We start from the raw sequence: 260,340 nt of genomic DNA, 5'->3' as shown, positions 1-260,340 counted from the left end.
TGCTTTTGGACATCATCATAGATGGTTAATTGAATCTTTTGTGGTCCATGAGCTTGTTGACTTCTTCATAGAAAGCTGATAGATTTCTGAGACACTATTTTGCTTTAAAAAAGCCATTAATGATTTCCCTAATGTGTCATCTTCTCCAGTGTCCACTAAGTCTTTTCTGGTCTTTAGCATAATTACGCTACTTACTTTTCTAGTCAGAATGTCAGGCTTCTGGGGCTACAGCTTCCAGAAGGTTTTCTCTGAAATCCTTTCAAAAATCTGGTGCCACATGAGCAACTTCCAGACCCCCCTGACGCCGAGGTAGTTTTAAGTGAGAAGTTACACACAGCAGTTAGTACCTGAATTACTTCATAGAATCACCATAGAATCACAGACGGGTTTGGGTTAGAAATGACCTTAAAGCTCATCCAGTTCCAACCCCCTGCCACAGGCAGGGACACCTTCCACTAGAGCAGGTTGCTCGAAGCCCCTGTGTCCAACCTGGCCTTGAACACTGCCAGGGATGGGGCATACACTTGCAGGGATGGGGCACCTCATCTCTGAGCCGCTTGAAAACTCTTGGTTGAACACAATCTGGTCTCAGCAGTTGGCTACTGCTCATTTCGTTAACGTGTTGCTTCATCTTTTATACTTACACTTTAATCTGGGACATGTTTAACAATTACACCCCTTAGAGAAGCTTCCCAGTACTGGAATTCACCCAAACTCATGCAGCCCAGTCACAAATGCAAAAATTCGTTTGGCTTTTCTTTTATGGCTCTATCTTCTCCAGATGTTCCTGCTGCTTCTTAAACAATCTATTTGCCTTACAGAGCAGTCAAACTCTGGCTGGCTCCCTGATCTTTCCAGGAAAGACTTGCTAGTATTTTTGTATCTTTTGCCAATTGAGCCTAAAACCTCCTTCTGGCTGTTTATCACGACTTTGTATTTAACCGTCAGAGGTTATAGTCCCTTCTTTTCCTAATTTGTATACAGCTTCTGCTTGTGGAAGGAACCCTTCTTCACCTAGTAATACCCTTACCATGCTTTTTACTCAGTCTTCCTTTCATAGATTCTCTTTCTCTGGTACATTGGTTCTGCTCTCAGAACAGCAGCTTTAAACACTGTCCCTGCCACTTGTGAAGACTTATCTCTTTTAGATGTTCCTTTTAGGCCCCTTTTAATGTCTTGTTTTATATTGCTCCTCTTTTTTTGATAGAAAGCCCAATACTGCTGATTTTCTTGCTGCTGCAAGGGTGTGGAATCCTGGACTTCTACAGAGTGGTTCTTTGCCAATAATATTATGACACTGTTTAGGACTGTTGTAGTTTAAGTCCAGCCGGTAACTCAGAACCACGCAGCCGCTCGCTCACTGCTCACCCAGGACAAGGACCAAAACAGGGATTGCTTTTCCTCTTCTGTCTTCCCAACTAGCGATCAGGAACAGTTTCTAAACAGCACCACCCCCTCCCGTGGCATTTACCCAACCCACATTTGAATTATTGAAGCCCTTATGATGGTGTTTCTGCCCTGCAGGCTCTCTGATCTCCCCACTTTTTTAGCCTGGTGATGCAGTCCTACCACTGCATTTTCCCTATTTATTTCTGGGACTTCAATCCACTGAGACTCAATTTGATTTATTGACAGATTTAAGAGGTAATTGGAAGATCCTCTGAGCTTTCTTTAAAACACAACATCACTCATCCCCTGGCATGCCTCATCCTGCCTTTTATTTTACATCTAACGATATAACACAGACAAATTCGATTGTTGACTTTTCCGATTAGCTTTCAATACCTGAGGTTATCTTCCCACTGGGATTAATGCTGTTGTGGCCTCAGTGTGAAAAAAGACAGGCAGGTCATGGTTTCACATGCTGTCATGACAAGGGGGTATGTGCATACTGCATAATTATTCCAGTTACTGATCCTCTATTAGCTTAGCTGAGATGTGTGGATTTCTACAGGGGAGTCCTATCACCATTACTTTGCCCTTAACTGTTTCTAAAATGCATTTTGATTTCTTACTGCTGGCACGAAAATTCATTCATATAGACTCTTTCAATAACAGAAGAAGTCGTCTTCCAAGTAGGAAGGTGGAATTGGATGTGAAAAAGATAGAGGAGTGAGCCCAGAAGACAGCAAGAAAAATGATCAGAGGGCTGCAGCACCTCTCCCTGGGAGACAGGCTGAGAGCTGGGATTGTTCAGCCTGGAGAAGAGAAGGCTCAGGAAAGACATTGGAGCAGCTTCCAGTGCCTAAAGGGGCCAAAGAGAAAGCTAGAGAGCGGCTTTGGACAAAGGCAGGTAGCAATAGGATAAGGGGGAATGGCTTTAAACTGGAAGATTAGATTTAGATTAGATATTAGGCAGAAGCTCTTCCCTGTGAGGGTGCTGAGGCGCTGGCACAGGGTGCCCAGAGAAGCTGTGGCTGCCCCATCCCTGGCAGTGTTCAAGGCCAGGTTGGACACAGGGGCTTGGAGCAACCTGCTCTAGTGGAAGGTGTCCCTGCCTGTGGCAGGGGATGGAATTTGATGATCTTTAAGGCCCCTTCCAAACATTCTGTGATTCTATGACATCTATGTGGTTTTGCCTGTGTCCCCCATGCAAATTGGGCAAGTAAGTCCAACTTATCCAGCTGACTGATGTAATTACATACACTGTTCTAGGTATACAATTGATGTCTAACCACTGCAGAAACTTTGCTTTTTTGTTTTTTAATTACTGTGGAAAACATCCTGTATTTTTACCAACAAACCCCTAGTTACAAAAGCACTCTGTTGAGAAAATGCTTCTCTTATGAAGGACTATCTAAGCATTTCTTTAGCACCACAGCAGTGTCACTGTTCTGCAATTCATTCATCAATCAGAATAAACGTTAAAGCATAACACAGCTTAATAAAACCATTAGGGCTGTGCCACAGAAATAATTGCAAAGACTGGTAATAAAGGAGAGACATTTACTTAAATGGAGCATCCTTTTAAAGTGATGATTTACCTTACTCCACCCATCAAAGTAGGAACATGGGAAGCAGCAGAGCCTCTGATTCAGGGTCTTTCCTTAGAAGGCAAAATTGATGATTGAACTGGAAAACATCTTTCTTACAGGGACCGAATTATGCTCAGAGCTGAGATCTCTGAGGTCTCTGATTCAGCAGCGGCTTGATCCTATTCACTGATAAAAACTGATAGGCAGCCAGTGCCCTAGTTCTACAGAACAGTAAAGTTTCTGTGGAAATGGCTAGACATGACCTCGCAGTTAAAATAACAATACAGGTAAGAAGGCAATTCTAAAAGAGAAAACAGCTGAGAAGATAACAGGTATGCACAAGCCTGAAACCAGACCCAAATAAATGAGTTTCTTTTAGCAGCTAGTGCTGGTGCCAAGGGGATGGTGTTCTCAGCCTTGTTTAAAGATACTGAGGATAAATGCTGCAGGCTTCTAGAACTGTTCTGGTGCCTAACTCCCACTCTCAAGCCCAGATAGACTTAAAAACCCCTTTCCATGCCCAAACTGTATGTTTAAGCATCTAAACGTCTCCAAGAATCAGTAAGTCCATAACCACAAATCCCGGAGACCATGGGACTATTCTTGTGCAATGTTTGATGAGGTGCTGCCTCTGTGCCCATCCAGCATTGCCCAGTGGTGTGAGCTACACGCACACCACCATGTGTACCTTTCACACCCGAACCCTGAAATATTGTTGATCCACCACCTCTCCTTGCAGAAAAGGGGGCAATGTTTCAGATGATGCAGCAGGAGCAGGAGCCAGTAGCAGCACGGTCCCCACCTCTGCCAGCTCCCAAATCCAAACATATTTACTGCCACAATGCACTACACTGTTGTTGTCAAAGCTGCCATAGTGACATACTTTTAGCAGCAAATATAGCAGTTCAAAACTGATTTTAAACTATTTCCAGCACTTTTAAACTCTGGAGGAAGTGAACGTGTTCTGAAATGCTTTCTGCTATTTATCTTTCATTTGCTTCCCAATGGATGCCCTTTTTTCTCTTACGATGAAGTTTTTTTCTCAGATCTATCAAGGTTTTGTTTCTGATCCACTGAGATGACTCCCACATTTTTTAGAAGAAATTAATATAATGTCTCTTTGTTGCAGCCACTCTTCTTCAGGGCTGCTTGCAAAGCCTGGTTGTTTCCCAGCTGAAGCCCGATGTAATGGGCCCTGTGACACACTTGTGCATGCCTGGCTGTACAGTTGGGGTCTTTATTTACATCTTCTGCTTAGAGTAGCTTCCAGTGCCTAAAGGGGCTACAAGAAAGCTGGAGAGGGGCTTTGGACAAGGGCCTGTAGGGACAGGCCAAGGGGAATGGCTTTAACCTGCCAGAGGGGAGATTGAGATGAGCTCTTGGGCAGAAGCTCTTACCTGTCAGGGTGCTGAGGTGCTGGCACAGGGTGCCCAGAGAAGCTGTGGCTGCCCCATCCCTGGCAGTGTTCAAGGCCAGGTTGGACACAGGGGCTTGGAGCAACCTGCTCTAGTGGAAGGTGTCCCTGCCCGTGGCAGGGGGTTGGAACTGGATGAGCTTTAAGGTCTCTTCAACACAAACCATTCTGTGATGATTCTATGAAAGCGATCAGATGACCCTTGAGGTTCCTTCCAACCAGAGATACCATGATTCTATGCTCTTCCTGTTTTGCAGCAACCATCTAGGCGAGGGAGCAATTTTTAGATACCATAGCAATAAGCCAGCTATTAAAAAACAAAACAAAAATACCTTTTCCTAGCCAGCACTGCAGTGTGATGTCTTAATCTGTAATGACTTCATCTGTTTTCTTGCTTAACCAGCAGTCAGCGCCTGGGCTTCCTATCTGTGCTCCAGTGTTTTTTCAGCTCTTATTTTCCTTTGTGGTTCAACTGGTGACTTCTGTATTGAGACAAGGAAGTAGAAAATGGAATAGAATCCTTTGGAAAGAAGAAAATTCAGTTTTAAGTAACTTTAAGCTTGGTGCCTTTGTACATAACAACAAAACTTTCCAAACCTAAAAAGCCCAACCAAAAGAACATAATAAGGATCCTTCTGCAAGATAAATCCTTGTAGCTGACATAGTTTTAGATCCTTATGACCTTTGTACAAAATTTATTGTAAGCAAAACAGGCCTGTAGATAAAGAGTATCTGAAACTAGCAGATGTTCAGGAGGTGCTGTAGCAAAGTTAACCGATAAGTAGAAGGACAAGGAGAAATCACTCACTTATGGCAGTAGTGTTACTGAGCTAATTAAGCCGGTGCAAGCGTTTACTACTGCGCATGCTTCAAAGGCTTCCAGAACAAGAGTTCAAGGAACAGCCCAGTGATGAAGGTTGTTGGAAGACGTAAAACGACCACCAAAGACCACTACCATGTTGTTGGGCGCATGCGAAAATAGGCGTGGAATTATGTAAAACGATTCTCGGACGACTAATGAATATGTGTGATGGTTATCGGCAATGTAATGAATCTGTATGTTAAGCAACAATCTAATCACGGTCTGTTTGATGCTTAAATGGGACACACATTAGGAGGAGATATCCCCAGTGTCTCCAGCGCTGGAATAAAGAATACCTGCTTGTCAACTTCGCTGACGAGTTCTTAACGTGGTCTACGAATCAATACTGAAGGGCTGCAGACAGGTCTCCTAGGAATCTCTTCTCCAGGATGGAAAAGTTTCCAGTCTTACAGGCTAGTGATGCTGTGATTGAAAGACACCTCCTGTCCCTTCCTCCCTGCAGCCCCCAGGAGCACCTCTGGTACCTGGGCTGTATTCAAGATGAGCCAGAGCGCCATGGCAGAAAATACTTAGTGTGAGCAGCAGAATGGCAACTTGCAATGAGTAAGGCTAAACCGCTGCAGCGAGTGAACAGATAGAACAGAGAACTGCACTAAGACTACAGCTGCCAGGCACAAACTCTGTCAGAGAAGATGTAAAGCTGTTGTAGAAGGGAAAAGTGGTGGTAAGATCCAGGAAACTGAGCAGACACGCAAGCTAATGACGGCTTTAGTGTATGCTCTCCCCAAAGTGTTTCTTCCTAATACAAAGTCTGAAGTTAACTCTGTCTGGGTGTAACATACATAACTCATAACTGGGCAGCAGTGCTATGACTGCTGAGCTGCAGCCATATCTGCAGGGTAAGTCCCAGGGAGCTGCCCTGGAATCAACGTCTATGGCTTTGCTTTGGGCTGGAGGAGGACTTTTGCTTATGGGAGACACTGAAGGCGGACCATTGACCTCCAACCAACCAAACAAACCCAAACATTTCTGTTTCTGTTGCCATGTGTTGTATTTTCTGTGCTTCCTGTGATCCCAAAGGAGTAATGAGGAGGAGGAAAGATGTGATTTAGCGTTGTCTGGCAGACACAAGAGCAATTACCAGAACCCATCAAGGCTTTTCTCAGCTGCAGAGAGCGTGAAGAGTGTATTTTGACAATGTGCCACAGGCAGACAGGGTCCTGCTTTGTGTTACGCTGTGAATAAATAGTGCCTGGCTGTGTCAGGAGTTTATGCAGGGTTTGCAGGGTCTGCTGAGGATCTGTCATTTAAGAGTTCCTTTTACTTCTCTGAACTGCATAATAAATGAAATAAAGCGTGCTCTCCGCAGCACAGTTTTATTGTGCCACAACAGGAATCAGAGCAGGATGAAATCATTAAAAAGCTTGAAAAGCAACAAGCAAGATGGAGGCTGTGTGAGGGACAAAACAGAGATCAACGCTGAAAACAGTCCTGTAATACCATGGAGATGTGAGGCTGCTGACTGGAGCCCAAAGGGGAAGGATGCAAAGCTTGGAGACCATAGGTTTATCAATGCTGCACTGGGCAGTGATGACACATCTCACATAGTGAGCGTAGAAATCCCACAACCAATCCCTCCTCTCCAGAAACAAGGCTGTTTTCTCCAAGATTCACTCCAGCAAATGTCTCCATTTCTCTGCCCATGCCAAGCCCAGCAGAGCAGAGTGGTCTGGGGCCCACCACGCTTCTGTCTGCCAACATGTGGTCAGAGGGACAGCCCACACATCTGACCACACATCTTCTCATGCTCTGATGGACCTAACCGTCTCCTTCTTTCTTTATGTCTTTCTCTTCCCCATTCTGAGGATGAGGTTTTCTTTCAAGGAGTACTCATCAAAAGCAGATCACTCCAAGTCACTGTTAAACCTGACTAGTTTGGTTCAACAGCTCAGGGAAAAAGAACTTCCTCCCCCTTTGTCTCTGTATGTGGGTAGTAGTGACAACAAGGGCCACTGGGACCCACATCTTGCCCTGATAATACAGAGGTAGGGTTGTGCATTTAGAGTTAGGGGCTCAGTGGTGCTTCTAGGCTCCCCCTTTGGAGGATGGACTCACCTGCCAGCCTCTCCACTGCAGTAAGACCACCAATGCTTCCTGTGTGCAGAAGATGCTTTAGTTTGACAGCAGAAATACTACTGCTCTTCCTAGAAATGTGCTAATGTTAAGTCACACTCACTGACTAATATTGCTGAAGCTGTGCCAGAGAACAAAAGAGGCGCCTGGGCCAAGATAAATCAACGCTGAAAACAGAGAAGAGCCTTACTTGCCAGCCAGGCTGCTGAGCCAGTTCAAACCCAAGTGCCCTGAGCCAACACATGCCATCTCTACCCTTCCCACTGCTGCCAAATGGCTTGCTTAAGATGCGGCATTTCAGGTTGAGAAGCAGAAATCCTGTGGGTTTGACATTGCAATAGATTTAGAGAGAATTCTTCCTGCAAAAGCATGTAACCTGGAAACCCAGTTGCAGGGTTGCTTGGAGGCATCTTTGGACCTTCGCCGATGCTCAGTGTCTTGTGATACGTCTTTACTTTGACTTAGATTTGCGTTGTCTATTCTTTCTCTTTTTGTCCCCATTTTGGCTTTATTTCCATTAAAAAAATAATAAAAGCATCTTTGGAATGCAGGTTGGTTTCTGAACATTCTCCTTCTGCTGAAGAGTTTGTTCCTGAGAGACAGTGGCTAAAACCTGGTAGCTCCTTAGAGATCCAGAAGTATAAGTACAGCTCTGCAGCCAGACCAAGAGGAAATACTGCCCATCTAGTCTTCACTTTCAAGAGGAGGGTTGAATGAGAAACAACCCAAATAATCAGTGGGTTTTAATACACAATCATAAACATATTTTGTTATTTTTGTGATGTTTGTTATTAAAATAACTGTCATTCACCTTGCTTGGATATTATTTTAAAGCCTTGTGTAGTAAGATGTGTGATCTCCATGACTGACAACTACAGGACTCTAGTTCTACAGGAACACAGTGAATACTCAGGATGGATGGATGTATCCTGGGAGCATGTGAACGTGGCAGCAGTTCACATTGCCTTGCTTGGCTGAGAGCTTTCTGCCTTGTGGAGAGAAGAGGATGTCACTGAGTGTCTTGTAGTATGCCACAAAGGCTGCCCATTCCTGCCCTGCATTGCAGCACTGAGCCTGAGAGAGGGATCAGGGCTTTTCCTGGCTTTCCCTTTCCCCCCAGCAGTGCTGCAGCATCATCTGCTTCACCAGCACTGCTCTTTCCCTGCCCATTTCTATCCAACCAGCAATTCCCATCCCTCTGTCTCTGCCTGCAGCACTGCCTTCCTGGGCAATCTGAGCTGAGCCAAGACCTTGCCTTCTCTGGGATGCAACCCAAGGTTAACACGAACCTCTTTTATTGTCAGCTGAGACTTCAGCTGGGCAGGAACCTGGGCACTGAGAATGGTAGCACAAAGAGAGGTCTTCCCAAAACCAATGGGAAGTACTAAGGATGGAAGAAACTGGTTGCTATTCTGCCACTTTACAGACTTTTCTCTTGCCTCTGATTAGAGAGCAGTGAGCCCTTTCTTAGCTCTAAAGTTAATTTTAATAAAGACTTCCCCTTTTAGGTCTCGGGCAGTGTTCAGCACTTCAAGCAGAACACTTCAAGCATGGCACCGCTGTGGTGGTGGTGCCGGTACTGCAGTGTCACGGATACCAGAGCAGCTGAGTGACACTGCAGTTCTTCCTCTGAAAGCCGTTCCAATTCACTTGTCAGGAGGTTTTTGTGGCACCGCTGAAAGCAAAGCAACAGGCAGCAAGCTTTGTTAGTACAACCTCGCGGATGTCAGTCTGGCCTTTGGTGTTGTAATCCTTTATAAAGATTACAACTGCTTTAATTAGGGGATGAACTTTTCTGTTTGCTTGGGGTTTGTTTTCACAGAGGCCTCCTACCATGAGAAGCCACAAATATTTTAGTATAAACATGCTCACATCATTACAGTTTATTTCCCTCCCCAAATGGAAATGCACTTATATCACTATTAAATACTCGCTACTTTGGAGTTTACCAGTTTAAAAGCATTAGGGAGAAAGCAATGCATTAACAAGCGGGAGGGTGAAGTGGCTTCAGAGGAAATGCAGCATTTGTGTATTGACCTCACTTTCTGCTCTATAACGAACAACGAGCACTAAGGACATTCACCACTGCTGTGGCCATAGGGGCCAGGCTCAGCCTTTAAGCTCGGGTACTGAAAAGATGTTAACTGCACTTGCTGTGGTTGTGCTGGCAAATGTTCCTACCATAGCCTGTAATGAAAAGACCTTCTAAAATTCATTGTAAATTATCCCCCCTTATTTTAAGAGATGTTTGATGGGGTCACAGATGATTGTAGGGCTCCTACTTACAGTGTGGAGTCTCCTCACCCTGCTGCAGACCTTGCTCCATGAAGGAGGATAAATCCTACCTCAAGCACGTCTATTTCTCTTGGCTGCTGCAAAAGGAAGCCCGGGGCCTCTGGCTCAAATATCCACATCGCTGTGGGAAGCCTGGAGGTTGGGTCAGATGAACCTCAGGGGATACCAGCATTAAATGTCAGGCAAGCAGATACACAGACCTTGCCTTAAGCAGGGCTGAACAGTATTAAAAGACTAGAGTGGAAAAGAAAATAGAAACAAAAAGCTCATTTAATTGAGTATTACAGCCTGTGATGGATAGGAACAGGGATCTGCAGAGCTGGAGAGGAAAGAATGGGATGTTTGAGATGGCTCATGCGTGAGCGTGGCTGTGAGTCACCTATCTGCAGCCTTTCTTCAGCAGCAGCAGCAAGCAGAGGTATAAAAATTAACCTTAAGGAGTAGCCTGTTTGCAAACCACACAGAAGGGCCATGGAATAAGGCTGTTTAAATCAGAGTTGTAAATTTTGCTGATAACAGTTGTATTCTCTAAGTAGTTATATTCATATCTATATTCTTCTGATCACTCACCCTGTGCTGGGGAGGGTAAGGGTTTTATTGCTTCTGGTGAAAGATACAAAGAGTAAGGTGAACTACCTCAGACAATGAGGTCTTTGGCTTTCTTTTAAATCAATATTACTACTATTTATGTCGTGGAAGGAAGACAGAGTTCCGTTTACTTGCCCCAGCCACCTTTACTTACTGCTAGCAAAAAAGTGGGCTTTTAATATAGGAGAAGAACTTCTAAAAGGTCTGCTGAAGACATAATGTAATCCAACATAGCCACCCTTCGTGCTTCCAAACTGTGTCTTTAGAAATGACACAGTTTGATGTTCCTCATGTGTGGAGATGAAGGTGGGATGAAGAGATTTTTTCCTAGAAGTCCCATGGGAGCTTCTGAGCATCAGCTCCATAAACCCCCTGTGTCCCCAGATATAGGCTGAGTAAAGAGGGCTGGTGTTGGTCCATGTCTTGTGTTAGCACCTGAGAGCAATGACTTCATTGTCTTTTTAACCCCAAATGCCTGCCGTTTGGTTTGCTGTAGATCTGCCATTGCTTTTCATTAGACAGAGGTTAATCTAAACCAAACTAACAAATGAAAGACTTACTTAACAAAAGACTTACCCATTTTAAGCCCCTTTATCATCATTAATGCACTAAAAGTAGTATTTGCACATGTCCTTTTAAGTGACATTTCTCCAGCCCTCCTGTAGCAAATGGGCATGTGAGACCCTGCATCCCTGGAGGAAGTGGAGCACCTTCTGAAATATTTTGGCTCCTTTTGTCCCCAAACAGTTATTGTTTCGATGAAAATAATACCAAAAATAATTCAAGAATCAGCTTTATCTTTATCACTGAGGAAGTTCGCTTTGTTCAGACCTGCCAGGTAGGGCACACACAGTCCTCTGATGTTTAATCTTTGGCTTACCTACAGCCGCTTCTTAACTGCCTGCCAGCACGAGAAGAATGCATGTGGAGATTCACCTCCCTGATGCTATTTACTTCCTCATCACAGCTTGGCAGCATCCCTCTGGTTTTGCTGCCACATTCGTGTCTCCTGCATTAATCACGCTGCTCCCCAGCCTGCGCAGTGTGACCGGCTCTGCTCTGACCGGACCACAGTGCAAGCCTGGCTCTGCATCCAGTAGCTTTCTGGACGTGCCTTCTGTTGGCCTGCAGCCTGCTTTATTTGTCCTGCAGTACAACAGAAGCAGAACGTAGCTCAGAAATAAAGCATTTACTTTCTCCTTCCATGCTTTGGCTGTAGATCAGGTACATTGATCAACCAGTCTCACGACGACAGCCTTGCTCCTGCAATCCCCCTTCACAGCCTGTGTTTGTGGGGCTGTTGCAGCAGCAGAGTGACTTGCTGTCATCTCCTCATCATTTTCTTCATGAACAAGAACAATGGTCCATCAGAATCTGTTTTCTCTGTACCAGGACCAACTGCATAGTGACCTGGCACTGCTGCTGATAGCAGAGTAGACTGATGCTCATCCTCCTCTCCCCAGAGGTCTGTCAAAGCTGCTGCTGATTCCTAACCTCCCTTAACACTGTCTCTCAGATCACCTCTTCCCACCCGGTTTCTATCCCATTCGTGGGATGACGTTCTTCTGCACCTGGCCGTGCTCTGCCTGACATACCACTGATGCATCACCCATGGGCATGGTCTGCTGGCTTGTGCTGGCCACACTTACCTGCCCAAGTGCTTTCATACCGAGACCAGCAGCAGACACATGTCTGTTTGGTGTCTGTTTTGAGTGCCTGAGTGCCTGCTCCTCACTTATTTGCTTCTGTTCCTCCTGAGGCTTTATCTCCACATACTTGGCCTCTTAGCAAATCCTTGCTGGATTTACCACTTCTTCTCACTTGTGTTTCTCTTCCTGTTTTCTGGAAGAGAGAAATGATACTTGGCTGGTGGGAGGCTGGAGGGGACTGGAAGTAGTGTGTTTATGGACCAGTTGTATTCAGCCCATCAAAGCAACCAGGAGGCAAATGAGTGATGGAGTTGCCATTTTCAGAGGGGTGCAGCCAGGATTTCTGAATCCCTTCAACTCGGTCGTCCAAAACTCAGATCCATCCCTCAGAAAATGTACTACTACTTAATGAAGTCTTAGTGGTTTGGAGAGCATTCATCCATCCAGCCCCACTTGCTGCATGTTCAGAGAACCATGAAAACTTCATTGATGGCTAGAAGGGTCCGTAACATGGTCGCATGCCCCATATTCATAAGAGAAGACCAAGGCATGGAGGCACCTTTCTGAACACTCACCTTCCCCCAGAGCTGTAGCAATTTGGGAAGGAAAACCACGGAGCAAAGATGTGGTTCCTGTCATTTCAACGTCAGCCACGACATCAGCCAGAGGACTAAAAATAAATAAGGACGAAAATATAGATAACCTCTGGGCTGGTTCAGCCTGGAGAAGAGAAGGCAATGGGGAGACCTTAGAGCAGCTCCAGTGCCTAAAGGGGCTACAGGAAACCTGGAGAGGGGCTTTGGACAAGGGCCTGTAGGGACAGGACAAGGGGAATGGCTTTAACCTGCCAGAGGGGAGATTGAGATGAGCTCTGAGGCAGAAGCTCTTCCCTGTGAGGGTGCTGAGGCGCTGGCACAGGGTGCCCAGAGAAGCTGTGGCTGCCCCATCCCTGGCAGTGTTCAAGGCCAGGTTGGACACAGGGGCTTGGAGCAACCTGCTCTAGTGGAAGGTGTCCCTACCCGTGGCAGGGGGGTGGAGCTGGATGAGCTTTAAGGTCCCTTCAACCCAAATCATTCTGTGATATTATGATTCTGTGATTTAAAAGGGTTTGGGTTTTCACAATGGAGCAAGGGGCAGGGACTGCTTTTGGTTTGGACAGGGCACAGCAGGAGCAGCTCCCTGACACCACTGTGGTGCTGATGAGCAATGTTATAAATTGGAAGTCCTTGTTGGCGTGCACTGAGCGAGTTGGCACAGCCCTGCACCAGTTCACCATGCCACTACCGCGCAGCTGTAAACCACCACCACACAACCATGGGTTTAAACAGCCACATGCAGCAGGCTCAGACACAGGGGTTTGATCTGGGCCCCCATCAAAGCACCACACTGGGTCAAGACAAAAATCTCCATAGCTCAGTATAACTCTCCAGCAGTGCCATTAACATCCAAAGGGCAGGTAAAGGGTTTTCTTTTCTCTGTTATTTCTCAGATCTTGGCAATAAGCAACGTAAAGATTTCTTGAAGCACTGTAAATAGGCCAGCGTGCCCCAGCGCTGCTGAGGACCCTCTCCTATATGAACTGGCCCAATCTCTCCTTAGATCCCTTTAGACTTTTCATCACTAACACATCTTGTGGCAAGAACTCCCAGGGTTCAATGGCTGCAAGGTTTCTTTTTTTGTGGTTAAAGCTGCTTCCTGCCAACGTCCTCTGAAGGCAAAGCATGGACCACCTGGGCGAGGGCCGCGGTGCTGCTGCCAGGGTCGAGGATGTTCAAAGGGCACATGCTCAATGGCTATTTAAAACCCAGATCTGGGCAGAAAAGGAATGGGAATGTGGGAATTCATTCATCCGGGCCAGAAGGTGAATGAGCAGGAGGGTGAGAGGCTGCAGAGGAAGGAAGAGGTCACTGCTGTGGTGCACCCATCCCTCTTGGCTGGGAATTTCACATCAAAGTTGGATTGAGGTGTGGGGAAACAGGATTTCCCAGGTCAAACTTCTCCACTGAAGGCAGATATGCTGGAGAAGGAATCCTTCCTGATAGTCCATAATTAATTTGTTTAACCCAGAACTGTGGTGGGTTTGAATTCTCAGCCAAAGAAGTGTTTGGGAAAAGTACTTGTGTGTAATTTTTATCTCTCCTCACTCAGTGGTTGGATCGGCTTGTTCTCCACCGCCAGCCAGACTTCCCAGCTGCAACGTTTACGTCTCTTCATAAATCACATTTCCCACAGTTTTCCATCACCGGGATGTGGCTTTTCCAACTCAAGGCTCTGGTTTTCAATCCTTAGCAGAGCCAGAAAAGCCACAGCATTCATTTCTCCAAGGAAATCCCTGCTCTGCCTGTTCACCAAGCTGGATGTAAAGACAATCCATGCAGCGCTGTGGGGACATCGGTCTCGGGTGCTTCACCACTGCTCATTCACCACCTTGCAAAGACATCACCAGTGTAACTGTCACATTGCACACAGTGGCAAAGCAGTCGCAGGTGTTTAGGGAAATGTCAAGGAGATATTTGCATGAACAGTTATTCTTGCTCTGCAAAGAGATCACTGCAATTAACTTTTTCATTACTGGGTGGATTCATTTCTATGTATTTATATGCATAATGGTATGGTATGCATAAATTATAATGGTATGCATGCTCACAGCTGTAGGTTTGTTTAAAACTGGGTCGATGGGTCCGACAAAATCCTGATTTACTTCTCAGGCATGTTATTTGCCTTTCATGAAATGTTGAAGTGATGCAGCATGTATCGTTGTCCTTACATAGCATGGAATTATAGAACCATAGAATGGTTTGGGTTGGAAGGGACCTTAAAGATCATCCAGTTCCAACCCCCCCTAAGGCCAAATCGGCAGCGGGTGAATCAGCTGCACATCTGCAGGATCCTCAGCATGTATTGACTCACAGCACAGGAAAACGAGACAGGCACCATCAGGGGTGATGCCTGCATCATGGTAGTGTGCTGAGAGGTGGTGGGAAGGATGGGGATGCAGCCAAAACTGTCTAAGGAAATGTCTAAATGCCAGGGCTGAGGGACGCTGGGAATTGAGGACATCTCTGTCAGGGTCCTCCAGCCTTTGCTGTCCCCTCTCTGGGCTGTGCTAATGCAGAACAAGGACAGAGCTGTGTTGACCATCATCCCCAGATGGTATTTGCAAAGTAAATCCCATGCATTGATTTATCCCGGACAGCAACACCTCACCTCAGGGTCTTTGTTCCAGCATTTAACTATTACCTCTCTCACTTCACACTGGGATCCAAAGGCTTGGCCAGCTCTGAGAGCTGGGTAGACCTGATGCCCGCGCAGCAGTGCAGGGTGATGAGGGTGGGCATTGACTTTCTCCTCCCCTGATGCTCAAGACCAGAGCTGGAGTCTTGGGGCCACACCAGCATCTGCCATTCAAATCCACACCAGCAGATTGTCCAAGCAGGAATAAAAAGCTGTACCTGGGAAAGGCACCTTCCTGGCAGCTCCCACCAAGCCAGAAGCCAGAAGGGCAATGGGTAGCAAAACCTCTTGGTCTAAACTGTCAGCAGGAGGTTGGAGGTGACAAAAGTGGCCTAGGACATGCTGTAACTCTGATGTACCCACAGCTACAACCCAGCTGGATGGATTGATTGAGGTTTTTTTGGAGTCCTGTGGAAATCAATCTCAGGAATTGATTTCCATCTTTCCATTGAAAGGAAATGCACTGATTTGCTTATCAGAAACCCAGATCATTAATTCTTTCCTTCTCTTCATTCACTTGTGTCTTTTTCCACCTTCCAAGCTCTTTACTACTAGTTAAATGAGGTGTTTCCTTATTTAGTATTAATGATCCCTGATATTCATAATCTGAGGCTACCCAATACCGTAAGATTTCTTAAAGGTTAAACCCTTTTGGAGTTTCTGCCTTTAATGATCCGAGTGCACATGTTGACCCCATGATTCTGTGTGCAAGAATTTGAAGTCCTTAATAGTAACCATCACAGTAAGAAACTTCCTCTTTCAAAAAGAAAACTATTATTTTCAAAGAATTAAACCTCTAAGAGAATCAATCCACCCATCCGCACATGACATGAACCCATGACAGCTATAATCACTGAGGCTTTGTAAAGGGGGAAACTGTTGCAGCTGGAGAATCAAACACAGACCCTGCACAGGCTCTTCTTGACCTGGACATTGAGCTGGTTGTGACTTCATGGGGCCACCTCAGCTGCACGGATCCCCTCGGCGAAGGAAACGACCTGTTTGGAGCTCATGGGCTTGTGGAATTGCTTTGTCAGTGGGTAAAGCCCCACAGCTCACATCTGTATCCACATTCTCCCTAGGATAATTGAAGAGGTGCTGGGAATACTCACTGCTTCACACTTCAATAGCATATTCCTGATAGAAAACTTCCCTGAACCTTGTTTCCAGATGACCTCCAGCCATCAGTCTTAACATCTGCAGCGTGCAACATCCCCAAGCCCCTCAGATGGAGGATGCAAAATGCTACTGGGGCTGCCCACAGCCACCCATCCCCATACACACCTCTGAACAAAGAAGCTTGGGGACCTGTGCTGTGGCACCCAGGCTGCTCCTCAGAGGGTGCTAAGAGAAACCACACACCTCCATGGCTTGTCCACATCAGCGCTGAAGGAAGCTCTCAACATGTGCCACCACCTCAGCAAATCACCTGCTGGAGATCCCTCCCCAAAACACCCCAGCAGAGAAGGAAACAAGGTGAATGGGGAAGGTTTAGCACATGGAACAGTTGGCCAGCAAACATGGTTTGATCCCTGTTGCATTCCAAATGTGACTCAACACTTGCTTGCCCATATGGGAGGAAACCCCACACCACCATGCCCACTGCGTGTGTGGCTGAAAACCCTTGAAACCCCTTGTACTAAACCACATGCAAAAGCCTCAAGGTGGTTTGGGATCATGGTAGAGCTTGGTCCTATTCATAGGGAAATGCTTCGGCTTGGACAGCGCTGCTTGTCCTAATAGCAAGAGGCTTCTGAGGTGGTGTGAGAGCAGGAACAAAACCTCTGCAGAAGCCACAGGGGAGAAAAAAAGTCCCAATCATCACCCAAGTCCTATGAACAACCCCAAAGTAAGTGCCTCTGCCATGGGGTTTGGTTGCTGGAGGTAGGTGCTTTCTGCCACAGGGCTTTCCACACTATATAGGACTCATCAGCTAAAGCTGAGAAAGAAATAGAGAAGTCATCTAAGGCAGCATCTTGCAAGGTCGAGCTTTCAGTGATGGGTGTAGCTCTGGTGGGTCTCTAATCTAAGCTAGTGCCTGATGAAGCCTAAGACTATTCCCCTGGTCCTCTCCCTCAAGGGGTTTCTTGCTTCCTGGCTACTTGCCTTTTGAAAGGTTCGGTGTGAGGAGTAATTGCCTGTAAAATACTAATGAGACCAAGTGTAATTGATGTCTGGGAATCGAGTTAAAGCCCTTCAGTGCAGCACTGCACCTCTCGGTCCCAGAAGGGGATTATCTGGCAGATGGAAACTGCCTCTGGATGCACTGCTTGCTTCCCAAACACGCTGGTTTTCTTGTCAGAGCAGAGCAGATGATTGCAGTGGGCAGGACACTAACACATGTAGTGCCAAAACCATGCCCAAGGCCTCTGCCATGCTCCCAAGGTTTGCAGTAATAGCATCGCACATCCCAGAGGCATTCCAAGCTGGCCCAAAACTGAATGGCAAATGCAAGCAGCGAAGAGGCACAAGGATCCCAAGCTCTGGGTCCTCCTTGGATCCATCCTCTTGGGGTCCGGATGGGTTTTGATGGTTTCGTGGGATAGGAAAGACTGGGAACCCTTATGCTAAAAGCACAGGCTGTGCTTACAGCCGGCTAAGAGCTTCTGTGCTAGGAAACGTTCTCTCTTCCTTGGACCAGCACAGAGGAGGGCTCGTGCATGATGGAAACAGAAACGCTTTGTCTTTAACAGGACAGTAAAAGAAGCACACTTTGGACAGGCTCCTTCCTCACCATAAATTCTTGTCTTGCCAGGCTGAGCTAAAAAAGCGGATGTGGTTTGCAGGGTGCTAAACCAAGGGCTGACTCAAAAGTGGCACCAGACTCAACACAGGGTGTTGGGAGTGAACAGAAATAGCTTCACATGTCTTTGGGGTGATCAGAATTGAAGCAGAAACGGGCAGAAAATGCAGGCAGGGTTTATGAGGCTTTGCTTCTGCTGGCAAATCTGAGAGTGCTGCAAAGTGCCTGTGTTAAAGCAGCACCAACTGCACTGCTGCTGAGGCCCCCCCATGCGTGGAGAGTGATGTGATTTGTCTGAGATCATGAGACATCTGCATTTGAGCTGGGAACAGAGCCCAGATCTTGTGAGCATTAAGAACATTTGCTTTAACCACACAGCTTTTCCCTTTCGCTTAATGGAAGCTTTGAGCTGCTCCAGACTCGCTGCATTAAATCAGCCTGTAACAAGACCAGGGTGGCACAGGGTGCCCAGAGAAGCTGTGGGTGCCCCACCCCTGGCAGTGTTCAAGGCCAGGTTGGACACAGGGGCTTGGAGCAACCTGCTCTAGTGGAAGGTGTCCCTGCCCGTGGCAGGGGGGTGGAACTGGATGGGCTTTAAGGTCCCTTCCAACCCAAACGACTCTATGGAAGCAAAGGCTGAGGTGCTCTGCCCTGACCTGATGCTCTGGCACTGATGAGGCGATGCCAGTTCTTCACCTAACCAGAAGCTAAATAACACAGCAAGAAAAATAGGACATTTCTGCTACAGAGCCTGAAAAGAAGACACCACAAACCACAGCAAAAGAACACACATGAGGGCTTAAAGCTCCCCACAGCATTGTCACCCCCTGTGCAGTCTCTGTTTGCTGTGTTGCCTTTTCGGATGGTGCACCAGGGTAATTCATTACTAGTTGCCTGGCAGGCAGCTGTATCACTGCAGAGATGCATAGTTATGAACTCATTTTCTTCCCCAGTGCACACAAGGGTCAACTGCCAGTGTATTTTTCTGACATACTGGAAAAGCTTGGCAGTGACACAGTAACCTTCACCCCACCTTAAAGATATTAAACCCAGGAGGCTTGGCTTTAATGAGAATGACAGGACTTTACTGGTCCTTTCCCCTTCTTTCATAGAATCATAGAATGGTTTGGGTTGGAAAGGACCTTAAGATCATCTAGTTCCAACTCCTCCTAATATTGCTGAGCTTAATGGGTTTATCCAGGATTCCTCAGCCAGTTGTCCCAAAGAGCCACTGTAAAGACACCCTTTGAGACACTCATCTGAGTTCATTCCAGTGTCAATTGCACCAGGTCTGACAACTCTCTTAAGCCATTGTCGTGGTTTGAGCCCAGCCGGTAACTCAGAACCACACAGCCGCTCGCTCACTCCCCCCCCCCCCCTTCTTCCTCCCCCCGCTCCCGGAGGGATGGGGAGGAGAATGGGAAGAATGCAACTCCCACGGGTTGAGATAAGAGCAGTCCCGCAACTAAGGTATAACACAAAACCACTACTGCTACCACCAATGATAATAACGATTAGTGAAATAACAAGGGGAGAGGATACAATTGCTCACCACCCGCCGACCGATACCCAGCCCGACCCGAGCAGTGATCTGGGCCTTCCGGGTAACTCCCCCCGGTTTATATACTGGGCATGACGTGCTGTGGTATGGAATACCCCTTTGGCTAGTTTGGGTCAGGTGTCCTGTCTCTGCTTCCTCCCGGCTTCCCCTCCTCCCTGGCAAAGCATGAGACTGAGAAAGTCCTTGGTTGGAATAAACATTACTTAGCAACAACTAAAAACATCGGTGTTATCAGCGTTGTTCCCAGGCTGAAAGTTAAAAAACACAGCACTGCACCAGCTACTAAGCAGGAGAAAAATGACTGCTATAGCTGAACCCAGGACAGCCATGTGAGGTTTTCCTGGAAACCAGAGATGTGTCATAGAGCTGCTGCTTTGTGTTTGTCAGGTACATGTAGGATGAAGCAACGCTCAGGTGATGCTTCTGACTTTGGGATGGAAAAGACGTGCCGGGAGCACTTTCCATATCTCCATGTTCCCCCAACCCTCGCTCATCCAAGGTGGTCCTTGAGCAAACGAGTTCAAATGAGGCATCAGCAAGAGTGTTACGTTCCACTTTGTCATCCATAAAACCTTGTTTTAAAGGATCACCTCTTACACAGACGATGCAGAACTCAGGAGTCCAAGTCCTGCATGCCCCTTGCACTGCAGTGAAGAAATCTTTGCCTCCCTGGCACAGCTCAGCATATCCAGGAGGAAAACTCAATCCCAGTTTAAACATTTCCTTTAAAAACACACCCACAAATCCCAGGAGGAGGAAACGTTTGCCTGGCATGGCTTTGTAGGACTGTGTGGAACCAAAGTCCTAAGCTCAGCATCAGAGAGACTCTGGGAAAAAGAGATCCTTGGGCTGTAATGTCAGGATTTAGCTGCAATGGATAAATCTCAGCCTGGCTTTATGCTCTGTGGCCTGACCAGGTGGATGTGCCATCAGTCATACACTGGTCTCAGTGCTGGTCTCCCATCCCACCCCCAAAGGAACCAGCAGAGACTCATTCCCTTAAATAACTTAAAGTGGAAGCAGTTTGGGCTGAGAGATGTTGGCAGAAAAGAGGAAGTGTTCAAAAAAACATCCAATTCGTTTCAGTTCCTTGAATTTGAAGCAAAGGAATTGCCATGGACAGAAGAGGGAAGAAACTAGTGTCAGCTCTGGCTTTTGTAACCATCCTTCAGCTGAGCAGGTGCAGGGACTTTCTGTGGTCACCAGCAACTTGGTCAAGCCAATGTTAACCATGGGGAACGCAAGTGGCCACCCCATGGTGGGCTTTTGGTGAGGATGGTCACCACCAAGCAAGGGGAAGGCTCTTGGGAATGCTGGGATGGGGACACAGTTAAGCTGGACACAGCTAGGTCAGGCTTTGCTGCAGTTCAGCTGCAAGAGCTGCTTGTGCAAGCCAAAGCAATCCTTACAAACCCTCCGCAAGTGAAGGGTAAAGCCAAGAGCCTGTGAAATCACTGCCTGGGGAGGACTTGGCTTCAAGGGGCCAACAGAGACCTGATGCCATTCAATGGCAAAGATTTGGGTCAACGAGACCCCATGAGGGTACATCATGTCCTGCTGCCACCACGTGCTATGTGCCCCTGAGTCACTGCTGGCCTGTTCAGCTGGAGCACGTCCACGGGCATCAGCTCGAGCACGTCCACGGGCATCAGCTCTGCCTCGGATGAAGGAAGATCTGGCTGTACCAGAGATAACTGGTGGGTGGAAAAGTGGCTGCATCAGCACCTTAAAAGAGCTGTTTCAGCAACGTTCTCCTGCCCAGAGCCCTGGCCTGGCCCCAAAACATGAGGCAAAGCACAAGAGCTGCTGCCTTGCTGTAAAATGACATTATGTTGTCCCCAACACTGATGCTTGTGCAAAGAGGGGCACGTCCTGCTGCTGCCCCTCACGTGGTGTCAGCCTCAAACTCCCGAGGATGGAGTTTGGCAGGAGCAGGGATTCAGGCTGCACTGTCTTTCCACTCGTCAAAATTCAGCTCTGGAGCTTTACCCCAGATTAAAGCAGGTCCATTCCATCACAGTTGATTCCCAGGGGAGGCCGAGGGCACTGCCCTGACTTGCAGCATCATTTACATTCAGGAGGCTGTTGGGTTTTACACTTATCTCAAGTTCTGCATCTTCTAGATATAATCCAGGCTCACAGGCAGAGGAAATAAAGCATAACGGAAAGCAGAAGAGCCCTGCACTGAAGCACTGAAGTGTTTTACAGAGCACTGATTGCTTTCCAAGGTACAGCCCTGGGATTTTTCTGCAGGGCTGTTGTACTGTCAGCACACGATTTGCTCTCCTCACCCGCTCAGTTTTAATGTCCCATTAATAATGCAGCTCTGTATTTACTGCAGTTCACGTTACTGTTCCACTGTTACTCCCTGATCACTCCTTATCCTCTCTGCAGTGCCAGGCAAGGCTCCAAACCCCAAACAACAGCAGCAGTGTTACTACAGACCAAGCCACAGCCCCACCAGGCCTGAGGCAGGGATCATTTATCCTCCCGAGGCTGGCACCCAGGAAAACAGGAACAGCTCCACATCCTCTCTGGCTCCGTGATCAGACCTAAGCCTTTCCAGGGCAATGTGGACAGTCAGCTCTTCTGAGGGCTTTGAGCCAGAAACTGTAAAACATCATTAACTTGCTTAATCCTGGCTCTATGGCACCCGCTGGAACAGGAGCGGGAATGGGCTGTTGGGCTGGCTCAGCAGCACAGGCCTCCCTGGAGGCTGCTTTGCTAATGATGCCTCCCTTGATCAACCTTGTGCTCCTAAAAATCCCTGCTTGACCCTGCAGCCAGCACTGCTCCTCAGTACAGCCCCTACACCTCCAGCTCAGCATCCAGGCTTGGCATCGCCTCAGGGTTACAGTGCTCATCCGTAGCACAGGGCTGCATAACCCTCTTTGACCCCATCTCTCACATCATAAGAAGATGCCTTAAATCCCAGACTGGTTTGGGTTGGAAGGGACCTTAAAGCTCATCCAGTTCCAACCCCCTGCCACGGGCAGGGACACCTTCCACTAGAGCAGGTTGCTCCAAGCCCCTGTGTCCAACCTGGCCTTGAACACTGCCAGGGATGGGGCAGCCACAGCTTCTCTGGGCACCCTGTGCCAGCGCCTCAGCACCCTCACAGAGAAGAGCTTCTGCCTCAGAGCTCATCTCAATCTCCCCTCTGGCAGGTTAAAGCCATTCCCCTTGTCCTGTCCCTACAGGCCCTTGTCCAAAGCCCCTCTCCAGGTTTCTTGTAGCCTCTTTAGGCACTGGAGCTGCTCTAAGGTCTCTCTCCAGGCTGAACAATCCCAATTGTCTCAGCCTGTCTTCACAGAAAAGGAGCAACCTGCTTTAGTGGAAGGTGTCCCTGCCTGTGGCAGAGGGTTGGAAAGAACTAGATGAGCTTTAAGGTCCCTTCAACCCAGACCATTCTGTTATTCTACTGCTCCAAATCTCTGAGGACAATTCACTACCACAACACAATCAAAGCGACCTCTTAAACTTCACAGAGAACCGATGTGAACACTTGGATGAAGGGATTAATTAGGTCAGAACTAGACAACTAACGAGTGCCGCATCTCCATATGGAAAATGTGGCAAAGATGCTCCTCACTGCAGGACTGTGAATACCTCGTGGGGCTCTTTCTCAGCAAATGGTCTGTAATAGTCCAGACTGTAGCCGGGAATTACAAGTGGTTTTGTTTCCATGTTTGTTCTTTCCCAACTACCCATTTGCCAACTGCATCCAACTGATTTCCGTGGTTGTTCACAGGATAACATGTGTTTGACAAATACCCAGCAGGTGCTACAGCTGAAGGAAGACACAAGGAAATCTTTCATGAACATTTGCATAGTGAAACCAGAGACCTACCGAGCTAATGCATTTGTTGAGCTTCAGCCCCATTTCCGGCACATTGGACACAGTTTTCAGGGGCTGGGGCAGAATGAAGCCCATTGAGATACTTCACAGAGGCTCCTTCATAATCCCAACCGTCTCCCACTGCCTGATGTGATTCCCTTTGGCACAGCTCCACTGGAAGCAGGAGCTCCTCAGCAGGTTAAATGAGCTCTGGCACTTCTCCACCAGCTTCAAGGTACGACTGAGAATGAGCAGGGGTTGAAACCTGCCTAGATGGTGCTGAGCAAACTCCAATGTTAACTACTCGTGTGCATTGCATTCTGATTAAAATCAAATGCATAACAAGAAAGTCTGATGTCTGAAGAGCGGCTGACAGCTCCCAGCTACACCATTTCTAACAGCCAAAGTGATGGCTGTTGGCTGCACGACAAAGTTCCTTCAGTAACACAGCCACGTAATGGGGCGTTCACAATATTCCTTTATTAAATATCCTCTTTGATATACAGAATATCTAAGCAAAAATAGCTTTAAACCTCTGTTTTGGTAATTCTTATAGGAGTCTCTTGTGTAGCCACTGTTACAGCAGCTCATGTTGCCAGTTAAGGAATAAATCTTGATCAAATGGCAGGTTTCTCCCTGTGTGGAGATCTGTTCCACACAAAGAATTCTTAAAGCATTGGAAAATGCTTACAGAAACCATGAAAACCCTGAATTCTGGTCTTCAGCTAATCAAGAAATTTAACAATCGTGTCACAGACATATAAAATTCTATATAAATGAAGTAGCAGAAGGAGGACATGCATCCTCTAAAGCTTCTAGAAGCCATGGCAGTGCGTGGAAGCACAGCAAGAGAGAGGCCTCAAGCACAGATGCTTCCATACAGTGCTGAAGCTTCAGCACAGCGCTGCCCAGCTGCACCTCTGAGTTCTGAATGTGACTTCCAACACTGCAAATGTGTCATGTAACACCCATGTGGCAACTGGCACTGCCCCCAAGGTGGGATTCTGCCCCACAGAAGTTGGTCAGCATCAACAGGTTCTGCTTTGACTTCGTTCTGCCACTGCTGTTGCAAGGTCCGTTTGAGACCCAGATGGTCTCCTGCATTTTATTCTTTCCCATGTAAATCAATAATCTCCTTTTTAACATTAATGAACAGTAAAGAAATGTTTCTTTGGATCAAAGCTCCTACAGGTGCAGACATTCTCACTAAACACATTAGGCTCATCACGTATCCAGATGAACCTGGATACCTGATTAGGTACCCAGGTCCTACTGGCACAGGAAGATGACAGGGGACACAGTATGTGCTCTTGCTGCACAGCTGTAGAGCAAACGTATCTCTTATGATGAATATTCCAATCAGAATCCTTAAGTTACCACCAAATCACTATTTAAGGGGTTGCTTGAGGTCAAACAAACCAGTCCCTCCTTTAACAACTTTTCCCACCACGAGGCATGCAGAAGGGGATCGCAGCTCATCGTAGGCACCTGCAACAGAATTCAAACAAAACTCCCATCAGGATGTTTCCAAAGGATTCCCAACGCTCAGTGCTGAAAAGAGCGTTTTGGTTACATGGTTCAGCCCCCCCCTAGTTTGAGCAAGGCACTGCCACCTACTGTTCAGATTCCATTTGTGTATCTGAGAGCAGGAGCCCAAAACTCTTCCTGCCCCTCTTACAGTAACTATTATCTCATCCCAACCCTTTTGTCCAAGCAAAGAATTAAGCCACACATTACTAAACTCCCCCTATTCAGCATGAAAAGACAACACGTTCTGAATCCTAAGGGAACACAGGTCTGACCTTCCAGTGAACACATTTTGCTGATTAAATAGATCACTAAAAAAATGCATGTGAGGCAAAACCAGAAAGATTCCCTTTTCATTGCTGCCTTTTTCCTTTGTTAGAGTGAATCCTTTTGATGTGGATTTTAAATCCTTCTGGCTAGATATGAAGCGAACATTTCACTGGAGAGACATTCCATGAATTCCTTTGATTTTGTGGTTACTCACTGTAGCGAAATAGTGTCACAGCTATTTGGAAGCTCTCCAGATGACATGTCTGACTAGGGCTGGTTTGCTTCCATTGGTTTTTATAAGCACCCAGGCTGGTTTTCATTCATCCTAACGCTGGAATCTTGTCATTAGAGTAGTTGGAAGATTGGAAATAAAACTGTTAAACTGCTGAGTTTGGTACATCTTTATTCTACAGAGCAGAATGTACTGTGCTTTCTACAGAGGATGGGAGAGAAGCTGCACCACAGCACAGTGCACGGCATGTGCTGCTCTGATCTCAGCTGAATAACTACATAGCTGCTCCCAAATGTGTGCCAGCTGAAGGAAACCAAGCTCTTTTGTTAGGTCATTCAGCAAAACAGTCAGAACCGTCCTGTTTGCTCACGTGATGTTAACAAAGCGCTATTCTTTGAGCAAACAGCCAAAGGGATCTCACTTTGGATGCGCCCCAAACGCTGGTCAGCCTGATGGGTCACCCCCACACTCTTACATGGTGCTTCTCACACTGGGTGTGCACAGTGGCCACAAACCTCCTTCTTTCCTTCTTACTGATCACAGCGGGCACCCTTGCAGCATCTCTTTAACTGTACAGTCAAGTTATCAATCACACTGAAGCAGATTAGATCCAGACGGCTGCAATCCACATTATGACTTTGATTTCCACCGTGGTGAAATCATTAAGTCCCTCCACTGGTAATCAGTGCAGCTTTCCTGCCAATTCATGGTGCCCTTCTGTCAGTAGGCACTTCCTGTCTTTATTCATGATGTGAGCCATAAAGAGAATTACATTTCACTTGGCAAGAAGCATACTTGTAAGTCAGTATGTGATAGCATGTAAACCCAGAGAGAGAGCGCAACTGTGCAAGAAACAGTTCGGTTTCACCCTGGATTTACACTGTTCCTTTCTGATTTTCAGGTGAATGCAGTCAATTGTAACCAATGCTATTAATTAAAAACCAAACTGCCTTCACAGGAAAGGTATAAAACTAACAAAAAGGATAAAGTATCTGTGGCATCTGTGCAAGGCAGTTTAAGGTACTAGCTGAAGAGATCATGTTGGGAGCTTCTCCCATTTGTAAGAGGCAGCACAGCGGCATCCAAGAATGAAAGCCTCCAACTGGCAAGTGATAGAAACCAGGACTATTTGCAAAAGGGAGACATAATTAGTAGCCAAGGATGAGATCTCACAAACTGTGTTTGGTGACAGACTCAAAGCATAAGCTTTTTTGAGAGGACTCCTGAATGTAGGTGGCTAGTGCTGGATTTCAGATGTCCTGCATGATCCACACAGCCAATGTGACCCCTACACCTTCCAGAGCAGCAACTGGAGGGCAGAAAGGATACTCTTTGGCATCCACATGGCACCAGCAACCCACCATTAGATAAATGAGCCTGATCCTTTGCCTGTGTTTGAGGAAACAAGCAAAGATAGTGAAGTGCTAAAGCAGAAGAAAACCAGAATCAAAGTAACAACCAGGAGGCCTGTTCTCTCAGTAAAATTCTGAGGAGAGAAGAAAGGAGAACATGGAAATCCTAACAGAGACAGGAAAACAAAGCAGAGGTGACAATTTTATTAGCAGAGGCAGAAGGAGGCAAATTTAGTAGTGTGTTATAAAGCTTTGCTCTAACAAATCTCAACAATGTTATAAAAATGCCTATCTAATTCTTAAAAGAAAGGAGTCGCAGACCCCACAAATGACATGTGGGAGCTGACTTCATTGAAGCTGACAGAATTCCATTAAAAACATCTGGAACATTTTCCTAGGCAAAGGCTTCATTAAAATTGTAGCCTCTGGCATATTTTGTTTTCCCTAATGCAATTATGCATTACTCGAAATAGTGGAAAGTTACAACGAAAACAAAGCCGATGTGAAACGCTGCAGCCATCGATTTGAAACTAAACCACTTACCCATCATTGTTGCTTCCTTCAAGAATTTGTAGCTGGTTTCGAATGTCATCTGCTGCAGAGGGGAGGAGTTGGACTGAATTCCATAACGATTCAGTGGTTTATAAAATCCTTCAAAACACATGTAATCGGCCACGAGTGAAAGGTGCCGAGGGTCTACCACAATCCCTAAGAAGACAAGAAAGAGCAATCATCAGAGCACCCAAGGGCTAAGGTTTGGGGGTTTTAAAGTAAATCAGGCTTAAATTAACCCCCTTGAATCTAATCAACATGGAGAATCTCTCTAGTAACAGTCTTCTGGCAGTTGTACCTCTTTGTGAGTCGCTGGCTTAACTGCTCCCCTCAAATACACAAGAGAGACAGACCTCACTATAATACAAACCAATCTCTCTCCAGGGAAACTAAACCATCAAGAATGCTGTAAGGCAGCTGAATTGCTCTACATAAAATCATTAAAGTCTGCTTTATGCAGAAGGGGATCACACATCATAGAATCACAGAATGGTTTGGGTTGGAAAGGACCTTAAGCTCATCCAGTTCCAACCCCCTGCCATGGGCATGGATGCCTCACACTAGACCATGTTGCCCAAGGCTCTGTCCTACCTGGCCTTGAACACTGCCCATCTACTTCTGATGGGACAGAGCTGCAGCCCCTCACCTTGTGGCCTGCATTAGCAAAGCAGAGCCAGAAAGGTTCTGCTATTTTCTGTGCCTGATATTAGGCATCCACAGAAAACCCTCTTTAGGCTAAAAAGAAACAGCAGTTATGTAAAAATAACACGGAGTTGGTGTCATGGGGGATCATTAACAGCTCTGTCAACATTTACCCAGCAGTGCTTGAACTACGTGAAGGTCAGACCACTCTGGGCTGCCAGCTGGCAAACCTGTTCCATGTAACTGGTTGCTAAAATTCCCACTGCGTTAATCTTCCCTCTTCCCAATAGTTAAATTCATAGCAAGACTTAGCTTGCTTAAGGCAAATTCAACATGCCTAACTTTAGCAGGTTGTGAAGTCCCCAAGCCTGGACTCTGAATAATCTAAGCAGAGAGAACATTCAGACAAGGAAATGCAGCTATTTTAGGAAAGATATTAAACTCAACTACAAAGGGAGCCTGGAGTCCCACCATTAAAGAGCTAGAGTGAGGCAAGGTTAATCCTGTCTCAGGGCCTCTACACAAGTCTAATAGTTAGTTTCCTCACACATCAGCAGTTAATTTGTCTGGACCTTCCAGCTTGTAAAGAATAAATGGACCAGAACAGAAAAGCTCTGTGAAGGGGGGATAAATTCAACCTAATGAATTTTCACCTGGTTAAATGGAACCTAACAATGAACTAACAAAGAGTTCACAGAATGATTAAAATAAGGAGAAGGTGCAACTTAAAAATACACACATAAATGAGAAGATTGTGCACACAGAACTTTTAAGCACTGTGGTTGAGTTTTCCCATCTTAAATTATAATATACACTATCTTAAAAAAAATACAAAGAAATCTTACCATATACAGCAAATACATCTTTTATTTCCTTTATAATCGCCCTCAGGGCAGACTCTATTCCATAGTTCTTAGCCATGGCATGAATATCATTGGAATAAAGTCTGTTCAGGTCCAAAATCTGAAAGCAGAGAAACCACAGACACAAGTTAGGACAGTAGTTATTCTGTATTTCCAAAGAACTTAAGCCAAGATAGCTTTTTTCCTCTAGTTTTCATTAGCTTAAGCAGCACCAACAGTTACAGAACAACTAGGCAGCAACTCAAATACAGACAAAGATAATTCTGGGGATTTGTGTTTAAACCAATGATCACAGCATTATATACAAGAATAAGAATACTGGAATCAAAACTCACCACAAGAGCAAATTAGCTGAAATTAGAAGCAGCAAACTAACAAACCATCTCAAACAGCAAAGGAACATGTTAAAATCTTCCAAACACCACAATGAAATGCCCAGGCTTTCTGAGCCAGCCAAAACTTCTAGCAAAGCAGTAGAGAAGATGTAGCTTAAAACAATCGTGTATTTGTAGAGTTACAGGCTAGATGGCATAACAGAACTATTCATCTCCAAGTCCTGCCATTTGTTTAGATGGAAGAACTCCCTCAAGTAACATTTAGAGAGACAGTAAGAAGCATGGTGTGAAATTATCTGTCATTAGACACTAGGCTGCTGCACAAAACCTGATTTGCTGCCCTTGAGAAAAGGCTTTACTGAGCGATATCTGGGGGTAAAAAAGGAGAAGGAAGAGGGTTTAAGAGCTGAAAAGGCTACACATCACCCCTGCTACATTTAAAGGGCATCCATCATCCACTGTTTCTCCCTAGAAGACAAAAGATCATTCCAGTTTAGGGTTATAAACAGATTACGTACATCAGAGTATCTGAACAGCTCTGCAAGGTTAATCCCTTCGGTGTGCAGAACGAGTTCCTTCTCTCCTTTCTTGTTGGTACTTTCGTTCAGCAGGCACCGTGTGATGCCCTTCACTTCATGAATAACTGTGCTCCGTGCGAGAGACACAAGCAAGGAGGAGAGGTCGAAGTACACCTTCATCAGTGGGAGCGCCAGGGAAACCTAGGAGTCAAAACCCAGCATAGCGTTGTTCTGTGAGGAAGCTTGAAGTTGGCTCAATAACCAGCCTGCTTCTTTTGAGGCCAAAAGTAGACAACTGGAACTCCCCTACTTGTGTGTTTAGGATCATAAATCTCTGACTAGAATTACAGCTGAATGATGCTAATATGAACATGCCATCCCAGGAGCATCCACCTACATTGTGCTTTCTGATCTCTGAACTTACATGGATTGGTTGTTTTGGGGTGGCTTTTTTTGGGGGGTGGGCTGTATATTTGTTGGGGTTATTGCTTGGGGTTTTTTTAAGATATTTAGACTTTTTCAAGAGTCCAGCAGTCACTTTTATTCATCAAGAGCTACACGGTGGTGCCTCATTTGATCAGGCATCGGAACAGGCTGCCCAGGGATCACCATCCCTGCAAGTGTTCACAAACTGTGTAGATGAGGCCCTCAGTGACATGGTTTAGTGGTGGACTTGGCAGTCCTGGAGTAACAGTTGGACTTGATGATCTTGAAGGTCTTTTCCAACCTAGTTGATCCTATGATTATATTCTATGATCACATATTTAAAGATTAAAGCACAATAAACCTGTGAGAAACCTGTTTGTATAAAAAGAAGTTTCATCAGGTGTCCTGAATGTTGTAAGTTACTAAAAATTATCTCAAGAAGTACATTTGTTCTGCTACTTTTCTGTATTAATAAAGGATTGCTGAGACAAAACAGCAGCACTGCACTTAAAAGACCTATTCGTTACGGGAGCTATGTGCAACCACTGCACAACCACACAGAGATGTTTCCAGGTGCCACCATCTTACCTCACACCAAAGTTCATGTTCGGTGTCAAATGAGTAATCCTGTATGGATGAGTGGCTGTCCACGACAGCATTTACTCGCAGCTCTGCTGACTGAAGTAGTCTACCTTTCTCTTTTTTGGTCTGAGACATGAAGGACAGATGCTGAGACTCGACACCATCTGTTCCATTCTGATTTTCTTCAGCACCAGAAGTCCCTTCTTCTTTGTCCGATTCAGCCTCTTCTTCTTCCAGATTCTCATCTATGTTTTCTTCCCCATTCTCTTCTTCACTCTCATAATCAACCTGCGAAGAGATAATGTTCTATTTATCTGAGCCAGAACACTGAAACAAAGTGCTCCATGAACAGTTTCAGTCATGAATATTCTTGACAGCTGAGTTGCAAGTATCTTACTTATGACACGATGAAAATGCAATTCTGTTGTAATAATACAACAGCTTCAGTTCACTCTCTATTTCTTTATAATCTTACCATTATTCCTTACGACAGTCCAGGATGCTACAGGTTATTGGGACTGTAGCAGAATTTAGGCCCTGAAAAAGGGCCTTCCCATAATCCAACTCTGATAATGGGATTCCCTTCGCATTTTCAATTACTCTATCATCTTGCTGAATTACAGCAACTCACCTTTTAAGCAGTCATTATGAAGCAGTGTACACAGAGAAACATGCAGAGCCAGGGAGAAGATTTATTAAGAAGAACCACAAAATTAGCATGTGGTAAAGTAAGGCATGAAATCAGCAAGTGGTAAAGTTAAGGTGAACAACAGCACAGCCTGGCTGCCACACATATCTGCCCAGTGCCTGAAGAACAAGGCTTTGGAGAAACACACATCTCTTCCATCTCTAACTTGCATGGTTCTGCATTACTCTTAAAGGACAGCAGTGACCAGGCTCAACTGATGACCAAGGTCTGAGTCTCAGCCCTCATCTTCTGCTATAGTATTCCCCCCATCCAAATCAAAACTGCACAGCACAAAGCAGACACTTTCCTATCTCCTTTCAAGTGAGGTTTGGATTTTTTCAGCATTCTGTTTCAGTGGAAGCTTTCCTTCCCAACTCAAACCAAGGCGTAAGAAATTGGGAATTACAGTGCAGTGCTGAGCACCTCTCAAATCATTACCTCCTCTTCCTGGTTCTTCCTCCGTTTTGCTTCTGTAGCATCACCATCCCCTTCATCAGCTTCCGCATCAACAATGTTCTCTTCTTCCTCTGCTGTAGCATCCTGATTATGCTGTGTCTAGAAATCCATGACAGAACAGATAATCAGGCTGACTGTGAGGAAGCATCAACTCCAAAAGGCTTTAACCAAACATCTGGAATTTAACAATCCCTTGTTACATGTTCTGCTTTTAAGGACAAATTAATTTCTATAAGCCTACTACTATAAAGAAATAATGAACTTACACTCAGTTAACTTTAACATTAAAAGAGATGGATGTCTACAAGACAGGCAAGCTATCAGCCTGCTTATACGACAGCGTTTGATGGGAGAGGAGTGGCAGAAGGAACATGCAAAAGCCTTTCAATGAAAAAGAGGATCTTCCCCAAAGTTTTTACAACCACTGCTACAACAGGACATTGATCCGGGAGCAAACAGAGAGTAATATGCTGTATCTCAAATGAAGCTGAAATAAACAGGCATTTTCAGAGTACAGTCTTAAGTCAATTAGGATTTAATAGACAGCTTTAATTTCCCTGTTATTTTTATCAGAGTGCAAAGACAGTTTAGGCATAAAGAAAATACTGAAGAAGTAATTTAGTATTCACACACTTCGTGTGAACATGCTGTTCTCTTCCCAGTGCTGGTTCTCAAAAGCAGCTAAAGGAAGTGAGGCATTTTTCAGGTAATGTTTTTCTGTACCTTGTCTTCATCACCATCTAAATCTTTCCGAGTTGTCTTCCGAGTGCTGACTTCAGCAAAAGATGCCATCTTTGCACTCTTCCTTTTAATTGCTTCCAGACAGATTTTAAAGAACCTGAAAGAAGCAGCAACCCAGAATGGCAAAGCTCAGCAGAACCAGTCAGTTTCTGTGGTCAGAAGAGTCATTTATTTGGTTTAAGAAGCTTGTCAGCTCATGACAGGACATATTCTCTGGTGGATGCAAAAGTACTCCTAGGATAAGGCAAAGAATTTTTCTCCTCCTTTCTCATTCCTTTAGGAATCAAAAGGTTGGTATCATCTCTCTTACGATCACAGGTGTAGCCATGCGTCCAAATCTTACATTATAATCTCATCTGGACATAAACTCTGCACCTCAAATTGATTTTCCAAAGGGATGCTTTACGACTGGACTTTTTTCCTTTCTCAAACCAACAAGCACATATTGTTAAATAAAGTGACCCAGCTTGAACTCATGTGGCCTGAAGGAGGAGGAAATCAATGAAGCCTTCTTACAAAGCAAAAATAGCTTTCAATAGAGCCTTGTCAGTAAATGTTCTACTTTTAACTACACAAATTTGGCCAGATATGGGGAAAGAAGCAGGGATAAAAAGGGAAAGAGAGGAAAAAAAAACCCCAGCCTTTTCTGATTTCTGTATCTTTTAAAACTAATTTAACAAAGTAATGTTTAGTTCCATTCAATGAGAGCACTTAAAGCATTCAGACATTTTTTTGCTGGCAATAAACATTTAAGCATCCAAAGAAAGGGAACAAGAGGGGGGTTGGAACTAGATGATCTTAAGGTCCTTTCCAACCCAAACTATTCTATGATTCTATGTTGCTTGCATGGCTTTTAGACATGTGAAAGATCTGCCTTGATACAATTCTGTAGTGTCACCACCCCACAGATCCAGTTTTATTCAAGACATAAAAAGAGCTGTGTAGATGTTTCTATAAGCACATCTGCAGGAAGCTGTTGCTCTGAAAGCCACAGCAGTAGCAATAAACAACACACGGAGACCCTTAGAGCTCACGGAAAGGCAAAAGAAGAGCAAATATTCAAGTACCTAAAAGCAAACTCACTTTGTTTCCATGAAGTGCAAGATCTCCCTGGGCTTCACACACTTCTCCTCTCGGTAATATTCATGGGGCAAGAAATGGAACTTGATTTTGTAGAGGCGATGTTTGTCCTGCTTGCACTTCACACGCAGGGATTCCTCAATCTCAACTTTCTGCAAGACCTACAGAAGTCCCAAGCAGGAATGTTACTCCTTCAATGAAGATGCTTCATTTACTTCCTTCAATTCCAATGTTTTCCCTACAGGAGACCAGAATTACACAAGGCTAACTGGAAAAACTTCTCTGGAGGCTTTGTGGCAGCTCCTGGGCAAAAGGACTCTACCCTCTTGGACTCTTTTTGGCTTAAACTCCTCCCAACAAACAGAAAGGTCTCTGTTATGCCAGTCACAGCCAGATTAGCTTGTCTCAAAGACAAAACCCCTCCAATTCTAGAGCCTGACAAAAATGAGCTTGAGAAAAAGCCAAACAAGGCTATGGCAGCAAACATAAACCCTCCCTGCCATTATACTACTGCCATGTGTGAACAATTACCCTTCCTTTACATTCTATAGAGTTTGTAGCCTATGACAATGCTCTACGGGTTAAATTAATTTGAAGTCTCATCCAGCCACAGGAATTACAATTCTTTTCAGTAGTCCAATTCCTAGCAGGTATTTCAGGTTCAGTATGCAGGAGGTGAAAAGAAAGGACTCATCTTGCAGCCACAGATAAACCTTCATAAAATGGCAACTGCCACAAAGCCAGACTAACTGATGAGCTTAAACAGGACGTTTTGCTTTGCTGACTCTCAAAGGACACACTGAACAGGAGGCTCACCTCAGCTAAGCACACTCTTGTCAGCTTTTTCTTCAGCTGTTTCACTTTCTTGAGAGCCTTCTTGGTACTGAGCACAGGAACACTCATCGTTGGTGTTTTAATGTTTGCGCTGGCCACCATCAGTATTTCCCGCAACCTTTAAATGAAGAATGATCTTTCAAGTTAGATGATAAAAGCCCTGTGCAAGCACAGAAATACCTGGTTCATTTAATTAGGCAGCATGCAGCAACTGCCAGTTCTATCAGAGCCATATGTATCAGGAGCTGTGGTCACCATTGCACTGCTCCTTTTCACTTTCCTGGTTCCTCCTCAGGCACAGCACAACAGCAGCAATGCTGCCTCGCTCACATTAGCATCCAGTTCCAGGAAAAGCATAGAAATGACACTAAATTGTTCCCAGAATAGATGATCTAATGAAGCTTGTTTCCTACAGATGCATAATGCATGCTTCCTCATGCTTTCTCTTCTTCCCTTGCTTCTCTGAAGTAAGCCAACTATCTCCCACCTAAGGCATCACACACCTGAGCACAAGGCTGGGCTCAGCACCCATGTTATGCACAACAAGCAGGTGACTGGCTGGTAAACACGTGTGGGCTGGTAAAGACCAAACAGAAGAGCCAGGGGAAACCTGGCTCCTATAAAACAGGTTTCTTTCTACATAGGTGATCATAATACCAAACACACCAGATTCCATAGTTGCAGTGAAATGTGGTGTGTGAAAGAAATAGGTTTAATAGTAGGGGGAAGAAGAGGTCAGCAGAGGGCAGAAGCCACAAAGCATGGTTTCTTTAGGCTTATTCCATACTGACTAAAATACAGAAATGAATAAGCCATTTGGTACACATCAGATAAGAGCCAGGGGCCTTCACAGGTATTTTCTAACTGTAAAATTGCAAAACTTTAAAGGAGTTGTGAACAGGCACAATTTACAGTTCAACTGAAGGATCATGTGCCCTCAGGATTACACAGATACCTGCCAGTGAGATTAAGCATTATCACCTAAGTGCCAACAATGGCAAAGGACTCACTGAGAACAGAGTTTTCTCACCTTGGAATACCCAGTGTGACATTCATTTCACCTCTGCCAGCAAAGTGGAAGGTGTTCAGAGTCATCTGTGTGGAAGGTTCCCCAATACTCTGAGCTGCAAGGAGACCCACAGCTTCTCCTGGGTCACAGAGAGACCGCTGCCACTTTAAATACAACAAATCCTTCAATCTGCAGACAGGAAATGAGAGATTTAGCTCAATGTAGAGCTCAGTTTAGCTCAATGTACAAAATAAAGAACTTGGAAGAGAGTGAAACATTGCTCGGTTCAATAAAGTCACCTCTTTCAGGCAATTTCTCCTGGAAGTTTATGGATAAATACACTCAAGAAACTGTAGAACTGTCCATCCCAATTTGATCTGACAAACACTGCCCATTAACACAGAACTGGGGCCTTGGCTTCTGATTCTGATTCCCAAGTATGTCAAAGAGTTCCTGTACTCCCACTTGCTCATCTTAATTACCCTGCTAACCCCAAGGTGTGGCAGAAGCATGTTTTGGATTTTAGGTGTTACTATAAAGTATTAGTTTTTATGTAGGAGGACAGCAATACATTGCTGCTATTCCATAAAGCCTTTGCCCAAGCCCTTAGCAGCATGGAAAACTCAGGTTTGGAAGAAACAGACGACCAGGGCCTCTCCACTGCACACTAAGCACACTTGGCTTTCAGGAACCATTCTGAAACCCACTACTTTGTTTCACAAGGTCATAATAAAAACAAGAGTTGAGAAAGACTTTTCATCTTTAGCAAATTCAGTCCAAAAATAGGTATTGTGGTTCTCAGCTCAGTGCAAAGAAGACAAGACACAAAAGTTATTACCTGTCAGAAGACAGTACTGGGTGCACATAACTTTGTCTGTTCTCAGATTCCCATTTGTCGATATAATCTTCCACTCCATGTTCAAATGCTTCTGAAACAGATGCAAAATAAGTATCTGGACGCCAAACACCAAGGCTTGGGTCAGGGCACTTATTTGTCTTCTTCATATACTTTCTTCGTTTCTTCTCGTCTAGTTCATACCACATCTTCAATAACTGAAAAGGAGATTTTTAAGCAGACTGGTTTATCCACAATAAGACCAAACCCAAGTAACACAGCTTCCACCAGCAATCAAGCAATAGCAAAGAAGATTACCTGTCTGAGACTTAAGGGTGTAGGTAACACAGCAAACAACTCAGCTACAAATATGTTTTTCTCTATTTTCTGATACTTAACACTTTTGATCCCAAATGATTTCAAGGTTCTTTACAAATAGTAACAGATTCTTTACAAATAGCTCACAATCAGTGAAATACAGCCCTCTAAGAATGATGATTTTAACTTGGGAGTGAACCCCCTCAATATATTTAAATCTTTACTTCTAACTGACTACCACCTTGCTTGTCTAAAGCTGACGAAGGAGCTTTTCTGATTTTCAGTTCATTAGAACCATGGAATGGTTTGTGTTGGAAGGGACCTTAAAGCTCATCCAGTTCCAACCCCCTCTCATGGGCAGGGACACCTACCACTAGAGCAGGTTGCTCCAAGCCCCATCTAACCCCAATAGTCCAGCAAAGACCTTTAATATAGCTGCATCTTATGCATGCTGACCACTTTTAGTGCTGTTCTTCAGTCTTTCAAGTAACATTTCAAATGTTGCATTTAATAAAGGAAAAAGTTAATGCCTACTTAAAAAACATCAATACAGAAAATGAGCTAAACCTATCTTATATGTGTGTGTATATATATATATAAAACCCATATTATATATATAAATAAAAGAAGCCTTGCTTCTTAACAATGGAAGAATTGGCTTGTGACATGGAAGTCTGTCCACTGAGCTTTATAATATACTGAGACAGAGATGAACATGTACCTATCTACTGAAAGACAAAACAAACAACCAGCAAATGAATCCCCAAGCTAAATTGTATTGAATGTTATCAGAAGTACCAACAGCAACACAAATTCAGCATAGCTGCATAAATGAACCAGTGATTAGGCACAGCATTTGCAGACATGCTCACAGAGTTATGTGTCCCAACACCTTCAAGGTGGAGTTTCATGCTAACTGTCCGTGTTCTACCAGGGCAAATTCCTCGTAAAGGCAAGGCCATGAAGCAGCATCTGTTTCATCTTGGGTCCATACATATAATCTTCTTTAGAAGCTAGACCATATAGATTAGTGCCCTAATGTACAAGAGGCTTAAGGAAGAGTACTTTTTTGCAACCCTAGGCAGGGCTGGCTCTGATCTTTGTGTTTAAACAGGCTCTCATGCAGCTAGCACGTATCTGTGTACATAAGAAAAACCCAAACAACCAAAATCAATCACCCAAACCCACCCCCAAACATGGGCTGGTTTTTAAAACTACTTTTCACTCATTTTTTGGCCTCTGCCCTTGCACTAGTGCCCACAGACTTTAATAATGACTCCCAGTTTCATCACCCATACAGCTGCCATAAGACTCCTTCTAAAGGTAACTTGTATAGTTAGACCATGAAACACTCTGCAACTTTGTTAAAGGGCTTGGTGAATTCAACTGCTTCTGTGTTACCTGTAAAGTAGCAGCATCTCTTCCGTTTTTGATTTCACCCCCTGGAATCTGTGCTTTTACACTTGCCATTTTCTTTTGGGAAAACATCAGAAAACCTCCTTCTCTCTGCACTGAATTTTGGCGCCTGGCTCGCCACTTTTTGATGGCTTTGAATTGCTGGCTGGCTTGGTGAGACTCCATCCTTGCTAATGCTTCATCCAGATGCTTTGTCTTCTGGATTACCTGTAAGAAAGTTATGTGTATGATTATCTGAAAGACAAACAGCTTTCAGAGTAAATACTACAGAGAACAGCTTTGTATCATCATTATCCTCCTCTCTACGCTCGCTGTAGTGGAAAAGGCAAAGCAAACTGAAAAGGTCATCTGCTGCCACTCAGAATGTTCAGCTGCTGTAAAGCTATTTTCAACACTAGTTTTCAACCAGAGACAAAAGTATGTGATAACTGCAGGTCTTTAGCAAGCAGTGATGCTACTGATAAAAGGAAATTACTCAAACCTGACAGACTGAAGAGTAAAGTCGTAGAATCATAGAATCATGGAATGGTTTGGGTTGGAAAGGACCTTAAGATCATCTAGGTCCAACCCTCCTGCCATGGGCAGGGACGCCTCACATTAGACCATGTCACCCAAGGCTCTGTCCAACCTGGCCTTGAACACTGCCAGGGATGGAGCATTTACCAGTTCTCTGGGCAACCCATTCCAGTGCCTCAGCACCCTCATAGTAAAGAATTTCTTCCTTATATCTAACTCATGTGTGTTGAATCCAAGTGCAGAGTTAGAATAAGGAAAGGGCTTGGTCCTCTGTTGAAATTGGACTGCTTAAATCATGCCACAGACTTAAGATTCTCTTGCATATTTTGGATGCGATGGCAAATAAAAATGTAGGTTAATATGAGATTGACTGAGAGAAACAACTATGCCACTGGGTCCCTAACAGATACGCCACATGTTAACTGTGCATTTCGGTCTTCCCCTTCACCCCATAAACATACTTCAGGTGTTCTACCTCATAGTTTTCTGCAATGAAAGGAAACTGCTTGGGTTGTAAGAATTGAGTTTTAGGAATATCAAGCCCATCTTCTCCATACAGAAACTGCACCACGCTGCCATCGCTATCTCGTACAGTCAGGTCATACTGAACAACCAGTCCTTCCAAATGCTTTATGATACACCTATTCCAGAGGAAAACGAAAGAGAACATGAAATTATAACCCTGTTAAGAGGATACAAAGCAACAAGGATGATATAACTCTAACATGAAAAACACTGTTTTCATCAAGATATTAGGTGCACTGATGAGGAATTCTGGAAGCCAAAAATCATACAGACACAACACAGGTGAGATGTGTAATGACAATGCAAAGCTTTCTGCATGTTGCTCCCTGCAGGTTCCTTGGACTGAAGTGACTTAAAATGCAATAGCAAATTACTCTCTATCTCTGCTGTCACTCTTCAACAGTTGTCTGAAAGAAGGAAGCATCCTTCCTTTAGAATCCCTCGCTACCCTCTGAAACAAGCAAAGCTTTCTCTCTTCTTCTTGTGGCAAAGATAAGCCAGAGTTGGCTGGATTCTGTCTATTTTTACTTGTAGCAGGAAAAAGATTTCTCCATAAGGAAAAGTTGTTGCTGCTACGTCCCAGAGAGAAGTTGCAGATGATAAAGCTCCCCTCTAGAAAGTCAGCCTGTCCTGGGTTCAGCATTAAACCACTTCTTAAGTTCAACAAAATCCCTATTAACCAACCAACAGGACCTTTTAAAGGCTCAAATCCTAAAGCAAAGCTCTTACCTTTGTAGGTATCCAGAGCGGCTGGTTTTGACAGCTGTATCCACGAGCCCTTCCCTGCCAGCCATGCAGTGAAAGAAGAATTCCTAAACAAAAGCACAATCCCATCAGCATCCTGCTGAGAGGCTCACCAAGACTGGCAATTTATGCTCTTTCTCAAAAGTTATATATGAAAGGAGGGTGAACAAACACAATTTATCTAGAATTGCAGACACTTTGTATTAAAATACCAAGATTTAAATAACCTTCAGTATAAGCAGCAGCAATATTAAACTTACAGAAGGTTTGATGCCAGTGAGAAACCTGCCAGTCACAAATCCTCCTGAGCTAGGGGAAAACTCATAAGGCTGGAAACATGGCAGGGATTTGCCAGATGCCATCAGTGGGGGTCTTCGACCTTCCAACTCAATCTGACCCAGCAAACATGAAATCTGAATGTGGAGAGATAAGAAGGAAACATCACTTTTCCATCCAGCTTTTTGCCCACTGAAGTTCAACAACTGCTCTTGGAAAACATAGTAAAACACATTAAAATGTTCCCTAAATGTTCTTTAACTAAATGTTGACATGTTCAGTAAATGTTCTTGTTACAGAAAAGACACGTAGATCTCATGTGGTGGTTTTAAGTTATTTCAGCTCCTTGACTCATCCTCAGTATTTCCATTTTCATTCTGTATGTTCATTTTAACACAAAGAGATGTGAAACTGAAAATAACAGGTATTTTTTAGGTCCCTACATTCCCCTCACCACCTCTCAGCAGTGCATTAAAAACAGACCAGAAAAACCCCAAAACAAAACCCTCTCTTAAGCTTTGCTCATTCTCTCTGAGAGACAGATTTTTAGATGGCCTTTTTATAGAGTGTTTCTTGGTTGGAGTCTGTGTTGCAGAAAGCAGAATGAAAAAGCATCCTTGCCATTTCTAACAAAATCAAAGCAAGAGTTAGTTCCTTTTCAGTAGTGGAAGAAGGAAACAGAAGGGTCAGCTTCCAACAGAGGTCAGGAAAATTTTTTCTCCTCTAGTAGGTTTGTACAATCTACAGCATTTCTTCTAAGAAGAAGGTCTGCTGTTGCTATAAATCCCAATGCACTGAGAACTAACTCAAAAATAGAAGGTTATAACAAACATTGACTCTCCCCCATCACCCACTGAAGTGTTTATTACATTCTTGTAATGTTTTTCCATGCCAAAAGCCTCTGTTCCCAAAGCCCAAAATAAAAAATTTGCTTTGGTATGAAGATATCCACACAACAGCTTATATTCTAGGACAAAACACATGCAGCTGCTAAGTGTTCTTGCTGTCATTACCTGCATTGTATTTACAGTGGATCCTTTGGCTCCTGACTGTACCATCAACTGCAAATTGTTCTCTGGAAAGCTCCTGTGGAGACCAAGGGGCATACAAACCTAAAGAGTTGTGGTGGAACAAAGGGAACAAAACCAAACCATTACTAATAAAATAAGAAATCAAAGCAATTTCTGATCAAGGCTTTAAAAAAGTGAAACAATGAATAATCACAACCATTCTTCTTGATAAGTTTAAAAGTGTCTTGAATATTAAACCATCTTCTCATTGAGGGAGGACACGGTGGAGGTGGTGAGGCACTATGTGAAGGCTTGTGCTGGGGACAGATGGAAAGCTTCAGCCTCCACAACAGTCAGGCACCCCTCATGGACATCCCATTCACTTAGTAAGTCTCCAAATAAGATTAGTATCCACAGAAGCCTTGATGCCAACCTTGTTAACTTCATTGTTGTAATTGTTTACTTCCTCCTTGAATTTCAGATCAACCATGTTAAAATCCCTCTGGTCTTTGCAGAGATGGGCATCCTGCCACTTCTCTTGCACCTCCTCACTTGAGGCTGTTTCTGGCAAATTAAGAGCAGCTCGAACTGCCTGAAAGTAAAAAATGGGGGGGGTTTTAGGTGCTAAGCAGGAGTGATTAAACAGGGCAGGATTTCAAACAGTTTTCATTATAGGGAGAAAGAAAACTGTGCAAGACACTCACTTCGATGCCACGCCGGCTTGACTTCTCAATGATTTTGCGTCTTTTGTGGTCTGCTTCGGGTTTAACCAAAATATCTTCAATCCCTGTTAAGAAAGACACACAGAGCACATAATGATCTCAGCTGAAAAAGAATTGAAGGAAGAATCACACTTGGTGGATCTGGAGAGCAAAGAGCTGGAAAAGAAAGTCACAATTAAAGACACAGTAATTGTTAAACTCAGGCTAACTGCAGTTTGAGAAGGAAAACTGAGTGGCTTTTTGAGGGAGAAGGCATAGGCTATCAAAACCCCATGCAACGTGCACTAAGCTTAGCATTAAGGGTGCAAAATCAACTTCCTAACTTACAAAGTCTTAACTTTAACGGCATCTATAAAGTCTGAATCATTGCACTTGCACAAACCAATGTGTTACAGGCTAACCACATCAACTGGTTTTCCTCTTCCATCCACTTCAAACATCCTATGAGCTGAACTCTGCAGAATCTGTCATTTCCTAGCTTTATCAAAAAGGTAAACTAAAAATACAGACCCTTGTGATGACAGGACCAGGAGCCAACCATGAAAAGTTGGAAGCTTAATTCCTGTAAGCTATTTGTAAGGAGTCCTGCAAAAGCCACTAAAATGGCTGGAGCACGTGATGGATGAGGCTGAAAGATGTGTTTGTCCTTCAAGGATATGAGGAAAGCAAATTTTCTTCAAGAGAAAAAGAAATGTTGACAATGTATATGATCAAATGCTGACACAAGGGGTTGTACAGTCACTATCCCTGGAGATATTCACCACTTGACTGGACACAGCCCTGCACAAGCTCCTCTGGCAGCACTTGCTTTGCATGGGGAGCTGTGTTAGATCACCTCCAGAGGTTCCTCCCAGGTTAAGTGTACAGCAGTTGTAGGGGGACAAGTGGGACACTTTACTAGTGAGCTACACACCATTTACAAGGTAAAGGAGCATATGGCCCTGTCACATGTCCTTCTATTTTCACTTCTGCTGTCCAGCCCTGCTCTCCTTTCCACTTTACAACCTTGTCTCTCCTAGTTTATCTCCTTCTCCTGAACCTTATCCATCTCATCCCAAAGTCTTATTTTGCTCAGTCCCGAACCATCTCATCTTCACCAAATCCCACACTCCTGCTCCAGTCCCACTCCTCTCTTTCTGATGTTTTAACTCCCTAAGTGATCCCAGGCTCACTCCTAAGTAGTTTTTGCACCCTGGCTCTCAAGATGTATTTTATGTGTCTTACAGTCTATTAATCACCTTCCCCACTTCGAATGATCTCCTTCCCTTTTCCTTGGCTCACAGCAGAGAGAGCTGGTTCCTCACTACTGCTGTCTACCAGCTGACTGTGTTTGAGTGATCATACTGTGCCTTCAGATAAAAGCCAGTTTTATATGTCAGGAGATGCTGCACTGCAGCACTGATTAGTCCTTGTGTTACTCACCCATTGTAAATCCCCTGTACAGCTGCAGATAAGCAGTAAAGAGGCGTCCTAGACACGTTAGCACTTTCCCACTGGTTTCACCCCCATAGATTTCATAGCAACAGTGCACCAGGCCATAGGCAGAGCTGCCAAAGTGAGCTTTGTCCAAGACTCCACACAGTAATTCCCCTTTTCTAATAATAACCTGAAAAATAAAACACAGCTATTCAGGAAAACAGGAATTTTGATCTTATTATAATCTCTACATGTTTTTCTGTGTCATCTACATTAACACGGGTTTAAGTTGAAAAAGCCACATCTTGGTGAACAGTTAAATATGATCAGATTATCTATACTTCCAGAATTGATAGCATAAATAAGACTACTAACACCATCTGTATTTTTCCACCTATAAAGTCAAACAATGAAGACACATGGTCTAACAAACCCAGATGGAATCTGCATCAGTCAGGATCAGAACAGTTTGTCCTGACCCCCCACATCTATCCTCTAACCACCACCTTCTGGCAGGAACTGTTGCTGAACATCTGCTTTTAACCTTCCTCCCTTCTCATTCCTCCATTGTACATCCAATTTTACCACAGTACAGCCCAAGCTCCAGAGTTGCTGCCCCAGCATACCTGAGACTCACACATTGAATCAAGATTCAGACATGTGTTTGCAGGTCCCTTTACCCAGGCTCTTCCACCAATCTTGGCTTTCCCAGTCAGATTCAGTGGGACGTGGTTTTCTGGGATGACGTTTATTAACAAAGTAGAAACAACCTATAAAGAAGCAGGAAGAGTGGCAGGAACTATTTATTTCCTATATTCCCTTCTCCATGTAAAGAATTCGACATAGAGGAGAAAAGCGACATCCTATACATATCTCTCCACTGACAGCAAAGCTTTGAAAGCTTGGAAATCTGAATTTATAGGGCAGGAATATCCTCTTCCTACTCTAATGTTTGAAGGATCAATGAGCTGAGACATAATTATTCAGAAATATAATACTTGGATTGAATGTTAAACTCTCTTCCACTCACTTCCCAGATATTACATCAACATAATGATGATCTCAACCAAAAAGTCAAATGCCAGAATATTTACCTACAGCCTTTAAGTAAGTTCAGAGATTTAAAAGCATTGATTGGCATAACGTAGTTTACTCTGACCAACAAACTCCTTCTCTGCTTCCATGCTTGTAAACTGCAGCATTATGCCTCTATCTGCAACACGGTGCAGAGCAGTAAGCAAAAGTACTACTCTAATTCATCTTTAACTGAAAGATGACTCTCATAGCTCAATAACACACATCAAGATCTATGTGGTGTTGATTGGATGATGGGATCTGGCTTTTCACTCTCAGCAGCACTGGTTTAACACGAGCATTCTGCTTACTTTGGAACCAGCAGCATTCTTTAACCCAATACATGATGAACTACCTGCTTTCCTGTCCATAATTGCTGTGGTTTCATAATGGCAGGAGGAAACACTTTAATTCTTCCTTTTTTGTCTGTTAGCCCTCGGTAAACAAGCTCCATATATTGCTCTCTGGTGAAGAAGCAGCCACGGATTGTCATGCTGACTCCAGAAATCATGTGATCCTGGATCAAGCCAGGAAGTGGCTTCCCATCCTAAAGAGGTTACAAGGAGAAAAGGGTTGGAGGGGATAAGTCATGTGCTAGCAGCTCCCAAAATGATCCCAGCACTGGATAAAAGCACTGAAGTTATTTGCAAAGAGCTAGTCATCACAGCACAACTCTCTGTAAATCTCCTCTGGGCATTGCTATAGAAGGAATGAGGTTGTTTGGATGTGCTGGACCTTCTTTAGACAAAGAAAACCACAAGAGACAGAACAGAAACCAGGAACAAATTTCAAACCCATAAATCTCATTACCATTAGACAAAGCAAAACAAGCAAACAAACAAAATCAAAGTGATTCCAGGTAGGAAGAGATTTATCTGCCAGTTTTCCTTACCTTTGGAACCAGATACTGCTCGTCGGTAAAGGCTAAGGTGTAAGCTTCTGCTCTACCCAGCTCACTCTGTGGGAAATGGGCATTCATTTCATCCCCATCAAAATCAGCGTTGTAAGCCTTGCAGTTGGCATAGTGAAGCCTCAGCACTTTCTCTCCAGGCAGGATTCGGGCCCGGTGAGCCTGGATGGAAGGTCTGTGAAGAGTGGGCTGGCGGTTCAGTAAAAGTACATCTCCGTTTTTAATATGTCGACATACCTGCAAGAGAATTTTGGTCGCTGCCTACAAGGCACTGCCATGCATGCCTCTGGAAAGACAGCACCTTAAAATATACACACACACTAGCCATTGTTTTCAGTATTAAGATTCTGCTTTGTAAGAGAACTAAGAGTACTTGTCCCTGAACACCCTCTGCCCTCCACCAAACCACACTCCAAGGCTGCACATCCTCCACAGACCACAGTGATCAAACCAAGTTAACAGCATGCAAAACCACAGTCTACCAATCTCTCCTCTCCCTTGGCATTATAGGGATCAAAGACTGAAAAGGAAAGAAAGTTAGGCCATTTGTAAATGAGAAAATAAGCTATTTAGCCAAAGCACACTGGGATGAACTGATAATACCTGTCACCATACACCCAGCACTGGGCAGCCTTGAGTAAGGTAATACTATGACCCAGTAGCTGAAGCAGAGGCCAGGGATCTCTGGGTTCTAATTTCAGGTTTGAGTACAACACAATATACTTTTATCTAGAACAGAGACTCTCAAAACAGTCTTATTTTACTTTCTCTGGCAGTAACACCCATACATCCATTTAAGTGATTATAAATAGGAGTACGACATACTGTTTGTACAGTCTAAATACTGTTAGGTTCAGCTCTGTGACAGGTTCCGAGAGAACTGACATCACAGAAATAGTCTTAAATATTAAATCTCTACCACATCTCTATTAGAGACAGGGGTATACATAAAAAACACTGTAAAGACTATTTCAATACCTATTCCTTCCAGTAAAGGGGGCCTACAAGAGAACCAGAGAGGGACTTTTTACAACAGCATATAGTGATAGTGCATGGGGAAATGGCTTGAAACTGGAAAAGGGGAGATTTAGATTAGATATTAGGAAGAAAACTTTTACTGTGAGGGTGGTGAGGCCCTGGCACAGGTTGCCCAGAGAAGCTGTGGCTGCCCCATCAGCACCCTCACAGTAAAGAACTTCTTCCTTATATCTAACCTGAGTCTCCCTGTTTAAGTTTTAACCCATCACCCCTTGTCCTGTCACTACAGTCCCTGATGCAGAGTCCCTCTCCGGCATCCTTCAGACACTGGAAGCTGCTCTGAGGTCTCCATGCAGCTTCTCTTCTCCAGGCTGAACAGCCCCAATTTTCTCAGCCATCCATGTGATATTCAGGACGGAAAAATGGTTTTTAGCATTTGAAAAATATCAACTTTTCTTCCTACACCCCCGCAATGTTTTCCTGGCCACCTACTAAAGACAAGATAACCTGCCCTGGGAGTCTTTGTGAGCAGGCCCATTGGAATCACTAGCAAAGACAAAAGCTAGCACAGATGTAGGGGTCTCTGACAAGCCCTTTGTCATACTCACAATCTTCAGCCCTGACTGAGGAGCACCTGAAGAAGGAGTGAGGAGCTGCTTAGCTAGGGCTTCCCTCTGGGTCAGGCTGCTCGCACTCAACACCGTACGAGATCCATCCTCATTAATGACCATGGAGGCCCCAGGGTGAACCTTTGGGCCATTTATGACAGCCTGCCTCAGCTCTTTGACATTCCAGGGAGTGACTGGCTGGGGATAAGTCAGTTTGGTAGCAAATACCTAGAGAGGAAGAAAAAGAGGTGAGAAAAAACAAATTGTTCAACTTTGGCTTAAAACAGTACTAAATTACTGAGAAAATCATGTCAAATGTTACCTCATACAATAGAAACATAAACTACTTTAAGCTCTTGGATGCATCTCCTCAATCTACCATCATGCCAAATAAATACATTTCTGTTTTAAAATCCTCCACCATAAGAACAGGAACTATGTCCTTTTTATGATTTTCTACTGCAGCAGAAAAGGAAAACTCAATTAGCAAGTAAATAAATGAAAGGATGATTTCAGACTCTGCAATAAACTGACAAATACATGGAAAAAGGTGCTTTATCACCAGGTCCACTATTTGCAGACAGGCAAGCAGAAAAGATGATGTATGGACCACTCGGTGGATAAAGAACTGGCTCGATGGCCGCACGCAAAGAGTTGTGGTAAATGGCTCGATGTCCAGTTGGAAACCTGTAACGAGTGGTGTCCCTCAGGGATCGGTGTTGGGACCGGTCCTGTTCAACATCTTTGTCGGTGACATGGACAGTGGGATTGAGTGCGCCCTCAGCAAGTTTGCCAACGACACCAAGCTGTGTGGTTCGGTTGATACGCTGGAGGGAAGGGATGCCATCCAGAGGGACCTTGACACGCTTGTGAGGTGGGCCGATGCCAACCTTATGAAGTTTAACCAAGCCAAGTGCAAGGTCCTACACCTGGGTCAGGGCAACCCCACGCACTGCTACAGGTTGGGCAGAGAAGAGATTCAGAGCAGCCCTGCAGAAAAGGACTTGGGGGTGTTGGTTGACGAAAAGCTTAACATGAGCCAGCAGTGTGTGCTTGCAGCCCAGAAAGCCAACCGTATCCTGGGCTGCATCAAAAGAAGCGTGACCAGCAGGTCGAAGGAGGTGATCCTGCCCCTCTACTCTGCTCTTGTGAGACCCCACTTGGAGTACTGCGTACAGTTCTGGTGTCCTCAACATAAAAAGGACATGGAGCTGTTGGAGCGAGTCCAGAGGAGGGCCACGAGGATGATAAGAGGGCTGGAGCACCTCCCATATGAAGACAGGCTGAGAAAGTTGGGGCTGTTCAGCCTGGAGAAGAGAAGGCTGCGTGGAGACCTCATAGCAGCCTTCCAGTATCTGAAGGGGGTCTACAAGGATGCTGGGGAGGGACTCTTCCTTAGGGACTGTAGTGGTAGGACAAGGGGTAATGGGTTCAAACTTCAACAGAGGAAGTTTAGATTAGATATAAGGAAGAAGTTCTTTACAGTGAGGGTGGTGAAGCACTGGAATGGGTTGCCCAGGGAGGTTGTGGATGCTCCATCCCTGGCGGTGTTCAAGGCCAGGTTGGACAGAGCCTTGAGCCACATGGTTTAGGGCAAGGTGTCCCTGCCCATGGCAGGGGGGTTGGAACTAGATGATCTTAAGGTCCTTTCCAACCCTTACGATTCTATGATTCTATGATTCTATGTAGTGTAAAACTTGAATTCAGGCTTGCTGTGTGGTTAAAAATCATTAAGGATGAATGAAGTTGGTGATCTTACTATGGCTTTTTCTTAAGGCTGCCACAGCTGTCACAAGATACCCTGTACATAGACCACAGGAGAAACAGGATCGACTTATAAAGTTTGCGCTAATTCATAATCCTAAGAAGCAAGTATAGCTTTTCTTTTCTTTAATCCTCTTTCCCAGATGTTGTGTCAGTATAATGGTAAGAATTTTGTGCTCTTCAATGCTCCTTCTTTATTAGCACACAGTAGTAACGCACAGCTATGACACACTGGGGAGGAGAGAGTCCAGAGGAATCAGAAAATCTCTCTATTTTCAAGTACTTGCTATGGTGCTGAGACTGTTACAGTGTAGTTCAGCTGCACCAAAAAGAAACACACTTTTATTTATTCTTACCATAGGAATGCCAATCTCATTGGTACCAATGTACATATCAGGGCAAATGACTGATCGAGCAGCAAAATCCACGCGCTTTCCCATCATGTGCTTGCGGAACAGCCCTTCCTTTTTCTCCAAGAGCTTTGAAAACAGAAGTTCATGATTAAAACATGAAAGCACGCAACATCTGTTGCATCACTGCAACATCTGTTATGTCTCTGTAATATCTGGAGACAGATTCTCCAGATACTAGTGATGAGTATCATGAAAATGCCTATGTACTAACCACAGATATTCCACTTCATATTCCATCAACTTCTCTTGCTTTAACTGTCTGTGACACACAAAGTCTGAAGTCTCTAAGATTCTGTCTGTCACCCACCTGACGAATACCAGGGTATTTTTCTGTCATTAGTTTGTCCATATCACTATCAAATACAATGTTAACATGGCTCTGAAGACGAATCCAAGCGTTGTACAGCTTATCTGCAATGCTCTGGCCTGGAATCATTGTCAGGACAGAATGGTCCAGAGGTTCATTATTCTCTCCTGTTTCCTACAGGAACAGAAATTAGAAACTTAGACTTAACAAAAAAATAGCTTCTTTTCACTAAGCTGAAATGATATTAATTATATATTTTACTAGGCTGAAATTATATGTATTAAATAGCAAATGAAACATTGGCCACTATTTTGCACCTCATTCGAGACACTAAATAAAGCAAGCATTAACAATGTAAACTTAACTTGCAGATGAATATAAGCAAGTGCCCCAGGCAGGTCTGCTGTCAAGCTTTAAAAACTGGATGGGAGATCTCCAAAGACCACAGCTACATATATCAGTGGGATTTCAAAAGATGATTGCTAATCCATCATTCCCTGGAAAGTGACAGTCTTCTTTCCAAATTAGATGTTACTGGTTAGTCAGTGCATGCTATGAATCACTTTCCTACTAGAAAGTCCTATTCGTAGATAACAATGTAAATCCAAGAGCTGTTATCACCTACATCACTTCGTTTTCACAGTCTAAAAGTTGATGTATCAGTCACATCTGAAACTCATTCAACTGTCACGTTTTAGAACATGCCTCCACCTAGTGGCTAAACTCTGAGTAACTAACAACGTTTTCACACAGTTTTACATTCAAGATGTAAATCAAGTTCAGCAGAAACTAAGTCTTGTATAAAACAACCTTCAATAGAACAATTGATGAACAAATAGGAAAAGAGGCATGGTGACATACGTTATTATTTACCACTATATGACCATGTTCACTGGTGAGTAGCAAACAAGCTTTTGTTACTGATTAATGTTATTTGTGAATTTCTTGGTTCTGTTTAGGCATCAATAGTCAAAAATAACCATGATCACAACTGGCTCTACTAGGCATAGAAGATACAGTGGTTTCCCCCTCCCATCATTTTTCAGTCGATGAGATGCTGGACAGCTTTTATTGTGAACTGTTTGTACTGCATGTATCTTATTCTCCTGTAACGGGAGCCTGTTGTGTCTCATATACAGTAATCTAATATAAAATCCATGATTAAAGGAGTCTGCATAAAATGTTTTTCCCTTTGCACCAGGTGGGTGAGCAGAAAGAGACAAGGGAGGGCTGAACCTATGTAGAACATCTCGAGTGTTACACTCTTCAACTGTTATTGGAACAGTTTAAATAGGAGCCTACCTGAGTTCAACCCACACATCCAAAGAGCAAAGACTAAGATAACCAGCAACTCTTACTGTTTGGATTTGTTCTTCTGTAAATTTTATTGGCTGACATTGTTCCTTTGCCATGAAAACCAAGAGCTTCCGTATCATTCGGGCATCTTTCATGACAGCCTGCAGGTTCACAGTCTGACCATTTGTGAACAGTCGGTCTCCGACGCGATTTACAGGACGATACCTACAGCAGATCAAAATCATTTTAGAAGATTAAAGCCACTGAAACGTAGCATGGTAAACCTCAAACATTTATAGAATCATAGAATGGTTTGGGTTGGAAAGGACCTGAAGATCATCTAGTTCCAACCCCCCTGCCATGGGCAGGGACACCTCACACTAGACCATGTCACCCAAGGCTCTGTCCAACCTGGCCTTGAACACTGCCAGGGATGGAGCATTCACCACTTCTTTGGGCAGCCTGTTCAAGTGCCTCAGCACCCTCACAGTAAAGAACTTCTTCCTTACATCCAACCTGTACTTCCCCTGTTTAAGCTAAGTCTTCAGTGTATGAAAAACAATCCCTCTAAACTAACAGTGAGCATTTAAAAATGCATACATTCCACTGGGATAGTCATAAAAGCGGAATGATTCCTTAATAAGAAATTCCACCAGTATTATACAGTTAGAGTATTCAATAATAATTTAAAATACTAATACTAAAATACAAGTTTTTCATAATTAGTATTTTAGTCTTTTAACAAACTCATCTGAAGTTATAAAACTTATCATGATGCTGTGATTATTCAGCATTTTAACACTCCACTAAGACTTTAGCAGAGCAGTGTCTGTACTACAGGTGTTTGTATCTCCGATTCCTGCAAAAAGTATGTGCTAAACCTTGTGGCTTTTACACAGGTTTTTGGGGGAAATTTTACCTTGAAGGAGGTACCACAAGTAGATCCAGAAAAAACATGTCTGGGCTGAACTCTGAACTCTCATGGGGATCCATCCCAGGGAAGAGATAACGCAAAAAGAAGCCTAAAAAGATTCAATATAAAAGATAAACTCATTTGCACTGTTATTTGTTTGGGAGTCCAAACCCCCAGACTGGTACATGATACTGCTTTGGTTTTTCATGGCAACTGCAGACAGATTCAGAGTACAGGGAACCCAGAAAAAGAGACCACTAAATACATTCTCAGTCTTTAACCAGTGGGGAATCACAGAATCCCAGACTGGTTTGGGTTAGAAGGACTCAGTCCCAACCCCCTGCCACGGGCAGGGACACCTTCCACTAGAGCAGGTTGCTCCAAGCCCCTGTGTCCAACCTGGCCTTGAACACTGCCAGGGATGGGGCAGCCACAGCTTCTCTGGGCACCCTGTGCCAGCGCCTCAGCACCCTCACAGGGAACAACTTCTGCCTAAGAGCTCATCTCAATCTCCCCTCTGGCAGGTTAAAGCCATTCTCCTTGTCCTGTCACTACGTGCTGTTGCAAAAAGCCCCTCTCCAGGTTTCTTGTAGCCCCTTCAGGCACTGGAGCTGCTCTAAGGTCTCCCCTTCAGGAGCCTTCTCTTCTCTAGGCTGACCCAGCCCAGCTCTCTCAGCCTGGCTCCAGAGCAGAGCTGCTCCAGCCCTTGCAGCATCCTTATGGCACTCCATACTGTATTAGGTGCAGCACCATGTAAGCATCAAATTCTCTGTAAACAACAATCATGATTTGTGGGGAGCCACAATTTGAGAATAGCTGATCAAACTTTTGACTAAATCCAGCTCTCTGCATTCACTAGCCACCAGTCCTCCTGCCACACCATCTATCTTGCAGCCAGGAGCACTTAAGGCAAAAGGTAAAGATTTGATAAGGAGTTCACAAGGGAACATTTGCAGACTTTGTCCACTAAATGATACAGAAACCAAAGTAACATTGTCCTTAACAACCATTACCTTCATTCTTCCACAGAGCTAGGATGTATTCCTTTGCAGTCATGGGTGTCAGGTATCCTCTCTTCCCCAACTGGCTTTCATCAATAACTGAAAAATAAGAATAAAAAGTCAAAATAAATCAAAATTTTAAAAATATTCATTAGAAAATAAACACTTTGAAAGTTTGGGGTTTTTTTTACTACAACGATAAGTGCTTCTAACTCAGAGAAGGACTGGAAACACATACAAAATATGGCTGGCTGACATCTACATTAAAGTTATCATTAAAATATTGGCTCTGGGAATATGAAATGAACTAAAGAGACTTCCCAGTATGGGAAAAAATAAGCCACTTCTGTGACTAATGGATATCAGCATAAGTAACTGAAACAAAGCTCAGCTTTAACATCTAAAGTAGATGCGTTATTTGATTAATGGTGAGCTGGACCCCTTCTTCAAGTGATCTCATCCACTGAACAACACACGAATTAAGAGTTCCCCAGCAGCTGGGGAACACAGAAGTGGGATTCAAGTATCACCAGTGAGATCAAGGTTCCCATGAAATACCCAACTGGATGAGACAATAGCTCCAGCAGCAATCCATCTATGTTATAAGTTAGAGTCTGGGCAAGCTGTACGTCAGTGAGGAAGGAAAAACATGTGGATTTGCTACCAAAAAGCAGAAAGATCATTTTTATTAAAAAAGCCAGAGATATGAAGTCTCAATTTCCACTTCTCCTGCAGGCCAGCCCCTTGTGCCCCAGGGAAGCAGAGTGCACAACTTGACAAAGAGCAATTCTCCCATGACCTCGGATGAAGTTTTCTACTCTTGTTTTGGCTAAGGTCCAGATATCCAGATTTTTCCACCCTGAAACTTCAATTCCCCATTCCTTCCCATAGAAAACCTTTCCATCCCTTAAACACAAAAGCATCAAAGCCAAGGTTAAAAGTACTCCCTTAAAAATGCAATAGAAGGAGTAACCATAACACAGGCTACGCAGAATGTGTGTGACTGTATAGTCCATCGCATTTCAGAAGATGTAATACTTTGCTGTAATTAAAGTAATCAAGTGGTGTCACAGCCTTGGTCTGAACACTGACAGGAGGAAGATACTTCTTACCTCTACTTCAGCTGTGAATGGTAACAGAGACTGTGAGAATATGGCTACCTTTGAAGCTTTATGTGGTAAGGCAAGGTATTTAAATCTGGTAACTCACCAGACCTTCCAGAATAATCATTTTCTTCACTAGTATAATAAAACACACACCCAGACTTCAGACAGTCCTAAAGGGGCTCAAATAAAAAGCCCTAAGTAATACTCTACAATATAATGGAGTGAAATCAGAGCTGTCACTCAAAAGTAGTAACATTGGGATATGCAAACTTTCCTGCCTTATGTTGAATGCGTTATGGACAGGATGTTAGAAGTGGAAAGGTCAGATCTTGGCTTAAAACCCATCATTGACATTGTGCTTCTTCAGCCACAACTTGAGAGATTTCACCTAGTATTTAAACCACAGACTAGCAAATGGAACAAGCCATCTACATAAATCTACATAAATCTTTTCTAAGGGTTAAGTAACTCACACACAAATCTGCTTCAATTCTACCTGGTTATGTAAAGGATCAAGGATACAACAAGAGGAAAAAAGTAAGCTTAAAGTGATTCAAACACCAGGTTAATTAAACCTGGAATGTTTCACCTACTTCTGTAAGAATTTGGATTATCTGATTTTCTTTCTGAAATAAATTTGGTCACCTTCCTCCTAACTAATTTCTTAATCTGGTTTCTCTGTTTTAAAAATCTAGCAGAAAATCATCTACCGGCCAAAAATAAAGTATCCCTAACCACAGTGGAGTTGATATAAATTATGCTTTTATATTTCTTTTCCTGAAACACACACACGTGAAGCTGCAAAAGCACAAAAAGCCTGGCAAATAAAGAAATTTCATGCAGTCAGGTTGTCCTGCTTTTAGCTGGGATAGAGATACTTTTATTCCTAGTAGTTGGTGCAGTGCTGTGTTTTGGCTTTGGCCTGAAAATAACGCTGATAACACACAATGTTTTCAGACGTTGCTCTTACCCCGATTAAGTCTTTTCAGTCTCTTATGCCCTGTCAGTGAGGAGGGGCACAAGAAGCCAGCAGGGAGCAGAGACAGCATACCTGACCCAAACTAGCCAAAGGGGTATTCCATACCACAGCACGTCATGCCCAGTATAGAAACTGGGGGGAGTCACCTGGAAGGGATGGATCGCTGCTGGGGATGGGCTGGGTATTGGTAAGTGAGTGGTGAGCAGTTGTATTGTGCATCACTGCTGTTTGTTGGGGGTTTTTTGCTTATATCTCTTTTTGCTATTTCCCTTTCCATTCTTAGTTGTACTAGTGTTAGTATTATACTGTACTTTATTTTAATTACTGTTTTTAACTCAATCCATGGGTTTTACCTTTCTTCCGATTCTCCTCCCCATCCCACTTGGCAGGTACTGAGCTGCCAGCTGGGGTTAAACCATGACATGGGTATTCCCCTACTGCTGAGCTTCCTGGTTTATTCCCATTTTTGATAAAGGAGTCACAAGTGCATAGCTAGGAATCTTAAATACAGGAAAATACGTGCAAATATGTTTGAGTAGAAGACAAACATCCTACCTGCTGGCTCATCTGTAATGCCTTCCTCTCCTGACTTATGGTACACTGTAGAAGGATAGACTACTGTCAGCTTGCTGTTGTGCTCTTTTCGCACTAGCGATCTCCTAGATCTTCAAGGAAAAACAAGAAAACCAGGAAAGGTGGATAAAAGTCAATACAAACATTCACAACATTTAACTTTACACCAGCTATTTACTTCCTCATGCAGTTAAACTTACTTGCAGTTTGGGCATTTCTTTGAAGCCATGTGTGTTTTCCAGAACTGTGCTATTAGTTTATTTCTACACTCACAAACATTTTTGACCTGATAAAGAAAAGAAGAAAAACCCAACTTTAAATAATGAAATAACAAAACTAAATAAGAACATTTGCTATGAAGAATCCCTTAAACATTACACAATTAATGTTAACTATCCACACAAACATGATATAGTTTCAATGCACACAAGTCCTTTATACTGATTTAATTCATTGCCCTGATCCCTACTCTTCTTCAATCATCTTCCCATATTTGCTGGACACATACACCTCCCAGGGCTCACCACCCTCCTTTTTCAATTTATTTCAGAAACAGATTTTATTTTTCAAGGCAGTGCTGAATTTTAAAGCTTTTCTCTAATGTGATTTAAGGAGGTAAAAGATGGAGAAAAATTACTTCTGTATAATTTACAAAGTGCTTAAGGTTAGTTCTGAAATCAGTGATTAAGGAATTAAACTTGGCTTATGAACAAATCTGCTCTAAGATGTCAGACCTTCAACCAGCTTCTTCATCAATATTTTCCTTTAACACTGTACATTAAACTGCATTTAAATGGAAATAAAAAGTCTATTACAAAGCTCTCTTGAAAAATCTCACTGTAAGTGATTGTGCAGACTTGGTGGATGCATGAGTGCTCCCAACAGCTGGAGCAACACACAAAGAAGTACCAACATCTGTAGGTAAGGTACTGACAGCAGTTTCACATCATTTTTATATGAAATTTACACCATCAAAACATTTCCTTACACAAAATGTATTTGCCAGAAACCTAATAGTTTAACTAACAGGAAATAAAATCTCTTTAAGCTTCATTTCAGACATTTCACTCCGAAAGTCCTCCAAGTATAACCCAGTTTAGAACTCCAGGACAGTATCTAGAGTCTACACAAAGACAGACTTTCTTGCACGTCACTGTTTTAGGACAACAAAACCCAATATCTGAGGAGAAGCACTGACTGTACTTACATTTGAACACTGATCTTTTACTTGGTAACTCTCTAGTATTTCCTGAACATGGCGATTTAGCTCTTCTTCTATTTCTGAACCTGTTGCATCTGCACATTGCTCTAAAAACTAAAAGAAAGACAATACAAGAAATTGGGATAGCTCTAAACTCACAGGACTATCAACACAAAAAGGAATGGGGAATTACACAGTACTTGCCCTGTTCAGAACGACTTCAAGATCATGGACAGCATGAAGCAGCCCTTTCTCCAGAACCTTCAGCTGACTCAGCAGTAAGTGAACCACAGCTCGACTACATGTCAGCATGTGACACTTTAAACAAGAACCTCGGATGAGGAGGTATAATTTCTGGAAAGAAAGAGGGAAAAAAAGAGTTATCCTGGTATATTTCCTAGCTTGAACAGTATGCAAGTAGATTTGTTTGAATTTAAAGAAGGTGCTACTATAGTTGAGAAACCAGACTCGTTGTTCAACTTAATCATAAAGAATTGGACTGGGGAAAAAAAGACTTTTCAACCACAAAAATTCGTATGTAAAACATGATCTGTAGACAAACTATCTGCAGGCTGTCTAAATAATAGATACAGGAAAGGCCTTTTATATCTACAGCAACTCTGGGACCAAAGCTGCCCTTACACAGCACTGTGATTACAGCTTCTAATGGCTTGTGCTTGTTCTATAAAGGACAATGTGGCACTCAAAACTCCACACTAGTAAAATGAAAGGTTCTGGTCACAGGTACTATCAGAGTTTCTCAAGATTCCTCATGCAACCACATTCTCCTCCAGCTCTGGGAGTATATCAGTCGTTTTTATTATTCAGCCTAGCTCTGCACACAACTGAAGGCTGGAATTACTGCTGCATGATTTTATTCCTTGGTCAAATACAAGTATTTTACATCAAAGGTGGGACAACACTAGAAGTGGGATGGAACTCATACTAACTTCAGTCATCTGAAAGTGAGGGGTTTAGTCTCAACTGACATCCTGTGCAGGAGCCAGCTGCTGTAAATAGGGAGATCAGCCCCTCAGGAGGGAAATTCATCACAAAACAGGTTCCTGTTACAGGCCAGATGAACCTTCCTCTGCAAGTAGTGCAAATAGTCCCACTCCTCAGACTCCAGAGAGAAGTAAAAACTACAATCAGATTAGATCACAGAATCCCAGACTGGTTTGGGTTGGAAGGGACCTTAAAGCTCATCCAGTTCCAACCCCCTGCCATGGGCAGGGACACCTTCCACTAGAGCAGGTTGCTCCAAGCCCCTGTGTCCAACCTGGCCTTGAACACTGCCAGGGATGGGGCAGCCACAGCTTCTCTGGGCACCCTGTGCCAGCGCCTCAGCACCCTCACAGGGAAGAGCTTCTGCCTCAGAGCTCATCTCAATCTCCCCTCTGGCAGGTTAAAGCCATTCCCCTTGTCCTGTCCCTACAGGCCCTTGCCCAAAGCCCCTCTCCAGGTTTCTTGTAGCCCCTTTAGGCACTGGAGCTGCTCTAAGGTCTCCCTTTAAGGAGCCTTCTCTTCCCCAGGCTGAAAAAGCCCAGTTCTCTCAACGTGTCTCCATAGGAGAGGTCCTCCAGCCTTCTGAGCAATCTTCATGGTCCTCCAAAATAAGGCAAATCCTACTCTTACAGCCAGGAATCCTCTTCCATTTAGAAGATGACTCTTTGGAAAAACACCCACATGAAGCACATGTGCAGTCTGACCATCACCAGCATACATACATCAAAAAACAGAGGGTTGTAGACAGTCAGAGGCAGCTCTATATGGCCAAAATGACCAGGGCAGTTGCTGAAGTTCTGCATACAAGTTGCACACACTTCTCTGGAGTCTGGAGGTCCCAAAGCCAAGTCGTAGAGTCCATTAGTGGCTGGATTCCCCACATTGTCCAAGTACTGAGGATTTGTTATGGGTTTTACACTCAGTTTCCTGAAGTTGGAAGAAAAGAACAAAAATCAGTGGCAGCAAACAGCCACGGGATACACACTTGAATGATACAACTAGCATTGACATTCGGTATCTGTAAAATTTTTTATTGATGGTAACATCTTTTTGAAGTCATTTTACACATGCAGTGGGAATTTCTGTGTCATTGATTTTATTGTCTGAGTACAATCATTCATACCACAGCAAATACTTCTTTTCCACCTTTAGCCATGCTATTAAGAAGTCAAGTGACTTTGTCTGCATGTCCTCTCAAGAAGTGGGAGATGTATAAACCCAAGAGCAGCACAGCCTTTGCCCTCATGAAGTGAGTTTATGCTGCATCCTGCAGCCCTGGGAGCGCATGGAAGTGCTTCTGCTTTTCCTTCCAGAGGATTTGGGAAGTGACCATCCCCCTGCGCTGGGCACTGGTGAGGCTGCACCTCGAATCCTGTGCCAGTTCTGGGCCCCTCACTGCAAGAGAGACATTGAGGTGCTGGAGCGGGGCCAGAGAAGGGCACCGGAGCTGGTGCAGGGCCTGGAGCACAAGTGTGATGAGGAACGGCTGAGGGACCTGGGGGGGTTTAGTGTGGAGAAGAGAAGGCTCAGGGGGCACCTTATCGCTCTCTCCAACTGCCTGACAGGAGGATGGAGCCAGGAGGGGGCTGGTCTCTGCTCCCAAGGAACAAGGGACGGGAATAGAGGAAACGGCCTCAAGCTGCACCAGGGGAGGTTTAGATGGAGATGAGGAACAATTCCTTCCCGAAAGGGTGCTCAGGCATTGGAACAGGCTGCCCAGGGCAGTGCTGGAGTCACCGTCCCTGCAAGGGTTCACAAACCATACAGACAAAGCCCTCAGTGACAGGGGTTAGTGGTGGCCTTGGCAGTGCTGGGGTAATGTTGGACTTGGTGAACTTAAAGGTCTTTTCCAACGCAGCTGATTCTACGACAGTATGATTCTAAGTGGCCACACTCCCCTCGACTCCAGTGCCAGCGAGGGGCTCTCCTGACAGAGAGGAGACAGGCCGCCCTGTCTCCTATCATACCCCTTCCCTCAGCCCCCTTCAGCCCCGCACCACAATACACACACCACACACCCCCCTTGCCGCCATTCCAAGGGCCATGGCGCAGCCGGACTACACCTCCCAGCATGCCCCGCGCCTGCAGCCCGCTAAGCGGCCCGTCGCTCCGCCGCAGGGCACGCCGGGAGTTGTAGTCCTCAGCGGCAGCCACAACGCAGAGGATGCGGATAACGCAGCGCCTACCGTGTTCCCTCACCTGATCTCCTCGGCCGTGTACATCCCGAAGGAGACCCCGACCAGCCGCCGCCACGGCACCACTTTCGGCGGCCTCATGGTGAACGAACGAGTCCTCCCCGGCCGACACTTCGTCCCTGTCTACACGGGCGGCACCACGCGGTCCCGGCGGCCGCGGGCAGGCGGGGCTGGGCGATACCACCACCGCGGAGGGGCGGTCTCTCCCCCTCACGGCGGCAGTGGTACCGCCCAGCTTCCCAGAGCGCAGTGCGGGAGGGCTGGCATGGCGGCGCGGCGGATGGGGCGTAGTTCTTGGCGGCGGGTCTTGTCGCTGAGCCGGCGGTGCTGCGTGCTGGGCGGGAGGAGAGAGTGCTACCGGTAAGGGTCCCGCAGCGCAGGGGAGAGCAGGGCCCGGCGGCGATGGCACCGTGCGGGAGCAGCGGGGGAGTGGTGGTGGGCAGGGGAGGTGAGGCGGGAAAGGCTGCGCATGCGCAGTGGCGGCGTGAGGGGGTGTCATGGCGGGGTCTGAGGGGAGCCCTTCATCTGGGTGTTTCTCCCTTTGTGATGTGCTCAGGGGCTCGGAGCCGCCCCGGGAGTGAGTCTGAGCGGTTAAGTGCTGCCTAGAGCTGAATCCAGCTGATTGACGGAGCGGAACATGAGTTTGTGCCCAGGCAGCCAAGGAGCCAACAGCATCCTGGCCTGTATCAGCACCAGTGTGGCAGCAGGACCAGGGCAGTGATCATCCCCTGTGCTGGGGCACTGGTGAGGCTGCACCTCGAATCCTGTGTCAGTTCTGTAGCCCTCACTACAAGAGAGACATTGAGGTGCTGGAGCGGGACCAGAGAAGGTCACCGGAGCTGGTGCAGGGCCTGGAGCACAAGTGTGATGAGGAACGGCTGGGCGGGTTTAGTCTGGAGAAGAGAAGGCTCAGGGGGGACCTTATTGCTCTCTACAGCTGCCTGAGAGGAGGTTGTAGTGAGGTGGGGTTCATCTCCTCTCCCAGGTAACAAGGGGTGGGACAAGAAGAAACGGCCTCAAGCTGCACCAGGGGAGGTTTAGACTGGAGATTAGGAACAGTTCCTTCACTGTATTAGAACAGGCTGCCCAGGGCAGTGGTGGAATCACAGTTCAAAACTGTGTAGACGAGGCCCTCAGTGACATGGTTTAGTTGTGGCCTTGGCAGTGCTGGGGTAAAGGTTGGACTTGATGATCTTAAAGGTCTTTTCCAACCTGTTTGATTCTATGATTGTATGAAAAAGCAGATGAAGGGGGGAGGTTGCTTTCAGGGTGTGTCTCAAGCAAAAAGGTCCCGCTCCACTGAGTACTCTGCAGGCAAAATGCAACATGTGGGATGGTAAAATCATACCTCGTAAGTTTATGTGGCATATAGGAACAGCTAGAAACTCTGTTTCATTTATAGGTGTTCTTCTAGCAGTACAGCTCTTGGGAAGACTGCAGACAATTCAGAAGGTATGATGTCTTAATTACTTGTTTCTTGCATGTGTTTTTTTTAACATATGTGTGTTTGGAGATGAGGAAGATATGAATGGAATGCCCTCTTTCCCCTTGTTGCATTTTCTTTCCCATTCTTCATTGTGCAGAGATTTCCTGGCTTAACTTGATCAACCTCACCACCAAACAGCTCTCTGCTCCAGGAGCATGAACTTGATTTGTCCAGCTGCTCTTTGAAATGGAATGAACTATAAAAAGGAGTTTTCCATCTTGATCCTGACAGTTTTCTTCATGTTCTTTCTTATTCTCCTTACTCCTTAACCGTATTTGTGCTCTGAGTTTTGTGAGCAGAGTGAGCTGGGGTGCTCAGAGCCATGCTGCACATGGGAACAGGCTTCTGCCAGTCACTAACAGCTTGTGGAAGCATCAACTCAGAGACAGTGGGAAAAGCGCCTCTGCAGACCCCTCTCTGGGGTCCCACATAATCAGGAGGTCCCACGTGAATGAATTTGCTAAGACGCTTTACTAACAACCTCTGGCTTGCTTATTTTGGTATTGTTGTGTTTCTCTTTTCCTCTTTGGGAAAACATGGGAAAATTGATCCTTGGGGTGGAAGGAACTGAGCAGCTGGAGCAGAAAAGGGCACTTTGCTGCAGTATTCAGACACCTTTTCTATTACCATTGCAGTGAATTGTGGCCTGCATTAAACTGTGGCTTGAAACTCCTTGCTTAGTCCTTTAGAGCTGGATCAGCTTAAATTGATTTTCATTATTTTCTTTGGGCATCTGCTTGTGTCTAATAACAATTTGAATATTGTTTCTCATAGTTGCACAAGAAGAAATTGTGCTCCCCCGAAGGAAAACCTGGTGAGTATTTATTGCTGGAATCTCTCTTGACCTGGAAGAAAACCATTGTCAGGCAGCTGAATGTAGTCTGTCCACCAGAGGTGAACATGAAAATTCAGGTTGCTGTGTTCCTGGATTTAATGTCCCACTCGTGGCTTTCCCTGCTGAATGGGAGCTCTGAGAATATTCTTGAGTCTTACTCTCTGTGCAGAGTAAGTACACTCCATTCCTGACCTTTAAGAACTGTTATAAGGACTGTGTTTTTAAGCACAGTTCTGTTGCTTTGTAAAGGATCCCATTTGCTGGAAATGTGTAAAATCCATTTAGTTTGACTGCATGGGGGTGTGTTTCAGCTAAATCAACTTGACCATTGGTAGCTGCCTGAATACATCCAGGTTAGAAATGATGCAGCTGAACTAAAGCTGCTTTCTTGGAAGCACCTAAGGTGAACTTGCATGACTGCAGCAAACACTAAGTTTATAGCCAAATGGTTTCTGCATGTCAACCTAAAATAAGACCACCTTCACCTAAACCCTCTCACTGGCCTTGCCTTTTCTTGAAATACAGCAAAGTCTTAAGGAGTCCTGCAAAATCTAGTACAGTTTTGGGGTTTTTTTTTCCCTCCCAAGACTTGTCTTGGAGAGGGACTTGTGTCTCCATCCCTCAGATGGGGGGCTCTGAGAGGAGCGTTCCAGGGAATTCTGTGTCCCTTCCCAATGTTCCTCTTTTAATCATTTATAATGGCAGGAGTGGTAGCAGGAAGCACACATGCTTTTTTGGTTTTCCTCAGTCTTGTCTTTTACCTGTTGTTGTTCCAAAACTGAGACCATTTTAGTAGTTGTGTTTTCCTCCCTTTGCAAAAAGTGGTGTTTTCTAAGTGCAGCAAAAACCTATTTCCTAGAATTGAAAATCCTCAGGGGCCAGGATAAGCCTGTGCTTGCTCTACATACAGTATAATGCATAACACTGAAAGTCTGCAACTGACTATTAATCAGAGCTCCTTTATGTTTAGGGATAAACTGGCAGTTCTTCAGACATTGGCTTCTACTGTGAAAAGGGTAAGTAGTTCCCTTGATCATGGAAATGGGTCGGTTTGTCCATCTCAAGGGACAGCCTTGCACTCTGAGGGCTCTTACTTCTGCTTTGTCCATAAATGAAAGATGGGATGCATGGATCCAAAATCCTTTTTTTAGAGGGTTTCACTTTTGCTCAACACGTTTTGCTGTGTCCTTAAAGCCTCATTTTAGTGCTAAGAGAGAGCTGCAGCTCCCAGTGAAAGCTGTAATACTTTGATATGGCTTCTGTCAACATCAGGAGCAAGTTCCTTTACCAGTTCAGCTTCCCAGTCCAGATTGCCTCTTCCCAATCTCAGTGCAGAAAGCAAGCCTTGCAAAGAGCAGTGAATGTCTATTCAACATCTGTAAATGCTGTGATCCTTTAATCCTGTCTGTCTGTAATTCTGGAAGTTCAGTCTATTCCTGCAAGTCCCCTCAGCTCCCCCAGGACTGTTACGGTTGGGTTTCTCCTCACTTCACAGGGTATTTGCTGCTTGCCATGTTATAGTAAGGGCCCTTTTGTTGTCACTGTGTTAGCCTCTGTGTGTGTGTGTATAATGGAAATGCTTTTAAGCTATTTCCAAACAGATTAAACCCTTTTGAACTGGAGGAGCTTCTGTTAAATGGGCATCTGATGGTGATTATGATGGAAGTGTTCATTGTGTCCTAAATGCCATGAGGCAGTGTGATATGACTACAGTGTGCATGTATACATAACGAAACATTTCAATCCTTGGGTTCTGCTTTCTACAGGATCCTACTGCTGCTCATTACATGTTCCCAGATGACCCTTACCTTATGCCAAAAAATGCAGCCAATTTTGTAAGTATTTCCTTTCAGATCTTTGATAGCTTCCCCCTTGATCCCCTTCATCTGGGCTTCAGCAGTTATAAAAGAAGATTAAGTCATCAGATTTCTTTTCTCCTCTGTGTCTTTCTGAATGCATAATGACTGGAGCATTTCTGTGCATGCTAGAGAAATCCACCCTGCACACACAAAGTTCTCTCTTCTTATTGCCCATGTAGGGACCTTCCAGTTGGCACAGCTCTGTTAACATTCCTGCAAGGTAGTGGCTCACTTGCTGAGTTGTTCTGTTTCTCCGTGTTCTGAGAACAGTAATTCTGTAGGTGAGACATTAAAACTGTGAGCTGAATTACAGACTGTGAATATGTGGTGCTCCAAGTGCTGAGATTTTGTGCTTACAGTTAAATTTTAATTAAATGTATGACTTAAAACACGCAAGATCACTTGTCTGTCTGTTACTACATAGACTACATGCTACTAGTTTACTGTCCTGGCCAAGCCCCAGGAATTTTAGTTCTATCACAGAGCAGCTATTTGTTAACTTAGGCTTATGCAAATAGTAGTATTAAGATGATAAGAGAGAGAAAGAAGGGAAGGAGGCTTCCTCTGATGTTACCTTTGCCTAAGATTAAAGAGCATGAAGCTGAGGTGGGAGAAGGCAAAAGTGGAAATGATGGCAAGAAGGAACTGCTGCGTGTGATGTTAATTGGAGTGTAGTGAGAGAAGACCGGGAGCTGAGATACCTCATTGCAAATCAGTGTGGCTTCAGTTCTGCTGCATATCAGAGGTGAAGCCGTTGAGAACACTGAAGACAGCAGTCAAATGTAAAGAGTTTGAAAAGAAACAGGCTTTAGAACTTGAGGAAAAGAGGTAAATGGGAATCAGATGATGCTCTTGGAAATGAAAGCCAAGGAGAGAAATGTCCAAGTGCCATAACTCTAAAAACAGAGCTGCTTTTCAGCTCGAGGCAGTAGTGCACCATTTCACAGCTTTGGTGCAGAGCTCTGTATCTTGACTAAGTAAAAAGAAAGTAAATGACAGTCTCATCAAAGAGCAGACATTCTTATATTGGCATAAATACCAGAATGTGTCTCTGGAACATTGTCTCCTGCCTGTATTTTTGCTAGGAGTTGCAAATGAAACAGGAATTCAATTGGATCCTGTCAGAATGCTCAGGGTTACGGAAGATGTTCTAACGACATGTCTCTTCTTCTTCTTCTCTCTCATTCCTGTGCAGCGGCTGTTTGCGTTGTCGAAGGAGTCTGGGATAAATGCTGCAAAATTCATTATTAAGCAATTTCCTCAGTATTTTGACAAGATTTCTGTAGAGCCCGACGTACTAGTAAGCTTTTTGCTTTTAATTTTCATTGTGTCTGTGCTTTGTCAGGTAGTGAAATCAACTGTCTGGTCCAAAACTAATACAAAAGGATTATTTTGTTAGCTGTTTTGCAGACAGCTGTGAAGGCAGTGCTGTATTTCCATTGTGTTTCTGAAGTGAACGTTTTTCCTTGGGCATTCAATCTCATGTCAGGTTCTTTAGATAAAAGTAAGAAAAGAAATGTTGTTTAGGTGTTTAGAGAAGAGAAGCTGCATGGAGACCTCAGAGCAGCTTCCAGTATCTCAAGGGGGCTACAAGGATGCTGGAGAGGGACTCTTCATCAGGGACTGGAGTGACAGGACAAGGGGTGATGGGTTCAAACTGAAACAGGGGAAGTTCAGGTTGGATATAAGGAAGAAGTTCTTTACAGTGAGGGTGGTGAGGCACTGGCACAGGCTGCCCAAAGAAGTGGTAAATGCTCCATCCCTGGCAGTGTTCAAGGCCAGGTTGGACAGAGCCTTGGGTGACATGGTCTAGTGTGAGGCGTCCCTGCCCATGGCAGGGGGTTGGAACTGGATGATCTTAAGGTCCTTTCCAACCCAAACCATTCTGTGATTCTATGTTGAGTTACTAGCATGGAAGTGAGAGATCAGGGTGTGTGCTGTTTCATCACCAAAAGGACTGTTATTGTTGGGCTGGGAGGGCTGGGAGATTATCAAAGCAGTGTCTTAGGTGAAGAGTAAGGATACTGAGTAGGAGTAAGGCCTTTGAGCAACCAGGGCAGTGGAAGGTGTCCCTGTTCATGGCAGGGGGTTGGAACTAGATGATCTCTAATGTCCTTTCTAACCCAAACCACTTTGTGGTTCTATATGTGGTTAGTTGTTTGAGCAATGATTTAGAGAAGGTTTAAGATCATGTCTAACTTACACTCTTTGCTTTTAGTGCTTTATGCCTGAGATTCTGACACCTCAGATTGAAGGAGTGAGTGAAGAAGCTCTAAAAGAGCATATCCACCTCAGAAGGGTGAAGGATTCTGTGAACCTGTTTGATCAGCTTGTACAAGCAGGTATGTGCTCACCTGCCAGATTCTGTGGTGCAGCTCTACTTAAATTGTGCCCAAAATATCTTAGTAGCTGGCACAGGCTGTGGAGACAGTTTCATGACTGTACTGCTGCCCTTCACAACTGACTGTGGTCTGGTGAAGGGATTCTCCAGAATCACTGGGCCCTCCTTATCTGCTGCATGTCTGCCATGTCACTTTGGTGATAAGGAGAACAAATGATTTCTGTAAAGATGCAGATGATAGGGTGTGGAGTTTCATCCTTCTCTTCCAAAGTAAAAGAACTGTGATGTAGCAGAGCAGAGACTGTTACAAGGCAGATGCTCTGTGACTGGGTGATGCCATTCAGCCTCCAAGGGCACTCGTGCAGTAGCATCCTGGTTGGTATAAACTGCATCTGTGCTGAGCACTTTGCTGCTGTGTTGGACTGGTGCAGCACAGCAGCTGAGTGTCCCTTCTGTAGACCTGCCCTCAGTAAATGAGTCTTTCTCAGTTCTTCCTTAATGTGGACCCTATTTCTGTTGTGGTGAATAAGGAGAAGGCAATAGAAAACTGTAACTGCCACCAGCCTCTGGATGAGGAAGGCTTACTGGGAAGGAGAGACCTTCTCATATCTACTACAAGATGAAAAAGAGATGATTCTGTCAAGTAGCTGGGTTCTTTTGGTTGGTTTTCAATCTGTTTCATAGAGAGTGGAACACACAAAGTGCTCTTCACAGCAGGGTATATCCTAGGAGTAGTTATGAAAAGCACTGGAAATTTCAGTTGCTCTGTTGGGCTTGTGCTGCTTCACAGTTTCAGCTGCCACTTCCCTCTGCCACTTAGTCAGGACAACTCCTCTTTCAGTGGCTTCAATCAAAAACCCAGATACTCTAGTTCAGTGTTAAAGTTGTTTCCTGCTGTGAATGGGTTTGTGGAAGTACTGGTGTCACACTTGCTAGACAGTGCCTTTATGTTGAAAGAGAACAAAGTGGTGTAACTGGGTGTTCAAAAGTGTTCTGATATGCCTGTAGAACGGTGTGTTCTTTACTTTCTCTGTGACTCTTTACTCCTCATTTTCTACAGGTACTCCTGTATCTCTGGAGACCACAAACAGCCTTTTAGATTTGTTATGTTTCTATGGAGATGGAGAATCCACACAGGAAAAAGAGGAGGAAGGAAAAAAGGAAGAAGCAAAAGAGGATTCGGAAGAACCAGGGGTATAAAAACCCTGTTGATCTCTATTTCTTTATTTCTCTCATATGTAGTGGGAGTGTATCAAGGTGATGTCAAGATCTTTGTACTGTGATTACCTGCCTGGGAGATGGGGTGGGTCAGATGCAGTCAACATTCCCAAGAGATCCAACAGTTATAAAAATCCAGTGTCTGACCTAGTAGCAAAAGTAGTTTCCATAAAGCTGAACTGAGTAACCAGAACCCTGTCTTGGCTTAGTTCTGCTGAACTTGCTTTTATAGTCACATGCAAAGAACACCTCTAGTGCAGATCACAAGTTAATTTTCTTCCAGTCTGAACCATATTAACTAGATTTCAGTGAAGTTTAGGGCTCCTTGTATAGTCTTAGAGCATCAGGTCACAGGGTGCAGCAGTAGATAGGTTGCACAATACCTGTCCCTGGGAAGACTGTTGAGAGAGAAAGGGTTTTACAGAGTATTTGCTATAATCTGGTGGTTCCCACCAACTCCACAAATACATATAATTTACTTTGTTAGTATGTTTAATAACATAAATATTAATCTAGTTATTGCTTCCTGAGCACTATAATAGAAATTATTTCAATGTAACCCATTAAAATCCACCTTTGGCAGCATAGAAATTGTTGCTGGACCTCTGTGTTGTTCCCAAATCACGGCATTTGATGTTGAGTCACAGCTTTGACCTTTGTGAAACTTACTTCTGCCAAAATCTCTCCAGGTGAATGCTTCAGAGCAGAAGGCTCCAAAGAGGCGATTCCAAAGAGGTTCACAGTCATCTGGCCCTCGATGGAGGTATAGAGAATATTGCCAGTATTCCTGTATTCAATGGGTTGTGCACATGCACTGATACAAAACAGACTTCCAAGACTTTAGCAGCCCATACTGGCAGGTGTTACTTGCTAAATACATCTCTAATCTTTTAAAGTATTGATGGAGATGTAATAAGTGATTGTAGAATAGCTCAAAGTATCACAAGTAATATATTTGTATGTCAGCCCTTGGGTGTGCAGCCCATTGCTTTGTGTTGTGCATGTTAAATCCTTTTCCTAAAGGTATCTTCTGTTGAATTCTTTAACATTCAGCTTGTTCGTTGGTTCTAGGGAGAACAACAACGCTGAAAGGATATTTAAGATAATGCCAGAGAGGAATGCACACTCCTATTGCACCATGATCCGTGGGATGGTGAAGGTAAAGTTATCCTTCAGTGCTGGGGGGGCTTTTTTCAGCTTGTAGGATCTCACACAGTCACAGAGACTCTCTTTTTGTTGGTTTCTTGCAGCATGGGGCTTTTTTTAAAGCTTATGACATGTACGTAGACTTGCTGAACGAAAGACACAAGGGTAAGTGTGTCCTGCTTTTACTTTGTAGTCTTCTAAGTAACAGAAACCCGTTGTTGGGTACATGAGTATGTGTTTCATGGCGGTGATGATTGGCGCAGGGGTACGGACCTCAGCTGGATCATGGGAGCTGAATGCAAGCTGTTTGTTCCAGTGCAGCTGGCATGTGGCTGGCTCACTTGGAACCAGGTTTGCATGAGACTTTGCCAAAAACTGAGCCATGTCAGCACAAAGTGTTCTCTGTAGAATGCAGTTGTCAGTTAAAATGAATTACCTTCCGCTTTCCAGCTGATGTGCACGCCTTCAACGCACTGATTTCAGCAGTCCCACATCTAAAGGACAGGTTCTTGGAAAGACGGGAATTAGCTAAGGTAAGGCAGTAGAGCAGAAGAGGTGGGAAAGGGGTAAGAGTGTAGGGGCTGGGTCTGCTTTAGCAGTAGAATTTTGCAGATGACTAAAAACAAGAGCTTTGTACAAAGATACTGATACCTGCTGCAAATGAAGTCCACTGGTTTAAACATAGGAACTAGCTATTGGGGAGTGGAAAACATGCAAAGTCCAACCTTGCCCTTGCAGAATGAGATCATTGCCTTTTGAGAACATACCTGGACAGAAAGTAATGGGGAAATTATGCTGGGAGATAAAACCAAACCAACCATTTTAGATAAAACCTCTTTGAATTGTAATTCCTGGGGTGGGATGGAAAGGGGATTTTGAGGGGTGACATGAGAGGTTCTGATTTTAATGACGTAACATCAGTAAGGAAAAATAGTTTGTAAATTTAAGAATTCCCTTGACGAGATGCAGTTCTCCAAGGTCTGATCTGATGTAATTTTATAGTCTTGTTTTTTGATTAAATTAAGTAAAAATTAGATGGTATTCCCTTAATAAATGATCACTTGAGGTAGAGTCATTCACTTGAAGAGGGTGAGAAGGATTAGCTTGAGGATATGAGTGTATACCTACCTGCCAGCTGAACTGTGATCTATATAACATGCAAAGCACTAAGGATTTGGGGATTCTTCTTTAAGGACCTCCTGAATCACATGGCTCAACAGGAAGTGCAACCAAATCTACTAACTTTTAATGCTTTACTGAAGACCCTGAGAAGATGTGGTGGTGTAGGCAGAAATATGTCGTTATTGGTAATAAAGGAAATGGAAGCACTTGATATAGGTAAGAGAACCAGAATGGTTGTTATATTCCAGTGCCACCTCCAGAATAGTTGGTAGAGGAGTTACAGTGATTCCTAGTTGCAGGGAGGAAGTCCAGGGCTTGTGGAAAAAGCATTTCTCCCTGTTCTCAACTTCACTATTTGTTTCCTTCTGCAAGAGAACTGAGAAGTAAAGATAAGTACTAAGCTGTGGCCACTCAGCAAGCCAGTGCCTGTGGATTTCAGACTGAATCATCATCTTCAGCCCTTGTTGATTAGTAATTGCAACACAGTGGCTGCACTTAGCCCTTTAGGTCAAATAATGAAGCATTTTGGTGCTGTAGGCTGTAAGTTGGGAGCATGTTTATCATTACATTTTTACTTGTAGTTACCTTTAGCTACTTAGATGTGTGTATGCAGTGGGGGAGTGTGTTCTAGCCCATAGGCTCTTCCTCAACTGGGTCCTTATTGTAGTACTGTAGAAATTAGAGTAAGTTTATACATGCTGCTCAGGCATAAAGCTCAGCCAAGAATGTTAAAGTAACTTCAGTGTTTTTGCTTTCCAGAGCCTAGCCTTGCAACGTACGAGCATCTTCTCTTCATGTTTTATAGAGGCGGTACGTGCAACATCAGCTTAGTTCATGACCATGTCCTGTTTAACATCTGCTTTAAGTGCTTTCCAAATGTGATGGGTGAAGGCAGTTGATTTATGGGTGAAAAGACAACCTCCTGTGTTTGCAGTCCTAGTGTTACCTGTGCAGTCTGATTCTACAGAGGATCATAACCTCTTGCAGGGTGGGAAGAGTGCTTGAAAGCCCATTTCCTATCCCTTTGTGGCCACAAGTTGCTAAAGCTAAAGAGCAGATGCTACTCAGTCTCTGAGGAGGCTGGATCTGACTACAACACATGTGATTTGATGCCCTCTTGTGCTGTAGAAGTCTGGTAATAGTAAAGCAAACTTCAGAGCAAATAAAATTGCAGCTGGTGTAGAGCACCACGAGAATCATGACACTTGTTTGAAGTGATGTTGCTTGTTTCCATTCCCATATTGCATTTGCAGGCTGCTGCTCTTCATTAATGAAGTGTCTGGCACAACTGAGATGTGATGTTGCTTCTCTCTTTTGTCCCACAGTTGAACTTCACCCGTCGCGTATCATCTCGGAGGTGCTAGATGATGTTGAAAAGAGGAGTTTCACTCCCCAGGACCCTGATGATGGTGGGGACTTCAATATATCTCACAATCTGCATTCATTAAGCTTAGGTTAAGTTAATTTATTACATCTTGCAAGGGCAAGGGAGGTGTATTGTACCTAATGGCTTTAAGTAAATTGCCCCCATTTTGCCAGCCATTGTTTCAGTCCCTGCCAGCATCCAGTGCCCTTATGGTTCCTTCAGAAAGCCATAAAAGCCTATCCTAAATTCTCACCACACAGATGAAATGAGGTACTGAGCAGATAGTTTCTGTTCTTCCTCCTGCTGTGGCTTTCTTTGCCTCCCTGAAGCAGCATCAGTCTCTGTGCTGCTTTGAAATGTCACTTAGAGAAACCAGAGTCAAAGTGTCATGAAATGGGAAAGAGACATTTTCAGGGGGGCAGTTCTTGGGCAGCTCTGGGGTGTACTAGAGAGGTGGGTAACCTGCCGTGAACAGCACATGCTCTCTTCCACTGGAGTCAATAGAGAAGGTGAGTGATGTGGCTGCCTTTTTTGTTGCCTATAAGGCAAATAATGCTGTCTTGCATCAAACAAGAGAATGTAACTTTTGTAAACCTAAAGTCAAACAGATCTGCTTAAATCTGTCTCCAAAAGCATGGCACTATAGTTGCCTCACAACACTGGCTAGCAAAATTCAAGCCACACCAGAGTCTCTACATATAAAGTCTTTGTCAAACAGAGCTACACATTCAGCTTTCTAACTGAACATGTCTCTTGTGTCCTGTTGGAGGCTGGGTTAATGAGCTGCTCTCTGTGTCATGCAAAGTTTGAAGCTCACAGGTTCCATTTTCTCTCTTTCAGCCAACTTTTTTACCACTGCAATGCAAGCGGTAAGTGCCTCGTCCCTGCAGTCAGAATTCCTTTGAGCCCTCCAGCTAAGAATTGCCTCTGAGTTTTCCAGCCTGTCCTATAAGATTTACCTCCCAATATCTCCCTTTTTCACCTGTGTTCATCCCCTCCTCTAACTTACCTCCATGATTCTGCAGTTCTTTGCTTCATACCTGCTAAACTGGTAATGTGCATGCCTATGGGATGCATCTCTTGCTAGAGATGGCTACGTAAGTCTCTGTCCACTGTGCCCTACCTCCTGTTTCTAGTGACACTGCAGCAGCTGGACAGTCTCAGCACCAGAAGGTGTCAGTTTAGGTTAGAAAGCTCTTGTCCACTGGGAGAACCACACATTTGTCTCAACTAAACAGAATCCCTGAAGTCACTGAATTGCGTCCTGATAGAAATGGTTGCTCTCAGCTCATAACTCTTCATACATTGTGAAAGTGAGTCTCAGAGGGATGTATGAAGTGTTGGATTTGTAGCCAAAATCAAACTGTTTCATTACAGTGCTGTGATCTTAAGGACATCAAGCTTGCCTACCGGTTAAATAAGGCCTTGGAGAACGGAGACAACTGGAAATTCTTGAGCATGGATCGGTTAAATATCTACTGGTGAGTGCAGTGCAGCTGATATTGAGAGTCTTGTGTAGTGGTATCAGTTTGAATACAGCCCAGGATTCAAACATTGCAGAGCATGCTTCGGTGAACACCAGCTGGTTATTTTATGTGCAGTTTGGGAATTAGGTCTCTCTTAACGACAGTGACAGCTTAGGGATTATCTTCAGTTTGTGGCCTTACCCAAACTGAAGTGTCTGGAAGCATCAGTTCAGCTTAATACCCAACAACTGTACTGACCAGTTGTGTTTTCTACAGTCCTGTTCTCCACTTAAGATGGGAGCTTAGGAGGTAACGTCAAAACAGCGTACAGGTCAGACCTAGCTCTCTGCATGGTGGTGTGGAGAGAAGGTGCAGCACAGCGGGTTTATTTAGGCATGAAATTCCCATGTAGTTCCACAATTTGGCACTGTAATCGTGGCATCTGAAACACCTTCACCAATGTTATTAAGCGCAACAGTCACTGAACCTAAGTAAGTACCTGGAGCTTCCTGGTTGGAAGAAAAACCTGTTAAGGCATTGGAATCAGAGATGCTCCAGTGAATTGATAGAATCATCGTAAGAGTCATGGAATGGTTTGGGTCGAAGGGACCTTAAAGCTCATCCAGCTCCAACCCCCTGCCACGGGCAGGGACACCTTCCACTAGAGCAGGTTGCTCCAAGCCCCTGTGTCCAACCTGGCCTTGAAACTGATGAAAAATAATTACCATCAAAATAAGATGCATTTTCAGAGGTGGGATGATCCAGATGGCTGCACCTTATTTAGCCTGTAAATAAACCAAGGGAAATGAATGGAAATTGAATTCCTTGGTGTATGGACATTGGCTTAAGGTCCCAGGTGTGTATTGAGAACTTGCACAAGTAACAAGGTTAATTTAGTTCAGTTCTTAAAGTGGCTCTTAACTAGAGGTTGTATTTGAGACAGATACAGGTGCCTCTAACCTGGCATCAGGCAGGAACATTGCATTTTAAAGAACATAGTGATTTTAAAGTGCAATGCTCTAACTTGTGAATTCTGCCAATTGCCTTATGTCAGTTCTCTCATAAAACTGATCCTGCTTGTTTAATTGTATGGAGTATTACAATGGTACAGTTGATTGATCTGATCAGAACATCATCATTTGCTGGTGCTTCTGTATGGTTGCTTGATCTAATCCTTACTGAATTAGAACATTTCTCCCCTCCACTAGGTCAAAATTCTTCTCCTTGTTGTGTATGATGGAACAAATTGATGTTGTGTTGAAATGGTACAAAGAAATGTCCTGCTCGGTAAGTGTGTGTCAGAGTAAGCTTCAGAGCTTTGGTGTGGAGAAGTAGAACAGTTACAGCTTACTGAAATGATTCTTTTGCTTCATCAGCTCTTCTATCCAACTCCTAAAAACATACTGGACCTCCTTCAAGCACTGGATGCAGCCAACTACTTGGAAAGGATCCCTTCAGTCTGGGAAGGTTAGTGATAGCCACGTGGCTATGGAGGCAACTTGCCTGATACAAGTGAGGAGCTTTTATCCCTAAGTGGGAGGTAGTTGGGGAACTTCCCACTGCTCAGAATAGCCACAGTCAGGTGCTTTGGCATGAGGGTTGTTACTCCTCAGTGCAGTGGTGGGGCTGTCGTGTTAGAGAAAGGCAGAACCTATGTTTGGGGCTGCACAGACTATCAGTGTGGCTGTGTCATAGTCCAGTATCAGTGTCTTGGAAAACCAAATGCTTCCCAGAGAGCAGCACCTTAACCAACAGCCCAGGGTTCACTCATTTAAACTATTTACCTGTTCTTTGCCCCTTAAGAAGAGGAGACAAGAATGCAGGTACAGGCTTTAGCACACAGAAAATACCTTACTGTCACCCAGAGGGGACACACAGGTTCCTTTAGGGATCCTGGGCAGAATGATGACAGCACTAATTTGTAGTTACAATTAAAGCTTTATTTTCTTAACAGGATTTTATGGTTAGCATAGAATTTCTATAGGTAGAATCAGTGTAATACAATTTTATAAGTAGCAGAATTTAATAGCACCACTTAGCTTATGGCTTCTGATCATCTGGACCCTCTGCAGATGGGGTCAAATCTCACTACTTGGTTTGCTCTGTAGAAGAATACAAGTCACCACTTGGTCCTCAGAGGAAGCAGACAGTGGTGGAGGTGTCCCTGGCCGCTGAGGGACATGGGTCTCACTATCCAGCAGCAGTTCAGCTCCATCTTCCCACTTAGGACCTGTAACTGCTTGATATTATTGACAATGCTCTGTGTGCTCTTACCTTCCCTGTTCTGTGCCATGGTCAGCACCACCAGTGGGCTGGCTGGGTGCTGGGCACCCTGAAGGCTGTTAGCAAGGGGAGCAGTCAGCCTGGCACCCAGGAATCTGCAGGCTGGCAGGAAGAGGGAGAAGAAATCCTTTTGGATAATGCACTTAATGCCTAGGACCTTCAGGGCCTGATAATGAGGGGAAAGGGAACTAACACAGGACGTGCTCCGTCACAGAGAATGCCTTCTGAAATGGTGTTCAATACACTGAGCATATTGCCTGGAGTTGGGAGCAGAGGTACCAGCCACACATACTAACTGCTGCCTTTCTCTAACAGATGTGAAATACATGGGGCTTAATAGGAGAGCAGAACTGTTGGAAGAGTTCTTGTCGTTGATGAGCAGGGAGCAGCACCCTGATGAGGTAAGGAAGCTGTCATTGCTTAACCCCATATACAGCAAAGCACCACATAGCTGCTTGTTCCCTGCACCCCAGTGGGATGGTGAGGAGAATCAGAAGGGTAAAGGTGCAAGAACTAGGCTGAGATAAAAACAGTTTGATGGGTAAAGCAAAAACTGAGCAAGCAAAGCAGAACAAGGGATTCATTCACCACTCCCCATGGGCAGGCAGGAGTTCAGCCATCCCCAGGACAACAGGGCTTCATCACACGTAAGGGTTACTCAAGAAGACAAATGCCATCACCGCAAATATTCCCCACCACCACCCTTTCTTCTTCTTGCCCCAGCTTTACATGCTGAGCATGATGCCATACAGTCTGGAATATCCCTTGGGTCAGTTGTCCTGGCTGTGTCCCCTCCCAGCTGCTGGTGCACCCCCAGCCTGCTCACTGGTGGGGTGAGGAGCAGAAAAGGCCTCGACTCTGTGTAAGCACTGCTCAGCAGGAGCTAAAACATCCCTGTGTTACAGAATCGTAGAATAAACTAGGTTGGAAAAGACCTTTAAGATCATCAAGTCCAACTATTACCCCAGCACTGCCAAGGCCACCACTAACCCATGGCACTGAGGGCTTTGTCTATATGGTGTGTGAACACTTGCAGGGACGGTGACTCCAGCACTGCCCTGGGCAGCCTGTTCCAATGCCTGAGCACCCTTTGGGGAAGGAATTGTTCCTCATCTCCATCTAAACCTCCCCTGGTGCAGCTTGAGGCTGTTTCCTCATGTCCTGTCGCTTGTTACTTGGGAGAAGAGACTGAACCCCACCTCTTTACAACCTCCTTTCAGGTGGTTGTAGAGAGCGAAGTTACCAGCACTGTTTCCAGCACATCTCCAAAACACAGCCCTCTACTAGCTAACATGAAGAAAATTAACTCTATCTCAGCCAAAACCAGTCCAGAGGCTCTGTGAAAAGAGTAGAACTGTATCCCCATTTCTGTGTGCAGCACACAGACTGTATTTAAGTGCTGATTTATTCTCCCTGGTCAGCCTTAGAGGTCCAGTTGCAGTGCATATGCCATTCCAAATTCCCAGATGTATGTGAGCTCATCCAGGCCTGCTAAGTCCTTTGAATTGTCTTCAACCTCCAGAGAAACCTCAACACGGAAGAGGGTCACATCCTTACCAGGGTTTGGAAGAGTAATCCAGCCCAGCCAGCCACATCCTTGTGGAAGCACATGGCAGAACTCAGGAACTCTTGCCAAAGATGTCGTTGCAGTAACTGGTTTCTCAAACTGAGAAGGGTTAAAGGCTTGTGTGTACTGCAAAGCTCTCAAGTACCTACAAAGCCATCTTGGAGCTGGCCTGGTGGGGACAATTGTGCTGACAGAAGTGAGGGATTTTTGTGAGGAATAACCTTGGTTAATGCACACATTTAAACCACAAACCTGGAGGAAGAATTGCACCGAAGGGGAGATGTTAATTGTAGAGGGTTTGGGATTAATGGCACAATCTTCCCACAGATCCAGCAGGCGTTTGCCAAGTGTGCTGAAGACATCAAAGCTGTGCACGAGCAGGGTGGGAGGGAGCAGGTCCCGTTAGAGTGGACGAGCAGCACGTTGGGCTCCATCGCTCTCCTGTTTGCCAGGGCTGGCAGGACCCAGGATGCTTGGTACGTGTGAGCTCTTGGGTGCTGACCCTGTAACTCAAGGCTTAATCACAAAAATCAATGGAATACCGGTGCGGGCAAAGGGAAGGGATAAATCCTGCTGGGAATGTGAGGGGGGGTTTCCCTAATTTTATTGTTCATTCTTGGCACCAGCTTCAAGTTGTCTTAATAATGGGTTAGAAGTTAACGCAGCAGCTGCCTTAGAGCATCTTGCAGCTGCTTGTGGCAAGGTGGGGTTTATCACTTCACTAAGCACTGCTGGCTGCCTGCAGCTTCCAGAACTCCAGAACTCTTTGAAATTCAGACTGCTCAAGAGATTAATTAGAGTTTAATTAAACCTTTAATTAGAATGAACCCTACTTAAAGCTCTAAAGAGGATATATTTAGAACTAGAATTTGCTGTCCTGCCTGCTCTCAACTTGAAATGCTGATTGAAAATAGCTGGCTTCCAATTGAAGGTTCTGAGCTATTTTCTGTTAAACACAGATGTTCTCTTTGCACTGATTTGTCTGAAACAAAGGCTTGGCAAGTACCCTCCTAAAAATACACCATACTTTCAAGTAGGCTTCCCACCAGCAAGCTTTTAGTTTCTCTGCACTAGTTATTGTGTGTTAAAGCCATCAGTGCTGTTAGCTGGCACACACTGCATCTGTGAGAACACGGCATGGGATCTGTTTCAGATCCGTGGGGAAGATTGTTCCATGAAATTGAGCTTGCCTGTGTCTCAACAGGGGCTTGTCTTCTCCAGGAGATCCAATATCTGTCTCTTCCTGTTCCTGTGGTGTGTAGGGTTTTTTTTAATGACTATTTTGGTTTCTTTTGAACAGGAACATGATGGAGCGTTTCCAGCAAATCAATAGGATTCCCAGGTAAGTACTTTTAGGGTCTGACTTCAGGTAGAGGCTGAGATCTTGCATTTCTGTTATAGAATCATATCATAGTTGGGGTTAAAAGCTTTCTGCTGGGATAGGAGTTCCCAAGTGCATCACATTAGTACAGGGTGAAGGCCGAGGTGAAATTCCTGCAGGAGCAGAAATGGGCTGGTGGAGTGATGTGAGGATCTGTCACTTCCTCTAAAGCAGGAGTTCCCTGCTGTAAGTGAATGGCCACCTCACTCTTTGCCTTTGCTTTTGCAGTGATCAGGTGTTGGATGGGTTCTGGAACTGTGCTAAACAAACCAACTGCCCAGAGGAGGCGATTAAGCTGGTAAAGCTGGCAGCATCCCTCGGCCTTCCTGCATCTCACAGGCTTAAAAGCAGAACGGAGAAGGAATTTGAACTCTCTGAAAAGCAAAAGTAAGTTTAAGTACTTCATATTACTGCTGAAGGGGTATAGTAGGGTGTTGGAAGGGTAATTCCTGTGGAAAGATGGCAGAGAAGTGGCTTCAGAATGATGTGCCTTTGTGTGGGCTCTGGTTGATTCACACTCCTAAAATGGCCTTTGTTTTTGATTCCACACTATCCATCCCATCTAGGAGGAATGGGGTTAGCTCTATCCACCACTCAGATCTGCTTCCACCTTTCTTTCCCAGAATCTTTTCCTAACTGGGTCCGGCCACCTAAAAGAAACTGATTGCAGGCTAGTAAAAGCAGGGAATGGGCACAGGATGGGCCTGCACATGGCTCACAGGTTCTGAGGCCCATGGTTAATCTTAGTATGTCTCACGAGGCATCATTGTTCATTGCTGAGCTGCTGCAGCCAAGCTCAGTTGCTGGGTTTAACCTTGAGGGACCACAGTTTGGAACCAGTGGTCTGGGAATGAATACATAGAAGTCCTTGAAGAATCCAGAAGACCACTTCTGGATAACTGAAGTGGCTTTTCCCAAGGCAGTGGGTGTGCTTCCCCCAGATGCCAGGTGGATCTGTCCTTTGAGGATAATAGGCATCACACAGCCCATAATGTTCTCTGTGGAGGGGGTTTACCCTGTGTTTTAGACCTGTCTTTTCAAGCAGAAGTCACTGATCACTGAACTGTTTTACACATGCAGGAAGACATTGGAGAGCAGCCAGTCAGACAGTGACAGTGACAGCGATAGTGACAGCGACAGCGATAGTGGCAGCGACCGTGAGTAGCTGTCCCTCTTGCCTTCCTCAATGGAAAACTGGGAACAGCCACTGCCTGGATGCCAGGAGGCTCCTGTGAGAACTGAGGGGACAGCATCTGGGAGGTGCTGCAGCACTGCTGAGCATTCCAGAGCATTCCTATACCAGCCCTGCTTGGCAAGAGCATGTTGTCCTCATGGGAGCAAGCTGGAGAGTGTCCTGTTTAATCTTCTTGGTGACTTCAAACACAGCGTGGGCTACACCAGCACAGCATCTTCCACACCACTACATGCACAGCAGGCTCCTGATGGGCAGCCATGACCTGCTGCCACGTGGCTGAGGTGCAGAAAGGCTGCAGTCAGGAGGGCACTTCCTGGGGCTGCTCAGCACTGACAAGACATCGACAGCTTGAGCCACTTGGATCTCCTGTGACTTAAACCTGTGCCAGATTTAATTCCTTCCCAGCCAACTTCACTGAACTACTTAAATACGAGGTTTACTCTGTATGTAAACACTGCAAATGCAATACTCATCACCCACGGTGGTGGTCCTCATCTTTTTGGGTGTTCTGGGATAGGCTTTGGACTGTTCAGGATGTTAAAGCTACAATGTGTACAGCTGGAGGCTGCATGTAATAAATGGTTGACAGGAAGCTGGCTGCATCCTTGTACTCCCTGAGCAAACACTGTTGATGTCAAAGTGTTGCTGCTCTGTGAGAGGGTAAGTGAAGTGCATGCAGAGCACAGCAGTAAAGCTCATGAGGTGGCTGGGCTGAGGGCTGTGGTGTTTGTTCTCTGCCTTGGAAGTAACTGGTGCCCACAGCACTGTGCTGCTCTTCTCAGCTTGCAGAGGAAGCTGGAGGTGGGTGTTGAGGTGGTATCTTCAACAGGCAACAAAGGTGTAATTCCTGAGAGAGTTGAACCATAATCTAGTGAAAAGTAGGGAACAGTTGCTTCTCTTTGTGGAAAAAATGATGCATGATGCTGCAGGGCAAAAGTGCTTCAGCAGTGAGAAGCAACATCAGGGTAAGTCAGGAATGAGTTGGAACAATAGCTGCTAGAGGTAGACCAAACCACAGCTGAAAGGGTTCCTCGTGGTACAGGAGCAGAGGGGCAGTAACTGCTGCTTGAAGGCAAGGTTTGCTCCAAAAGGCAGACATGCCTGTGCAAGGATGTGTGATAACGTTGGGGTGTAGCAAAGAGAAAAGGCTTTCAGGGTGATAAGCTCTGGGCTATATTGTACAACCAGTTTAAAACTGGATCAGCAAGGGGACAGAGCCCCAGTTACTGATTTCAGCAAGTGAAGAAACATTGAGCAATGTTTCTTCACTGATAAGAAGGGAAAAAGGGGGAAGAAAGGAGAAAAGGGAAGGAAAGAGCTTGGTCTTTATGTGAGCTCTCATTGTTGAATCCAAGTCTGACTTCTACACAGAAATAGCCGGCTATCTGACACCACCAAAGAGCAAGGAATAGAAGTCCACTAGAATAATGTAAGTTATGCCTCCCTAAACCTATACTCATACATGGATTTCTTACAGCTGTACAAATGAATGGCCACATCACTCAGATCAATAAATACTTGTTCCTTTCCAATGAGCAAAATAGAGGTAAGTTTTAACTTCTCCAGGCCACGGAGGAATGCTGCTCTTCATAGAATCACAGATGGCTTGGGTGGAAGGGAGCTTAAAGCTCATCCAGCTCCAACCCCCTGCCACAGGCAGGGACACCTTCCACTAGAGCAGGTTGCTCCAAGCCCCTGTGTCCAACCTGGCCTTGAACACTGCCAGGGATGGGGCAGCCACAGCTTCTCTGGGCACCCTGTGCCAGCGCCTCAGCACCCTCACAGGGAAGTTTCTTCCTAACATCCAGTCTGACTCTCCCCTCTGTCAGTTTAAAGCCATTCCCCTTGTCCTGTCCCTACAAGCCCTTGTCCAAAGCCCCTCTCCAGGTTTCTTCTAGGCCCCTTTTAGGCACTGGAAGACTGTATCTGACATTGACACAGGAGACTGAACAGCAGGAGAAAGTCGCTGAAGTCTGGTTTTATTGAGCTGACAAAGTGGCAGATTGTTAATGGCAGGTTACAAACATGATTTTGGTTGACCACAAGCCTGCTTGGTAAGATGGGGGAGAAACAAAACTCTTACACCAATTGTAGAGAAGCTTCCTGAAGCTGGTTGTCAGGATAACTCCAAACGGAGGAAAAATACAACAGGTTGTGAAGTTAAATACAGTGCAAGGAAACAAACCTGTACCCGTGCCTTGATTTCACACCTCCAGCCCCTGCCAGCAGCTTGCTTTGCAACCCTTAGGAGACGATGGCATTTCCTCCCAGCACCTTCCATCACTGAACCACCTCCAACGCCACAATCCTGCCTCACTGCACTTGAGTTGTTCCCAGCCCCACGGCGCTGGCGTACGCTGTCAAGAGCTCCACGATCTGTTTTGTTTCCAGGGTCATGCGAGCCTCGGTGAGCCAGTCGTGGGCCACCCTCCTGGACTCCCCTTTCAACTGGTTGACAAACTTGGCTGCCAGCTCCAGGTCTCCGTGTTCGATGCAGTAGGAAGCGTAAGACAGTAACTTGAAGGTGTCGAGGTCGTCGGCGCTGAGCTCTGCGGGCGGCTTCAGCTGCTGAGGGTGAAACACAAGCAGGGACTGCAGGTAGGACAGGAAGTACTGGTACAAGCTGTTTCTGGTCTCATCGATCATAGCCACCCGCTTGGCCAGTTTTTGGACCGTGTAGAAGCGCGCTCTCAGGGCCTCCTCGCTGTAGACCCCCCGTGTCAGGGACTCCTGCGGGAGAGCCGCTGTTAAGGCTTCGGTGAAGGCGTTGTCAGCACAACTGGCTTTGATGGCCTTCACTGCACTCTCCAGGGGTTCCGTGGGACTGTCCCCAGAGGCTGTTTTCATGCAGTATTTGAGTGCTTCCACAGAAAGCCACAGCTGATGGGCTTTCCTGGCTTCCTCCTCTGCCACTGCGTGACCTGCAACGTAAGGCAAGAAGGGGATGCTCAGTGGGGTGCACACACATGGGAAGTTCTGAATGTCAGCAGCAAAAGACACCCTCTAAACACTCTGCTTTGACAAGCAGCCACCCCTTCAGCAGTTGATTTTAAATCTGCTCCATAATTCAGGATCAGAGCAAGACAACAGCTTTCTGGACTCGCTCAGCAGTGGGGCAAACCCAAGACCACAAGCTACATGGCCAAGCCGGGGTTTAGGCACCCAGGTTTGGGTAACACAACTTTAGTGCTTAAAGAAAGGTGATTTCAGTGCTCACTCTCGACTGCTTGCTCAATTCCCTTCAGCCTGGCGAAGGCAGTGTTGATATCCATGGTGAAGTTGTCGAGCTGCTCCTGATTAAGGCGTCTGAACTGTATTTCTTGTTCACTGAGTTTCTCTGCTAAGTTCTGAAACAGAGTGAGACACATAGATCAGAAACAGCCACTTAGTTATACAGGCACCTTATTTTTAAGGTATGTTTCCATGTATCTCTTGTCCTCGCTAGGGACAATGCATATAGTAAATATAAGAGACCAGTGAAAAGCCTTATGAGGGTGAATTTAATAGTTACTGCACTTGGAACTATCAAAAGTTTCTCATCTGTAGTAAAAGCTTTAAAGACCTTGTCAAACGTCCCTCTCCAGCTTTCACGTAGGCCCTTTTAGGTATATAAGGAATATCCCCCGGATTTCCTTGGGGACTTCTCCCTTACCTGCTCAAATTCCACCTTTAGATCCTGCTCCTGGATCCTAAGAACGTCCCTGATGTGGTCGGTGTGGGCAGCCGCCTGCCGCCGGAGCTGCGTCCGCATTTCACCCTCCATCACCTCACGCACTTCCTCAATCTGTGCACACAAGAGGTGGTTGTTACACTGCTACTTTTGAACTGCTTGTCCCAGGTTGTGGTTCTATCCCATATCTATGATTATCCAGGGGGTATTTTATAGAAGTGGCATTGACAGAGCCCATGTTTCACCTTAAAAAGCTGCTGAGGTGCAGTTCTATAGCTGAACCTTTTCCTGTTCAAGATCAGCTTCACAATCCACTCATGGCAGTAACTGGTGATACTCGCCAGGCACTTAGAGCAGTTTACCCAAAGAAAGGTTTACTTCTTGTGTCTGTATTTATCCCAGACTGGTTTGGGTTGGAAGGAACCTTAAAGCTCATCCAGCTCCAACCCCCTGCCACGGGCAGGGATGCCTTCCACTAGAGCAGGTTGCTCCAAGCCCCTGTGTCCAACCTGGCCTTGAACACTGCCAGGGATGGGGCAGCCACAGCTTCTCTGGGCACCCTGTGCCAGCGCCTCAGCACCCTCACAGGGAAGAACTTCTGCCTCAGAGCTCATCTCAATCTCCTCTGTCAGTTTAAACCCATTCCCCTTGTCCTATCCTCACATACCCTTGTCAAAAGTCCATCTCCATCCTTTTTGCAGGCCCCCTTTAGGCACTGGAAGCTGCTCTAAGGTCTTCCTGGAGCCTTTTCTTCTCCAGGCTGAACAAGCCCAGCTCACTCTCTTTTACCATTCTAACTTCACAGAAGTCTCCTTGCTCAACCTCTCCTTTCCATGCTTAGCTTGGGGGCCAACCCATCTAAACTCTCCCATCACTCAGAACATCCCAGCTGCTCTTTCCATGCGCTCCCTCTGGCTCTTGACATCCTTTTCAAGCCAGAGGCTCAACCACGCACATTACACACCACTTTACCTTCTTCTCCTGTTCCAATTCAATCTCGCTTTTGTGATGCTCCAGTGCTTTGGCCACAGCTGCCTCAAATGCTTTTTTATCTTCAAGTTTCTGCTTCTCCAGGGCCAGCTCGATGTGCTGCTGCTCCCGCACCCGCTGCTCTGCCAGCTGCTTGTTCAGCTGGTCGATGCGGCGATGGGCATGTGCAATGAGCGAGTTCAAGTCGTCTGTTGATAACTGGTCAGCTGAAGGACACACAGGGCGTTAGGAAGGTCTGAAGGGAAGCGGCTGCGATGGTGCTTTGCCCACCTCCCCCCTCGAGCACTCTGAGGCTCCACGTGGTTGGTCAGTGAGGATGTTTTATGGGGAGTCTCTGAGCGCTTCAAGCCCTTGACTTGTGCTAATGCCCACCCAGCACCGCTCTGAACCCACCTACGGGGAAGGGCTTTCTATCTAGGAGGGAAATCCCAGACTGGTTTGGGTTGGAAGGGACCTTAAAGCTCATCCAGCTCCAACCACCTGCCACGGGCAGGGACACCTTCCACTAGAGCAGGTTGCTCCAAGCCCCTGTGTCCAACCTGGCCTTGAACACTGCCAGGGATGGGGCAGCCACAGCTTCTCTGGGCACCCTGTGCCAGCGCCTCAGCACCCTCACAGGGAAGAGCTTCTGCCTCAGAGCTCATCTCAATCTCCCCTCTGGCAGGTTAAAGCCATTCCCCTTGGCCTGTCCCTACAGGCCCTTGTCCAAAGCCTCTCTCCAGCTTTCTTGTATCTCCTTCAGGCACTGGAGCTGCTCTAAGGTCTCTCTGAAGCCTTCTCTTCTCCAGGCTGAACAAGCCCAGCTCTCTCAGCCTGTGTCCCTAACATTGAGCACTGATAGCTCCAGCTTGGTCCAATCTTAAGAGAGATTCGATTCTGAAAACACTGAATTCATTGTGAGATACAGCCAGAATTACATTTTCTCTTCAAGAGTCCTCCAGACCAGCAATTCCCAGTCACATTTCTTACCCCAATCTGTGCCTTCCAGGTTTGGCTACTCAAAGAGCTGTGGGTGTCACAACCACACTGTGGCTATTAAGAAGTTTGCTATTTTGCTGCTGGGAGAGGAAGAGGACACAGGCTACACCTGCAGCACCTCATGACCTGAGACTTGGTGACCTGAGAATGGTCCAGGCTCTGTAAAATGCTGCAGCTCACTTTGCTCTGGCTGCCAGGCCATGGTTTTCCATACAGGACTGTTCAGGAACGTCTTCCTGCAGGGTCTGAAGCACGTGAAATTCCACAGTTGGAATTTCTTCATCCTGCTGCTGAGTGCTGGGGAAAGGACTGGCCCAGGAGGGCTCAGCACAGCGGTGCTCAGCAGGGAAGCTGAGCAGCAGCACCAAGCTCAGTGCCAACCTACACTGTTACAACAGGGGTTTACTGCACTCCGGGTTTAAATTACATTTCTTTGATTAAAAGAATATAAATAATAACGAAGCTCAGAATCACAGAGTTAATCAGCATTTCTAAAACCAGTTGTGACGATGAAATCTGGAGAATCAAGCCAACTTCAAACTGAACTCATCTGGGTTTGGTGGCCAGGCTCAGAGCAGCCCAAGCACCGAGATGTTGTGGCAGGGCTGGCAAGAGCTGCAGTATCCAGCCCCTGTCCCATGAGGACTGCTGGAGGTGGGCATCCTTCAGCACAAACACCACCACGATATCAACCAGGACTGGTCATCAAAGTGTCTGTTTCACACTGGAATCTCAGCAGCACAGACTGGCTTAAATGTAAAGTCATGTATCACACAAACATGAAAAGGGACAAAGAGAAGAGTTGATGTGCACAAGACAGAACAAGTTAACTCACCTAAGTCAGTTATCTCTGCAACAGAAAGAGGAGAGGGTGGAAAAGTTAATGCCCATTCACTACAACAAGTCAGTCATGCAGAAGTAAAAGAGGAAACTAAGAGCTTACCATCTACAGTGACTTAAACAGGAGCTTAAGTCTTTAGAAATTCAGGAAGAACAGTGTAAAAGTCTCTATTACAGGCCAAAACATCCCCACCACTAAAATCCCCTTTGGAAACCCACAGATTGATGTTTAACCAAAGCAAACATGCACAAAGTACTGGTGCCATCAGAGACTTACTTAGCCCCTTCCAGCCAGGCTTGACGTCGGGGGTGATGCTGTCAAGCTCTCGCTGAAACTCTTCTCTAGCTGTAGTCACAAGCTCATGATACTGAGCTACAATCTTGGCCTCAGATTGTGCTGCCTGAACCTGTAACAAACCCAAATGAGAGGGGTTTAGTGTTGAAAAGGGAGGATACAGAATTGAAAGCCAGGCCCTGAGTTAGTGGGTAATACCATTTACCCACCAAGCCATTAGCACACATTGCTCCTGCTCCTCCCTAACCTCACACTAAATTCCTCTTGGAATCAAACAGGAAGAATTACAAGTTGCCCACAGAAAGGACTGACTCCAACCAAACTGCCTGGAGACATTTTCAGGACAGAGTTCAAGATCTCACGAAGATCTTGTCATGGCTGATTACAGGTAGAACAATCAGCTCTAAACCAACATATAGCTAAAAAAGGATGGAATTTACTTGAAAGATATTTAACCTACCCCAGAGGATTTGGGGATGGGAGCTCTGCACAAGCTGCCAGGCAGTGACAGTCCATGGAAGCATTACCTTTTTCACCACATTGTCCAAGTCAACTATCATATGACGAAGGTTTTCTTCTGCAGAGGTAATGTGAGATTTGGCTCCTGCAATCTGAGACTTCTTGGCATCCTCGATTACACCTTTCATCTTCTCTAACTCCTCTCTGAAAAGAGAAGCAGCTGCTAATGAGAACGTGTACAGGTCTTACGGCATAACCCCAGAAAAAGGCTTACTTCATGCTGTCTGTATTCATCACAGAGTGATTGGGGTTGGAAGGGAGCTTAAAGCTCATCCAGCTCCAACCACCTGCCACAGGCAGGGACACCTTCCACTAGAGCAGGTTGCTCCAAGCCCCTGTGTCCAACCTGGCCTTGAACACTGCCAGGGATGGGGCAGCCACAGCTTCTCTGGGCACCCTGTGCCAGCGCCTCAGCACCCTCACAGGGAACAGCTTCTATCTTATATCTAACCTAAATCTATTTAGGTTTAAAGCCATTCCCCCTTGTCTTATCACTACAGGCCCTTACAATAGGTTTAATATTGACAAAATTATCCAAGAATACTACTAAAAGGATTGTGGATTATTTTTAATCTTATTTCAATTTACCACCACAAGTACTAAGGAGATAAACAAGTTCTTATAAAAGAATAGGGCTGTTTCAGACTCCTGGGTACAGTGAGGACTGTGCACAGGCACACAAGATAATGGTACAACAATCAGAGAAAGGAGGGGTGACAAAGGAAAATAATCAGACGTACACACTGCAAATTGAAATATTCATTAGTGTATGGAACCTGGTTTTGATTTGGCACGAACAACGTCAGTTTAATACAAACACCAGTGATGGCATCCTTTCTAGAAACTCATCTGGTGCCCGCCAGCCCTCATGTGGACAACACCATCTCACCACTCACTGTGAACTTTGAAACCAGCACTCACTTGGCTTTCAGAAGGGCATCAGCAGCTTCATCCACAGCTCTCCTCCGATCCTTCAGAGCTTCCTCCAGCGTGCGCCACTGAGAGGACTTCTTCTCCCCAGCATCCTAAGCAGCAGATTCCAAATCAGGGTCATTGCACTCATTAGATAAGAGAGTTACCAAAAAAATCAGTGTCTGTAGAGATTCATAGAGCCATAGAATGGTTTGGGTTGGAAAGGATCTTAAGATCACCTAGTTCCAACCCCCTGCCATGGGCAGGGACGCCTCACACTAGACCATGTTGCCCAAGGCTCTGTCCAACCTGGCCTTGCTTCACACATCATTGCTACATATTCCACCTCTTGCTACAGATTTCACTCAACCTGAGCGACATCCTTGTGTTTTACCAACAGCACAGCTGGAAGCTTTAGGAATTATTTTCCTCTTCCAGTGTTTCAGTTTGGGTTTGTTTGATTCTTCATGTGTTTTTCCACCTGAGCGACAGCCATTTGTACATGCAGAAGAGTTTGTGAGGATCACTATGGTACCACAACGCTTTGGGGGGGAAATACCTACACGTATTAATGTGCTGTAATACCTAAACATAGCTTTTAAGATTAATACTTAAAGCATCATAATACTTTTAAGTTGCTCAATGTTAAAATAAGCTTAATGCTTAAGCTTAAAAGCAAACTCTTAAGACACTCTTATTAACTACTACATTAAATCTTGATTGTGTGTTTAGTTGCCCATATGCTCCTGCTCATTGATTAACAACTAAATGATATCCTCTGCTCCAGACCTGAATAGGCAGCAGCAGTTCCTACAAGTATCAACTTTGTTCCAGCATTAGCACACCAGAGCCACAAGTGGCATCACTCCTACAACCTCCACTGAGTTCCAGGCAAGAAACAAACAACCCAGCAAGATTTTGGTAACTGGAAGCTGTCCATTAACAGAATGGACAACACGATACCCTGACTGTATCTGGGTAAAAAAGGAGCTTGGGAATTAAAATACAACGTGAAGATTATCAGTGTATTAACTTGAACTTTTCTTCTTGCAAAAGGGAAATAAAGGAGGTGTAGGGGGGAAATAATTCAAAAGCAAATCCACCTCGTTTCACAAGTGGAAAGATCAGTTAAAACAGTGATAACAGTGAAGACAAAAGCTTCCAACTTCAGTTTTAGTTGTGAGATTAAAGGTTGTTTGGGGTTTTTTTTCAGTGTGTTCAGAAAAAGAAGAAGAATATTGTCCCCCTTTGTCCAGTTTACCTCAGAATTGTCCATGGCCTCCTTCAGTATCTGTGAATGGGCATTCACTGCTTGCACAGCAGACTCCTGGGCAGTAATGGCCTGAAGGGTTACACGAGCTGTGGCGCTAAGGGCTCCTTCAAGAGTTGCTGCAAGGGCTGGAAAAACATGAGTTAAGTCAATTAAAGTATAAAGAAAAGAGTTTTATAATCAGTGAAATGGCACCTTACACCCTCTGTGTCTCCTTATGTTATTTTCTATGACCCAAAAGAGTCAGTTTGGGAACTACACTGCAGCCTACAGAAGAAGAAAGGTCACCAAAACACACTTCTGATTTAGAGAGGCAGCTTTAAGGTACAAATCTGCACTTTACAGCAATAAAATTCCTCAGTGGAAGACCTTTACCATGTTTTTGCATGGGGGTGCATTTAATCCAAGAGGTGTATCCCACCACACAGAGAGAGGCTGAGCCTAAAGAAGAGAAGCTGAAGGAGTATCCTAGGTAATGCCTTCCACATTGAAAGGGGTGTTACAGAAGAGACTGAACCAGACTTCTCAGAGATGCCCAGAGAAATGGAGAGAGGCAACAGATCCAAGTGCCAGCAAGAGAAATTAACTGGATGTATCAAGTTTTCCATCTCAAGAAGTGCTGGCAAAGCTGCTCAGGGAGGCGGAACAATCTCTATCCTTGGAGAGCTCCAAGCCTCCAGGGAGAAGGCTTTGAGCAACTTCCCTGTGGAAGGATCATTATTTATACCTTTAAAGGGTGCTCAAGCACTGGGAGAGGCTTCTTAGAGAGAAGACAGGCCCCAAGCCTGTCAGTGTTTAAGAGGCTTTTGGACAATGCCCTTGATAACATGCTTGAACCTGGTCAAACCCTGAAGTGGTCAGGGAGTTGGACTTGATGATCATTGTAGATCCCTTCCAACTGAAATAGTCTATTCTATTCTAACGTGTCCCAACTCTCCATGCAGGGAGATGGACTAGAGGCCTTGGAGATCCATTGCAACCCAGTTTTCCACCACTCTTTGACTATCAGTTACTCCTTAGTGAGCAGAAGCAGCTTCAACACCACTCACTCTGCCAACCCAACAGAGGGACAACAACAACAAAGAGGTGTTCAGGCAGCTTAGAACTCTAAAGCCAAGAGAGTCCCACAATTCTTCTGTCATGTACAACACACAGAGGACTTACCTGATATCTTCTCTTGCTCCTCTTTGTCTTGCTGGGCAAGCCGGGCTGCAACTTCTTCTGGTGACCGTTCTTTTATAGCAGGGAGACCTTCAGGTACTTTACCTACTCAGAAGTGAAAAAGAGTTGAGCTGTTTAAGTGGAGGGTCCAAGTTAGTCCCTAGATTACTTGTAGGGAAGTAACTTTCTTTTCCACACTGATTTTTATCACCAGTGCCACTTTATAAACCTGACTTCTGCACGAAGCCATGCTGAAACTATCTATCTCAAGCACTTTTATATCCATAATTAAAGATGTGATAAATCACATCTTCTTAAAATTAAAGATGGTAGCATAGATACCTCACATGCATCTGTAGATTTCATGTTGTCCAGATACAAAAATACACATGATTCAATGGCGAAAGGCAAAGCAAGAAGTGAAAAACACTTATGGAGCCAAGTTTAATTTTGAAGATAGTATCTTAGGGGGTTTTTAGCTCTCCTTTGGCATGCTCAGAGAGCCCAGCTAAAATAACAAAATATTAGTGAGCAGGTTATGGTGAATCACAATTCTATTCTATTCCTTAGCCTAAAGCTATTTAAGAGTGAGCATTCACTTAAGTAATTCTCTCAAGACCAACAGCAAGTCTGTATCTGAACTGAGGAGACAGCCCAGACCTCTCAGACTCAGGCTGCAACAAAAACCATCAGGTTACCTTCTAATAATGCTGGTGCTAACTCTGAAGAATGTATTTACTTATTGCTGCCACACTTGTTACGAGATGTGTTCAGACATAAAGAAATTAATATAACCTCATCTCAAAGAGACTATGATATAAAAGCCAGTGTTTCTTGTTGAGTTAAGCAACGAATGCAGTTGCTTCTTGGCCCTGGGCAGACATGCTTTTCTGAAGAGCAATCAGGAAGCCACAAAGAGCACAGGCAAACTGGACTGTGCAAGTTCCAGTTCAGCATAAAGGCTTCCCTCTTGTGTTCACACCTATACCTGTCCCAAGTATCACTCTCAGCTGCTTAGTACGCTAAAAATCTATCAACAGATGATGGAAGTTTCCTGCTGCAAAAGGCACAAAGAATCCTGCCTTTAAAAACTGACAAATACCAAGAGAGGAGTAAGAGTTTATGCACTTGAAGCTACAGGATTTAGGGGTTTTCCATCATGTTCATATGATCTTTTTCACCTTCTTCAGTCTGTATCCCCGGAGCTGGCACCGACATGGCTACCCCTGTTGCAGAGATGATCTGTGCTGCAGCCTTGCCCGCTGTTAAACACAGTTACAGAACAAAACCACCCAGTAAATGTGTGTTAGAATGTTAAGAACAGGGATATAAGACTTCATTTTTTTTTTCCTCTGTAAAAACATTCTTTTGGACACTGATATTAGTATTTCCAGAAAAGAGAACTTCCTGGAGAAACAGCAACCAGGTATTACTTACACATACATACACAGACACACATGAGAAATGTAAAATGTGTCAAAACTGCTCCTCTCTAAACCAATCCCATTTGATCTGGCTTTACAGGAGCTCAGTCATTATCCAAAATAAAGCTTCTTTTGATCATCTTAAAGGTCTTTTCCAACCCACTTGATTCTATGAGTCTAGTGCTTTCAAGAAGCAGAGTAGGTAAATGGCCTCAGAGTCCAGCACCCAAAGTGATTGTCCTGCTGAGTCCCATATCTAAAGTGTGCATATAGTCAATGTTTATCTTACATTCCAAAGATTCTATAAAGTAAATTAAGAAACAAAATAATAGAAAAAGAAATCTAAAGCCATTTTAGGCAAATTTTCTTATGACTTAAAAGAAAATAACATTAACTCTCAGAAACGAGAGCATACTCATCATCAACCATTCCAAAGGACTATTTTAACCTACCCTAGCATGTATGACACAGATCATTAGCTCTTTTGCTTCTCTCTACATGATACTATATAACTTTACCTTCTTTTTCCTCTGAAGGAGCAGCAACCTCTGTTTTGCTGATGTTGGATTTGCTAGCGGGCTGCTTAGATTCTTTCATTACTTCTGCTACAGATGAGATCTTCAGTGGACCTTGCTGTATCTTGAAAAATCAAAACCAAGAGCTCTCATCAGTTTTCCAAGCTGCTTCTGTGTCACTGGTTCCATTAGAATGGGAAAGAACATTTCCATGTCCAGATGACTGTAGCATAAATCTAAACTCCAAGGTACACATGAAAATAGTAGCAAGGCCATGTAATTTCTTGCCTTAATTTAGAAGGAATCTTTACAACTTCCGCCTCTGCAAAACTGAAGGCACAGTAGTGGTGCAGACTCTATAAATATTTATTAAGGTATGAATAAAAAGCAGATAATTTCATGCCTCAAATGTTCCAAACACCTCTGAGTCTGTTGAGCACTAAAAATAACACAGAAACTATAAAAATCACACACACGAAGGCCTGAAACTAGTCCAGAAAGCAGATTTAAATGATTTAGTCCACCTAAATGTATCTTCAACTAATTCAGTTGACACTTCTCCTCTTCATTTCAAACCTCTGCAGCATTTATTGTCAAAACAAGTGAGGCTGTCAGTCTTCCCTACCCAGCTTCAGTTCTTCAGGTGAGTGCCCCAACACGTTGCCCCTCAACTGTGAAGCTTTGCCCCCCAACACTTATAGCAGTCACCCCTCCCATCCTGCCCAGTTTCTAGGCAATTCCTTCTGAAGCTGAGTGGAAAAGAAATTGTTTTAAAGACACACGACTGCATGGCTAAAGATATGTTTTAAAGAAAGAACAAACATGATGACTTGGTCTGGGTATGACTGAATGATGCCACAGGCACCATATGGGGTCGACAGGCATGGAAGGAATCAGATTTGCATGAGTTCACTGATTCCCCATTGAAAGGATTCAGATGCTCGTGTTCAGGGCAGACAAACACTTACTCAAGCACACAGTATTGTGAGGTTTTATGATATTAATCCTTTAATATCCATTACTCAAAGCCACAAGGTATAAAGAAAAGCATTTGAGTTAAAGCCATGACTGGGCAGGTGATGACTTTGGCAGCCAACAAAATTTGCTAGTGCCTGGGAGGCATAAAGAGCTTGGGTGAGCACAAGTGTGGCTAAACAAGAAGAGAGGCAGTTCTGGTTAACTGATCTTCTCCTCTTCATTAAAAACAGCTTTCCTAAATTCCAATTAAAAAAAAATATTGGGTTTCTTGAAGCTCAAGTGGCTTCTGAAAGCTCAGGACAACCACGGCCAGAGCAGCTCTTCAGCATTCTTGGATAACTGAGAAGCGTTTGCTTTCAGATGCAGCAACAGAGAAACTTCCAGATTCAATTTCCAGAAGGCAGGATCAGGTTTTCCTTTCTGCAGGATGGTGCCACTAAGATTTCAAAGGATGATGATTACATGGCTCTGCACCACTCAAATCTTTATTCATTCCACCATGTTTTCAGTCCTCTTGAAAGCAAGTTCAGCTCAGAATAAGAGTTTGCTAATCCTGCTACATCACTAATCACACTGATCCTCTAGGAAAACAGCTGAATTCCAGCACATCACCTACCCCCTCTCTGCCCATTTTATTTCTAAGCAGAGCAGCTATTCAGGTAGGATCCTATTAGATTATTTTACTGTAAATAACAGTTTTCAACCCACAGACCACAAGGACAAAGTGATAATGGGCAACGCATAAGCATCACTGTTATGCAGCACAAAGTGGTACCTCGATTCCTACTTAAACCTTAATTTAAGCATTTTTTAAACCTCTTAAATCTCAGAGAATGAATCAGAATTTGAATGTTTTTAAATGTTCTCTTTAAAACTAAAAGGAAAATGAAGTGTGGGGGTGAAGGGGAAACACTTACTGGTTTCTTTGGCAGTGGCGTGCTGTAGGGTGCAGGACCAAGTGCCATCTCGAAGAGTTTATCTGAGTAGGGAATGGCCTTCTCGACGCTCTCCCGGAATTGGGAATCATAGCTGGCGTACAGGACGGTCCCCCCCACCCCTCCACCCACAAACAGGATACCAGCACCAATGATTTTACCTACAGAAACACTGAGGGGGGGAAAAAGAGTCAAAGTTATCGACTGTATTAGTGAGAGTTATGTAAATTGTATTATATGACAAACATCAATCAGTTTGTGACACTTTAGTGGGGACAATCACTCTGCTCCAGAAGCTTGCCAATAAACCCAGCACCCACTTTAAGTCACTTTCAGCACCAGCAAATCGCTACTGGTTCATGACAAACCCAAAGGTAGGATGGCAACTCACAACCTTCCTTGTAACTATTGATCATCTGGATGAGCTTCATTTAAATCTGACTGAATCAAACAAGGAACACAGAAAACCATGACAGGAACAGTTATTTAGCAAAACAACAGTCCCACTGCTACCTATTTGCTCTCATGTGAAACTAAGGAGCAGATTCCCTCTTGGTCAACGCAACAGAAGAACCAATTCATGGGATCACAGAATTCTTTGGGTTGGAAGGGACCTTCAAAGGTCATGAAGTCCAACCCCCCTGCAATGAGCAGGAACATCTTCAACTAGATCAGGTTGCCCAGAACCACATCCAGCCTGGCCTTGAATGTCTCCAGGGATGGGGCATCCACCACCTCTCTGGGCAACCTGTGCCAGTGTTTTACCACTCTCATTGTAAAGAATTTCTTGTTCACATCCAGCCTGAATCTCCCTTCTCTTAGTCTAAAACCATCACCCCTTGTCCTGTCACAACAGGCCCTGCTGAAAAGTCTTTCCCCATCTTTCTCATAAGCCCCTTTTACGAACTGAAAGGCCACAATAAAGTCTCCCCTTAAGGAGCCTTCTCTTCTCCAGGCTGAACAACCCCATCTCTCTCAGACGTTCCTCGTAGGAGAGATGCTCCATCCCTCTGATGATGGCCTCCTCTGGCCCCTCTCCAACAGGTCTCTATCCTTCCTGCACCAAGGACTCCAGATCTGCACACAGTGCTCCAAGTGGGGTCTCACCAGAGCAGAGTAAAGGGGCAGAATCACCTCCCTTGACCTCCACATTCCACCCTCCAAACCCCCCCACGTACCCAGACTCTCCCGAGGAGGTGGCATATCCACGGCACAGCCGTAATGGACGGAGTGACGCTCTCCGGCACCGGCTATTCTGCAAGGGAGGGGAGGAGACAAGAGTTAAGCAATGAGCACATTTAGACACCTCTGCACCTCAGCAGTATCCCACCAGTTTGCTCCGTGGCCACATCTTGCACACCCTCCAAGAGAAAGCACCAGCTGGCACCAGAGCAGTGATGTTGGACTCTTGTTTTCCCTAAATGAAGCAGAGAGCTCTTGCATAGAACGGTTTGGGTTGGAAAGGACCTTAAGATCATCCAGTTCCAACCCCCTGCCATGGGCAGAGACACCTCACACTAGACCATGTCACCCAAGGCTCTGTCCAACCTGGCCTTGAACACTGCCAGGGATGGAGCATTCACCATTTTGGGCAACCCATTCCAGTGCCTCACCATCCTCACTGTAAAGAACTTCTTCCTTATATCTAACCTGAACTTCCCCTGTTAAGTTTGAACCATCACCCCTTGTCCTATCACTCCAGCCCCTGATGAAGAGCCCCTCTCCAGCATCCTTGTAGCCCCCTTCAGACGCTGGAAGCTGCTCTGAGGTCTCCAATCCTATGAGGTCTGCAATGGTTTCACATGCAGCTTGTAGGTTAAGGGCTTTGTAAGAAGTAACGAGGCATTTTGAAACACAAGGAGGAGAAACAAACCCTGCCCCAGCTTATTTCTGCATTGCTTTTGCCTGTTTACATTCCCTACCTCCAGCCTGGGCAGTACAACTGGGTTAGTTCAGCTTCTCTTTGACAACCTCAAGACAACCCCAGCAGCTCGGCTGTGAGCAGTGCAGAGACAACAAGAGCTGTTTTAATACTTAAAACTATTAAAAACTCTATTTAATACTTCAAACTATTTTCATTTCTGAGGACACACAAGTTCTCCTTGAGCTTCCAAACCGAGACCTCCCCTTTGAAAGAATCCACCACGCACTTTCCATAGAGACATCAGATTAGAACATAAATTATTATATGAAGAGTGATATTTCATTATATTCTACTTAACAAAACCCACGTTACCCCAGATTTTTATCTTCTTTATGTCTCAGCTGAAAACTCAGATGTACCAGAAAGACTGGTTAAGCTACTCTAGCCTAGGGAAGGAAGAACACCATCCCCTGGCAGGTGTTATTTTCCCCACGCATGAATTGCTAAGAGAGAAATCAGGACTCATGGAAAAATCACTCTAAAGGCACAAAAAGAACTCTTCCCGTGCTTAAAATATTTTGGCCAACTAGGAAGTTTTCCTTTAAATAACAGGAAAACTGGGAGATGCTTCACTACGACATAACCCCCGAAAGATGTTTCTGTACTTCCTTTTGCACATGGCAATAAGTAACAAGGACAAATCTTGTGGTTTAGGTCCCAGCCCTGTCCAACAGCACAGCAGGAAAGGCATGAACACTGAATTCTTATTTTTTCCAGAAAGGCAGCCAAAACATGTTTAATTACTAACAGGAGCATGGGTACAGCAACAGGAAACGTGCTCCTCTGCCCCCTGAGACCTCCTCCAGCACTGCCTGTGCTCTGGGGCTGATTTTCTGTGTTACCATGGATAGAACAGGCAACAAAATCAGGAATATATTCTATAATGGCTTTGATTATTAGACTTGATTGCCCCAGAAGCACACACTGAGGCTTCACTCGTCCTTCCAAGGGGAACTTCACTGATAAAAGCCTCTGAAATCATCTTGTAATCGACTGCTGGCCACGCTCCTGCCTCTCCATAGCTCCCTACCACACCATGACACACAGGATGAGCAAAACACTTCAGCATTATGCGTACAGCTCAACCCAATAAAATGAGAAGGGAAAAACAACATTTCAGTCCCTTCCAACACCTTGGGTTTAAGTCATTTTGCCTGATGCTCACCTGGACATAAGCCATTGCTCCCAAGCCCCTCACACCAGGCTCTCCAGAGGTTATCCTACAGCAAGAAGGGGCTTAAGGCAACTCATTCCCACATCCTTGCCTGGGCTGGATTTGCCTTCTAGGTGGATCCTGGAGGCTGCCACAACCATAACCTTGGTGCCTGGGCCAGTTGTCCCATTTGCACGTTGGCTAAAGCCCTACTCACACTTGGTGATGGCAGATAACACCCTACCCAGTTAGTTCTCCAACCATCAGCAAACACATCTGTTCCTGCATTGGGAACAGGCTGTGCTTAGGGAGCAAGGGGGGCAGAGGGGAAAACAGGCTTCTCATAGTTCAGAAGGGTTTTTTTGGTGGGATTATTGGTTTTAGTCCAGGTGCTTTATGGACCAGATGTTCTTTGAGGTCCATCCCAAGCTGGGCTGTTTATGATGAGCCAAACCCTCATTTTCATTTATTGTTCATCAAATTGAGAGGAACCAAAACTCAGGAGCTCAGACTGTGATGTTGGACTCTCTCACTAGTATACACGTAGCAATGGCAATGAGAACTAAACCTAAAATCCAACAACTCTTTCTCTCAAGATGCTGCAACAAGCAGAGGTTCCTGCAGGGAACCTGTTCCCGGCCAGGGACACAACCACCAAAAGTCTTGAGGTATCAATGTTTTATGAACAGAAGCTCAAGTCTGATTTCCCTCCATCACATCCAAATACATTACTACCTCCAAAAATCACTGACTTTCTAAAAGTTCTTCTTTTTTAAAGCAGTGTTTTCTCTTTTGGCCATCATAATAATATTGCTTATATTTGCTGTATCACTGTAATTTGGAAACTTATAGGTAGCTTGAACCATTTCCAGGAGTTTGTCAGGTTTTAAAGCCCTGTTATTTATTTGCAATAATAAATTACAAAGGATTTGGAAGAAAGAGGTGGCAGAAGCTTTGCTATGCCCTGTGAAAGGCAGAAATAACCCCTTGCTATTCTGCAGAAAAGAAGGCAGAGCAAACCCTTTGGGTAAGGCACCACGCAGACAGCAGGAATCCCCAGCACAAGGGCACTGCAGGGCAGCTGATGCCTTTTCTTCCTCCTCTTCCAGCAGGTCTATGTGCTGTTTGTTTCACCTAATTCCTTAACTGCTTATTATTTTACATTCACTGTCTACTATCATATCACCATGAGAATCACTTTGCAGGGCACATTATACCTTCACTCTGGCTAATATTCAGAGTCCCCCAGTGAACCCAGCATTTGAGGTTGTTGCTTATACTTCATATGTAATTTCAAATCATAGAATGGTTTGGGTTGAAGGGACCTTAAAGCTCATCCAGTCCCAACCCCTGCCACGGGCAGGGACACCTTCCACTAGAGCAGGTTGCTCCAAGCCCCTGTGTCCAACCTGGCCTTGAACACTGCCAGGGATGGGGCAGCCACAGCTTCTCTGGGCACCCTGTGCCAGCGCCTCAGCACCCTCACAGGGAAGAGCTTCTGCCCAAGAGCTCATCTCAATCTCCCCTCTGGCAGGTTAAAACCATTACCCTTGTCCTGTCCCTACAGGCCCTTGTCCAAAGCCCCTCTCCAGGTTTCTTGTAGCCCCTTCAGGCACTGGAGCTGCTCTGAGGTCTCTCCTTAAGGAGCCTTCTCTTCTCCAGGCTGCCCCAGCCCAGCTCTCTCAGCCTGGCTCCAGAGCAGAGCTGCTCCAGCCTCCTGAGCATCTTCAAATACCCAGACACGGGACACGCCACCCTCTGCATCCATTCAGTCCCAGCTAAACCTCTCCCAATCACCAGGCTCCAGAACCTGCACAGAATGAAGCCTGCAAGGCTCGTGCTGTTTTCTGCAACATGGGATTTGTGTACTTAAACAGAAAGAGGAAACCAGAAACCTCAGAGGAAGTTCATCTTCATTATGACAGAGATTAGGTGGAACAAGGGTATCTGACCACAGAACTCAAATTAATCTCTCATCATTCAAGATTTCGGTGGATATCACACCTTTCACAAAAAGCCTTCTGTTCCTTTTCAAAGAAAACCACAGAGATATTTCAAATAAGGGAAGAAGAGTCTCTGAGCCATCCTTGCATAAGTTTGCAGCCAAGGCCAGGTTGGACACAGGGGCTTGGAGCAACCTGCTCTAGTGGAAGGTGTCCCTGCCCATGGCAGGGGGTTGGAACTGGATGAGCTTTAAGGTCCCTTCCAACACAAACCATTCTATGAGTCTATGAATAAAAAGAAGCAAAACGTATAAAAACCCTGTTTCATTGCATGACTACTTTTGTTTTCCAAGCTAAATCTCTGTTGTATTTGGTCTCATCAGGAAATATAAGTAGGGATAAAGTGAGAAAAAAATAGTGATTTTTTTTCAAGGAAACAATCAGCAAGGATACAGACACCAAACTCCACAGAGTGCTGTGGTTTCTCTGCCTGCACAGTTCTTCCACACGACATTTATAGACCAAAGACACACTTCCAACCTGCAAAGCACAACACTGGCTTTTCCAGTGCTGTGCAGTCATTCCAGACACATCCTTCTACAGCCTGAACACAGGCACATAGCCCCAAGTGATAAACATCTGTGAAAGCCTGTTTTCTGTCTTCCCAGCTCCCAGCTAAAACTTTCCACAGGCCTGCAAACCCAGAGCCTTATTTTGGTGGGCATCAGATGACCTGGACCAGAGAACGCTGCTGCCTTATAAAGCAGCAGAGGAAGCACCAGCGGCTGCGCTGGAAGAAGGTGGAAGCTTTATGGCAGTTACCTGTCAGCTACCGAGTCAGTGGGTGCTGAACACACAGCTGAACTGCATCAATAAAGAGTAACAAACACTGGAATACAGAGAACAAGATAAAAGCGATCTTATCAGATTATTTTTAATTAATATTAAGCAGACACCTGAAATACAAATTGGGGCATTTGCAGAGGAGCCGCCCTCACCTATAAACTTGTAGGTACTTAAAGCTGGCCAACTGACCCTGAGCACAGAGCTGTGGCTCTGCATAACATGTGGCTGCTGAAACAGGAAAGACGCCAGCTGCTTCTCTTATGGAGCCAGGCTGAGAGAGCTGGGCTGGGGCAGCCTGGAGAAGAGAAGGCTCCTGAAGGGGAGACCTTAGAGCAGCCCCAGTGCCTAAAGGGGCTACGAGAAACCTGAAGAGGGGCTTTGGACAAGGGCCTGTAGGGACAGGACAAGGGGAATGGCTTTAACCTGCCAGAGGGGAGATTGAGATGAGCTCTTAGGCAGAAGCTCTTCCCTGTGAGGGTGCTCAGGCGCTGGCACAAGGTGCCCAGAGAAGCTGTGGCTGCCCCATCCCTGGCAGTGTTCAAGGCCAGGTTGGACACAGGGGCTTGGAGCAACCTGCTCTAGTGGAAAGTGTCCCTGCCCGTGGCAGGGGGTTGGAACTGGAGGAGCTTTAAGGTCCCTTCAACCCAAACCAGTCTCGGAGATTCTGTGACTGCTTCACAAGGGCTCCCTCCTGCACTATCACCCCCGCCCCTGCAGGCGGCCGCCACCCGTCACCCTCAGCACCCACGACCGGACCCACCCGGGTCAAACCGGGGCAGGGCTGCGAGGGGCCGGGCGCCGCAGGCGCAACGGAGGCCGCGGCGGGAACGCAAGGTCACGTCCTTCCCGCCCGCCGCCGAGCGGGCCCGGCCGTCCCGACACCCAGGAGCCGGCCGGCTGAGTGCCGCCGCCCAGCCCCGCCGCTCCTCCGGGCTGCGGCCGCTGCTCTCCGGCGCTACCGAGCCCCGCGCCGGCGGGATCGGCGGCACCAGGCCCGGCCCCGGCCGCCCCGGAGCCCGCACCCCCGGCCCGCCTCCTACCCCGCAGGGCCGCAGCCGGTAGGAGGCCAGCAGCGGACTACCAGGACCGGCATGCCTTGCGGGCGGTGCGCCCCTCCGCCCCGCGCACTTCAGCCGCAAGGCACGCTGGGACTCGTAGTACACCTGGCTTACCGCCACCAAGCCTCCACCCTTCCAGGCAGCCTATTAGCTGTCGCGGCAGCCCCTCAACGCCGAGGAGCCAATCAGAGCCCGCGTGTGCGGAGTCATTCAGAGCACACCAAGCCGCGATTAGAGGACGTGCCTCATGTTCCCCCCGAGGCTGCCAGGCCCGGCCTGGCCGTTCCCCGTGAGGCGAGTAGCCAGTCCTCCCCGCGCGGAGGGCTCACCTGCGCGGCCACGGCGACGCCCGCTCGGTGACACGCCCGCAGCATGGCCTCGGAGCCGGCGGCGGCGGCCGGGCCGGGGCGGGCAGCAGGAAGACGCTGAGCGCGGTGACAGGCAGCACCGCGACGCTTCCTGTGCGGGGAGGGCGTAGCCGCGCTTAACGGAGAGCGACGTGCGGCTCTTCCAATCAGAGCGGAGGGAGTGTGCAAACGTCACGGCGGTAGCGGGAGGACATGGCGGTGGCGGGTGGGTGTCCGCGGTGGCTGAAGGGAGGCGGGTGGCCATGTTGGGTCGGGGGCACCGCGGAATGGCGGCGCCGCGGGTTGCGGGGTGTCCGCTGAGGGTGTGCGGCTCTCCGCAGGGATCCTGGGCCGATGGGCACCCCTGGCCGCCCGCTGCGCCGGGCTCGCCGCACGCTGCCTCACGCAGGTGCCGGCGCCGGCGGCCGCCCCGCTGTGGAAGCCGCGGGTGCTGTGGGGGAACGTCCCCGGCGGAGGCGCCGCGCCGGTGCTGAGCAGGTACGGGCTGCGCGGGGTCGCGGAGGAGCGGGCTTTGGAGGGGGCTTGTGGTAAGCGCTGTGTCTGATCGAGGTCTCCCGCTTCTGCTGAGTGCTTGAGGCGGGATGTCGAATGGAATAGGCTTTGCAGGCACAGGCTTTGCAAAGAGCCCTGTTGTAACCGGCTCTGGTTCTTTCGCTGGTTATTCATAGGATCACAGAATCGTTTGGGTTGGAAATGACCTTAAAATCATCCAGTTCCACCCCCTGCCATGGGCAGGGACTCCTCACACTAGACCATGTCACCCAAGGCTCTGTCCAACCTGGCCTTGAACACTGCCAGGGATGGAGCATTTACCACTTCTTTGGGCAGCCTGTGCCAGTGCCTCACCACCCTCACAGTAAAGAACTTCTTCCTTATGTCTAACCTGGACTTCCCCTGATTAATTCCCCCTCAATGTCAGTAGCAGCTGAATGTCTGCTCTTGAGTGTTTCACCACTTCCAGTAGATGAAAAAAGCTTTTCAGCATGAAATAAGAACTTAAAGGTTAATTTTGAAGTGAGTTAAGCACCACAGCGCTCATCCGCCCTCACTCCTTCAGTTCTGTCCTTCATGTTAAATGAGCTCTTGTGAACCTTCAGACAAGCCACAGCCACTTCTGTATCCTCACTGCACAAAAGAGACAGCGACTGCATTTGGAAAAAGTTGTTTCATTCCTGTTTTATGCTTTTTCCCCTCTTCTGGGGTTTTTTTTAGTGTCACATCTCTACTTCCAAGTATCCTGCATCAGCCAGCGAGGACTGTCACCTACTATAGTTTACACAATGGAAAGAGGAAGACGGTGAAAGCTGTTGTTGCTCGGTTTCTCCGGCTGCACAATGGCCTTTGGGTTAGGAGGCAGGTAAGGCTTTGTAATATAAGTGTGTTCTTTGTACAAGGGCATGGTGTGATGGGGCACAGGGAATGGCTTTAAATTGATAGAGGGGAGATTGAGATGAGCTCTTAGGCAGAAGCTCTTCCCTGTGAGGGTGCTGAGGCGCTGGCACAGGGTGCCCAGAGAAGCTGTGGCTGCCCCATCCCTGGCAGTGTTCAAGGCCAGGTTGGACACAGGGGCTTGGAGCAACCTGCTCTAGTGGAAGGTGTCCCTGCCCGTGGCAGGGATTGGAACTGGATGAGCTTTAAGCTCCCTTCCAACCCAAACCAGTCTGGGATTCTATCTTTATTGACAGTCAGTGGGCTAATTGTTTCCCTTCCATTAGAGGGCAGTAGTTAATATGCAAGTTTCAAAAAGCTCTGTAGAGACACTCCCACCTTTCCAAAAGAGGGGAATTTCCCTGGTTTCCTTATCCATACATCTGTGTGTGTGTATTTGCAGCAACTGAAAACTCTTGTGTGTGTTTTCTTCTGCCAGGCTGGTTATAAGAAGAGACTGTGGAAGAAGTCAGCTTCCCAGAAGAAGCGTTTGAGAGAGTTCATGTTGTGCACTAGAACCCAGTGTAAACTCCTCGATAAAATGACCACTTCCTTCTGGAAAAGAAGGAATTGGTATGTGGATGATCCCTACCAGAAGTATCACGACCGCACGGATCTTCGTGTGTAGGAATCTGGGATTCACTTTTGCATCTCTCTAGGAAAGAGGTGGTGATACCTGTGGTGTGGTCTTAATTTTTGACATATGCATGTCACCTCATCAGAATTGTGGCTGTCAGTGCCCAAAATAAAGGAATATTCAAGACTTCTCTTCCAATGCAATTTGTGTTTTACTTGGCAGATGTCAAGCTGGTCTCCTGCATGTTCTGATGGCTGTTGGTCTCCTGTGGTTGTGTGTAACATGGGTGAATACAGTCTAAACAGCACTAAAAGTGAATAAAGCAACATATTTATCTTAAAGTTTTTAAGAGAAACATGTTTAAATAACCCCAGGGTATATTTTGCTGTGTCCATACTTATTGGTAGCTTGCTGAATGGAGTCTCCTTAGGGAAGAGGAAAAAGAGCGGGGTCCAGCTCAGTACTGTTGTCTCTCATGGTATCAGATAAGCTGGTGCCAGGTCTGTGCTAGACAGCACAGCAAAAACTTGATGTGGTGGCTACGTGCAGTTTTAGTCACTGATTAAAAATGCATTAGCCACCAAATTTCATTACAGGACTGACCCTTTGTATCTTTTGTTGGGTTTGGAGTAGGATAATAAACACTTTGGGTCCTATGCTGTATCCTCAAGCAGTCAGTGCTGAGTTTCTTCTTTCTTTAAGGTGAATTACACCTCACAGTGTGTGTATCTCTATGGAACACCACCAAGCATTTACTACAGGGTGCTTTGGGAGTGTACAGTGCAGCCAGTCTGGTTTCACTAAGGGCTATATCAGAGGGTTTCTCTACAAAGCTGATCTTCCAGCAGGTGTGTGAACAGCAGCTGCTTCCAAAGGTTCTAATAACTAATAACTAACCCGTTATTAAGCAGATAGTCCCTGGTGACAGCTCCAGAGCCACCTGCACAGCAACAGTTTGCCGAAGGAGGCTGTAGCTTTTCAATGAACTCACTACTTACTCAGAGTGTTCAGTAGCTGTATTTTGTTTTTTTTCCAGTTCATAATACAGAAAGAGGTTCTGAAGGACATGCAGCACTTAGTGAATACATCTATATACAGTCAGCCAGAACTCAGATAAAAATCATACAGCGACCAAAATGATTCTTCTGGCCTGCCAGATACATTGAACAGACTAAAGATGGGGTTTGGGGGGGGTTTCCCCTCTTTTTTAAAGAAAAGATTAAGACTTTATTCAAGATGTGTATTGAGCAGTACAACAAACCCAGCCAAACATCAAACCTTTGGAATACTGTTGCCATGGCCATCCTTGTGAGGCGTTGAGTGTACCATTCCATCCCAGCTCTTTTCTACCCAGCACAGAAGGGAAACCACACGAAGTGCACGATGAGCATCCTTAGGACAGTTTGTCTAGAGGCGAATCCCAACGCAGAGCTCTCTGCTACTGCAAATACGATGCACAATGAGTACCCGAAACAAACAGCAAAGGAGACTGTGAGCAACAAGCATTGGGTCACAAGAACGAGGGTTTCACCACCACGTGAGAACACTTGAGGAGCAGTCGGAGGCAGCAGGTTGTTCCATGAGGTTTGGAGCATCAGGTCTCTCCATGCAGCCTTCTCCCTCCTACCAGGAATAAAGGTTCACCTTTCCTTCTGCGCTGGGGTTGCACTTGCACAGCCCAGATGAGTGTGGGATTCATTCCAGGGTGACAGTGATAAACATGACATCTGTCTCCTCTCTATTTAATGTCATAGTGACTTGGCAACTGCTGTAACTGCTGGCACTGCCCCTCTGACAAGGAAGGAGGCATTGGAGGACAGCGCTGGGCTGCTCGAGGCTTGTTCTCCTCATAACTGAGGTGAATTTATGGTGAGGTAATCCACAGGCCCATCTTCAGCTGCGGTTTCCTTCCCCTCAGCATCGATTTTACTTGCTCCAAACACCACAAGTTTCGCTGGATCCTCATGCTGGGCTAAGGCTGTATTTTCTAGCACTGGCCTGATTTTTCCAGGCCACCTCTGAGAAGCCAGGAGCTGCCAGCCTGCCCTATAAGACTGCTTGCAGAGACCCCCAAACCAGGTTCTCCTTCCTTAAGACAAATCTGTTGCTAGTTTAAACCATCAACTGAAAGATTTCTTGCTTTTAGGAGTGATCGGCAAGCAGTTAGCCAAGCCTGAGCTGGGGGACAGCTGAAGTTGCTCCCCACTGACACACATCTCAGGAGCCACCATCCACATGTCCTCTCTTTGCTCCCAACCTCTGCTTTGTCAAGCAGGGACACGACTCGCTGAATCAGGCTAGTTCCTTGGCACAGGCAAAGAGTAAAACCAGAACCAAAGCCTTCATGTCTGGTGCTTATTCAAATGACCACCGGTAGCCAGAAGAGAGAAATGACAGACTTGGGGCACCACCTGCAACCAACCTGTGTGAGGAAGATGAGGGATCGGAAGCAAACGGCCGCTCTCTGTACACAACAGTACAGCACGATGTGTATGTGGGTGAGCATCCACGTTTCTTACCTATCTATACACAAATATACAGCTCAGTTGATAAATTAATACGTTTTTGCCAGAGATATGAAAAGGTTTATTTTTTCTCATTTATACAGTGAATGTTTTGAGAGATATAAGGCAACTCCCTTGTCAACAACTTCACCTCAGCACTTAAATGCTAAACAGTCAAAGTTTACAGTAAAACAGCAGATTAGACGCACATCTAATAATTGTAGTGAGAATCAATGTTCCTACAGCATGTCCGAGAGTAGAATTCATCAGATGTTACGTAGCTCTATGTTGCTGGGGGGTTTTTGGCATCATTGAGTGCAAACTTGTCAGGGGCTGCTTTATCTTACAGCAGCCCATTGCTGCAGCAGGGAAACACAGCTCGCTTGCAACAGGATCCTATCTTCTGCTAACACTGCAGGCAGGGTTTCTGTTTCTTATTCATGTTTGCCGAAAGAAATCAAGTAAACTCTAAAGCTGCTTAAAACCAAAACGCACAAGCTTAGCTCCTCAAAGCTTTTGCTGAGTGTCTTCCAAGGACTGTTTCTTCTGTAACTACTATTTAGGTTGGTTGAATTTACTTTCTCAAGACTTCTTCCTTCTTACCCATTGCAAAATACCACTGAATTAGCACATGTAAAGGAAATAAAATGCTCAGGTAATGAGGCCAAATACTGCGGCAGACACAGGAAATACCCACTCGCTGTTTCCACTTCCCAGCCAGGCCAGATACACACTTGTGTGTGCATGCAATTTATTTCTCTCTTCCCCACAGACGTAGTAGGAAGCTCTGAGGGAAGCCACAGGGATCCATCAGCCAGGGAGGGCTGGGATTTTGATGCACAACCAGCAGAGAACAGGTTTCCAAAGCCACTCACTGCGGGTTTCTCTGATCCACTCCACTGTTGGCATCCTGGACTGCTACACTTGACCTGGGCTATCCGTGCTGTTCCCCCTCAAGCCCCTGCACTGATCCCTTGGTGGTGGCACGTTCTATGTGATGCTAAATGTTCTTCTAGTCTACGTGACAGGTCCGAGAGCAAACACAAAGGGCCACGGAATTAACTTATGTGTGAATCTCACATGCTCAACACTTACAAGAGACACCAACTTGAAGCACAAATACACAAACCCTACCACGTCTTTCTCTTTTATATTTCTCATTTATATATGGATACAAACACACCACTGCGTCTGGTTCTTGTGGCTCTAACCAAACTCTGTGCTACAGGCGACACTCCAGGCTTCAAACAGCAGCTCAGCCCCAGTGCCCTGCTCTGCTCATGCAGGGAAACCAGTGGCACCTCACCCAGAAGGCAGGGTGCTGGGGCTGCTCCTGCTGCAGGCAGGGGAGGAAGGTGTGTTTTCCTCTCTGCGTGTGTCACTAAAGTGATTCTAACTCTGTCGCTGCAGTTAGTACAAGCCTGGCTTGCTCACACTTTACAACTGGCAGTAGAACCTTTGCCACAAGCAGTATGTTCTTCCAGCCACCATCATTTTCCACACAGTACTCTCCCGGCTCAGGCTGATGAAAATTAAGACTCCTCCTCCACGACCTCGTTGGAACCACTTCTTTTCTCTTGCGCATCTCTTCCTCGTCCTCTGTAAGTGGTTTGTTCTCCGTAGTTCTTAGCACAATGGTTTTCTCAGATTAACTTGCACAAGGAGAAGCTCAGCTTTCGCTAATGAATCTTGGACATTTCATACAAAGTACTTTGATATCTGTTACCTCATCCACAGTCTTGAGGAGGAAGGGAGGAAAGAGAAATCCACGGGTTCTGCAAATCCACCTCATTAATGATAAAGCCATAAATAAATACACTGTCAATGTATCGCCATGAGTAACTGGATTGTTTTCGCCTCCGCTGTGCATTCACAGAGCTAGAGCTATGCAGACACAGATGAGAACTGTAAATGTACAGCTGGCAGGGTTGGCGTGAGTGGGGGTACACCCTGCAAATGGAACAAGGACTCTGAACCTGCAGGTGTCTGTCACACTGTCCGACCCACACCACGGACTAACGCGAGAAGCGTGTAACAGAGGATACAGAGAGAGGAGAGGGAAAGGCCATGTCTACACCGCTGTACATCAAAGCACATCCATCCCACTGCTGTTTCCTACGTTAACGAGTAGCTCTTTAAGGCAGAAGAGAGACATTCTGTGGATCTTGGTGCTATTGGCTCATTGCACTCACATTGTTTCAGTGGCAGAGGACGAGGTACTTTTCTTCCTGAAGCAAGGTCTAAGGGTCCTAGGCGGTGCCTGCAGGAAAGCAAGAGGAAACGTCAGTGGCATAAATAGGAAACGGTTTTTCTTTCCTTAGAACTCACCCATCTTTGTGCCATCTCTGTGGCAATGATCCCATTCCAGGCATGAAGTGATGGAGAAGCAGATCTTGGCCTCGAGGATCATTAAGGAATGACCAGCTGAGGACTCACTGCTTTAAGAAACCTGTTGTAGTCCTTTACCGAGGTTACACCAGCAGCTTCCCCTCAGGTGCTTGGTTAGAGGCTAATGACTGCTAATAACAGGTTGAAGGAGTCAGGACAAACTGGTGCCATTTACAACAGCTCATGGATCATGAGAGCCAACTGGTAGCAGAAAACCAGCTCTGGTGTGTTCCAGCCTGTCCTGCACTGTCCAGCCCAGCCGCAGCCCCTCTGAAGGTACATGGGGCATTACAAAGCTGAGGTGAAACATGCTTGGGCTGTAATTCTTATAAGGCAGAACTCTTAAAGCCCTTTTCCTTTGGACACAGGCCCGGCACAACCCACTGAAGTTGTTTTAGAAGCCAACTATTGCAATTCTGCCCTGCAGAGATGCAGTGATGCAGAGAGCTTCAAAAAGCAGCCCTGAACGCCCATGAGGAGCCAGACCAACTCCATGGAATTCATTTACTGTGATTAACCCCATTCTCCAGACTGGCAGAATTTAGACTAGCAAACAAACAAACAATCATAAACCCCCCTAATCTGCAATGCATACTTCTCTTAGAAGAGCTTTGGCATTGGCATTGTGTCTTGTGAGCTTCACAAGAAGAAATGGGTACCAGATGTTGTGGAGCAGCATGAATTCTTAGTCTGGAGGCCTGTCATAGCATCGTGTAGCACTGCAAGGCCTGGTAAGCTCTTCTACTCCCTTTACATCTATATCCAAAGCCTTGTTTTCCTCAAGAGCATCAACCCATTTACCTGTAAGACTGATGGGATCTTTCCATTCCTAAGTGAGGACTTTGTCATTTCTGTTTTATAGGACTTTCAACCCCCAGATCATGCTGTGTTTCCCCACTCCTGTGATGCACCAAGGTATAAATACTCGTATAGATAAGGAACTGCAGCACGGTGAGGTTTTGGTTAGACTCCATTTAAATCTCCATCTCTTTTAGTTTGCCCATGAACTAAAGCAGTTTCTCGCAGAGATGGGATTAATCCAACACCTCACCCCATCTTCCAAGCCTGGAATCCTACCAAAGTCTTCACTGTGAATCCCCAAAAGCACAACAGACCCAGATGGGATGGCTGTACCCAGAAAGGCACAGCTGAGGATGAAAGCTGCTATGCATGGCCATCAGGGATCCCACACACCAGACTCCACAACTGTATCTAAACCAGGAGCCCCAGGACACAGCCGGACAAGGAGAGCAGCACCTCCTGCAGCTTGGGAGAAGGCTGCTCTTTGGGAAGCCAGATGGCTCTTAAAGCAAAGCAGCCATTAATTGCACATTGAAGACTCTTAAATAGCTCTGTCTCCTTTGGGAGGCCACCAGACAGCTCTGAGAGCAGCCAGAGAGGCTGCATCTTTCTACAGTAAGAAGAGAGCAGCCCAGCCTTTGGTGAGAGCCCCCAGAGGCAGGACAACCCACTAGAAGGACATAAAACTGCCAACCAAACCACACCACCCTGCTCCCTCACACTGAGCCAAGGGGAGGGTGGGACAAACCCAATGGTGGAGATGTGTCAGCTCGGATCTGTGAGCTCCATCTACTGTGGCTCCATCCTCCCTGCCCGGATCTGGAAGGATTCTTTGTGTACAGCATCTCCCACGGAGGTTTCATTTCCTCCACAACAAAACGTTGCTAAAATTGCTTTTGGCAGACCACAGTGTGAGATCTGCATCTCCTTTAGTGCTTTTGTTTCCATGGAACAACTTAAAAGTGTACTTGTTAAGACAGTGACTGACTCAGACCCCTATGGAGCCATGAAGGAAGAACTGCTGCTGGTCCCGGTGGGGTTTGGCTGGGTGTAAACTCAAGTGAAAGGGACCGGGCTCTGTGGGTGCTGTTCTCACTGTAACCATCCTGCCCTGGGGGTGAAAATACATTTTCCTCTACAGACATGAAAAATCAACTGGGAGCTGATATCCAAACCCTCTCACCCAAATACCTCCACATGGTTTAGAGCTAGAGCCAAGTTTTGCAATTCACATCCAACTCTGAAGCCCATATAACTATTATCTCCACTGGCACCAATTCAGACCTCTGTCAGGAGATCCACACATGCAGAAGAGTGAGTGAACTCATAGCAAAACCCACCCTTGGAAGACCAGAAATGTTTTGTTTGGTGGTTTTAGACCAAAGAGAGACCTTCGTTCAGCTGAAGATTCAAGGAATGTTATACAAGGAGGAGCCTTGACAATATGGGAAGTACCTCAAGGGGTTGATCCTTCTTTTTGGGCTTTTTGTTCATGGATGCACAATCCAATGAATCGTTCTCCTCATCATCTGAGAACACAGAGCCTTTTGTGTCACAGTTTACCTCAGGTGGCTTTTCATACATATTGTCCACACCTATTTAACACGGCCATTTACAGTCTAAACGTGAAGACAAAGGATGAAGAAATCAGTGATGGTTTGATTCGCACTCTGCCAAATGCCACCTCACTGCAAAGCCATGCATCATCCAGGGATTAATAGACTGAAGGTTCACACATCACACTCTAGTAATAGTAGCAGTGGGGTTAGAAATCAAAAGGCTTTTGTTTATGAAGCCATTATAAGCTCTATTTTGATTATTTTACATATAATTGAGATTAAATTCACAGGCTGGCATGTTCTGGAGGTTGACTCTAGAAAGAGTTCTTTGTTCAGCTCAGGGATAAATAGAATAGCTGATTTATTGAATCACTGATTCCATCCATCGTTCTTCCATCTGCTGTTTCCAGAAGTGTCCTCTAGAAGGCACCAAAAGAGTGTTCAAGGCCTCTGGTCAGTATAGAGAGAGCTGCCCGGGATGCAGAAACATAAAGCACAGCAGCACTAATAGACTTGGAGCTGAGGCAGCTCAAGCAGAGCACCCAGTCTGAGATCCACTGATGTTAACACAAAGCTTCACCAAGCATTGAGTGGACTCTCAGCAGTAGGTGTGTTGCTGCAAGTCCAGAGCAGGGAAAAGTCTCTCTTCTGTCACTCTGGAGTGAATTTCATGGAGCACTAACTCCACTGATAGATCTGAAGGCAGATTATGCCCCCACGACTACAGACCACTAATGCCTGCTGGTGGTTCTTGTAACATAGGGCACGATCATGGTGGGATTGGTCATGTTGCACAACACAATCCATTTGCTGCCCTAAATCCAGACAGTGAAGCAAGACAGTCCAAAGCAGAAGGTACAGAAGAGGACACCCAGCATGACCAAGCTTCCTGCATCTCCACAGGTGGCTTCTTATCCGTGGGGCTGGAGCTTTCTCTGTTTAACTGATAAGTTGTTTTCCTTCTGAAACATGTCAGGAGTGGAAGTGTTTGCTGTTTAGACAACATTAACCACAAGTATTTGCTCTATAGTTGGACTGTTGTATGAACATACATAGAAACAATGCTCTGTGCTTATAGTCTCAGCCTGACTGTAAGGCTCTGCTGGACCAAAGACCTAAACCCAAAGAGGATACTTCAACATCTAATACTTCTTAATCCATTTGGATTCTTAAAGCACAAAAGAACTAAATTCCCCAACAGCTCATTCAGTTGGGTAACAGAGAGACAAAGGGAAGTGATTTTGGCTACAGCAAAACCACGAGTCATGAGCAGGTAGGTCACTGGGGCTCTCTCCAGTGCCAGATTGAAGTCAGTGAGTTAAAGTCACTCCCAGTCCCTGTGTTCAGCCCACAGGATGCGGCTGCTGCTCGAGGGAGCATCCTCTGGCCACTGACCTGTGGCTCTACCCCTTTATCACCATTTGCATGGGCAGGCTGACAGGCACCATCGCAGGTTGCCAGGAAGAGCTGGAAGTTGACTTTTTTCCCAGCTGTGCTGACAATGCTGATTGTCACACTGCAGAGAGGTCCAGGACAATGCTGAATTGGGGTTTTTATCTATGTATGGCTGTAGTGTTAAGACTATGCTGTATGGAGACTTAAATCTTCTCTAGACCACAAGGCAAAGCAGCACAGGAACATTTTATTTCACTTACTATTTGATCCTTCCACCTGGGAAGCGAGCTACACAGAAGGAGCCTGGCTTAGGCCGTCTTAGATGTGGGATATGGTCCTTGTTGCCTCTCTAAGCCAACAAAAACTGGAGTCAAGTTCGGTTTAAATGCTGTTTGTTCAGCAAAGCCTGAACCATGCCCAAATCTGCAGCGTGGAGGCCAAGCACTGCCCATATATGCCCTTCAGGCAGTTTGTTTCCACATAGTAAAAGTGGGTCAGGACTCATTCAGGTGCCCCACTGAGGTTGCACAGTGGCCCAACAACACACCTCCATGTGCTGCTGTGAGGAGACAAAGGTCTTCCCCATGGAAAAGAGGACTTTGAATGGGACAGGATGGAAGGGTGTTGGAGAACCAGAATTAGAGCATTTTAGAGCATGGCGACACTGGCTGCTGAAGCTGAAGGAACGCAGGATCAGGCCAATGTGCCCTGCTCCCTTTCTCCTACAGCCAGCTGCTTTGCTGGAGAAGGAGGCAGAAGGAACTGTCAGCCCTGATGCTCTCATGAATCCCATGTTTTTCCAGTGTACGTTGCTTTCCCTGTTATTATTCTCTCTCTTCAACTGGGTGCTGGGTTAAAAAGATCCACAGGAGCTCTGCCATCCGTGTTGTGTGTCTCCACAGCAGGCACAGCCTCCTGCAGGCTCTTCTGATCTCAAGTGTCACATCCATGGAACTGCTTCCATGAAGATGAAGAGGAGAGGCCAGCCTCCAAGCTGGCACATACGGCTTTGACCTTGCAGCAGAGAGGAAGTCCACTGGAAGTCCACTTCTCCCCTGCTCCATCTCATTGTGGATGAGGCACTGAAATCCAGCCAAATGGGAACCAGTTTTCCTTCAGCCTCACTGAACTGGAAAAGGGAAGAAGCGGGTCTATCCCAGACCATTCTGCTACATTTCTGACCTCGAACAGAGCAGACCTTGAACACGCAGGGCCCTTAAGCCCAGGAGCAAGAAGGGAGTATTCCCAGCCCATCCTGCCTCAGGGAAGACACCTGAACTGGGGGAATCCCAACTTTGTATTGATCTGGTGTGCCAGATTTTGTCCCACGTTTGTAGAAGCATTACACCGTTGTGGGGCTGGAGGCAAATCATCTCAAAGGGCAGTTGCTGTGCGAGTGCCAGCTTTGAAGTTGGGTTTTTTTGTGATGACAGGATAAAAACCTGATTTTCCTACACCAAGAGAGTTCTCCTCTGCAGGAGAAAATGTAAATCAAGGGATTAACCAGGATAATAAGCACACATGTGAGGAATGAGTGAGAAATCAGATGGAAGCTTAAAGTGAATGGATGGGTTCTGGGACACCAAGGTTTGTTTATGGAGAAGGTAAAGACTGAGAAGCAAACATGTTGTCAGCGCTGGCACATGCCTCTTGAGCACAGCACTTGGCCTCAGGCGACCTGCTGTGTGTTTCTAAGAGCCACTTTTAGGATATGAGGCTGTGTATTGAGCCTCAGGCCACCATAGGTGTCCCCACAGTGGCAGAGCCAGCAGCGTGTGCTGCTCCAGGGGAGCAGGGCTTGTGTCACAGCATCACCATACACCAGATGATTCTCCTGGCTCTCCCATCCTTGGGAGACCCTCACTGCCCACATCAGAGCTGTGTTTCGGGTGTCTCCACCTCTCATGTTTATGGCTCCACAGCTTTGCACGGAGGGGCAGAACTGCTGCAGAGATGGGAAATCCACTGTGTGCCAGGGTGAAAGCTGCTGCTGCCTCTTGCAGCTTTCAACCTCCAGATGACACTCCTCTCTTCACTGAGGCAAGACAGAACCTGAATGTAAATAGTGTAAGGAAACAGACCCTGTAATTCCAGTTCCTGTCATCCTAATTCCTTCAAAGGGAACCAATATAACCCACACACTGTGTGGGAAGCCCCGAAGCCGGGCATATTTCAAGTTAAAGTAGACATTTGAGTGCTCTGCAGAGCTGGGATCTGAGCTATTACAAATGTACAACAGGGAACAATCCAGCAGGAAAAGGGAATGTAGGGCCAGAGCATCATCACCTTTAATCTCTGTGATTTTACAAGGGCTAAGAAATCTCCTTCTACAGCAACAAGTGGGATTCAGTAGCGTGCTGGTTCTTCAGCCATCACTTTGTTTCAGCCTCTGGTCTGCGTTGCTGTGTAAACCTGGAGTAACTCCTCTAGATTTCCATGAGTATAACAGGGGTCAGGACCTGGCCCATTCTAACTACAGATGAGATAGTTAAATAAAGTTACAGTGGGAATCAGGCACCTCTTTGAGCGAAGCTGGACCTCCCCCTTACTTTGCTGAGCACCATACACGTTCTTCCCACTGTAATTCCTCAGAAGCAACAGGGAAAACCACAATCACAGACTACACAAGCCAGGATCAGGTACTGTATTATTGTAATGGAAGGTAAAGTCACTCCAAAATTAAGCCTTTCCATGGGATGATTAATATTAAAGAGGGTTGCACACCACTTAGCAAGAGCAGATATTTATTATACGATGGCGATCAGCTTCTTTTCCCTGCAACAAAGATAAATCTGCCATCATTTCCAAAGGACATTGACCCAAGCCATGTACTTGCCCAACAGTCCTCATTGCCAAACCAAGAAGTTAGGAGCAGGTGACTCCACCAGCACAAGCTGCCGAGGAGCCACCAGACAGAGGCAGACATCCTCTCCAAAGTCAAGTGCAACCAAAGCAAACAAGTTGAATCACACCAATAAAGTCACCCGTTAATGAAAACACATCCCACAAAGGATTAAGTTGTTAAGTGCTAGTCGAGTCCAAACACCTCAGAAGAACACTCATGCAATCTGTAACACTTACATCAGAGTCCCATCATATTTACATAGAGAAAAGGAAAGAACAAACTGTTAGGGGAAAACATTTGGGTGTAGAGGGCGAAGGAACATTGTTTCAGAGCACAGAAATCTTCATCTTTGCATATCTGTGGTTCAACTGGAGTTTATTAAACAACAATTAATGTTTTATCTTGGTAAAATGCAAATGTATTTAAAAAACCTACTGACTGACCCTGAAATAACCATAGTAAGTATGAAAGTACTTTAAAATACCCAGAGAAACACCCAAATTGCCCATTCAGAGCTTTTGCAAAGCGATGCAAATCATCCCTGTAAGAATTTGATTAACAGTTAGTAAAGGGAAGTTTTAAGGAGCAGAATGCCTGGAGCAACAGAAAGTTGATTGTTCTTTAAGTTCAATGAGAGAAAGGTTAAAAAAACTCCCTGCAACAAGAGCTGGAAGCAAAACTGGCTAAGAACAGAACTGAAACACCTACACCAATTCCCTGCATCAGTTCAGAGAGACAAGAACAGTCCCCTGATGCAAAGTCAATTAGGTTTTTAAGTGTACTTTCCACTGTAATCATCTCATGTGCAAGTTGTAGCATAATACAAAGGGGTTGAATACATCTAATATGCCAATAGGGTGCTTTGCTTAAAGCACAATTAAGTGAATGTCCCATTAAGACCCTCACTAAGCTGCACTGCTGATTGTGTGTGATTTGTCACCTTGTCTTCAGGGCGACAATCACATGTAGGAAGGGATCCAACATTATTTTACTGGAAAAACTCCACGGGCTGGCTTAATGCTGCAGCACCTTGTGGATGGATGACTGAACATGTTGGCCAGGCCAACATACGTGACAACATGTTGTCAGCCACTGGTGAGCTGTAGTTTTAAGTTGGTTTTAAGTTTTTAAATGCCCCCTCAAATACATGCAGCCTCAACAATTCTGATATAGAGCTGATTCTTCAATATCTCCTACATATATTTATTAGATACAAGGAAGAAGTTCTTTACTGTGAGGGTGCTGAGGCACTGGCATAGGCTGCCCAAAGAAGCGGTGAATGCTCCATCCCTGGCAGTGTTCAAGGCCAGGCTGGACAGAGCCTTGGGTGACATCGTCTAGTGTGAGGTGGCCCTGCCCATGGCAGGGGGTTGGAACTGGATGATCTTAAGGTCCTTTCCAACCTAAACCATTCTGTGATCCTCTATAAGGATTAAAATTGTTCCTCGCTCCCAACCATACCACAGGTCTTTGCAACAGCACCCGAGAGATGTTAGTTGAGAAAATACCACCGAATATAGTATTTGTTACTTCTTAAATGCCAGCTCCACTCAAGACTGTTTAACATTGCCCAGCGTTTAAGCATTTACCAGGCACTGCCAAGAGACAAACAGATATCCCTGGAGATTTTCACTCCATCCTTCCTGAAGGGGAAGAATTGCTCTGACGTAATTGTATCATTGTTCCTTAATGCTGCAGAATCACTTTCCACAGGCTGTGAACATTGAGGATTAGATGTAAGGCAGAAGCTCTTCCCTGTGAGGGTGCTGAGGCGCTGGCACAGGGTACCCAGAGAAGCTGTGGCTGCCCCATCCCTGGCAGTGTTCAAGGCCAGGTTGGACACAGGGGCTTGGAGCAACCTGCTCTAGTGGAAGGTGTCCCTGCCCATGGCAGGGGGTTGGAACTGGATGAGCTTTAAGGTCCCTTCCAACCCAAACCATTCCATGATAATCCTATGATAAGCAATAAATCAGAAACTTGTATAAAGACCTGGAACGAGTTTTGCCAGCAAAGGCCTTCCCCTGAGCAAGAAGAGCTGGCACAGAAGCTGTCAACAAGACATGCTGGCATAGGTATAGTGGAACACACTTGTATTTAGTGAAGCTGCCCAGAGCAAAGGAGGATGAATGTCCTGAATTTTGTCAACGCTTTGTCATGCGCAGAGTGTGAGCCTGGCTGGAGGGAGCCAAATGGGCAGTGAAGAGCTTCAGCAGCAGAGGAACCCACCACCACCACTGACAGTGACAGATCTGCTCTGGGACAGGGGGAGCTCCTGCTACACTCAGCCTGGCTTTTGGTCTCTGCACCCCATGGCACCTGCAGGCCACATCCTCATGAAACCTCATGGGATATAACCTAGGGAGTGGGATGCTCTCCCCAGCTTAAGAGCTGAGGGGGTTTCTATGAGCCAACCAGAGAGAAATGTTTCACCTCCAAAAGCATTAAAGCAACTGCTCCTGCCAAAAAGGCTGAATCATGGCTTGAAACCAGCCTTTCATACTGCTGCTTGAGCTCCGGCTTGACTACCTGCCCATTTAGATTATCAGCTCTTTGGAAGCAAGTACTGTTAATGATTGCACTGTGAAACTGGCCACACAAAAGTCTGCACCGAGGAAAGATGAGTGCCAATGGTTCAGGACAACTTAGCCCCAGCTAAACAAACTTTGCTTCTTTCTTCCCCCTGCTTTTTGTGGCACTGAAAAACATGTTCACATGACGCAGTGAGCTCTCTGAGCTACCCAAACTGCATTTACAAAGGAGCATTTTCAACGGCAGGCCCTTGTCTGACAGTGCATTAATGCATCTATTGCCTTGGAGACAGAGAAAGGGCAGCTTGTGGAGACAGAATGAACCCTCTATGAGATGCAGCCTCAGTGTATCCCTATTGACGTGGTATAAGGGACTACTGGATTAAGTCTGGGGGGAGGGAATAGTAAGACAAGCCAATCTGAAAGCAATTTAAACCAGATCAACGTGACTTTGGGCCCAATTTGTAAACATATTTGACTGATTAAATGACTTTCCTAAGGTTAACTCATGACTATTAAGCACTTAAGGATTCACTGATTCTTTTCATGAATCACACTTTGAAGTCAAATCCATAAAATTGGTTTAGGCTAAAATTAGAAGGGTGCTAATAAAATGTGCTGTGAATACAAGTGTCTCATTTGATGGCTTAAACAGACACCAGCTTAAACAGGCTTCATTCTCCTGCACGGTGGTACACTCACCCCAAATGTGGAGTGTTCTTCTAGTGCAAAGAACTACAAAAGGACAACAGGAAGGGTGAAAAATCAAACACAAGGGTTGGTTTACCACCTACACAGGGTGCAAGGAGACAGTGTCAGGCTGGGATCACCACCTCCAAGCACTGATGCTGGAGGATGCAGAGCAGTGGGAAGGCACAGATGGCTGCAGCACTGTGATCCTTCAGGCCCTCTGCTGCAGTCCCCGGGGTTGATTACAGTGTGCAAAATAAACACAAAGCACATGAGAAGGAGTTACAAAGGTCTTTTGCATTCACCAATGTGGGATGCTGCCAGTCTGGATGCAGCCCCATCCTCTGGCATGCCCAAATCCGAGGCCTTCCCCTCCATTCATCCGCCACTGGGACAAGAATGCGGCAGTGATATAGCTCAGCTCTTGGCAGCCAACTGGTGCAGCATTGAAAACACCACCAGCAGCTAAACTATTCACCCCACTCTGAGTCTGTAAACACAATGAACACTGGAGACAGTGGGGACAGTTCTCAAAACCTGCTCTAGCACAGACTGAAGCAGGGAGAGTCCATTTAACCCTGTTTTGTCACACCATTTTGTCTGCTACTGGGCTTTGCTATGGCTCCTGCTCACCCCAAACACAAGCGTCCTCTCCACCAACACATGCCAATTCTTAGGGAATAGAACAAAACAACAAAGGCCAGGGTGGATGGGACTTAGAGCAACCTGCTCTAGTGGAAGGTGCCCCTGCCCATGTCAGGGGGTTGGAACTGGATGAGCTTTAAGATCCTTTCTGACCTTATGATTCTATGGAAACAGGGCTGGAACTGAGGAAGGTTTGCTCTTGCTGCATTTTACGCTAGCATTGGAGGATACAGGGCAGAGTTACACTGGTGCAGTGAGGACAGTGGCACATCCTCTAGAACAGAAAGGACTGAAGTTCTTCTCCAGAGAAACACTCCCCAGCCTTGGGTAACAGGGGTTGGTAGGGTGAGAAGCACTGCAATGCTTGCCATCAGCACACATAGAGCCCAGACTCACAGCCTGGCCTTCCCCTAGTTTGTTCCCCTGGTGTTAGGAGACCCAGTGAGCAAGAGCGTGAAGAGAAAGCCAGGCTGGGGAGCACAGCCATGCCTGGAAGGGATGCGTGGCTATGGAGCATGAGAAATGCAGCACTCACCTCTGAGGAGCCGGCATACCGAGCAACACGTGCACACTGGAAGAGGAGCTGAGCGTTAGGAACTCATCAGGCTAAGCCACCAACTCCCACACAACACTTGGCATCATTTGGAGATGGATTTCAAGGCCCTCGTGTGCATAGAGAGATGATTGTCTCTATCAACCAGCATGGAGGACACACAGGAACATGCTTCACCCCAGGCTACGTGCCTAATGGGTGTTAAGGCTGGGATTCCATACAGCTCCCTGGCTCTGGTCTCAGATCACTGAACAGAAATAACTCCTGACCAGAGGGATCTGGAGCATGAATAAGCAATGGGTAACGTAGTGCAAAAGGCTGATGAATACAAGCACAGGGAGCAACACTGGGACTTGTATTGCTACATGCCTGGATTTCTTTTTCAAGTGGATTTAGACATCTATAAGCACTGGTGCAGCCATTCACACAGCTTCTGCAGGAAAACTATCCCTTGATCTTTCTAAATCAGGAGAGTGCTCAGGAGTCCTGCAGGAATTATGGTGGAACTGCTGTAAGGATGAAAGCAACCAAGGGAATGGCATTGCACCCTTCAGTGCAAATGCAGGTGAATCACAGCTGCTCCTGAAAGCATGAACTGCACAGCTTCATCCTGAGGACAGCCTCGGTTCCAGGAAACAGCCTAGAAATAACTCCCAGTTTGAGCTTTCCAATTTAACCCTCCCAGTGGCATCAATGACTCCAGACAAAAAAACCTTCTGAATTAAAAGGTTTGAGCTCTGGGTGATTTCTTTGGTCATTATTATCCTGCACTTCCACAGCTTCACAGTCATTTTAAACCAGCAGATGTCCCATTGCCCCTCGCACTCAGGCCTCTACCTTCCTTGTCCCATGGCTGATGCCTGTGCTGCTGCTCTCTACCGGCTTGAGGATCTGACCCAGGTCAAGAGCAACCTGGAAGCAAGGAACAGGCATTCGACTTGAACCAGCTCCCTGAGTGGGGTCAGCACATAGAAGATTTAAACATGTCCAAGGGAAAGGATGGCATGGGGCAGAAGGAAGCAGTTGGGTCATATCCTTTCAACAGGAGTGCTGGCTCGTGCTGGCTGGATGCTGCTGTGAAACTATGGCCTTTGTAATAAAGAAATGAGCCTCAACCAACCTCAAGAGATGTGCTGTGAGTTGAGCCTCTGGTTTTACAGAGAAAGTAGCTGATCACAGTTTTGTGATGGTTTATTCTCTGGGAGCTCACACAACATGAACACACAGGTTGTTCTCACACATCCCTCTGGAGTTTTTCTGGTTGGTGGGGACTGAACAACCCAGACATGTCCTGAATGCTGATATTCCACCACCTTTGTTCCATCCTGCAAAGCCTTCAGCATTGAAGTGCAAAACCAAGAAGCAGCCTTGAGTCTCTCCTGCTCAGAGGAGTGGAGAGTATCTGAAAGCACACTGCACATTTCTGCTTTGGAATCATTCCAGCTGAGAATGATCTCTGCCTGGGGCAGGCTGAAGCAGAAAAGGCACTTGGTCTGGGCAATACAGAGGATGGCTCCATAATACGCAATCTTCTGGCCCAGACAGCATCAGTGCTGGACACTGACCCCTGATGCAACACACATCTGCTGCTGAAGTGTGTCCCACTGACTCACCCCAACGCCAGGCTGGTCTCCAGAGCCCAAACAACTGGAGGCTTCTGCTGACATCAGCAACCATGAGATATGTTTGCATCAGCTCCAGGGCTGAGCTATGTGACACCATAGCCAATACCCCGCTCCTGTCACATGTGTCACTCACCAGCCATTGCAAGGGAACAAGTTGTATCTGCGCTGTCCAGGATGCTTTTAAGGCAATACTGTAACGTTAAGAAGTGCAAAAGCCCCCCACTGTTAAATAAAGACATGCATGTGTGTGGATTGTTACTGGACATCTGCCAGAACAACAGGATTGCCTTGAAAAATGGTTGGAAATCTTGTTCTGGAGCTTTCAGTTTTCTGTTACGATGAGTAGCCACGCGACACTTACAGGAAAGGGGCACTTGTGTGGAAGCAGCACAGGTTGGAACAGGCATCGAAGCTAAAATATCACCAGCTCTCATCAGGATGCCAAGATAGTAAATTGAGAACCGCTGCACTAAGAGCAAAGTGAAAGATCAGATAGAGAGGAGAGGTGGTGGGTCTGCTACATGGAGGAAGGGCAATCACTGTGTTTCCTTGGTGTGTGTCAAAGGGAGATGTGCACATGCTTCACTGGAGCAGTGATGATGCCTGTCTGTGGGGTTGGCAGCCACACACAGACCACAGCAGCCTTTGCCCCTTCGTGTTGCCTGTGTGTGGCTTGTAACTGGGTGAGAAGAGGAAGAGAAGGGCTTTCTGTGAGATGGGAGTGAATAGAACCGGAGCACCTGGAGCCCACTGCACAATGGAAGGCCATCCACACGAGTGGGGCAGCTCAATGTATAGTGAGCACCATTGACAGGCAGCAAAGAAAAGGAGGTGTAATTCCCTTTGCCTCAAAAGCAGCTCTTGCATATTCTATTTCTTGGCCTCACAAGACACTCTTCAGCAGGCAAAAATAACCCTTTGCTGTGTCCACAATGTGGTTGTTACTGAGTAAATGTCAAGCTCTTCACACAGTGCTTTGTGTCAAGAGGGGATTCAGAGCATCACAAATCCATCTAACCAGCACCAGTCAGACTATAAAAACAGCAGCAATGGAAATGAGACAAGCTGAGCAGTTATTTAATGTAGCCTGAGCACAGTGTGGTTCTGCAGCCAGGGTTTGGCCACAGCCAAAGCCCACCAGGGTCAGGAGAGGCTTTTTATGGATTTCAGTGGGCTTGGAAACATGCCCAAGAGATGTGAAACCAGAACCTGAAGCACTCCCGGTGCTCAGAGGGTGAGGGGAGGTTCATACAACAAACCTGAGGTTCAGCAGCCTCATCTGTGCAGGGAACACAACAGACCTCTCCCCATCCCCCTGGCTTTCCAAATCACTTTCCTTCAGATATATTTGCTCTTAAGCACAGTCACACAACAGGACTGGAACCAGTGACACCAAGTTCCACACCAGATCTGGCTCTGGTTTCTGTGTAGATGGGTCCTGCTCAGGGAACAGGACCCATCTAAAGCCCTGTAACAACCTAAAGAGCCATCACTTGTCTTTGCCTGCTTATTACAAGTGAAGGTGTGCTTCCATGCACCATTCCTTCAGCAGCAAAGCTGGCTGGAGGACCTTCCAGCTCCTGGCCTCTTCATCTCGTAACTCCCCGAAGGTCATCCAAAACAGTTATGTTGGAGGCTCCCAGCGAGGCAGATCAGCAAATCAGTCTGAGTTCAAAATAGACTATCAAAAATAGCACAAGAAAGTACTTTTAATTTGGATCAAGCCCAGGATTTCTTCCCAAGTCCAAGCTCTTTACTGCTGGACAGCTTGAGTGACCATAGTGACCATAATTCCACCACCTGATCATAGTACTTGACATCTTGATAACTTCATTAGGCTGCTATTCTCGATTTGACACGGCTGTGTCTCCTGTTGGGAAAATTAAGAGCCTGTACTAGATGCAAAACTAATTCTTCAGCCTTTGTACAGCCCTGACAACCATATGAGAGAAATAAAGGGAACTACAAAAGCACTCCCTTAGGCAACCTCTGCGTGCACTCTCCATCAAAATAACACTTCAGGTTCCTTTCCCTGCCACAGTTACTGATCAGTTGTAAATTCAGGCAGTGACTTTGAGACCTGCAACTACGACTTGCAGAGGACCATTAGAGGTTGGTATGGATGAAGGATGTAGGGAAATGGGTGAAGGTGGGGGCACCTGAATGAATACATAGCTAAAGAAGGGCTGTAAGTGTGGCACCCAGATCAGCAAGTCATCGAGATCCCAGCACACCCATGTGCACTTCTCGGATGTCTGCACTGGGGAAAGAAAAAGGACAGAATAAAAGAAGGGAAAATGTAAAAAGGGACATTTCAGTTGTCCAGAAAGTTCCCAGAGGTAGTGGCAAGATAGAAAGATACTACAGAGAAACCTTCCTGCAAACTGGGATCAGGACTTTTCCATGCGTATTTTACACGTTATAATCACAGAAGTAAGAAAGCCACATAAGAAAGCTTCTAAGGTATTGACCATAAAATACACAAGCATCTTCTTCCACATATGGCTTTCAGGACCTGGGTTTGGGAAGCACAATGTGTACAATGTACACCCTGTGAGGGTGCTGAGGCGCTGGCACAGGTTGCCCAAAGAAGCGGTGAATGCTCCATCCCTGGCGGTGTTCAAGGCCAGGTTGGACAGAGCCTTGGGCGACATGGTCTAGTGTGAGGCGTCCCTGCCCATGGCAGGGGGTTGGAACTGGATGATCTTAAGGTCCTTTCCAACCCAAACCACTCCATGATTCTATGTTTCTGTTTTACAGACACACTGAGAAACCAAGGTGTGCTCCAGGTCATACCAGTGTTGCGCAATAAAGTGAGGTGTGAATTCATACGTCCTCACCACAGTCTTAATTCCTAACAAACACAGTGCTGCTTCTGCAGACACAGGACCTGTTCCTTCAAACCTTCCCTAAAAGCCTCCATAAAGCAGATTTCTTCTCTGATCAAGGGTACAATGTTTGCAGCCCCAGCCAGGCTCTCTATTAACGTTCTTAAAGTAATCTTGTGTATCCCAGCTCCACTGTCAGGCCTTCTAACAGCTGGTTACAAAGACCTTTTACAAGGAAGGTGAGGTCTTTGGCTGAGTCACCCTCATTTCAAACAGAGTATGGAGTATTTTTGCTGACTCCATCTGATGTCAGACTGGCTATGTCCCATTATCTCTAAAGCAGGAATATAAAGAGAAGTCTAATGTTCCTGTGAGGCAGTGGGGGCAGCTGACATGGACATTTGTGCTATCCGAGGGCTTTGGGGGAGGAAAAAGAGCTCTGTGTCAGCTGTTGTGTAGTAACAGTTCATGCACATATTCATATAGGTACATATTACATGTACTCACAGCATACTAGCAGGCAGTAGCAAATTCTGTCTGCCCCTTGCTTATGCGCAACACTCCAACTAAACAAATATAGAAGGTGGAGTGATGGAACCAGGTCCGGGCTTGGTGTGCTTACACCAGTGTCATCTCACCCTGAATATGGCCTTCAAGATGTGATACACTCTTGCTGCTAGACCACATTCTTATATACATGCATATGTGATAAGGTATGACTGATCTATTTGCCCCTCTTGACATTCTGACTTCATACATAATTGTGCCCACAGAAAACAGCACAAGGACTGGACAGACCAGGATTGTATTTGACACTGAATCTGATTAAAAGTGAACAAACCTGTGGCTATGGCCTTCCTTATAGCGTGATGCCAACAACCTGTGACGGAAATCAGCCTCTGGAGGTGCCTCTCTGTGCTGTCTGTAGGTGTAGAAGGGACCTGCAAGCAGGCTCCTAGATTAGGGACCTCAGTGACATCCCTCAGTGAGACAGGACAGATAAAAGTCTTGGAAGATGTGTGTTGTTTTCATTAAAAGAAGAATTAAAACCAAAATATCAAATTACTTGGATCCAAAAATCTGTGATAAACATCAGTTCAAAAAGTTAATGAACAATTCCATTTTCCTGAGATGAATTTTGAAAGATCTTTGCACAATATTGATATGAAACCAGATGAAAATCCAAGGCTTTTGTGTGTTAAGACAGGGGTTTGGGACCAAGGTGACCCAAGTTTACTGCCTTAATAATGAAACTACAAGGGCTGCTCTATACAACATGGAATTAAGATAACTAAATAAAGCTTTACTTGTGCTGTTTGGTATTTTGGTCTAAATATGTGGGGTGGTTTTATTAATTTTTCCTTTTTTAGTGAGTGTTTTATATTCTATGTGTGAACAGTTTACTTTCAGATTGATTACTACAAGAGAAGTATGTACAAAACCTTACACAAACCTGAGAATAAAACCACTGTGCACCAACATTAGCTATTTCAATTTGCCTGTAGAGAAAAGCCTGTGAACTATAATCTTCAGAATCTGTAAAACACTCAAAGGACACTCTTTCGGAAGGATAAAACAAGACATTTCTAATACATTCCAATACAAAGCAAACTAGAAGGGGCAGCCATCTACACAGGCTTGAAACACAGAGAAGGTTTGCACAGCCCTCACCACACACAAGCTGAAACTGCTCAATTTCAAACTCTTCAGCATATGGTTCGCAAGGTATCAAGTGCAACACGCCTGCAACTGTCTGTGCCTTCTCCTCACAGCAGTGGAGTTGCATGATCCTTGGTGGTGTTTGGGAACCCCAGAAGCCATCTGGAACCACCTGCTTGGGATAACCCTCCATGTCTCAGTTTTGGAGATCTAATCTGCAAAGCTATCTGCAAGTCAATGTTTTGGCTCTGCGCTCACACGGATTCCTTTAACCAAGCTTGAATGGATCTTATTCCCACCATAAGGCTTCTTTCCTTTGAAAACAAACCATTGCCCTTCAGAGAAACTAGTTTTCCATAACAGTGCTTATGCAGACATCCCTTATATGAGAAACAGCTGTGAGATCTTGGTCTCTGCTTCTAGGAGTGCTTTATATGGGTTTTATTTCTCAGAAGGCTTCGTTGGTGATAAAGTTCTGGAACTACAACTGTCAAGTGCTGTAACAGCTACTGTACAGTTTAAAGGAGCACAAGTGGGCGTAATTCAAACCAGATATCCATTAGAACTTGTATTTATGTTAAGATGACATGAGAGAGAGAGGCTGCATCACCATATGGGGGCTTTGATGATAATAATGACCCTTGCCCACTATTGTGCATTCCTATCCCCTTCTTTTGCACTTCCATTACCCCCCTCACTGAAAACCCACCATCCCAAAGCCTAGCTTTTCAGCTCAAGTTGCAAGGCCTGATGCTGGCTCCTTTGCATGCTCAAGCCCCGTCCTTGGCAGCAGCCAGGAATAGTTCACATCAAACGATGTTACTGTTTTCTCTCTTAAGTGCCAAGAGACTCAACAGCATGTGTGTGTCCTGTGAATTCTGGTATGCGCCGCCTGCAGTGTCTGTTTCTATATATTCCTGCCAACTGCCATGACTTCATTCAACTGTGGGACATTCCAGACAACACAACACTGAAAATAACACTGGTGCTTACCTGAGCTGCCAGTGCCTTCCGATGCACTTCGGGATGGTTTTGGGTGGCTCTGTTTGCTACTTGTTCGTACAGTGACCGAAGGAGGAACAGTGCTGCTGCTGTCTCCACGGATCGTCGAGAGATCCTGCATGCTAAAGCTCCTTAGTCTCTCAGACAGGGCCCCCTGTCCCTAATTAAACAAGCAAGCAAACAACAGACATAAAAGTTAGAGACAACAGTGTATTTTGAGCCTTTCTTCTTCCTTGCTCATTGAAATGCTGGTCCAGTAGCCTAGGGAGGACAAAAAACAAGAGCATCATTTCCCTCTCTTTGCTCTTCTTTTTGGGGTGGTTTTATGCACAAAGTCATTCAAACTTTGGTTGGCGAGCATCTCTGACTCTTCAATGCAGTTATTTGAGCTCAGAGCAGCCTTGGCCACATCTAAAGGAGCGGGATGTTGTGGTGTCTTTCTAACAGGTTCTTTTCTTCCCTAGGATCTCACTCAAAACAGTGCTTGGCTTCAGAAACACAACTAAATGGTCTGCATCAACAAAACTCCCTTTAAAGTTATCATCTCTGATATTCACCCATCCTTTCTCAGTCATACACAGAATTCCCTGAGAAATTTGAAGGTAATAAAAAGTTACTGTTAAATGCAAAGGAAAATCCCAGTGGTTTTTCATGCACTTAAGGACGAAACAAACTAACACAATATGCTTCTTTTTACACTAGCTTTCAATCAGGCTGATCCTTGGCGAAGGGAAAGTAGCTGTTGTAAAGGATGGGCTGGTTAAAAGCTACCTTTCATTAAAACTACATCCCATTAAAAAGTTGACTATAAGTATACACCTCTTTCTGAACTCTGTAACCTTCACGCTATACCACTGCCATTAAGAGTGCCAGTAAATACAATCAATACAAGGTGTCCTTTTGTGTTGGCTACATTAAGTGACATCCAGAATATAAATAGCATAACCGACAAAAAGTACATTTAGGTTTTAACATATTGTTGGAGGGGAGAGTCTGAAACCTACTTCATAGCAGATAGTCTTGAAATAAATACATAGAGCCCAATTCTAAACTTATTTCCACTCGTGTAAATTAGGAAGAATTCAATGGATGCTTCAACTGAGGTGAAATCAGAAAGATGTCAAACAACAGTACATACTGCCCTGTTTAACAAAAGAGATAAGGCATATTGTAGCAATTCACACACCACTTTCATTTAAACTTGTATTTGTCAAAACAATACATCATGGAATCACAGAATGGTTTGGGTTGGAAGGGACCTTAAAGCTCATCCAGCTCCAACCCCCTGCCACGGGCAGGGACACCTTCCACTAGAGCAGGTTGCTCCAAGCCCCTGTGTCCAACCTGGCCTTGAACACTGCCAGGGATGGGGCAGCCACAGCTTCTCTGGGCACCCTGTGCCAGCGCCTCAGCACCCTCACAGGGAAGAACTTCTGCCTAAGAGCTCATCTCAATCTCCCCTCTGGCAGGTTAAAGCCATTCCCCTTGCCCTGTCCCTACAGGCCCTTGTCCAAAGTCCCTCTCCAGGTTTCTTGTAGCCCCTTTAGGCACTGGAGCTGCTCTAAGGTCTCCCCTTCAGGAGCCTTCTCTTCTCCAGGCTGACATTGTTTTGTTAAAATCTCACCTCTGCCACCTCATTTCTAACCTCCCACAAGTGGCTGAGCCACTGCTGGGACATGTTGTCACTCCAAGAGGCACCTCAAGTTATTCCCCTTAGGTGAGTCGGAGGTACATTTACTCTGCAGTCTATGGCTACAACTGGTACTGGGTGGTATACTGGAACTGCCCTGCATGGCTGGTTAGCTGCGTGACCCCAGCTGCCCAGAACTCATTGCAGTGCAGTCCTGGATGGGTTCTGCGGCTTGCACTGGAGTCCTGTACAGCCATCCTGTGTGCATGCTGTCACAAAACATCCTACCCCATAGTCTGACTACAACACACAGATCCCTACAGAGAACAAGCTGAGAGCCATCAGACCACTGCATAATACTTTGCTGTTGCAGAATGACTGGACCCGCAAAGCCAGAGGGTTAACATTTAATGAGCTGCTGTAACCTCAGTGCTTTATTCCTCCTGCACCACCAGCTCAAGCTTTTAACCTCCTCCCAGCCGCTCTGCTCAGCCACCTAACGCAAATACCATTTCATTCCAATGAGCCATTCATGTATGTGGACACGAGTCCAAGTAGAGATTCACATGTCAGACCAACCTGACAGGGAAGATGACACTAACACACCCTTTTGCATTGAAAATGAAGAAGACATTAATATTTGTCCATTGCAACTTGTGATATAGCAGCATAAAATGATCAAAGACCCCAGAGAGAGCTCTGAAACGACAAGGGCCTGATACATGCCCATCATCTACGTATATCATAGATATACGTAGCATATATATAGAGATATATATAGAATCATAAAATCACAGCATGATTTGGGTTGGAAGGGAGCTTAAAGCTCATCTAGTTCCAACCCCTTGCCACAGGCAGGGACACCTTCCACTAGAGCAGGTTGCTCCAAGCTCCATCCAACGTGGCCAGCTCAAACACAGAGCTGTGGCAGCTGTGCTGAGCAACACTGGCTTTCCCTAGGAAAAAGAATTTAAAATTGCCTTTTCTTGATCTTGAATTTAATTTAACCTGAGTTTAGAACAGCAAAGCTAAAGGGTGCTCATCACACAGACAGAACAAAGCATTACCGTTCCTACCGTTCCACGAAACGGTTTGTCCAAGTCTCAGAAACAGCAGGAACAGCCAAGGCTTAGGCTGAGACTGAGCAAGGACACTGCCCCCAAATAGAAACATGACAGAAATGATGACTACAGCACAATCAGGATGGTTTCAGAGGAAAGTGGAAAATGTTGTCACCAACCTTAATTTCTCTGTCAGATAAGCAGCTGCTCTAGATGAAATCACACACATCTGAAAGGCAGCACTGTGAGGGTTTACACTGCTGTAGTTATGTTTTAGCAATAAGGACTTTATCCAGCTGGAACATTTATTATTCCACAATAAGACTTATAATTCATTAACAAAATGAAAGCCAAGTTAGTAACTGTATTTCACAACAGAACAGATTCAGCACCGTGCACATCTTGGGCTGTGCTTGGTTAAAACAATCATGTGGAAGATGAAGAGCAGCTGTTTGGGGGATTGTTGTTTACCATCTTGGCTGTGATCATGCAGATGCTCTTCCAACTGCTACAGACATAGGAGGTATCCCAGGAATTTCAGCACTCTGTGAGTCTGAGCAGAGGGAAGATCCCGGTCCTGAAGCTATGGATATGCTGCACGCCAGAGACATGTGCACAGCATAAATCTGGACTAGGTTTATCCTAGAGAGCATGACAGCAGTAATACCATGACAGTAGCTGTGATAACATTTCAACAGCAAACCAGCACAAGTTACTATACAACCTTTAGAAAACAGGGATTGGGAGGGCTGTGGGACTATGGATGACACCACTTCTCTCCCCTCAACATTAACTGCCAGGTCAGGATGTTGTGCTGGCAAATAGGGGATGATCCACTGGGAATGAGCTGGAGCTCATGGACATGGAGCTGAACATGCCTAATGGGGGATCCAGGAGGTTCCAGCTGGATCCAAGAGGTTCCATGGGGCTGGAATCACCAGTGGGAATGGACCCAAGGGGATGTTTTGCTGCTTTTTGACTTGTATTTTGGGGATTTAATTTCCTGGTAGAGGACACAAGCATGAAGTGGTGCTGGAAGACTGAGCCTTACTATCCCTGGGCACAAAGGCTACCTGCCTAGACTCAGCTTCTACCTCACCCAGCTTCTCCTAGGATACACACTGTCCCTGTAAGCACAGCACTTCTGACCCAGTAGACAGTGATTTGGCTAGACGGTGAGGTTTTGGTTTCAACAAGTGGGACCAGGGATATCTCTGTTCCCTGCTCACTATAGTGTACTTGCTCCCAAATTCATCTGATCTTCCTGCCTATAGCAAAGGTCACCCCATAAGTGCAGCACAAGCTGAAAGTGCATCTCTTCAGGCTTCCTTTGCCTTTTCTTCTACCAGGATCTACCAACCTCACTGGGTGCATACATGGGACAGGTCTCTCTTTCCAGGAAAGAAGCCTAGGCTGGGGCAGGACTTGGTGTTACTGAACAGCACAAAAACACTAAAAAGGACACTGTAATATCATCCCCAGGAACTGGTATCACTCATATCAACCTTATTTAGATGCATGACACTGCCAACAGTATTAAGGCATCATCCATCACAACATGGATGTTTAAGCTGCAGAAGCTCACCTAAGGGAAGTTAAAGCTCCCATTCATGTGGCATAGTAATTAATCTAAAACTAATTTAGGTACATCTACCTGCTTTGGTCAAAACTGCAGCTGGTTCATAGGCACACCTTCCTCACCCACATCTGACACACTCTCTCCTTAATTTTGCTTTAAAGAGTAGGCCAAGACACTATCAAAGTGTATACTGAGCACTCAAAGCCAAATAACCTGCATCCTACCTTCCTCTAGATGCTACAGACATCATCATCTCCAGGAATGAACATTAACCTCTGTGGGCCCAGAGCACAAACACTGATGCAACCAGTATTTGCCTGGGAGGATGAATCTTGATCCTTTCCAAAGCCTGAAGTCGGTACCGGGATGGGCACTCTACAAAGGCTCTGCATCAGAAATAGCTGGAATTGTCTTAATTACTTTGCCTCTCTGTAATTAATCTCTGCATTCACATTTGAAGTAGAACTTTTTAGATGGAGATGGATTTAGGAGTCTGGAAAAACTGGGTTTGAATACAATGGAATTATTCATTAAAGATACTCCACAGACACAGGTAGCTTTACACAGGTAAATAAAATAAGGCACAGAATTAAAAACTCTGCCATTTATAACAACCCCATTAAATATGATCTAAATACAAACAAATAAGTGTCTAGATTTTCTCATACCTTCAGTCTGACAATCTGAAAGATTCTGTAGGTATTATTGAGGGTTCAAAACACCTCTAATACCTACAAGCTCCATTTTGCAGCTGTGGAGACTGTAACACAGCACAGTGAAGTGACAAATCAGGAACAAAAAAAACGTCAAGTCACAGAAGTCAAGCTTTTAATAGGATCAGTGTTAATATAGGGTGGCCCCTTCTGGCCTTTTGTGCCTTAGGATCAGCAGTTAATGGACAGGCAAAGGACAACACTTCCAGCACAACACTAAACCTCTCTTTTTGCTGTAACTAAGTTACATGTCTGCATGCACGTTACAGCCTCCATCCTGCACATACTCACTACAAGGCGCAGTGCATGTTCCTAGGATGTTGGTTATCACTACAGTGTCAGCAGGACTTCCCCAACAACACCTATCAGAAAATGCTTGCAGAGATGCATCTCACTGCAACCCCAACCACCCTGATGGGATCACAGCAGTAGGAGAGGCTCTCTTTATCCATTAGCAAGAAGAAAACAACAGCAAACACAGCGGCTTGGCCAATGCAGTAGCAACAACTCAAGTTAGATGGGTTTTCCACATACAAAGCTCCCTGCCTGGCTGCTGGAGTCTCTCAGATTGCCAGCAGAGGACTTGGAAGGCATTTTGCTGACAGGCTTTTAAAGCTCAGCACGCAGGATCTACCTGCTGGAAGCAGAGCAGACAGCATCTGGCCTCAGCCCAATCTCAGCTGAAAACAGTTCAAACTAGTCTAATGGGGAGGCAGACATTAGTTAGGGGTTAGTAGAAGCACTCAGCAGATTACCTGCCCTTGTTTCTGGTCCCAATACAAGTGTAAATGAAGTAGCTGAGAGACCTAGCAAGGGAAAAAAGAGAGCCATTGTGGCAAAACACATAAAAGCTTTGAGAATAAGGTCTATTTGAAGCATAAGTAATCGAGGCGAGACATGAGCACGACACTGGGCACCGTGTGCAGGGCACTCATACACATAAGAAGCAGGGACACCCACCTGTGGACTACACCTTTGAACATAGGTTCTCCCTTCTTCAGCTTTCCCAGAGAGATGGAGAAACCACTCCATAACCCCAGCTGACAGAGTGTTACCTAGCAAGTGTGTTTAGAGAGTAAAGCAAATTACAAACACAACGGGCTGCCACTCCGCTCCTTGCACCTGATGGATGCTTCCCACTGGAGACTGGCCACCTCTGTAATCCAGACTTAGGATCATTAAGAACAGAGTGCATTTATAAGTAATTTAGGCACAGGACTGGGTGAGGGACATGTGGCAGTCATAGAATCATAGAATGGTTTGGGTTGGAAAGGACCTTAAGATCATCCAGTTCCAACCCCCTGCCATGGGCAGGGACACCTCACACTAGACCATGTCACCCAAGGCTCTGTCCAACCTGGCCTTGAACATTGCCAGGGATGGAGCATTCACTACTTCTTTGGGCAACCCATTCCAGTGCCTCACCACCCTCACAGTAAAGAACTTCTTCCTTATATCTAACCTGAACTTCCCCTGTTTCAGTTTAAACCCATCACCCCTTGTCCTATCAGTCCAGTCCCTGATGAAGAGTCCCTCTCCAGCATCCTTGTAGCCCCCTTCAGACACTGGAAGATGCTATGAGGTCTCCACACAGCTTCTCTTCTCCAGGCTGAACAGCCCCAATTTCTCAGCCTGTCTTCATAAAATGACTGTTTTCAGTCACTTTAGTCCTGGTGACTGACAGGTCTTATGAGAAGCAGGGTAATGCTGAGGAATTACACCCAGCAATGTGTCAGAGTTTGCACACAGAAACGTTATCGTTGGCTAAGAGCAAAACCATCAGCTTTATGTTCTTGAGCACAGGCCTGAGTGAAGGAGAAAACTGCTTCTGCCACTGTATGAACACAAACATCCTACAAGCAATATCCTGATGGCCAGGCCCTGCGTGCCGTGCCTCCTCGCCACCCGCTTCAGAGATGTCAGACAGCGTTAAAGACTCAAAGGGAAACCAGCTGACGTTAATGTTGATGGTGGAAACTCCATTTCATCCACCCTTTTTGTTTGTGCAGTTCATTTCCTCTCCTGGGAACTGTTTGTTATTGTCTCTCCCAGGCTGGTCTCTCTGTATAAGTTTATTGTTTGGTCCTGCTGTCCTGTGCATTCACTGGCTATTGTCAAGTTCTTGGAGACACCAACAAAAGAGCCAACAAGAGATATAAACTGGAAACAGCTACCTGGACTGCAGCTAAAACAGTACTGGGTTATTACTGATCTGGGAAAAACAGATGCTCAAAGGCTTAAGAATGAAAGATACACCACACCATGACAGGAACAGGTCACAGAATACTATGATCAGTGGCACACTACCAGATGTTCCAAGAAAGCCATTTGTTGTTCCTCTTTCCTGGTGTAACATAGCTCAGCCATGAGATCTTTGATTCTGCATCCCAAAGGAAGATCCTTTAAAGGGAGCTACTTTAAAGGGAGCTCCTAAAAAGCAGCATGTTCAGCCCTTGTGAAGTAACACTGACGTCTCCTTCTGAGATAACACTAATGGGTCCCTAAAGGTTCCTCAAACTGGGTACTCTAAATCACTCCTGACTTCGGCAGCTCTTGGCCATGTTACAGAGGAGGGCACACAACATGGTTATTATAGATATGGTACTAAGCAGGTTGGTCAGAACTGTCCTCAGATGTTTGAAGAAACACTCTGCCTTTGAGCAGTGGGATCTAATCATTACAAAGAGGCTTTATCCAGCATCTTAAAGGAAAGGATACTCCTCACCCCCTGCTTCCCTCTTTCCCAGTTCAAGTGCAGCTCTCCACTGTCATTCCACAAAAGGCAGCACCTCTGCCCCACACAAGTTTTTCCTCCGAATTTTCACAGTAAATAAGTCTTGATTCTCATGGAAAATTGGGGATTTAAATATTGACTTTCAGGCAGTTATACTGGCTATACCAGCCAGATACTAGAAATGAACGACAAGATGCTGTGTGACTAGAGAAGATCAAACCTAAATCATTACCAGCATTCCCCTTTCAGTGCCCTAGCTTAAAAACCAGCAAACACACTGGGAACCTTCCCAGTTTATTTATTTGGCTAAAGGACCCTAAAGCAGTGGAACTGCGATCTCCAGGTGATGGTGAGCCCAAAGGTGGAAATGGAAGTGACAGAGCAGACAGGGCTGTGAGCTGAGGCAGTTTGGGAACTGCTGATGCTGCACTCTTGAGCGTTAGTTACTGAAGCCCTCCCGCCCTCATCTGCATGCCTGCTCCTTTTAACCCATACCCAGAGTGACTGCTAGCTCTGGCAGCACCACAAGCCATAATTCCCCACGCATGAAAGACTCCTGGACTCTTTCTCAGACTTATTAGGCACAAACAGGCTTTTCATCGTCACCAGTCATGCATGCCTGCTCCCTCCTCATCTATCATCCTCTGCCAAGGCGCTGTGCCCACTGCCAGCAGCACGCCGTGCCCCAGTCCTCTTCTTAAAGACAGGCTGTACAAGGGGCACAGCACCAGCTGCTGCGCAAACTGTCCCTGCCCCACACACAGGAGGGCAGAAGAAGGGCAGAGGGAGGTACATTATCAGAAAGCTCTGGGTTATGATGATCTGTTGGCTGTGAGATGTTTTCTGCTGCTCTCCTTCGAAGAGCTGAGTTGAAGCTGCAGCTTGGGGACGGTTAAGTGGTTGGCAGGAGGATTTGTCTTGGAGGCAGGGAAAGACATTGGCCTGTTTCGCAGACTTGGTTTGTTCAGGGTGAGGAATAAGGCTACATGCAAAGAGGATGTGGGAAACCCTGGAGCTTGAAGGAGAGGGTCAGAAAGCTGATAGAGAGTGTAAAACTGGTGATGGGTGGGTTGTAGAGACAGAGGAGGCAATGGCAGGGCAGGGAAGGCAAGCAGGGAACAGAAGAGCAGGGCACTGGGGCCAGGGCAAGGCAGCAGATGGCAGGAGGCTCAAGGTGACAGGCAGAGCATGAGAAAGCGCTGGGAGTGTGGTGACAGCAAGGGAGTACATATGGATGTGCTGGATGTACCTCCAAGACACCGGTACCTCTCCTCACTGCAGCCACTATGTGTCCCAGCTCCTCACATTAGAAACCTGACTGGTGCCAGTGAAAAACCCACTTATGCCCACGCTTCCATCTGATGGCTCCACTGCCTGGCACCTGCACCACTACTGGGGCTGTAACAACCTGCTGCTGCTGCTCCCCTTCTGCTGTGACCCAAAAGCAGGCTCCTTTTCTGCTTCGCCTCCCTTGAGGCGAGCTGGAAAGAAGGTGCAGTCAGTGCCCAGGGCCCTTTGGGAGCAGGAATAGCTGAATTAGTTGGAACTAATTGAAAACACACAAAGAGCAGCAGGATTTACTGCCTGGTCATCTAATCTTGCCACTTAGGACTGAGCCACTTGAAGTCACAGCGTGTGACAGAATGACCAAGCAATGAGGGCAGGATTACAGAGCCTCAAATCAGATTATGCTCCTTGATGGGGACACAGGCTGCTAGAGGCAGGGGAAAGATCTGTGTTGAGCACCTTGCAGGGTGTAATAAAAGCAGACATCCAATGCTCTGTCTGCTTAGAGAGCATCAAAAATAGACTCTCTGGAGAGAGAAAACACCCAAGTGAGCCAAGCTGGGCAGGGCCAGGGTACTTGGGACACTGACAGCTCCTCAGCCTGTGAAACGAACTGGCACAGGTTTGTGCCAGCATTAGCACAACTGTGGCTTCAAAACAAAACAGAGCAGGGGAAGGGAGAGGAGAGAGGGGAAGGGAGACAAGCCTGCAGTTGGGTAACTGGAACTGAGGGCTATTTAAGATAGAAAGGTGAAAGGGCCAAGGGATCAGAGGTTAGGAAGTCGTGGCTGCGCACAGCTTGCAGCATCTTAGGCTGTAGTAAATGTATAAGTAGCAGCCTATCACACACAGAAGTAATCAGAAAGCCAGCTGCATTGTGCTGCATGGATAAAAAGGTGACGGATAAAAAGAATGGCTAAAAGATAAAAAGAATGAAGACATGGGCCTTGCCTAAGATCTTACCGCAAAAGACAAAAGATCATGATGGATCAGGATGATGAGTTACCATAGTTCAGGGAAAGGAGAGGACAGGGCTATGCACAGTGGGAAATGTGTCTCCAAGTACAGGAGCCTTTAGATTTAAGCTAATTTACTGAAAGCAGGTTTGGACAGAGTACACTTTCAGCCCAGCAGCTCACTGTGTATTTGCCACTAGAAGATGCTGATTTGCAAAGTCTGAGGTTCCCTTTCTTAGTACAAAAGCATCTTTTCCTTGCCCATTAATCCACGTAAAGCAGGAAATCCAAGCGAAGCAAGTGAAGGCAGATCTTCACATTCACTTGCTGGTACAAGCCACATTTTCCATGGGAGCTGCAGGAGCTCAGTGCTTCTGAAGAGATGGTCATCTCTATAGGTTCCAGTTTCAACACGATCCATTAAAGGCTGAATCCAATGAACCTGTTCAGGGCTCATTTTCCCATCTAGACTCAACACTTATCACAGACTAGCCAGAAGGGACAACCAGGATAAGCCTTAGAAATAGTATTCTCTTTCCTTACTCCCTGGAAACTACCCCCTAGGGACAGCAGTCTTGCCTGGCATCTGTCTGTTCAAAGTGCTTTCCAGATAACTAGTCATTTAAATTTCTCTTGTGCAGCATAATCCATCTCTTTTGTACCTCCTTCTCAAGTGAGGGCATTGACATACAACCAACAACTGAAAACCAGGGCAACAAAGCCTGTTACCATCCCTACCTGCTCATATCTCTTGGGAAGGGCTCCCTTCACAGCAGGGACAGCTAAATGGAGACACATCCACATCCGACTAGTCATATTTCACATCCCGAATAGCTGAGGAACCCCAGCTCAGCACTTCTGTACTGCAACACATCGGCTGTAAATCACAGCCATTCAGCTCTGCCTGCCCGAAACACAACAGATTCAGTCTGAGAAGGGCAAGGGACAGAAGCTGCATTAACCACTCCTGACTACTACACCATGAAGAGTGTAAATGTATTAAGGATGTGGTTCCATGAGCAGGAGAGCTAAGCTATCTGCTTCCCAGGACCTGGAAGGGGTGATCTTGCTTTCCTTTCCCCAGGCCATACTCTTCACAACGCAGTTCCATCCCTTCTCTTGTGCTGGCTCAGACACTTGAGACACATTTTTGGGCTCAAAAAGGAGTATTCCCTTTCTTTCTCTTTCTGGATTAGCCCTCTGATAGATTAGAGAGAACCTGAGGAGGTCCAAAGAGCTGGTGAGCAGTAATCCAGTGGGAGAAGGAGCATCACCCCATTTTGAAGGAGGAGAGCTGTGAGATCAGCTCACCCTGTCTCTTGGATCTGCACCCTGAGGCACACAGAAGCAAACAACTTGCTGGAGGCCACACACCAAAGCGGTGAAGGAAGCCGGGAGCCCTATTTTTCCTCACATATTCAGGGTAAATGTGAGCTAAATGTCAAGGCTGAAGCAAAGGAATGAACAGTCCTTGCTTTGTTGTAAAAATCAATCCATCCATCCATCCAATAACAACCTCTCAATAACAGCTCATTTTTCCCTCCCCAAAGCAGTGTGCAGAGAAGACTCTTCTGGTCCATTTACAGGGTGCAGTATCTCCCAGTTCAGGCTAGCAGATGTGCCATACAATACCACACAAGTCACAGAGTTGCTTTCTTCCACCACTGAATGGGGAGCTTAATTCATACAAAACAATAGCTTCCTTGTACCCTGGAGACTCTTCTCCCTCCTCCCCAGCTTCCCATTGCCACTGGAGCCCCATTGCAAGGCAGTGAGGTTAAGAAAAACACCAGAAAAGCAGAACAGTGGGAAGAAAAACTGTGGTGCTGACTGTTCATTCAGGCTGAAATCAGCCGGAGATGAGCAGGTTGGCCCTGTGGGTCTGAGCATCTCAAATTCAGGAGTTACCCAAACAGGAGCCAGAGTTCCTTCAGGATTCACACTCAGTTTCTCACTCTGTCCTAAAAACAGCTCTGGCACAAAGAGTCTGCAGCACCTTGTAGGAAGGGGCTCAGAGCTAAGGCAATGCTGCAAAACTGGCATTCCCAGGGCCTGTTTATGTCCATGGAGGGACTTCTTTGGGCTTACACAGCAGAAGGACAAGCGTTAAGTGTCATGGAAGCATCACACACATGTTTTGTTTGGCATACAATACATAGCTCAGCCTTAGCTCCATGTTTATCCCAGGTTTCAGTCCAGGTTTCGATTAGCTACCAGTCCCTGGGTTAGCAGAGCCTTACCATTGAGGAGCCACAGGTCAGGAGAAGAACTGAGCCAGGCTTAATAGCCACAGTCTGCACAATGCTTGGCAGGGAAAAGGAAGGCAATTTGGGAGGTTTTCTTTGGAAAAAGATATAGCTTTTGCATATCCTTGTGATCCTGCATGTGCCTGGCACACCCCAGGGGCTCCCTGCTTCTGTAGTACCTTGCATTCAACATGCTTTCTAGACTTCATGCTATTTGGCCTCCTAAGGATGTATCATACATTTTTTACAGAAGGTAAGGCCAAGATGTACTAAAATGATGTGCTTGGGGTCATATGAAAAGCATTTAAGAGAGGAAAATAACATCCCTCAACTCCCTTTCACACGTTTATCCTAATACCAGTGCCCACCTTGCCCATAAGTTTCTACTATCCTTTTGCAAGAGGTGGTGTATCTGACTGCACAAAAGCCATATCTCTTTATGCAAGTCTTGCCCCAAAAACACAAGGCACAGTCACTGTGCACATTTACCCTAAACCATGATAATCCACGGCCAGACAACGGGACCACAAAATGCAGTTATCAAGTCCTTGCAGCTTTTATGCAAGCAAGGAAACAGAGATAACAGCTATTTTCTGGTACTGGCCCTAAGCCAGGAACTGAGTACAGGATACACCTCCTCAAATGAGACCACTCATCCAATATCCTTCTCCAAAAGCAACTAATGCCACTTCCCATTCGCTCTTACATAAACATGTCTCCAGAGAATTATGCACCAGGTATGTTATGTGTAAGCCTTGCAGATGAACTTTTAGCCTTCACAGATCACGTCTGCTCTCTGTCAGCACCCAAATTATCCAGACTTCTCAATAATTCATCACAATAACTGAAGAACTGGGGTGCAGAAGGGCTTTCCCTTCACCACAGAAGGTGATCACCAAAAGTAGTCTATCTCCCTGGCAGGGTGCTAACTGTGTTCACCTAACTGTGTTTGTCTTCCATGGAAGCATGCTCCTATTTTGCCAATGAAAATTAGGAGCACAGGCTGTGACGAACAGAATTGCTAATGCAATAGAACATACAAAATTCAGCAGAGGCCTGAGGCAGACCCTGATCTTAATCCTGCATTTCCAACTCCTGTAGGTTGACCAGCACCACGCTTACTGTCTTCATCCCAAGAGGCTGGTGTGTAGCTGGTGAATGGGAGATCGGGAGGCATGATCAAAACCAGCGAGAGAATCCCTCCCCATCTCTCCCTCTCCACACTGTGGCTGCTGGTGGTGATGGATGCAGATGAGATGCTGATGTGGGACCATCCTGACCCGCACCTTTACCTTCGAAGCTGCCATGACGGCTGCTGTGGCTGCGACGTTCAGCCCCCGCTTCCCAAAGTGGACAAGGGCATCGTAGCTCCGGTCTTTGGCCTGGACAAGGCAGTCATCGATCTCCTGTCACAGCAAGCAACAACACAAACAAAGAATAAAGCAAAGGAAGGACAAGTTCAGAGTGTTCCAACAAGTTCGAACTCTTGGCAGGGCCATGGCATCTTTTATGGAGGTAGATACCATCCATTTCCTTCACCTTGGCTGGAGACAAGTTCACAGCCAATGTTTGCAAAGAGGAAAGGTTTGCAGGGGAGCAGTGACTCCCCTTGCAGGCTTTGGAAACTTGGTCATTCTGCAAATGGAAGATTGGGACCCAAAGCTGGGATACACTTGCACAGTGCAACCATATCCAATAGGTCCTGGAAACAAAGATACATTGACTTGGGCAGAATGGGCCAGGAGCCATCTGCAATCTATGGGCTCTAAAGACAAATTGCATTGCCCCAGAGTTAAAAAGAACTGTATTATGACACCGGGCAGCTGAAGCTGAACTGCCCTGCAGCCAGGACTGGTGGTCTCAGAAGTATCTGAGATATCTCTCACATCACTGCAGTGGCCAGCTTCAACATGCCCATTGGTAGGTCCAATGCTTCTGGACTTTGATACTGCTCAATATACAGTGAAATGGTTATGAAAGTTCCTGCCCTTACCCTCCCTCCCTCGAGACAGAGGGATCTGGATGATACTGGATGACAATGACTCCTAGTACTCAGGTGCTGGATGTGCTGGGTTAGTGGGGACTGGAAGCCATGAGAAGTTGCTGGCTGTTTAGTGATTCCCTCCCTATTCCTAGTGGATAAGAGGTGGCAACCCAAAATGCACAAGCACTACTTGTGAAAAGCAGAAGTTCCCAGGATGCAGAGAGACAGGGGATTGATCCCCACTGTCCTCCTTGGACAGGACTGAGATACAACTGTTCATGCACTGCCTGTGGCTAAACAGATATTTCATTTCCATACTTGCCAGTGCAGGAAACAGTTATTCACTTCTTAGTAGTCTGCGTGTTGATATGTGACTGACAGCTATTCTTGGTCCATGTATTCCCATGGGCCAAATGGATCTGCCTAACAGTGTCCCATTCACAGCCACAGGCATCTCTTAGGCAGGCGAATGATCCAAGATGTATTACCTCTCCCTAAAGTTAATCTCAGCAAGACATTTCTCAGCCCAGGAGCTGAAATTGCTGCATGCCTTACTTCAGTGGGCTACACAGTGCTTGCTAAGCCCATTTTAGACAGGCTGCGCTATTTGTTTTATTGCTGCACAACATTTTAGGCAAAGCTGGGAATAAAGTCAAGGAGCCCTGGCTGCCAGAGCCTGTTTCTGTGTTTGTTACACCCAGCCACAACACAGCACTCAGCTATGTTCAGCCAGTACGTGCAAAGCAGCTCAGGAGGTATTTTTATCCCCCCTCCCTCCCAACATCTCAGCTGCACAAAGATGAGTTAATACGTGTGTGTTGAACAGATGCCAGTATTGAAAAAACTCAACAAAGAACAAAACCACCAACCAAAGGGAGATGAACAAATGATAGAGGAACACAATCAGCAACTCGCAGTCCTTCAATGAAAATGAGTGATAGGAAGACTGGAGTAAACACAGTGTAGATCTGCTCCATCCAGGCACCTGTGATTACCTTTTCTTTTGAAGATAGTGTTGGATGAACAAACTTCCTGTACAGGAGACTGGAGCCTTTTGTGTACGGAGACAGCAGCCAAGCTACAAAAGCTATTTTGAGTTCATAGTAGAATGGAAACCTAGGAGAAAAAGAGCTATTAGTGTCCACTCCCAATTTAACCACCGGCCTTGGAGATGCTCAGCACAGGAAGGGACTGGCCAGTCTGGTTAGGGAAGCTTTTGCTTACTAAAAAGTCCAAAAACCAACACACATTCACTCACCTTAGCGCACATCTCAACTAGCATGTGGGTAAAGCTCTACTTGGGTATTAGGGGTATTATTTAATGGTCTGAAAGAGACTCTGCTGTGTGATAAGAGGAGCTTTCTGTATGCAAAGAGCACAGATGCTGCTTTCACAGCATCCCCAGTCATTATGAGGGAGCAAAGAGCAAACCAGCAAATCAATGTTTCATTGATATATTTATGTACCTTTTTCATCTCTCTGCCTTTCTGCTTTTAAGATAACACTTATCTGCCTGAAACTGAAATACAAGAACCTTTGTTGTCCAAGCAACATAAAGGTGCAGATCCACACTGTGGCTTTCAGGTAGTACTGTAAAGTATGCAGGACACGCTTTAGCTGTGACATCAAGCCAAGGACTTCTTGGGATTAGATTATCCAGACTCTCTTTTGGAGGACCAAGCCTAGAGCTCAAAGCTGGCCAGCTAGCAGCATCCTCATACAACAAATCAATGCTACCCTTTGCAGGCAAGCAAGAGCAACACAGAGACCCTGTGATGGGTGTGCAGCTGAACCCAGACTGTGCACAGCTCCATCACTGAGCCAGCTGGGCCACACAGCACCCAGGTCTGACCCAATGGGCCTTTGTGATGCTCTGCTCTGAGCATGGATGTGCCAGGTTGGTCTGGCACCTCACTGAGGATCTCTACAGCACACTTGATTTCACAGGCTGGACGAGCCCTCTGTCATTCCTCCTGAGAGACCCACTTAATACATGCTCCGAAAAACAAAGCTCCAGATGAACACAGTCGAGGTAGATTTGCATGAAAATTAGACAGAGACACAATAATGTCTTTTATATCCTTTTAAATAGATCTGACATGTTGCCAAGTATCCCTGATTCCCTTTGTCTGAAGGACTCACTAGAGGCATGCATTGCTATGCAGGAACAGGCTTTAGATGAGGGCCATGCACTACAGTTAGACTTTCATCCTGAAGTCTGGTCATCTCACTGGTTAACACTAGAATGGCCTTACTAAAAATAGCAACTGAACAACAAACGTTACCAAACTTGAGCATCCAAATTTAAGGAACTGAACTCTTCTCTGCGAGGGTGCTGAGGCGCTGGCACAGGGTGCCCAGAGAAGCTGTGGCTGCCCCATCCCTGGCAGTGTTCAAGGCCAGGTTGGACACAGGGGCTTGGAGCAACCTGCTCTAGTGGAAGGTGTCCCTGCCTGTGGCAGGGGGTTAGAACTGGATGAGCTTTAAAGTCCCTTCCAATCCAAACCAGTCTGAGATTCTATGATATGAGTCTATGAATTTGATAATTGGGCATTTATGTGCTCTCGTCCTGACAGAGGTCACCAGGAATCCTTCCACCGGCACCAGAGCCCACATCAGTATGGACTGTCACTGCTCTCCAAACTGGAAACCAATCTAACCAGGAATGGGCCTCGTTAGGCTGGAATGGCAAAACATCCCAGGAACAACTATTCAAGCAGCAACCTGCAGAGCCCTCTGCTGCAGGGCTGTATCTACCTGGTCCCTAGAGACAGTGTATGTACTGTAGGACACAGCTAGGTAAGTCTAGAACTGTGCCTGTAGCTAAAGCTACAGATGTTTATGTGATGATCTATGCAAGCATCCAACTCAGCAATCAGCCCCTCTGACAGGCAGGGGACTGACACTCCTGTAATGATTTCTCACTAATGAGATCTCACTGAGCAGTTCCATCCTCTTTCTTGCTTTTCCTGTGACAGCATTGAGGAAAGTAGCACAGTTCCTCCAGCCTAAACACCTCTATGCACCTGAAGCTGCTAACCTTGTGTTCAGAAGGCAGTGCACCTTCGTGTCCCTTTTACCCCCTTTGTAAACATTTCCATTCTCTTTCCACCTCATTCCAAAGACCCTCTCCCATGTGGTGCTCACCAGCATAGAAAGATGTCCGTGAATGTCTCTGCTGTCGTGAAGAGCGCGAATATGATCCAGTACATCATCCATTTGACCTGATAAACAAACCCAGTGTCAGTTCATTTTTCCCACAAGGGCTTTGAACTATCTCTTACAGGCAAAAGTGCACAGAATAACTCCCACAGAAAAATAATGTTCTGGTTCTTCCCACCTCCCCCTTGTGTATTTAACAATTACTATGGACTTGAAGATGCTCAAACTCCCCCTACCTCAGCACGTAACACACCAGATTTCCACACAAACCCTTGGGAAGGAAGAGATTGTGGCCTTTAGGACTGGAGTCATGAAAAGAGGAGCAGCCTGACTCTGTCCTTACAGAGGACCACAGCTCTATCACAAAGCATTAACAATCTCACTTGGCTCATCTTAACAAAGGTGAAGAGTGGGGTGTTGGCCAAACTGCAATTAAGACAAACTGTATTTACTTGCATAATATCTACATGCAGGGGAAACCAGCCAGGGAGATATAAAGAGGTAACCGCCCATCCCATGATCCAGGGCTCAGGAGCACAAACAACTCACCACAGTTTATCGAATTAGTGTGCATCACTTGGTGGTTCCTCCTCACATCCACACCCTGAGTACACTGCAGTGACAAGGGTGAGTCCATCAGCTTAAATCCCTTACCTGGGGCTTAGGTGAGAGCATTTTACCTCACACTGGTAGCAAAAGCACATGTTGTGCTGTCAGTGTTCAATTATGGTAACTCCACTGTGGGGTGGGCTGCTTGATGGATGGTTTATGGATGGACTCCTTTGTGGTGACAGCAACAGACACGGAAAAGACTTAGTCAGGGAAACTGTAGTACCTCGACTAATTCAGGGATCTGGGGACTTTTGCCACAAAATGGCATTTAAAAGCACAGCCAAACTATTCTGATATATGCAGTGCTGGTTCTTCTTGGACTGGAAAGAAACAACATATTTCTGATATGCAGCACTTCCAATGATGTTTATCGAGTGATGTGGTGGTGCTCCTCTTCTGTGGCACCGCCACCACAGAGATGATGTAAGGAATAATATCCAAGTACTGGAGATGAGAGAGAAAACTTTTATTCCCCTCAATATTCTCTTTCCCCATTGTAAAATTGTAAAACTTAAAGAGTTCAAACCGCTTTAAGAAGCTGTCTCTCCGAAGAAAAAGAGATGGGAAGTTAATGTCTAATCAGCTATGTTTTTGAAAATGAAGATCCCTAAACAGCTTTGCTGGAATGTTATAAAGCTTAAGGAAATAAAACCCATAAAAATCCATGAATTAGAGAATTGGACCTAAGTGTTACCTAAGGCCGGGATAATTGCAATAGAATAAGGGAAAGAAGGCAGCACAAGAGGGATGCCTACACCAGGTGCTGCTCTGGGGCAGGGAGGATGGAGGTGGCAGTAAATCTGTACCCCAGCAGCTCTGAAATGGCTTCCTCCATCTTCTCTCCAATGCAGTGGGGACAGAAGACAGGTTGAGAAAGTTGGGGCTGTTCAGCCTGAAGAAGAGAAGCTGCGTGGAGACCTCAGAGCAGCCTTCCAGTATCTGAAGGGAGCTACAAGGATGCTGGAGAGGGACTCTTCATCAGGGACTGGAGTGATAGGACAAGGGGTGATGGGTTCAAGCTGAAACAGGGGAAGTTCAGGTTAGATATAAGGAAGAAGTTCTTTACTGTGAGGGTGATGAGGCACTGGAACAGGCTGCCCATAGAAGTGGTGAATGCTCCATTCCTGGCAGTGTTCAAGGCCAGGTTGGACAGAGCCTTGTGTGACATGATCTAGTGTGAGGTGTCCCTGCCCATGGCAGGGGGTTGGAACTGGATGATCTTAACGTCCTTTCCAACCTGCAGGTGCTGCAATCATTTCCCGAGGATTTGTCACCATATAGAGCTATGGAACTGCTCTCCTGGGATTTATTTATAAGGCTATTTGGTGTGACAGCAGCAGAATGGCACTGCTGAATGCCTGAGAACATTGTCTTCCCAGGGCAGCTTCTGTCAGTGTTTTTTACATAACCTCAAAGCCTCAGTTAGACATTCCTGCCAGCCAAACTTTTCAACACAAACCAAGATCTGGTGTGGAAGGGCTTGGATCAGCCTCAAACACCATTTATCAAAATGGCTATTACCAAGCAGAATAAAAATAAACTACAGTGATATAATCTTGAGTAACAGATGAAGGTTTGTACTGGGTCAGTGTAAACTACTACTGCTTTGGGTTATTTAATCAGACCCTAACAGATGTACTGCCACAACTGAGAAATAGCTGTGAGTGCAGAGCAGGTCTCACACTTGGTCATGACCCCATGTGTCTGATGCGAGTTCCTCATTTGCAATTGAATTTCCAACAGGAATTGGACCCTTCGACAAAATACTTTCCAGAAAGTGGCTATGGAAACATTAAGTATCAGTGGCAGACACCGCTTGGGGATGCCAGCACATGTCTCCAGTGTTTCCGAGCAAAGGATGTACAAACCTTGAGCAGCAAAGCTGTGCAAGGCCTGCAGGGACATTTTGCCTTAAGTATCTGATGTGTTCTGCAACACTTAATGATTCCCAGAATATCCCAAACCATTAACTGAAGGAGGGTACTGATAGAAAGGAAAAATCTCAGCAGGCACAGTGAGTCCCTGTTTGAGCTGGCACAAGGACTTAATGGGATACCCATCTGTGCTGTTAGCCAAAGGAGAAAATGGGCTTGTTATCCTTGGGATCTGGAGAGGCTTGAAGAGTCAAGATCTGGAGGCTGAGCCAGGTTCAGTGTAACAGAAGTCACATTGTGAAGGGCACTACAAATCCTACAGGACACCATCAGCATCCAAGTGGGTTTGATTCTCCCACATTGCACTTGCCCTGGTGGTCCCATATGCCTTTAGAAACTGGGCCCAGGGAAGATCTTTCAGCCAAAGGATGAGGCAGCACAACCAGTTCCCAGATCTGCCTGTAAATAGGTCACCCCACATGGATGGCTGTTTCCATCTGAGGATTCAGGCATAGGTGCTTCAAGTTTCTTTCTCTGATCCTTGCTTTGACGGAGCAGCTAAAGCTTCAAGGCTTTTTGAAAAGGCTTTGATTTATGCTGCTCTTCAGAAACAAATGAAAACAGACAAAGCTCTGGGTGCCAAACACCTTTTAAGTTGACCATATTTAGCTCACACCACCAGGGAAACAGCACACATTTGTCAAAGAGCACATCAGCAGAGGAGCCAGAAGCACAAACTCCAATCTCTATTTGAAACTTGTGCCCAGCAATCAGCCAGTTCATCTTCAGGCCAGTCTTCCCCTTGCACTGGTTTACGAGCTTTCCCAGAATACAGGCAACACCTTCACAGTGTGGTGAGGAAGAAAACAAACCCCGCAGCACAGCCCCAAACCTCATTACTCACATATTCTTTGATGTCCTTTGATTTCACGGCTTTGTAAGAATAATATGCAGGGTAAAGAGTGCCAAATATAAGCCTGGAAAAAACCAAACAACAAATGGATTAGATTGATTTCCTGTCACAGGGAAACATTTAATTTCTTTTTCCTGTCTGTTAAATGTGTTTGTTGCACTTGTAAGAAGTGTTAGGATTTGATTCAAGCTTGAGTGCACTAAGTACAGTACAGGAATGCTTTTGCATCGTTAAATTCTGAGAAACTATTGCCAGTGACATGAATGAAGAGCAGGGATTCAGGCTGACTCTCCTTCTGCAAAGGTTTCCATAGCTGTGCCTTAACATTACATGCAAAACCAACCAACCAAACCAAACCAAGAAAGGCCACTACACTTTGAAAAGGAAATTGAAAATCTGATTTCCAAACAACCTCCTGTGAAACCAGGAATACAGTATTGACAAAATGAGAATCATCTCTACATTCCCTTCCGCCTCTGTTCAACACCCTGAAGAACTGGCAAACACAATAAAGCAGGATCCAAGTTCTACTGGTACGACGGGTGTGAATGCTGGGGCCTTATCTCTTGACAGGGGAGTTGGACTAAATGATCTCCAAAGGTCCCTTCCAACCCTAATGACTCTGTGATTAAATCCGCTGCAGGGAAAAGCCCTGCACTGTTTGGTAAAGCCGATTTGGGCTCATCCAAGGAGGAAGAATTTTCCTACCAAGATATGCCAACAGGCCTAAAAATGCCAGCTTTCCTGGTCTTTCAGACTGTTTCCTTTCACTTCCAAGTCTGAAAGGGATGCTGCCAGCTTCAAGATTTCATGTAAGAAAGGAATAGGAATCTGTAAGTTAAAAATAGCACTCCTGAGAACACTGAGAGTTTTTTTACACTAACTCCTCTCTGCATCACTGCCTAAATGCTTATTCACTTGGATTATTCTGGACATAAGCATAGGCTTGTCAAAACCACTCTGCCCTGCCCAGGTTTCAGTCACTTTTATTCAATGCAGCAGGATGATGCTGCAAAGTCTGAATTTAATAGATTGCAGGGGAATGTCTATTGGCTTCCAACCTTCCCAAGGAAGCTTTTGCTTTGAATTCATACAGCTGGTTTTGCTGCTCTTGGGAATGGAAATGATCAATGTTTCAATCCCTAATTGTGGAGCCTCACAGACCCACAGTCATCTTTTGCATCCTGCCAGTAGCAATTGTGTGCTGTGGGACCCATAATTACAGCTGAGTCCATTATGTGCATAAGACATTAAATATTAACACTCTGGGCTATGGTGTACCTCGTGCTTCCCGTAGCTCAAGAGGGGATTTGTGGAAGACTGGGGTGAGCCAGCACACATCCTGATTTCCGAAGCAGTGACCTGCTATCCATCATGCTTACTGTAGCATAGCTTAGAGAACCTGAAGCACAATGCAGACTGCAGAAAAGCACCTACTGAGTGAGGAGAGTCAGTGTTTTACAGAGGCTTCACACTGGCTTCAAAAAGCTTTGCTGGAAACAGGCAGCTCTGAACCTATTTCACTGTGCTATATGCAAGGATTAGATCCAAATGCTCAGATTCTGGGAAGCCAAGAGCATTTTTGTCCCTTGCAGTATCTTAACAGCAGCACTGGTTAAGGCAAGGAAGAACACACAGACAATAGCTTGATCCTGTTCTCACTGAAGCTACTAACAAATATTCCCTCTGAGATCAGTGGGAGCAGGACCTAATCCAAAGGAGGTAGAGCTCCCAAAAGGAAGAAAACTACAATATTCAGAAACTAAACAGCTGAGCACACGAATAACATTTTTGGCTCTCCTTATAGAAAGCACCACATTTCTGTCCTTCCTCCTTGGCTTGGCTGCTATCTCACGCTTTTATTTCCTGCAAAGAGCCACTGAATGATTGATATTCATTTCCTTAGTTTGTTCTGGTAACAGAAAGCAACTGGATCCTGAAGGAGCAAACAGTTTACAGGATCACTGGAAAAGAATTAGTTGCAGACAATAAAGGCTTGGAACAAAATCCTGTGAGGGAAAGAAACCGCGCAATGGTTTTGCATCTGCAGAGCAAGGGACAGTTAATAAGGTGATGTGCTCTCCCTAAATTGGAGATTGAGAGTTTCACTCATCTGCCCTGCAGTGTGTTGTGTGCATATATGGACATTTATTACTGCTGTGGCTTACCACACTGAAAACAGTTTAAGGAATGTTGGATTCCAGTCTTGTCACTGCTGGGGCTTATAATGTGGCCTGAAGTCACTTAAGCTCTGGGTACTCTCTACAAATGAAAGACAGAAGATGTTCAGGCACTTCTGTAAAGCATTTTCAGTGGCTTGGAGACAAATACCTGCACATAGGCCTGTTCCAAAATGCCTCCTGAAGTTACTGTCTTGCATATAATTCATTCAAACATCCATCTCAATCCTATATCTCTTCCTACAGTTCCTCTCCCCTACCAAAGACAATACTTCTCTCTTCCCTCTCTTCCAAGTTTCCTGTGTAATTAGTTATCACTGATTCCTGCCTTCCTTCATCCCCATGCTCAGACTGTTGCCAAATCATTCCTTCTGCACACAATACACAAACCCAAGGCTGATTCCCTGTCCAAGCCACTAAGCCATTCCTTGTCTAAGTCTCCTTCCCAGCCTCCTTTGTGTGGGCTCTACCCCACCATAGAATCACAGAATAGTTAGGGTTGGAAAGGACCTTAAGATCATCTAGTTCCAAACCCATGGAGGTCTGCATCAACTATAATGGCCTTGAAAAAGGACAAAACAGCAGATGTAAAGAAATCACTGAGGAGTCAACTAATTGTGCAACAGGACGCAAAAATCTAAGTAAAAGGTTAGTCTGCCTAAAGAACAGGATAAGGATTAGTACTGACAATCTTCTAATCCTATTAGGCACAGCAGTAATCCCCAATCTGGACCACAGTGTGTGCTTCTGGCCATTGCTTGTTAAAAGGGACACAGCAGAGGCAGAAGGGGAAGGGAGAAGGGCACCAGGGAAGATCTACAAGAGTGACTAAATGGTGCAGTTGTTTCTTTTGCAGCAAAGAAATAACTGAGGTTATTTCCTCCTGATGCAGCGTAAGGGCATGTTCAACTGAATCAAGAGAATCAAGTCATAAAGGAGGGGAGAAATCCTCCACCAGGAGTTAATCGGTGGAACTGACCAACTATATTCATTTATATAATTACATTACATAGGATTTGGGGGTTGGGTTTGGTTTTCACTATTCAAGTTTACCACTAAATGAGACAGGAAAGGACGAAGCTGCCCATATTCTGGGGTTTCCTGGTTATCCGGGGAATATTAAAGCAACTGAACTGTTGGCTCCTCTCCAGCAATCCCTGTCATATTCCAAGGGAGCAGCTGCACCATCACCAAACCCCCTTCTGTCTCCACTTACCAGTACAGCTGCAGCCAGCCCTGGCTATTATATCCTTCTATTCCTTCTCCAGATCTGCTGGTGCATGATCTGATCATCACAGAGCACAGGCTAACCCAGATCAAAGAGTGGTTTGCCTTGGAAGAGACCTTAAAGCTCATCCAGCTCCAACCCCCTGCCACGGGCAGGGACACCTTCCACTAGAGCAGGTTGCTCCAAGCCCCTGTGTCCAACCTGGCCTTGAACACTGCCAGGGATGGGGCAGCCACAGCTTCTCTGGGCACCCTGTGCCAGCGCCTCAGCACCCTCACAGGGAAGAGCTTCTGCCTAAGAGCTCATCTCAGTCTCCCCTCTGGCAGGTTAAAGCCATTTCCCTTGTCCTGTCCCTACAGGCCCCTGTCCAAAGCCCCTCTCCAGGTTTCTTGTAGCCCCTTTAGGCACTGGAGCTGCTCTAAGGTCTCCCCTTAAGGAGCCTTCTCTTCTCCAGGCTGAACAAGCCCAACATGACAACATTCCTAATAACATCTAGGTTATAGCCTGGGGATTGGCATCAGAGCTGCTACCAGGACCTCGGTGGGCCCCAACATGACATCTTGAGTTTTGGTGATTTGGTGATGCTGTTTTCCTCATGAAGGCCCTGATCCTACAGCCATTTACATGTAAAATTCACTCTCACATTCCCTGCAGTGGCCACTCAAATAAATGGAAGGACTCAGCGGTTCTCAGGACTCAGGTTACCTCCAGAAGTACATATCCATTCTCTTGAGTATTTTTAACCATGCAGGTACTTTCTGGCTGGTAATCCACTGTTCCAAATGTGCTGACCACATCCCAAGCCATCCAAGTTCTGCTCATGCAGTCACCATGCCACCAGCAGTATTTGAGCTGCCCAAACATTTAGAACATTGTAGGACCACAACACAAATAGAACAGCCCTTGTTTTGCCCATAAATAAACTAATGTTTCCATATCATTGGCCCACAGCAGCCAAAGATAGCAAACTTCTGCTCAGAGGGATGGACACATTTAGGAATCACTGAAATATTGCCTATTTCCTCAACATGTTCACTGGCTATTGCATGCTTCTTGTGCACAGAGCAGCGGCTGAGCTGTCGCCATGCCAGCATTCCTCACTGAAACAACCAAGTAGGGTGCCAGTAGGTTTGCATTCCTTATCAGCAGTCCTAATTACTGTTCACACAGTGCCACAGATTAAATATAAACAGCACTTATCTGCACCAAAGGTTCCGGGTTTAAATCCAACAGCTGGGATGGGAATAGAAGCAGTGCACAAGGTCAGGGATAGGGTTAATGTGAGCACATTGACAGGTCAAATGCCTGACATCCAAGAAGGGACTGGGGTGGAGGAAGCACCAGCTGCAGAGGGGGCTCCGGGTTGGTATTCCCTGGGGGATGGCTCCTGAGGATTCTTTGTGGTCATTTTGCAGCAGAACAGGTCCTGCTATTTAGAACTTGCCTGTTCACCCTCAGGATGAGAGCTGACACCATCCCCACCCTGGGGCCCAGGGGATGTGGGTACCCACCGTGCCAGCCTGATACACTGGGGATGCCAACAGCACATGGTGCCTCAGTGACAAAAACACCCCTCAAGGAAGGCACTGGGCCCTGACACCCCTGAGATCAGGCTCGCTTCAAACTCCATTTGCAACTCAAATCAAACATCCTACATTTACCTGAAAGGAGGTTGTGGTGAGGTGGAGTCGGTCTCTTCTCCCAAGGAACAAGCAATAGGACAAGAGGAAGCAGCCTCAAGCTGCACCAGGGGAGGTTTAGATGGAGATGAGGAACAATTCCTTCCCCAAAGGGTGCTCAGGCATTGGAACAGGCTGCCCAGGGCAGTGCTGGAGCCACCGTCCCTGGAAACGCTCACAAACCATATAGACAAAGCCCTCAGTGACATGGGTTAGTGGTGGCCTTGGCAGTGCTGGGGTAATGTTGGACTTGATGATCTTGCAGATAAATGTGATTTCCTTTTCCCCACTTCTTGTTACAGGCACAAGATAGAGATGCTAAAATAGCAACACTACTGATGGAGAGTCCTTATAAAACATTAAGATAATGCACATGATGACTATTAAAACCTTACGTTCCTACTAAAACTATCAGCAGTGAAGGGTCTCACAGTGTTGATATTTACACTGACACCCTTGAGTATCTTATCTAAAGCAAGGTTAAGCAGGTACTTCACCCTTCCCAGGGTTATTGTTCCGGGCTGCCTTCAAAGTCAGGCAGAATTGCATCAGTTTACACACAAACTAATGCTTCCAAGTTTTCTTTACAGTCCCTCAGAACAGAAAAGGCCTGTGTGGCTGTTATAAAAATACCCCACAGCCCTGCAGCTATTTTAGGAAGCAAATTTATTGCAGGTAGATGGCTTTACTAAGCCAGTCTGTTCCACTTCATGCTGCCTTCAGTAGAGCTGCCTGGCCCAGCAGAGGTGGGATGCTGATGAGCAAGGGGAGCGTGGCTGCCCTAAGGCAACGTGTCTGCATGGAGAGCATATAGGGCTGGTGTGGGGCCCCAACCCATGGGTGAGGAGCTGTGTGTTGATAGGAACACCATGAGGCTCTGAGCAGCTGTTTGCAAGAGATAATGTTTCGTGGGCCTCATCAGAGGCATTTGCCCTGTTGCTGCTCCTCCCCTCTTCTGCTTCAGCTCAGCAGGACCCACAGGAGAAAGCGGTCACAGGCTCTGAGCCTTCTCCCACTGCTTCATTAGACCCTTTCAGTGGAGAAGAAATAATTCATCACAGTGTGATGCTGAGGGCAATAAAATCTGTGCCTTTTAGAGAAGAAAACATTCCCAACTATGTGACCGGGTCAGATCTTCACCCAGCTTCACAGCTCCGAAAGGGCTTAGCATCTGTGTCTCCCTGATGTTTTCCCTCCCCAGTTCCTGCTTTGAGAGCCCTGGCTTTTTCCAAGCCAAACAAATGGCAATTTGAAAACAAAATGGTATGTTTTCGATGGGAAGGGCTGCTTTTCCTGATTCTGGAGAGGGGGATGTTTATGTGGAAAAAGGCTGTTTTAGAAGCAGTGACATTATATTCCAGAGATGACAGATGGGCAAAGATCTGTATTGTGAGTTAGCCTACAGATTTATGGTAGGCTCGTGATACAAAAAGGAACAGAAAGAGACATATAACCCAACCAAACTCATTTCTAGGTTAAAAAAAGGTACAAAGTATGGACTGCATAGCAACAAAGCAGCTCTGCATTATTTTCATACAAAACCACAAAGATCATGCTGCAAATATGATTTTGGAGTTATTTTAACTGGTGCTCCATGAACGAACGTTTAGGAAGTTTAAACACCTACAGAAATGCCAATTTCAAGCATAATCCTACATTCTGTGCATCCAAAAACCCAGTTCAGACTTCCACCACCAAACCAGAAGTGCCACCACTGTCTGAGGTGGTAAGAAAGACAAAAGCTCCTGTTTGTCTCTTCCTCACTGCACGAGAGATTTAGACTTCTAGTGTTGTGCCCATGGGACAGAGAACAGAAATAACAAATCAAACTAAACTATAACTCATCCAAATCAACTGCAACATCATCTCCTTGGAGTAATGTTACTTCAGCTTCCCAGGGACAGAATATTACTAGAAGTGCTTAACTAAGCACAATGAATATTTTAGCTCACTGATGTAATTTAAAAACCAAACCAAAAGACCTCTTTGGACCAAATATTCAGCTAAAGTAATGCAAAATGTTGCCTTCCCATGGGCTACCAATGGTTCAATCCACAGAAACAAATCGAGCAGTCCCAACGCTCCTCTGAGTAGCACTAGGTCTCAGAGATCACCACAGCTCTTGGAGGAGGATGGAAACCCTGGTTAGATCTCCACACTAGCCAAGAACAGCTATCAGGCATGGTCATGGCCATCGTGGTGTGTAGCAGCCTGAGGAGAAACCTTACTACTGTCTGGACTCTGCTAGTAAATTAACAATAATCAGCATGACTCCTTCCATCAGTATGTGACCTTAACTCCTTACACCTCTGGGGCTTGGAGCAACCTGCTCTAGTGGAAGGTGTCCCAGCCCGTGGCAGGGGGTTGGAACTGGGTGAGCTTTAAGGTCCCTTCCAACCCAAACCATTCTAGGATTCTGTGTGACTCTGGAACATGAACAGGAAAAACTAGAAGACCAAACACCTGGAAAGAGCAGCCACACTGAAAACACGTGGGACCCAACTCAGTCATGAGCTTTATGTTCCAGAGCTGGTATCTAACTCCAAGCAAAAAAACCAACCAACCAACCCACTCCACACCCACCTTGAAAACATCTCTTCTCATTTTGATACCACATTTCAAAGGAGGATTTTAAAGTGCAATATAAATATTAATGACTTGAGTATCAAAGCTGATTGCACTTGCATTGATCTTTGATTATTTCTATTAGTGTCTTAAGTCTATTTTCAATGATAAGGACAGCCAGACTCAGTTGAAATGCTACAGGAAGCTCACGTCAGAGACATGAATAGCACCCAGTTTGAAAGCAAGAGCACAGGAAAACTAAGGCAAGATGATTCTATAGGTGATTTCAGAGTATTCAGAGCATCTCACTGCTTTGGTTAGCCAGGGTATCAGAATGCCACGTGCTATATATATCAGCTGTGACATTGCAGGGAGTTCATGGGCTGTGTAAACCACCTTCTCTTTATGGCCCACAGACACAGGCTGGTATTTCTTTATTTCAGGGAGGGTCTGGGCACCTGCTTTTCACTGAGACCTGCATAATTCCTTTCTAAGAAGTAAAGATACAGTCATACAGCTTGAAAAAGACTTCTAGTTTTTTCTAGTTTCATTAAACAAGGATTTCTAGTGTGAATTTAATAGAGTTCTTTCCTCCAGGGTCTTTTCTCATTTCATGCATCCTTTTTAATCCTTTCATTTTATATGGCTAGTAAGAGCATCTTAATAAAACGCATGGTACAGATGAGATAAACAGGGGGGAGAGATCTCCAGCTGGAGCTGAGCTGATACAGACCAGCCTCCAGCCTAACCTAGACATAAAGGAGAGGAAACCAGGAGACAAGCCTGTGCTGAAACCACAGATCATTAATGAATAATCAATCGGAGCTTCTGGCTACTCCTCTGAATGCAGCTTCAACTACCAGCAAAATTATTTGTGTCTAATTAAAATTAGTAAGAAGAAAATGGACCATTTAGTGGTTAATCCTAAATCACAGGGTTGGGATAAGCGATTAAAAACCAGCAGGTAGGGGACCCTAAAGAATACCCTGGTCCAACATCTCTTGGGCTGTCCCATGACATCTTCCTCCTTCACATACTAGTCCACAGGATGTAAAATGACTTCTGAATCTCCTGAACACACGGGACAGCCAACACTTTGGCTTCTGTGCTGTCAAGTAGCTTCATCAACAGGGCTCAGTGGAGAGTAAGAGAACATCTTCCAGATGTAAACTGTCAGCCCATTTTCTCCCATATCAACAACCGGCAGTTTAGATATTAAAAAAACCCAAACTATTATCAACACCTTTCTTCCCCACACTCTCCCATCTGAGAAAGAGCAAAACCCATGTGACAGCATTTAGAACGCTACTGTTGAAGTGAAACAGAAATGTGTCCTTTAGACTAGAATCACAGAGTAACATAAGTAAGAAGAGATCTCTACAATCTTTAATCCAAAACAAGACCAACTTGGAGTTTATATCAGGTTGTTCCAGGCCCTGTCAAGTTTTCAGTATATCCATCTCTGGAGTCCTGTTCCATGTTTGCTTACCCTGGCTTTGAAGAATTCTTTCCTTATATCTAAATAAAACTCCCTTTGCTGCAACTTGTTTCCATTGCTCACTGTGTACCTCCACAAAAAGCCTGGCTCTCTGTAACAACCCATCACGTTTTTGAAGACAGCAACAAAATCTGCCCTTCACCATCTCTTATTCAGGCTGAACAAACTCATCCTACTCACCTCTCCTGGTGCACCATGTGCTCCAGTTCCCTTCTGCTTGACTTGCTGCATTTTGTTGGTGCCTTCTTTATACTAGAGAGACCCAAATGGGGGACACAACTCCAGCCAGACACTCCTTTATGCGGAGGGGAACAATCACTTTCCTCAACCTGCTGGCCAACCCTGTTTCTAAATCAATCCTGTATTGAGATCTGGACCCTTCCTTCCTACTATCAGAGGTGCAGAGCATCCAGGGTCCCACTCCTTGAATGATGAGGAGACTTTTCCTTGCTGCTCTGAGAACCTTCTTGCTCAGCCACACCACATCCTTTCCTTTCCAAGTGGCGCTGTCCCCAAGGAGCTAAACTGGGGTCCTGGTGTGACAAGAATAGATGTCATGCTAAGCAGCCCTCTGAGGATGCTCTTTTTTAGCCTGCTCTAAACGAGCTGTTGCAGTAGTACAAAACTTCGTGAAACAAAACTTGATGCCAAGGCAAGAATGTGAAGAATAGTACCACACTGTCTTAACTCTGGGACTTAAGAGCTTGCCACTAGCAGAGAGCTTTAAAAGAAGGGGTTAGGGAGAGGAGACACTTGCAAACACCTATTGCTTTTATTCTCTTGCTCTGCCACTTTTGGTGAGCTCGTAGAACAGCTCCAATTCCCTTATCTCTACGGCCACATACTCACAGTGTAAGGCTTTTTGTCATTAACTGAGCAGCGTTGCTGCCAAATACAGTGGGTTTATGGTAATGCTGTTGCATGATCTATCCTTACACAAAGCCACCAGTCGGGAGGTCGTTATCAGCTTATTTACCTCTGTGCCAAACACCACAGCCCACGGGCTGGAGCTGAGCTAAGATGACACTGCCTTGCTGCTGCTGGAGCTGGGAACCTCCAAGAGAAAGGAAGTGACCCTACACATGCCTCATAGTCATGCTGTGATCATTTCTGAAAGGATCAGAGGCTGCAAAACCTTAATCCAGCTTATTGAAAGGCCTTCCTTAAATGACAATCATCTCCCTCACAGCACCTAAATTCATCCTTTAGAAGCTGGAGAATTGAATTTTCAGGTTAAGTGAAGAAAGAAGAAATGAAACTGATTCTAAGAAGTTTTATATTCAGCATTTTCAAACGGTTCACCTGTGTAACAGCACAAATACCCACTCCAGGATTCAGGAAGCTTTAGTTTCTCTGACTTACTAATTCTAAGAGGCTTTCCAGGCCTCTAACTGAGTGCATAGCAGGACCCGAGGCACAAATACCAGCGCCTCTCAAAGTCTTACCATCCTCCATTAGTTGTCTCCAAGCCTTTGGGAGATAGTTGAGTTCTCATATCCCCATTTTAGAGGTTGGTTTCTTCTCAGCCCAGCTGAGCACCCCCCTGGTTGGACATTCATCATGCAGCACTGACATGCAAAAGCTGCATCTGGTGTGCCTTTAACTTGTGGGGTTGGGCAGGATATTGTCACTCTTGCTGGCTTAGGGCATACCAGCAGTAGTGTGGGTGTAGTAAGATACTCTCAGGAGGAGACGCAGCCACAGAGCCTCTAAGATTCATGCCATTCCCTCAGGAACTCGCACGTTGCCCAGAACCACAGCCTAAATTAAAAGCTTCTGACTTGCAATTCACTTTGCAGGTGCATGTGACAGATATAACCCGTGCAGTTTGCACACAGGATTCTAAACTCTCTTTGGGTTTACTCCACAAAGAGTATAGATGTACAAATGTACATCAAGACAGAAATAGTGGAGTTTAGTCATTTCTTCAGCACTCTGGGACGTTTCTTAAACTGCAAGGCTTCTCTTCCGAACTTTGGAATCTCTTTACATCTATTCAACCTTCCTACATCACAAGTCATCCCACAGCTGAATATACTTCTGCTACAAAAAGACAATTACTTCCCTGCTCCTCCCAAACCCTTTTATCCCATTATCTCCAGGTTTTATAGTTCTTTGACCAATATCTGATTTCTTTTTTTAATTTCTGGTGGTTTCCTATCTTACCATAGCTTTTCCATGAAGCTTAACAGGTGAAATACTTTCCTGCTACACCAAGGACTCTAGATCTCAGTCCCTGTAGTGTTTTAGTAAGGAAACTTCAGGTCTTTAACTAAAGATAAGACAGAGGAAGTGGGTTTTTTTACCTTCCACCAATTTTCATAGCACTACTACTACCCATCGGCACTACAGTTTTAAACAACCAGCTATTACCTATAGTGAAGGAGAGACTTACTAGCAGGGACAGGTACCTAGTGAAGCATCTCACAGCACAGCACTTCCTACTGAGAGCTTCACAACATAAACTGGAAATCAAAATCATACATTTTGGATAGAGATATTCCTAGGGTAAAATCCTTTAGATAAAAGATAAAAAAGATGAAAGCTGCCTTGAGAGAAAAGGCATCTTTCAGAGATGATGAATATCTACAGGTTCCATTGACCATGCTGGAAATTAACTGGCTTTCACCACTGGAAAGCAGCAGTTTGGTCCCAGCCCAATGGGAGATCTGGAAACAGAAGTCACAGTTCCAGGCTACGTTCTGTGCCAGCCTTTATCACCGCCATCATTGCACTTAGATGATCTCACCCTGTGAGCACAGCTTAGCATCACAAGACTGCCAGTTCTCACATTTGTTCATTTAATCTCATCAGGTGATGTCCTGAAAGTGATTAGAGGAACATCTCTGTTCAAAATAAATCCTCAGAGTGAATGGTTTCTCAGGAAAGAGCAGACAACCAATCTGCAGGTTCAGAGTAGAGAATCTGATGCACAGAGATAGATATATAGGCACATTCTATAAAGGTTAGGATTTAAAATCCAGCCTCACAATTTGGTGAAGGGGCTTGAGATTCAGGGTTTTTTAATGCCTCCTGACAGCAGTATTGCTATGCAGATACTCAATCCTCATTCTGATAGAAAATGTCATGTTCCCATCTGCATTCCATTTTGATCTCTCCCAGACTTCTCTTATCTTTTTGGATTGCAGGCTTTGGCTGAGAGCATTACAGAGCAAAAGGGATAAGGCACGCCATTCTCTTCTGCATTTCCCCAAACCCCAGCGTGTTCAGATCAAAGCCTGCGACACAGGCATAGCTCCAATCTTACACCATGAGTAACACCTCTTTGTTTCAGGCATGAGCAAAAAGGCAGAGCACTGCACAATTCAGAACAGCAAAGGCTTTGCCTCTTCTTGTTCTTTTGGCTTAGGGACTTCACCTCTTTTCCTTTCTTACCTTGTCTTACACACATGTACCTTGCAGCTGGTAGCTACTCACAATACAGAATGAAATACAAACTGAGGCTTAGGAGCCAGATGGAGGCTTCACAGAAATAACTGGAGAGGAAAGCAAAGGGAAAGACAGTCACTGCTTCCAAGTTACAGAGATTTCTAAGCAAGCAGCTGCTTGAGAAGGCAGCTTGTGCTTTTTGTGGGAACACCCACACTGCCTGCTATCTTATGTATGCTTTGCCATCGCTTCTTATTCATTGTGATACTGCTGGTTGAAATGCCACAGGCCAGCGCTTGTTCTCCTTCCCAGGCAAGAAGATTCACACAGAAGGATGACAGTGTTACAAATGCCACTCTCCAGACACAAAGCGTTGCTGTTTTGAAATGAAATGGTTAATTGTCTCAAATACAACATGTAGCTGTATAAAAGGAGCCTCGAGAACTGGGCCTTCACAGACTTCTCTTACTGATGGACTGACTGGCCAGAGTGAGGTTTCTTGGTTTCAAGAACATACCTAAAACACAATAGTGTTTGAACAGGGACCTGATTTGTTACAGCCAAGTATCTGCAAACCTCAGCAGAATGGTAATTGGAAAAGAATGCTGAGCCATTCCAGTGGCTGGAGAGCACATCCTAGTGCAAACACCTCAGGACACACTATAGCAAAGAGAGGAAAAATATCTCATCTATTAGTAAATCCCGGGTGTGGGGAGAGGTTTTACAGAATGGATTTACATGACATTAACTCTGAATCAAGACACTAAGGGAAGCAGACAGTTTAGATTTAAGTACCGTGCAAAATCTGGCATAGTATTTATGTACTTAAAATGCATGTCCTGCCTCATGGATGGAAGGCAGGATCTTTCATTCTGGCTGTATGCAAGTCTCTTACCCAGCTCTGCTCACCCTGCAGTGATCTAGGAATAGTCTCTACAAACATGCATAGGGTCTGTATCATCAATCACGTATGTCACATCCCCCAGGCGCTGGAAATGGCTGTCAGCAAGTCCTGGGGATTCCCAGTTGGGGAAAGCCTGCAAAGCAGCACTGGTTTAAGATAGCCAGGATCAGGGATGCTTGCTAAGAGCTAATGGCAGCAGGCTGTGGTTAGCTAGCACGCTGCAAGGTGCAGCACCCTCTGTAACAGACCTTGACACGAGGGCACAGGGATGAAATATGAGAGATGACACAGTTTCTCCCTGTCTGACATGATTAAAGTAGCTTTTAAAATACATGTGCTTGAGTGGCCTGCAATAAGGCATTAGGGTTCTTTAAACTGAATCTAAACAGAAGGTGGTTGTGCTCTTCATCCTCACCTTTCAGTGGGTATTAACCCTTATGAGAGAAAAGCTCTATAGTGAAGCTCAGCAGAGAGCTCTGGATCTGAGGTCAGAAACAGGCTGAGAGAGCTGGGCTGGGGCAGCCTGGAGAAGAGAAGGTTCAGGGAAGACCTCAGAGCAGCTCCAGTGCCTAACGGGGCTACAAGAAACCTGGAGAGGGGCTTTGGACAAGGGCCTGTAGGGACAGGCCAAGGGGAATGGCTTTAACCTGCCAGAGGGGAGATTGAGATGAGCTCTTAGGCAGAAGCTCTTCCCTGTGAGGGTGCTGAGGCGCTGGCACAGGGTGCCCAGAGAAGCTGTGGCTGCCCCATCCCTGGCAGTGTTCAAGGCCAGGTTGGACACAGGGGCTTGGAGCAACCTGCTCTAGTGGAAGGTGTCCCTGCCCGTGGCAGGGGGTTGGAACTGGATAAGCTTTAAGCTCCCTTCCAACCCAAACCATTCCATGAAATCTTCATTACAGGCTTTGGGACAGCCCGTATGATTGGCTCTGGTTGCTGATGTGCAGGTAAAACCAAATTCCAACCTAGCGATTGAATTCCCAACACTAAAGAAAGGATAAAACAACTGTTCTGACAGAATCATGTCTTTGGGAGCCCTTGATCCTCCATCTGTCCCCACTCAAGGGCACTTTAACTTAAGGCTCGTAAGGAACAGAAGTCCTCTGTTATCCCGAAGTGGCCAATTTCTGTCCTATAACTCAATTTTCTAGGATCCAGCTGGCACCTTCTACAAGGTCCTCACTGTTCTGAGCTGCAAACACAACCTTGGCATTCTGACCTGAGCAGATTTACACCACTCTCTGACTTCAGCAGAGCTGCAGCAGTTAACACAACTTGAAGCCCTGATATTGCCTTAGGGATAAGAAAATGATTGAGGTTTGCATTGAACCAGCATTTTCCAGCTATTCATTCCCTCTGTCTGCAGAACATCCACCCTTGATCCTTCAGGTTCACCACAAGCCAGGACTGAGAATTCTTTGTGGTAGTTCTTGTTAAAATTGGGCAATGCATCACTCAGCCAACTTCCACTGACACAACAGAGAAGCTGCAGTTATTCCCAATCTGAACTATTTTCCCCCTCTCATACACTGTGGGGTTGTTGTTAGGAGGTTACATCACGAATTATTCTATTGAATTCCATCTTTTCTGTTTCATTTATTTCATTTCACAAGGATTCTGTATCTCTGCTCATGTGCCTGTAAGGCTTTTTTGAGCTTATAAAATGATACACTTATTTGATTGCTAGATTAGAGGAAAAGAGTTGGTGCAATTCCTGTTGGATCTAAGAACCTTCAAATCTCCTAAGTGAATGTGTGGTTACTCAGTTATCTCTGTGTTCAGGTGCTGGATCATCATTACCAATTCCCATCTAACAGCCAGCTGTGACATAACACACCATATACAAAATATATGTATATACCATTTATACACCATATACAAGGATCTATCTCAAAATGTATCCAAATAGTGATGGAATCAGCTTTATCTAATGCTGTGAGATGGGAAACTACAAGCACAGACACAGGTATAAGCAGTAAAACAGAGATTCTAGTAGGCCTGCTAAAAATCACCACAGTAATCAGATTCATGACAGTTATAGCTACACGCATCCACAGCTATGGATATATCCATGAGAGAGAGATGATACCCCGAGAAGGGATTATTAGATCACAGTTTCCCCCTAAATCATTAGAGTCAGCAGGGGGTTGGTTTGAGTGCCTGCATTCTGACAGCTATGAAAAGAGGTCAGCACAATATAACAAACAGGAGAAAATTCCTACAACATCTATGCAGGAAGCTATTTACTCTTAGTTCACTCTGCTTTTAAGGTATCTGTTTTAAGTAACAGCTTCCTCTATTTGATCCTACAAGAAAGACCCTTTCTGCATATAGGACAGCAGAGTGTGTTGCCATGGAAATTTTTATGATCTACTTAAATTCAACAAATCCAACCTTATGGAGTGTATTCCCCCGAGTATCTCCATTTAATTATTAATATTCTTTGTAAATAGCAGCATCTTTCCGGTTTGGCCAAAATCCTCATAAGCAGAGTTAAAACAATAAACCTGGGAAGTGGAATCCTTTGTTCAGCTGCAAACCAGGTACAATGAAGCCAGGGAAAATGTAAAGAGCCTCCAAGCTGCCCTGTCAATGTGCTTCAACTCACATCTACATAGATCATCTGGAAGGAAGGAAGTCTCATTCAGTGCCTGTGCCCATTATTGTCGCAGTCTTTTCTCTTGAAATATATCACTAAACCTAAAGCCTTTCAGCCTCTGGGCAGCTCCAGCATCCATCTTTCTCCTTCAAATGTCACCATGAATTCTGCAGGTAGATTTTACAAGGCAGATGGTGTTATTCAGGCTGGGGATAGCTTGTTGTGGGTCACATAATATGGGTGGCTCAAAGGGCTAAGTTTAGACATGCACAGACTTATGGCCTCCTAAATCCCCAGCAGAAGAGGAAGCAGGACAAGCAAAACTCTTCCAATGAGCCCAATGAGGCTCAAGAGCCTCCAACTGCTTGCCCATGAAGGGGTCCAAGGCAGAGCGTGGCCCAGAGCAGCCCTGTGGGAACTAAGGCAGAACAGCAGCCTTATCACTATGGTTGTTTGACTGTAGCCTGGGTGAGATGGTCTCCCCACATCATCACACCAAGTGTGAGAGCACTTGGGCTGAAGACATCAAGACAAGGGTAGCCATGAAGTGTTGGGTGACAGGAGAAGGTTGTCTTCCTGTGATTGCTCTGCTCTTAATCTTGACCACATGCTTCCGATTTCTCCTCCCTAGAGAGGTATTCCTTATGAAATGCCATCTAAGATTGCTGGTGTTACTCCTCCAGGAGTGCTCCTCAAGGACTGACAATCAGGATTGATCTGTCACAAGAAAGGCCATCCCTATGCAAAACATCGCAAAGCACCCTGAACTTTCAACCATTGCCTTGGAAATCTTGGCTCTAAATTCATATTTATAGTGCCAAATTCTACTGCAGAGAGTGTGCCTCATGCCCACAGCAGGGTCTATCCCATGTGAAGCAGAACTGATAGCTTATATGGACAGAAGTTACCACTAAAGCCTATTTTACAGGTACCACATTAAGAAAGAATAACTAACTTGCCCTCTTCCTACAGGGATTTTGCAGCACTGCTGAATCAAGGCTCTTGGTATTCTCATACAGAATGTGCAGCACAAGTCTCTCCCTCCTCCCTCGTACAAGGCTGGTTATTTGTCATAAGCCTCCCTCTAAAACAGGAGGCAAGAAACGTCTGTCAGGTTTTGGCTTTCCTCTAAAAACACTTATTTAGAGGCTGAAAACAAGAAATAGAATAAATGAGCTCAACTGAGCTGAATGAAAGGAAGCAACAGCGTGAACTCAACAGCTCCTTGAGCAGGAGCTGCAACTATTGACGCTGATAGCACTGACTTGCTTGGTAGACTCAAAGGCAGGCGACACACGTTGCCTGGCATCCCTGGGACCCAGCCAGAAAGGCACCAAATTCCCGACAAACATGAGGGACATTCCTTCTAGCTCCTCACAAACAGGTTCATCAATAGTGGTTTTTTTGCCCTGTAAAACTGGCCATTTTGGAAAGCAAAAGATGACTGTTGGCTCCATCAGAGAGAAGGCGGGAAGACAAACTGCAGCTTTATCGACCAGTTGATCGATTCCTCCTTTGGAATTGGTGTTTATTTATCAGCAATCAGTGCATGAGCAGGAAGGGACGCAGCAAACAAGAAGGCAGCATCTAAAGAAACAACTGTTATGCAGCATGACAGCAGGGCAGCGTTCCCAGCTGTCCCCCCGGCGCTCCCAAGAGTCTGACTCCAACCTGACACCTAATCCTCTGCCTCCATATAAATGTGTGTCTCTTCTGAAACACAACCCCTGCTCTTCGGTTCTACTGTACAACCAACCTCTCTGCTTCTTCAGTATCATCCTTGCCTTTCTGGCTATGTGGCAGCCTATAGGTCACTGCTTTATCACCCGTATCAAACTAAAACCCCTTGTCCTCACCTTCTAGATCCTGCAAAATGCATCTACAAGGAACAAAAAGCAGGGTACCCTACTAAGGAGATGTGCCTGCTCTGAGGTTCGTATCAAAAGATGAAGCTTGGAAAGCATCACCCATGTTTCTAGTCCTGACATGCTGCTTCGGGTCCTGCCTGCAGGATGAGACAAAACCCCCTCCAGTTATCTCAGTCCTTCTCCTCAGAAACACACAATTCCAAGATAAAACACAGCTTTCATTTTGTGACTACTTCTAGTTCATTCTCACCACTGTGCCCACCATCTGGTTTGCCTGTATTTCACCAGTTTAAATTAGGAGCTCCTCAGAGCAGGAATCTTGGCCTACTACATGCATGTGAAATGCCAAAACGGAACATGAACACTGTACCAGGAATAGTGTCACAAAGAAATTACCAAGGAGCTCAGGATCAGTCTCATAAATGATTCACATCGAAGGCAGAGCTGCATTTATTCATACATTATTTATTCTTATATTACTACAGAATTCAGGAGAACCAACTAGAGACTAAATGCCATTGCCAAGGGTGCCCAGGGAGGAAATTAACTGTATCCCAGTGAAACCAGGACATGCTGTAAAATCAAAATCCTAAATGAGACTTCCTGCCCAAAAGAGCTTACAAAATTGCATACGAGTGATAATGAAAGTATGGGACATGAATGAAAGCATGAGACATGGGAAAGTATTGTGAGGGTGGTGAGGCACTGGAATGGGTTGCCCAAAGAAGTGGTGAATGCTCCATCCCTGGCAGTGTTCAAGGCCAGGTTGGACAGAGCCTTGAGTGACATGGTTTAGTGTGAGGTGTCCCTGCCCATGGCAGGGGGTTGGAACTAGATGATCTTAAGGTCCTTTCCAACCCAAATCACTCTGTGATTCTATGACACCTTCCTCTGCAAAAAGCAGCATGTGATGAACTTCAACACCACAGATGATTTAAGTGAGATTTTGCCATCTAAGTGTTTTGCTTGCCAAGAGCCCCATTACAAGGATGCATCCCTCCATTAAGCTGTTTCAACTCACCAGACCTACCTGAACTGTGCTGAGTGACCCTGATCCAGTCAAGTGGAGAAGTCAACAGATGGAAACCTAGGCTGAGATCCTAGCTGCCTAATGAGGACAGAGAAGCAATGCTGACATATAGAAGTTCTATGGCAATCCAAACTGCAGCACCCAAGTCTTCACCTACATTTACAATTAGCCTGAAAGTCTCCAAGATACCATCTTTGTCTGCTGAAAGCATGGAAGCAGAAAGGCAAATGCAGACCTTAGTACTTAGAAGCAACTGCTCAAGAAGTAGGAGGCATGATCACAGAGTGGTTTGTGTTGGAAGGGAGCTTAAAGCTCATCCAGTTCCAACCCCCTGCCACGGGCAGGGACACCTTCCACTAGAGCAGGTTGCTCCAAGCCCCTGTGTCCAACCTGGCCTTGAACACTGCCAGGGATGGGGCAGCCACAGCTTCTCTGGGCACCCTGTGCCAGCGCCTCAGCACCCTCACAGTGGTAAAGAATTTCTTCCTAATACCTAAGGCTTTACCAGTTGTAGGTAGTGTAATGCCTGACTTGGTAGCCTGACTTGGGCAGTCTGCCTGTTGCATTCTGCTGCCTGTGACACTGACAACGGCACTGAGGATCTGAAAGGGAGTGGGTCATTATTCAGAATATTTAAGCCTTTGATTGTTTGACTATTCCAGGTAGCACCTATTTAAGGTTTTGATCTACCCCTCTCACACCCATCACAAATCCACAAAATGAACCACGACCACACTGCCCAATTCCCTTTATCTGATCCCCTTCCATTAATTTATTGATCAAGAAGCCTGGAGGAAATACACCTTTATATATAGGTTATATAGTTATATAGCTATAGTTATATAGGTTTTCTGTGGAATATTGGACACATCACTCGATCCCCCTGTGCCTCAGCGCCCTTACCAGTACAATGGCAGCAAAAATCATTCTAACACAGCACTAAATGAACGCTTCAAAGTGTTTTAACACAGTGAAATGGAAAGAGTCCCACAAAGGCAGAATACTGCAGTAAGGCAGCTATAAAGACCAACTTCCTCAGCTCTTTTCCACAACTTGGAGCTTGGTACAACATCCTTCCTCGCCAAACCGGGACTAGTCACATCTGTGCAGTGCACACAAGAAACGCTTCCCCATTGGGGCTAGAAGCGTTCCCAGCACATCTGTGCCTGAGCAGGAATATCTGGGTCAGGCTGGCAGAGCAGCAGCAGCGTTATCCTGCAGTGCCAGCACCACGGTCACATTTCACATGAAGGGCAAAGCAAATGTCGCACCTGCGCTGGAGGCGCCTCTGTCACTGTCACCAGCAGGTCCTGCCCCCTCTGTACAGGCTGCGGCAGAGATGCACGTGGTGGGTGCTGAGCTGGGAGCCAGAGACCACTTGCTGCTCATGTAATCCCAGACTGGTTTGGGTGGAAGGGACCTTAAAGCTCATCCAGTTCCAACCCCCTGCCACGGGCAGGGACACCTTCCACTAGAGCAGATTGCTCCAAGCCCCTGTGTCCAACCTGGCCTTGAACACTGCCAGGGATGGGGCAGCCACAGCTTCTCTGGGCACCCTGTGCCAGCACCTCAGCACCCTCACAGGGAAGAGCTTCTGCCTAACATTTAATCTAAATCCACCCTCTTTCAGTTTAAAGCCATTTCACACAGAGAAATACCAGAATCCTTCACACCACCTGCCAGCACCAAGTAAATAATGTAGACTGTGAAGAGGGACCTTCACACGTGGTGTGGAACAACTGAGACACTGACATTCCAATAACCAAAAGCATGGGGCTGTGCTATCCCTTCACCTGCTTGAGCAGATCCTGTCTCTGCCTGCCTCTAGGAAAGAGGATACAAGTTACTCTCTACCATCATATAGTATCCATTTATATGGATTTGGGGGGGTTTTTTATTCATAAATCTCTCCAGGCTTCCCATACACATGACAAAGAGGAGCAAGAAGGATGTGCTAAATTTCACTAAAATGGAAAAGAGGAAAGAGAAAGCTGACAAATTGTAACTGGGAAGGAAATTTCACTCATCAGGTTAAAGAATTCTTTGGTTCCTGTTTGGCTTTGTTCAGAACTACCTACTTCCAGTGGCACCCAGAAGAAAGAATGCTTTTGGTAAATCCCTGTTACTTCCACACAGGGCTGGGAATTCTCTGTTCATATCTGTGGCTGCCACCCTACTTTACATCAAGCCGTAAGAGATCAGACAGGCCATTACTGGTGTTTTGATTTAAAAGAAAACAAATACAGGCAAAAAAGCATAATTAAGGCTGTGGGTTTCACCAGGAGGAACATATTTAACCATTTTGCAATAATCTGTAATGCACTCCTAAGCTCCTCACAGCAGGAATTCAAACGTCCAAGGCACACAGCATCATCCCAGCTACTGACGTGTCTGACCCAGCCTCATTTCTACTGACATCTCCTTCCTTTGCCACACATTGCAGATGAAAAGGCTTTCATAGTGCCTAACTTTCAGAATTGGAGCCAAAATCTGTGTTTCTGCTCTGCATTACTCCAAGCACAAAGAGCAAGTTCCTCGTTTGTGGGCAAAGAATAGGAATTCCATGCAAATGCAATAGGCTGCATTTACAAGGATGCTGGAGAGGGACTCTTCATCAGGGACTGGAGTGATAGGACAAGGGGTGATGGGTTCAAACTGAAACAGGGGAAGTTCAGGTTAGACATAAGGAAGAAGTTCTTTACAGTGAGGGTGCTGAGGCACTGGAATGGGCTGCCCAAGGAAGTTGTGAATGCTCCATCCCTGGCAGTGTTCAAGGCCAGGTTGGACAGAGCCTTGGGCTAGATGACCTAGTGTGAGGTGTCCCTGCCCATGGCAGGGGGTTGGAACTAGATGATCTTAAGGTCCTTTCCAACCCAAACCATTCTATGTTTATATATATATACCACTTTTAACTTCAAAATGCTTTTAGACAACAGCCAAGAGGTATAGCAGACCAGCAACCACCTAGGATTGCCAGTGATGTGCACTGTAGCTGAACTGGACTGCAGTAATGAAGACAAATCCCAAGTCCTTCTGCTAGAGTGGTCTCTACCACTTGAAGCAAGAAAGAATCTCCTCTGAAATGAACAGCAATAAACTGCAGATGGTAGGACATGCCACTGATCCCTTCTGGTTTGTCTCAGGGAAGATGAATTCAGCACAGTTCATTACACTTCCCAGAGGAGGAAACTGAGATACAGGTGTGCCAGGATGTCCTTTGAGATGTACTCACAGATGATGAATAAAAAGGAGGCTGTAATTAAGCCACGAGTAAGGATGCGATCCCACTGCCGTAACTGTGAAAGACCAAGCAACAAATAACTCCAAAACCAAATAAAGCCAAAGAAGAACCAAAGAATTCTTTAACCTGATGCAACAATTATAGTTACACTGATCACAGACATCCCTTGGTGGAAAAGTCATCTATAATCTACTACCATAAGAAAAAGAACATCCTGATTTTGTTCTCATCGAGGTGAGCGAAAAAACTCCTTAGACCACAGGAGGATGAGAATTGAGCTCTTAAAGGAGAAATATCCAGGGATAGGATTATCTTTTTGTTCCACGTTTGTACAGTGCCTAGTGCAGGTCCTGACATAATAAAGCCTGTATCACACAGCTGTGGCAGGACAAGGTGCTGCTCTGAAGTTTCCCTCCAGCACATGGCTCCGCAGGTAGCACAGCATAAACCAGCACTCCAGCATTAACACAAAGCCGAACCACTACAGCTGAAATGATGGAAGAGGGTTGCAGTGAGCTGCCTGACTTCGCACTGAAGTGGGTGAGAAGTGCTCGCAGACTCCTCTCCTTCAGCAACATTTTGGAAACAGAAATTGCCAGGACAGAGACAGTAACAACCAAATCAGAGGCAGTGGAAGCAACAGGGCACCCAAGAGCCAAAGCAAAGGTTTGCATTTTGTTTTAAAGCCCTTCCTATTAGCTGAGTCATATCAGCCACAATCTCCACAGAGATCAGCAGAAGAGCACAAAGCATTATTCAGTGTGATGAAACCAAACCATATTCCGCCCCTAATCATTATTAGATAACAAGATTTGATGAAAAAGCAACTAAATAGGTGTTAGCGGGGGGGGGGGAAAACCCAACCAGCTGGTCACTGTACTTAGAGCACAGCTATCTGCTGATGGATCAACTAGTGCCTCAAAATGAGATTAGATAAATTAAATCTTTGTCATGATCATAATCTGAAGACCACAGTACTCAAGGAGTCAGTGATCCACCTAAGAGCAGAAGCAGGTCTGTGCTGTGCTGCCTTTCTTGGCCTTCTCACGCTGCACATTCCCCCTGGTGCAGGACCAACTCGGCTGGTTAATAGTAAGGAAGGAGCCTGTATGAATCTCACTGGTCACCAGCAAGAAACCACGTGCCTGTTCTTGTTTGTCTTGTCAGGGTTTCCAGCATCTGGTGGGATGTAAGGTTATCGATAGCCTCCTCTTTTTCATTATAATGTTAGCTCTAGGAAATGGGGTTTTACGCAATAACACTACAGGGTCCAAGTTTCTTTCTGGGATCATAACAAACCAGCACTTCCTGGTGCAAAACATTCTTAAAGGTTAGGAAAGCTGAAGCCCAATTAAGTTCTGTCAGGGCTTTAACCTGACAGAGGGGAGATTGAGATGAGCTCTTAGGCAGAAGCTCTTCCCTGTGAGGGTGCTGAGGCGCTGGCACAGGGTGCCCAGAGAAGCTGTGGCTGCCCCATCCCTGGCAGTGTTCAAGGCCAGGTTGGACACAGGGGCTTGGAGCAACCTGCTCTAGTGGCAGGTGTCCCTGCTCGGGGCAGGGGGTTGGAACTGGAGGAGCTTTAAGCTCTCTTCCAACCCAAACCATTCTAGGATTCTATGATACTAAGCAGCAGTGCAAAGACAGTAGGGATGAAGCTTGGCTTGCCCTAGGTTTCCTGCAAAAATCTTTTACAATTATTACTATGATTACTAAATGATTCATATTTACACTGTATATCCAAACTGTTGTTTGCCATTAAAATTCTAGCGTAACAAATAGTTGGTACCACCCTCTACACAGCTGATTTCACACTGTGCCATGCTATTCAGATACATAAAGCTGAAGAGAATGGGAAGGTTTCTATGTTCAGCTGATTCCTGACTGCAGATATCAACTGATCTATGTCCTGCCTCTACCAGGTTTTTACTCAGTCCATGTGTCTTAGATGAAATCACCCAGGTATGTGTCTGTGTGACAAAACAAGGAAGTTCAACTACTATCTCTCTGTAGACATTCTTTGTTGGTGAGGATGAGCTGGGTTCTGTGATGACAGGTTGTTTCAAAGTGGAAATTAGTCTAGTAGAGGAGAAAGAAAAGCAGCCTTGGGCAACGCACACTACACCTCCCATTGCTGTCAGAGATACCTGCACAGTTATATTGGTCAAATTAAATCATTGAAGTATTTAATATGCATTCCCATAATGAAGTGCAAACCCAGTAACACTGCAGCTGAATCCAGATGACACACCTCCAAGGGCTAAAGGCAACTCTGGAACCCCCCCAAAATCTTCATATCCGACAGCCACCTGATGTCTTAGTGATACAGAGACATGGCTTAGATCAAGGCGAGCTTTCTTTATGATGTTTTATCACCTATGGCAAAAGAGGAGACCTTGAAAATGCCTTTCTGGAACTATGCTGCTGGCGCAACATCACGGCACGTTTCTTTCAGACAAAGAAAGTGACAGGCCCTTGCAGACCCTCTGCAATAACTTCAGAGCACAACCCATGTTCTCCTCAGTCTGCGGCTATATGTAGCAGGGCAGAGGAAAGTGGCAAATGATTCATGTGATTCAGTGCACTAACCTTGACCAGCCCTGTTTCCAGCATGGAGACACAGCAGCCATCCTGCTGCCCCACCTTAAGCCTCAACTCCCTCCCTCCTCCCCCAGGAATTTTCCTACTGGCATTAAAATGCTGTTTCCTCACTGAATCTCTTCTCAGGTGCGGCAGATGAACATAAACCTCGAGCTCGCTCCGTTTTCCCCTGGTGCCTGGGAAGAATTTCCAAGGAATTTCTCATGTATTCCCACCTACACCACTTCCAGCTATGGAAAAAGCTGTAGGACGAGTGCAAAGAGCCACACGCTTCTCCTCAAAGGCTGAGCGGTTGAAGAGAAATCGAGCCCGGGTTTTGAGAGAGAGGACAGCAAGGTGCAAAGAGGGAAAGAACGATATTTGGTGTTTCTTCACCCAAAATAAGAGAGGAGGCGGCAGCGGGGGGAGCCCCCGCAGCGCCTCTCCCGCGCCCCCTCGCGAGTCCCCGCCGAGCCCCGCTAACAAAGCGCCGCTGCCCAAACCCACGTCCATTCCTTCCCCCCGCAGATGCTCGATCCCCTCCATCCTGACCCCGAGCCCCTTCATCACCGCGCAGCACCAACCACCCTCCTCCTCCTCCTCCTCCTCCCTTATCACCTCGCCTTTTCTCCTTCCACCCCCTTGGAACGCTCCCACGCTGGCAAACACCGCCTGACCCACCTATTTTCTCCTCACCAAAAGCAGCGGACAGCCCCATCCCTAACAACAACCGGCTAAATTTAGCCGAGCCACCACCACCACCACCGCGTATTCATAGCGCGGGTGAGCGGGACCAAGCAGCGCGGCACCGCACGGACACACGGACAGACACAAGCGTGCAGGTGCCGGCCCGCAGCTACTCACACCACAAGCCTGGAGATGATCCATGAGACCATGGCGCTGCGTGCCGCAGGGCTCGGCTCTCCCGCTGGGGAGGGCTCGCCCCGGCTCCTCGCCCGCCGCCGGCCGCCGCCCGAGTGAGCGGGGCGGGCGGCTCGGCCATCCGGCCCCGCAGCCTCAGCGCAGCCTCACTGGCGGCGGCGCCGCCGCCGGCAGCCAACGCGCAGCCGGGCCCGGCCGCGGAGATTGGGCAGGGCCCGCGGCCGCCGCCTCCCCTCCCCCCCCCCCCCCACCCCGCCCCGGTGCTCGGCGTTGCGGGAGGAGCGGGAGGGATGAGGAGATATGAGGAGATGCTCGCCCGCCGCTCCCTGCTCCCGTCGGCTTCCCCAGCGGGAGACACCCCCCACCCCGGGAGAGGGCGGTGGCTGGAGCACCGCAGCCGAGCAGGACACGAACCAAGCCTGTCTAGACTGCTCGTATCATAGAATCATAGAAGGGTTTGGGTTGGAAAGGACCTGAAGATCATCCAGTTCCAAGCACCTGCCATGGGCAGGGACACCTCACACTAGACCATGTCACCCAAGGCTCTGTCCAGCCTGGCCTTGAACACTGCCAGGGATGGAGCATTTACCACTTCTTTGGGCAACCTGTTCCAGTGCCTCATCACCCTCACAGTAAAGAACTTCTTCCTTATATCTAACCTGAACTTCCCCTGTTTCAGTTTAAACCCATCACACTTTGTCCTAGCAATGCAAGGGCAAAGCTAAGGGGTAGTGTCCATGGGCTTATTGGATACACAGGAAGAGATGGATTTCCCTCCATGCCCCAAAGTTTCCAGACACAAGAGACAAGGGTGTGAGCCACACGATCCAGGTGAATCCCCATCACTGGCAGTGATGACAGCCAACCATCTTTCCTCCACACTGATTTTCATTAGGGAGTCTCACAGCTGGCAGATCTCATTTCCACATGGAGCGTTTGCCCACATGCAAAACAACAAACCATAGAATCACAGAATCCCATGTTGGAAGGGACCTCAAGGATCATCTGATTCAACCTTCCTTGGCAAAGCATGACCTAGAGCAGATGTCCCAGCACCCTGCCCAGCCAAATCTTAACAGTGTTCACCACTTCCCTGAGGACAGGGTTTCATCCAGGATGTTGGCTTGACCTGCTTGACCTGTGGTTCTTCCCTAAGCTTCCTTTGGGTTCTCCTTCCTTTCCTTCACTATGTTGGCACATGCCAAATGTGACTAGATTGCCAGACATCATCATCCACTGGTGTTTCCCTTCTATCAGCCCATGGCAATTCATGTGTTTTCGTCTTGTGGCAACCCTTCAATCTCAAACTTGCCACCATGAGACCAGCCTTGAGGTTCACTGAGAAGCTGCTCCATGGAGCAGTCAGTCTGGTTTCAGGCATTAGGGCACTGCCTCCATGCCCAACAATTGTTCTTTTCTAGGACCGTGACTCTGCAGCAAATTTGCCCCCATCAGTCTGAGTCAGCAGAGCTGAAAGAGGCTGAAATTCCCTAATGTATCCTGAGTCACCTGTGAGGAGCTCTTCTAGGGAGAGACTGACCATTTCCAACCGGAGGTAGCAGAGGCAGGAGCTGATCAGAGACCTCCTGTCCATCCCCATGATCATCCTGTAATATCCAGTCCTTACCTACCTTCTTTCCCCTGCTCAGCTCCAAGTCCTCCATAACGGGAGCATCTGTTTTTATGTAGGCTCTCTGGACCTCATCCCCAGAAAACCAAGAGCACCGCTCATCCTCAGCTAAAGCTGCAGCTATAGACAGACATGTAGTTAAAGTTCAGCACCTCTACAACGTTATCTTCTAGAGGGAACATCCACATGGCCACGCTGCTCTTCTCTCTGTACTGGGCCTGTTTCTCCACCAGAGGGAACTTCCACCCCATGCTCTGACCTGCAACGAGCCTTTACCTCCTCACCTCGGGTTACAGCAGCACATCTGCTCCACACACTGGTGTTCTCTGGTGACAGACAGGCTGTGAACCACAGCTGGAGGAGCGGGGCCACCACCAAACATTCCTGCTTCTGGGATTGCAAGTGCTTACAGTGTCAGCATCACTTCGAGTGCTATCCAAGCACCACAGAGACAGGAGTGGGTGGTTGGCTGCAATGACCAAGTGGAGATTAGGCAGCTTCTCCAGACCAGATTGCTCTCTCTCCCAGAGAAGCCATTAGGCCATCTAGCCCAAACAGTGAATCATCCTGTGGCTGTCTTGCTTGTGTATCATAGCCACGTAAGTACTTGGAAATCTGTTATCCAAGATTTTTCATGTATCAGGATTATTTAGTGTGAGATTCTAGACTGCATGTTGGCAGGCACTCCACATTATTACAGTTACTGATGGCATATTATCAAGTCTAAGGCACTCATCTCTCTGCATGAATATTTGTGGAACCACCATAGCATAAAGAATTCACCACTTAGTACTCGCTGCAAATTCCAAGCATAGAAAAATGGACCAACAGGAGAAGATCCCAGATCATAAAGAGAGAACACAGAGGACAACCCCCAGCAGTGCAGCAAAACATCTTTGTGCTCAAAGCATAACTCAGCCTCATGCCCTCTTGGCTCTTTCCAGCCTCTTCCAGCTCACCCTGTTCCCTGCAACTCCTGCTCATTGCCATCACTGCTGACCTGCAGTTCTCCTTTCTGTCAGGAAGGCTTGAAGGTGTTTCCTTCTGGTTGGCAACACAGCATGGACCAGTTTTGTGTTGCTGCTTCGTAAGCAACTGACACAATCACCACCTGATGTTTGTTGAGTGATCTTAAGCCTCAAATACAGATAGTTAGCAAGGTAGGCTGGTGATGGAAACCCCAATCAGCCTCTCAATGTGAATTCGGAAGCTTTACTTCAATAACTCTCTGGCAAACAGAGGGTGAAGGAGAGGAATTCCGCTCTACTGAGTCATCAGTGGAAGGGTGACAATGCCCCCTACCTACTCTTCATGAGCTGTGTCTTAGGATAACGGTCATACAGCTCTGTAAGCTCAGCACAGGACATCCTGAGCATCCTGGAAAGAGGCTTTGCTTGGAGAAAGCCTTTCCTTCCATATTAAACAACCAGATCCAGCCTATAAAGAAGTAACGGAGAGACACAAGAAGAGTTAAAGCTGGAGGGACAGATACGAATTCATTTACACAGCCAGCTCAGCAGGGATGCTAGTGGAACATTTGGGAACAGCTTTAGCAGTGGAAGAAGGTCAGGCAGTGAAAAATCCTACGCAGACTGCACCAGTAGATAGCTTGATCTCCGTTCTCCAAATGACACAATAAAGCAGTGTTGTTAATGAAGGCAGAGCCACCACCCTTGCCCTAAATACTGTGCAGCCTTCTCCTAGCAACTACTTGTCCTGAGCAGTGCACAGGCATGGAGAAGTCAGACCCCCCAACACCTCTGTCACAACCAGACTCATTCCTCTTTGTCCCCAGCAAGAGGGGATGTCAGCTCACAGCTGCCAAAGTCTCTTCTAAGAGACTTCTTAGAAGAAGAATTGACTGATACACATGCACGGGACACTCAGCTACCCAATCTAGAGAAGGTCAGGAAGGAGCAAGTGGAGACAGCTCTTATCAAGGCATGTCCTCCAATGGATCAAACATACATGAGAGGCATTTCAGAATGGCTTGAGCAGAACAGACAACATCACCAGGAAATGGCCCCAGGTAGAGAGAAACATATCAGACAGGAAACCTGTGGTGATGTTTGGGTGCTGAAGTTGATGTGGAGGAAAAAAAACCAACCAAATGAATATAGAAACAAATAAAATCCACATGAAACAGCAACAGGACACACATATGATGTATAGTGTTGTTACAGTACCTAAAAAGTACAGTCAGTTTGATCAAGAAATAGATATTCTTCATCACATCAAGGAATATACACATATGTATACACACATATATGCTCAGCCTCTTGGAAGAGAAATGGTTGGCCTTCCACCCACTGGAAGAGATGCTTGATCTCTTGCATTTATCTCCTACTCCTACTTGGGAAGCAAAAGAAAAACCAAATAAACAAACCCCTAAACCTGTGGACATTTGGAGCAAAACCCCAAGAAGAATGCAGGTCCTGAATACAGTCACGGAAAATGCCCATGTCTATAACTACAGCTTTACTAACAGATACAGACTAGACAGATAGGAAAATGTTAATCCTACTCTATGGGGAGTATTGTTAAAGCTTGTGGAGCCAGTCAGCATTTTCCGGCTGCCATTTCCATCTTTCTTATTGAATTACTTGCTTCAGAGCTATGGCCATTAGCAAAGAGAGATGAAGAAATGCCTCTTTTGCCTCAAAAGTGGTGTGGTCTGGCATTAGAGCTTGGAACTGTGATTGCTGAGAAGCACTCTTCATCCTCAGTGACTCACTGCGAGAGCTTAGGGGAAGCATGAAGATCAGTGTGCTTGAATGTAGCGTTTTGCTTAAAGTAACCAAAATGTGACATCTTAACCCCAAATATTCTAGTACAAACCTCTGCATCACAGAGATCAGTCACTGGTACTTAGTATCTCCAAATATTAAGCTCTGAATAGCTCAAGTCGTGCATCAAAAGCGTCTTATGAGAAGTCTGTTCTTTGCTTCCCATATCCCCTTTTGTAACCTACAGGATACAAGATGCCTCTGCCTTGGAATAAATCCATGTGCCTTACGTTAATACTTTAGTGGCTGTGAGGCATCTGCAGACCCTCCAGCTCCATGGGAAACTATCCCAGTTCAGCATGTTTTCCATTCTACCATTTCAGAATGAAGGAAGTGCTTGGATTACAGCACTTTATAAACTGATAAAAAAGGGCTGTATCTTGGACTGGAACTTACTTTTTCAGCCTTAAAAGCCCATAAAGACATTAATAAATTCCCACTGTTATCACAGTACTTCTGACACTCAGATTAATCTTCTTGTCCCTTGTTACCTGCTACCATCTTTCCACCTCAGTGGAAAGTCAAGCACAACCAGGAGGTCTATTCCATGTCTCCAAATGATCTGCCTGTCACTGCTTACGCTATGGGCAGCTTCCAACAGCAATGTAAAAACAAAGGAAACAGCTCAATGAAAATACATGTATGAGCAAAAAACCATGATCAGAAAACAGTTGTTGGATGAAATTGTACAGCAGGCAAGAAGAGATGCTGCCTCCTCTCAGGGATGTGACATACAACTCCCTTTTATGAAGCACTTCTCCCTCTGGCCCTGCCAGACAAGAACCTACCTGGCTCCTGGAATGATTAAGGGTCTGGAGCATCTCTCTCATGAGGAAAGGCTGAGGGAGCTGGATCTGTTCAGCCTGGAGAGAAGGCTCTGGGGGGATCTGATCAATGTAAGGATCTGAAGGGAGGGTGTTAAGAGGATGGGGCCAGACTCTTCTTGGTGGTGCCAAGGGATAGGATGAGACACAACAGGCATAAACTAAACCACGGGAAGTTCCACATGAACATGAGGAAGAACTTGTTTACCATGAGGGTGACTGAGCATTGGAATAGGTTGCCCAGAGAGGCTGTGGAGTCTCCTTCCCTCCAGATGCTCAAAAGCCATCTGGACACAATCCTGAGCAACATATTGTAGGTGACCCTGCTGCAGCAGGGAGGTTGGACTAGATGACCTCCAGTGGTCCCTTCCAACACCAACCATTCTGTGACACATATTTGATAAAGGCTGCAAACAAAGAGGAGGGCATGCAGCTCACCTATGCTGGTTGGATATTGGGAGAGTGTCCGCTTGGGATTTCCCCACAGCAGTTTCAGATCCTCACCATCTTCCTCTTGAGGATTTTCTTCTTCACAAAAACTCACTCTCTGAATGTCTGCTGGAGTGAGAAGGCAAAAAAGCAGAAATGTTCCCTCTGTTAAGAAAAAAACTTCCAGTGTCTGAAGGGGGCTACAAGGATGCTGGGGAGGGATTCTTCATCAGGGACTGGAGTGATAGGACAACGGGTGATGGGTTTAAACTTAAACAGGGGAAGTTCAGGTTAGATATAAGGAAGAAGGTCTTTACTGTGAGGGTGATGAGGTGCTGGAACAGGTTGCCCAAAGAAGTGGTGAATGCTCCATCCCTGGCAGTGTTCAAGGCCAGGTTGGACAGAGCCTTGGGCGACACGGTCTAGTGTGAGGCATCCCTGTCCACGGCAGGGGGTTGGAACTGGATAATCTTCAGGTCCTTTCCAACCCAAACTATTCTATGATTCTATGAAGAACTGCAAGAGTGACTTCTAATAATAACGCATACTCTCAAGACTGGAAACCAGCAGCAAGACCAAGCCTGTTCTAGCTTTAAAACAAGCCATTTAATCATTTGAAAAAGGAAAGGGCCACTTCCAGGGCAAATTGCTGTGGGTGATGCCTATGGAGACAAGACCAGGGAAGGGTTCCACTTTACATTTGGTGGTGTGTGCTCTCTGGGCTCTACTTATCAGCTACCACCAGGGAGGAGATCCTGAGATGCGCAGAGCTTTGGTCTGATCCAGTGTATCAGTTCTTATATTCCTGAATTGGAAGGATGGACTTTGTTGAATTTTATTACTGTATAGTGTTTAATGGTGACTACAGTACAAGAGTAAATGTACTCAAGGATGACTTCACCATGTTCTTGCCCTTAAAGCAGACAGAGAGTGGAAGGAGGAAAGCAGTTAAGTGCTAGTGTGAACATTTGCTAAAGAGTTGGAGAGAAATATGGTCAGTGTATGGCCTTGAGGTTTCACTGAGGCGCCATGCAGATGGGAGTGCTGAAGATAACAAGAAGCTGTAAATAATGAGTGAAAGGGGCCTCTCTCATGAGCAAAGAGAGCTTCCCTTCAAGGAAACAGAGAAGGGATGTGGGGGAGGTCATCAGTAACCTCAATTACGTTAGGAGAAAGCTAAAGGATGGCTGCAGACTGGTCTTAAAAGTTTCTAGAAGCAGGCTGTGTTCATAGATTGATGTAATAAAACATCGAAGGCAATAAGAGAGGAAAGCAAAGGGAGCTGCTTCACCATCCCTTGCTGAACAGCCTTCAACCAATTCAGTATTGCAGGCAGGGCTCTGTTTAGCAGCAACCTTTACACAGGTGAAACTACTAAGCATAATGAGTAGACTACCATGGCTTTGGAAAAACATGCTTTAATAACTGTGTAAATGCTGCTTCACGGTGAGATTTAATAAAAAGCTGCTATTGATCTTCAAGATCGATTTAAATCCCAGCACAAAGCGGGATGTGGCAACCTCAGCTTTCAATTTCATGCAGAGCCTCAAGGGAGGAAGAAGTACAGGCGCTGCACTGGCATATCCGGCAAAGATGCCTTCCCACAGGAGCTGCTCTGAAGTACCTGCAGGTGAGCAGCAACCTCACTGAGAATGTACTCCTTTCTCCAGGGCTTTCCTTCTCCTCCCATACACCACAATCCACCTGCCTCTCCCATGTGGGTCCTGTTCTGTTCCTCTCAAGGTGTGTAAACCACCCACTGCTTTCTCATTTATAAATGCAAAGAGAAATGCTGAGTGTTAAAGCACAAGGGCATAGTACAGACACTGACTCTCGTACTACATATAGAATCATAGAATGGTTTGAGTTGGAAAGGACCTTAAGATCATCTAGTTCCAACATGCCTACCATGGACAGGGACACCTCACACTAGACAATGTCACCCAAGGCTCTGTCCAGCCTGGCCTTAAACACTGCCAGGGATGGAGCATTCACAACTTCTATGGGCAATCCATTCCAGTGCCTCACCACCCTCACAGTAAAGAACTTCTTCCTTGTATCTAACCTGAACTTCCCCTGTTTAAGTTTAAACCCATCACCCCTTGTCCTGTCACTCCAGTCCCTGATGAAGAGTCCCTCCCCAGCATCCTTGTAGCCCCCTTCAGACACTGGAAGCTGCTCTGAGGTCTCCACACAGCTTCTCTTCTCCAGGCTGAACCGCCCCAACTCTCTCAGCCTGTCTCCATACGGGAGGTGCTCCAGCCCCTGATCATCCCCGTGGCCTCCTCTGGACTTTCTCCAACAGCTCCATGGCCTTCTTGTGTCGAGGACACGCAGTGCTGCAAGTGGGGTCTCACAAGAGCAGAGTAGAGGGGCAGGATCACCCCCTTCGACCTGCAGTCATGAACATTCAGTTCCACCACACTAAGCTAGTTCCAGTTCTATTTAATTCAGGGAAAGGGATGCCAGTGAAAATATGCCTCTTTACATGGACAAGTTATATAAGTAATTTTTTTCCCTGCAGTCAGGGTATATGAAAAACCTGCAGTATCATCCTGCTGCTCTCTCCTTACATGGCAGTAAGAACAAGAATTAACTGTCTTTCCAGGGACAAAAATGGCCAAGCTCCAAAACTGAAATGGAAAAAAAGCAGGATCCAAACAAACAACTGAAAAGCTTCAGAATAAAGACAAAGGAAATATACACCCACTGAGATAAGAGTTTTCAAATCACCTTCTTTAGGCTATTTATAGAGGACCCCATCCCTACGAACGTTGCTCCCTTTTGAAGACTTACAATATCTCACTTTAATGTCACTATTAATGAGACCAGATAATGGTTTCTTGGCTAGTATCTGCTTACAAAGGACAGTGGTGCAGGAGTAGCATACAGAGCACTGCCAGATTCTGGTACTGGGAAGTGGTAATATTCTACATCATTTCTGAACGATGCATGTCTGACTGAGGAGAGCAGCAGTAGTTTTTCCCCTCAAACAGTGATCCAGCCTACAATTCAGACTCCTACAAGTCTGGACTTCAATCCCACAAACTGCTTTCTAAAGGTAATGGAGGGAAAAAAGACAAAAGCCAGCTGCTAAAAAGAAAGGAAAAAAGCCTTTGTGCTCCATCTCCATTTTCCATATCAGTCTCCAGCCAGAAAACCTGCAAGTTCCAACCTCTCGAGCTAAGACAAGCATTTGCAAACACATGTTTTCCCTCCCTCTCCCTCCACATTCCCCTAAGAGACTCTTAATTGCACTGGATGCAGGTGATGGAGTGTTTTCTGTCCTCTCTTCTCCCTCACATTCCATTTCAGCCATCCTCTGTTGAAAATACTTCCAAAGTCTATTACAGCTCAGAGATTCTCTAAGTGCCACTGAAATGAAATGGGCCAAATAGAGCCAGTCAATAGCAGTACCAAGAGCAGGACTGTGAAGGTATATTATATCCCATGATAAGCATGGCAGGAAATCATATGGTCTTCCCAGAACTACCCTGAAACCAGTTAGGGCACTAATAAAGGTGTTGCTGTAGCAACAGGGAGCATACTCTGAGACAGCCCCACAAGTATGTCCTCAATAGCTAGGAGGTGATTTCCAATTCATGCTGAGCTCCACACTGCTCAGGCTACACCTGACTTTGTAGAATAACTGAATGATTTAGGCTGCAAGTAGCCTGTGGAAGTCATTGGGTCCAAGCTCTAGCTCAAAGCAAGGCCAACTCTGAAGCTGCATGACACTTGTCTCCAGCTCCTGCATTATAAAGTAGCGTAGACATGACTTTGTGAGCTGCAGCTGTTGCAGTGCAGTGGGACATGAAGTAGTTTTAACCTTACAACAGGTCTGCAGAACTGGTGTGGTAGGCAGAGACCTGAAAGTGTCTTAGCACTGAAGTTGCCTTCTCTGGTGCCAGCAGCATAGCAGCTACCAGAGCTCTATGCAACAGGCTGTGTTACAAACCTCTTACTAGTAACACTTCGGTCAAGACATCATTCTTTTGAATGGAAAACTGGCTCCAGAAGTCAAGTGCATTCCTTCTGTTCACTATAGGCGAGAGGATTTCAAACTCTGGTTTTGGCCTCTAGTAATCACTCATGGTGGGCAGCTGCAGTCATTACTTAAGAGTTAATCCTGTAATATCCTTTGTTAATCTAACTACAGCGATCAAGTGGCATGGAACATATTCAGCATACTCATAGGGTGCATGTTAGATGAACAGGATTACCTGCTGAAAATGGTAATACTACCCTGTATTTATTCAGCAGTTCTGCGAAGAACGGAAGGTACTTTTTAAAGGTGGGCAAATATTTGTTAATCCCAGAGAAGAAAATGTAAGTGTGAAGAGGTTAAGTAGTAACACCAGCTCCGCACAGTGAACCAGTAGCAATATCCCTGTGCTCTAACACAGCCACGGGTTGATATGACCTGCTCAGAAAGTCCTACCAACCACAGCACATCTTGTTTTCTTCTGCTAAGTCACAGAATCATAGAATGGTTTGGGTTGGAAAGGACCTTAAGTTCATCTAGTTCCAACCCCCTGCTCACAAAGCAACATTTCTACTGCCAGTTCAGCCTCTATTTTCACTACTCCCTTTCCTTTAACTTTGGAAGAGTCTACACCAATTATATTTGGGCAGCAAGCATAGAATTTACATGGCAAACCTAGAGAAGGGATCGTTCTTTCCCTTGCACTGCAGGGGGTCTAACACTGTGCTATGGAACAGTCAAATGTCAGCATTCTGAACCATTTATCACTTACCTGGTGTCTTCATAAAGGATTAGTTTGCATTCTTTGTGTACAAACAACAGATGTGTTTAAAACACTCTGCTAAAATAATGAACTTTAAGAACAGAGCTTTCCTTTTTCCCCCTCTTTAAAAGATCATTTATAGCCACAACCCATTCCTGTGATTCTTGTCTTTAGACATTAGTCTTCTAATGTTCCTAAGGTCATTTGTACACTGGAAACCAGTGCACCCATAACACACACTGCACTGCTCATTAGTGCCTCATAGGAGCATTCACCTGCAGTAGCTCTTAACAAAGACAGAAAAAAATCAATGCCTACCTAATCTGGGCTACAATGTGTAACTAGAGAGTAGCACAGAGATCACCCCACCTTCTGTTTGTATCTAGTTCAGCATTTACTCTAAAAGACAGTGTGGAACAGAAGTCAATAATCAGGGACCTCTACAGCAAATGAGGAAGATCAGACATCTCAGAGGGATAATTTGTCCCACTTATTCCAGACATTTATTTTAGTATGAGCCTCCTTCTGGAGGTGCTTCTCTTCATTCCCTGCAGAGTCAGCCAGAGTAAGGCAACGGGATGCCCGCTGGTGGATGAAGTTCATTAAATGGGTATTTTTTGTACTGGCAGTTTGTAACCTACATGTTGTACAAAGTGAGACACATCCTACCTCTGCTGCAACCAGAGGCATAATGCAAATCACCTCGGTGAGTGTGAGTGAGGGAAACCAACACCTCACATACAATCATGCCTCTAAAATTCACAGTCATCCAATCATCTGCTGATGTGGTTTCCAACACTGCATTTATAAAATCCCTTTCAGCTTCTATTTCAATCACATAAAATTGTTTTCTACTTGCTTTTGAAACAAATCCATCTCCAGCCATCCCAAGGTATAGGACATACAAGTTTTAAGCTACTCCTCATTGTTTAAGTGTCCAAGTTTGTCGGACAACAGAGACAGTCTGGAGTAACTTGGCTGTGTCTCATATTCTCATTAGAAAACTCAGCTCTAAATTTTACTCTGTGAAGTGTAATTTGTGAATAGGAAATAAGACTAAGAAGCAGCACAAGTTCCTCTGCAAAGGAAACTGGAAAATGGCATTCCCATTTATTATTCCCAACTGCACTTAGGTAAGTTATGCTATTTAGGGCACTAGCTATTGGGAAGCAAGAAAAGTTCAGTTTTGCCTTCATATGTTTTTTAGAAGAGCTGAGAGACAAGACAGATTGTAATCTGTCTCTCTTGAGAAGACAAGGCTGACATAGATCTCTGGGAAGAATCAGTGGATGAAATCCCTGGTTTCACTGGAGTCAGGAATTTGCTTTAGAACTACTGTTTAATTTCAGGCACAAACCTCTACTGCCAAAGCCTATTATTCGGAGAACAGCCATTAGCCTCTGACAACTGTGGAGAGAGGTGGTTAGGGAAAAGACACTGTTAAGTTTCATTGACATGTAATTGACTTGGGGAGCTTTACAGAGAGGAGTAGGGAATTACCGAGTGCTTTACAATGACAAATACAGGGAAACATACCATAATTACCAGTGCCAGTATCAACGCCCAGCAGTACCACAGGCTTCAGCTTGGATATCCAGTTGCTGTCTTGGTGGCCTTGGAACTGCCCAGTACTCCCCTAGCCAGGCTGGCTGCTGTTGAGGAGGAAGAGCTGAGACTGGAGGAGCATTAGGAACCACCTCTAATTCACCCCTGTACCTAGTTTTTACCTGCATTTGTTCTCTCTAATGAAGCTGCAGAGAAATCACAATGCCTGTTCCCAATTTCTGGTCTCAGAGCACAGGGAAGGTGGAGGCAGTGTGAAGTCAGCTGCTTTGATTTTGCTTTTAATGTATTTTACTCAAAATCTCTCCTTTTGCATAGTATTTCTTTCATTGTCACTTTATCTGAAGCAGATGACTCAATCCCAATTTAACATGAAATATCTTCTGGGAAAAATTCTTAGCATCTGCTTCACAATCCTGCTTTTTTCCTCTCTGGCATTACAGAGCATAAACACTTACAAAGTTAAAATGATGTTTAATTAGTAGCTATAATATGTATCATCTTTCAGGTGCACAATAAAAGCAAGTCAGGAGAATGACTACTGTTATCCCATCTTACAGGGAAATGAGGTGAATTAGATTATCTGCTTAATGACACAACTTAGTGTTAGATTCCAGATCTGGCTGCTCCCAATTCTGTGCTGAACCAACTGGGTCACGTTTAGCAATATACAATTATACAAAATCCCCACTTCTATATTCACCAATATCTGGATGTGCACAATATGCAGAATTAAAACTTACTTCTCAGTTGACCCTTGCCATGAAAAGATACTGTGTTTTCCTACTGGAATCAGTTACTACACCAGCAGGTAAATCATACTATGTTCTCTGCTCAATAAGTATCTCTCTGGTTCAAGGAGAGTTGAAGGTAAGTGGCAGGACAAAAGAACTCGAGTTAAGAAAGCCAGTGTTCTCTGTAGGGAGTGGAAGGATTTGTAGTGCATTGTGTAAGACTCCAGCACATGCAACCTCCCCATCAAGATCACTCCTGAGCATGTTCTTTGTATCAGAGTAAAAAGGCTTTGGACAAGGGCATCCCAGTCTGGGATTCTATGATTCTATGAATACACATTCAAGAACAACCAAAGTTCTTGTCTGGATTGTACGTACTCATAACTCAAAACAACCACTATTTCTCCCCATGGTCACTATTTTGCCAAAAACTACATTAAATTACCAAAGCTGAAAGCGTCTCGAATACATTCAAAAGAATACACATGGTTTTGAAAAATGCAAAGCAGCACTGTGGGTTTTGTCCATATAAACCTACAAGAGCATGTAGCAGGGCAGTTCAATACAAGAGAACTGTATTATGAAGAAAACTATAAATACATGAAATCACCCAGTTTAGGATTCCCTGACCCGACACCTACCCGACACCTACACATGCCCAGGAGCCTGAGCTGCTGAAATTCTTCATCAGATCCTCAAGAGAAAGGTGTAACTGTTCTCCCAAAGAGGAAGCTCAATCACAAGACAGATTTGCTTAAAAGAAACAGCAGGAAGTACTTGTAATAAACGTACAGATCCTCTTTGGCACCGGCAATGGACAATGTAAAGGCTGACTGGTCTTTGCCAAATCCAGGTTATGGTCTTTCAAGGATGAAAGAGCCTGGACGTTATTAAGTAGCAGATGATGAATTGCATGACAAGCTTTCAGTTTGTTGTGAGGCTTTTGGAAGTAAAGTGAATTAACAAAGAACAGTTTTCCTCAGTTCATTAAATAATGTTGCTCCAAGTTCACTGTGTAGCTTTACCTAACTTCTAGTGGCTCTTCTTGTACATGGGTAGCAACATTCCCAAGACACTCCTGCTGTGCTGGTGGGTTCCAAGACTTGATTTAATTATATCCATCAATATATTATTAATTTGCATTCTTTTATTAAATAATCATACCCTGAGCCCTTTAAATTATTAACTGATAACATATTAACACCTGACGGGAAAGGGCTTTTGTCTTCCCAAACAGACCTTCTCCATCTGGAGCGGCCAAGGAAAACCAAAATCAGCATGTACTTACTAACTACACTTTATGTCTATATATACACTTCTATGTTTGTGGTTATTCTTTAAAGGTTGTCGCATCACTCAATCTATAAATACCTGTTTCACTTTAGAATGAATCTGAGAAATGTCAAATCCAACCCCCAGGCAATACTTCACATCCAATTAAATAGTGAAATCATTGCAAAATTAATAGTCAATTAAAATTTAATAGCTGATCCTGATTCATCATCCTAAATGTCGTCTTCTCACAGTTTCCTGTTCCTAGAGTTGTGATGGCAAATCTACATCCTACTAACTCATCGCTTGCAAAAGAAAAGCAAATCAGTCCCCACTGCAGGATATGATAGTAGTGGAAAAGAGTAACTTCAGTGTTTCTATGGAATTTTTCCTTCAGTGAGTCAACTTAATTGTATAGCAGGATAATGTGCTTTGCGTCAAAACACATACACCTTTAGCTTCAGACAGGGAGACAATAGTAACTTATGCAAGACATAAAGTATTTTGACTTATGGTAGAGAGATGAGCATGGAAAAAGGAGCTGGAACTAGTCCTGCTAGTCTTGCACAGCTGATCCATGGGAGGTGTGTTGGGGTAACATGACTGTACCTGAGAAAAGAGCTTACACAGCTTTTTTCTCTTCATGCTCCAACTGGAGCTAGATTGAACAGGAATAGTAACTGATGTCCTTTAGCTACTTAAAGAGTAATTAAGCTCCACCAATCTGTAGTGAATAAGAAAGCTTCTGGTAGTCTTCTACCACTCAGTCTTTAGCAACGTATCTCAAGACGTACTGTTTGATATCTCCCAAAGCCTCATTACTGGTTAGCAGGGCTGGTATTTTTGTAGTGTGACCATAAGCACTTTCAACTTCAATTGCACATCTTTACACCTTCATGATTAATCATTAGAAGATAAAGGACTTTATATTCTTTTCCTGTGCTTGTCCAGCACCCTGCTCAAAGGGGCTTGGACTGAGGATGAAGATCTTTAAATGTCACTATGGTAGAGATTTACAGCACCCTTAAGACCTTGAACTGAACATTGTTTGTTGTAACTGCACACAGACTTGTAGCCTTACCTTGGAAACGCAGGAGGAGAGCCCTGAGAAACCATCTGCCCCCAATTAGCACATAAATCATCCTCTGAGAACATGGTGCTCCGACAGTTAATGTTAGCTCCAGGCCCTGCTCTGGATAAAATGTCCCTTTCTTGCTTGGTGATAACAAATACTGGTAGCTAGTGGGAGACCAATCTCCAAGCACAAATACTTGAATAGCACATCCAGATTTTATATGCACAGGAGGAGGCTTAAATGCCTGAATGTGGAAATTTTTAGGTCTTGATAGTTATAAAATTAGCTATTTTTACTGCCTGTGTTGTTAAATTCCCATTTCTCCTCACCCAAAGCCTCTTACATTTTTTTCCTAGTGATCCCACGTACAAAAGAGAAGTATTGTTCCTTAATGGTGGCTGAAAGGAAGAATTTATTCAAGTGTGTTCTGCAGTTACTGTTTAAAGAGCACCTGTTTGCAGAGATTACTCCTTTCTCAGATGGGAGCTAAAGGTTTATCTATTCACAGCTGAACCCAGTAGGTAGACCCTGCTGTAAAAAAGGATGTTCAAGACTTCTTGCAGGCAGAAGAAGAGGTTGAAATCTGCTGCTTTGTAGTTTTATCAGTTCTGCACGCTGACAGCACTAGTTTGATTGGCATTTTCTTCTTGAGAGATGTCTATAATCCAGTGTGAGATAGTTGCATGTGTGCTGTTATCACAGGGTTAGTTTGAAAGTTATTACTGAACATCTGATATTTCTCTTGCCATGCGCACACAATTTTTCTAGTAGACATCAGTTTTAGTGGAGACTGTTGTGAGTGGTGATAAAATAATCAGGTAAAAAACCCAACAGTTTTCTATAATAACCCATTAAATAACCCAATTTCTTTTTCTATGTTGTGCAATTAAAATCCTGGGAAATGCATTCTGGAACTAAGCAACAATTTCAGAGACATTTATAGTCACAATTTTAAATGTTACATCTTTGACTTTTTGACCCAGGACTTCACAGGTCACCCCAAACGTATGACATTTAAACAAGCTAAATAATTTTAATAAGACATTTGGTCCTGATCTAACTTCTTCAAGGAATAAAGAATTCTAGTGAAGTGAAGAAAGTAGATAATTATATTCCAATGATAATAATAGTAGTAGTAATAATAATAAATATTATTATATATTGTATTATTATAATATATATTACTAACATATTATTATTATAAATATTTATAGTAATATAGACATATATTATTATTACTTACTATTATTATTATTACTTCTCTGGCTTCAACTTCTAGACCCTTGGTTTTGAATACCTCTACTCTTTCAGGGCTGAAAGCTTGGTTGTACCCTGAATACTAGAGGTTTTGTACAGGCTCTTGTCAACTACTCTGTCTGCTTCACCACATTCTCTTCTGATCTCTGCTGATTTATTTTACTTTACGTACATTTAGAATGTTAAATTTTGATCACATGCTTCTGAGAGGGACTTTTTACAAGGGCATGTAGTGATAAGACAAGGGGGAATGGCTTTAAAATGATAGAGTTTAATGATTTGGATTGGATGCAAGGCAGAAGCTGTTCCCTGTGAGGGTGCTGAGGCGCTGGCACAGGGTGCCCAGAGAAGCTGTGGCTGCCCCATCCCTGGCAGTGTTCAAGGCCAGGTTGGACACAGGGGCTTGGAGCAACCTGCTCTAGTGGAAGGTGTCCCTGCCCGTGGCAGGGGGTTGGAACTGGATGGGCTTTAAGGTCCCTTCCAACCCAAACCATTCTATTAAGTTTATTTTCAGGTCATTAACGGGCTGTGTCACTGTAGCTATCACCCTGTGCTTGCTCTCACTCTCAGCCCTCTAGGCAAAACCATCACATTTTAAACCATCTTTGACCAATCTTCATTTTCCTCTTTGCCTGCGGGAGCTGCTCATTCACAGAACTCACACAGCTGTCCTTCAAGTCTCTCCTTACAGCTTTCCTTTATTCCGGTGCTAATGGAAGAGATAAATCACCATGAGGCAACCGGAATGCTACCAACAGTTTGATCTATTGTATTGACTAATATTGCTTCTTTATTGCCTAACATCACTCTTCCTGTATGTATTAATCAGCTACTCTTTGAGGCAAAGTGTTGTGTATACATAAAAACTCAGGGCTTTAAACAAGGAGTGGTATACAACACCTATACTGTACGATGGACACATCATAAAGCTGATGTTACAAGAGCCTAGTACCTACAATGAAACAAGTAATGTGGTAGTTTCAAACATAGCTTGCTTTATAGAGTATCCTATCACAAATTCCATTTTGCAGGTCTATATATTAACTATTTAAATCTGAGAAGCAAATGTACCTGTTTCTCCTTTCCGTGCCAACTAATGAGTATCTCTTCAGGCTACACGCAGTTGCCGATATAAGTGACTCACTTTCTATTATTCACTTTTGTTTTCCCTGCCAAAAATACTACAAATTACTAGTTCCATCTCATTGCTACGAGTCACTGACCTTAAAAGCTACCAGGGGAATTGGGCTGCCTGATTTCCATGGTGTGAATGGCACAAAGAATCACAGAATGGTTTGGGTTGGAAAGGACCTTAAGATCATCTAGTTCCAACCCCCTGCCATGGGCAGGGACACCTCACATTAGACCATGTTGCCCAAGGCTCTGTCCAACCTGGCCTTGAACACTGCCAGGGATGGAGCATTCACCACTTCTTTGGGCAACCTGTTCCAGTGCCTCAGCACCCTCACAGTAAAGAACTTCTTCCTTAGATCTAACCTGAACTTCCCCTGTTTCAGTTTGAAGCCATTACCCCTTGTCCTATCGCTATAGTTCCTGATGAAGAGTCCCTCTCCAGCATCCTTCATGGCACACAAGGAATTTTTTATGCCTCTCGATTTCACACATGGATGTGTCTGAATGAACCATCAAATGACCAGTGGAGAGACATGAAGGAAACTGGTGGGGAAAACTTTACAAATGCATTTAACACAAGTATGAGACTGGCTTGAGAACAGGGAGGATGAGCCCAGCACGCAGCAGGACTGTCCCACCTGCAGCAGAGCCCCTGCTGCTGTTCAATGGGCACTTTTGGAGCTCAAACATCTCTTGCAATGGAAGCCCACAGCTGCACACCACTGGTTTCTAGTCAACTGGATGACCCAACAGCTTCTGAGCCTTGGGAAGTCTTCATTTCTCGTCTTCTTCCTCTCCCACATCCCCTGGCAGGGAAGCCTTGTAAAAGCTGAGTACACATCATGCCAAGTCACTCAGAGCACCACCATCACCATGACCTCACTTTTACTACTTGTCTTATTACGATCTCAGCTACATCCCTTCATCAGCCCACACATAAAACCAACGGGAGACCTGAGGTGGTGGAAGCCATTTTATTGCACACACAACCCCACAACCCACACCAGCTCCAACCAGCGCCTCTCCAAACCCTTCCCTCCTCCAGAGGAACCCTTAACGCCACGTTACTCCTTCCCCCGCCACGTCTCCCGCCGCGCAGGACGCAGCCCTGCCCGGCTCCCCTCAGCCACCCAGACACCCCAACAAGATGGCGGCAGGCTCCCCTCATCCACCCCTCTCCTCCGCCCGCCCCCTTTGCGCGCCCCCCCCGCAACTGCGCATGCGCAGACACCACCCCGGCGGCAGGTGTCGGCCCTGCGCAGGCGCAGAGCCCGTCCCGCAGCGCCCCCGCAGGTGCACCTCGCCGCTCCGCGCCTGCCCCCTCCCCCTGTGCTATATCTGAGTACGCCGCGAGCCGCACGTATAACCGGACGCTTCACGCCTCCTGCCTCCCGCGGATCCTTCCGCCAACCTCCAAAGCCGGCCCTTGTGGCTTAAAGCTCAGCTCGCCCGAGGCACAAACACGAGCCTCGAGGCGCACAACGGCCTAAAACGTGTTTAGTTGTCCCCGTTTCGCCCCATCTTCGGGCTCTCCGTCGACGCGGGCGTGCTGGCGGACTTCTTCCCTCGCAGCTTTGCGGATGGATACCTCCCTCCTTCTTTTTGTGCTCCGCCATCCGCGGAGCAACGGTTTCGAGGCGGGGCCGGCCGCGCGGGCACCGCCCCTCAGGGCCAATCACAGCGGGAGGCTTGCCTCTAGCCCCGCCCCTCTGGCTCGGCGCAGCCAATAGGAAGGAGGGAGCGGAGCGCGGGGGCCGGCTGCGGGCCGGGGCGGGGAGCGGGCGCGCTACTGAGGGGCCGAGCGGTGCCGCGCTGCGCAGCGGCTGCCGGCGGGGCCCTTCAGCGGAGACCGCGGCCCCGGTGCCGTCTGACCGACCGCGGGGTGCGCCGGGTGGCGGCAGGGGCCGGGGTGGGGGAAGCAGGTGAGGGTAAAGGCAAAGGCGCAGGGGTGGCTGAGGCGGGCAGCAGCGGGTGTTGGTGAGGCGGAGTAGGCGTCCGGAAGGAGCTCGGCCCGGCCGCTTGTTCCCGTGCGTTCTCCTCAGCTGCCGCCTCCCGCTTCGGCCCTTCGGAGGGAGGGAACAAAGAGGCGGCGGGGGCTGAGGAGGAGGAGAAGGCAAGGGAGGCGGCCGGCCGCGATGGAGAGCTCCGGGAGAGCTGCACTGCAGCAGCGTGTGGTATTTCCTTGCAGCCACCCCCACCGAGGCAATGATTAACAGGACCGCGGGCATCCTGCGGGTGTCCGAGGGCTCGGCTTGAGCCGCTTGGAAAGAAGTGGGGGAGGGAAAGAAGGAAAGGGGGGGAACGGGGAGAGGAAGAAGGAAGCAACGCGGCCCCCGCGGCTCCCCGTGAGGGAAGGCGGGCGGGGGGCTGCCAGCTGACCGCCGCCTCCGTTTGTCTTGGTTCGGTTCCTTATTCTCCTCCTTCATCGGTTTCCTCCCTGGAGGCCTCCCGATGAGTTAAAATGGTGCTGAGGCTCGAGGGGAGCTGGTCGCTGCTCGTGGGGAAGAGGTTCCTCAGCCTGTCGGAAGAAGAGGAGAGGTCGTGGGACACCAATCGCATCTCGGAATGGCCCTGGAAGTCGGGCAGGATCCGAGCAGTTTCACACACGGATATATCCAAACAAGATCTGAAGGTAACCGGAAACTTTCCAAGACACCTTCTAAAACTAGAGTGCTTACCCTGTGACCTGAAAACTTCGTGTGGGTGTGTGTACACATGTATATATACACGCTGTTGTTGGGGGAGAGACGTTGTCTCGGTCAACTTGGCTGCTTGAAAACATGTGCACCTCTGCTTAAAGCTGTCAGCATGTTTGTACTAATGCTGGAAATTGCCTCAAACTAATTATAAATGTTCTTTCTAATACCAGCATTTAAAAATACTCATATTTTTATGGCATCTGCTGTGCCTGGGCTTTATTTCTGTGTGTTCCCTCAATGTCATTTAAGGTCTTGTCAATTATGGACGATTTCTTTTCCTCAGAGGTGAAACCAAAGCTCTCCGATGTTGTTGGGATTGGTGACTTTTCTTTCTTGCTCTTTGGAGTAGAAGTACTTCTGTCTTGGAAGATGTACGAAGTTCATGTATGGTGGTGTTGCAGGCTTCTCAGACTCTTCTTGCGTGGTGGCTACTTCTTAGTCATGATTAGCAGAGGGATTTTTAAACACACATTCACTTATTGCAAGCTGAGTGTAATTCAGTAACTACTTTTTGGGTGGAAGTCAAGGGACTTCCATTGTTTGGCTGTGACATTCTCAAGGGGCTCTTTAGCAACTGCTTGCAATAAAACCATTCAAGCCTGGGCAATTACTATAGTATACCAAGTACTCACTAAGGGACAAACCTCTCTTATAGTAACCACATCGTGTTACATGGTCCTCTTATTTGTTTCTACAAGGGACTTTGGTGATAGGCTATTCTATGACAGCAAGAACAGTGCCATCTTTCAGCTGAAACTCTGTCCTTGCCTGTTTCTTTGGAATGGGAATAACTTTGTAGCCTCTGATTAACTGGAGAAGCACCTCAAGCAGAAGGAAACCCTACGTGTTTCTAACTCTTCTCTGAAAGTGTGAACTTCGTTATGAAGAGCTCCAAGTTGTTGGAGGCTGAGTTGTTTGTTGTGTGTCTGTAGTAGGGGTGGAGCTCTCCCCATCTCTGGGCAGTGGGGCTGTGCCTGGTGCTGTGCTTACAGTGAGGAGGATCATAGAATCACAGCCTGGTTTGGCTTGTAACCGGTTACGGTTCTACCAGAAGTGATTGACTTGATGCATTCTCCAGTAAAAGTGTTATAGAAGTTGCAGAGTAGACAACTGAGGTGCAGAAAGCTTTGTACCAACCCATGTGCCACCTCCTTTCCTCTCTCACCGCTCTGTGGAAGAGCAATATATAGTTAGGCACAAAATAGTAATAAATTGGGGGGGCTGAGGAGGGGAAAGGTCTCTAGAGGAGTAGAGATATTTACTCTTCTAAATTTTGCTTTCTGTATAGCAAACCAAGCTATCAATACTTTTAAAAAGTATTTTCTCAGCTGTGTTTTCCTGTTTGTGTTGATCCTATGGACAAAACGAGCCATTCTGGTTCTGGTACTTGTGCTATTTGCTTATCTCTTTCATTGTTTCCGTGAACTTCAAACTGACTAAATTAATTTGGGCACCCATTAGCACTCCTGTGGTAATGCTGTATTGTGTGCATGCTTTTACTTGCCTTTCCCCTGAGAGGGAAGCTAAACACAAGGGACTGTTTCTAAGATTCACTCAACTGAGCTTTTCTCTGCTGTTAGTTAAATGTGTTTGGGTTGGATCATGCTATTTTATGGGAAGAGGGAGTGATTTTTCTGAGTAATGCTCTACTGCTGTCTTGGTAGGCAACCCAATTCCTGTATTCAGGCAGAGTTGTCTTTCCCGATCCTTTGCTCATCTCCTCATGTTGTCTTTGAAAGAAGGACAATGCCATCCCAAAGAGACTGGGCACGGTTTTGCCATGAAGTGACAACTGCTTTCCTCTTACAGTTTATGTAGATGCTTCAGAGACTTAAAGATAAATACCAGTTCAAAGCAGGCAGCAAGTGACCTTCTTCACATGATATGACTTGATCACCTTAACTGGCTTACTGTCATTTGCTTTCAATATATTAACTAAAGCTGTTCTTTGGGACTCTTATTCTTACTATTTCTGGAAAACCCCATCTTTTTTTATTCAAGCACTCTGATTTGGAGCTTGTTGGAAATGCATCTGGCACTATTCTGTACATCCTTTAGAGTTTTACATGTGTGTGTGGTTTTGACCTGATTGTAAGCACTGGTGGCAGAGCTAACACATGTAGCTGCCCTTGGGCAGCAGAGGACTTCCTGAGATGGGATGGCTGTAGAGTTAAATAGGAATATTAATGTTTTATGAGACAGTAATGATGACAAACCAGTTAACATTGACTCTCCCCGAGAAACTACTAGGTCAGGCTGGGATGCTCCAGTGATTGCTTGATGGTGTGACAGAAAAGCAATAATCATCTTTGCATTACAAGTACTCTTGTTTTTTTTCTTGATGAAATTAGTGTTATCCTTTTCCATGTTGTATGTGTCTGAATTTTATGGTTAGTCACTCCTTCACTTTGTTTCCTTTCTGTAGATTTGTGTAGAATTTGATGATGAGTCATGGGAAAAACGAAGATGGATAGAAGTCTACAGCCATAAAATGAGAGCATTCCTGGTGGAGCAAAAGCTGGTACTGGCTGAAAGAAAATCTCAAGCTAGTTCTATGTCTCCTGTGCAGTGGCCTGCAATGGCAAGTATACACTTGGCCTAACTCACTTGGGTTTTGCAGTTCCACCTTCTGAGGACAGTGTTGTTACAAGTGTGAATTTCTCAAGTACAGCTTCGCTCTTGTACTCCTAATGTGTAATCTGAAGGGAGACTAAATCTGCTTGTGTAGCTAGAGCTAGGCAGAGCCTGTAAGCATTTGAAGTTGGTATCTTGTGCCTAAGATACAGGAATGTATTTTTATGCCTTTGCTTCCCTCCCTAACCACTGTTCTGTACAACGTTAATTCCTTCTCCCTCTAGTCTCATGTTTCTTCCTTCTTTCATGAAATTGCAGCTAAAAAAAGAAAGAAGAAGGGTCAATAACAGGTTTCTGAGGATAGTGTGTATTTTTATCTTAAATTCTTGTTTTACTCTGCCTCGAGTGCTCTTAATTCTTCAGTGATCCTTGATCTGAGACAGAATTGGAATGACTGATGTGATGGCTGCCTGGCACAGATGATTTGTGAGATTTTGCCTTAGTGCATAGAAAAACCTGAGCTACACTGTACAAGGCAGGAACTAAGCTTTCTGTAACTGCCATGCATGGCTGGCTAGACAAATGAGCCAGTGGAGGTGAACAGGGCACATCCCTTAATGTATTCAGCCAGGATAGTTTTACTTGACTACTTTGAATATTGCTACTCCTAAAAGTAGTTGTTAAATAAACAAAGATGTAAACGTTCTGAACATTAATTATGCTGAAGTTGTAGCCCATGTTTTAATACTCTTAACTTTGCTAAGGTATGGAGTGTTATTTGTGTTGCTGCATTTTAGCTGAGCTTTTTTCTTAAGCAAAGCTAATCTAAGCAGATATTTATTGCAAGTAGGGCCAAATAGGATGGGAGAGGAAGTGGAAAGATGAATCCTTAATTTCATTTCCTAATCTGCGCATTAATATCAGCAGTTCTACCAGTGGATTTTGCTGATACAATGTTCTGAAAACCTGCTTAGTTAAACTTAGCTCTTGTCCCTTTCCAAGTACCTGAACAGTGCTTACTGGATACTTGTCTTCAATTTATGCATAAGGTTTTCCTCATGGTGTATTTGACATGTCAGTTCATGCAGTGTACATGTTCCAAAGCTCATTTAGCAGGGGAATGATGTAGGATAAAGACAAGCACAATACTGGAGGCTGCCTTTACCACCACAGAAGGCAGGAAAGAAGGGGTCACAAAGAGGGGTGTGTGTATTAACTTATTTAAATCTTAATCTCAACTTGTTGATTCAAGTATTTGGGAGAGTTTCTGACAAACAGGGTAACTTTGCAGAGCTGTAATACCCAGTTGCTCCTGGAGGGAGTCTTGTTCCTCTTCTTGTGGTACTGCCCCTCCAAAGATGTCCAAACTGAAGTGAAAACAACAAAGGGGAAGAAAGTCTTTGCTTGTTTGATCAGTCCTTTGGAAATCCAAACGCTTACTCTATCAATGATTTTCTTTTTTAATTTAAATGGGACACAAATGTACTTCTCGTGTAGGAAGGAGTTATTCTGGACACTTCTGGTGTTCCAGGCTTTCTGATGCCTTCCCACTCAGAGCTATTACTGCAGGATCAGACAAAATTTACCCTAGGAACAGTTTCGAAGCTTTTAAAGGAAATCTTTTTTTCTTGTCTGTTCTTAAAGCCTTTGGTATAACTGAATTGGTACTGCAGTGGTATAACAACCATGAGGCAAATGAAGTATGGCCCCACAGTGTGCTGTATATACTACAGCAATGTACTCTAGTGGTATCACAACTTTGAGGCTATCCAAGCATGATACATGCCTAAACTAAGGCTTCAGGGTATTATCAACGTTGCATAACCTTTGAGAACTTTAATGTAAGCCATGCAGCAGCCTTCATTGGTTTCTAGTTATTCCCCCAAGCTACCCTAAGGAGGGTTTTCATTAACATAGCCACAATTAGAACTTCTAGTATTAGTAAATTCTTCCTGTTGAGCTGAATGATTCATTGTTGTTAATGACAGCCCCCTGAACTGAATTCCTCACTCATTCTAATAAATTAAATTGATTTCAAGTATAGTCCAGTAACTCCTGTATTAGGTGTGTATTAGAAACTTGTTTTGTCTCCAGAGCTGTGTGTAGATGTGGTATCTCAACAGAGAAATAGATGCAAAACTAAAGTATTTGTTTAAATGCAAATGAGGAACGATGAGATCTTCTTACTCTGTTTCTAAGACAATGCTTATCCCTTTTCTAGACTTACAAGTCCTTAGTGGACAAAGCTGGCCTGGGATCAATAGTTTCAGTACGTTATCTTGGAGAAGAGAGATGTGTTTTTCTTTCTAAAGACCTTTTGACACCCATTCAGGTAACCTTGTGTAACATTATAAAGATGGAAGATAAATCTTATGTCTCTGTGTTGAAGATAACTCAAGTTAATGTATTCTAAATGCAAACTTTAGATGGGTGAAAACGTGAGTAGGTGTTTGTTGCCATAGCTCATAAATATCAGTTCTGAATGGAATGTGTCTGCTGAATTAAAACCTTCTGAAGCTGATCCAGGATGTGGTCACTTAAGAGAGCTGCTGAAGGAGTGTGCTAGGACAGTTACTCAGCTCAGGTGACAGCAATCCCACCATGTTGGTGGCGTGGATAATCTGGAATAGTTTCACTTTGTTCTTACTATGAAAGGAGTTGCAGGGATGTCTGGAATAAATCTTGTATGTTCTGTGAATAGAAACTCATCACATCCTAAACAAATGAGGAATTGGGCAGGATGTAAATGAGGTGGTTGAATTATAGTCCCCTTGTTGAGCACCAGGAAGAAAGCTGGTTAGTGAGAATTAGGTTGAAACAATATCTCAGAGTGACTGGCCAGGCAGTTTGAAGTATAGTACCTCCCAATGCTAAAGGATTTAACCCTCTCATGAAGATACTCTCAAGACCTACAAACAGTCTGAATGAAACCAGCACTAAATGTCCCATGTTGAGGCTGCTGGTAGTGCCATCAGTAGTGTTCTACTTGTTAACAGTCAGCAAATAGACAACTCCTCGAGAAACTAAAAGAATCACTTCAAGCTGAATTTGAGCTGTAGATTGTTGTCTTGCTTGTGTTGGCTCAACAGCAGAGTAGAGATTTTTGTATGTAGCAGCCTTATCTCAATACTGCAGAGGAGGAGATTGCTCTTCTGGCGGCTTGAATGATAATTTCTTCACTACCAGCTCTTCAGCCTTCTGCTTCGTACAAACACCAGAGCAGTGCTTGGGACCAAAGGCAAAACCTGTTGTTTGTTCATTAGGGCTCTGAGCCATTGGGAAAAACTTGCTCTAAACCTTCCATTTCAGAATCAATTCTAAACATTGTCCATCAGTTTGGTTTAGATGATAACAGAGGAATTAAAACCCCCTGAAATATAAATACATGGTGCTGAATAAGTATGAATGATTTAGAGGTAGCTGTTTTCATTCATATGAACATTGTATAATGGTGTTTTGAGATGGGCTAGATCCTAGTGTTGTTATCATAAACAGAAACACAAACCTGAAAATATTTGCATTGACATCTGCTCAGGACTACTTCAAGTTGTTGTTTCTGAGAGCTTAAAATCCTCAATTAAAAAGCTTGATGGTTCCATTAAAGTCAGTGCTCATTAACAGTGTAGGAAACCAAAGCTAGACTGTTTCAGAACAATATTAAAGCGGACCTGGAGGGCTCACTTCAGTCTGGCTTGCAGATGCTCCATCCAGATGAGTGGTAAGGAAATGATGTCTGCCTCAATAAATCCAGTACCCTAGGAGCTGAAGGAAGACAGGGTAATGAGAAACCTGTTGGACTTGTCTGAATTGCTGCTATTTTTGTCTCTAAATGTTGTGGTGTTTTGTTAATCAAAAGCATTACCCTTAATACCAACTTCTTATCTTGCTTCCTGAATAGGATGTGGACAGCTCCAGGCTTCCTCTTAAGGATGATCAAAATGTTAATGAAGAAATTCAGGCTTTGGTTAAGAAGCACCTGGATGAAACACGCTTGGTGCAAGGTACAAGCATGCTCTGTAGGAGAAAACTGGCCATAAATAATCAAGTCAAAAGGGAAAGGTTTGCAGTGATGGGGTAAATGACACTAATCTGATTCAGGGGTAAAAGCCTTTTTGGAATACTGCTTCCACTTCCACAGCAGTGAATGCAAATGTGAAGGATTATGGAGATTTAAGTTTCAAGAACTCTTTTTGTGAGGTGAGTACGTAATTCAGGCACATAGAGATGAGGCACACAGAGGCTTGTGAAAGAGGTATCAAATTTGTACCAATTCTCACTGGAATTCATAAGGTCATAGAATGGTTTGGTTGGGTTAAAGCTCATCCACTTCCACAGGCAGGGAAACCTTCCACTAGAGCAGGTTGCTCCAAGCCCCTGTGTCCAACCTGGCCTTGAACACTGCCAGGGATGGGGCAGCCACAGCTTCTCTGGGCACCCTGTGCCAGCGCCTCAGCACCCTCACAGGGAAGAACTTCCTTATATCTAATCTAAATCTCCCCTCTTTTGGCTTATAGCCATTACGTGGAGTTGTTTATCCTTTTGAGTAACTTGATTTTTTTAGTCTGCTTCTCGTTTATAAAACTTTCCAAGTTTTAAACAGAGACTTTTTTAGTCAAGTTTAAATTGTTGGGTTTATATTTGCCAGCTTCAAATTCTTAATTACTGGGTTCTCACAAGCATATTTGTAGCCACGTGCTTACAAATGCAAGAAATATCTTCCTTTTATGGAAAGACAAATATTACAACCTCAAGTTGTCATTTCCAATACTGTCAAGAGATGAAAAATTCCCATCTAATTATTGAATCTTCATTTCCATGTCCACTGCTTTGCCTCACTGTCTGAAATGCAGAGGTCAGTTTGGCCTCTGCTGTGTGCCTTAAGCTCCAGGAAAGTTCATAGAACTGTTGCAGGAAGGAGGTAGCTGTACATAGTATTATCATGCTTTTTTATCCCACTCAGGTCTGTGGAAGTTGTCTTAAGGTTCTCAGTTTTGCTTACTTGCATCCTGCTGCAGTACTGTCAGCAAATTCATGTTGGTAACTGATGATCTTCCTGCTCCTTTCTTTCTGAAGCTCATTTTTCTTGTATTTTTTATCAATTTTTAAGGTGGAAAAAACATCATTGGTTCAAAAATCAGAATTTATAGCCTGGATCCATCTACTCAGTGGTTCACAGCCGTTGTTGTCAATGGTAATCCAGCCACCAGAACTCTAGAAGTCAACTGTCAGGAGGTAAGAACCAGTTGCTGTGGGCTTACAAGCAGAGGTGTGTGAGAAAGTTGTATTTCTATCCCCACCACCACCACTTTTAATTCTGTCCTTACTGGAATAAGCTTAGAAATATTAGAGGTCAGTGTAGTGCAGAACAGCCTGTTACCCCAGAGTGTTTCTGTCTGCTCCTGGGAGAATTATCAAACAACAAATGGACTTTTATGCACAATGAGGGAGACCTGGAATTCTTCTTTGAAGAGCAAGGCAAACATGGTCATGGTTTCTCTCCTTTGTGCTCTGAAGCACTGATTTATGCATGTGTTTTCATGCAGAGACACTGTCACAACAAATATTGTTAAATCCAGCTTGGTATTCAAAGAACCTGGGAGTTAAGTCTCTAAGCTCAGCTTATATCACAACATCTAAGATAAATCCATTCAAACAGAAACTTTCACCTCTTTAAATGGCTGCTTCTGTGTTTTTTTTCCTTTCCAAGATTCCAGCTTTAAAAACTCTCGATCCAGAGTTAATTCATGTTGAAATCATATATGACAGCAATGGAAAATCTGGTAAGATCTATTGTAGTTTGTCCTTCAAACACTAAGTGGCAGATTTGTGATAAATAGACTAATCTGGATCACCTTCTCTTTCAGATAAATCTAAAAGAGTTGGGGGCATGAAAAGGAAATCATCTGAGAACAGTGGAAGTGTTGATGCTAAACACCCAAAATCTTCTCCTGAGGTAATGTCTTGCTGTGTTATCTATGGCTGTTACATAAAGGTTATGTCACTTCTCAGAACAGCCTTAAATACAGATTAGATAGAAAAGTGAAATAATAAATATAATCTCTGGGAGGGTGTGTTGAGTTCCTTGAAACTTGTCTAGGCACGAGTGAAACATCTTGTGATAATCAGCAAAAAGTTAACTGAGCCTTGAAGGTTGGCTTTTGTTTTGGTAACTGTGCTTTTTGCCCCCTCCTTCTGCTCAGGAGTTAACCTGCCTGGTCATGTATTCTGGAGTGGGAGAAAACCCAAAGCAGTTCTCAAGTTCATAACCTTTGCTTTTTCATGTTCTTTAACTGGTTTGTGCTTAAACTCAAACCCTTCAGCTACATGTGCACGCTTTGAGGATTCAAGCAGCAATCAGGAGAATGTTGTTTCAGTACAAAAAGGGAATAGAACTACTTCTCTGGTACTTCCAAGTCTATGTGATTTCTTTTGTGGGTGACCTGCCAAGTGTCACTGAGATCCAGGAAAACAGTCTCAGAGGTCAGAAGATGGTCTGGGTAACTTAATGCCAATGAAAAATCATGGCTTGGCTAAAGAACAGCACTTCAAACTTGCCCTATAATTTCACCCCAGTGTTTCAGACCAGAAACTGCATTTTAGGCAGGAGTAGCCTTCTGGAAGCTCTTCAGTGGTGGTGGGGTGGGAAGGTTGGGTTTTGGGTTTGGCTTCTTCTGGCTTGGTGTTCTTGGCTTGTGTGCAGTCAGTCCTGTGCTGAGCCAGCTGTGTACATCTGGCAATGGCTGGATATTGCTATTAGGCATCTTGAATGGCTTCACAAAGATACAGCATGAGGAGCAAGTGCAGGATAAGATTCCTCAGTGGGAAGAGTGGTCTATCTTGTATTTACTGCTGAGGAACAGTGTGCAGAAATCAGTATGAAGTAGCTGGTGCTCTGCAGTCGTACTCTGCCGATGTTTCTATAGCTCATACTTGAGTACCTTCAGCATCTTTTGGGTGCTCACTTTGCCATTCTTTTGCTTTCTGTACACTCAGCCATTGAGCAGCCTGCTTGGTACACAAAAAGCTGCTCTTCATTTCATATTCCAAATGTCCTGCAGAAGAGTTGTCATGCTCTGAATTCATCGCTTGTTTCAGCATAGTGTTTCCCTGAAGTAGTGAAGTGAGATGCTTCTAATTCTCTTCAAAGCCTTGCTTCAAAGGACTGGATCCATTAGGACTTTTGTTCTCTGTGGGAAATGTCTTGTAAATGGTTACAAGTGAGTGTACTTTCACATACAGAAAACAGGAAGTGTGATTGTTTCTCTGATTTTGGTGAATGTGAGTGGATGGGATTGATAAGCTGAAGCCATGGGGTATTTTTTGTTATCACTTAGTATGTGAGTACTCGGACTTCTAATGTGGAGTTAATGCCAGTGGTGTTTTGAGAGCTTGTCTCAATGCCTGACAGCTCTTACACCAAAGCAGAAAGGAAATAGTTTGGAGTTGATGGCAATGAGTCTGTAGGGTAACGTCCAGCAGGAAGTGGAGCATGTGGGAGGGGAATATGGATGTTAGAGCTGAGGAAGGACCCCTACAGAAAATGACTGGTTTTAAAGACACTTACTTATTTGGTAGGCCTGTTGTATTCCTATAGGAACTGTACGTTTGTGAGGCTGGTGATTTCATCAGCACAGGATTTCTTTACTTGACACTTCCTAGAATCCCAGTACAGAGGTTTTCTCACTACAAGGAAGTTCACATCTAGATTTTTAGTGATGTTGTCAGACTAACTTCACAGGTTTAATTTACTCTAGGATTTCAGATGAAGTTTAAGAAGTCATTCTAAGGTCTTTCCATCTGATGGGCTGAGTGAGGAATGATCTTCAACAGGCTTTATAAAATGGTGGGAATGGCATTAATGTATTTGTCTTTTTAAGCTGAACCCTGCAAAGCAGCATTTCCATTATCCTCAGTTTTCCTAACTGTTAAAATCTCCCTTACAGGTTTCTCCCAGCCAGGGAGCTGTGCAGTCAGTACCAACTGTGTTGGGTGAAGCATTGCTCGGCTGTACTCCTGCTAATAAAGACCAAAGGCATCCAGGCCTGCCCCTGCCAGCTAACTCACCACCCAACCTTGGTGCAGAAACTCCTCAGGGGTAAGGAATCAGTTGATGCTTATGCGTAAATAACTCCAATTCTTAGCAACACAAACTCAGAGGTCATCTTAAAGCACTGTAGTAGCCAGTCTTTTATAATATTGGCATAGAAAACTGTTAGATTTCATTACACTGGACTTTATCTTTGAGGTAGTTGCCTTTCAGCATCACAAACCAAAGTCACTGCTTCATTGTACCCATCTCTAAACTGCTGGGCTATACATAGGTGTGGTGCCTACATTTGTCCAACACACTTCTCCCAAGAGAAAGAGAACACATTCAGGCAGGTTCTGAATGTGCCAGCTTCTTGCACATCAAGTACAGATCCTCAGTTATACTCCTTTTGAATGCTAGTGGCTTTAAGCTTCTTTGTTACCCCTGATTCTGTCACAAAAATGAATATAATGGTAGTAATAATGTGACAGGAAACCCCAAATTTTGTGTATTACCTTTAAAAGAAGTGCTATAGGTTTGGGTTTGTTGGGTGTTTTTTTCACTTTTATATAAATCTCGCAAGATAAATGCAGAAAAGATGGTTTTTATTTGACCTTTTTGTGTGGGAGCAGTTTTGATGTCTCAGTATAGACTTGTATTACCAGCCAGCAGCTCTTTGAGCATTAAAATCTTTTCACACAGACACACAAGTGAAATGCATTTGGTTATACAGCTGTTGTGTGGAGAAAACTAGACAGTAACTGTTCCATTGTGAGAGAAGAGAATGGAGTAGCTGCGCTACTGAAGCTTGTGTGTCTCCAAATGTGGGTACAGCTTTATCAATCTGTCCAACTCTTGGAAAAATCAAGACAAAAAGTCCCCCAAAAATCCCCAACCAACCAAAGAAACTCCACCTAACACCCCCCCCCCCCCAACCTATTTACTACAAAGTTTACAGTCTTGGCACATCATAATTCAAAGCACATACTTAAATTCCTTCTTTCAAGCTTTAAACGTGACTAGATTTGAGCAGCTGATGCCCTGATTTGTTTGCTATCTTTGTCTCTAATCATTGCATGTCGTGTTCCAGCACATGTAGACGAAGCTTACCAGAAACTCATCCTTCTTGTCTTAATACGGGCATGAAACCACTGAAGGAGGATGTGCCAGCCTTTCCTAAAGTGGGCTTTGTATCTAAAGAACAAACACAAAACCTTACCGATCCAAACGGTAAATATACCTCTTTGACAACCTCAAGATCTTCATCTTTGACTGATTCGAAGGAAAAAGGAAGCAACATGAAAAACACCAATGAACCTCTTGGGAAGCCCACCCCAAACTTTCCAAAAGAATGCATTGCTGTAAAACAGTTGCAACATCTGACCCCTTCCATAGCAATACCCCGGGGCAGCAGCAGCGCTGCTGAGCTGCAGCGGACTTTGGACTGCAGACCCTCCACCTCAGATGCTCACCTTCACTCTTTTCCTGAGCCTGGACTTAAATCACACAGCAATTGCAACAGCCACAAAGGAAACAAACCAGATGAACTTACAGACATGGAGTTTTTTATTAGAAGAAATTCAACTGAGGTTCTTTGTGACAGAACTGAAAGTGAAGGCTTTTGGACTGGAAGTGCCAAGGTCCAGGATAATAGTGAGTACCTTTAAAACCTCGTGTCATTTGAAAATCCTTGTAGGTTGGGTAACTACATACAAGTAGGTCCTTTGTCACATACACAAAATTAGTAAGTTAAATTGTGTGAGTGGATCTGGAATTTGAGTCATTTGTGGGTTCTTTTACAAGGGGAATGCAATAAACTTGAGGAAAAAGGTCCTTTCCTGATGAAGGAAAAGAACTAATCATTAATTTGTAGAAAGAAGTTGTTACCAAATGTATGCAAGAACAGAATAGCAAAAGAGGTGACAAAAGCAAGGTTCTCTTTGGAATGCAAATGCTGATGGCACAATGAGACTGGTTTGTTTTTAGCATTGCTTCTAAATTTTGTAAGCAAGGTGAGAGGGAAGGTGTTCTCAACAAGGCTTTGCTCAAGAGGAGCTTTCATTTCATTACTGTTGTGAAAACAAAACCCAAAATCAAACCCTACCCAACCCCAAAACAACCCACCTCATTCTATTTCCTGTGGGCCAGCTCCACTTGGTGAGTTCTTTCCTCATGGGATAGAATGGGAAAGTTGTAGTTGTTTAAGGAGCTGGACTGTTGTTGTGTGTTGTGCTGTGCATCAGCTGTTCTGGAAATCTCCCTGCACACTCACCTCTCCTTTCCAATCTCCTGTTGCTTGGTGTTGGGTTATGATGTGCTACTCCATAACTAACATGAGTATGGAGCCAGCCAAGCAGTGGCTGTTGTGCCCTGCAAGGCCTCACCTCCAGTGTGGGAGGAAGAGAAGTGTTTGGCATCTGTTACAGTAAGATGCCAAAAGCTGTTGCATCATGAAGGGTGCAGACAGGACTGAGAAACGGTCCAGGTTGTGCTTTTGACAGTCTTGTGTTTTGCTAGTGATGTTTGAAGACACAGCTATCTTCAGGACTTGTGAAATGGGGTTGCTTTGTGCCTTGGTCTACCCAGCACTCAACTATTCCAGCCCTGAGAGCTGAAGAACTTTCGTTGAAAGCAGGTGCTCATTCCTCTGTGGAGGAGCAAAAGGAGTTGTTAAACTTGAGTCTGACTCCAGTGGAACTATCACTTGAGACCTGAAAAGTGCTTTCTGCCAACTGCAAATATTTTAGCATGACTTTGTTTCAATGTAAGGTGAAAAGTTGACATGAATCTTGCACTAAAATCCAGTTGCTTGCACCTTTATGTAAGAAACTGCAGCTTGTCTAATCTCCACTGCTCTTCCCTGCAGTCATAGTTCGCAAGTCCATTTTATCAGATGCTTCTAAAGTGAAGAAGCTGCAGCAAAGTGGAGAAGCATTTGTACAGGATGGTTCCTGCAATAACATTGCACCTCACTTGCACAAATGTAGGGAATGCCGTTTGGATAGCTACAGGAAGAACAAAGAGCAGAAAGACTCCACTGTCTTCTGTCGGTTCTTTCACTTTAGAAGGTAAGAATTTTGACTCTGTATAGACCTTAATATTCTTTAAATGTGATAACATGTCCAAATTGGATGTCTGACCTTTTCTTTCCTTTCTGAAAGGGAGTTTGTTGAGTGCTCCCTGTGTAGCTGTAACATCGACTTCATCTGCCAGGACAGATACAAACCAGTTATTTGGTCCAACCGGTCTCATTTAGATCTCTGGTTCGAACCTGCTAGATGTCAGTGTGTAGCTGTTCAGCTCTAAGGCTATCCCTAACTACTGAGAGGTTGCCTGTGGTTTTGTAGCCCTTAAAAATGTTATAACTGCTTAATCTGAGTAGAAAATATTTTGGCAGGACTTTGAGCTCTTGATTTTGCTGTTCTGGGCTGAGTGCCAATGGGATAACATGAGTTTGGTTTGAGTGCTCTCAGTAGCATTGGAGGCGCAAGTGAGAGCGTAGATTCCGTGCCTGTCTCCTGAAGTTTATCAGCTGGATGTGTGGAATGTCAGCCCTGTGCCCCCAGCTGCAGAAGAGTTGCAGTAAGTGGCCAAGGGCTTTCAGCTGCAGTCATGGAATAGCGATGGGCAGAATCATGATGTACGTTGTGTTGCTCAGTTCTTAGTTCCACTTTCCACTTGAGAGTCTGTGCCCCTTCTTTAAGCTTGCCATGGAAAGGTTTGATTAGGACTCACTAGATTTGGGATGGTCAGCAAGGCAACTTTAAGGAGAACCCAGTGACTGCCAAGTGGTGGCTGCTTTCCAGACCTAACCTGCAGCTTCAGATCCTTTACCCTCCACCTCCCCAGAGCCTGATCTTGTGAGTGGAAGAGTCAAAACCTTTGTTTAATCTATTGAGTTCTTAAGACACCATGAGGAAACCATTCCAAAAGGTGGTTACGCTGTTACTCTAACATAAGCCTATCTGGAAGCCCAGGGTGGATGTTGTTTGACTGTTTTTAACAGTCCTTCCCTTTGTTTTCAAGTTGTGTAAATCTTTTTCCATGAATTATTTGATCTCACATCCAGATGTTGTTGCATGCTTCTTATTTTCCCCCGCACACATTTACACTTTGAGGCATGGACTGTTTTAAGGGAAGAGGTTACACTTGTGATATTAGAGAGGAAAAGCAAAGATACTGTTTATTTACTATCCCACAAAGGAGATGGGGAGCTTACTTATTCTCAGTTTTCCTTTTGATTTTCAGAGGAATGACTTTCTTTTGAGGCTCTAGATTGGCTAAAAAAAGCCATAAGACCTTTCGAACAGCGGAAACTGAAAGCAGAAAGGTTACAAAGGCAAAGAGAAAAGAACCTCTTCCATTCTTCTGCTTGTTTCTTGAGGTTTATTCTCCTACTGCAACACTGTCCCTCTTGCATGTTTTGTAGCTAAAGGTTTACAAAAGTGCTGCTAATGTGTTGTTTAACCTCAGATTAGAGATTTTCCTGTAGTAAATCTTGGCATAATCTGACATTAACGGAAGCATTCAAAAACCTGTGAGATCAGAGTAACAACAGACTATGCTAATTCACCTTCTTGGGGTAAGAATCCAGACTTTCAGTGCAGTTCAAAGTCATTGAATCCTTTTGGTTTAAAACATGAAGCTCATGGAACCATCCCTTCTTAGTGAAGACAGCGTTTGTCTGGTGATCTCAGTGGTCAGCATGTGTTTTCTGCCACACTTAGCACTCTACTGAGCACATGTTGGCATCAGGAGTCAACTTCCCTCTACAGCATTTAGTAAATAGGCTCCTGAGAACCTGAGCAGAACTCTGGGTGGTTTTGAATACACTACTTACAACCCAGATCTCATTCTTTCCACCTCTCTTCGACCCAGAGAATATCTCACTCAAATGTTGCTTGATTTTCTTGGCAGCTACTTCCGAATGAATTGTTACTGAAATATGTTCTATATTTAAGGTGTTTTAACTTCCCTTTTACATAGTTCTAGATTAAATTCTGTCTGTTACCTCCTCTAGATGTGATCCTTAATGCCAATGTGTTTTAAAAACTGCTAACCTGGTTTTGTGTGAGTAAGAAACAAAAATCTTTAGGAAATCTACTACAAAACCCTGATGTTCTGCAGCCTTTTTAAAGAAGCAGGACATTAAGTGTGCTTAGTGCTAATGACCAGTATGTTTCTCCATGCCTATTGTAACCATGAAGAGTTAAAGTCATTGATATACAGGATACACATTTACACTTCAAGCATTGACTCGTTGGAATGAATGTAAACCAAGAAAGCATTTGAGATGATGGATTTCTCCTCTTCCCCCCACTTCTTCCCACAGGTTGCAGTTTAACAAGCATGGAATACTGCGTGAGGAAGGCTTCTTAACTCCAAATAAGTATGACCCTGAGGCTATCAGCTTGTGGCTGCCTTTATCAAGAAATGTTGTGGGTCTGGATCTCGACACAGCCAAATACATCCTGGCCAACATTGGAGACCACTTCTGTCAGCTGGTAATATCTGAAAAGGAAGTGATGTCTACCATTGAACCACACAGTAAGATCAATTTGTGTTTTAATAACTCTATGTGAAACTTAAGGCTTCTGCCCTGTGTGAAAGTATATTGCATGCGCTTGGAAATGCCATGTGAGACTTCAGGGTTTGCTTCTCTTCTGAGAGGGGTAATGGTTAAGAGCCAGCGTGAGCTTGTGTCAACAGCTCTGCTCTCAGGTGGGGGAAAAGGAAGAGAAATTCTACCCTCTTTGTCCAAAGACTTTGCTCAGTTTCTCAAATTACTTTTCCTGTTGGAGAGAGTGTAATTCTGTTACGAAACAAAGTGTAAAAAAACCTCAGCAGGCAGCCGACAACAGCCTGTTCTTCGCATGTAAATGAAATTAAAGCTCTAATTTTACAGCACAGATCCTGCTGGATTGCTTTGGTCCTACTTTGTTCTTGCATAATGGACCTAGTGCTGCCTGTCGAGTCAGTAAGGAAAGTTTTTTTCCTCCACCTGAAAGCTTCCAGTAGGACTGTTTTGAGTGATTATATGTACATATAGTTACCTGTACATATAGTATATATTTTCTCTGTCTGCTGTCTGTATATAGCAGACAGGGCAAACCTTGTGTCCTCAAATACAGGTTTTCTTGCCACAGCAGAACCTTTCTGGAGCAACCACGAGCAGACAAATGGGGGGAAGGCTGTGATCTTGTGTAATCACTTCTCAGAGTAGAATGACTTAAAAACCATGTTTGTTCTTTGGATTATAAGCACCTGACTGAGATGCAGGACAGTTTAGAAGACTTGTCTACCCAATGTCTTCTGCATTTGGGTAGTTCTGACGTTCTGTAATGATAATACCAGTTTATAAGTCACTGCAAGGTTTTGAATTGAAGCCAAAAACCTGAACAGGCTTGAATGCCCTTCACAAGGGGAGGGAAGACTTGAGGCACTTCAGAATGTCTTACCCTGCACCACTTGGAATCTGCAAGCTCTGCTCTTTGCTTGAACTGGAACATATTCAGGCCTTTGGAGCCAAAGTATTGACAGGCAGAGTGAGAGATGCAGACTGGAATACTGAAACACTTCCAGAAGGATGACATTTTGGCTGGAATTTAGGAAACAAAAGGGAGGTGTGATGTTTATTAAGAGCAGTGGATGCATCTGTTAGCATACCTACCCGAAACACCCTCTGCTACAAACAACAAACACACTTGTGAGTTCTGGAGTGGTTTGAAGGGAGCAGAATGTTATGAATTCCTCTTTGTTTATTGTCCTGGCTGGTGAGAGTGAGGGAACTCCATTTCATTAAACTGGAGGATATTGTTAATGCTCTGGGTAGGAAAGAAGTGATTTGCAGTCTGGATATTCTTCTTCTTGGAACAGTTCAGTGGAAGAGCACTCAGGTGGCACAGGACATTCTTCTGCTACTATCATTTGAAGCCATGGTAAAGCTTTCTTTGCAGAGCTCAGGTGCAATGCTCCTTGTCATTAAAGTTCAGTCTCTGACAAACTGACCTTTTCCAAAATGTCACAATATCTCATTCAGATATTGCTTTTTAGGGCATCATTTGTACTTGAGTGTTTTTGCTCCCATACTATGTCTCAGTGTCAAGCCCTTTTCTCTGTTACCAGTGAGTTACCAGACTGGCAGGTAGAGCCACAAGACAAACGAGCATGAAGAAGGAAAATGATTTGGGAGAGCTTCCTTAAAGAGAGTTCCTTAAAGGGTTAGTAGTAAAACACAAGTGAAACTATCACTGTGTAGTAAGAGATTGACCAGTGTAGAAAGAACAAGTGTTGACTCACACTGCTGCTTTGGCCACCAAGTGCCAGAAAGGAGCCCTATGGAAGGAGGAGATGGGCTCAAACTAGTGAGAGGAAATGAAAGGACAAAATTCCAAGGACTGAAATAGCATGCAAAAGAAAACAAAAATCCCTTCTTTATCCTGTTTTGGGGGGAAATTGGAGGATTGGCCTAGAAAATGATAACTACAGTGCATGTTTTTAAAGGCAGAGAAGAATGGAGCTGGTGATAGCTGGACCTCAGTCTCCTGGAAGAATTCTGAAGCAAAGTAATCAAAAGAATTCTTCCCTCCTACTTCAGAACAAGTTGTGCCAAGTTATTCTAGTTCTGTTCCATACATAGCTAATGGGCATTCTACAGAAGGAAAAGCAAACAGATGTCTGCGATGCTGGCGTGGTGTTTTTAGCCTACATTAGGACATGGTCTCTCATAACTTGCTTTCAAAATTAAGCAGTGTTGTGGGCAGAGGAGTTTCAGAGCAGTTACACGTGTGGAAGGTGGGAGGAGGAGCAGACAGATGTGTGCATTTGTCTAGTCTGGTTTTCTAACTGGTGTCATAATGAAACTAAGAGCAGGCTGAAATAACCTGTGGTCATGCAGCCCTGGAAGGACTTGTAAGACACTTTGGGATGTTTCAAGTGAACTGAAAGAGTGATTTGGGGTGAGGAAAGGTGGAATATAATGGATACATAAGAAACCTGAACAGCAGTAGTGAGTTCTTTGGAGAACAGCTACTCACCATTCTGAGGTCTGATACACACCTATAAACACATAGAAAACCTGCTGAAAGGAGGAGAACTACTTGACCATTATAGTGTAGAGCAGAAAACAAGGACAAGCTGTTTGTAGCAAGCTTGATGTTAAGCTTAGCTTGCAAGTAACTTAACTTCTTTCTGAAATATCCACTTGGGAGGATGTCAGCAGTGTGCACGTTCACTTGGGCAAATACATGCTGGGAGTAAGGGATGCAGTTGGTGCTGCACAGGAGAAAGCAACACTGAAGTGTTTTAATGAAGCTGTATTTAAGGTGCAAATACTTAGTTTTGGTTAAACTAAATGGTTTTAGTTTCAAGGCCAGGTAGGACAGAGCCTTGGGTGACATGGTCTAATGCGAGGTGTCCCTGCCCATGGCAGGGGGTTGGAACTGGATGATCTTAAGGTCCTTTCCAACCCAAACCATTCTGTGATTCTATGAAACTAACACTTTGTCTGGGAATTCCCTCAGGACAGGTCGCCTGGAAGCGTGCGGTTCGTGGGGTCCGAGAGATGTGTGATGTGTGTGACACCACAATCTTCAACCTTCACTGGGTCTGCTCCAAGTGTGGCTTTGGCGTGTGTGTGGATTGCTACAGGATGAAGAAGAAAAGCTTGCACGAAGGTGAGAGTGCATAGTGCTACTTCAAACAAAGGAATTCAACCCTTCAAACCTGTAATTTGAACTTGGAAGTCAATAACAACCCTCAGCAATGAGACAATAAACCTGCCCAACTAAAAGAACACGTTGTAGACCTATGGTTTGGTGTGTCAATAGCAATAAAACATGTAACCTTCCAGAGAAGGGTGAAAGCTGCACTAATAAAACACTGTATTGGTTTTGTTTTACAGATGATGACTCAGATACTTTCTCCTGGTTTAAATGTGTGAAGGGGCAGGTACATGAGCCAGAGAATCTGATGCCTACACAAATAATTCCCGGAAGAGGTATCTTAAATACTAGATTGGGCTGAAAGGAAGCTGTAGGCTTTTGCTGTCCTTTGTATGTTGTTGAGATTGTACTGAGTGAGGGGGGTTTTAGTCATAAAGTTAGTAAAAGCTTAGTATTTCTTATCCAAAGACTGGAACAGCCTTTGTGTACTTCGTACTGTTTTATTACATTTGACCTTTATCAAGAAGTATCACAACTCTGTGTTTACTTGTGTTCATGTACTGTTGGTTACTGCATAGATACACCATTTCTTATAAAGGCTTATTGAATGCTGGATGCTCTAATTCCACATGAGCTCACTAATGACTCTTTTCCTTCAGCTCTCTATGATGTAGGTGATATTGTTCACTCCATAAGAACAAAATGGGGAATAAAGGCTAATTGTCCTTGTGCAAATAAGCAGTTCAAAGCACTATCAAAGCCAACTCTAAAGGAGGATTCAAAACAGGTATTGCTACTGTCTCATGCTATGTCTGTAGTACAGGTTTGCCTCAGCTGCTACCCGTGGTAACTGACTTTGTAAGGGTGCCAGTGCTGACCATCACTGCTAACCCATCCTGTAGGGTTTCCTTCATGAATTGTTTTAGTGTTCAGCTTCCTGTTTCAGTCCTTTCTGGGGGAAAATCTCCTTTTCTGATGCCTCAGTAAGTGACCTATCCTTGAAAAATGCTGAGTGAGGATTTTTTTAGGACAAAAATAGATTAGATTGAGAGAATCCTTAAAAGTTTTAAGAACAGACTAGTGGAAATGGTTGTAAAGTGGGGACTATCCCCTTGGGTCCTGGAGATGTAACACATGCAGTATCTAGAAGAATAAGGAGGGTGGAAGAGTATTGGAATCTATAGAAGAACTGGAGTAAAACTGAGGGCTGGAGCAGCATGGAAAAGCACTGGTTTCGCTGTGAGTCCTGGTAGGAAGTTTGCTGTTCATTATATAAAAGATCCTAACGACTCCAAACCCCCCATCATGTGCTTATCTGGAAATGAATGTAATGGGTTTTGCTTTTGAAACTAGAGCACAAATTAAGGGCTTAGTGTTGCAGCATCTTGCAAGAAAACAGCTGAATTAAGTAACTCTGATTTTGTTGTGTGCTTATTCATAAGCTTATTTTGAGAACAAGTGTGTAAGCAGCAGGCTGAGCTTGACTTTGGTGTTGGTAATCAATAGAAGAGATGAAAAATACTGTGAGGAAGATGGTTATGGGATTTGGAAGTTAGCTTATGACTGACCTATCTTCAGGCTTCTGTTTCTCTATTTCCTCTGGGACCCTGGACAAACAGCAGCATTGAAATTTATCTATACCTCTGTCTGTAAAATTAGGTCCTGCACTGGTTGTGTGAGGATCAGCTTAAAGTGTGAAGCATTGTATTACGTTTGGAATCCTTCCCAAGGGTCAAACAATGAGATGAAATAAAGAATGTAGCAACAGGGAGACACGGGTGCAGAATAACTTCTTGACTGGGAAGTATTTGAGCAGAGGGAAGAAATGCAGCCAGTTATGCAGGAATGCCAGGCCAGAGCAGTAGTTCTGGTTAGTCTGTGGCTAGAATCTCTGGTAAAGAGCAGATAAATCAGCTGGGTAGGAGATGTGCAGCAGCCTTGTGCTTGGTTGTGCTGGCCAGGCTGGTGCTGTGCTCATATGCAGGTATATTTGAGAGCTGGCTAGTGAGAGGGCTTTTTGCCCCCACCTTAAGATACAAATCTGGGAGCACTACATGTTTGTTTTAGTCTACTGATGGACTTCCCTCCAGCTTAGCCCTGGTCTGAACATCAGCTGTCACTAGAATTGTGAGAGCACTGCTGTTACAGCTGCATTTAGTTCCCAAAGCATCCCAGAAGATGCATCCGGGAAACTCAGCTTTCTGTGCTTGTCTTGAAGGGTGGTAGATTCTCTTGCCTGCTCTTAAAAGTAAGGACAACACGAATCCTGCTGGATCATCATCTCTGGCTGCTACTGAGATGCAATGCTGACCTCTTGTGGAGACTAGATAGCTTTTGAAGGGTCAAACCATTTCAGTCTTGGTTTTAAAGAATGAACTTGCCCATGTTGTTGCTTCCCCTTTCAGAGCAGAGTGTGTGTGTGTCTAATCAAGTTCTCACTTTGTTCTTTCAGAACTTGGCACCTGGAGAAAGGACCAGCCTTCAACATAACAGCTTCGTCCTGAGCCCCCAAGTCACTACACACGATCCTCCTGTAAAGTCAGCAATTGGAAGCAAACAAAGTGCTTCAGTAAATACTCCTCCTTCATTAAGCTGGTTATCAAATCTAACAAGTGGAAATGTGAACAAAGAAAACAAAGGTATGTGCAGAAGCAGTGAAGAGCAAACCCTTTATGGCTGTTTGTCAGAAGAAGAGAGACCAGACCCAGCTGTATCTTGTGGTGAGAATGATACAGTCTGCTGGGATGGGTGTTCAGTGCCCCTGATGCAAAACTGGTCCATGGCAACGACTGGGAGTAAAACCTGGCAGGGTTAGCCTGTTCTTTGAGAACTGGATTAATACTGATGCAAGTATTCTTAAATTCAATGTGAGAATGTATGTATTTTAGAATGTGTGATTTTAAAGTACTGAAGACAGTTGAGGGAAAGGAGTGTTTCATCTGCATGTGTTGAGAGGAGATTTATATATATGTACATCCATACATGTATGCATGAAGAAGTATCTTCTTGTCTTAAAAACCCAAAGCACATGGTTCAGAATCCTTGCTCTATTCTCATGTGTGTTCTTCTCTTCATTGCAGAGAAACTCCTCGTACCTATTCCAAAGAATGAGAACAAACCTCTCCAGACACTCCCTGGCTTAGCTAAGCCTGCTGCAGCCCTGCAGACATTCAACAGTGCAATACTGACCCCTGTGAGCAACAACAACACGGGTTTCTTGAGGAACCTCTTGAACTCTTCCGGAGGAAAGGTATGTGACAAACTTAAGTTTACAGGTTTGAGTTGATACCAGGCTTAGGGCACTGTTCTAACCTGTGAATATCTGTCAACAGCAGCTAAAATCCTGTCTTCATTTGGGGAATAAACTTCGTTTCAGTGCTTTCTAGAGTAGCAGCTTAGTGGTACTATCAGCAAGTCTTGCTCAGTGAGGGGGTTGGAACTAGATGATCTTAAGGTCCTTTCCAGCTCAAACCATTCTGTGCTGGAGCAGATTAATTTCCTTAGGCTAGTGTCTGGCACGTGCATTCATCGACATGTCCATTAGGCTCAAAAAAGAAGCATCAAGGAACTTGCAGATGGAGGGAGAACCCTCTGTGGTGGGTAACTACCTTTCTCATGCCTCATTTGCAGACTGGTTCACTTCAGACATTCCTGGGCTTGCTTTGCTTTTAGATATGACTTCAAAATGAGAGGGTAAAATACTGGCCTTGAGAGTTCCTTGATGAACCTGCATTTCTGATCTTTGATGTAAAGAGATGTTCCCTGCTCTATTTCATGGCTTTCTGCAGCATTGCTGACATGTAAATCGGAGCAGAACTACTTATGCCAGAACACTGCAGACAAAGTGTCAGAAATAACATTGGCATTTAACGCTGGTGACTTTCTAGACAGCAAAGTTCTGCAGATCTTTGTTTCTCTGCACGAATCTGAACTCAAGTGTGAAGTTCTGAAAGTGGGAAATATCATCTTCAAAGTGTGCAGGGCAAGGAACAGAAAAGTGCATCAACTTCTTCGTGTGTTCTTCTTTTCTCTCTTTTTAAATCAGACAGACAATGGACTCAAGACTACACCCAAAATCCTTGATGACATTTTTGCTTCCCTGGTGCAAAACAGAACCATTACAGACCTGCCTAAGAAACCTCAAGGCCTGACCATAAAGCCTACGATCATGGGCTTTGACACGCCGCACTACTGGTTATGTGATAACCGCTTGCTGTGTCTGCAGGACCCCAACAATGAAAGTAACTGGAATGTCTTCAGGGAATGCTGGAAGCAGGGACAGGTATTGAAGTTTTTCCTGCTTCTGGAATTCATATTCCTTGCCCTTTGACATGCAGGTATAAACTTCCTGCAATGATAAGCAACACTAAACCTTCCTAAAATGTATGACGTGAGCACTGTTAGATCCTTGGAGAAAAGGATGTGTGTTTGACTACTTGAAATCAGTTTCTAAACGCACTTTCAACAACGTGAGGCTAAATCATCACTTTCCTGATGAGGCAAGGCCATGACCAATATAGAAACAGCACCATTCAGAATGAGAGGGACTAGTTGGACAGTCCCTCTAGCTTGGTTTCTCCCTAAGATGTGCAGTCAAATGAAAAGATCATTGTTTTCACCTTTTTCGAGGTCCATAAGTACAAATACTTTATATTTTGAAAACATCTTTTCAGTCCTCCTCTGATGATTGAACAGTGGGGAGGTTTGGGGTGGTTTTGGGGTTTTCTTTAGTATTTATTGTGGTAAGAGCCCATGATTGTCTTCAGAGTGTTGCTGCTGTATCACCTTGTCTTTTTAAACATGACAGGGAGTAATGGGTTTAAACTGATACAGGGGAAGTTCAGGTTGGATATAAGGAAGAAGTTCTTTACTGTGAGGGTGCTGAGGTGCTGGCACAGGGTGCCCAGAGAAGCTGTGGCTGCCCCATCCCTGGCAGTGTTCAAGGCCAGGTTGGACACAGGGGCTTGGAGCAACCTGCTCTAGTGGAAGGTGTCCCTGCCCGTGGCAGGGGGCTGGAACTGGATGAGCTTTAAGGTCCCTTCCAACCCAAACCAGTCTGTGATTCTATGACATGGAGCAGTTGCTTGTTAGGTTAATCACAGGTCTGTTAAATACTTTTTCCCCTTAAATCTTGGAGTCCCTCTGAATTTCCGAGTCAGACCAGATGATCCTTGAGGTCCCTTCCAACCTGGTAGTCTCTGATTCAGTGATTCACACTGCTGAACTTAACAGCTCTGTATAAAAAGCTGCGTGGTAGCTTGAGATAAAGAATGATCAAATGCACAACATGCTACTGGTAAGGCAGGCTGAACATTCCCAAAGTGCCCGTGTTCAAATGTTCAGTGTAGTTTATCCATCACCCTACTCTGGTTGGAATTGGAACTTTTGATCTTGAATATATTCTTCTTCCTCACAGCCTGTAATGGTGTCAGGAGTGCATCACAAATTAAATGCAGACCTGTGGAGACCAGAATCCTTTAGGAAAGAATTTGGCCAACAGGAAGTAGATCTGGTTAACTGCAGGACCAACGAAATCATCACTGGAGCTACTGTAGGAGATTTCTGGGATGGATTTGAAGATATTTCAAGTAAGTAGCATGGAATTTTGTTCCAATAGGGAATATATTCAACAATCATTTTGCCCTAGCACAAATTTATCATCCTTAAGTAGTGTAAAAGATGTTCCAGGGGTTTTCCTCATACTGGGCAGCGTGTCTGCAGTGTATTCCCACCATGTGGAATGGGTAGAAACTGTCAGCCCCGTGGATGACTCTTCTTCAGGAGTATGTTTGGCTGCCTTTAGTCTTCTAAGGAAGCATTCTGAGGAAGTTTGGGATCTTCCTACCAAGTAGTTCTATAGAAGCAGGTGGGGAATGAACATGATTTTAAGTGAAGATAAGGATTTCTTTGTCTGAATTCTTTGTGTTTTGAGTTGTACAACTATTAGAAGCTCACACTTGTTAATATATGACAACAGGTCGCCTGAGAACAGAAGAAGGAGAGCCGATGGTGCTGAAGCTGAAGGACTGGCCTCCAGGAGAAGACTTCAGAGATATGATGCCTTCTCGGTAGGAATTCACAAAGAAGCTGTTGATCATGTGTGATACACCCCCAAAACACTGGAATGCAGGAATCCTGCTGTGTTTTGATACCTGCTTCAGCTCTGGGAAGCAGCTGGTCACATGTGACCATGTTGTTTGAGATGCTTACAGAGCTAAGCAAGCTTTCACAGAATCCCAGAATGGTTTGGGTGGAAAGGACCATAAGATCATCCAGTTCCAACCCTATGCCATGGGCAGGGACACCTCACACTAGACCATGTCACTCTGTCCAACCTGGCCTTGAGCACTGCCAGGGATGGAGCATTCACCACTTCTTTTGTGCCACCACTTGTTTTATAACAAGTTTTTATGTAGTTCATTGTATTTATTGCCAAGTAAAGCAAGTACCTAAAATGGTTCATGGTTGGTTAAACTTTGGAAGCTTCCTGAAAGCCTGAGTCATTTTAAAATGTAAAGTTCAGTTGAAGCTTCTATTTTGCCAAACTTTTAAGTATTCTGCTTTACTCTGTTTGATATCAGTTGAGGTGATTACACAAGGAAATAGCATTATCCCAGAGCAGTTAAATTTATCTGCTATAATCCTGTCTTGCTTGCTTGGTTCCTTTTCCTGGTGCTCAGTAACCCCCCTGGGGGGAAGAAGCACCATCTCTTGCCTGGGGAAAGCTTTTGCTGCAGTCTATTTTAGTCTGCCTTTGCTTTTTGTCAGTTCCTAACATTGAATTGTATTACTTTAGGTTTGATGATTTGATGAAAAATATTCCCTTGCCAGAATACACCAGGAGGGGTGGCAAGCTCAACCTTGCCTCTCGACTTCCCAACTACTTTGTACGACCGGATTTGGGCCCCAAGATGTACAATGCCTACGGTAAGGAATATTCCACTCTAAAGGTCATGGTGACCACACGTTCAGATTACTGTAAATGAAATGAGTCCTTGCTGTTCCAGACAATTTGATTAATCCCATTGATCCGAAACCCTAACTTTGGCTCACTTACAGGCATTAGAGATGTCCAGAGCATTATGATTTTATTAAATGTGGTTTTGTCTAGATGGTTTCAAGCCAATAACATATATTTCAAGTCTCCCTATTGACTTGCTCCACACGTGTATTCACAGCCTTTCTTGCTATAGGCAGCCACGTGTATTTGTTGTATTGCTGCTTCTGGCTGTATCACTTCTGTTGCTTCTCCTTTTGGGGCTGCATCATTTAGTTTTTAATATCTTCTTGAGCAGTTCTTCCCATGGCTGGTTCATCTGCTGTCACTCGAAAGGCATTTAAAACTAAGCATGACCATGGCCAGTGAAGAGATCATGCCTAATAAATACTGTAGTGGCTGCTTTTTTGGATGGGAAAAAGAGCCTGGTTCTGGCAATGCTTTGTCCTAAACTGCTGTAGAATCATAGAACCCCAGCCTGGTTTGGGTTAAGGGAGCTTAAAGCTCCTCCAGTTCCAACCCCCTGCCACAGGCAGGGACACCTTCCACTAGAGCAGGTTGCTCCAAGCCCCTGTGTCCAACCTGGCCTTGAACACTGCCAGGGATGGGGCAGCCACAGCTTCTCTGGGCACCCTGTGCCAGCGCCTCAGCACCCTCACAGGGAAGAGCTTCTGCCTAAGAGCTCACCCCAATCGCCCCTCTGGCAGGTTAAAGCCATTCCCCCTTGGCCTGTCCCTAAGTGCCTGGGAATAAAGTCCCTCTGCAGCTTTCTTGTCAGCCCCTTTATATCCTGGAAAGAACTCTCTTTTAGCAGGACTTAAATGTGGCTTTTATATATCATACAGGCAGGGTATAGAAGGCAAAGCTCTGTGGTCCTTTCAGCTGGTGCTGCTGAGAGGGGTCTAAGGTTTCTTTTTTGTCCTGCTAATGTGCTGCTACTCTTCTTGTTCTTTTCTTTCCCAGGCTTAATAACACCAGAGGACAGAAAATACGGCACAACAAACCTCCATTTAGATGTGTCTGATGCAGCCAACGTTATGGTTTATGTGGGCATCCCCAAAGGCCAGGCTGATCAAGAGGAAGGTAAAGTCTTTCTTACGTTTATGGGGGGGTTATTTCTGCAGTTGAAGGGAAGGTCCTTTACTGTAATTGCTCATGTTTCCCCTCAACAGAAGTGCTTAAAACCATTCAGGATGGTGATTCTGATGAATTGACCATTAAGCGCTTTACCGAAAGCCGAGAGAAACCTGGAGCTCTGTGGCACATTTATGCTGCCAAAGATACAGAGAAGATCCGGGAATTCCTTAAAAAGGTAAGCTGTGATGTCCTAAAAACTGATCTTCTGTCCGTGTATGCTTGCATGTACATCTCCTTGGGCTCTTCTCCTCTTAATCTTAAACTACATCCTTAAAAGCATGCCCAGGAGATGCTCTTGGGAAATGGCAGAGCCGTATGTGGTGCATAAAATTCTCTCTTGTTCTCTCCCTTTTCCTACTCATTTTTCCCTTTACCTTTATGAGGTTTGGATTAAGGGAAAAGCATGAGGTATTTGTGGTGATGTTTCCATGGAGTTAAAGGCTTAGTCGAGATGTGATACTACATCCCAAAGGGCTTGTTTCAGTGTTTGAATTCACCACGAATGGTCCAGAGTTCTTGGTGGTCTCAATTCTGGAACTTCTCTGGTGCTCTGAAAGTGGAAAGAGCTGATGTGTTGGGTTATGATGTGAAGAACTGTCACCTTTGTCAGCCTGAACTGCTGCCTTGGGTGCAAGCTCAGAGAGGCTACAGCACATTGGTTCAGTATTAACAAAGAACAAACCTTATACCTGACAAAACGTGCTACTGAATTTGATAAGCATTGGCACTTTGAGTTCTGCCATCTGTGCCTCACACCTCTTCCTGGTCCCTTGGAGCACACATGCTTGCAAACGTGAGGCTTCCAACAGCTTCTCTTGGAGTGGAACCAAGGTGTTTGTCTCCTCCTGGATGAGTTTTTGGGCCCCACTCTTGGTGTAAATGGTTGCCACTAGGTTTGTACTGGAACTTTCTGCAGAAATTAGATCCCTGCAGCCCTCAAATTACTTCTCTAAAGTGCCTGTTCTGCTCCCAGCCTCCTATCTCCCCAAAATCTAGTTCACATCCTCTGTTTGGATGTGCACTGGCTCGTGCTGGCCTGAGGGCAGATGCCTGCTGAACTCAGTAGTTTCTTCCAGTTACAAGCTCTAGTAGTGTGAGAGTATTGATCCTGTATGACAGTGGTTCCCACTGTGAACACGTGAGTTCCTTAACCCTCTGATGCTTCTTCCTGCAAACTGGGTTCACTTCCATTTCCTATGCCCACACTTGCAGTGTGTGTGTGGAGCCAGAGGGACTGAGAAATGACCAACCCTTGACAAACTTAAGGACTGAGTAAGAACCCAGACCTTGCACTGTGTGACTCTTAGACCTGAACACATGGTACAAGTCACTCTGGAATGCATGTGTATGGAATAGCACAGGCACATCTTGATGACGGTGTGTTTTAATACCTGTCATGTCGTGACTTTGCAGGTTGCAGAAGAACAAGGTCAAGAAAACCCTGTTGATCACGATCCCATTCATGATCAGAGCTGGTACTTGGACCGGTCGCTAAGAAAACGCCTTCATCAGGAGTACGGAGTTCAAGGCTGGGCTATTGTACAGTTTCTAGGAGATGTAGTTTTCATTCCAGCAGGAGCTCCACACCAGGCAAGGCCCAGGGGCACTGCTCCAGCCTCACCTCTCGGGCAGAGACCTCCAGCACAGCACTAACGCTTGTGTTTGTTCTCTCTAGGTTCATAATTTGTACAGTTGTATTAAAGTTGCAGAAGACTTTGTATCCCCAGAGCATGTCAAACACTGCTTCTGGCTCACTCAGGAATTTAGGTATCTGTCACATACGCATACGAACCACGAAGATAAACTGCAGGTAACTTAGCAGGGCTCAAGATGAACCCCGAACTCCTCTTAACCCCCTTTCTTAACCCTAAAACACCCACCAAGCCCCACTAACCAGCCCTCACCAAAGCTGTGTCCACACAACTGGGTTGCTTTCATGTTCAGGGCAGCTTTCTGCACTGGATCTCAAAGAGGAGCTTCAATAGGGATTTGAATAGTTACTGTTTGGTAGTAGTTCTGAGGAAGCTTCTGATCCTCCTCCTGAGATTCCATGGAAGTGTTTTCTTCTTCCATGTCTTTGTGTTGCCTCTAGCTGAGCTGGCAATACTCTCCTCAGGCCACAGGGTCTCAGGTTCTGTCCTGTCAGAATTTGAACCTTCTTTTCATGAGTTAGTGATTTACATGAGGGTCATGCAGATCATAGAATCCCAGACTGGTTTGGGTTGGAAGGGACCTTAAAGCTCATCCAGTTCCAACCCCCTGCCACGGGCAGGGACACCTTCCACTAGAGCAGGTTGCTCCAAGCCCCTGTGTCCAACCTGGCCTTGAACACTGCCAGGGATGGGGCAGCCACAGCTTCTCTGGGCACCCTGTGCCAGCACCTCAGCACCCTCACAGGGAAGAGCTTCTGCCCAAGAGCTCATCTCGATCTCCCCTCTGGCAGGTTAAAGCCATTCCCCTTGGCCTGTCCCTAAGTGCCCAGGAATAAAGTCCCTCTCCAGCTGAACTTCCCCTGTTTCAGTTCGAACCCATCACCCCTTGTCCTATCACTCGAGTCCCTGATGAAGAGTCCCTCTCCAGCATCCTTGTAGCCCCCTTCAGACACTGGAAGCTGCTCTGAGGTCTCCACGCAGCTTCTCTTTTCCAGACTGAACAGCCCCAACTTTCTCCATCTGTCTCCATACGGCTTCTACACTGTTCCCTGTAGAACTCAGGGCCTTTTCTTTCCCTCCCAGGTGAAGAACGTCATCTACCACGCTGTAAAAGACGCGGTTGGGATACTGAGAGCGAACGAATCCAGCCTTAGCAGACCGTGAAGCAGAAAGCCTTAACCACACACTCTGAAACAGAAGCGTTGGCAGCTGTTTTACCTACTCAGTCAGGACCTCTGTGGACTTTGAGCTTCTATGAATGTTACCTCATCTTCCTTTCAGCAGTACCAGAGGGCTCGTGGTACTATGTTCTGTGTATTCTTCCAATGTTTACAAACCTGAGATGTATATGTAGTAATATGTATGGACTGTGGCATACTGTGAATGCTCAGTTGCAATAGAACTTTATACGGAGCCGCTCTCCAAACTGTACAAAATACCTCCTTAGAGAACTGTTGGAAACTCTTCCAAATTCCTTGTTTGAAACAGATTATTTCAAGGCATTGTAAAGCTTCAGTTTTTAACACGTATTTTGGGGGTGGGGGGGGGAGGAAGCAGGAATCCCCCAGTTGAATTAACTGATTTACAGGAAAGACTAAGAATGCAGTTCTGGAATTTCACATTAACATAGAACTAGCATTTCAAAGTAGCTTTAAGCTATTGTATAGTACCATAGAGATGGGGGTTAAACCATCTTTAGAGAAATGTATTTAAATTTCTAAATGTTAAAAAAAAAAGAAAAGAACCTTTTAATCAAAATGTCTTCTGTTTGAAACTGCTCTTTCATTTGAACTGAGGTTTGATTCTCTGGTTTTTAACACTGAATGGTCTACATAAAATTCTTCTATTTCAGATACTGCTCCTTGCCTGGCTTCTTCAGCTGAGCCTTTCAAATCTAACTGATTTGAGGCAGTGCTTTGGAATGCAAAAGAAAGTGGTGTGTCACATACTGCTTGAGCTGGTTTGTAATGTACATGCAGGCTCTGGGGTGGGGAGTTCAGAGCCAGGTTTGGTTACAGCTCTCTCTGGTTAACTGAAGCATGGCTTAGCTCTACAGCTGCTCCTCAGCCAGCACCAGGGTCTGCATCAAAGGAGCTTTGCAGCTTCAGCTCCAGAATCACCTGGAGAGAGACTGAAACCATCATACACCAGGCACAGGGGCAAGAGTGGAAAGGTGCATGTCCCAGCTAATGCTAAACTGAGATAAACCAAACCTTTCTGTTCTCCAGTGTCCTTTATGGCACTGAAATGCACAGGAGAGCTGCTGGGCAGAGCCAGGAGGGAGAGGAAAGGTCCCAGTTAGCCACAGGTCCCACTTCTGAGCTTCATGTCACACACTGACCAACTCTGTGCTGGTTCCCCTTCCTGTTGTACCTCACCTGCTTCTTGGGATCAGCATTAACTGCTCTGTCAGTGCCTGAAGTGGAACAGAGCGTGCAGTGACCTGCAGGGAGCCAGGATCAGGTGCTGTGTGCACTGAACAGGTACAGCTGCTGCCTTCCTCCCAAATAGAGACTAAAACCTGGGGGAGGCTCATGTGGCCATCGCCTCTGCTCTGTGTCAGCCTGTAGGGTGACAGCTCACAGCTGGCTTTGCCTCTGCTGCCTCAGTGATGCTGGGTGAGAAACTGAGGCAGCACAAGCACTGTGGTCTCCTCCTTGTCCAGGGAAATGCTCCTCCTGGTCACTTGGCTTGTGCTGCTGGTTAATTCTGCTCAGCACCACTTCTCTTCAGTGAGAACTTCCCTCCACCAGTAACTGGACTGGCTTCATTCTAGTCATTTCAGCAATGAAACCTTGATTTGGCATTTCTCAATGGCTCTAACCTGCCAGAGGAGAGATTGAGATGAGCTCTGAGGCAGAAGCTCTTCCCTGTGAGGGTGCTGAGGCGCTGGCACAGGGTGCCCAGAGAAGCTGTGGCTGCCCCATCCCTGGCAGTGTTCAAGGCCAGGTTGGACACAGGGGCTTGGAGCAACCTGCTCTAGTGGAAGGTGTCCCTGTCTGTGGCAGGGGGTTGGAACTGGATGAGCTTTAAGCTCCCTTCCAAACCAAACTAGTCTGGGATCCTATGAAACTGGTTCAGAGTTATATTCAGCACTTACAAAGGGTTCACTAAATGCTCTGTCAGTTTAAAGCCACCCCCTCTTGCCCTATCACTCCAGGCCCTTGTCAAAAGTCCCTCTCCAGCTTTCTTGTAGCCCCTTCAGCTACTGGAAGACCATGATCAGGGCTCTCCGGAGCCTTTTCCAGGCTGAAATTTCATTTACTCTTCCTTCATTTAACCTGCAAATTCAATTCTCCACCTTCTAAAGGATGAATTTAGGTGCTGTGAGGCAGATTGTCATCTCAGGAAGCCCTTTCATAAGCTCGATTAAGGCTTTGCAGCCTCTGATCCTTTCAGCAATGATCACAGCATGACCATGAGGCATGTGTAGGGTCACTTCCTTTCCCTGGGAGGTTCCCAGCTCCAGCAGCAGCAAGGCAGTGTCATCTTAGCTCAGCTCCAGCCCGTGGGCTGTGGTGTTTGGCACAGAGGTAAATCAGCTGCTTTGTGTAAGGATAGATCATGCAACAGCATTACCATAAACCCACTGTATTTGGCAGCAACGCTGCTCAGTTAATGACACAAAGCCTTACACTGTGAGTATGTGGCTGTAGAGATAAGGGAAATGGGGTTGTTCTTTGCTGAAGAAGGCATCATAGTGAACACACACCACCTGGATCACAGCTAAAAGCTTTTCTTCAACCCTGTGCTAAAGAAACAACCCCAAAGGTGTTATAAAAGCAAGAGGGAGCTGTTAGAGGTGGAAAAGAGGTTGAAGTGATGCAAACTGAACTGGCTGTTAAAAGCAGCTTTAATAAAACGTGTAGTGCTTCAGGAAGAACAAACTCTTACACTGCTGGAGGCTTGTGGTAGCAGATGAAGCCAAAGTGCCTTTTAGGACAAGATGCTTCTTGAAGCCAAGGATGGATTTCAGGGCTTTCTATCCACAACCCCATAAGGTTACACCATTGCTGCCATTTCACCACGGCCTCTCCCAGGGGAGATGGGCTGAAAAGCAAAGGGTGACCTCCCCCCTCAGAGGTCTCTTACAGTAGGTTCTTGGAGAACACAACCCCCAGGAAGAAAAAAATAACAATATATATATTACATAAAGTACTCTCACGTAGTAAGTTTTGCATTTCGAAGGCAGGACAACGTCCCTGAAGCCACCTGTAACACCACGCTGGTCCCCCCTTAGCTGCGGAGGGTGGCCAACCGCGACTGCATCGCCTCGATGTCCTCCTCTTCATCCACAGCAGCCGTGGCTCCGATGGGCTCAGGCTCGGGAAGAGCATCCGTGACTTTACTGGGTGCTTTACCCAAGGCCCCTGCAAGCAAAGGGTGTGCATTAGGTCTTTGCTGTGAGGTGCTAAAAGAATTGAGCCACTTGCTTCTGGTAGAGGCTGAGCACAAGTGTCTGACTCGATCAGTGTCAGGAGGAGGCAGGAAGGGAGCTGCTCCCAGCCAGGAAACAGGATGGGAAAAGGGAAGGTAGGAAGTGAGAAACAAGGGAGGGCAACACGCCAGTGGCTGGGCATGAGGCAAGAGCAGGGTAGGAGCTGTGCATCTGTCCCACCACCACACAAGAGCATTCTAAGCATTATCTAAGACAACTAAACCAGCAGATCATGACTTCATGAGGTGTTAAGGCAGGAGATGAGGTTTATGCTTGGATTTGGGGGTTGGTTTGTGTTATTTTCTCCCCTTCCCCAAATCCTCAAGGCCCCAACAGCACTTTCCAGCCAGGAATCGCCGCTTGGCCTGAGACTCCAGGTAACGCAGCCAAGTTCATTTCCTGGCTTCATTAATAACAGCCTGTCCAGGCAATCATATACATTTCCCCTCCTCAGGAGGATGCAGAGACAGACACTGAGCTGCTGCAGCCTCCCTGATGAACTGCACAGACATCACTTCTGCTTTACTGAACCACACCAGCCTCCTCGGTTACTACTCCCCAAGAAACCAGTTTCCCAGCACTCTGCCTGGTGGCAAAGGCCAAAACACCTCGGGGAGAGCAGAGCTCAGGACGGATGAAGATGTGAAGTGCTGTGTCCTGCTGAGCACAGCAGGGTCACAGCTCCCTCCCGGCCAACCCCAACTCACCAGCTGTGATTTCAAACAGGATTTTGTCGATTTCCATCTCTGCTTCCTCTTCCATTTCCTCCTGATCCTCCAGGCTTTCAAAGGTGTCCTCCAGCATTTCCTCTATAATACCGGCCTAGCAGAGAGCAGAAAAGGCAGTGCGTGATGCCCTTGGAATCTGCAGCACAGGAAGGACACGCTTCCTGCTTCCTCATTCAGGTTATCCCTATCCAGGCATTCAACAATGCTCCTTTGCTGCTCAGGCTTTCTGGATGAAGCCCATCCTGCTGCAGGAGGGTGCCCAAACCCCTGCCTACAGTCTAAGCACATGTATCAGCTGGCTGAACATGAGCTTGTGCCCAGGCAGCCAAGGAGCCACCAGCATCCTGGCCTGGATCAGCACCAGCGTGGCAGCAGGACTAGGGCAGTGATCATCCCCCTGTGCTGGGCACTGGTGAGGCTGCACCTCGAATCCTGTGTCAGTTCTGGGCCCCTCACTGCAAGAGAGACATTGAGGTGCCGGAGCGGGGCCAGAGAAGGGCACCGGAGCTGGTGCAGGGCCTGGAGCACAAGTGTGATGAGGAACGGCTGAGGGACCTGGGGGGGTTTAGTCTGGAGAAGAGAAGGCTCAGGGGGGACCTTATCGCTCTCTGCAACTGCCTGACAGGAGGATGGAGCCAGGAGGGGGCTGGTCTCTGCTCCCAAGAACAAGGGATGGGACAAGAGGAAACGGCCTCAAGCTGCACCAGGGGAGGTTTAGATGGAGATGAGGAACAATTCCTTCCTCAAGGGGTGCTCAGGCATTGGAACAGGCTGCCCAGGGCAGGGCTGGAGTCACCGTCCCTGCAAGGGTTCACACACCATATAGACAAAGCCCTCAGTGCCATGGGTTAGTGGTGGCCTTGGCAGTGCTGGGGTAAAGGTTGGACTTGATGATCTTAAAGGTCTTTTCCAACGCAGCTGATTCTATGACTCCATCTGTACAACCAGTGCACAGGAAAAGCAGTAAGAAAATCGAGGACTAAATACATGTGTTCTCACTTGGAAACCCTCAAGGTGTCATTGTTGTTCCATGTGTGAACATGCTCCAAGCACAGGAAAAACAACTGCAAACCTCAGTCACTGCACACAGACTGTACAACACACTGAAATCAGTGTTTGACACAGCTTCTCTTCTGTCTGCATTTGGGGGTTGACTAGATGAGCTCTGAAGGTCCCTTCCAACCCAAACCTATGATTCTATGATTTGAAAGCTCCCTCTCTAGGGCCTATAACCTAGAGATGGCCAAACTGCTCTGGTGCACGGTGGTAAGATGAGTAAGAAATGAAACTGAGTGGTAAGAGGGGAAAAAGCAAACCCATTTTGGTAGTTGAAAAGATAAGAGCCAGAGAATGAGTGCACTTCAAAACCAGAGCACTTCATCCCATGGAGACACCAAGCTGGATGTTTTAAACCCAGTCTCAGAGCAGCCATCGTGGCCGAGATGGGACTTTGAGCTCCCCGCTCCACAAGAGGCTGTGGTGGGTCTCAATGAACATTTCCATCCCTGAAAGCAGGAACTCCATGTCCCACGAGCAGGGAGAAGCTCAGGGACACGGCAGTCACCGGGCACTGGTGTGTTACCTGCTGCCAGCCTCGCTCTGCCCCTGCCCATGGGACTGGGACAATGGAACTACAACCGCTGCACATGGGCACAGAGCCTCTTCCTTCTGTCCTCAACCTCAGCAGCAGTTTTAGGCCTCAAGCTCTTGCACCGAACGTGCTGCAGGTGTCACCTACAGGGTCTTCCCCTGCTGGAGAGTCCCCAGCTATTATGTGCTACTTTAATATCCATTCATTAGAGCTCAACACAAGCCCTCTGACAAAGGGGACACCTGAGTGATCTCATGGCACAGTAACCACCACCTCCTGCCCACTCGACTCCTGTTCATGTTCTAGATCTTACCTTCATCATCTCTTTGGACAACTCCCTCATCGTCGCTTGGATTTCAGGGATTTTTACTAGATTTTGCATAGCTTTCATGACTTCTGTGCTCTTCTGCAACGAACCTGCTACTCTCAGCACCGCTGTGAAGGAGAGGGATGGGAAAGCTTCAATGATCCATGCACCAGAAAGCAGAGAAACTACATCCTCCCTACATGGACAGAAATTGGTTTAAATTGGGCAATTCATTTCAAAAAAGAAACTTGCAACCCATTTCTTCATAGTGATTCTCCCCCTCTGCTCTGCTCTCATGAGACCCCTGCCTTGCAGTTCTGGGTCCAGCTCTGGGGCAACAGCACAAGAGGGACGTGGAGCTGTTGGAGTGAGTCCAGAGGAGGCCCCGGAGCTGCTGCGAGGGCTGGAGCAGCTCTGCTCTGGAGCCAGGCTGAGAGAGCTGGGCTGGGGCAGCCTGGAGAAGAGAAGGCTCCTGAAGGGGAGACCTTAGAGCAGCTCCAGTGCCTAAAGGGGCTACAAGAAACCTGGAGAGGGGCTTTGGACAAGGGCCTGTAGGGACAGGACAAGGGGAATGGCTTTAACCTGCCAGAGGGGAGACTGAGATGAGCTCTTGGGCAGAAGCTCTTCCCTGTGAGGGTGCTGAGGCGCTGGCACAGGGTGCCCAGAGAAGCTGTGGCTGCCCCATCCCTGGCAGTGTTCAAGGCCAGGTTGGACACAGGGGCTTGGAGCAACCTGCTCTAGTGGAAGGTGTCCCTGCCCATGGCAGGGGGTTGGAACTGGAGGAGCTTTAAGGTCCCTTCAACCCAAACCAGTCTGGGATTCTCCATTCATGTCCGTCTTGCTGGAAAACTCAACTTCTACCCACATCAGAAAACACTACACTGATAGCAAAGATCCTGCTCCTGTACAATTAGCTGGAGCATCCAGGTTGGCTGCAGAGAAATTTGCACCGAGATCATAAGAGAGTGATCCCTGAGGAGCTCCTGCCCACATCCCTCACAGCCAGAGGTCTTGCTGGGGTTTCACCTTCTGCCCAGCACCTGGCAGTGGGAACTAACTCTGCCAGAGTCACAGACTGGTTTGGGTTGGAAAGGACCTTAAGATCATCTAGTTCCAACCCCCTGCCATGGGCAGGGACACCTCACACCAGACCATGTCACCCAAGACTCTGTCCAACCTGGTCTTGAACACTGCCAGGGATGGAGCATTCACCACTTTGGGCAACCTGTTCCAGTGCCTCAGCACGCTCACAGTAAAGAACTTCTTCCTTATATCTCACCTGAACTTCCCCTGTTTCAGTTTAAACAAGTTCTGTTTAAGTTTAAAGAAGTTCTAGTGCAACAGTTTCATTGCAAGAAGCCAGAAAAAGAACACTGAAGCAGCCAAGCTGGAAACACATGTAGTTTAAACTGAAATTAACAACACTCTTTCACAGGCTGTTCCCATAATACAGCTTATAAACTCTTATCATATATGTTGCTATGCCAAGATCAAAATGCAATGATTAAGGGTACCGTGAAGTTCCTGCCATCTAACCTGGCAGCTTCCTGCTCACAGAGAACTTACCTGTTTGCATATAAAATGGTCACTCCTTAATGAAGCAAAATGAAGGTACAGCACATATTACTTTTCATTTTAATACTTCAAGAGCCTGACACTTGTAATGTTAACAAACTGACAGAACTCTTGCCTTTAGTGGTCATTTCCCCAAGGTGAAGCCAGTTAATACAAACTCCAGACTGAGTTTTAGATTCCTTTCTAAGTGGATCAGATTCCCAGCAGGATGGAGATGCTGCTGGTGGTAGTAAGGAGGAGGCTGCTGTGTTTCCTTTTAAAGGGCACCTCAAGGATGGCCACTGCTTCCCTGTCCTGAATCAGGTACACGGGGAGCCACATTTGACCTACCATAAGATTACACCCAAGGTTCACATCGAGACAGCTCAGTTATCACTCATCTAAGTGCTGCACGTGCCTGCTGGGAGCAAGTGCTCAGCCTGGCTGGATACAGGGACATGGAATTGCAGCCACGTCCCACCTCTGGGACTGCTCTGGCAGGAGTTTCCCTGGGTCCTGAAGCCCACTGGCATCAGCTGCCTTCCACAAGAGCAGCACTGCTTCCACATTCAAGCTCTGCCTGCACTTGACCTTGACTCAGACCTCACTTCTAACACTAGAGGAGTCATTGCACTTGGGCTCAGAAGTTGTTCTTACCGAGCTGGTTCTTCATCCCCATGAGAACAGAGTTCATGTGAGCTTTGGATGCATAGAGTTTGCTTACGGCCTTCCGGGAGCGGATCAGTTCCTTGGCCAGGATCACACACACATCTTTCTGACCCTTTTTGGCAGCATCCTTTATGGAGCGCTTCACCTTCTCCTCTTCCCTCTGGATATCTGCAGTAAAGAGAAAACACAGCAGAGAGTAACAAACTGCTGAAGGATGTGGAAGAGAAACCAGTCATTTGTTGGGTGTATTTTCAATGCAAAGAATCATTTCTGCTTGATTTCAGACTCCCTCTGTTGCTCAAAGACCTTGTTCTAGGCTGATTTACATGTTAGCTGATTAATTAGACTGAATATTAATAAGAGAATTCTCATTACTAGACATCCAGCTCTGTAATTCCCTTTGCAGCTAAGAGTAAAGGACTCTCCAGGAATATTCCTGCATCGAGCTGAGCTAAGATGAATCCTTAAGGTCGAGTAAGAACAAAGCAATTACTTGACTTACAACTTCAGAATAAGTTCCTATTAAACTGGGTTGATATACAATGTATAAATACTTACAGATATACAGAATATACACACACACAGTTTTAGACTGATTTGCTGCTTACAAGGTTACCTCTTGAGTGCTCACCACTGACAGTCCCACTTCACCAGGAAGGAACAAAGCTGTCACAAGCAGTTTAAGACTCAGTCTCAGGAGCCAGGCAGGCATTTCACTAGCAAACATACTTACCTGTCAGACTACATCAAAGCTTAACTATATGCCCACCTTCAAGGGAATTTGGGGGCTGTGGCTGTCACTTTCTTAAGCCCTGAATTGTGTTCTGCTTAAAAAATACACTCAGAAAGGCTGATCTCACAGAGTTAGAAAGCTTTAGATGTACACTGCCTTCAAATAACACCATAACCACAAATAACAGTGAATTTATAAGTTATTTAGAACTACAGATTTGTGGTTCTAAGTAATTCTTAACTACTGCCAAAAAGCCTTCACCCTTGAGTCTATCACCTAAATAAGATAGACTTATTTATTCCCCCCATCAGGCACAACTCATGGAGCTTAAACTGGACACCCAACCAAGTCTATACTTGTACTTTAGGAGTGAAGGTGTTGAGTTTCTGCTGCTCACACTTTAAACACCCGTGCATTAGGTGTTTGTATGAACTGGCACATTCAGACTGCAAGCTGCCTGGCACCAAAGCTATGGCTGATTCATCAGCAGAAACATGTATGCTGGTAAACTGTTAGATACAACTTAACAACTGTTCAAACTCTCCTGGTATCCAGCTTCATCCAACAGCTATTAGAAGAGCATGCTGGAGCAGGAATACTGAACTAAGCCTGTACCACGTGAGCATCAAATACCTGGATTTGAAATATTATACAGTCAATAACGTGGTTTCTGCAGCCCATCTGATGTGACTGCTCACATCTGCCTGGCAGGTAACACTGGCAGTGTGCAGCAGAGTAAGAAATGCAGGAACTAGCAGGGGCTTATTGACTCCCTTCCTTCTCCAGAATCAGCAAGAAACCAGCCACTGATGAAATGTGGATCTAAGAATCCACAAAAAAAATCACCCTAAAGTAAATAAAGAATTCAGACAGTGAGGGTCAGACTCACCTTCCTGCAAAGAGCTGAAGGAAATGACCACAAGAACAATAATTTCTAGCAAAGGCTTTGTTCAAATTTAGGGGGTTTGAGTCTCCTTGCTTTATACGAGACAGAAATTACATGTAGGCAGGAATCAGAAGTCACCCTTTCAGGAAACAAAGGCATCAACACACACTTATTGGCACAGGCCAACTTGGAGACTTCAATGCAGCTTCTCGCGTGGGAGTTAATGAACCCCGTGCTCAAGGTGAGTCATTCTCTCAGTATCATCCAGTGGCATCTTCATCCTAAAGGACTGACAGAAATCTGCAGGATCATAATCAGGAAAACATACTCCTTTCTGCTTCCCCACTGTTATTGAGGAATGTCCAAGGCTTGAAGAATTTTGTATGTCAGCCATTGGAGTGAGCTGAGTCCCAGCATATCACAACAGGTAAGAACCAGTAGAGCAGAGGACAGAAAGCACCAGGAGTGCTCCAGCAGAACTGAGGAATTACAACATTCCCTGTGTCAGGCTAAAACCAACCACAAGCATCGTCTCACCAGAACCAAACTAGCACAGGGTGGCCCCACACTCAGGTAAATGCTTTCACTTGGATATCAAACTGCTGGATAGGAAATCAGTGGCACAAATATGCAACAAGTCTTTGAAGGTCAATGCCAGTTACACACCTCTACTGAGCCACAGTCCCTCCCGCAGCCCCTCTGCAGTGCTACCAAGCACAACAAGCACAAAGAGAGGGACCTGCGAGCTCAGTAAAGCACAAAATTACTGTATGACTCCAACTGTATTACCTCAAAACGTTCAGTTCTGAAGCCACAAGGGTACCTTTCATGTCTTCAAAGCTTCCAAGCAACCTACACCAAACAGAAGTCACCACAGAGCAAGAGGCCAACAACAGATGGTTCAAACCAGCGTGTTTGCTCTATGAGTAGCTGTGCTGACCAGCCAAGTGTTGGAGTGATCCCAGCTCACTCAGGTCATCCCAGGTGGATCCCAGTGTTGCTGTATCACAAGACCACTAGCACAGCTTTCCCTGGGGAAACCAAGGTCTCAGCTCAACATCCTTACCCAAAGATTGCAGTGATTTCCTGTGGAAGTCTCAACTGGAATGATAAAGCATGGCACAAAGCATTCCAACTGGAATGATAAAGCATGGCAGAGTCTAACAGCCACACGAATATCCCAAAGATATTCTGCTCTTTATTTTAATGGGAATTACCAGAATAGCAGATGGGGGTGGTTAGCCTAAGCAATTACATGCTGAAATGTCTCTCTTTGAATTTAGCACTCTGAAATACATACACAGACATGTTTAGAGCTGTTGTAATAATTAGCTTTACATCTCCATCAACACACCAGACTACCACATAACCCAGTATCTATACAGGCCACTACAAGTATTATGGCATGCGTAAGGCTGAGAGTAAACCATACTGTCAAGAAGCCATCAATAGTGAGCACAGGGGTAGTTTGCTCCCAGGGAGGATGTGACCTCTAAAACATACTTTACTAACAAGATCAGCCACGTTGCAGTTCCTCTGTGCCCGATACAGGCACATGAAGCGCCTTGGAGAATGTAAAACAACTCACAAGTGGAATGAACATCACTGTACGTCGGTGTTCCTGGAAAAGGAACCTTGTCCTCACCTGCACAGTGAGGAACAAGACAGACTTTGCACTGCACAAGCACCTCTCTCCAACCAACTTGTACAAATCTACAAGTGGGAGAATATAGAGACCCTGCCACTTTACTCCACAAGCGTGTGGCTGGGGATGAAGGAGGGAAGGGAGAATGTACTCCTTGAGGAGTCACTCAAACCAGGAATGTGCCTAATCATAGAATTGCTGACTGGTTTGGGTTGGAAAGGACCTTAAAATCATCCAGTTCCAACCCCCTGCCATGGGCAGGGACACCTCACACTAGACCATGTCACCCAAGGCTCTGTCTAACCTGGTCTTGAACACTGCCAGGGATGGAGCATTTACCACTTCTTTGGGCAACCCATTCCAGTGCCTCAGCGCCCTCACAGTAAAGAACTTCCTCTTTATCTCCAACCTGAACTTCCCCTGTTTCAGTTTGAACCCATCACCCCTTGTCCTATCGCTATAGTCCCTGATGAAGAGTCCCGCTCCAGCATCCTTGCAGGCCCCAAATAATAACCAGATGCTGACACTAAATACCCTTTACCAGCACATCCCATGGACCAGTCCTGAGGGCAGGGTAGAAGATGAAAAGGGGAAAACAGAATCCAGCCCCAAACCTGTTTCCAGGGATAGTGGGCAGAAGAGAGAACAAAATCTAAACCAGTGGCTATGTAATAACAAGCAGCTCCTCTGCCTTTCAAGACACCTTCAAAGTGTAACACTCATAATTTAACAGCAAAACTCCCACTGAGAAAAGTATTTTATTCCTTTTCCTCTCTCCTGTTTGTAATTTCCCCAAGCTGACAGCAGCTACTTCTGTTCAATACGTGCACTTCACCCCTATACGTACCTGTGGAACTCTACATGTGGAATTACATACCACACTGATAGCATTCATTAAATCCATGAGGGTGGAATTCTGGATAATAAATCCCATTTGAGAAGATGAATTAGACTTAAGAGGATTATGTCTTACTGCAAGCACACAATATTCAAGTTCTTCTGAAAATTTTACTTGGAGAACTTCACAGCGATGTCAGGTTGTGGCACAGACTAAGTCTGGCTCCAGGATCACATTCCTCCTCCTTCTCTATTCCAGATGGAATAGAGTACCCCAGGTGACAGCCTCCCCCAGTTCAAACAAAATCCCCTTGAAGGCAGACAGGGAAAGAGAAAAATGAGACTAAGCACAAACCTCTGATCTGTCTATCAATCACTCTCATTTCTTTCCTTATCTTCAAGGACCATTCATTGACCTGAAAAAGAGAAGAGGAGGGTTACTTGAAATTCCAACTTTAAAACTATGCTTTGATACTTTCGTGGAACTGAAACATTCAATATCAAAAGCAGCCCTTGAAAACGCACCAGCTTTAAGTTATGAGTGATGTTTAAATAGTCCATTATTCAACTAAACCCCCCAAACATTGCAGAGATACCACCAATTATTGCACCCATCAACATTCAGACAAGGAGCTCAGGAGGTCACGATCTGTGAGTTGGAGACACTCACTGCTTGGCCAACTTCCCACATCACAGTGACATTGCTGTGCACAGGGAACTTGCCACGAGGGATTTCAGCCTAAGGTAGAAATGTGGGCAGGGGATGACAGCACTGCCCGTTTCAGCCAGAAGGAAGCCCAGGAGGTCACCAAGCCAACCTCCTACTCAAAGCAGGACCAAGTTCAGAGTTCAGACAGGTTTTCTGGGGCCTCATCCATTGAGTTTTGATACTGTGTGAGGGCAGAGACCTCAGAGCCGCTCTCAGCATCTGTTCCAGCACTTCATCACTCCTGTGGTGAAGACCTTTGCTCATGTCCAATTCAAAACTCTCCTCTGGCCACTTTGTGGCTATAGCCCCTTTCCTATCACTGGGCACAACTGGTAAGTACGTGGCTGCTTCTCCACTAGAACCCCATTAGAGGTACTGAAAGGCTTCAGATCTCTGCCCCTTCACCTTCTCTTCTCCAAGCTAAAAGTACAGCAGGATGCACAGGTTGTGCCTCTGTAATGCACAACCCCAGACACTTGTGACGAACACCATTCTCCCAGCACTGCATCACACCCAAGAGGCAGCCAGAAACACTAAGCTGAAATAAACCTCCTGGACCACACTGGAGGTAAACCTGCTTTTTAAGCTCAAACAACCCAGACCCGGCATTAAATGCACTGTAGATGCCCAGCTTTGGACAGGCTGCAAGGCATCACTAACCCCTCACAAGAACAGAAGATGCTTGCTTTGTATCATAAATAAACTCTCTCCCATCAAGACAGCATAGAAATGAACCCAGGGCAAACCACAACACCAAAAATCTCAACCTCTTCCCATCACCAGCCCCTTCTTGTGGTGCTCAGATGCTTTCTCCAGCCCTCTCAGGGACAGTATCCTGTGTACAGCTGCTGGCAGAGCCAAGGTAAGTGGTGCTGTTTCCTCATCATCCACTAAACAGAAATTACTACTACTTCTTCCTTTTAAACCTGCACATAGATGCAGGAGGGAGGAAGTTTCTTACTGTTAATGGGTTTCTCAACCTCACTGTTATAGCCTGTGAAGTCATCATGAAGACTGCAACACCCAGAGTGTGCTCCTGACAGCAGGATGACCCTGGCATTTCTCCCTGGTTTCTAGTGCCTCTGCAAACAGCTCAAAGATGACCCACAGACACACTCTGCTACTGGAAAACACAACAAGCTTGCTGGTTATGGAAGGCAAAATAATGTTCATCAGACATGAAACAAGGACTTATCAGTGCAGTATAACCACACTGAGCAGGTTAAACAGTTGTCTGCTGCTTTACCCCACCACTGAGAGCAGCAGCCTCCAAAACCCAGTTCTTGCCGTGGCATCTTCCAACACTGCTCGTGAATGGAGGAGACTATAATAAGCCTGTGTGGTGGCTGACACAAGTAGAGAAGGGGAAGTACACTATCAAATGTGTATGTCTCATCTAACTGTATCACTCAACAAGCAACAACTATAACCTGCTCCCTTGGGGCTCGGCTGATGCAGAGCAGCAGGGAGCATCTGTGAGAGGCTGAGAGAGCTGGGCTGGGGCAGCCTGGAGAAGAGAAGGCTCCTGAAGGGGAGACCTTAGAGCAGCTCCAGTGCCTGAAGGGGCTACAAGAAAGCTGGAGAGGGGCTTTGGACAAGGGCCTGTAGGGACAGGACAAGGGGAATGGCTTTAACCTGCCAGAGGGGAGACTGAGATGAGCTCTTAGGCAGAAGCTCTTCCCTGTGAGGGTGCTGAGGCGCTGGCACAGGGTGCCCAGAGAAGCTGTGGCTGCCCCATCCCTGGCAGTGTTCAAGGCCAGGTTGGACACAGGGGCTTGGAGCAACCTGCTCTAGTGGAAGGTGCCCCTGCCCATGGCAGGGGGTTGGAACTGGGTGAGCTTTAAGGTCCCTTCCATGCTGTAGGGTCCTTAAGGTAACAAACCATGCTGTGATTCTATGACACTGCAGCTCTTCTAAACCTTCACCTTTGGTGTCTGTAACCCTTCTCCCTGTTGCTTTTTTAGAATGTTTAATATATATTTAATCTTTCCCTCCAACAAACAGCAGATTTATTAACACATTAGCAGTGATTTATGAAAGGCGACAGTGAAACCCACCAGCATCTTGAGTATTTCATTGTGCCATTAGAAACCTGTGGGTAGCAGCAAGGCTTACACAGTGTGTCTACAGACCCAAAAAACCCCCAAACCACTTAAGTCTCCATATTTCAGCTACTCATAAGAAAGTCTTTACAACAGGAGCTGGAAGGCCTTAAGGAAGCCGAAGAGCTGGAAGTTATGGAATACAACAACCAACAACCTAAAGCTCCAGGAGCCGCTGACTAAGCCTCCCCAGGCCATGCACCACAGGAGCATCCATCCCTCCTTCGGCTCCTGCTTCCGTGGCCCTGAGAAGAGCCCCCCCCATGGTGCAGCACCGCCCTGGCCGCGGCGGAGCTGCCATATCCCGGTCACAATGAAGGAACCGAGCGCGGAGGCCTCGGTCCTTGAGGGCCGGCGGGTGAAGGCTCCCCCCTCGCTGTTGAGGCCCAGCGGCACCGGGACGGAGCTCACCAATACACCTCCTGCCCCAAACCCTCCTCTTCCTCCTCCTTCCCTCAGCCTGGGAGACACCAGGCGAGGCCTCAGCCCCTCGGCAGGCCCCGCCCGGCGCCATGCCGACGCCATGCCCACAGATCCACCGCTGCCCCCCGGCCCGCCCGGAGACGGAGGCACCTCCGGGCCCTCACCAGCTCCTTGGGCGGCTTCTCGGGGGTCTTCCCGAACAGCCCCATGGCGGCAGCGCCGCTTCCGCGTTACCGGCCCGCCCCGCCCCGCCGCCGGCCCTCACCGCGCAGGCGCTCACCCCGCCCCTGAGGGGGGGCGGGCAACAGGGATGGCTCCGCCTCGCTGCACACGGCCCCAAAGCCCCTCAGAGGGGAGGCGGGAGAGGAATGGAGGCGTTAATAGGAGCTGGGCTGCCCCGGCGCCTTGGAGTGAGAGTCACAGGGTGGGTTGGGTTGAAGGGAGCTTAAAGCTCCTCCAGTGCCAACCCCCTGCCACGGGCAGGGACACCTTCCACTAGAGCAGGTTGCTCCAAGCCCCGGTGTCCAACCTGGCCTTGAACACTGCCAGGAATGGGGCAGCCACAGCTGCTCTGGGCACCCTGTGCTAGCGCCTCAGCACCCTCACGGGGAAGAATTTCCTTATATCTAATCTAAACTTCTCCTGTTTCAGTTTAAACCCATCACCCCTTGTCCTATCACTACAGTCCCTGATGAAGAGTCCCTCTCCAGCATCCTTGTAGTCCCTTCAGGCACTGGAGCTGCTCTAAGGTCTCCCCTTCAGGAGCCTTCTCTTCTCCAGGCTGCCCCAGCCCAGCTCTCTCAGCCTGGCTCCAGAGCAGAGCTGCTCCAGCCCCTGATCATCCTCATGGCTCAAGACCTTCTCTGACTTAACATTCCAAAGCAGACCCACAGGAGTTTATAGCGGCCATTGCAGTTTAGAGCAATAAAAGCAGATGTCAGAGCAGGTTCCATCACCACCTGCCTCACCCTCTCACGCACTGCAGCACAATACCTATAACACCTAGTCATGCACAGGGTGACTCAAACTACACTTTGTGTGTTCTTGCCAGCCTGGGGAACACTGGCAGAACACCTGAGGAGAAACATCTCCTGCCAGCACAGGAGACATTTCCTGCCTCTCTTCAGCAGGGCCTGGCTCATCTCCACCCTCCGCCATCCTCTCTGCAGCAAAGGGTGGGTAACCTGGCGAAAACTAAGGGACAGCTTGGAGCCACCCCGCTGGGTGATGCGGGGTGAGCTCCAGCAGGTCACTGCGTCTCCTTACGCCCCGGTGCACAAGCTGAGATGCAGGGAACAAGAAATAAATCACTGATGCACAGAAAGAGTGCAGAAGCTTAGGAAGAAAAAGGTGCTATTAGCTTAGTCTAACTCTAATGTCTTATAATTATACTTATCCTCGTCATTTAATTCCCAGAGAAAGACATTTTAACAGTTATAAAAATGTACAGTTCAACTTTGCCTTTTTTTCCTTCCAAAACCTAATATGAAGACAGATCTAAATATGCTTTGGAAAGGAGACGTCTCACTTTGGACTGGGAAGCAGCACTTTGGAGTGGGAAAGCCAGTGCAACAAAACAGTAATTGCTGAAATTGAGACCGGTAAAGACCTTCAGAGATGATCTAAATCCACCCTCTTTTAATAACAGCACCAGACACCCATGGCCCTCACTAAACCTACTGAAACAGGTAACCTGACATCACTTGTTTGACATTTTCTGTTTACAGTTGGTCACCAGCTTGCAGGCACAAGATGTCAGAGAATAAGCCATGACTTGAAGAATGTTTAGCTTCTCGGTTAAGACACTTCACAAACACCAGCACAACCCAGCCCATCGAGGCAAAACAAGCGAGCAGAACTGCTGACCTTGTTAGAGGCACAGTCTTTGCTCTGTTCTCCAGGTTGTAAACTGTCAACGCATTGGGTAAGGAGTGTCTGAGATCCTGCACTCCATAGAAAACGCTCCTGCTTGGATGCTTCTGCTGCTACTGACATGAGCGTTCCATAAAGCAAATACATCCAACTGCTTTTTCTTTCCTGCTGGGACTACCAATGCACTCCAGCAGCTGCTGTAGAGTTTGAAACAGATGCATCGCCAGGAACTGGATCACAACAATTTATATAACCCCGACTAATGGACACGAGGGAACCGAGCCTTCAGTCACAGCTATCTGCTGGTCATAATCACCTGCTCATACCGATGTCCCCTCTGCGGCTCTCCTGCTAATTAAACAGCAGTTTGTGTCATTCATCAAAGGAATTGGAACAGCTGAGTAACTGAGGTCATTAAAACAAGTCTTCAGCTGAAACAGGGGTGCACTGTGGTTTGCAAATGAGGCTGAACCCAAGAATGGAGTGGAGCTGCTCAGCCTCTGTATGAGGAAGTCAGTGTTCAGCAGCAGAGTGCATTCCACAAGCACGCAGTGCCCTGAGTACATAACTACAGCTCGATTTATACTCACTCTCCTCCATCTCCCCTCTGGAGGAGGAGAGTTCGAGTGCAGGTTTCAGCTCAGTGCAGGTTTCAAGACAGCCCTTCAACTATGTGGATTTCAACCCCTGCTACTTACAATAAGCACACAGGCCATGTGCCGTGCTGCCGCACAAACTGGAAGCAGAAATGATCTTTGCCCTCATTATGCCTCTCCACTGCTCCACCACGGCTGTAATGACAGAGAAAGGGCACGTACTGACAGGCCTCGACTGGAATAAAAATGACTTTCTGGGCCACGGGAGAGTTGGTGATATTCTGCCTCTTCTACCTCCGTGCTGCAGTACTGCAATAGGGAAAAGGAAACGAGAGGGAAAAGCACTCACAAACAGCTCTGCTGGTAATTACAGGAATATCCTCTTAGGAAGACACCTGGAGGCAAGGAATATTTGTTATTAAGAAAGATAGTGCCCAGGTACCCTGGAGAGACAAAAGTGCCCGTCAGCTCTGCAAGCACCAGCTCTGTACAGGCACGGAGAGATGGATCAGTACTGCAAATGTAAACTTGCCTTTCCATTTCCTATTAGCGTCTTCATTTAATTATCTTCCTTTCATACCACATGGGCAAGAGCTAGGAAAGAAATAGAACAAGGAGACAATTGAAAACACCTTTCTAGATTAACCTTTTCTTCTGCTTACATCATCTTTTCCCTTTCTTTCTTTTTCTCATTCCAACCAACATTTCCTCTCTGGATTTTCAGCCAGATGGCTTCTGAAAGCTACAACCAAAACCACGCTTTCATATTGAAATATAAACAAAATAGTAGACTCAATGTATTTTTTACGGCATCAAATAACTATCCCTTTTCTCCAAGAAATCAGCAATCACTTCAGAATACCAGCAGTTGGAATCTGGCAATTCTTACACTTTTGTCACTGCATGACAGTACTCTGCTACTCCGTGATGGTTTCCTTTGAGGCTGTAGAGGGGTAACCCTAAACTCTTCCTAGATGCCTCCAGATGAGGGTGCTGGGCCAGTAGAAGAGGGTCTCCTCTGCTAAAGCAGTTTGGGATCATCAACTGGAAAAGCCCTGGTCAAGCAGAGAAGCCCCTCAGTGCAGAGGACTTATGAAGGAAGTAGTTCCTAGTGAAACCCCTTCTGCTTGCCCAGTGGCTAACGCTGGAGCAAGGAGTGCCTGCACCACTACGAGATGATTTATTAGTCACAAAAGCTGTGTTATATTTTTATTGGCTTCACAGATAAGGCCAGCAAGACATGTGTAACCGTACACACAGAATAGTTATCAAAACAATTAACATTACAAACCTCCTTTTAAAATAATTTATTTTGCTGATTTCGTTGTCAATGGTACTGGGTTTACAACATACATTACTCAACAAAGATGTGCTGAACAGACTCTAAAATAAGAAACACTTAAATTAAGCAATTGTCTCCGATTAGGATTTCCATGTCACCCACATCCTCACTTGTAAACGTTTGCTGGAATATGCTTCTGCCGTAGGCTTAATGGTGGTTGTTTTTTTGTGCTTCCAAAACCAGCATCAAGTTTCCAGATGTTGCAAAGAAAGAAGTGACTGTACTCTTAAGTATGCATTCAGTTCAACGGACAAGGCAACCAAATGATTCTGTCGTTAACGTTAGCATCAGCTATATCTTAACTCACTGCACTAACATTGCAACTAAAAAACTTCAAACCACGGAATCTTTGAAGTGACTAACATTTAAAAGGCAAGCAGGAATACCCGGGAAGCTTACAAAGGACACGGGCACACACAGCTAAGATGGGCTATCACTCGCCAAAGGCGGCGGGTGTGTGTATGGCTGCTTGGTTTTGTAGGAAGCCCACCTGCAGACGGGGCAGCAGTGTCTGCCCCCCGCCAGCCACATCACGATGCAATTCTGGTGGAACACGTGGCCGCAGGGCAGGCCCATGAGCAAACACCCATCTGCAAAATTTTCTAGACACACCACGCATTCTGTACAGTGCAACATCTCGGTGGGCCAGGCTGACCAGTCCGGCTCCATGTCACCCGTGGTGCTGGACGAGCCGTAGGACCTCGCTTTCCCATCGTAGGGCTCGCGGTGACAATATTTATTGGCACACAAACAGGGCTCCACACCAGGCTCTCCCTCCCTGTGGAACGTGTTTAGCTCCTCGTCCTCCGAGACTTCCTTTTCGCTACTGAAGACCTCTTTGTTTTCACTGTCAGAGTCACTTTCGCTGTCTTGAAAGGTTTCCTCATCGGAATGGACCCCGAGGCATTTAAACCTCCACATTGGTAAGTTCTTGATGTAATCGGTTGGTATCAGAGGGTGAAGCCAGAGGTCGGGGAAGGCCAACCGCTCCAGGAACAAATCCGGGTCTTCATCCCAATCCGAATCAAAGGGAAAGTGTTGAAAAGAAGCGATGGGATGAAACAAGTAGCTGGTGTACCAGTCCCACAGGCTTGACAGCCACTCCAGATTATTAGCATTGACTTCATCGGTGTTGTTATTGCGTCTTCTCTTCTTCTCAAAGTAATCAATTAGTAAACCGTGACCAAGGTACGTGCTGAGGAAGAGGGCTGGATGCGATGAGTAGAACATCCAATCTGCTCTTACCCAAGAAGCCAAAGTAGTTGTGTTGGAGTACCTGAAGAGTTTTAAGCTGTACTCATAAAAGCTGTCTAAGTAGGGGAGTTGCAAAAAACCTAACACGGGCAGCCAGGAAATAATCAATAATGAATTATACGTCCCTAAAGTGCTTATAAGAACCACAAAACGCTTTATAGTAGCTCCCTGTGTAATGAACAGGTCCATCCAAGCCATCAGATTAACCAAAACCAAGCTTAAAACAAACAAATCATTAACTTCTGGTTGTAACGAGCGCAAAAAGGAATCCATGGCACGGAGTGATATGAATTCACCGGTGTTATTTCCATACCTGTAAATCCCTTCGGGAGTCCTAAGGATGTACGACGGTGTCTTATAGACACCAATTTCTGCCATGGAACTTTTATTGTCCCAGTTTTCCACGTTCACAAAAATAAACTCTACTCTTCCAGTAAACTTTACACTGAGTGCGGAGAAGAACGCGGGGGGCTGGTCCAGGTTGGCAAACAGGTATATTTTCACACGGTACTGGTCGCTTTTGTTCCATTCTTCTTTTAAATGCTCCCAGTTGTAAATGGTTTTGATCCGAGAAGCAGCGTGGGCTGTGATCCATTTGAAGATGTGCTCCACCTCGATTCTGCGCCCATTGTATTCCTTCAGCATCACTTTCCCCTTGGAGGTACTGGTTTGTGGCACCGACATGATGAGGGTGGATTTCAGCCAACCCCTCCTCCTGCAGTATCTACAAAGAAAAGGGCAGGTTAGATTATAGAGGTTCAGAACCCTGCGGCTGCAGGGCTTCAACTGCTGTTGTCAGCCCAAAAATGAGATGTGCTGATCTTTACACAGAACACTAGGAAATATGGGCACCCAACATTCACTGTCCAAGCGTATTCATTCTTTCATTTGTTACCTAGCTCACAGAAATGTTGTAGAGACACATATTCATAAATCAGAAAGAGGAAGAGTAGTGATTTTTATGGGCTGTTGTAGTCAACAAGGCCATACAGTCATTCACACTTTGTAGCTGGATTTGAAAAATACTCAACCTGCCTCTTTGCTCTTCACTATAAAGCCAAGAAGATGACCACTGCAGCGTAACTCAGTGCCCCACAGCTCTCCTGAGCTTGTAGATAACTTTCCCAGTGCTTCCTTCCATCCTAGTTTTGCCAAGCAGCAGTAGGGTGAAGTTAACAGGACATTGGTCCATTTGCAGTTGCTTTAATGATGCTGAGAAGTGTCCACTTCCTACTGAGGCCATTTTGATAGAATCCCAGACTGGTTTGGGTTGGAAGGGACCTTAAAGCTCATCCAGTTCCAACCCCCTGCCACAGGCAGGGACACCTTCCACTAGAGCAGGTTGCTCCAAGCCCCTGTGTCCAACCTGGCCTTGAACACTGCCAGGGATGGGGCAGCCACAGCTTCTCTGGGCACCCTGTGCCAGCGCCTCAGCACCCTCACAGGGAAGAGCTTCTGCCTAAGAGCTCACCTCAGTCTCCCCTCTGGCAGGTTAAAGCCATTCCCCCTTGTCCTGTCCCTACAGGCCCTTGTCCAAAGCCCCTCTCCAGCTTTCTTGTAGCCCCTTTAGGCACTGGAAGCTTTAAGGTCTCTCTGGAGCCTTCTCTTCTCCAGGCTGAACCAGCCCAGCTCTCTCAGCCTGGCTCCATAATCATTTTGGAAGGATGCAGACAGCCAGGGAAGAGCAGTGGTGAGAGAGCTCACTGCAAAACCAGCACAGGAGGAAGCAGCCATGTGCTGCTGGATGATTTGGGCTAAAAGAACACCCCTGCTGGTGCTTGGCTGGGGTGAACTCCAAATCCCTACCTAAAAGAAGCAGCTCTTCAAGGCTGAACCCCGAGACATGGTGCAAACCCCAGGAACTGTGAGACAAGCCTGATGACTCAGAAGATCCCTTCTCTCATGCATCCTTTCTGCCAGCTTCACTTTGCCACTCAATTTATCTAGTCCTCCTATTAGGGAACATCTGGCAAGCTTCAACAACCAAAACCTGACCCAGCGAAGGGGCATGCAAACTGTGCCTGAGAACCTGCACGCTGCAACAGGGGCCATCAGCCACATTCACCCCCTCCTGCCCTACCTCCTCTCTGCTTTTGCTCTAATCAACATCTATTTAGACAATTACATCTCCCCAGCTCTAAAATGTAACATTTTTAGAAGGAGCCATAAGATATTATCCTGCTAATAAAGGGACTGTAGCGATAGGACAAGGGGTGATGGGTTTAAACTTCAACAGGGGAAATTCAGGTTAGATATAAGGAAGAAGTTCTTTACAGTGAGGGTGGTGAGGCACTGGAATGGGCTGCCCAAAGAAGTGGTGAATGCCCCATACCTGGCAGTGTTCAAGGCCAGGTTGGACAGAGCCTTGGGTGACATGGTCTAGTGTGAGGTGTCCCTGCCCATGGCCCAGGGTTGGAACTAGATGACCTTAAGGTCCTTTCCAACCCAAACCATTCTGTGATTCTATGATCCTGTGTATCCTGACTACTGTGGCATGCAGCCTTCTGCTGAATTTCAGCTGCCACCTGATGAAAACTATTCACAAGGGTTTAATCAGCAAAACATTTATTGCATTAGGGAAAAAATGAGTTCATTTAAAACACAGGATTTGATTATAACATAAAGACTAGTTAGGAGCTATGCAAAGAGAAGCACTGCCAAATGTCTAAGGTGTTCAAATAGCAGTGTTTTGATTAGCCAAGATTATTTTGCATAAGAATTTTCTCTTGTGATTAACCTGGAGATTTGTGCAAACATTTAGGACTGTGTAAGACGTGCACATCCATACACGCCGCTGGAATTCTAGACAAAGCTTCCCATCCTGTGAAGCCAAGGCTTCCAACAAAATGAGCACAAAGAATTCTCTTTGCAGTAGCACAGAATGATTGTTCGCTCTTGTGGCTCTGCTCTTCTTCCTTGTTCAAAGTCAAACAGCAAACAGCAGCAGATCTGGCAGAGCACGCTGTGTGTTGTCAAAGGGTGTGTGCGAGTTTATATAGAAACATGCCCATTTGTCAGGGAACAGGATTTGTTCCCTGAGAAACAGGCACTGTTTGGGTGGTTCATGCTCACCTGTGTTTCTGCTTTCCAGATGGCAACGGAATGACTCTACAACTGGTACAGTTCTCTTACAGGGGCTATATATATACAGCTTTGTCCTACGCAAGCAGGGTTCTTGTCCCCGAATGCCTGGACTATAAGGCCAAACCTTTCTATTCCTTCCTTTCCACTGCTCTATGACACTTTACGGAGTCTAATCATGCATTTCCCACACGGTGCTTTAGGAGGCTGCAGGTCTATGTCTACGATGCTGATAAATCATGTAAGGGAGAATTCCGAACAGACTTCAGTAAACAGAAAACCATGAATAAAGCCACCTTCTGTCACAGCTACTTTTACACACAGCAAGCCCTGCTGCCAGAACACAGCTGAGCCTTAAGATATTCTTGGGATTTAGATAATCCTTGAGGAATATACCTGGGGTCACTGGAACAGTTGAAAGTGCCGGTACGTATGCCGAATCTTGATACTTTCTTCACCATCTTCTCCCAGTGGACTTTACCCACCAGTGGGCTTCTGTCATTTGCTATGACCTGTTGCCAAAAGGAAATAACAAGTTAGTCGTCACAGTAAGTTTGCTTCCTGAAATAAAGAGCAAGTTTCATGAAAACAGAGATGTAGTCACCCCTTGATACAGTTCTCCCCTTCTCTCAAAACATAGAGTAGGTATATACAATTGGGAACCACACTGAATGCCTTCAGAGAGCGAAGCTCTAAGACAGAAATAGAGTTTCTGCAGGCAGACAAAAGTGCAGCATCATTTTAAGTACCTGTTAAGATACTAAAGTCAGTGGTAGTTAACAAAGACCTTGGGAAAAGAACAAAGCTATCATTAACCAGTTGACAGGAGGGGAGAAAGGAGGAGTGTGCAGCAGGTTCCTCTTCTCCGCAGTAAAAAAGACCATTGTTTTATTAGAATTCTCCATGAAGTTACAACATACCAAAGAAACGTCGTCTCACATTGGAAGGTGTGTACCTGGTACCACATTAGGCTGCCAACAGCCATTTCCAAGCAGTGGAAACTAGTGATTAAACTCCCAGATAACACCTAAAAACCTTGATCCCTTCCAGCTGTGCCAGTGACTCACTCTGTATCTTGATGTGACTGTTCCACCAACTCCCATGTCCCATCTGCCATTCACTGTGATGTATCCCCAGCTCTAATTTGTTCTAACCTAGTGTGTTAAAGTAGTATGTCAGGTTACGTAGCTGTAAGCTTCTGCAGACACAAATGACAAAGAGTAACCATTTATCCTCTGCCTTACAACTATGGAGGGAAGGCAAAGAAGGAAAAGCAAGCCCTGCCTGCCTGCAGTTGACAGGTACTTTTGACTGACATGACTGATCATGCATTATTCCATGAGCCATCACATTTTCTATTTCAGAAATGCCTCACATGCTTCTGCAGGCTCACTGGCAACCACTTGAAATGTATTTTTATAGCAAGGTTTGAAACTCCCATTTGTTGGGGATTTGCTTATCCACCATTAAACTTCTCCCCATCGTTTTCTGGGTTAATAACCTCAAATGTCAGCTTTCCTCTGGAAGTTTGGTTGCCACTGTGAGTAACAGTTCTCTGTGTACAGGCTGAGATGCAGACCTGGAACCTGTGTCTGGCCTTTGAGACTCAAAATAGCGTCTGCTTTGTCTAAGTAGCATCCTCTCAGAAACTTAAGATGAGAGAATTCACTCAGCAGAACGTTCTCCATAGGGAAACAAAGTTAAACTGAAGATACAGATTACACTGAGCCCCAAATGTTTAAATAAGACCAGAGAACAGCTGGCTAAGAAGCCTTCAAGTTATTCTTAAAACACACACACCACACAGAAAAGCCTTTTTGGTTCACTAAATGTAACCTTCAAGCATCGATACAACCAGGTGGGGAAGTCTGCTGTATTACTGAGCCTTCTTTATGCCCCCCACTTCACTTTGGATAGTTTAAACTTGTTCCTTCCAAGTATTTCAACTAAAAAAGAAGACATTCCCAAAGACACCTTCACACCAGGATATCCTCAGAGCTACGACAGTGTGAGAAATGCATCCAGCAGAGTAAGGAATCACTACATTTTATTAGCAAGCACAGAAGTGACACGTTGGTAACTAGATTCCAACTACTCAGAGACTGGTTTCTTCCAAAACTCTGTGTGCATGTTCTGAACAAGCCCAGCACAGTCCTTGGGAGAATGCTGATGTTATGTGCAGGAAGAGCAATCTTGCTCAGCTGTTTCTTCTGTCTCATCGCTACAATACTCACTTTAAGTGTCAAGAGAAAGAGATCTGTTGCAAATACGACACCAATATGTTTTACTGTGGGCTTTTTAATACCAGTTTAATTCCCTTCCTATGAAAAAGCCTTTCCCCTGGGGGAAAGTTATTTATGCTGAAGGCCAACAACAGAACTAGCAGTTGTAACTACACAGAGAGAACCCTACAATGGTTTTGCACACAGAAGCTGCCTAAAATTTCTTGGGCTCAGGCTTTTTTATATCATTATGGCCAAAAAAACCCCAAATAAACACGTCCATTGCTGCTGCTCCTTGTAGACAACACCCACTTACAACATTGGGAGTTCACCACACAGAAGCAAGGGGCTGGGTTTTGGAAAGTAGTCATCATCTCTGCGGATGAGGGAGTCGGAGAGAACACTGCAGGTTGAGCAATCACAGTGTAATTCAGTTCAAATTAGAGATAACCTGCAAACACTTGTAACAGATTCTATTTAAGAAGTGTGGATTTTGCTCAGCTAAGAAATTTAGCTTCAAAACGTGTGACTGAGGAGAGCAGGAATTTGAATGTGGAAGAGGCCTGGAAGTCCTTCAAGTCCAAGGTGTTCAAGCTATCAGGGTTTTATATGTCAAGTCATGTCCCTCTTCCTAGCGAGCTCTTCCAAAAAGATGTTAGAAATAGTTTGAGAATCTACAAGGAATAAATAAAGGTCAAAAGGGAAAGCGAGCAAAGAAAGATATGCAAGAGAAAGTAAGGAAAAATGAGCAATTCAAATGAGACTGTACGAAGAATATTACAAGCTGCACCAAAAGGTTTTTCAGGCATATGAATCAGACTAGAACAGAGGGAAAAGCAGCAGGATCACCACACAATGACAACAGGGTAGAAAGGCAAGATCAGTTTGTTTTTAAAATGAAACGAATGCTCTGACTCAGTTTTCAGTGCAGAGGAGATGGCTGCCCATGGACAGGTTAGTGCGTTGGTGGGAAGAGACTCTATCATTTGAAGATGGAAACAGAACTCAAATAACCTGAGTAAGCAGGTAATTTCAATCCCAGAACTGTAGTGCAATGAGCACATAAAATCACATATGAACCTGGGAAGGTTTCACATAAGAGCCCTATCACACTCATTCACACTGACAGGAGAACAAGAAGTCAGTAACTGTATTTAAGAGCTCACCCACTTGATCTCAACGGTATGCAAAACTGTAGAACAGATTTGAAAGGTGCAGAGAGTTCAAGTTGTGTTTTCCATCCCTTTCCAGCATGGAATTACTAAAGATGTATCATTCCTGATTAAACTGAGAGGGGAAAAAAATCCATCTTTTCCTGGAGGAAAAGAACCAGGTTCCAAGGGAAAGGGAAGGTAGTACCCAGCCTGCAGCTTGGATGAGCATCACATATTGTGCCACATGGAACATTCCCATGAGAATTGGATAAAAGCTTTTATAGTGAGTTAAAAACCCAAGCTTTAAACTGAGTAAATTGTCTAAGGCAAGAAAACATCAAAATGCCAGGAAGGTGCTAAAAGACATCTTAATATATCTACCTTAGGGCTCAGTTCAGCATATATTCCTATTAATGCCTTCCCTGCAGGAACTCTAAGTGTTCCAAAGCCATTTGCAGATGACATGAACTTGGGAAGCACGGCTGTGTACAAAAGAGGATTGTAATGCACAAATCTTGTAACACGGAGTGTCAGCAATGAAATGGAACTCAATAATGAACAGGACACTTGGAGAGTTCATCAGTTACAAACAGCGATGGGAGGAAAAGCTGGGCTCTTATTAGTTGATCCAAAAGGGGCTGTGAGCCATCAATAGCAACGGGCTGTGAAATAAGCAAAGCCCAGGATATATTATACCCGACAAAACAAACTGGTTGATTGATCTCACATACTGGGAGCAGGCATCAGGAGTCAGCGAAACTAAAGGGTGACGTCAATTTAAGCGCAAGAGGAACAAATGAGCCAAATGAATACATTGAAGCTAGAAGTCAGATACACCTTTCCAAGAGCAGAACAGTCAAAAAGGAGTTTTACACTCAGCCAACTATGATTTGAGACAGACACCAAGGTGTTTTATAAACACATATTCCAGAGTCTAGCAGAGCTGAACTCGCTCATCAAGAAGGTCCCCTGCAGCCATATGTTCTGTTTGATCTTAAAGAAATCAAGACAAAGCTCAGAGGAGAAGGTGTCTTGTGTGAGATGAGCTGGGAAACAAACACCACGTTTAGAGGAACACAAACCCTTCAAGCTTCTCTTAGCATGAGCTTTGCTCGCAAGCTGTAAAACATCACATGTCAGAGTGAGAAGCTAAGGAAGATAACTCCATGAATCCATTAATCATCTTAATGGGCTAACAGAATCCATTAGGATCACAGTAACCCTGCCTTTTCATAACCCCACATCACAGGGTAGATCTACTCCCTCACCTACACCTAACCCAGGCCAGAGGACTGGCTCTGACTGCAGGGTCCGAATTACCCTCTCTATACATGAATTCCTGGTGCTTTAGTGGAAGATGCTGGAGAGGAGGCCAGGCCCTCACTGAGTATCCATCCACAAACCTCTTCCGAAGTCTCAGACACAGGTTTCTTAGTACTCCATCGGTGAACGTGTGAGGACCACACTGCAGATAAGTTATGGCACCAAGATGTGCCCAGTAAAAATGAGAAGATGGGGGTTTGGAAAGCTCCTTTATTTCTACATGTTCTGACTGAGTGTTCTTGTTTAGTTTGCACCTAAGAAGGTGGCTTCCAGATACCACAGAAAACAAAATGAAAACAGAATTCATTGAGGGCCATAGAATACTGAAATCCCCATGATTTCAATGGGCGTTTGAGTAGGCAGCTTCTGCATTGGAAGAGCTCTCCTGACTTTGAATTTGATGGAACTGTCCCAAAAGAGGCCAGTCAAGAGCATAATGAATAGAAACATTTTGATCTGTGTGTTAAAATAGTCATACTTCTGACATGAAAGAAGCAAACAGACTTTAAGAGCAAATACCCTGGAGACAGAAAGATATAAACACTTGGAAAAATAGGACAATGTCAGCAAGACTCTTTCCCTCTCTTGCCAAATCCCAAATGAAAGCATCTTGAGGAGATGCATCAGTACTGCAGTAACTATTTCATAGCTGCCATCAATGCTGCTGCTCCTTGATTTCCAGTTATCAGGAAGGATTAGTTGTATAAATCAGATCTTGCTCAACCTCTTTTAAGCAGGTATGCAGAGATTTCCAAACAGGTCGCTGTAGCTGATTTGGTGTCAGTAAGTTTTGAGGCTCACTCACCACTAAATCACACAGCATGAGAATGAGTCAGAGATGGACAAACGCAGAATGAACCCTTCGTGGTGTTTCAACTCTCATTATTTCCTAGTTCTAGCGAGGATACCGGGTCTCAGACACAGCTGCTCATACCAAGAGCACACAGTGTTGAATGCTCAGGAATAGGCAAAACTTGGGTTTACAGCTTAGCCACAAAGACACCAACTCCAGGTGCTCCTCAGCTCTTGGCACGAGGGCACTGTGGCAGGTTTTAAACCACGAGGAAGACCAAAAACCTATTAAATAGACACCTTTTCCTGGAGCAGTGAACCCTCACCCAGCCTCAGCAAGTCAGTCTCTGCATGCAGGAGTACACACACGTGAACTGGCTAAAACCAGCCTGTGATTCTGCCAAAGGCAAAAGTGATTTCTATCTTCTATGATGAACTGGTCAGGTTGTTCCTATGTGAGAGCTGTCAGTCTGGTTTGGCAGTTTCCAGTCTGAGACATCCAGACCCCTGGAGATCCACCACGAGCAAAGGAAGCCTGTTGTTACTGTAAAGAGCCCATACACTTGCTGGAAGACTTTTAGGGATCCACAAAGACAGGTACAAAATCCCTCCTCTATTAATTAAAACTTATTCTGTGCTTTTCATAGGACCCTTCACAACCAACAGCTACTTAGAGGAAGCATGGAGAAAAGCCCACTTATTCAAGACAATGTCCATACGTTTCTATACGACTCTCTGCACTTGTATTAATCCTGAGACCTCTCACTCTCTGTTTATTATTCAGCATTGTGCTGACGAAACTGGATTTCCACACTTTCCTCGGGACTCACAACCGGTTCAGAATCCATCCGTATGGATTAAAGATGTCTGGAGATCTTTTGCTTTTCTTTCCTGAGAAAGACTCTGAGAAATTAGATCAAAACAGGCAAAGACAGAAGGCTACATCTGTGATAGGATGCAGAAATGAACCACCTTAAAATCACGTGTAGTTTCTCAAGGGAGGTGGGTGATCTATGCACCAGCCTGAACAGCTCAGCTAAGCTGTCAGTTAAGCCAGAGGTTGGGAATAAATGAGCTGCTGGGATGAATTAACATGGATACACAGGAATATGAGATTCCATTCGAGCTGATGGTATTCGGCGCCTCAACTGGGTAGGAAGACTCTCAAGGATACTGAAAGTTAAAATCAGGTATCCTCTGGGAAACGATCCTAAAGGGCTACTGGAAAAGACACAAATACCAAATGATGTCGTTTGAAATAATTGAGTGTTTCTACTTAATCTCCCGCAGTGAGAACAACTGAACCACCTGTGAAATTGAGAAGGCAAAGATGAAAAGTACTCATCCTACATGCAAGGGAAAGAAGGGAGGGAAAGAAGGGAGGGAAAAAAGGGAGGGAAAGAAGGGAAGGAAAGAAGGGAGGGAAGGAAGGATGGGAAAGAAGGGAGGGAAAGAAGAGAAGGAAAGAAGGGAAGGGAAGAAGGGAAGGGAAGAAGGGAAGGAAAGAAGGGAGGGAAAGAAGGGAGGGAAAGAAGGGAGGGAAAGAAGAGAAGGAAAGAAGGGAAGGAAAGAAGGGAAGGAAAGAAGGGAAGGAAAGAAGGGAGGGAAAGAAGGGAGGGAAGGAAGGATGGGAAAGAAGGGAGGGAAAGAAGGGAAGGAAAGAAGGGAGGGAAAGAAGGGAAGGAAAGAAGGGAAGGAAAGAAGGGAAGGAAAGAAGGGAAGGAAAGAAGGGAGGGAAAGAAGGGAGGGAAAGAAGGGAGGGAAGGAAGGATGGGAAAGAAGGGAGGGAAAGAAGAGAAGGAAAGAAGGGAAGGGAAGAAGGGAAAGAAAGAAGGGAAAGAAAGAAGGGAAAGAAAGAAGGGAAGGAAAGAAGCGAAGGAAAGAAGGGAAGGAAAGAAGGGAAGAAGGGAAAGAAAGAAGGGAAGGAAAGAAGCAAAGGAAAGAAGGGAAAGAAAGAAGGGAAGGAAAGAAGCAAAGGAAAGAAGGGAAGGAAAGAAGCAAAGGAAAGAAGGGAAGGAAAGATGGGAAGAAAAGAGGGGAAGGAGGAAAAGACCACCAAAATCCTGTAGACAGATCCCGGGCTCTGTGACTACACCGCCTGAACAAGCAGCTGAGATGCAGAATAGACCACGACATTTTACATCCATAATAACGTCCTCTGCACCTCTACCAGACCTGATCAGAATGTTTCTCCTCCTGTTTCAATGCCCAGAAGAAAGTCCCCTTTACCTCCCTTTACCACTATGCTACAGCAGAGCCTTTTAGAATAAAAATAGAGATTATTTTAGCTTTTAGCTTCATTCAAAGAGGGATTTCATCTGTAGATCAGTTACTGTATGCTTTTAGAAAGTCATAATGACTACAACATTGTTGGATGTGACAGGCTTCTAGTGACTAACCAGAGAGCACGAGCAGAGTCTGGAGAAGCTAGAACGTTACGTGTTACCCCTCTCCAACAAGAGAAGCAGCTCTAGAAGCTACCATTCATCCTACTCACCCTCCTTGCCAGCCAAAGAAGTGCACAGCAGCAGCTGGCAAGCGAGAAGAAAGGCATAGAAGGAAAGGTATGAGATCATAAGCTAATAGGAGAAAGAACACGCTGCTGTCTGTGGCTCTCTGGAAGCTCTGCACAGGAGCAGAGGGCACCTGTGAACAGCTACATGGGTAAACAAATTACTGCTGAACCCGGATGCTTTGCATGTGGATTTCCAGAGACTAAAGAAACAAAGGCAGGAAACGCTGTTCCTTTCTTTTACTTTCTCCAAGGAATTCATCTGGCTGGCTCTAAATGCTGAATTCACATCTGAATTTGTGTCAAACACATCAACTCTTTCCTCTTTGTCCCTCGATTCGCTGCAGACAGCCGTGGCTATCACACTGCCAGCCTATGCCACCTCAGAAATGCCATTTACATGCATCAGGAAACAAAAATCATCTTCAGAGTCCCCATCCTCCCCTACATCATCACGAAGCGTTCAAAGCCAACTGCACCAACAGTCACTGTGCCAGCTGAGCCAGAGCTGCTCCCCTCCCTGCACTGCAGCCCCTGTGGAATAGAGATCCAGGGTCAGGATCCTGGAAAGGAGCTGGGGATCCTTCCTGCTTCCCAAGAGCAGAGCAGGGCAAGGCTGCGACCTTGTCTGCGGTCACCAAACCTAACTCTGTGCTATCCCTGCCTAAGCACTGAGCTGATTAATTAGCTGTAAAGTTTCCACAGGACACCTAATAGTAAAGGAGAATGGGCAAGGGAGGGTGATCAGGAGTGAGAACAGGGAAGTGGTGATAAAACCCAGCTCTGCAGCGATGAGGACTAAGAAAAGAACATGAGAAACCTGTGAAAGGACACAGAGAACCAGCGCAGGAGTTACCCAGATAGGAGTTACAGTGGAGAAGGGAGCAACAGGAAACTCAAAAGTGATGAAAACTCCAAAAGCAAGCATGAAAAAGAGAAATGGCACGTCTAGTGGCTTTTATTGTGGAGAAACAGACAAATAGTGCTCAGCAAGTAAATTATTCAGTAAATTCCACTAATTTTTGTTGTCCACGGCTATTGTGACCAACTGAATAGCTGTGAAATATTCCCAGAACGATGACAACATCCACCACCCCAGAGACATCAAACCACAGCCTATGTGATCTGCTATTATGAAGCCAGCTGCAAATATATGAGGATTACAACTCTGCAAGCAGCAAACAGAGAATTGCCACATTTTACTCTTCGGAGCTGCACAGGGAGGGAAAGGTGTTCATAGCATATTCATGCTCCTATTTGTCAACTATCTTGGAGATGTGTAAACTCCCTTTCAACACACTCTCTCTGCTTGAAGAACGCCCTTCTCTATGATTTAAACCTGAAACTTAAGACTCAATAGCATCCAAATACATCTTTCCCACAATACGAATGCCATTTCGGCTCTGAAGGTAATCTGTCCTCTCATGGTCTATTTTAGGGTGAGCTCTGATGTGGTGACAGCAGGAAGTCACTAAATCTTGATAATGTATTTAAATAGAAAACATGAAGCGAAGGAGACCGGCCGAACCAGGCAGGAGAGCTGTCACCTGAACAATGAATTGTCTGGGGAAGAATTCACATTGCCTGATGTGGCTGTCAGCAGGGAACTTACACCTTATAAAACCTCTTTATCAACAGAGAAGTTCATGCAGAAAAGTTTTTTTACGGTTTGGTCTGGATTACTTATGTTGTCAAGAGTGATAATAAATAGTTTCAGAATACTATTTCATAGACTCATAGAATGGTTTGGGTTGGAAAGGACCTTAAAGCTCATCCAGTTCCAACCCCCTGCCATGGGCAGGGACACCTCACACTAGATCATGTCCAACCAAGGCTCTGTCCAACCTGGCCTTGAACACTGCCAGGGATGGAGCATTCACTTCTTTGGGCAACCCGTGCCAGTGCCTCAGCATCCTCACAGTAAAGAACTTCTTTCTTATATCTAACCTGAACTTCCCCTGTTTAAATTTAAACCCATCACCCCTTGTCCTATCACTCCAGCCCCTGATGAAGAGTCCCTCTCCAGCATCCTTGTAGCCCCCTTCAGACACTGGAAGCTGCTCTGAGGTCTCCACGCAGCTTCTCTCCTCCAGGCTGAACAGCCCCAACTTTCTTAACCTATTTGCTAAGTCTTTCTTTTCCAAATGTTCTTCTCCTTCCATGCAGCCCTGGGGAAGCACGCTTGAAAATCAGTGAGCACACGAGGTTTGGGAGAAGGTTAACTTCAAGCTACTGGAATATGTTGTGGAAGCAGCCTGCTCGCCTGGGAAGCAGCCCACTGAGATCCTGCCTTTGCGAAGAGGCAACAGAGGTTTTTAGAAGCACTGTAAGCTCCTGAGACAAACAGAAACTTAAACCCACTGGGTGTGAGCATATAACACAACCAAAGGGAAGAGCAACACCAGAAGCACCTCTCATATGCCAGCTGAGAGCATCTGTACTTCATGCACTTACTTCACACTTACACAAGCTCTTACAGAACCAGGGCCAAGTGCTTGCAGAGGCTGTGTACTTAAGCGTGTGCTGCTTTGCTTGTTTTCTGCTTTTAAAGTACCTGGTTTTCACCAAGCAATCCACAGAGTAACAGGGTTTTTTTCTCCCTGCCTGTGTAGGAGTGCCTGTCACTTTCCAGCCTGCCTTGGCTTTTTTCAAGCACATTTATTCCTTATGATCTCCCTAATGTAGTTTATCTCTGTCACCATCTCTCTGTTACACACGTTTACTACTAGTTACCTACCCTCCTAAATCCTCCTTTGAAACGCATTTGTGATGTGATAAATACATAGAAATAAATGATCAAGTTTCTCTACCTGAACCAGCCAGATCCCATCTTTTGTGTCTTCTACAAGCTCATAGAAGTGCATTTCACCGCTGAAGTTTGTACTGGAAACCGATTCAGAAGCCTCTTCTTCCTTGAGAGCCGAATAAAGCTCTCCTTCCATGAGGTCTCCTGAAAAAGAGACAAGTGAAGACATTCAATTCAAATAGCACTCGAGAAGGATCACTTCATGAATTCTAGCAACAGTTTAACTGCACTTCACATGGTTGCTCAGAGAACCTTTTCAGGACGAAGGTAACTAAACTTTAAAGGTATAATTCTATTTATCATGACTACGAACAGTTTGACTTCAGCTGCCAAACGTGATCACACCGATGCACCACACATGCAACTGAGCTCAAGGAAGCATAAATGAACATCTTCCAAGCCTCACTCTCTGAAAACAACGATATTCAGTGGCTGAGAGGAGGTTTTATTGCTGTATCTTTGCTTTCATTTCACAGGACCCTCATTTTGCAGCAACTTCTTAACGCTGAGAATTCAAACAGCCTTCCAAAACTCCAATCCATAACTCTGTACCAAAGCAATGCTGTCCATTGTCCCGTTGCAAGTCAAAACCTCAGGTAGAACAACTGAGCTGCTGGCTTCTGTTGGAGAAAGTTCCCCTCGACTCCAGTCATAGCGATGTGAGGAGCTCCCAGTAAAACCATCTGATAATGTTTCCTTTGTAACCTCATTTCCCTCTCCCGTTCTGTTTCACAATCAATCCAAGCGCTCTTCCTGACAAGCAGCATTCTAGTAACTAATCCATCACGCTTCAAGAATGAAAGTCTTGTCCAAAAAGACTGTTTCCTTCAAATATAAAAGTGCTGCAGCTGAAACGCTCGAGGGGTTTCCAAAAGTATTCATAGAATTTAGGGGGAAAAAATAAAACCAACCCAGGAATTAAGGAAAAATGCTGCAAAGCTGGTTGGTGAGAGAAGCGTTTCCATGACATTTGGAGAAGTCAGTTAATGGAGTTTGTTTGGAGTTAAACACTTCCCTGCGGCATATGCAACCCAAACATCATGACATCATGAGAGTACCTGACAGCCAAGGAGTGAAAGGCATTGGAAACAAAAGTGAAATCACCAAATGCTTTTTACTGTTGGGGCAGCAAAGGGAATAAACAACATCAATAAACAATGAACAGCAAAAGGAAATCAGATTTAAATGACCAGCATTAGTATCAATTATTTAAAGCACAATTTTTTAAGGTTAGGGCACTCGCTGTGCACATCCAAACCTTGCTCTGTCTCTGCCTATCCCGACTACAGGGATTTGGGGATTTCTCTCTGGCCCCTTCCATCTTCGATTTCAAAGCAGCTCCTCATATCTTCCTGCTTGGCTGGCATGACAGCTATTACATCAGCCTCATCTCCCAGGCCTTGGGGCAGCTCCCGCCGGCCACCCCAGGCCAGCACCCTGCCTCTCGGGATACTTGTGCCGTTCCTCGCATCTCCAGAGCTCTTCACCCTTCGCTATTCATCATTCTCCGAAAGTCCACCTCCTTCACCCGGTTTTCCCTACTTCCCAAACGCCTCCCTGCCTTTTCCCAAGCCATTTTCTGTACGTAGGATGTACTTCTGCTCTTCTTCTATAAAGGCGCCACGTCCCTCGGTACCCATCCCTCCTGCTATCAAATCACTGCCTTCCTCAGGACCCACCTCGACAGCAAGACCTGGAATCAAATTAAACGGGATTCCAGGGAGAGGAATACACGAGGAAAAAAGCTGGCCCCGGCTGCAAACAGCGACCAGCTACATGGATTTGGATCCTTTCCTCCTTGTTTAGCACAGCAGACGACATTCGCCCTCATCTGTGCCACCACCACCCCGACCCCGACCGGCGTAACCCAGCGGGAAGAAACCCTGGCTCGGTGACCCTGCTCACCGAGGCCTTCCCTCCTCGCAGCCCGTTCGGGCTCCCAACGCCACCATCCCCGAGCTTCCCCCCTTTGCCTTCCTGCATTGAACCGCTCCAGCGGCTGGGGTCCTCAGTGTGGGCAACCAGCTCGCCTCCTAAATTCCCCGTCCGACCGTGGGACGCAGCGCCCGGGTCTCCATCCCAAGGGTCACGGCGTACCTGACTTCTCCACCAGCTCCCGCACATCCTTCTTCTCGGGCAGCCCGGAATGTCCCAACCCGCGACACTCCAGGATAGTCCGCAGCTTCCTAAAGCTTAACGCCACCGGGTCCACCAGCTGCGTGGCCAAGAACCCGCTCTCGTACCACGCCACGGCCTCGAACACCCTGGCCAGGACGAAGAGCGCCAGGAAGTAGAGCAGCAAACAGCACAGCTTCACCCACATCTTCCCGCCGGGGCTGCCCGCCGAGGGGCCGCCGGAGCGCCGAGCCGGAGGCCGGGCTGCCGCGGGGCGGAGCGGAGCGGCGCGGAGCGGAGCGGGGCCGGGGCTGGGGTTGAGGCGGGGGGGGGAGCTGTCGGGGCCGCGGGGCTCCCGCCTCCCTCCCGCCGCTGTCCCCGCCCCGGCGGAGCCGCCGGCGGAGACATAACAAGTGACGTGAGCAGCCGGGGACGGCGGAGGGCGGGGAACGGGGGGGCCCGGCAGTGCCCCGGCCCCGCCGTGATTCAGCACCGGGCTCCGATGCGGTTCGATCCCGGCATCAGCTTTGGAGTCACCGGCAGCGCTTTAACTATATAAACCCCTCCGGTGGGGAGGTTGAGGGTAAGGGAAGTGTTTCCAGTGGGTTGATCAGTCTGAAGGCGGCTCAATGGCCTCGGTTCATTTGGAGCTGGGGGGCTGAGCCCTCCACCCCTCGCGTCCACACGCGAGCCCCGCTCCCAGTGCTTCGCTGGATGAAGTGAAATCATCTGCACGGGCTAAAACCCGCGTTCTGCAGCTTCTGCTCTGCTCCCGTGAGACCCCGCTTGGAGCACTGTGTGCTCTTGTGGTGTCCTCAACATAAGGACATGGAGCTGTTGGAGCAAGTCCAGAGGAGGCCACGAGGATGATCAGGGGCTGGAGCACCTCCCGTATGGAGACAGGCTGAGAAAGTTGGGGCTGTTCAGCCTGGAGAAGAGAAGCTGCATGAAGACCTCAGTGCAGCTTCCAGTGTCTGAAGGGGGCTACAAGGATGCTGGAGGGGGACTCTTCATCAGGGGCTGGAGTGATAGGACAAGGGGTGATGGGTTCAAACTGAAAGAGGGGAAGTTCAGGTTAGATATAAGGAAGAAGTTCTTTACTGTGAGGGTGGTGAGGCACTGGAACAGGCTGCCCAAAGAAGCGGTGAATGCTCCATCCCTGGCAGTGTCCAAGAGCCTTGGGCGACATGGTCTAGTGTGAAGCGTCCCTGCCCATGGCAGGGGGTTGGAACTGGATGATCTTAAGGCCCTTTCCAATCCAGACCATTCCACGATTCCTGTTGGCACTCGAGCACTCGGAGCTTGTTGGTGAAATCGGGTCTATTCCTCACATTGGAAGCACTTGGAGTGCAGTGTACCAGGTCCTGCACTTGGGCCACACACATGGCCCACAAGTTGGACTTGATCTTATGGGTCTTGATGATCCTAAAGGTCTTTTCCAACCTAGTGGATTCAGTGGTTCTGTGTGAATCCTCCTTTAAGTGGCTCCGCAAACCATCATCCCAAGCTCCACAACAAGTGTTCA

The 260,340-nt window shown here is 45.6% G+C and overlaps 8 protein-coding genes, 2 long non-coding RNA genes and 1 other non-coding gene across 23 annotated transcripts; 5 read left to right on the top strand and 6 right to left on the bottom strand.

The window, feature by feature from the left end:
* Positions 1-23,713: 23,713 nt before the first annotated feature.
* On the bottom strand, positions 23,714-59,627 carry POLR1A (RNA polymerase I subunit A). Its single transcript, XM_030491899.1, has 34 exons — positions 59,466-59,627; positions 57,989-58,193; positions 56,466-56,615; positions 56,268-56,375; positions 55,261-55,346; positions 55,043-55,152; positions 52,415-52,501; positions 51,408-51,510; positions 50,551-50,713; positions 49,193-49,366; positions 48,829-48,951; positions 46,709-46,936; positions 45,105-45,359; positions 44,568-44,759; positions 43,765-43,908; positions 43,145-43,328; positions 41,705-41,787; positions 41,434-41,592; positions 41,004-41,102; positions 39,975-40,127; positions 39,700-39,782; positions 38,921-39,086; positions 37,915-38,136; positions 36,199-36,413; positions 35,382-35,549; positions 34,334-34,469; positions 33,521-33,678; positions 32,420-32,534; positions 31,679-31,795; positions 30,559-30,840; positions 29,545-29,745; positions 28,674-28,791; positions 27,178-27,342; positions 23,714-24,741 (listed from the first exon to the last, which is right to left on the bottom strand). The coding sequence occupies exons 1-34, from the start codon at positions 59,540-59,542 to the stop codon at positions 24,641-24,643; spliced, it is 5,130 nt and encodes a 1,709-aa protein (XP_030347759.1). The 5' UTR covers positions 59,543-59,627; the 3' UTR covers positions 23,714-24,640.
* An 84-nt stretch (positions 59,628-59,711) lies between these two features.
* Positions 59,712-79,318, top strand: PTCD3 (pentatricopeptide repeat domain 3). Its single transcript, XM_030491900.1, has 24 exons — positions 59,712-59,821; positions 60,864-60,913; positions 61,722-61,761; positions 62,753-62,798; positions 63,549-63,617; positions 64,837-64,941; positions 65,860-65,983; positions 67,043-67,176; positions 67,890-67,963; positions 68,272-68,359; positions 68,451-68,511; positions 68,797-68,879; positions 69,540-69,684; positions 70,228-70,278; positions 70,794-70,877; positions 71,675-71,703; positions 72,212-72,315; positions 73,509-73,587; positions 73,677-73,767; positions 74,899-74,984; positions 76,478-76,626; positions 77,451-77,492; positions 77,760-77,918; positions 78,612-79,318. The coding sequence occupies exons 1-24, from the start codon at positions 59,727-59,729 to the stop codon at positions 78,694-78,696; spliced, it is 2,073 nt and encodes a 690-aa protein (XP_030347760.1). The 5' UTR covers positions 59,712-59,726; the 3' UTR covers positions 78,697-79,318.
* On the top strand, positions 68,588-68,730 carry LOC115611081. The gene has a single exon (XR_003992455.1). It is a non-coding gene; the product is annotated as a small nucleolar RNA SNORD94 (small nucleolar RNA).
* Positions 79,319-80,684: 1,366 nt separating the features above from the next.
* On the bottom strand, positions 80,685-100,616 carry IMMT (inner membrane mitochondrial protein). 3 transcript variants are annotated; one of them, XM_030493072.1, is made up of 15 exons: positions 100,467-100,613; positions 94,392-94,468; positions 93,196-93,385; positions 91,304-91,424; positions 90,543-90,623; positions 89,365-89,466; positions 88,192-88,328; positions 86,940-87,043; positions 86,027-86,162; positions 85,482-85,611; positions 85,200-85,214; positions 83,369-83,592; positions 82,379-82,510; positions 81,944-82,073; positions 80,685-81,647 (listed from the first exon to the last, which is right to left on the bottom strand). In XM_030493072.1, the coding sequence occupies exons 1-15, from the start codon at positions 100,509-100,511 to the stop codon at positions 81,040-81,042; spliced, it is 2,232 nt and encodes a 743-aa protein (XP_030348932.1). In that variant the 5' UTR covers positions 100,512-100,613; the 3' UTR covers positions 80,685-81,039. The 3 variants fall into 3 exon arrangements, with proteins under 3 accessions (XP_030348932.1, XP_030348933.1, XP_030348934.1); XM_030493073.1 differs by having other exon boundaries at positions 80,694-81,647; positions 90,543-90,620; positions 100,467-100,607; XM_030493074.1 differs by lacking the exon at positions 85,200-85,214 and having other exon boundaries at positions 80,694-81,647; positions 100,467-100,616.
* On the top strand, positions 100,504-102,708 carry MRPL35 (mitochondrial ribosomal protein L35). Its single transcript, XM_030493080.1, has 4 exons — positions 100,504-100,710; positions 100,826-100,982; positions 101,718-101,862; positions 102,373-102,708. Exons 1-4 carry the CDS (start codon positions 100,698-100,700, stop codon positions 102,559-102,561), a joined length of 504 nt encoding a protein of 167 aa, XP_030348940.1. The 5' UTR covers positions 100,504-100,697; the 3' UTR covers positions 102,562-102,708.
* Positions 102,709-103,508: 800 nt separating this feature from the next.
* Positions 103,509-172,370, bottom strand: REEP1 (receptor accessory protein 1). Of its 4 annotated transcripts, XM_030493079.1 has the most exons (11): positions 171,904-172,277; positions 146,275-146,347; positions 142,870-142,946; positions 140,718-140,838; positions 139,031-139,144; positions 131,271-131,321; positions 125,524-125,692; positions 118,397-118,436; positions 117,066-117,070; positions 109,659-109,798; positions 103,509-107,274 (listed from the first exon to the last, which is right to left on the bottom strand). In XM_030493079.1, the coding sequence occupies exons 1-11, from the start codon at positions 171,933-171,935 to the stop codon at positions 107,203-107,205; spliced, it is 894 nt and encodes a 297-aa protein (XP_030348939.1). In that variant the 5' UTR covers positions 171,936-172,277; the 3' UTR covers positions 103,509-107,202. The 4 variants fall into 4 exon arrangements, with proteins under 4 accessions (XP_030348939.1, XP_030348937.1, XP_030348938.1 ...); XM_030493077.1 differs by lacking the exons at positions 109,659-109,798; positions 117,066-117,070; positions 131,271-131,321 and having other exon boundaries at positions 118,401-118,436; positions 171,904-172,370; XM_030493076.1 differs by lacking the exons at positions 103,509-107,274; positions 109,659-109,798; positions 117,066-117,070; positions 131,271-131,321 and adding an exon at positions 113,465-113,932 and having other exon boundaries at positions 118,401-118,436; positions 171,904-172,370.
* A 16,536-nt stretch (positions 172,371-188,906) lies between these two features.
* LOC115610902 lies at positions 188,907-190,555 on the bottom strand. The gene is made up of 2 exons (XR_003992386.1): positions 190,512-190,555; positions 188,907-188,948 (listed from the first exon to the last, which is right to left on the bottom strand). It is a non-coding gene; the product is annotated as an uncharacterized LOC115610902 (long non-coding RNA).
* A 603-nt stretch (positions 190,556-191,158) lies between these two features.
* On the top strand, positions 191,159-223,232 carry KDM3A (lysine demethylase 3A). Of its 8 annotated transcripts, none has more exons than XM_032920049.1 (26): positions 191,159-191,255; positions 191,817-192,005; positions 194,498-194,653; positions 196,868-196,978; positions 198,545-198,647; positions 199,754-199,878; positions 200,354-200,426; positions 200,511-200,599; positions 202,590-202,741; positions 203,766-204,328; positions 205,542-205,743; positions 208,008-208,222; positions 211,198-211,350; positions 211,578-211,673; positions 211,998-212,125; positions 213,791-213,977; positions 214,419-214,588; positions 215,384-215,620; positions 216,755-216,926; positions 217,316-217,406; positions 218,135-218,265; positions 219,299-219,418; positions 219,508-219,647; positions 220,886-221,062; positions 221,148-221,282; positions 222,208-222,975. In XM_032920049.1, exons 2-26 carry the CDS (start codon positions 191,835-191,837, stop codon positions 222,286-222,288), a joined length of 3,978 nt encoding a protein of 1,325 aa, XP_032775940.1. In that variant the 5' UTR covers positions 191,159-191,255; positions 191,817-191,834; the 3' UTR covers positions 222,289-222,975. The 8 variants fall into 8 exon arrangements, 7 of the variants coding, with proteins under 7 accessions (XP_032775940.1, XP_030347639.1, XP_030347638.1 ...); XM_030491779.1 differs by having other exon boundaries at positions 191,178-191,295; XM_030491778.1 differs by having other exon boundaries at positions 191,249-191,301.
* Positions 205,750-206,602, top strand: LOC115610367. The gene is made up of 2 exons (XR_003992197.1): positions 205,750-206,257; positions 206,525-206,602. It is a non-coding gene; the product is annotated as an uncharacterized LOC115610367 (long non-coding RNA).
* Positions 223,233-224,959: 1,727 nt separating the features above from the next.
* CHMP3 (charged multivesicular body protein 3) lies at positions 224,960-238,035 on the bottom strand. Its single transcript, XM_030491423.1, has 6 exons — positions 237,911-238,035; positions 234,868-234,928; positions 230,400-230,579; positions 228,195-228,316; positions 226,270-226,384; positions 224,960-225,494 (listed from the first exon to the last, which is right to left on the bottom strand). Exons 1-6 carry the CDS (start codon positions 237,953-237,955, stop codon positions 225,361-225,363), a joined length of 657 nt encoding a protein of 218 aa, XP_030347283.1. The 5' UTR covers positions 237,956-238,035; the 3' UTR covers positions 224,960-225,360.
* Positions 238,036-241,406: 3,371 nt separating this feature from the next.
* Positions 241,407-259,197, bottom strand: RNF103 (ring finger protein 103). The gene is made up of 4 exons (XM_030491422.1): positions 258,798-259,197; positions 256,705-256,844; positions 246,288-246,403; positions 241,407-243,534 (listed from the first exon to the last, which is right to left on the bottom strand). The coding sequence occupies exons 1-4, from the start codon at positions 259,021-259,023 to the stop codon at positions 241,977-241,979; spliced, it is 2,040 nt and encodes a 679-aa protein (XP_030347282.1). The 5' UTR covers positions 259,024-259,197; the 3' UTR covers positions 241,407-241,976.
* Positions 259,198-260,340: the final 1,143 nt, after the last annotated feature.

Source organism: Strigops habroptila, chromosome 7, assembly GCF_004027225.2.
Source record: "Strigops habroptila isolate Jane chromosome 7, bStrHab1.2.pri, whole genome shotgun sequence".
NCBI lineage: Eukaryota > Metazoa > Chordata > Aves > Psittaciformes > Psittacidae > Strigops > Strigops habroptila.
The sequence above is the reverse complement of the archived record's forward strand: the minus strand, read 5'-3'. Positions and strand labels throughout refer to the sequence as shown.

Excerpts from the sequence above, each read along its gene's own strand:
- POLR1A (XM_030491899.1), bottom strand. The coding sequence starts at position 59,542 with ATGAGGCCGCCGAAAGTGGTGCCGTGGCGGCGGCTGGTCGGGGTCTCC. Across the intron at positions 45,360-46,708 it reads CTCAGTCAGGGCTGAAGATT|GTATGTCGACATATTAAAAA; the intron begins GTGAGTATGACA and ends ATTCTCTTGCAG. Across the intron at positions 41,788-43,144 it reads GTACAGGGGATTTACAATGG|GGATTGAAGATATTTTGGTT; the intron begins GTGAGTAACACA and ends CTTTCTTAACAG.
- PTCD3 (XM_030491900.1), top strand. The coding sequence starts at position 59,727 with ATGGCGGCGCGGCGGATGGGGCGTAGTTCTTGGCGGCGGGTCTTGTCG. Across the intron at positions 67,964-68,271 it reads TCATCTGGCCCTCGATGGAG|GGAGAACAACAACGCTGAAA; the intron begins GTATAGAGAATA and ends CGTTGGTTCTAG. Across the intron at positions 73,768-74,898 it reads GATCCCTTCAGTCTGGGAAG|ATGTGAAATACATGGGGCTT; the intron begins GTTAGTGATAGC and ends TTTCTCTAACAG.
- IMMT (XM_030493072.1), bottom strand. The coding sequence starts at position 100,511 with ATGCTGCGGGCGTGTCACCGAGCGGGCGTCGCCGTGGCCGCGCAG. Across the intron at positions 94,469-100,466 it reads GCGTCGCCGTGGCCGCGCAG|AATAGCCGGTGCCGGAGAGC; the intron begins GTGAGCCCTCCG and ends CCTCCCTTGCAG. Across the intron at positions 82,074-82,378 it reads TAAAGGTGGAATTTGAGCAG|AACTTAGCAGAGAAACTCAG; the intron begins GTAAGGGAGAAG and ends ACTCTGTTTCAG.
- MRPL35 (XM_030493080.1), top strand. Across the intron at positions 100,983-101,717 it reads GCCGCGCCGGTGCTGAGCAG|TGTCACATCTCTACTTCCAA; the intron begins GTACGGGCTGCG and ends GGTTTTTTTTAG. Across the intron at positions 101,863-102,372 it reads GCCTTTGGGTTAGGAGGCAG|GCTGGTTATAAGAAGAGACT; the intron begins GTAAGGCTTTGT and ends TTCTTCTGCCAG.
- REEP1 (XM_030493079.1), bottom strand. The coding sequence starts at position 171,935 with ATGGTCTCATGGATCATCTCCAGGCTTGTGGT. Across the intron at positions 140,839-142,869 it reads ACGGACATCTTTCTATGCTG|GTTTCCATTCTACTATGAAC; the intron begins GTGAGCACCACA and ends TTTTTCTCCTAG. Across the intron at positions 118,437-125,523 it reads GGAAGGCACTGGCAGCTCAG|TGTGCACGTGTTGCTCGGTA; the intron begins GTAAGCACCAGT and ends CTCCTCTTCCAG.
- KDM3A (XM_032920049.1), top strand. The coding sequence starts at position 191,835 with ATGGTGCTGAGGCTCGAGGGGAGCTGGTCGCTGCTCGTGGGGAAGAGG. Across the intron at positions 199,879-200,353 it reads TAGAAGTCAACTGTCAGGAG|ATTCCAGCTTTAAAAACTCT; the intron begins GTAAGAACCAGT and ends TTCCTTTCCAAG. Across the intron at positions 219,648-220,885 it reads TCCGGGAATTCCTTAAAAAG|GTTGCAGAAGAACAAGGTCA; the intron begins GTAAGCTGTGAT and ends GTGACTTTGCAG.
- CHMP3 (XM_030491423.1), bottom strand. The coding sequence starts at position 237,955 with ATGGGGCTGTTCGGGAAGACCCCCGAGAAGCCGCCCAAGGAGCTG. Across the intron at positions 234,929-237,910 it reads AGAAGCCGCCCAAGGAGCTG|GTCAATGAATGGTCCTTGAA; the intron begins GTGAGGGCCCGG and ends TCTCTTTTTCAG. Across the intron at positions 225,495-226,269 it reads CCTGTTTGAAATCACAGCTG|GGGCCTTGGGTAAAGCACCC; the intron begins GTGAGTTGGGGT and ends CTTTGCTTGCAG.
- RNF103 (XM_030491422.1), bottom strand. The coding sequence starts at position 259,023 with ATGTGGGTGAAGCTGTGCTGTTTGCTGCTCTACTTCCTGGCGCTCTTC. Across the intron at positions 256,845-258,797 it reads GGAGCTGGTGGAGAAGTCAG|GAGACCTCATGGAAGGAGAG; the intron begins GTACGCCGTGAC and ends TCTCTTTTTCAG. Across the intron at positions 243,535-246,287 it reads AACTGTTCCAGTGACCCCAG|ATACTGCAGGAGGAGGGGTT; the intron begins GTATATTCCTCA and ends TTTTCTTTGTAG.